The following is a 252,731-nucleotide window of genomic DNA, read 5'->3' on the forward strand; positions in this document are numbered from 1 at the left end:
TTTTACATTGAAGTCTTTCATCCTTCGCTCTTTTTATTTTAAACATGATATCTAGACAGGGCTAGCAGTCTATGGGCTGCCGTCTATAGGGTCGCACAGAGTCGGACACGACTGAAGCGACTTAGGAGCAGCAGCAGCAGCAGTCTATTTTCTTTTCAGATAGCGATTCAATTATGATATCACTATCATTCATTAAATAAGCTCTATTTTTTCCTGATGAACTATTATTAATGTATTTATCATATACACATTTTCTGTTTTACTGGATGTTGTGATGGACTCCGTTTTGCACCAGTGACCTGTGTGCTTGTTTTTTGGCTCAGAACGTGCTGTTCTAATCAGACTAATGTTACCAAAGGTTTTAGTATCTCCATGGCAGTTTCCTACCATCCTTTTTGATTTCAGGGCAGGGTGGGGGCAGTCTTTCTCTCAAACTCAAGCCCAGTGAGCATGCATGACTTTAAGAAGTTCGCTGTGAGTGGTTTATCTGTCCTCTGCAATTTGGATGACACAGGGACTGGTGTCCAACTCCTGCTGTAGAAGTTTAAAAGGTTGTGGGAGGATCCACCTACCAGGAGGTGGAAAGAAGAGAGGGCTACGTTCAGAAAGGAGCGACGTCCCAGTCAATTGTGGGTCAACCAGAGCTAGTTTGGGGCTGTCTTACATCTGGACTGGATTTTATGGAGCAGTGCTGAGATCCCAGTAGAAAGAGGCTAAACGTGTATGCTGCTCCTTGAAATCTGAAGGAAAAATTGTGCCTGACCAATTAGCGGAAGTGCATTTACCCTGCCAGGACACTGCAGGTGAGAGACGGTGAATGAGGGGTGGGATCGCCCAAGACCTCTGAAAGTGGCCACCAGAGAGCCATCAATTTCAAATCAATCCTGGCCAAAGGAGGCAAGGATGACATTTCCTACTTCATTAACCAACCCGCCGCCCCGCCCCCCCCCCCCCGCACGACCCTCCCCCACCACGCCCCCCACCCCCAGCCCACACCAACTCCTACAAGTTTCAAGTTTCAACTCTGCAGGAGACAAAGGCAGGCTTGTTCTACTGGGGAGGAAGAGAGGGGTGCGTGGGGATGGGGAGAGGCCGGAAGAAGCTGATAGAAAACAGAAGCAACCTGTTTATGATGATATCAGGAATGAGTATAGAATTTTAAATCTTCAAAATAGCCATTTACTTCTCATAAGTCAATAAATAAACAGAATTACATGTCGTGTATTTGAAATGAGGATAGAAAGTAGAAAATGTCTTGCTCATGCCAAGTTGCTTCAGTTGCGTCAGACTCTTTGCAACCCCAGAGAACCCTCCTCTGTCCATGGGGTCCAGGTAAGAATACTGAAGTGGGTTGCCATTTCCTTCTCCAGAGGGTCTTCTGGACCCAGGGATCAAACCCGCATCTCTTGTCTCCTAGATACTTAGAGGCAGGATGTGGACAAGATAAAAATCAAGGTTGACAACTTCACTTTTCAGTTACTTTGTTAGCAATAGAGGCAGCTGAAACATGTCAGGCTCTCAGACTGGCACTTTACATCAATCATCTCCTTTTTTGTTATATGCCAGGTGGAAGTCTAATCTTTTTAGGATCCAGCAAGAGATTTGCATATCTCCTATTTAGTCGATCTAGGAAGCCTAACAAGACTTATCAAAATGTTTTCTTGGCAGTTTCTGACTCTTCAGAGAAATTCAGGTCACTTGGATTTCAGTGTTAGAATTAATTCAAGTGCTGACAGCAGCTCTTCGGTATTCCAAATATACGATGTAAATGACAGTGTAGGACAGGTATGAAAAAACGTAGACTGAATTCTGCATTGGCTTGATTCACCAGCATTTTTGTTTCACAAATTAGAAACTTTCTGATAGCAACAATCTGTCATTTCCTCTACTTTTATGAAAATATAATGATTTTAGTGAGATGGTATAATTTTTATTTGTATTCTAAAATGGGAAAAGTGAAAGTTGCTCAGTCATGTCCAGCTCTTTGTGACTCCATGGACTATCCATGGAGTCCTCCAAGCCAGAATACTGGAGTGGGTAGCCTTTCCCTTCTCCAGGGGATCTTCCCAACTCAGGGATCAAACCCAGGTCTCCCACATTGCAGGCAGATTTGTTACTAACTGAGCTATCAGGGAAGCCCAACAGCATATGAAATACAACAATTTGTGAAAAGTCCATACAAGGCACTTCATTGTGAAAAAGCTCTGGTTTCTCTTTCTATCCACTTTCTTCCTTTTGTCTCTGTGTTTACCAGCGAGTTTACGTCATTTGTGGTTTCTAAGCTCCTGTTCTTTATGCTGTAAATCTTGTTAAAACCCATGCTAGATGAGGCTAGTTGGTTGAACTACCGATGTGAATTCAGATATTCATTCAGAATAAATTCAGAAATGTCAGACACATACACAAGTAGTGAACCTATCTTTGAATCTACTATTTTATCTTTTGTTTATTTATATGGCAGAATAAGTTGTTTATACGTGAAAGGAAGAGGGCAGAGGGTAAACTCCGTTTGAAGTTCCCATTTTCTGATCAGAGTCCCTACCAGAAAATGGTAGGCGGCTACGGTTAAATTGGACTGTAGCCTAGTAATGTCTCAATGTATCTGGAAATTATGGTCACATTTGTGGACAATTTTAAAGGTAAATTAAGTTTTAAATATATAGTCCTAGGAAAGGCTAGAAAGAAAAGTGTATAGGTGACACTAAGACATAAGCTTTTCTGGGGCAAATTTCTGGATAAAAACATATAATAAAAAGTAACTGTAATGATTATAACTATTTTCAGACAGGTAAATATTACATCCTATTGCCTTCCTGTATTACAGATGGGAAGACAATTTGCCTCAGATTACTGGTCATAGCCCAAGCTCATTCCTGGTGGTAAAGCAGTGCATTATCCATTTTAGGTGATTTAGCTCCTAAAAAACTCAAAAGTAACAAAAGAACAACATGTACTAGAGACACATAAGATTTAAAAGATTTTAAACAGCCTTGGCACATCCTGTCTTAAGACAGCCACATTTAAGCATATGTTGTGGTTCAGTCGCTAAATTGTGTCCAACTCTTTGGTGACCCCATGGACTGTAGCCCACCAGGCTCCTCTGTGCATCAGATTGTTCTATTATGGTGTTTACAATGATTAAGTACAGAAGGGTCTTTTCTATATTTGAATACACTCTAGAAAATTAATCCTACACTTGCAGACTTTCCCAGTTGTAGCTATTAGACGCTCCTAAAGCCTTGACGTGGGTTTATTTCTTTCTTCTTTTTACTCAGAAGTCTTAGAATCAAAATGGGGCACATGTGGCAGTAGTGAAGTTGTATAGTTTTTTTTTTTTTAATATCTCATGCTTTGGTTAATGCCATATCCTAGAATTTAATGAATAATAATCACAGGTAATATTTGTTAAATGTGGCTGAGACAGGTGTAATTATATTCTGAGCCTTTTTCATGAATCATCTATCTTCATATCTCTGCCAAGAAGACACACACACACACACATATATATACACATGCATGTATATGTATTTTCATATATAAATGAGGCAATTGAGGCTAAAAGAAGTTAAGAAACATATATAATGTTTTGAAAAGGAACTAGGATTTTAACAAAGGTCAGTCAGCCTGATTTTAAAAACCTTACCCTTCCCACTATACCGGTAGTCTTACCATAGTCATTTTCAGCATCTTGTTGATATTTTACTCTTCCAAAGCACAACTGGGAATTTTTAAAATGCTTAATTGTACTTTTAATATTATAACATTTGAACACATTTAGACAGTCTGTCCTGGTACAGACAGTTATTAATCCTAAACTTAAATTCAAATAAAGCTCCAGAAACTTTCAAGTAAAACTCCAGTTGTCCTGGTACTCAAAGGGTTTGGTTCTGTTTCATAGCCTCTTTTATTTTCCAGTGTCCTTTCTGCAGGAGGGATTCTGGAAGCAGAGAGTTCCTAAGGATGCAATCCTGTCTGAGGAAGTCTGAAGAAGGTTCAGAGAAACAAATGATTTCCATTGTCTTGTCCTTTTCTCTTGTCCTGCTAGCCTTTTCTACCTTGTTGGCCCAGGTTAACATTTAGGATTTTCATAACCAGAGTACAACTGGTACTTTCAATATTGTTCAGGAATAGCTGTTTGCAGGGAAATGGCTGCAAATGTATGTAGGCCCCAAAGCCCGAATACAGATATTTTAATTGGTAATCAAGGCTCCTTTATGCCTTTTTCCTCCTTGCTCCTTCTTTTTCTTTTCCTTATAGCTCTCCTCCTTTCTTCCCTAATCATTTTTTTGTGTCTGCAGGAGCGCATTCCATTTTTCTAGGCTTTTGCTCTCAGCTCCTGTTATGTGACTTCAACTAGGGTATTAGTAATACTGATAAAGATTTCCCTGTCAAGAGGGATTTGTCTTTTAATAAGAGACTCTTGAACTAAAAAGTTTTTAAAATGCAAAAGAATGAATTTCAAGTTGCAGGAAGTTTGGGAGATTAATTTGGGACATGAGTTCTTGAAACCTGCTTGTTATTCAGATAATTCCTATTTCAAAAGTGGAGGTATGTGTTCAATAAAGAAACTGAATTATCACAAGCCAGAATCTACTTTTTTTTGGCTTCTCTGGTGGCTCAGATGGTAAAGAATCTGCCAGGAGACCCAGGTTTGATCCCTGGGTGGGAAGATCCCCTGGAAATGGGAATGGCAACCCACTCCAATATTCTTGCTTGGAGAATTCCATGGACAGAGAAGCCTGGTGGGCTACAGTCACAGAGTCGGACACGATTGAGAGATTAACACGCACACGCACACACACATACACACACAGAATCTACTATTATCACAGTTATAATTGGGACCACAGCTTCCTAGCCTTCATGTAAGCTGACACTGTTCCATCTGCCCCGTATTCACACATTTATACGATAATCAGGACATTATACCCTTGAAGATGAAGAAGAGATTTTTTTTTTAATGTAAAAATCTCCAAATTTTAATTAAGACAGTTACAGGAATTCCCTGGTGGTCCAGTTGTTAGGACTCCATGCTTTCTCTGCAGAGGACCTGGGTTAAAAACGATTGGGGAAATACGATCCCACAAGCCTCTAAGCACGGCCAAAAAATAAAGATACTGCTTTAAAAAAAAGGGTCATGATAGCTTTTTAAATTGAAGTGTGATTGATTTACAATATTGCATTGGTTTTAGGTGTATGGAAAATATATATTTTGGTAGTTTTTTTAGATAATTTTCCATTATAGGTCATTATAAGATGCTGAATACAGTTCCCTGTACTATACAGTAAATTTTTGTTGCTTAAGAAAGATTTTTAAAAATTTGTCTACAATGTTTTTGATAAAATTAATTTTCCTTCTTATAATGCCTATCCATGATTTCAATTTTAAAAGTATTGAATTCATCAATATATGACTTGTTAGGTAGGAGGTAACATTGCCAGTTGCTGAAATTCTATTCCTTTAGACATTTCAGAATTTGCTCTCACTCTTTTAATCTACTTACAAGTCAGGTAATCTCTGCCAGATGTGCTGTTTCTGCATTGTCTTGAGATTTCCTTTATAGGATTTGTGTGACACTTCTTACTGAGCATAACTGTTGTTCTAAATAACAAGGAATGTTCCCACAGGGAAGAAAGAGGGGGTATTTTCAGAACCTGCATCTCGTGTAGTCCTGTCAAAGTTTTTGTAATTCTAGATGCGATAGTGTGGGACAAATGCCTTTGCATCATTGGTTATTGGAGCAGGAAAGGTATCCTGTGATACAAATCCTGTTTAGGATTTGGACAGATTATTGTCATTATCCTAGTTCTCTTTTTGTTTCTTTGAACATTTTCCCACACTGTTTTGTGCTCACTTTTGTTACCCACCTTCATGCTCCCCCCATTTCTCTCTCTTTTTCAATCCTCTGGTCTGGTTTGTTATTAATAACCAAAGTACCCATGTAATATTATATCATTTTTTGTTTGTGTAGAGTTATCATGGCCAGAATAGTTACCACTGACTGAACACGAGAGACATGCCCCACACTTCGTGTATTTCTTTCCTAATCTTTAATATAACCCTACAATTATTATTCTTATTTTACAAAGAGACTATAAGATGTCATCCTCTATCAGCTTCATCATTGTGTCATATCAGAACTTTACATTGAAGTTCACTCATTCATTTTCTTGTGCTTTATTCATGGAATATATTGATTCAGCCAAAATTGATTGAGTGCCTGTTATGTGCAAAGTTGGGATTGAAAGATTGTGGGGATTACCAAGGTAACTCACACATCCTTGTCCTATATTACAGGCTAGATGAGAAAGTAATGTCAATGCATACATAACCAAAAATACAGGCTAAATCTGTAAACTTCTTCAAGATATTCTCTAAACTCTAGCCACTAAAAGAGTATCAAATACCAAGGCAAGCTTAATAGACATGTGTTGAGTGAATGTTTCAATCAACTGACATCGGAAGAGTAATACAGATAAAAGTCTATGTAACTTAAGAAGAGAGTTTCCTTGGAGATTGTGGCATTTGAGTAAAATCTGGGTGTAAACTCCAACAGGGTGAGGGGAGGATATTGCAAGGTGAGCAAACTGTATGGGCCTAGGTGTGGAGGTGAGGGGTGTGAAATGTAGTTTGAAGTTCCATGGGAAGGACCTTCATGGACTGGCTACTGGAAGTGGGCTTATTCACTTGGTAGAATTTTCATTGAGCCATAAAAGAAAATTTTCTTAAAAGTATACAGAACAAAGAAATGAAAGTCTCAATAGAAAAGGCAATATGTTAGGAGGTTGGGATTTACATATACACACTGCTGCTGCTGCTGCTGCTAAGTCGCTTCAGTTGTGTCCGACTCTGTGCGACTCCATAGATGGCAGCCCACTAGGGTCCTCTGTCCCTGGGATTCTCCAGGCAAGAATAGTGGAGTGGGTTGCCATTTCCTTCTTCAATGCATGAAAGTGAAAAGTGAAAGTGAAGTCGCTCAGTCGTGCCCAACTCTTAGTGACCCCATGGATTGCAGCCTACTAGGCTCCTCCATCGATGGGATTTTCCAGGCAGGAGTACTAGAGTGGGGTGCTATCGCCTTCTCCAACATATACACACTACTACATGTAAAACTGGTAACCAACAAGAACCTACTGTATAGCACAAGGAGCTATACTCAATATTTTGTAAAAAAAAAAATCTGAAAAAGAATATATATATATATATACATATATTTATGTATAACTGAATCACTTTGCTCTATACCTGAAATTAACATGACATTGTACACCAACTATTATTGTTTTAATTGCTCATTCATGTCTGATTCTTTTGCAACCCCATGGACTATGGCCTGCCAGGCTCTTCTGTCCATGGAATTCTCCAGGCAAGAATACTGGAGTGGGTTGCCATTTCCTTTTCCAAGGGATCTTCCTGACCCAGGGATTGAACCTGTTTCCAGCACTGGCAGGTGGATTCTTTACCACTGAGCCACGAGGGAAGCCCACAACTCTACTTTGATATAAAAAAGATCAGTATGAGAATCTCAAGTGGATTTGGGAAGGGGAATAAAGATAAGCCTCGAGCAATCTTTCAGCATTGCAAAATTTTGATAAGTGTACTAGATTTTTCAGACTTTCAGTTGAAACCTTATAAAACAAAATAAAGCAAGAAAAAATGTGATACTGGGTAAAGATTGTTATCTTCAACAGCAAACAAGTTCTTTATATCCTGAACACAGTTTTTGCCCCATTATTCTTTTGCCTGACTTGTTTGTCCAGTTCTAAGACAAACTGATTTGGCAGGGTTCTACATAAAATAAGCTACAGTAGAAGTAAGAAAAAAAAGATTTCTGTTTGGACATGATATGGCAAAATTGCCTGGGCTTCGGAGTCTGATAAACCTCAGTCCCAGTCTTAGAATGACCGTTATTAACTGTGTGATCTTGGACAAATCAGCTCATTTTTCTTTTATAGCTGCTATCCTTTATTTTGACAGATGTGGCTTGTTATGAGAAGGCAAAGAAATCCTTGTCATTCTTATCTATTCTTATTCTTATCTATTCAGAATGAAATTTTTATATCAGCCTGTTTTTTATTCCTTGGTTTATATCAGTTATTAGTGTAACAATACCTGCTTGATGGAGTTTTATGAGGATTAACAATAGAATATATATAAAGTGTATGTAGATGGTACTTAGAAAACAGCGACTTATTTTTCCTCCTAATTCTGTCCTGATTTCTCATTTTCCTCAAAGTGCTGTGAAAGGAAGATGAGAGATTTTTACAAATCCCTGTGATTGAGGAAAGTGTTATAGCATAGTGACTAAGAGTACACTTTTGGTAGACACTATCACCCCCTAAAATTAGAAAGTAAATTCCATGAGGACAGAGGATTTTGTCAGTCTAATTTACTGAGGCATCCCCAAAACTTTATAGAGTATCTGGTACATAAGAGGTACTAAGCAAACATATGGAATGATGAAGAATTGGGTTAATATCTTGGCTCCACCGTTGACTTGGTTTGTATTTGGTATAAACTGAGGCAGAATAAGGTGAAATGATTTACCCAAGGTCAGAAAGCCTCAGTTTCTTCATCTGTAAGATAGTGATAATAATAGTATTTTTATTGAACTATCATCAGCATATAACATTAAATTGGTTTCAGGTTTTCACAGTGTAATGATTTGATTTGTGTATATATTGATAAAGATGACCACCATCAGTCTAGTTGACATCCATCACCAAACATGGTTACACATTATTTTCTCGTGATGAGAACTTTTAAAGTCTACCCTCTTATCAACTTTCAAATGTGCAATATATTATTATTCAGTCACTGTGCAGTTCATTACATCATTGCAGCTTATTTTATAATTGGAACTAACTTCATTTTACAGGGTTTTATGAGGAGTAAATGCATATGAATTTGAATGAGTTTAAAACAGCATCTGGCACATAGTGAGATTACCATAAATGAACCTCTAAATGGGAAGGCACTGGGGCTCAGAAACTAATAGGTACCATTGGAATCCTGCCAAGTACAAGCTGAGATAGAAAAATAGAAAGGGGAATTCAAAGGTAGGGTAGAATCTCTATTATTAAAAGAATATATTAACTTCTCCCTCAAACACCTTCCTGAGCTCTGCAGTGGGCAGATACCATCCTCTTCCAAAGTGTGATCCAACGCCATGTGCTGTGGCAAGGTGACCCTGTGGGAAACATATCACAGGGAAAAAGAGGGACCTTCCTCTACAAGGGAAAAGGGGGAACCAGCATTTATTGTAAGGCAAATTTGCAGCCAGAGTCTTAGCTATTCTCATCACTGACATAATCTCATTTCTTCCTCACTGCCAATCTCTTTGGTGGCTCAGACGGTAAAGAATCCGCCTGCAATATGGGAGACCTGGGTTCAATCCCTGGGTTGGGAAGATTCCCTTCAGAGAGGCATGGCAACCCACTCCAGTATTCTTGCCTGGAGAATCCTCACCAACAGAGGAGTCTGGTGGGCTACAGTCCATGGGGTCACAAAGAGTTGGACATGACTGAGAGACTAAAGTAGCAGCAGCAATCTGTGAGTTACTATTCTGCTCATGTCACACAAGAGGAGACAGAAGTCCAGAGTAACTTGATCGTAGTCACCCAAGTCGATGTGACTCCAGGCTACATATACATTTAGGATACACCCTTACTGGCTGTCGCTTGGTTTCCCCAAGCCACTTTGCTGTAGAACAAACACAAATCTCTCATCTTCCAAAGCATGGCAACTAACAGCCAAATGGGGTTTCCCTCCTCTGAGAAAGAGAAAGATTTTCTACCCCATCCCAGAAGAAATACAGTATCTTTCCTAAGACATAAAAGACTTTGGATCAATAATGATACATCAAAACTCAAATCTCTGGTTCATATGGGTTTTTTTTTTTTTCGACTTCATAAGCATTTCTACACTGTCATTATGAAGAAATGAAAATGAAAGTGTTAGTCGCTCAGTCGTATCTGATTCTTTGAGATCACACGGACTATAGCCTGCCAGATTCCTCTGTCCATAGAATTCTCCAGGCAAGAATACTGGAGTGGGTAGCCATTCTCTTCTCCAGGGACTCTTCCCAACAAAGGGATCAAACCTGAGTCTCCTGCATTGCAGGCAGATTCTTTACCATCTGAGCCATTAGGGAAGCCGCATGAAGAAATAGAAGATTTAAAATGATCAGGAGTGCTATTGACACCTCTTATACAATAAAGAAGAGGTGAAGAATTTGACTGCAATTTTTGAAGAAGCTACCATTGTTAACTTCATCCCAGCAAAGTTGTATCTCAAACCATTAGAAGATGCCCAGAAGTAGAACAGACCTTGAACGCACAATGAAATTTTCCACTGAATCTTGTTACTCAGTGATTTCTTTAGCAGAAAAAAGTCACTGTATAATAAAGGATTTCTCCCTAAGTATAAAAAGAAAACTATTAATATTAGTTGCTATGTGAATAACTGTCACAGCATAATTTAATTTTCTAAGAAATTATTGAGAGTTTTCCTAATTCCAGATAATATAGAGTGTGACAATCTTTGTAACTTTAAGAATATTAATTGCAAGCCAAATGATAAAGCTATTTTAACTCATTCACAGGTTGTTTCACAGAAAAGCATTTGGTTGTCAATATGTAAACTCTAAGCTTCTGTTTGGCTTCTAAATTGATAAATATACTTATCATGACTGCTTAATGCATTTCTTTCTTGTTTGACCAGAACTCTTAAGTTTAATTATTAAGGCATGTTTGAGTATAACAAATGAATTTCAGGTGTGTTCTGTGTATTTCTCCTGTTGAAAATTTTGCAGAACTATGACTCACTGTGTTTTTTGATATCTTATTGTGCTCTATTAATAGATATTTCAAAGCAGAAACTTTCTCAAAAAGTATAGATTAAAGAGCAGCATGTAGATGACTGACCAATGTATATCACTATGTCTTCACAAAAAAAGATCAAAAATTAATTTTCAAAGTTTTGTCAATAGGCAAAGATTGGAATTTTGTTTATAAAATTTGCTCATGAATTAAACTTGCATTGTAAATCAATCAAGGGGAAGGAATGTATGCTAGCATACATTATTTTTCCAATGCAAGAGCACTGTTCTACCAATAAAGTGAGAAACATGACCATTTGCTCCTATCTCATTCCCCCAGAAAACCCTTTATTTATGGAATTTAATTAATCCTACTTATTATGAAAATTTAGAATCTTTTTTTTTATAATTATGCTATAGAATTTAAATATTGTATAGTTGTATGGTACAATATTTAGTTTATTTGGAGATGGTATTCATTTCATAAATGGTTTCATATTTCAAATCAAGAAAACCTGTTAATGAAGATACATTTCACAGCAATTTATCAATTACTTTTAGTTACATGGTAAGACACCACTGGGATATAATGTGTTCTATCATCTTTATGATATGTTTAGAAAGCACAGTTGCTTGATTTGTTGTCAACCAAAAGATGTTGGTGGTAAATCAAGTTATTTTCAGAAGATGGGCTGTTTAGCTGTATGCCAGCACAATATCAAGAACAGAATATGGGAAGTGCTCAAGTAGTCCAAATTTTCCAGATTATGTAGATAGGCTTAACTTCTTGATTGTGAAGTAATTTGAGGAATGGAAAATGACTAAGTTGCAGTCTCTTGTCCTTAGGAACCTAGCAGTATTGAAGAGTACTGTGTCATTCACACAAATAATACAGCAATAATATACAATATTGTATATTGTATACAATAATATACAATACACAGTTGTATACAATATACAATTATATATTGTATACAATAATATACAATATAATATATAATACAGTGTTTTATGAAAATAAAATATTAATAATATAATACTCTAATATCAAACTTCTTTTTAATATTCACAGTGTGAGGAGAGCTCAGTGAGTGGGGAAATCATATTCAGTAGGGCAATGATGAAAGAGTCTTGACCTTGTTATTGAAGGACTTCAAAAGGTTGCACCACGGGTTAGTTGTTCAATTTGGAGGGAATGGAGGAATGAGCCAGAGCCTGGGAAATAAGAGGAAATGTGATGATATCGGTTAAAGAGAAACAACTAAAGCAACCAGAGAATTTGGTTCAGCGTAGGAATAGGAAATGAAATGATGTGGGGAGAAGCTGGAAAAGAGGATAGGGGTTATTTTGTGAAAGGACTTAAATGTCAGGCAAAAGGACTTGATGTATTTTTGTAGATAATAACAAGGCTTTGAAAAATTTGGTATAGAAAGACTGATTCAGTAAGAAATGTGCATTTGGAACTTGTTCTGTATCAATGTATAGAATAACAGTAAATATTGGAGGTTGGAGAACTATTTTAGCAGCCTGTTGCAGGAGTCCTGGCTTGCAGTAAAGAGGACTGGAGCTATATTACTGGCACTGGGAGAAGAAAGGAGGAACATATCTTAGTAACAGGAAAGTACTTTAGAGTACCTGTGTCTTGATGACTAATTTGAATGTGCGGGACAAGGACTTAGAGCAGTTGGTGATAATTTTAAGATTCAAGGCTGAATTATAGTGGAAGAATGGTTCTGCTACTATTAGACATCGTGGAGTCAGGAGAGAAGTATTAACAGGGTAGTTAGGTATCATGAAGGTTACCTAACTGATTGATTTTGGTTATTGTGTGTGTGTGTTTTGGTAGGCTGTAGATAATGCCACAGAAGTTTATTTCTTGATCGCACTCCATGTCCAAGACAGATGAGAGGGAATCTTTTTCTCCATGAAGCCATTCAGAGTCCCAGCTAGAGGGACACCTCATCAGGAACTGCAGTAGCAAAGGAAAGAGAAAGACTTAAAATTTTCCCATAGATTTTTAAACATATTGTCAGCCTAGATGTGAAACACATCATTTCTGCTAATATTTCGTTGGCCAGAATGAGCCTCATGGCACCACCCGAATATGAGGGAGCTGAGAACTACACGCCCTTGTATGCTCAGGAAGAAGAGGATGTTGGTGAACACTAACAGTATCTATTACACATTCAGTGAGTGTAAAGAAGATGGATTTTTCCATCACTGTGGGTTATGTGTGTGTAAAAGGGAGGATAATGGGTAGAAAAAGAAAACTTTCTCCTGCTGTATATGAAAAGCTGTCCCTGCACTCAGCCAAAGGAGGTTTAGACTCACAGGCATTTCTACTCTTAACACGACTGAGCGACTGAACTGAACTGAGCTGATTCTTTCATTTCAGCATAATATTACCAGGTAATAATATTCAAGATTGACTGGTTTGACCAAACTAATTCCTTTGTCCTAAAGTAAATAAACCTTGAATATTCATTGGAAGGACTGCTGTTAAAGCTGAAGCTCCAATACTTTGGCTACCTGATGCAAAGAACTGACTCATTGGAAAAGAAAGACCCCGATGCTGGGAAATATTGAGGGTAGGAGGAGAAGTGGGTGGGGCAGAGGATGAGATGGTTAGATAGAGTCACTGATTCAATGGACATAATTTCAGCAAACTTCAGGAGATAGTAGAGGACAGAGGAGCCTAGTGTACTATAGTCCATGGGGTCTCTAAGAGTTGGACATGACTTAGTGACTGAACAGCAATGATATTCAGGCTTCAGAGGAGTAAGAGGCTTATTGCAGAATGTTCTCTCACAATGCTCAAGAGAATTTCTGGAAGTTTTAGAAAATAAATTCTTTGTTCTGGGTCACTATTGCAATAGGAAACATAGGATCATTTGTATTTCTAAATCTTCAATAAAATTTAATTTGTAGCATGTACATAAAAGTATTTGGAAGGCTACTCAATAGCACCTGTGATTTCATGTACCACAGGCACAAGAAGAGTTGGAATAAGCTTAGTCACAAATATTTACTGTTGATATCACCAGTTACATCAATAAAGAAAAACTAATTTTTTTCACAGGGTAATTATGAGAGGCCAGGGTAAGTATTTGTTACGTTCCGTGGCATAAAGCATTCCCAACCTTTATATATTTAGATTTCTATTGGTCTATGAATGCCAAGGAAGGAAAGAATGCTGAATGTGTTCAAATGTTTCACTTTGTTAATAAATATAATGAGTAAACTTTACAATAACATCAACTATTTATATTTATTGTATCAATGTAATAAACTCTTTCCTTCTCAAAAGTCTCCTGGTTGGAGTAAGTGACATAGTAACCCTAACTCTCTCCTATTCCTCAGCACCAGAAGTCGTTAGGTTACTATATGTTAATTCTTCTTGTCTTATACCTGGGAATTGTGCACTGCTATATACAATGTCCTTGATTACTATATGAGCTCATTAAAATTTAATTAACTCTTGAAAGATAGAGTGAAAGTGAAAGTGAAGTCGTATCTGACTCTTTGCGACCCCATGGTCTGTAGCCCACCAGACTTGATTGGGGAGTTGATATAGATGTGACATGCAATGCTGTTATTTAAGGTAGACTATTATGGGACAGTTTTTAACTGAGTAAGTTTAAGAGATTGATTTAATTGTACCTTGCATATGTGCTGAGTTGCTTCAGTGGTGTCCAGCTCTTTGAGACCCTATGGACCATAGCCTGCCAAGCTCCTCTGTCCATGGGATTCTCAAAATGTTGAGCTTACATCCACTTTGAAAGGGGGCTAATAGTTGAATATCACAAATAGAATTCAATCACTCATTTATTTCAGAATGTAATTCATGACATAAAATCATTATAACTAACATCTGTTTTCTCTATACCCTCCTCTCTGAGAAAAAACCAACCAACAAAACAACAATAACAAACTCTAAAGATGATAATCTAAGGTAAATTTTATGAGGAGCAATTTTAATGTAGCAATTAACTCAGTGAGCTGGATTGTCGCTGATTGAAATGCTTCTTTTTTTTTAGTTTTTAAAAATAAAAGCTGAGCCCTGAGCAATGCATAATGCAGCATAATAGCCATTGATATGAGTTAATGATACTTCCAAAATTATGGAACTCACAGTCAGGGAGAAGCAGATACCCTGTAGGAATTTGACTTAGAGCAAAATATTTCATTTCATTTCTAGTACTGCAGGTTCCTTCAAAAAAAGGGTGGGGGGGGGAACATCACACACGTGGAACCTCTGCCAGAAAAGTCCAATTAATTAAACAAAGACAATAAGTTGCTATATAGTACATAATTTCCAGAAGTCTATAGTCTTTTAAATAAAGACAGAATTAATAGGAACACATATTGATTTTGCAGTATTCTGTATGAAAATGTGACAAAGATTTGCTGAAAGCTACTTAAACAGAATAAAGGGCATATACATTTAATATAAGCTCACTGATAATAGTTCAGTGAAACTAAGCCATGCCCGTGGGGCAACCCAAGATGGGCGGGTCATGGTGGAGAGATCTGACAGAATGTGGTCCACTGGAGAAGAGAATGGCAAACCACTTCAGTATTCTTGCCTTGAGAACCCCATGAACAGTATGAAAAGGCAGAATGATAGGATACTGAAAGAGAAACTCCCCAGGTCAGTAGGTGCCCAATATGCTACTGGAGATCAGTGGAGAAATAACTCCAGAAAGAAGGAAGGGATGGAGCCAAAGCAAAAACAATACCCAGCTGTGGATGTGACTGGTGATAGAAGCAAATTCCGGTGCTGTAAAGAGCAATATTGCATAGGAACCTGGAATGTCAGGTCCATGAATCAAGGCAAATTGGAAGTGGTCAAACAAGAGATGGCAAGAGTGAATGTCGACATTCTAGGAATCAGTGAACTGAAATGGACTGGAATGGGTGAATTTAACTCAGATGACCATTATATCTACTACTGTGGGCAGGAATCCCTCAGAAGAAATGGAGTAGCCATCATGGTCAACAAAAGAGTCCAAAATGCAGTACTTGGATGCAATCTCAAAAACGACAGAATGATCTCTTTGGTTTCCAAGGCAAACCATTCAATATCACAGTAATCCAAGTCTATGCCCCAACCAGTAATGCTGAAGAAGCTGAAGTTGAATGGTTCTATGAAGACCTACAAGACCTTTTAGAACTAACACCCAAAAAAGATGTCCTTTTCATTATAGGGGACTGGAATGCAAAAGTAGGAAGTCAAGAAACACCTGGAGTAACAGGCAAATTTGGCCTTGGAATACGGAATGAAGCAGGGCAGAGTAATAGAGTTTTGCCAAGAAAATGCACTGGTCATAACAAACACCCTCTTCCAACAACACAAGAGAAGACTCTATACATGGACATCACCAGATGGTCAACACCGAAATCAGATTGATTATATTCTTTGCAGCCCAAGATGGAGAAGGTCTATACAGTCAGCAAAAACAAGACCAGGAGCTGACTTTGGCTCAGTCCATGAACTCCTTATTGCCAAATTCAGACTTAAATTGAAGAAAGTAGGGAAAACCACTAGACCATTCAGGTATGACCTACATCAAATCCCTTATGATTATACAGTGGAAGTGAGAAATAGATTTAAGGGACTAGATCTGATAGATAGAGTGCCTGATGAGCTATGGATTGAGGTTCGTGACATTGTACAGGAGACAGGGATCAAGACCATCCCATGGAAAAGAAATGCAAAAAAGCAAAATGGCTGTCTGGGGAGGCCTTACAAATAGCTGTGAAAAGAAGAGAAGCGAAAAGCAAAGGAGAAAAGGAAAGATATGAACATCTGAATGCAGAGTTCCAAAGAATAGCAAGAAGAGATAAGAAAGCCTTCCTCAGAGATCAATGCAAAGAAATAGAGGAAAACAACAGAATGGGAAAGACTAGAGATCTCTTCAAGAAAATCAGAGATACCAAAGGAACATTTCATGTAAAGATGGGCTCAATAAAGGACAGAAATGGTATGGATCTAACAGAAGCAGAAGATATTAAGAAGAGATGGCATATTACACAGAAGAACTGTACAAAAAAGATCTTCACGACCCACATAATCATGATGGTGTGATGACTGACTTAGAGCCAGACATCCTGGAAGGTGAAGTCAAGAGGGCCTTAGAAAGCATCATTACGAACAAAGCTAGTGGAGGTGATGGAATTCCAGTTGAGCTGTTCCAGATCCTGAAAGATGATGCTGTGAAAGTGCTGCACTTGATATGCCAGCAAATTTGGAAAACTCAGCAGTGGCCACAGGACTGGAAAAGGTCAGTTTTCGTTCCAATCCCAAAGAAAGGCAATGCCAAAGAATGCTCAAACTACCGCACAATTGCACTCGTCTCACACGCTAGTAAGGTAATGCTTAAAATTCTCCAAGCCAGGCTTCAGCAATATGTGAATGGTGAACTTCCTGATGTTCAAGCTGGTTTTAGAAAAGGCAGAGGAACCAGAGATCAAATTGCCAACATCTGCTGGATCATGGAAAAAGCAAGAGAGTTCCAGAAAAACATCTATTTCTGCTTTATTGACTATGCCAAAGCCTTTGACTGTGGGATCACAAGAAAGTGGAAAATTCTGAAAGAGATGGGAATACCAGACCACCTGATCTGCCTCTTGAGAAATTTGTATTCAGGTCAGGAAGCAACAGTTAGAACTGGACATGGAACAACAGACTGGTTCCAAATCGGAAAAGGAGTTCGTCAAGGCTGTATATTGTCACCCTGTTTATTTAATTTATATGCAGAGTACATCATGAGAAACGCTGGTGGAAGAAACACAAGCTGGAATCAAGATTGCCAGGAGAAATATCAATAACCTCAGATATGCAGATGACACCACCCTTATGGCAGAAAGTAAAGAGGAACTAAAAAGCCTCTTGATGAAAGTGAAAGTGGAGAGTGAAAAAGTTGGCTTAAAGCTCAACATTCAGAAAATGAAGATCATGGCATCTGGTCCCATCACCTCATGGGAAATAAATGGAGAAACAGTGTCAGACTTTATTTTTCTGGGCTCCAAAATCACTGCAGATGGTGACTGCAGCCATGAAATTAAAAGACGCTTACTCCTTGGAAGGAAAGTTATGACCAACCTAGTTAGCATATTCAAAAGCAGAGACTTTAATTTGCCAACAAAGGTTCGTTTAGTCAAGGCTATGGTTTTTCCAGTGGTCATGTATGGATGTGAGAGTTGGACTGTGAAGAAGGCTGAGCACTGAAGAATTGATGCTTTTGAACTATGGTGTTGGAGAAGACTCTTGAGAGTCCCTTGGACTGCAAGGAGATCCAACCAGTTCATTCTAAAGGAGATCAGCCCTGGGATTTCTTTGGAAGGAATGATGCTAAAGCTGAAACTCCAATACTTTGGCCATCTCATGTGAAGAGTTGACTCATTGGAAAAGAATCTGATGCTGGGAGGGATTGGGGGCAAGAGGAGAAGGGGACGACAGAGGATGAGATGGCTAGATGGCATCACTGACTCGATGGACGTGAGTCTGAGTGAACTCTGGGAGTTGGCAATGGACAGGGAGGCCTGGCGTGCTGCGATTCATGGGGTCGCAAAGAGTCGGACAGGACTGAGCGACTGATGTGATCTGATAATAGCAGACAATAAAACTCTCAGGGACATTTTTTTTTTATTTGTCTTATTTATTTAGTTTTAAACTTTTAATTTTGTTTTGGGGTATAGCCGATTAACAGTGTTATGACAGTTTCAGGGGAACAGCTAAGGGACTCAGCCACGCATATGTATGTATCTGTTTTCCTCCAAACTCCCCTCCCATCCAGGCTACCACATAATACTGAGCAGAGCTCTATGTGCTATACAGTAGGTCCTGTTAGTTATCCATTTTAAATATAGCAGTGTGTACAGAGACATTTCTTTTTTAATTTTGAAATAACCTCTTAGTACCAGCAAGTACAACAAAAAAACAGAATTAAAAAAGAGTATTTTGACTGAGTCAGGAGAAGGCTTTAATTTATTTTGTAAGTAAACTCTTCATACCAGCAAATGCAATAAAAAACAGAGTTAAAAAAAATATTTTGACTGAGTCAGCAGCAGGCTTTTATTTTTTTAAATAGCATTTTATGTCATTTCAGAAATCTAATGCAAAAAAGGATTGCTTAACAAGGATACTTACAATTGCTAGTTTTCTAGTGTTTATAATCATAACTTTATTTTTAGTGTCTAATAATTTATCGAGTTTATCAAATTTCAATGATCAAGTATCAAGTTTATCAATTTATCAAGTTTCCAACAACCATTTTATAAAACGCAGGTAGGTCATAAAGTTACAGGCAAAAGAAACAACTTTTAAAAAGTATTTTAAAAATAAACACTACAGCAAGAACATTTCATTTTTAAAGACACTGCCTTTTTATTATGGGATCTTAATCAATTAGTATTAATTTAAGCAATTCTTAACATGGCATTTTATATGCGTTAGCAACAAACATGGGATGCAGAGATTCATATATTCATTCTAGTAACGAAGAGGTACTGTTAAATAACAAATCACTGGAGTAGTTATATAATACATTAAAGCAATAAGAGCTGTAGAGGAGCACTGACCTCTAAATGGGCAAGTAACTCAATGGTTCTCTCTTTAAGATCTCAACTTTTTTCCTCTTGCCATATGTATTGGATCCCATCTTTGTAGGTGAGGAAATGGCACCAAGTTTGTTGCTGGATGGAGCTAAAAAATTTGCCAGGCGTTGAGTCTCACAAGTGGCAGTGCCGCATTTCCGCTTTTCCATCTGATGACTGGTGACAGTGAGCAAATTTGAACGGTTAGAAACTTAGAGTCAGGATTGGATACAACTATCTCTGTGACATCACATATCTCATGTTGATGAAAACGAAAGGAAACATCCTCACGTCAGTAACTCAGTGTTTTGGTTTGTAAAATACTTGGATGATTTGATCAAGTTTCTGGACACCCTGAAGATGCAGCTTAGAAATCATATAGCAAACCCTCTGTTATAGTTAATGTTGAATTTCCCAGTGTAATTTTTTTCTTTGGCAATTCAGAATATATTCCAGATAATGATAATAGAAGTTTTTTTTTTTTGTCTTATATTCTTTTAAATATTGATTAATCTATTTCCCTCATAGCTCAGTTGGTAAAGAATCTGCCTGCAACACAGGAGACCTGGGTTTGATCCCTGGGTTGGGAAGATCCCCTGGAGATGGAAAGGGCAATCCACTCCAGTACTCTTGCCTGGAGAATCCCATGGATAGAGGAGTCTGGCAGGCTACAGTCCATGGGGTCTCAAGAGTTGGATAAGACTTAGTGACTAAACCACCACCACCAATCTATTTCCCAAATTTTTAAAAAAGGTCTTGAATTGCAAATTATGTATGTAATCTGGAATATGTGAATTTAAATATATATATATATATTCATTTCTCATACCTTTCAAACAAGAATTAAGCAGTGTTAGTTAATTTTTGTTAAGTTTCTTGATTTCACTGAATTGACAGTGTTGACAAATGTCAGGTATTATTTCAAGGGAATAAAATTTACCACCTATTCAGGTACTCTAACTACTGTAGTGTGGAAATTCTATTACTATTAGCATAAATACATGAAGATTACTATGTCCCTGCTATGTACTATGTTCCTATATTCTCAACAATTTTAATGATAGGTTAAATGTTAAAACCAAAAGGCTTTTTGTGTCAATGGTATTAATATTCATCATGTTCCTTCAGCCACCTGGAAAAATTGCATGATAATATTATGGATAAGTCATAAATGATAACTGTAAATAATTCATTTGAATCAACTTCTTAGTATTTAGAGAATTTATTTATATCAGTCCTATATTTTTGTACCATCTTTTGTTTTAGTGTACTGGAAATAGACACAATGATTGCTTTTTTGCTGATTATTAGGAGTTATAGGGAAATTTCAGCTCCTGTAAAAACCAAAATCTTGGTTAAACTTTGATTAAGTGTAAAGTGGGAGAGAGATACTGGTAGGAGGCTAAAAACTCAATATCCAGAAGCCAGTGTATATACATAATTTGAAGCAATATGCAATGGCTTTTATCTCAATGTGTTTATTTTGTATGGGAAGTACTTCATTATCTGCATCTTTGTATAGAGATAGCCTAAGAGTAAATATTTTAAAAACTTATGTGAAACTTTATGGTTTATACTCTCAGATATTCTCCACAGAAAATTTTTCTTACAGAATTACATGAACTGAGTATCTATTGAGCATGAGTGTATGCTGACAAACCAATTACTCAGGCAAGGAAACACACCTAGAAGTTTAATTTGTGTATGTTAGTTGTTCAGTCGTGTCCGACTCTGCAACCCCATGGGTTGTAGCCCACGAGGCTTCTCTGTCCATGGAATCTCCAGACAAGCATACTGGAGTGTGTTGCCATTCCCTTCGCCATGGGATATTCCTGACCCAGGGATTGAACCCAGGTCTCTTACATTGCAAGAAGATTCTTTATCGACTGAGCCATGAGGGAAGCCCACAGAAGCCTAATTACCTGGCTTATATATCGGTCTTATTCATATTATCTGTTTAACTCTTTCTTTTTCATATGTGGTAAGCATGGCCAATGTGCATTTTCAAAGAATGGTTTAATGCTCTTATAAAGATTGAACCAGCAATTCACACTGAACATTGAATTCTAAAAGGTGATAAACTTTTCCTGGAAAACAGTAGTAATCAGAATTTGACCCAAACATTTCAAACTAATAAATTTAAAGTAATAAAAGAAAAGTGGGTCAAATTGAGAAGGTTCAAAGGGATTTCTTTTCCAGGATATATTTGGTGAATGCCTTGAACAGAATGTGAAATACTCTTTGTGCTTAGTGATAATTGGTGAATGTTTGATAATTGGTCTCAAGGTTTGTAATAGGATTTTAAACTATCCTAACTAAAATATTCTCTAATTTGAGTTAGCTAGGAGGGTCATGATTCTACTTTAAAGAAATACAAAGAACTTTTATGTTTTTTGGTTTCATTCTTGTGAAACTGCTTTCCCAAACAGGAATTTTTATGTAAATCTGATAGGATATACCCTAAATTATCATTAAGATGGAGAAAGTTGACTGAGTTGGTTAGTGAAAGGCCCGGCACCCCAACTTTTATGTATTTTCCCTCATTGACTACCAGGCAGACATGACCTACCAGCCTACCTACCTGCTAATAACAAACACTAGTTTAAAGCAATGACCATTCACACACATGGAAATTCTTGGCTTTAAGAGAACTTATTATAGGATATTGAATATAGTTGCCTGTGCTATCCAGTAGGACTTTGTTGTTCATCTGTTTCATATATGGTAGTGTGTATCGGCTAATCTCAAACCAGTTTATCCCTCACTCACAATAGAAGATTGTTTTCTATATCTGAATCTGTTTCTGTTTCATAAATAAGTTTAATATCCTGTAACAAATGATAATGGAAAAGGACACAAAAAAGAAAAGAATATATATAGAGAATACATATATACCTATATATGTATATATATAACGGAATCACTTTGCCATACATGAAAAACTAGTACAACATTGTAAATCAACTATACTTCAATAAGAAGAGAATGTAAACAGTGATAATTATAGGCCAGATGGTAACTCTTAAATTGTCTCTCTTTAAAAACATCTCAGTTTCAGGGGCTTTTGAAACAGTTTTTAAATGGGTCTCTTATCCCAGCTCTTAATAGTTGTCTGTGGAGGTGTGTGAGTTCAGTGACTCTAGCTTGAAACTCATGTAATTATACTTTTGGTTGCTCTCTTACTATCTGCCAGGCAGATACCACTGAACCTTACTTACTACTGAGTCTTAAAAAGTTGGTGGGCAAGTATGGGATCCTTCTGCCTCACTCATGAGTGTCAAGTAACATAACCATGTTTTGGTACGGTCTGTAAAGTCTGTTACTTCTTAATCCCGTCGCATGCAGGTATAAAAGTTGAAAAAGATCTCAGATGAGATGACTGATTTTTGTGAAAAAACAATATTGAAGAATAAATCTTCATCAGCTTTATTTTTTAAAGGTGTTCAAAGTTTGAGATATTTTCTACATAGGCTTTCTCAGCTTTTTATGAGCTTTATAGAATATTATATGGTTGAATGGCTCAGGATGTTAAATTCTTCCTTTCTCTTCAAAAAACTGACCAAATATACTGATTCCAGGAAATTCAATTTCCTGAAAAGTAATTGATGAATGTTTTATAAATATTTCTAGTAATTCAAAAAGATTGTGAGACCAGCATGAAAATATAATTGTTAATAAATAACATTATGTGTTATTCTATTTCTCAGTGAAATTCACCTCATAATTAATGAATTTCCTTAAAAACATACTGGGTAAAAATAGTTAGCGGATGAATATATCTAATGAAAGAAAAGATCAAGATATAGACAGAAATCACTACATAATATCACTAATTTTTCTGTCATTGTTCAAATGTTCTGCTAGTTTACCAGAAACTTCATGGCAGGTTTAAAGTTGTTTTTATCCAGGAGAAAACCAATTGAACATTACAGTCAGTTCTGAGAAGAATGTCATAATATCACTAATATCACTACATAATATCACTAATACATAATATCACTAATTTTTCTGTCATTGTTCAAATGTTCTGCTAGTTTACCAGAAACTTCATGGCAGGTTTAAAGTTGTTTTTATCCAGGAGAAAACCAATTGAACATTACAGTCAGTTCTGAGAAGAATGTCCTGTAAACTAGGTAAGCTTTGAAATGAAAGGAAAAGAAAAATCTATGTGTACTATCTATTACACGTACGTGATTTAGCAACCTTTATGTATCACCAAAGGACCTCCACCTCAACAAAACACACCCAGAAGGGAAATAGACAAAATGCTGATAATTCTATGAGATGAGTTCTAATATGACTTAAAGAAAAGATTTTTCATGAGTAAACTTATTCTCCTTGGTCTTCAAGAGAGTTTAAATTCAGTTTTTTTTTTTTTAATTCAGTTTTATAAAACTATATGGAGTCAAAACCAATTTAGACACAAGCAAATCTTCATATTATTTATGACATATGCATGAATTTGGACTTAAGACTTTTTAAATATAGCATTTTAAGATAAATTTATTTTTTACTGGAGGATAATTGCTTTACAGAATTTTGCTGTTTTCTGTCAAACCTCAACATGAATCAGCCTAGAGGGGTGGGATGGGGAAGGAGATGGGAGGGAGTTTCAAAAAGGAGGGGATATATGTATACCTATGGACTTAAGCCTCTTTTAATAAATGGATAATAACAGTTTTAAAGGCTTTCCACTTGAAACTTGTAAATACTGCAAACATTTTCACCCTTCACAGTTTTTAAAATTCCTTAAAATTGCCATTCAAATAAAATGACACCTTTCAAAATAAGCTTTTAAAAAAAAATCCTGATGTACATGCTACTTATTGAAAACATTTTCAAGAAATATTATTTTATATTTACAGAATATTGGAAATATATTTACAGAAATATTGGAAATAGTCTCATGAAGAATAGTATTTTAATTATAATTCTGTTTCATTAACAGAGCAGTTAGCAATATAGAAAGAATCCCCTATGGACTAATGTCTTTTTAACTGGATCTTCTAAATTTAACTTCTTACCAGATTTAATTTGCCACTTGATTATTTCCTACTTAGATTTCCAGAAAGAGACGTGAAAGTTCAGGATATTGCCAGAGTTGAGAAAAATGTCTATATAAGCACACAGCAAAATTCCACCTCATATAAAATATATACTTTGAGTTTCTCCTAGTTTGCTTGAGAATTGGATTAGTATAGTAGAAGTTACTACCTTTTGGGTTTTCTTGCTTCATGTTCTGGTTCTGCTCCTTTAAGTTCCAATAGCATATTTCTTGACAAAGCTGAAACTGTCCATTCCTGTCTGTCAGAAATTTCATCAGAGAGATTTATCAGACTGACTTTATTCTTTAAAGAACATAGAATTTAAGAAACAGTGGAAAATCTTATGTACTATTCTTAAATATGACTTAGAAATCTAATGGCACAAGGGCCATTAATTACATAGCAGTATTTGATTATAATTTTTTCATACTTTCAAAAGAAACTAGGATTTTCAAGTTACTAACCTTCCAGTGGGTTTACCACCACCTTCCAGATGGTTTAATGCAACACAGAGCACAATGAGAACCACTGGCAGCTTCAAAATACCCATTGCTTCTCAAATTTTCTGAAAAGAATAATTCAGCTCTAAAATAAAGAAATCTATTGTAGCTTTGTTTAATGACATATTAAACTAGAGCCTACTTTAAAAAATCTTTTAAAAACATAATTTCCAAGGATCATAATTTTATTGATATGGTTCAGACTGCTCATGCAATTTTCAAATATTTTCAAAATTTTCCTTTACCCAGTTTCCTTCTAAAAACAATCTAGAAAATTGATATCATTATACATTATCTCTTTAGTCTTCCTTTGAAATAAGCCATACATTTAATCCCAAATTTGTTCTAATGCTAAATAAATACTAGTATGCTAGACACAGAAAATTCCTTACCTTTTAATGTCTCAGTGTCAGCAATATCAGAAAATGCCTTTGTTAGCAAGGAAGCTTCATGAAAAACCCCAAGCTTGCATCCACTGGAGCATTTACCCCCCAACCTGCTAGCCAGTAGTCCAGCTCATATATACCCTTCACACCTTTTCTAGCTCTGACATGAGACAGTTCAGAGAGACTGTGTCATTAATTTCCATTCTTACAGAGAGAAAGAGCCTTATAGATAGGAATAGCAGGTGGGTCATTATTATACTAACACATTAGTGAATGTTAACCTAGCAGATACAAAGCATCTTGGTGGAGTTAATGGTAAGTCACACACAGCAGAAGTTTGAATTTGCCATCTTTGTAAAATACCAGAGTGAATTTTCAAGGATTAAAGAGAAGTTTCTAGTAGTGTGTGTGGCATGTTCAGTCGTGTCCGACTCTTTGCAACCCCGTGGACTGTAGCCCAACATGCTTCTCTTCCATGCAATTTTCCAGGCAAGAATACTGGAATGGGTTGCCATTTCCTTCTCCAGGGGATCTTCCAGACCTGGGGATTGAACCCCCATCTCTTTCTGTCTTCCACATTGGCAAGCAGATACTTTGCCACTGTGCCGCTTGGGAAGCCCAAAATCATTGTGTACACTTTGTAAAATACATTAGTTATCTTCTTACGGGAAATCATTAGTCTTCTAAATCATGTGATTTTTACATTCCCTTTCAGAATTAAAAAAAAAAAACCCTGAAATTTCAGATTCATTGGTAACTAGAACAAAGATTGGAAAACGGTTTCTCTCCTCCTAAGATCTTCATGCTGCTGCTGCTAAGTTGTGTCAGTCATGTCCAACTCTGTGTGACCCCATAGACAGCAGCGCACCAGGCTCCCCCGTCCCTGGGATTCTCCAGGCAAGAACACTGGAGTGAGTTGCCATTTCCTTCTCCAATACATGAAAATGAAAAGTGAAAGTAAAGTCGCTCAGTCATGTCCGACTCTTCGAGACCCCATGGACTGTAGCCCACCAGGCTCCTCCTTCCATGGGATTTTCCAGGCAAGAGTGCTGGAGTGGGGTGCCATTGCCTTCTCCGAAGATCTTCATAAACACCCTCAAACTATATTACTCAGTTTTAAAGAAATATATGAAATCCGAGAACTTAAAGTTTATTTGGAGAACTTCCGTCTTTTCTAGATTATACAGACATGCCAATTTTCACTGACAGTCAGAATTTTAGTTGTTATATATGTTCTTAAGTTGTCATAACTTAGAATATTAACTTAAATATGTCTTAGAAATACAGAAAACAGGAACAATTTGGAGAAAATAAAAAATAAATCTTTTAAAGTAATTATTTCTATGTAATAATGAAAAAAGTGAGTGAAAAAACTGCTTGACTAGAGTTGTGAAGTTATCTGTCTCTATTTAAATGCTGACAAATGAATTTGTATATTGGAAATGATTGCTTTTATGCTTCAAACCCTCCTGCTTCATTATAAATAGCTTTCAATTCTCTTCTGTTTTTTTTCTATATACCTTGCCTTTATACCTCAATATACTATTGAATATTCATGGAATTAAGCCCTTGGGGTTATTTGAATTCAAGTAGATGCTTCAATGTCCCTGGCTTCATTTTTTGCAAATAAACATATTTGTTGATATTTTTAATCACCTCTGTTTACCAATTCCTTACTAGAACCTTTGGGAGATTCTCAGATGGAACAGTGGTAGAGTCTACATGCCAATGCAAGAGACTCAGGAGACGTGGGTTTGATCCCTGTGTCAGGAAGATCCACTGGAGCAGAACATGGTAACCCACCCTAGTATTCGTGGAAAATTCCATGGACATGGGCTGTGGGCTGCAATCGGTGGGGTCACAAAGAGTTGGATGCAACTGAGCACGCATGTATGCACATACAATGATTTAGAAATAATACAGAGGCCCAGGGGTGTCAAACAATATGTCTAATGTCTCACATTTAGTTTGTGTTGAATCCTGGACCAGATCTTTGCTTTTTCTAATTCACATTGTTGTGCTCATTTAAACCAAAATGCTTGTTTTTAACCTACATAATTATTTGTTTTCCTACATTTTTTTCCCCTCTGAGATGATAAATGTGCCAAGCATACACTCAAAAATTGATTCTCTCTCCCCCTGGGAAATTAATGTTATAAGGAAAATGTTCTACCTAAGAAAGGAACAGGAGCCTAATAAGGACTACCAGGCACAGTTATTTAACTGATATGAGAGACCCACTTCATCTGCTCACCTCTAAGGTGGATATCATTTGCCCTGATTGATAAGTGATGAGACTGAGATTCAGAGAATATAAATTACTTAAGGTTGCACAACTACTCAAGGGCAAAATGAAATTCAAATTCCCATCTGTCTGTCCCATGATATTTATTGCTTTATGAAAAAAGCATCTCTATCCCTATAGACTGAATTACCAATTGCTTCTTGTAAATTTTTTGTTTATTGTAACTCTGAATGATTTTATTATTGCTAGACATTTCTTTATGTTGGTTTTGTGTACTTTCGGGGTAAGGTCAACATTGACACCAATTTCAAACAGTTTCAGGTCTTACAGGTTTCCTGTACCAAGGAAATTCATGATAGTTGTGGTGTTTTAGCAGAGAAGGCAATGGCACCCCACTCCAGTTCTCTTGCCTGGAAAATCCCAAGGACGGAGGAGCCTGGTGGGCTGCAGTCCATGCGGTCGCTAGAGTCGGACACGACTGAGCGACTTCACTTTCACGCACTGGAGAAGGAAATGGCAACCCACTCCAGTGTTCTTGCCTGGAGAATCCCAGGGACAGGGGAGCCTGGTGGGCTACCGTCTATGGGATCACACTGAGTCAGACACGACTGAAGCGACTTAGCAGCAGCAGTGGTGTTTTAGATCATTTTTCTGAGGCAACTTCTTTACCAAATCATAAGGACAAACACCACTATCACTCATCTTTATAATCCCTCTGACCTTGCTAGTCAAAATGTGAATAAGGCACTGGCAGCTTTGACATCACCCAAGAGCTTGTCAGAAACACCGAATCTCAGGCCAGATCCCAGATCTACTCAATCAGAACATGAGTTGAAAAACAGATCTCTTCTGTGGCTATCTGCAAGCTTTTGAGGAAAACTGTCCTTCTGTACATACCACTCATTCATTGATTCAGTCAGGATTGATCAAGGGCCTGTTCTGTGAAAGGGAATCTTCTAGCAAAGTGAAGGTCCTGGTCTCATGGAGCTTAGAGCCTGACAGGGAAACAAAGACAAGCAAGTGAATAAGTGTATATGTAATTACAAATGATAAGTACTGTGGAGAGAATGGATATGGTGGTGAGAGAAAGAAAAATGGCGGCATTTAAGTTGAATCCTAAACCATGAGACAGAACCAAGACGAGAGTGTGGGGAAAAAGAGAAGCAGCATGTGCAAATCCAAGGGAAGGATGAGCAAGGGGTGGAAAGATGATGCTGAAGACATGATGAGCTTGAAGATGCAGGGCTCAGAGGCTGAGTTTAAGACTTGGATTTATTCAGAGAGCAATCTGAAGCTATTGAAGGGGTCCAAGCAGGGTTGTGACTTGCTTTGTTCTTCATCTTTAAAACACCAGCCTGACTGCTGTGTATGGAATGGCTCAGACGGTGGCAAGAGTGAAAACAGAACATCTGTGGGGAGACTAGGCGGTATTCCGGATGAGAGATGATGAAGGCTTAGTCTTAAGAAGAGTTAGAGAAATAAACAAATACAAGTCACATTCGCAGTCATGCATGATGTGGAAAGGATCAGGTATGGGGAACAAATGAGGGATAATTGAGCACAAAGATGAATGCCAGGTGAGGATAATATGAATGTATGGGCTTTGTATAACATTTTTAAAAAGTAAAAGATTTTTAAAATGTCTTTAAAAATAATTTCTATTTTGACCAAATTTGTGTGTGCTCACAATTTAAAAAACTTTGACAATCATATATTTTTAATTTTCAAGATGTCTTACTTACTGATTATCTTTCTGATTATAAAAAATTTAAAAGGAATCCAACACTGAAAGATACAAATTAGTGATAAATAAAATAAAAGATACAAAATTGTTCTTATATACAATATTTGCTTATGAAAATAGAACAAAAGTTTCTGTGTTAGAGTACTAGGTTATGACTTACTTTTATCTAAACATTTTTTATGTTGCTATATAGTTTTAAAACTATCTTGTTAACAGATTGCCACAGAGTGTAAAGATGGTTGTTATTTAGTCGCTCAGTCATGTCCAACTCTTTGCAACCCCATGAATAATAGCGTGGCAGGTTCCTCTGTCCGTGGAATTTCCCAGACAAGAACACTGAAGTAGATTGCCATTTTCTTCTCCAGGAGATCTTCCTGACCCACATATCGAACCCACATCTCCTACATTGCAGGCAGACTCTGTACCACGTCAGCCACCAAACAGTCTCAAATGATACTTATGTTATCCTGCTTGTTGACTAAAAAAGATGCACAATGTGACAGTTGTGAGTTGAGTTATATTTGAGGGCAAAATGAGGACTGCAACCCCAGAAAACAGCACCTCAAATACCTCTGAGAAACTGCTCCAAAGATGTAGTGGGGGAAGGTCAATATATATGATTTTGGTGAAGAGGGAGTTAAACAGAGTCATGACGAGGAGCTGATGTCACTGTGAAGGGATTTAGTGCTTTTCTAGTTATAAGGAGATGCAAGGATTAGTCTTGCTCCTTGGAAGAAAAGCAATGACAAACCTAGATAGAGTATTAAAAAGCAGAGACATTACTTTGCCTACAAAGGTTCGTATACTCAAAGCTATGGTTTTTTCCAGTAGTCATGTATAAATGTGAGAGCTGGACAATAAAAAAGGCTGAGCACTGACGAACTGGTGCCCTTGAACCTCGGTGCTGGAGAAGACCCTTGAGAGTTCCTTGGACAGCAAGGGGATCAAACCAGTCAATCCTAAGGGAAATTAAACTTGAATATTCATTTGAAGGACTGATACAAAAGCTGAAGCTCCAATACTTTGGCTACCTGATGCAAAGAGCTGACTCACTGGAAAAGACCTTGATATTGGGAAATATTGAGGGCAGGAGGAGAAGGGGGCAGTGGAGGATGAGATGTTAGATGGCATCACCAGCTCAATGGACATGAGACTGAGCAAGCTGCGGGAAATGGTGAAGGACGGGGAAGCCTGGCATGCTGCAGTCCATGGGGTGGCAGAGTTGGACATGGCTGAGCAACTAAACAACAACAAAGGATTCAGTACAGTTCAGTTCAGTCGCTCAGTCATGTTGGACTCTTTGCGACCCCATGGATTGCAGCACGCCAGGTCTCCCTGTCCATCACCAACTCCCAGAGTTTACTCAAACTCATGTCCATTGAGTCTGTGATGCCATCCAACCATCTCATCCTCTGTTGTCCCCTTCTCCTCCTGCCTTCAATCTTTCCCAACTTCAGGGTCTTTTCAAATGAGTCAGCTTTTCACATCAGGTGGCCAAAATATTGAAATTTCAGCTTCAACATCAGTCCTTCCAGTGAACACTCAGGACTGATCTCCTTTAGGATGGACTGGTTGGATCTCCTTGCAGTCCAAGGGACTCTCAGAAGTCTTCTCCAGCACCACAGTTCAAAAGCATCAATTCTTTGGTGCTCAGCTTTCTTTATAGTCAAAATCTCAGGTCCATACATGACTACTGGAAAAACCATAGCCTTGACTAGATGGACCTTTGTTGGCAAAGTAACATCTCTGCTTTTTAATATGCTATCTAGGTTGGTCATAACTTTCCTTCCAAGGAGTAAGCATCTTTTAATTTCATGGTGTGGTCACCATCTGCAATGATTTTGGAGCCTGAAAAAAATAAAGTCTGCCACTGTTTCCACTGTTCCCCCATCTATTTGCCATGAAGTGATGGAACCGGATGCCATGATCTTAGTTTTCTGAATGTTGAACTTTAAGCCAACTTTTTCACTCTCCTTGTTCACTTTCATCAAGTGGCTCTTTAGTTCTTCACTTTCTGCCATAAGGGTGGTGTCATCTGCATATCTGAGGTTATTGATATTTCTCCTGACAATGTTGATTCCAGCTTGTGCTTCATCCAGCCCAGCATTTTGCATGATGTACTCTCCATATAAGTTAAATAAGCAGGGTGATGATATACAGCCTTGATGTACTCCTTTCCCTATTTGGCCCCAGACTGTTGTTCCATGTCCAGTTCTAACTGCTGCTTCCTGACCTGCATATAGGTTTCTCAAGAGACAAGTCAGGTGGTCTGTTATTGCCATCTCTTTCAGAATTTTCCACAGTTTATTGTGATCCACACAGTCAAAGGCTTTGGCATAGTCAATAAAGCAGAAGTAGATATTTTCCTGGAACTCTCTTGCTTTTTTGGTGATCCAACGGATGTTGGCCATTTGATCTCTGGTTCCTCTGCCTTCTCTAAAACCAGCTTGAACATCTGGAAGTTCACTGTTCATGTACTGTTGAAGTCTGGCTTGGAGAATTTTGAGCATTACTTTACTAGCATGTGAGATGAGTGCAATTGTGTGGCAGTTTGAGCATTTTTTGGCATTGCCTTTCTTAGGGATTGGAATGAAAACTGACCTTTTCCAGTCCTGTGGCCACTGCTGAGTTTTCCAAATTTGCTGGCATAATGAGTGCAGCACTTTCACAGCATCATCTTTAGGATTTGGAATGGCTCAACTGGAATTCCATCACCTCTACTAGCTTTGTTCGTAGTGATGCTTCCTAAGGCCCACTTGGAAGCCCATGCTTCCTAAGGCCCATTCACATTCCAGGATGTTTGGCTCTAGGTGAGTGATCACACCATCATGGTTATCTGAGTCATGAAGATCTTTTTTGTATAGATTTTCTGTGTATTCTTGCCACCTCTTCTTTATATCTTCTGCTTCTGTTAAGTCCATATCACTTCTGTCCTTTATTGTGCTCTTCTTTGCATGAAATGTTCCCTTGGTATCTCTAATTTTCTTGAAGAGATCTCTAGTCTTTCCCATTCTATTGTTTTCCTCTATTTCTTTGCAATGATCACTGAGGAAGGCTTTCTTATCTCTCCTTGCTATTTTTTGGAACTCTGCATTCAAATAGGTATATCTTTTCTTTTATCCTTAGCCTTTTGCTTCTCTTCTTTTCACAGCTATTTGTAAGTCATCCTCAGACAACCATTTTGCTTTTCTGCATTTCTTTTTCTTGGGAATGGTCTCGACCCCTGCCTCCTGTATGGTGTCATGAACCCCTGTCCATAGTTCTTCAGGCACTCTATCAGATCTAATTCCTTTAATCTATTTGTCACTTCCACTCTATAATTGTAAAGGCTTTAATTTAGGTCATACCTGAATGGTCTAGTGGTTTTCCCTATTTTCTTCAGTTTAAGTCTGAATTTGGCAATAATGTGTTCATGATCTGATACATAGTCAGCTCCCAGTCTTGTTTTTGCTGACTGTATAGAGCTTCTCCATCTTTGGCTGCAAAGAATAAAATCAATCTGATTTTGGTGCAAAGAATAAAATCGATCTGATTTTGGTATTGACCACCTGGTGATGTCCATGTGTAGAGTCTTCTCTTGTTCTGTTGGATGTTCTGATCTGGTGATGTCCATGTGTAGAGTCTTCTCTTGTTCTGTTGGAAGAGGGTGTTTGCTATCACCAGTGCATTCTCTTGGCAGAACTCTATTAGCCTTTGCCCTGCTTCATTCTATACTCCAAGGCCAAATTTGCCTGTTACTCCAAGTGTTTCTTAACTTCCTACTTTTGTATTCCAGTTCCCTATAATGAAAAGGACATCTTTTTTTGGGGGGTGTTAGTTCTAGAAGGTCTTGTAAGGTCTTCATAGAACCATTCAACTTCAGCTTCTTCAGCGTTACTGGTTGGGGCATAGACTTGGACTACTGTGATATTGAATGATTTGCCTTGGAAACAAACAGAGATCATTCTGTCATTTTTGAGATTGCATCCAAGTACTGCATTTTGGACTCTTTTGTTGACCATGATGGCTACTCCATTTCTTCTGAGGGATTCCTGCCCACAGTAGTAGATATAATGGTCATCTGAGTTAAATTCACCCATTCTAGTCCATTTTAGTTTGCTGATTCCTAAAATGTTGACGTTCAATCTTGCCATCTCCTGTTTGACCATTGCCAATTTCCATTGATTCATGGACCTAACATTCCAGGTTCCTATGCAATATTGCTCTTTACAACATTGGACTTTGCTTCTGTCATCAGTTACATCCAAAACTGGATGCTGTTTTTCTTTGGTTCTGTCTCTTTATTTTTTCTGGAGTTATTTGTCCACTGATCTCCAATAGCATATTGGGCACCTACTGACCTGGGGAGTTTATCTTTCAGTGTCCTATCTTTTTGCCTTTTCATACATTCATGGGGTTCTCAAGGCAAGATTACTGAAGTGGTTTGCCATTCCCTTCTCCAACAAAGGATACGGATTATGAAATCAGTTCCTGACGATATCTCATTATCTAAAGACCTGTTTCACCTATTTCTCTGGAGCACAGAGCCCCTCATTCTTCACCCTGGACTCCTTTCAGGGCATGTCAAAGGTCAACAATGACAGTAGCACAGATTGAATCTCTGCAGAGGCAGATGGCAAATGCCCTTGGCAAGCGGCTGTTAGTAGTTGACACACTCGACTACGAAGACATAAGTGAGTTATTCTCTAGGCAAAAATGTACAAATTAGCAAGTTGGGTGATTTTCTGACACACATACCCTTTTACCGCTTTGTACTGCAGAATCATTTTGCTGGAGAGGAATCATTCTTTCTTGACATCCTTTTTGAAGTCCCTAAGTGAAAAATGACTTTTCCAACATTCTCTTTATATTTCCCACCAGGGCTTGCATCAGAGAGGCTGGAGCTGGAGGCAGGTACCAGCCAGGGCATGTCCTAGGTTCAACGGCAGTCACTGTCCCATTGCAGGAGGGGCCTGTTCCCTGAGGGACTGATGCTGAATTTTTTAGCTGGCTCTGGGTCTCTGCCTAGGTCAGAGGCAGGATCAGGGCCCAAGGAATTTGAGCCACACTTCTGTCCTGGCTGTAGGCAGAGCTGGTCCTGAGCTGGCTCTGCTTCTTCCCTGGGGTGTGCAGATGCGTCTGCAATGGTGATCCTTGCCTTGTGGGGAGGAGGGTTGGAGCAGAAGGGGCTGGCGCTGGAGTTCAGTGCAGGCTGCAGTGCACACTGGGGTGGTTCTGGCAGGCTGGCCAAAACCCCTGGCAGCTTTCAATCTGCTGCCTCTGTGCTGGGACTCAGAGCAAGTGTGTTTGTGCATGCACTCTTCAAGAATGGAGTTTTGGTTTTCGATAGCCCTCCCTGTACTGCATGTTGCAGTCCATGGGGTTGCAAAGAGTTGGACACGACTTGGTGGCTGAACAACAACAACAACAACACCCCATTGGTTTTCAAACCATCAAAATACTGGTCTTCCCAGTGTCAGTCCCAAGGACCGGGGTTCCTAACATGTAGCTTAAGCCCCCTGCTCCCTGTAATGTCCCTCCCCTCTTCTGGGTCCTCCACTAAGGGTGCAGGCCTGGATCAACTCTTCTCTTTCCCTCCTGCCAAACTCCACATGGTTTATTCTTTACAGCCTTGGCTGTAGAAGCGTGGTTCTGAAGGTAGTTCTCAGCAAGAGTATGTTTTATATTCTCTCCTTTAATTCTGTTTTTTAAAACGTTTTCTCAGTAAAGGAATTTCTTTTATTATTTTGTGATCAAGCAATGTTTTCTGTGCTACTTATATTTTAGACTTTATTAAATTTTTTTGTGATCTAATACATGATTAGTTTTAATAGAACTTCCGTAAGCACATAGAAAGAGTCATATTTTCAGTTCAGGTATAAAATTCAATATATATCCATACCATCTCCTTTATTGAAAACATTATTTCAGTCTTCTAAATCCTTTCTTAAGCTTTTCATCTTGATCTACCTTGGACTGGGGAGAGAAATGAATTCTTATTACTTGAATGCCCTCTACCTGTTTATCTTTGCACCTCCTGCATTTTCTGTTTTATGAAATTGCCTTACTTCCACTGGGTGCATAAAAATGTGTAACACTTGTGTTTTCACTTTAAATTGTTCTCCTTAGTACCTTTAAAGTACCATTCAATGTCTTGTATACTGCACTTAACTCTGAATTTTATCTTGTCAGATACTATGATCATGACTTTTGCTTTTTTTTTTCTCTCTTTTCTTTTTTTCCATATGTTTAGGAATATCATTGCTCATTCTTTAATTTTACTCTTTGTATTTAGCGTGTCTTTTATACACAGTCTATATTGAGATTTGTTTCATGAATTACCTGGAAAAATATCTTTGCTTTAATAAGCAAGTTAAGCCTATGTATTTCTTGATGTAATAGATATGTTTGGGCTTGGTTCTGTCATATTAATAATGAAATATATTCTTCAGTGCCTAATTTATCAGACATTGTTCCAAGCATTATATATATATTATCTTGTTTAATCCTTACACATATGCCCTCCCTGCCCAACCCCCCCCCCCCAACCCCCGGCCTCTTTTAGACTAGAGAGGGATTTAGTGATAGAACTGGGATTCAGATTTAGTCTAGTTCCTGAATCTTGTCTTGTATAAAGGAGGTTGTCTAGATACTGTGCTTGAAATTTAGATTGCATGTTCAAATTCACATTTTTGAGAAAATAGAGGCCATTTCCCTCTATCAGAGTCTTAAAAAACACTTGATTCTCAATATGTTAAGATCCATTGATCTATATCAGTAACATTTCAGGACTGTCATTGATCTATATCAGTAACATTTCAGGACTGTCATGCTATCCCATTACTCTATGCCTGTCCAAACCAAGCACTGAGTACACCCCAGTTATAGTCCTTTATATGGATTCCCTTACTGTAGCCTCATGGCAGAGAGGATTCATCATAAAGGGAAGAGAGACAGACTGATAGCTCCAGGAGAGGTCAGGGTTAGGTTAAGATAACAGGTAAAAAAATGCCTGGCACTTCCTAACTACATATTCAATGAATGTTTATCAACTTTTCATCAGGAAAGGAGAGTGTGGTGAGACAGGAGAGAGAAAAGGTAATTGTTGGTATCATGTCCCCGAAGAACTGGGAGGCCATGAGGTCATGAGCATAATGGAGAGGTGAGTCCATGGGGAAGAGGGAAGTAGCCACTAGAAATGCGTGTCTTTTAGAAACTGTTTTGAGTCAAGCATCGTGTTCCAACATGTTTGTCCAATACGTAACTTCATCTTCAGACAACCCTGTGAAGTAGAGAACGATAGCTTTCACAGATGAGCATTTGAATCTTTAGAGAGAGTGAATAGCTTTTTCAGGTTCACCTTAGAAAGTGGCAAGGGGAAGAGTCTAACCTCCACTCATCACACAGCAAAGCTGCCACACCTGGGACAGTTATACAGCCGTAAAGGAGTTCATTTGTATAGCTAAGACTGGAATTTGAGAGGAGGGAAATTTGAGTCTCTGTTTTCACTGTCACATTGTTACCAAACGGAGCTTCGGCTGTTTTCAGCTAGGAAGCCAATATTCAAGAGATGAGTGTTGGTCGAAAAAGGAAGTTCAGTTGTGTCTGACTCTTTATGACCCTTGGACTGCAGCACGCCAGCCTTTCCTGTCCTTAACTATCTCCTGGAGCTTGCTCAAACTCATGTCCATTGAGTCAGTGATGCCATCCAGCCATTTTGTCCTCTGTCGTCCCCATCCCCTCCTGCCTCTAATCTTTCCCAGATTCAGGGTCTTTTTCAATGAGTCAGTTCTTCGCATCAGGTGGCCAAAGTATTGGAGCTTCAGCTTCGTTAGCAGTCCTTCCAATGAATATTCAGGACTAATCTCCTTTATGACTGACTGGTTGGATCTCCTTGCAGTCCATGGGACTCTCAAGAGTCTTCTTCAACACCACAGCTCAAACGCATGAATTCTTCGGGGCTCAGGATTCTTTATGGTTCAACTCTCATATCCATACATGACTACTGGAAAAACCATAACTTTGACTATATGGACATTTGTCAGTAAAGTAATGTCTCTGCTTTTTAATATGTTTTCTAGGTTTGTCATAGTTTTTCTTCCAAGGAGCAAGCGTCTTTAATTTCATGGCTGGAGTCACTATCTGCAGTGATTTTGGAGCCCCCCCCGCCCCCAAAACAAAGTCTGTTACTGTTTCCACTGTTTCCCTATCTATTTGTCATGAAAACGAAAGGTTATTTTACTCAGGAGGCTAGCAACCTGGGGAGAAGGCAAACTTGTGTCCCAGTGCTCATGCTCAATCGTGTCTGACTCTTTGTGACCCGTGGACTGTAGCCTGCCAGGCTCCTCTGTCCATGGGATTCTCCAGGCAAGAATACTGGAGTGAGTTACCATTTCCTTCTCCAGGGAATATTCTTGACCCAGGGAGATAACCCGTGTCTCCTGCATTGCAGGCAGATGCAGTGGCTCTTTACTGCTGAGCGCAGAACCAACTTCAAAGATTCTGCTTGGCCATGAAATTTTTTAAGGGAAAAAAGATTAGATAGTCTTAGTTAATCATTGAAGTAGAAGGTCAGATTCTTCACTATCTCCCACTGTGTGCAGGTTTGTTGACTTGGACTCTTTCTTCAGATGCTATCTTGTTCATGCAGTCAGCTCACAGGGTTACTGAAGGGGAAGCTGGAGAAAAGTTTTAGTCATTTGTGATTTATTCTTCATTCCTACTTCTTCAATCTAAGAAAAAATTCAACAGGTTAGACAAGGCATTGTGTGATCAAAAGACTTGAGAGGAGTGCTTGGGTGGGAGTTTGGTGAAGCATGGAGGCACCCACTGTAAAGGTTAAGTTAAAATATGACTTTACTAAAGCCACAAGATAATGGGCCTTCTGAGAAGAGGTGCTTACAAATGACAGAATGATCCAGTGGGAATGACCATTAGCCTGGCTTACCCCTCTCTACTGACTTCAGCACTGTCCCTTTGATTCCTAGAGAGACGTCACATAGTCCTGCAGCCCCTGGGTCCTGCACCCTGCCCTCCTTCAGGTCTGACAGCATGGAAGCTGGGACCGATGCAAACCTCTGGGAAGGAGCCAGGTTGTTTAGAGATTTTCAAGTATGAGCTAAATGGAAAGGGAGCACAAAAAGAACATTATAGATTCATCAGAGCAATCATGTGTTATTTCCTACCAAAGCCACCCAGCTTTGATTTTATTTTTGTTGTTACTTTATTCTTTCCTGAGAAACAATCGGCAAGTACAGAAAGAGGCTGTGGAACCATCCAGATTGTAGAAGCTTTAAGACTAACCTTGTTTCCCTCTGTACAATATTACTGTTCATTTTGGTTCAAGAGATTATTAGCTCTTTGGAGCCTTAGTTACATTTTTTGTTTTATATTTAGGAACACTTTACAAATAATATTACTTTATGTTGCTTGTATTTGAGTTTTATTACAATTCAATCTAATGCTAAGTAACTTCCAAACTAAGTAGATATGTGATAAAAATTAACTGGTTTTTTTTAAAAGTGTGGTGATAGTCACAAATGTTGGTGTTGCACAGAAAGAAATTGGCTAAAAATACAGCAACTGTTTGGTACACCGATAATATCTTTTTAATGTCCCCATGAAAATAAAAAAATGATTTTTCTTAATACAAGTACATAATTACACATTAATAAAATATAAATTAAAACATTAATATTTCAAATAACATTTCCACGCCATGGGTTAGGAGACCATTTTAATGTTACACCCAGATGCTAAAGATGTGAAATGGAATTGAATAAAATGCATTGTATCTCAAAAAAAAAAAAAAAAAATTAACTGGTTTTAAATAGTCATTTTTGTTGTTGTTCTGGTTGTGAATGCTGCGGCTGGATATAATTACAGTTGTTTAGTCGCTAAGTTGTGGCCCACTCTTTGCTACATCATGGACTGTATGCCAGGCTCCCCTGACCTTCACTAATCTCCCGGAGTTTACTCAAATTCATGTCCATTGAGTTGGTGATGCTATCTAACCATAATTATAGAGATGAGTTTTAAGTGATAATGTGCAAAATCATAAGAACTCTGATTTGGATATGATTCTTTAAGCAAATCTTATAATAACCTAACAGGAACACCCTGTGATTAAGTTGTAGCACTGCTCAGAGAAGTAGCATGTGATTAAAGTTGAAATCTAGCTATTTTATATTCACTCCTAAAAAGTTTAATACTGTATGCCAAAAATTCCTTTAAAGATTAGCTGTTTCCCTTTAAGTGTAAATTAATTGGTTGACAAAATCCCCAAGCTCACTGAGATAGTTCTGCCCAGATCTACCCATACTCCTCTCATTTCCACTCCCATGGAAACAACCAATGAACCAACCAAACATGTAGAGAAACAGAGAAAGAGCATTTCTATTTTAATGTGTTTCAGCATAAATGGATTGAAGATATTTGTTGCACTATGCTTTTGGCTTTGGGTAGAAGAGCCAACATCTATGTATTCTGAAAGTATATGTTCAGACTCAGAGACCCACCACAACAGAGTGTTAAAGTGTAAACAACAGATGAGGAGACAAAAAGGAGTGTGTACCTGTGGGCAACCATGAAGGACTCCTTGACAGTGAGTGATGGTTTTGGACACATACACAGCCATAATAACATCCTTAAGAGGAAGACTCAAAATGTTCAATTTAGAGATTGACTCGATCAGATGACCTAATTGCAATCAGATGAAGGGAGAGAAAAAGCATAATGATCCAGTAATTGGGGAAATAGAATAGGCTTAGCTGGGGTTCTACTGACACTATTGCAATGGAGTCACCAGACTAAAGCCCTTCAGGACTTAGAATTTTATCTAATTGCTAACATCCACCCCCTCTTAATTTTTCCTTTCTCTGCATTTCCAGAGATAAATTAACTTTTGGGGATGTAAGTCTGAACTCAATTGCTTGGTGAAGTACAATTCAATCTTTGTAATAAAACAGCAAACCTTCCTCTTAAAGACTGTCTTGAAATACAAAGGAAGGAAAGACCAGGAGGGGTGGCTGGTACTAACTAGGGGTTTGAGTCACTGAAGCCCTGAGGAGTTTTAGCTCCACATGCAATGGAGGAGGTTTGTTGTTGTTTGGTCACTAAGTCATCTCCAACTCTTATTGACCCCATGGACCCAGGTTGCCCTGTCCATGGGATTTCCCAGGCAAGAATACTGGAGAGGGTTGCCATTTCCTTCTCCAGGGTATCTTCCCAGCCCAGAGATTGAATCCTTATCTCCTGCATTGGCAGGTGGATTCTTTACCACTGAGCCACTGGGAAGCCCAAGGAGGAGGTTATGCTACAGGAAATAATCAGCCAGTCACAGAATGACAAATACTGAGTGATTCCACTTATATGAAGTACCTGAAATAATTGAACTTATGGAAACAGAGCCAAATGGTAGTTTTCTGGGGCTGGGAGCAGGGGGAAATGGAGAGCTACTGTTCAACAGGTATAAAGTTCCAGTTACACAAGATGAATAAGTTCTAAAGATCTGCTGTATAACATTGCACTTATGTTAACAATATTGTATTGCATCCATAGACATTTAAGACGGTAAATCTCGTGTTAAGTGTTCTTACAACAATAAAAACAACAACAACAAAAAATATGGAAATAAAATAAAACTAAGATGTGGACAGCTAAAACCAAGACAAAACCAAACCAAACCAGCAAGAGCTTAAGAGGCTGGTGGCAATTTGGAGGCCTGACATTTTCCATAACAATATGGGGATCTGAAGGCATCTCGAATCCTTCTCAATCTATTCTACAGATTTGTCCCAAGATTTTGTTGAGGTCATAAACTTTCTTTGAAATCCAGGAGGAAATGGCCTAAGGCCAATTTCAAATCAGTATAAACTAAGCCTCAAAGACCCAGGGGCTTCCATGCTGTTTGTTGGATTTTAGTTGTTTGGGGACATAATAGCCTGGTGTTGGTACATTTCATATACTCCCTTGATCCATGGTTCCTTTGAGGCTTTTTTTTCTTGCGTGTATACTCAGTCATGTCCTACTCTTTGCAACCCCATGGACTTTAGCTTGCCAGGCTCCTCTGTCCATGGGATTTCCCATCAAGAATACTGGAATGGGTTGCCATGCCTTCCTCTGGGGATCTTCCTGACTCAGGAATCAAACCTGGGTTTCCTGAATTGAAGGCAGTCTGAATTTACAGTCTGAGCCACCTCTATCAAAATATGTATCTGCCTGGGAGGAGCATATTAAATTCAAAATTAAAGGTGGTAATATATCAATATGAATTTATTAACTCAGTTAGTTTCATAGCAACTGGAAAAGAGTAGAACCAGGGCATAAAACACTGTAGACAATGAGTCAGGTGAAGTACTATAATTTATACCTCTGTGAGGCCAAGTGTAGGGTACACTGTGGGCTTATGGGGTGGTTAAGGGGAAGAGGTACTCCTTGGATTGTGTCTTCTGTCAGGCTTTCTATAATGCTAAATGGCTCTCTCATGCTAGACGTTCTGAAAGACAGCACATAGAATTGTTTAACCCCTAACATTAATGCTGCTTGCAAACAGTCACTCAATAAATTAGATTTATCTCTTTTTTGTTGAAGATATATAAATTCAGTTATGGAAGCATCAGTTTTCACTGTTTAGCGGTACTTTTTATCAAACTTGCCATCATCAAAAGAAAAAAAGTCTGGCCCATATCATCCTTTTGGTTTTTTCAGTCAATTCTCACACCTTATCTGTATCTTTTTAAAAATTTTACTTATTTTTAATTGAAGGATAATTACTTTACAGAATTTTGTTGTTTTATGTCAAACCTCAACATGTATCAGCGTATACAAATATCTATATCTTGACTTTGTGTAGACAGAGTTAGTGGCCTTGTAGTGGATGTGATTTAAAAGATAGTGCAATATTTTGTGCTGTTCTATCTATCCCACATTCCTGCCAATGGAAACTTATTCCTTGCATGAGATAACTGAAGTGAAAAATTTTTCCTGTGTTTTACAAACATGCATTTCTTTTTATCTGGGAAAGAGGAAAAGGATAAGCTACTTCCTAATCAGAATGGTGTCTTAGGTGAATAGGTGTTATATTGGAAAGTAGTAAAATGAAGCAGTCAAGGATCATATCTAAAGAGTTAGGGGAAAGGGAGTCTAGGGGAAAGGCCTGAAAAATATGTTTTCATATTTTTATGAAGTTTAGCCTGACTTTGATTGATTAAAGAGAAAAAAAATGAAAAGGGCAGTTTACTCTCTGGAGATGATGGGTATGGGTCGTGTGGGTGCACATGTGTGTGTGGGTTTTTCACAGGTGCTTTAGCTTATTGGAGGCGTGTGGTGCTACTATAAGCTTTGTCAACTGTATCTATTGACCAATATTTCACTATGCATAAGGCAATCTGATAGTGGCTGATATAAAATTAGCCAATCTACATGTATTTACTGAACCTCTTTTACACACAAAAAGACATTTTTAACAGAGATTTTTCAAGATTTTATCATGAAGGAGTGAAGGAAATTGTAACCTCTTGAGAATGATATTTTGGGATTAGTTTACTTAAAATCCCATCAGGGGACTTCCCTGGCATTCCAGTGGCTAAGATTCGCCACTTCCAATGCAGGGGGTGCACATTTGATCCATGGTCAGGGAGCTAAGACCTCACATTCAGTGCTTCATGGTCAAAAAATAAAAAAAAAAAATTTTTTTTAAATGCCATTGTGTAGGCAACCATTTATTCTGGCTCAGTTGAAACTAAACAGTTAACAAGCCACCAACAGATGTTTAATTAACTCTCTCCATATTGGTAGGGCCAGTGATACTTAAACAAAAAGCATGTTAGTAAATTACACCTATTAGCTGTTCTGCTAACCAAGAACCTATTACCCTTGTATGATGAATTGGAAGACAGGCACATTTCCACAAACTCAGAATTATGGCTTGGTGAGTAATGAAAGTAAATGTTATCTAGTTACAAAAGCCAGTGATTGATAAATCATAATTAATGACCTTTTATGAAAACTTGGGAAAATGAAGTCTTTGTGCTACAACCTACATTGCATTTCTTTCTGTAAGTTGTATTAATCAAAGCCCTTGGTGTAACACAGCTAATTTGCAAGCAACTCAGATGATTAGATAAACTCAAAAGGATTTCATCTATCTTAAATAATAATATCACTAAGGGAGTTGCTTAGAAAGTTGCTTGGCTAACTTTAAATAATACTTTGATCACTGGAGATACTGATGTTCATTTTATGCAGTCCCAAGTAAGGATCAAATTGGCAAGTATCCACTAACTTAAGATGCAGGGAGCTAGTTTGAATATTTCAGAAGTAATTAAAAATTTTTTTTTACTCTGCTGTCTCTAGCATTAAACAATGGTTTTTGTGCCTGACACAGTTATATCATTTGGGGTGCAGACTAGATTTTTTATCAGCTCTGCTTTCTCCTTTATACACAATAGCATTAGCTACAACTAGGTTACATGAAGGAATTCTTTGTGGTTCTGTTACTCAAAACTAAATAGATAAATAAAATGCACATAGCCGCAGGCTACAGGGCCACTTATTTCTTCTGTTTGGTTTGAAACCAGTCACTCCTTTGGGTTAATATAGAGAAAATGGGGGTCGTTTCCTCTAGGTGTTCACCTTAGGATACAACTGCCTGCAACCAGGTGGAAAATAAGGGGTGTGTGTGTGTGCGTGTGTGTGTGTGTGTGTGTTGGGGTTTAAAAGGACAGAGTCCAGGAGATGAAAGCACAGGAGAGAGAACTGCTTTGGGAATTAGCAGATGATGGCTCAGTCCTGCAAATACCTAAGATGTTACCTTGAGCTAATCTCAGAGTTTTTGGTTTCAGTTTCCCCATCTGAAAAAAGATATAATTATTTAATTCATCCCTGTCTTCCTATACAAAGAAAACATCAGAAATAGCAAGGAAATAGCAGCGAAGAATGGTAGACAAGGACCAGAAGAGAAACAATCATCAGACATTTAGTCCTACACCTTAGCAATTTCCCACCTTCTATTTTTGCCTGAGTGCCTGTGATGAAAATGCAGAGGTTCTTGAAAGAGCCCTGCTACTTTTGTGCTGATCTTGTTCTTTTAATCTCCTGTCTAGAATGCCTTCACCCCTCATTTCATCTACCTAAACTCTATCTTTTAAGTTCAACTTAAGAATCACCTAATTCATGAAACCTTTCTTCCTTAATAATAGTAACTAACATTTTTGAGTACTTTCTGTGTTCCGGGCATGATGTTAAGATCTCCACATATATTAATTCACATGATTCTCACAAGAAACCTTGGAGGCAAGTTGTGCTATTGAGTGGATTTTACTGAAGAGAAAACTGAGGTTCGATAATTTTTCCAAGGAAACTTAGGGAGAAAGTTATGTATTGGCATCAAAATCAAGATGATCTGGCTCCATGACCCCTTATTCCTTAGCCTAGGCATTGGCATTACATGACTTTGAATGATAGTTTCTGCTGTAGATATTTTATCCGGTGATAGGTTTCATATAAATAGAAATCATACCTTCTAAAGCTACCTGTCCTACAAGCACCTGTGACACTATTCTGTATGTTTAAGTATATATAATGTGTGTTCACTGAGGGCTTCCTGGTCACTCCGTGATAAAGAATCCACCTGCCAATGCAAGAAATGCAACTTCAATCCCTGGGTCAGGAAGATCCCCTGGGGAAGGAAATGGCAATCCACTCCAGTATTCTTGCCCAGGAAATTCCATGGACAGAGGAGCCTGGAGGGCTACAGTCCATAGGGTTGTAAAGGGTCAGACATGACAGCAATTAGACAACAACAAATGTGCTTATTGAACAAATCTGTTCAGGAAGAATGGGGAGAGATATGTGATCAAATAAAAGAAGAATTATTTTCCCCTTATTAAATAAAATGGTAGTGTACCATTGAAACCACATGAGACAAGATGGTGAATTGGACTAGGATGGTGGCAAAAAGAGGAAAAAATAATTGAATCAAAGGTTACTTAGGAGGGAGAATAAAAATGTTAAATGAACAATATGGCTCCAAATACTTAATGATTTCCTCCCTTCCTGGGTGGCAGATCTCTAAATTAAGGTATGTGCCTGGTAAAACCGACGACAGGACTTAGCGACTGAACAACAAAAATGACAACTGATATTTTTATCTACCTCATTTGTCCTGGTATGAGTTTCATGAAGGTGAAATAATAGGCAGAGACAGCTGCCTAAACAGAAAAGATAAGGGATAGCCCATTCCTTAACCTTTATTATGTTTTCTATTTTTAGCTTTGTCAAAGGGAGAAGCAGATGGCCCCAAGATTCAGATGTATGTAGAAAATGTGGGCAGGTAGAAATTAGTCTGGGAGGAGGAGCCAAGATGGTGGGTAGGTGGATGTGGAGTGCGGCTTGCTCCACGAATGCGTTAAGAATACGTCTACAGATGCAATAGAACGCCAGCTGAATACTAGCAGGAGTCCTTGACCACCGGAAAGGATTATGCGGATCCACGAATACTGGGTAGGATGAAAGAAAGAAGGGAGAAGGAAGAGGAAAGCGAGCAGGAATGGACCTCCACCCAGGGGTTGGGGAGCTGAAGCAGGGGAGAGACTCTGCATCTGGGGAAAGCGGTTGGAACAGAAGGGAAGCGTTTGAGACTGTCGGAGGAGGGTGAAACAGCTCATCTGTGACAGTCTGAATAGAGTGAGAACCACATAGACAATCTGTGCTGTGGCTCTATGTAACCTGGACAGGCAGTGCACACAGATGCTGGGAGCTGGAGCTGTTGTGCCGTAAAGCCAAAATCATTAACTGTGCATACTGTAACCAAGGTATTGTTCTTATGGAATTGTTCATTGTATAAAGAACAGTTTTAAATGTTGCAAACTAATGAGTTACACCATTTAAAAAATTTCTTTCTCCCCTCCATCTCTTTGTTGGGGAATACAAAAAAATGTATAATACAGGTGACATTATAATGCTTGCTTGATCAAAGAAGAGAGACTAAACAAGGGTAAAAAATTTAACAGTACAGTATTTGGCATCATTTCCTTGTCTTGATTCTGTTTGTGTCCTAAGATACAAAAGAAGTCAGTGGTTTTTAACAGTTTACAAGTAGAATGTGATTGTAAAATGTACAGTTCAGTTGTCTTTGAATTATGAACTTTCTTCAGATATAATAAACCATGGCTTTTAGGCTGCTCAACATTACAAAAATTAGGAGAGTGTTCCCAAGGTGAGGACTACTGTTGATTGCAGGGAGATGGTGTGAGGAAATGGAAGGGAGGCGAGCCATAAATCCAAAATAGGGAATGCCTTTAGGGGACAATCAGGTGGCCATGGAAGCAGGGTGCTACTGCTGAGCCACATATGGGGGGGGTCACCACTGTAACCTCTCTTTGCCCACATGCCAGTACCGACAGCTGGGCAACAGGACTAGCCAGAGTTGCCCTTTGAATATCTTTTGTCAGAGGCTAGAAAAGACTCCTGTGCTGTGCTGTCCTGTGCTTAGTCACTCAGTCGTGTCTGCCTCTTTGCAACTCCATGGATGGTAGCCCACCAGGCTCCCCTTTCCATGGGGATTCTCTGGGCAAGAATGCTGGAGTGGGTTGCCATGCCCTTCTCCAGGGGATCTTTCCAACCCAGGGTTCAAACTTGGGTCTCCTGCATTGCAGGTGGAGTCTTTACTGTCTGAGCCACCAGGGAAGCCTACAAAAGACTCTTAATAGTGCCATATCTCTTGTGCCCATGGCTGTTGACTTTCCTGCTCACGTGGTGTCTCTGGGGTCTCTGCCTCCATGCAGCCGTGCCCTCTCCTCACTGAGGCAGACCCAAGTCCTCCAGGGCAGCCTTAGGAGCAGACTCCTGTGGATGACCCACAAACAGAAGAGGGGGTAAAACCACAATTGACCTCCAGGGACAGAACAACTAAGGAAGAGTATCAAAAACCTTTCCAGCAGCTGCACAAGCTGCAGATTAAATCCACATGATCAACTAGGTAGACTCTGGAATATATAAAAAGACAAAGAGTGCTTCCATAAAAGAAAACTCTCTAGCTCTGGCAGCTGTGGACATTGGAGGCAAACATACAAGGGAGTAGGACCAGATTAGAGTCTGAGCTGTCCTCAAAACAGGGCCAAAGCCCAGCCCTCCACAGTACTGGAGGACCTCCTAGGGTCACTAAGTCCATACGCTCTGCTTGCCACATGACAGGCCAATGAATCTGAGAGATGAGGTGTTGAGTCAAGGAATATGACTTTATTTGGAGAGCTGGCTGACCAAAAGATGGCAGACCAGTGTCTCAAAGTAACCATCTTGCTGGGATCTGGATGCCAGGTTCTTTCATAGAGTGAGAGAAAAACAATAAGGAACTAAAGTCAAAAGGCAGAGTGGAGAGGAAAAGGCAGTGAGGAAGTAAAGTAAAAAGGGTCTTCAGTCTTGCAAAACATCTCTGGGAAGGGCCAGCCTTTGGAAGGGGTGTGTTAATCTTTTTTGTAGCCCTTCACAGGTAGGCAGGGTCAGATTATCTTTTTATGATCTGAACAAAGCCACTTTAGTGTAACAGGCAGAGGGGCAAGGTCCTTGGAGGCAGGTCATTGTGTATAATTATAATAACAACAACAATGAAAAACAAGTCTGAAAAGAACATCAAAGAAACAGTTTCCAACATGGGGTCAGACTTGGTTCTTCTCCAGAACACTAGGAAGACAGAGACAGGCTGTGGCGCACAGCACAGACAAAGAAATCCTAGGAAAACATTTATTATTACTTTTATGTTTTGATTGGCTTTGTTGTTGGCTCTGGGTTTTTTTTTTTTTTTTCTCTTCCTTTTTCTCTGTTGTTGAAGTTGTTGTTATTATTATTTCTACTTAGGCTTTTGGAATTTCTTATCCCAATTTTTCTTTCTTTTTTTGACTGCACCAGGTCTTGGGTGCAGCATGTGAGATCTAGTTTCTCATATGTGTGTATCTCAGTTTGTGTGTTAGTCACTTGGTCATGTCTGACTCTTTGCGATTCCATGGACTATAGCCCCTCAGGCTCCTCTGTCCATGGAATTCTCCAGGCAAGAATACTGGAGTGGGTAGACAGTCCCTTCTCCAGGGGATCTTCACAACCTAGGGATTGAACCTGGGTCTCCTGCATTGCAGGCAGATTCTTTACAATCTGAGCCACCAAGGGAAGCCCTGATCAGGGATCAAATTCTGGCTGTCTGCATTGGAAGTACAGAGTCTCAGGCCCTAGACCACCAGGGAAATCCTATAGGCTTTTGGCATTTTTTTAATCATATTTTTTATTTCTTTCGTATATTTCTACTTGTATGCTTTTTTTTTTTTTGCTGTTCTTTGCTTTGTTTTTGGTGTTGTTTTTCTTATATATACATCCTTTTAATATGTTTCTATTTTAACCTTGCTTTTCTATTTTTTTCAGCATTTTTGACTGCTTGCTTTGTTTTCTTTGCTTTATTCCTCTATTAGACTCTAGCTTTGGTTTTATTTTCTGTTTTAGTTTTGTTTTTAACTGGTTGATTTCATTTTTGTCTTCTTTTGTTCATTGGGTCACTTTCTTGTACTTTGGTTTGTTTGCTGTGCTTTGGTTTCTTTCGTAAGTGTATGGGTGCATTTGTTTGCATATAGGTACAAATGTTCCTTTGTTTTTGTTTTTCTGTTTGTCTAATTGTGCTTTTACCATTTGTCTGGGTTTGTTTTTTTGTTTTTGATTTTTTAAAATTTAGTTTTAATTGGATGACAATCACTTTATAATATTTTGTTTGTTCTGCCATACAACAATGTGAATCAGCAATAAGAATACACATATTCTCTCTCTTGAACTGTTTCTTCTTTTTTTTTCTGATATTGAGCTGCATGCTATACTACCCAAAACAGTCTACAGATTAAGTGCAATCCTTATCAAATTACCAATGGCATTTTTCACAGAACTAGAAGAAAAACTTTTATAATTTGTATGGAAATAAAAAAGATCCAAAATTTGAGAAAGAAAAATGGAGCTGGAGGAATCAACCTTCCTAATTTCAAACTATACAAAGCTACAGTAATTAAGACAGAATTGTATTGGCACAAAAACAGAAATATAGGTCAATGGAACACGACAGAAAGCTTAAAGATAAACCCACACACCTATGGGCACCTTATCTTTGACAAAGGAGGCAAAATTATACAATGGAGAAAAGACAGCCTCTTCAATCAGTGGTACTGAGAAAACTGGACAGCTACATGTAAAAAAATGAAATTAGAACACTAATTCTGGTGGGCTGTTAACTCACCACACCTTTAATCCATTCACTAAATAAGTGGCCACAATTTGGGAAGCTCTAGTGTTGAGGAGGACAACCAGTTAAATATCCTATCTTTCTTCAAAGAAATTATAATGTTACAAATATCCACATATTTATAATGCAAGGGCAGTGATACAATGAAAGGCAACAAATATGAAGGAAGATGAAAACAGGATGGGGAGACTTCAAAGAGTGATCTTGAGGAACAAGTGAAATTAGATAGCAGAGAAAGCAGCAACATGTTCTAGTGAGATGGACCATCATGCAGGAAGATACAATAGTAGATGAGTCTGAAAGAATGTCTAGCAGGTATGTGTAGCTGGAGCACAGCATGAATAGAGAAGTGAGTATGGGTGTGATAACTTTTCAGAACCTCTGACATTATGGGTGTATATATGTCTCTACACATTGATATTGGCATGGCCATTTGGCATGTTTTGATCAGTGAAATGCACTCAGAATGATATTTCTGAATAAATTGGTTGTTGCTAATTGTAATAGGTAAGGTACTACAAAAAAAGAGGTACTCAGAGAGTGGGTTGTTTGCAAGCAGAATTGGAAGAGATTATGGAGAGCCCCTGGTGGCTCAGATAGTGAAGAGTCTACTTGCATTGCAGGAGACCTGGGTTTGATCCCTGGGTCAGGAAGATCCCCTGAAGAAGGCAATGGCAACCTACTCCGATATTCTTACCTGGAGAATTCCATGGACAGAGGAGTCTGGTGGGCTACATTCCTTGGGGTCACATACATTTGGATATGACCTGAGCAGCTAACACTTTCACTTTCATGGAGAGCCCAGAAACTTGTGATTGCAAAATAAAATTGTTTCTCATCACATTGATGATATCTTGGTGATTAAGATGTATGTGCGTGAATGCATGCTAAGTCACTTCAGTTGTGTCTGACTCTTTGCAACCTCATAGACTGTAGTTGGCCAAGCTCCTCTGTCCATGGAATTCGCCAGGCAAGAATAGTGAAGTGGATTGCCATGCCCTCCTCCAGGGGATCTTCCCAACCCAGGGATCAAACCCATCTCCTGTGTCTCCTGTACTGCAGGCAGATTCTTTACCACTGAGCCTTCAGAGAAGCCCAATTAAGGCATATCCTCAGGATAAAAATCATATCCCAGAACTATTCTCTAGGTACAGCTGCAGAGCAGAGGTATGGTCTATATAAAGACTTCTGAGAGGGTGAAAACCATGCCTACTAGTTTCTTTCATTTAGACAAAATGACTGGTCAGCAGATGTATTAGCATGAAGATAAGTATCTGTTGTTTCAGGCCATTAAGATATTGTGGTTGGTTGTTAGGCAGAATTCTCAAAGCAAAATTGCCCCTGAGTTTGGATACATTTTCACATTAAGCCATTTCTCTCACCACACAAAGTGGAGGATCAAGTGCACTGCCTGAAGGTCTGCTAACCAGGAGGATTGCCTGTCGTCTCTGGGTTTCGGGCTGCTCCCCAGAGGGCGCTAGTTCAGCAGTGATTCGTTTTCAGTTTACCTCCATGTAGTGAAATCACCCATCTGTAAATCAAACTCAGTCTTCCCCTGCCTTATCTGTCAGCTGATTTTAAGGAACTTTGCTGATATTATAGGTACAACTTGATGGGAAGATGCAGATGCAACACTGGTGGATGACGTGGAGTCTGATCTACTTGCTCTTGCCCTCTGAACCCGCTTGTGTCTGATGCTGAAGGTATCACTTTGTTCTTAGAACAAAGGTCTTTGTTCAAATGAGGCTCAGCACCTACCTCTTTTTCTGCCTCAGTGAATCCGACAGAAGCCAGCTCATCATGGGCAGCTCTGGCCACATGGTCACTTGATGTGCCCTGGGCAGTCACTGCATCATTTCCAGCACCTGGTAGCTGCAGTCTTGATTTAGAAATCCAGGGGGTTTCTTTTATGATTCTTATACTGAGGTTTGTCATATTCTTCACACTGTCTTTTCCCCTTCTCATGCTCTCTGTAAATGTCTACTCTTTCCTATATGAGTGCTCAGTTGCTCAGACATGTCCTCTCCTTCAGTCAATGGTTTCCAACTTGAAAAGCAGCTCCAGTAGGGTAACTAAATAAGGTATTGTAACATTTTATTAGAGATGGCATCTCTCAGCCTCTGATTATCTACCCTTGTTTTCATTTGTTTATGTAGGTTGAGTTATGTCCTTGTTGGTCATCTACCTATCTTGCACCTAGGGTTGTCATGTTCTATTAACCATTCCCATAACTTTCTGTAGTTCAGATACCGCTGGTTACCACCCCAGCCTTGATGCTCATTGCAAAATTGTACCTGTTTTGCTTCTGATCTTTAAATGCCACCAGCTGACTTCTGTTATTTTGTGATTTTTATCCTCTTTTCCTCTCTGCTCTCAGAGAACTCTGTTCTTTCTCCCTTTTCCTTTTCTTTTCAGCTGCACTTTGCAGCTTGTGGGATCTTAGATCCCTGACCAAGGATCAAGCCTGAGCCCCTGCTGTCGAGTCCTAACCATTGGACCTCCAGGGAATTCTCAGAGAGCCCTGTTCTTTAATAGCATCCTTTAATGTATTCCCAAAAGCAAACCTAGGAATATATCAAATAGTTCACCTCAGAAACTTAAATTTAATGAAAGACTGGGAATATATGAGAGTATATGAGAGACAGAGAGGATGTTTATATGGACATAAAGAAATGAAGACAGTTACACATAATGCTAACATTACTGCAAAAAGAAATGAGCAAAGTGAGTCAAATTTGGAAAAACACCAATTTCAGTTTTCAACATATGCCAAGAAGTGTAAGAGTTTTAAGAAAAGATTTCCAAACTTTTTTGAAACATACATGTTCTCTGAAAGGAAAAGTCGAAAATCTGGAAGGTAATCTAGTCTCTACTGCAAATACTCATTCAGAAAATACTGAACGTAGGCTTCAACTAAACCTACATTCAAGCATGTCTGAACACCTAAAATTTAACAATGAGGGGAAAACCCACAATATAATCAATTTGAGGGATCCATGAGCAGGGGATCATTATTCTTCCCCCAATAGATATTTTCTGTCCATTCCGAGATGTGTAATGTTGAGAATATGGAAGAGATGTAATCCAACCATCATTGTCAAAACATATTGTGATATGGTTAATACACAACAACTTTTCATGTGTAGTAAGATGAGTCAGACCTTAAGTAAGAGCTCCAGCTCTAATAATTACAAGAGTATTTATGGTGGACTGAGAAGGTATTCAGGCAATGAAACTGGGTATATGGTTGAAGGAAACTCAAACCTTAAGAAATATCAGGGACCCGAATCTTCAAACAAGGATTCTAAAAGTAATAAATGTAGAAATACCTTTTATCAAATGTCAGGTTTTTCTCTAGATAAGAGTACTTGTACTGGAGAGAGGGTTTGTAGTGAATATGGTAAGGTTTCTAATCAGTCTTCAGACTGTTCAGAATCCACAGAAAGAATACAAATGTAAGATATGTGGAAAAGTCTTTAGTAAGTCATCCAATCTAAGTAGACATAGGAAAATTCATACAGGAAGGAAACCTTTCAAATGTACAGAATGTAGCAAAGCATTTAACCGTTGCTCACATCTTACTCAACATGAGTGAATTCATTCTGAAGAGAAACCTTATAAATGTACAGAATGTGGCAAAGCCTTTATTGGTTACTTCCATCTAACCTATCATCAGTGAATTCATACAGGAGAGAGATGTTATAAATGTACAGAATGTAACAAAGCCTTTATCTCCTACTCATATTGAACCGAACATCAGCAAATTCGTACTGGAGAGAAGCCTTATAAATGTAAAGAATGTAACAAAGCCTTTATCTATTGCTCAGTTCTTATTCAACATCAGCGAATTCATTCTGGAGAGAGACCTTATCATTGTACAGAGTGTGGCCAAAGCTTTATTTGTCATTCAAAGTTAATTGTACATCAGAGAGTCCATACTGGGGAGAAACCATACAAATGTAAAGAATGTGGCAAAGCCTTTTTTTCCAGTTCGGCCCTTACTCATCATCACTGAATTCATACCAGGGATAGACGTTATAAATGTACAGAATGTGGCAAGGCCTTTATTAAGGGTTCTAGTCTTAATGGCAACCCACTCCAGTACCCTTCCCTGGAAAATCCCATGGGCAGAGGAGCCTGGTAGGCTGCAGTCCATGGGGTCGTGAAGAGTCGGACACGACTGAGCGACTTCACTTTCACTTTCCACGTTCATGCATTGGAGAAGGAAATGGCAACCCACTCCAGTGTTCTTGCCTGGAGTATCCCAGGGACGGGGGAGCCTGGTGGGCTGCCGTCTATGGGGTCGCACAGAGTCGGACACGACTGAAGCGGCTTAGCAGCAGCAGCAGCAATGTTAGCACTAGCCTGCAGAGGGCAGCCATCCTTGAGGTTCTCAACAATGCCACCAATGAATTTCATATTGCTGGGGTTTACAGAGTGTCCTTTGGACTCTCCTATGAGATACAGATGACTGGTGGGGGTTTTTGGCCTTATGTGATACGTACACTCTAGCCTGCTCACTTTGATCTTTTTGATCCCTTCTCCCATCATCTACTTCACTTGGTGTGCACTACCGGTTTTCTAAGTTTCCAAGAGACAGTCTAGAGGAGTGCTTGCCTAACCTTTGACAAATATTAAACCTTGAAGAAACTTTACATGTAAGGGGTATGTCATAAAAAGAAGAGAAAAACAGTTATAGATTGTTTTGAAATGTTGGCTATGGGGATTTTTTTAAACAAGGCAAAAGAACTCATCGTCTTGCCAAATGCTAATTATAAATGTATCAGAAAATTTTCAGAAACAATGTATTTGAAAGCCTTTTGCTTAGTCTGAGAAAATTTCACACTCTTTGGTTGAATTATTCAAACCCTGACCTTACCTTCCGTTACAGTTATTTTCACTTCCAACCTTAGATCAACAACCCACATATCTGGCTGTTCTCTGGCCTAATCCCCTCAAAAACCTACTTTTTATCTGATATCTTCCACTAGAAAATGCATTTCAATATTTTTTTCTTTAACCAGTAATGTTTTATTTATCTAACTCTCTAACTTTTCAATTAGTCAACTTTTGACCTGTATCATATTATTCATAACACAACATTCCCTGGGGTTTTAATCTGTCACTTCCTTCATTCTTTCTTTCTTCTGTATATTCAAAATAACCTCGTGGTCCATGATTTCAATTCTATACTTACTTGTCTCTTAGATTCGTTTCCTCTCTCAACCCATTGCTGAACCAAAACAACCAATTCAAAATTCCGAGTGAACACATCGGTCTACGTATCTCCCTCTTTTTTTTGTCTTTCAAATTGAATATTTCTGGCATAAAAATCACGATGCTGTTGATGATCTGTATATTTCATATGATCCAATCTGACTCAGCCTAGCAAGCAGTGCTATTTACCAGTCTTTTTACTCACTTCCATTTGACTTCCTGTTTTAATATCCATGATGACTGTTTTGACTTTTTTCATTCTATTGAGGTCTTCTACCACATCCCCGATGCTCTGCCTTTCTGGTGAGAATGTAGGAGTCATTCTACACATATTCTTTCAACTTCCTCTTACCTCAGAATTTCCTCAGGTTTTAACAACTTTGCTTTCTCTAAGGCACCCTACACATCCTTCCTCATGCCAAGAATATCTACATGAACATAAAGACTGTACAAATGTGTACTGATCTCAGTAGTAAGTGAGCAAGGGTTAAACAGTACAGCTAGTAATTGCTGTCTCTGGGCAGGGTGTTTAATTGTAGGAAGGAAAATTATAAGAGATTCCATGATTCTGCTGCATAGAAAGAGAATGTCTTGGATCCAGTCTAAAATTAGTGTTCTAGCAAAAAGCAAGTAAGAAAATATAAAAACTTACAAAACAAATGAAAAAATACAAAAACAAACAAAACAACACCACATTGTAAATCAACAACAACCAAAAACGAGTACAGTGTAGATTTCCCATTGCTTGAACACAGAGGCAATTAGCCAGAGGACAAGGGGTGCTCAGGCTTGAGCCAATCACAAGGCAACTGCAGGTAGAGACACTTGTCATCCATGGATAATAATTGAAAATGTGCCAAGTACTTTCTAAAAAACTTTATTTATTAATTTATGGCTGTGCTGGGTCTTCACTGCTAAACATGAGCTTTCTCTAGTTGCAGCGAACGGGGTCTCCTCTCTGCGGTGCGTGGGCTTCTCATTGCAGCCGCTTCTGTTGTCATGGAGCATGGGTTCTAGGTGCATGGGTTTCAGAGTTGTGGCACATGGGCCCAGGTGCTCTGAGGCATGTGGAATCTTCCTGAACCAGGGATCAAACCTGTATCTGTTGTATTGGCAAGCAGACTCTCAATCACTAGATCACCAGGGAAGTCCTGGCAAGTACATTATGAAGCTTAATTTTACTTTAAATTAATAAACTAAGAAGGAGCATGGTTTTTTTGGATAAAATTTCCAGGTTCTCTTGCATCTGATTTCCAGTTAGGCTGTCGATGGGAGGTAGTGGTGTGAGACTGGAGTTGTAGAGGGGAAAAGACACTTCTCCTGCTCCCTGCTCCGTGTGTTAAGTGGTGACTCTGGCAGCATCTGTCTGTCCCTGGCAACGTCTGTCTGTCCCTGGCAGCTCAGCCTTTTTCGCTTTCTGATATAGTCTCAGGAGTGAGAGAGACTTGCCATTAACGTCAGTCTCTAGGTTGCCTACTGTCGTCCAAGTTTGGCTTTTTAACTCTTCTGATGCTTATATAACTAATTTCCCATAATTAAATCCTCTATTAAACTACCTGTCATGGGTTCTATTCTTTTGTCTGAACCTTGACTGATAAAAAGATAGAGATTATCTTCATTGTACGGGTGGATTAAGCGACTTGTACAAAATCACACAGCTAGCTTAAAAACAGGCTTTCAAACCAGTTGTGCCTCATTTCAAAGCCCAAGTAAAATGACTATGCTGTATGCAAAGGATATTCAGAATGAATTTTCAAAGAAACAGTTTTCATGCATCGCTTATTTTTATTACTTGGCTCAAATTGTCTGCATGATAGCACTAAGCAACTATTATTAACATTTAACTGTCTATCTCTCCCTTTAGCTTGTGATACTGCTTGAGAGTAAGCACTTATTGTATTCAACTTTGTACTCTGAGCACCAACTACTGTGCTTGGAATGTAGTAGAGCCTTAATAAATATTTGTGGAATGAATGAATAATAATCACTACTGTTTACACAGTGATTATTCATTCTAGTAAGTCTGCTAGGGGACTTACATAAATTTTATAACTCAATCTTCAAAACAATCTTGCAAGGTAGGCATAAATATTCTAGCATCATAGATAAGAGAAAATAAACTCAGAGTTTAAACAATTCACAACTAAACTAGAATTAAAGTCTGATTATATATGGCTGCTTCCATTAATGTGAAGAAACAAATGTATAAATAATTGGGTTGGAAAAAAATCTAAACATATTATTGGATTTACAGTTTTTAGAGGAGCTTCATAAACAGATAAAGTCTTATCTTTATGAGAAAAAGGAGGAGTTTGGTGTTTTCTTGCCATAATTAAATAAAAGAACAGTTTTTGTATCTAAAACTATGTCTATGAAGGCAAAAGAAAGAGAAATTGGGGTAAAAATATGAAAAATGAAACAGTTTAAGTTGCTGATTTGAAAAAACATTGGCTACTCCCATAATTATCTAATCATTCTCTAGGGTTACTTGGCATGAGAAGTAACACTGATGATATTCACAACCAGCTCTCCTAAAGACTTAAAAGACAGATTTTAGCTTTACTTTTCCAGGTCTTGGTTTATTATCCAATGTGTGTGCATGCTAAGTCACTTCAGTTGTGTCTGACTCTTTGCAACCCCATGGACTGTAGCCTGCCAGGCTCTTCTGTCCTTGGGATTCTCCAGGCAAGAATACTGGAGTGGGTTGCCATGCCCTCCTCCAAGGGATCTTCCCAACCCAGGGATTTAATCTGCATCTCCGGTGTCTCCTGCTTTGGCATGTGGTTTCTTTACCACTAGCACCACCTGGGAAGCCCGTATTATCTAACACTAGACAGGAAAGTAACTGGGTATCCAAAGTAACTGGGGTAGGTGTGTCTATTGCTGGACTACTGATGATGGTTTTTACTTATATTTCTGAGTGTTCCATTCTTTGCTTTGCATAGTAAAATCATATGTGCAAGTCTATGGCCTGATTAAGTTTTTCCCTTAGTGTTAGTAGAGTGATGCATTCCTGATACCTCCTCTGAGTTTGCACTTAAAATAATGCCTCTATTTGTAAGGCTGATTTGCAGAATCCATTGTCTTTTTCTTTGATTTCTGATGAAAAGGAACTAATAGAAGCAAGATAATTTGGTAGGCATCATACAAAGAGCTGTTGTTGACTCTCCTTGTGCTTGTTTGGCGTGTACTTGCCTGGCTTGGTATTCGCTGATATGATTTCAGCTGGATACCACCAAGAGGCTGCTCTCTTTTTGCAGAGCAAGGAGCCATTTGAAGATTCTGGAAATAAACAAGTTTCGTAAGATTTTTGCTGGCGTGACCCTGTCTTTTTTCCCAGCGAAAGGATGTTCTCCTAAATCTTCTTCATGTATGTACTATTAGTTTTGCCATGATAAAGTAAAGCCTTTATTATGTTAGTTCAATAGTGTAGAATAATATAAAATTAAATGTATGCATTTTCCCAGGTGGTTTGTAACAATAGAAGGTATTGTGTATTTATCATTGGGAAAAGAACACAATAAGACCATTTACTTGTTTTATAAAACATTGTATTCTTTTGTGGCTGAGATGCATCATTATGAGCTGGATACCAAGGGGTGTCAAAAACCCCAGAGTGTTGCTGTTTCATGGGTATAGACTTTCAATCACATAAGATGAAAAATTTCTAGAAATCCACTAACCAAAAACATGCTAATTGTTCTGGAGTGAACAATTCTGTAATGTGATTTTACCACAATTAGAAAGAAAACAAAAAGAAGACACAAAAAGCAGAGTTGTGACCAGTAGACATGGAAAAAATTCAACTACGTTCATGCTGCAGAATTACCTGCTTCCATTTGAATGCTCAGAAGGAGTTAGAGAAATAAACTGATTCTCTACTTAATAAAACTGCAGCAAGGCATTTCCATCAGCAGTGATGATTGATGAGGATTGGGTCAGTGATGCTGCAGTCCTAGGAGCAGAAATCACCATGTAAACAGAGCTGTGATGACAAAAGGGAACTCTTCATAAGGCTGGCCCTAGTCTGGTCTTGAGGATATGAAGGAAAAAACATGTGTAGTCTCTGATTTAGGGCCAAAGTGCTCAGCAGTGACGGTGACATTAATTAATTTTGTTAAGTTAGAAGAATAGAATGTATTTATTTATTTATTTCCACTAAAATTTTTCCAAAGCGTCTGAAAAGCTAAAATGTTTTCACTTTTGTATAAGTTGGCAAATTTGGAAAAGTTTAGTGCTAATTGAGGGCTTCTCTGGTGGCTAAGATGGTAAAGAATCTGCCTGGCAATGCAGGAGACATGGGTTTGATCCTTGGGTTGGGAAGATCCCCTGAAGAAGGGAACGGCTACCCACTCCAGTATTCTTGCCTGGAGAATTCCACGGACAGAGGAGCCTGGTGGGCTATAGCCCATGAGATCTCAGAGAGTCGGACACGACTGAGGGTTAACACTAGTGCTAATTGAATCACGTTTAATTCTTTCCAAATCCTTAGCTTTAAACAGTGTATTTTGTCCCAGTTAAGACAATTGTTTAAAAACTTCTTTCAAGGCTGGAAACACATTTTGTAACAAATCCTTGAGGCATGCTGATAAAACCTGCACAGTATCATAGTACATATAAGGAAACACAGAATTCCCCAGGGTAGTGATTTTCTCTTACCAACTCCAACTTCTATGCTTCTGTAGCAATATGGGGAAAATGGGCATTTAGAATAGTCATGATTTTAGCCACCAAGATGCATGAGTACAACTTTGATGCCAAGAGGAATAAGTTCTCTCCCTCTTATTGTTTGTTTGGGTGGTTATATTGAACTCTCATACATTGAAATATAAGCAAGCAAGAATGGGGAAAAAAGGGAAAAAAGCATAGGATAGAGGGATTTAAAATGTATGAGAAGGAAAAAATGAGGAAAAAATGAGGTAAGAAGTTTATGATAAAACCAGATAAAGACTGTGTATGCTCAGTCACTCAGTCTGACTCTTTGCGACCCCTTGGACTGTAGCCCGCCAGTCTCCTCCGTCCATGGGATTCTCCAGGCAAGGATACTGGAGTGACTGGGTTGCCATTTCCTTCTCCGGGGGATCTTCCCAGTCCAGGATAGAACCTGAGTCTCTTGCATCTCCTGCATTGCATCCCCATAGATGAAGACCAAAGAAGAGGAGTTCCCAGTCTTCTGATAAATCATCCCTGTCTATGGGTTTATCTAAAACTAATGTCATGTACTTGCACTGTACTTAAGGTGATTTGGAATTTTATGGGAGGGATTTTAGTGTGAGTTCATTTGTATTGTCATTCAGAATTGCTAAGGGTGATCTCTAAGAGTTTTCACTTATGACCTTTGAATTTGTTCACCACTTACATACCAAACCATTTGTATTTGATCACACACTGTCCAGTTCTATTCCAATATGTTTTATTGAAGAGCTTTACCTTTCCCGATAAATATATAAGTTCCTTGGGATCTGCGTCCAAGTACCTTCCACAGAACCTTATTCTTCTCTAGTGATATATATTTATTGTCTTTAGGGCAACTTATCTGTCCTGTTTACAGCTGGAATCCTATGCTTAGCACAATGACTGGCATAGAGTAGACTTTTGATACATATTTGTTGTGTTCATAAAAGAAGGACTAAAAAGAATTAAATTCATATATAATTTTTCAGTGGCTATTGCCTTAATGTGTGTAGGGAATTAGATTCAGGTTTTTAAAAATAAGGGCCAGTCTGGATATTGTTAAATGGATATGTTTCAGAGGATCTTAATCAATTAATCCTGGGGATACTGTTATGATAGCATCTGACAACTTGAAGTAAATTTACTAGAATAAATATTGTCAGAGTGAAATAGTTTGGTTTTGGTAGAAAATATTGCCCTGGTTTCAAGAAAGGAAATAGGCAAAATCTTTGACAACGCATTAGTAGAATTTAAAAGACATGGCCATCTTTTTATTCTACATATAAAAGCGTGTATCTATATATTACATATATATACTTAGACATGCATATAACTGTATTTATTATATATGTATAAATATAGATCGCTACCTTTGTTTGGTCTTCTCCTAGACCTCACTTCTTAACTGGCAGCTGTAGGATTCCTTTCCAGATCAAAGAATTATTTGTTGTTTTTACTTAGGCTATTTCCATGATTAAAATTCCATGTCTCCCCAGGTTTCTGTGAATCAGCAGTGCCCCAGAAAGCATTTCCCTTCTTGAGACTTTAGGGAAATCTTGGAATCCAAAGAACTTGAAGAGGGAACCTGGCCAAATGAGATTTCTGAGCCTTTGTAGGCTTGATAAACCAGATACTTAGCACAAACACAAATCAAAGTCCATGTGTTCCTAAAAGCAGCATTTTCATGTAAGTCCAGGGAGCTCATTTTGGTTTTATTTATTTTGGCTGAAGAAGTGAAAAGTTTTGTTTTAACCACGTGGTTATTATTTTGCAAGGAGACCATAACAAATTATTCTAATCTTTAATCTCACTAAAGAGTAACTAAAGTGATTTGATGTAACTTTTTCAATGGAAAACTAACAGCTAAATCTTCTCTAACGTCATTACTTTCTGGATCTGAATCAGAAGCTTCCTAGGTATTTTTGTTACACAATGGATTCTTGATTCTGTTATTCAGATTCAGTGTTTTCTTCAGAAGAACGACCCTTTATGACTTTGTCAGTAATTTAATAGATTTTTGTCTTCTTAAAAGACTAGAATTAAGAAATATCAAGATTTAGAACATAAATATCTTGGACTATTCAGAAGAACAACATGGGAGAAACTGAGGAAAGAATCGAAACTCATAGAATAAGATGTCTTTCCAAGTTGAAGGTATGGACTTGCTTTGTGTGGATATATGTATATGTACTGTATTTTCTTTTTAAACCTAGATCTTGTAAAGTTGTTTATATCTTCATGCAGTGATCTGATAATAACATCATACTACCTGATATATTGATAATTTCTTGCTTTAATGAAATTGGTTTGTAACTGAGAGTGTGTCTAAATAGGATTATTGATTCTAGGAAATTTAATCAGAATAGCTTTAAAGGATTTAAATGGGAGACAGGATCTTAAACATTTTCAAGCACACATAATACAGTACCATTTACTTTCCTGGATCAAAGGCCTATTTAAAGTTCACCCTTCTGGTGAGAGGAGTATGGAGATCTCTCCTGGAAAATGGTACATTTGACAGAAAAGCTTTGTTAATCTGTATTCACAATGACCCACTAAAACAAATGTTTGCTTCAAGCTTTGGCAGCATACCAGTCATCCTCTGTAAGAAAAATGCCCATTTTGCTAGCTTTGGGTATTCTTAACTACTTCAGAGAAATTCTTTTTGCATAGCCATAAAACCATTTTGCTTTCAAGCAAAATTTGAATTTATTTTAAACCAGAAGATCTGGATACTTGTCCTGATTCTACAGCTACTGCCTACAAGTGGTTATCAAACTATTACACTGCCACCAATTTTCTTCCTATCGAAAGTTTGTTTTCTCTTTATATGTGTGTAGGAAAAATCTACACATGTACAGGAAAGTTGAGAATCATGATGTAGAGTTAGAAAGCTACTTTTGCCTGAAATGCTACATTAATTATGTATTAAGAAAATCCCTTTAAATTATTCCTTAATTCTGATGTCCATCTCCTAAAACTGAGGGTTTAAAAATAAAGACTGAGGACCAGGCTTCCTAGATTTGTGCTGAGTTCAACTGCTGGTTTGCTATGTGCCCTTGGATAGGTTGCTTAACCTCTTTGTGGTCCAGTTTTCTCCTCTGAAAGAGATAATGATAATTTACTCTTATCTCATAGAATTTTTTTTCTTTTTACATGCTCCAAACAATGACTGGAATATTGTAAACAGTCAATAAATACTAGTTATTATTAATAGCATTTGTGGATAAAAGTAAAAAATTATATATTAACAATTTGCTTTTAATTTTTTGTAACGTTGGAGTTTGGCAGGATTAGATATTATCTGAATATGACAGCCAAATATTGCAAGCACAAGTTTATCAGGTAAAAGACAGTTGCTTAATAAATCATCTGGGTTTCTCTGATTCTCTGACCTTAGAAATATGCTCATTAAGCAAGCATTTTTAGAAAGTAATAAAGGACTCTCTTCAACAAGTTTGCTTCAAAGGCTGGGGCATTATTAAAAAGCTGATAGGACTAGCTTTATAAATATCAAGGTTATTTTGTACTAGACACGAGTAGGAATAGCCACTAGTTAGACAGCCTACCTAGATGTTTCAGGAAAAGAAAAGTGGGATCATGATTTATCTAGTTTCCTTTCTTAAAATGTTAAATAAAAGAAATTATTCTTTCAAACATGATTTGTACTGTGCTTGGTTGGCTTTGCTTGTTTTTAAATACAAAATCTGAATTATAAAATCATGTGAAAGTTATTTACAGTGTACTCTGCAAAGATTTACAGGAAGATGCCAGACATGGTTTTTATAAATAGGATTTAATATAAAAGGATAAATAGCTAGAGATATAACTATGCTCTCTAGTCAGTCATATGACAATATTCATTTTGACTTATATTGAGCTTGATATTTAAATTTCCCAAGTCTTTCCCACATATATTTATATTCAGATTTCCCCAAATTAATTTGTGCAGGTAACTTTTGGCTTAGATATAGTTAATCCTATTGAATTTCATCTATAGACAGCTTACTTTCAGATCTGACTACTTTTTCAAGATGTTTTTGAATACCGATTCTGTCATTTATTCAATAAATTGCACTGAGCAACTATTGTTTGTGAGACTGAAGATTTAAAGGTAAATAATATATGGCTCCTCTCATTGAGATGCTCGCAGGATAGTGAAGTAGGAGGTTATAGGCATCCAAACACATAAATAAAGTGTACTGTGGGAAATTCCCTGGAAGTTGAGTGGTTAGGACTCTGGCTTCCATTGCAGGGGCTAAGATCCCATGTGCCATGTGGCATGGCCAATAAAAAAATAATGTCCCTTAAAAAAAATAAAGTGCACTGTGCTGAGGGCTGTAATACAGGCAGGAACACAGCAAAGTGGGAAGATAAGGAGGATACCTGGGAAGTAGAAAGACAAGGAAGACTCCACAATAGAAATAATGGTATAGTGAATTTTAAATATTGAGCATACATTTATCAGATGCACAAAGTGAATAAAACACTACAAGTGGAGGACCACCTGTAAAAGTCACTGAGATTTAAAGTAGCATGGTGAATTAAAAGAACTATAAATAGAATATTATGCTTGGGGACAAGGGGCAGGAGAAGATAATGAGATATAGATGAGGCTTTGTTTGTCATGTAAAAAGTAAGGGTTTTTGTTAATGGGAAGCCACTGAAAAGCTTCAGGAAGTGGAATCACATACTAATTATGAATTTTATTCATTAATTTGATGAATAGTTATCATGCGCCAAGTTAGTGGTGGTGGCAGGTAGAAGGGAGATTGGAAGTGAGAGAGTAGAAGAGACAAAAAAAATGATTGCAATTGTCTAAGCTGAACTGTATCCATTTGAGAGATTTCAGCATCTGGGTGGTAGTTAAAGCTATAGGAATATGAGATTTACTAGAAAGAAGATATCAGGCGAAAACTAGAGGGTATGAGACAAATGCCTGAGGAAGTTGGCCAGAGAAAAGATGACTGCATACAGAGTCTAGCAGGTAGGCAGAGACATAAATATGCATTGGGAGAGGAAATTTCAGGAAGAAAAGAGAGATTGATGATGCTAAATGACTCTGAGACATCAAGTTAGCTGAGGACCAAGAAGTATCTATTGGATGTGGCAATCAGGAAGTTGTTAATGACCTTTTACAGAGTGGCTTCAGTCGGGGCTAGACTGTAGTAGACTGAAGGGTGAGTGGAAGGTTAGTGTAGGCAATGAATCTAGACTGTTCTTCCAAACAGCTTGATAGTAGCTGGAGCAACCACCAGGGCAGAAGGAAGATTTTTCGGACAGAAATATCTTGCATATATTTATAAGTTAGTAGACAGGGAGGTAGTAAAGAGCATGAGGTTGAAATTAGAGGAGGGGGTTAGTAATTGATGAATTAGGACTTCAGTAATGGAAAGAATGGGTTCCAGAACATGGATGGAGAAATTCTCTGATATAGGGGGAGTGATCCATCCTTTTAAAAGAGGGAGGAAACTTCGAGGGGCAGGGAGAGGTAAATTTGAAGGTGAAGATGTTGAGATCATTTTCTGATCAAGAGGAGCACATGGCTGAGTTGGAGCCCTCTCTTGAAGGGAGTGTATAAATTATGGGGTTGGTTCAAGATTGAGAAATTGGAGGGGTAAGGATTTCAGTGTATGAGTGTACTAGCTGGAGAGTGAATTGAATGGTCTTTCAGGATGGAAATGTCATCAGGAAATATTTTTAAGGAGGTCAAGGAAAAAGCCCATGGTATTAGATTGGAGACCACCATTCAGGTTGATATAAATCTATTTATCCATAATTTGTTGATTTTGAAGCAGTAATTAATCTACCTAACTTATGATTACCCAGTATACAATGCTCCTTTTTCAAATGCCTTTCTAAGATCTAAATCTTTTTCCTTCTGATTTAATAAAACTATCAAAATGTTAGCCTTTCCTATTTTAACCATTCTCGTTCCTGCTGATCACAATGATTCTATCTGTTAATTTGTCCTTGATTTTTGTTATGGATTGTGTCAGCCTGACAGCTGTCTAAAGTTATACCAATACATAGGAAACATGATTCAATATGTGGAATATTGTATTCATATTTGTTTATCTTAAAAAGTATCTGTTGAGTTTAGAAATATTTCTGTTATTGTTTATAATTAAAATATTATTTTAAATAAATTAACTGGCAGTAAATAGCAAAATAATGCTGTATACATTGCATATAGCTTTGCATAAAAGAGAACTTAAGCAAATTTGCTACAGATATGATGCCTTTGTGTAATGCTACATTCTTTTTTAAAAATTAACATGCATGTATTCTTTTATTCTATGATAGCTTTATAGTGCTGAAAATCTATTTAAATCATTTGCTATGTCTTATTTAGAATGATAACTTGTTTCTATGTATGTATAAGACATTTCCATAAAATAATGAGGCTACCAATGACCTACAAAATTAAATATCACTAATCAATTAGTTCAACTTTGAATTTTTAAGGTGAGAACATAGCATAGAAAACAAGAAGAGTTCACTTTAAAAGGTTCTTCCAAACATAAGAGTTACTTGAACTGGAAACAATCAGTATTTTGGTAGAAGATATTTCATCAACAAGTGGCAAATATACAATTTAAAAATAAGTTTTTCATGTTTTCTTGTACTTTTTTCCTTCCTAGATGTTTCTGTTGGCAATAACATGTGCATTTGTATCCAAAACACTATCTGGATCTTATATGAATTCCATGATCACACAAATAGAAAGACAATTCAACATCCCAACATCTCTAGTTGGATTTATTAATGGAAGTTTTGAGATTGGTAATGAATTGTTTTTGCATTGCTTCTTTGTATGTATTATCTATCTAGTCTGAATTCTACTTTCCTTATTTTCTGCTTTATGTCATTCACTCTGACTGAATACTTTTTCTAAAATGGCTTAAATAACCTGGCTCACTTTGGAATATGTTTAGAAAGAATTCATTTAAATATTATTCCCAAATAACACTTAAACATTACCATATATCCAATCACAGGACTTTTTATTCTAATGGTTAGATTTTTAAAAATCTAATAGTCTTTTGGTCAGCTAGCATGAGCAGCAGAGTGTTTAGAGTACTAATATTTAATCTATCATTTAATGACTTTTAGGGCTTTATCTTCATGTTTAGAAGATATCAAGGGGAAAAAGGGAACTCATTTTTTTTAAAGCAAATATTTTTCTTCTCCTGTTGTTTCTGAGAGGTTGACAATTCTCTTTTCTAATTGCAGATGGAAGAAGAAACTGTTTTTATGTCTCACTGACTTTATTTTAGAAACAGCCTGTAGGGAAGAATAAAGTCTATTCTTGGGCTCTGATATTTGTGGCTGATTGGGAAGATGTGAGGACAGAGAGAAAGAATGAGGAAGAGAAAGATTTCTCCTGTGAACAAATTGGCATGAAAATACAAATGCTACTCATTTTGTTTTATAGTGGATTTTACTTCCTTTAAGAGGAAAGTTGCCTTTAATACTTTTAATCAGTATCTGACAGAAAAATTAGGATCAGAGAAGGCAAAACTGAAGCCAGTGATGCTTGATCTTGTCTCCTAGTCTTCCGTCCTCTCAGACCTCATGTAGCGCCACACGTGTGACAGATCCTGGCCATGGAGCCAGAAGTCACTCCTTCCACAGGCCCTGTGTAAACCCAGCTCACGGTCTAATGAAGGGCATAGATGCAAAATAATTTAATTGAATGCAGTAAGTTTGGTGACGCAGGTATATGACAATTCCTATAGGAACATAGAGAAGAGACACAACCTCCCTTAAGGAAGGTAGGCTCTTGAAGGAAAAGTTTTCCAGATGAAGAAACAGGGTTGATAAGTTTGAAGAGAATTCGCTTAGAAGAAGCAGCATAAGGATGAAACAGTATGGTAGCTCATGTGTGGAGCAATGTTAAGGCCGATATTATCAACTGGCCAAGCTGCAGGTGGGAATTACTAGATTATAAGTCTGGAGAAACGGGCAGGAGTGAGAAATAAGCTACTGGAGAGCTTTGTATGCTCACTACAAAACTTATCTTTTATCCTCTAGGTAACAGAGAATCACTAAGAGATTGGCCGGGGTTGTTAATATTTCTGTGTCAAGGACCTCTTTGGCAATCTGATGCCAAATGTTCTCAGAATAACATTTTAATTGCATAAATTAAAAATATAAGAGTACAAAGGAAGCCAATTATATTGAAATAAAATATATTATCAAAATATTATCAAAATTATCAAAATTTTAAATTATCCTTTGTACTTTTTACCAGCACATTAGATAACAATATCTACTCTAGTTTTGAAGTAATCACTGGTGTCAATAATATTTTGAGGCATCTGTATCAACTGTAATGTCATATGCAAGTACCTGTAACTTCTGTTGGTGATAATTGGTGACAAAATTGTACATGCTGCCAATACTACTGTAGTTTGTGTCTGCTTTCATTGTCAAAGGAAATACTAATATTTAGTTAAGTTAGTGAAAATAAAGATGTAATTTTATTTTTCTCACTCAAGTTCATGGAACATCTGATTTCTATTCATGGACTATTTCAGGGTTTATAGATTGCAGGTCAAGAACTTCTGTTGAAACACATTGTGAAACAGAGCCCTCCTTCATGGCAGGAGTTGTGTTTTAATCACTTATTACTTCATGCACCTCTAGCACCAATTCCGGTATTTGATATATTTATTATACAATGAATGCTAGATAGTTAATGATTGGGTGAGGCTGTTAATTCAGGCTTTGTTCATAATTATTGAAATATTCATTTCTCATGTCAATTTTTTTCTAGGAAATCTTTTGTTGATTATATTCGTGAGCTATTTTGGAACAAAACTGCATAGACCAATAATGATTGGTGTTGGATGTGTGGTTATGGGCCTAGGGTGTTTCTTACAATCACTACCTCACTTCCTCATGGGCCGGTAAGTATTGCAGGTTCCGATAATTTTTTAGGTGCAATTTTCAGCTGCAGGAAATAAGCTTGGATTTCCTTTCTAGGAATAATGCTTCCTAAAGGCACAGAGAACTGTCATAAGAACTGCAAAAAGAACTGTAGGTGCAGATTCTGTCCTTCATGCCTCTTCTATGCTCTTGGCTGTCTGATTTCCATTTAACATGTCAATTTATGAAACAGAGATTTGGGACAGTGCTTTTGTGGATTTGAGTCTGATGAAGATTCTTTTTTTAGTTTTAATTTTTTAAAATTATCAAACTATGATAACACATTTATAGGAGACTTGGAAAATACAGAATGAGGTTACAATATATTACAATTATTTTTTAAGTAGATAAATTGAGATTTTTGTTGGAGTTTCAATATCAAACTCTCAAAAATTAATAGAATGAATATACAGAAAAGTAGAAGGATATAGTAGACCTGAAAAGCCCTGTGAACCAATTCAACATAATTAAATTTATACAGTTTTCACACAATAGTAGGATACAAATTTTATTCAAATTTCCATAGACTGTAAACTGGAAGACACTGGAACATAGCCAGGGACATAAAACAAGGTGCAAAAATTTCATGGCCTAAAATCATACAGAGTCTGTTCTCTTATTGTGAAATTACGTTAGAAATTGATGAAATTTCTTAGGACCTGGAAAAATTTGGGATTACTCCTTTCTAGGGACAATTTTTTCCCCAGTTATTTCTGTTTAATTATAAGGTATTCTGTACAATTATAGTTTTTGTTTAATTGTAGGTCACCAAGAGATAGACTAGTCTTCAGGTTGATTTTTATTTTAACTTTTACCAAATTAATGAGTACAAAGTTGCAAAAAGTAAAATTATTTTGAAAAAGTGTTGTCCTCCACCCCTTCAACATTGCTCATGTTATTGCTCCTCAGAGGTGGCCACTCCCAACTCGTTTTGGTTTTCTGCTCTTTGCTTCCATATTTCTAAGTAAATGTTTATCCTTTTAGTTTTTGATACTTTAGTGTTATATAGTAAACATATTGCCTTCCTACTGTAAAGTCATAGTTACTATTCCATGTGTGACTATGTAAATATTTTTATATTTCAGCTGAACCATGCTATTTTTCCTTTTTTATATCACTTTTAATTTTTCCTAGATTAAATAATTGCCTCGTTTTATGTATATTAAAAAATATTCATTGGTTTACTTTTGGCTGCATCAGGTCTTAGTTGCAGTGTGTGGGTTCAGTAGTTGTGGCCCACAGGCTTAGTTGCCTTGCTGCATGTGGGATCTTCCCTGACCAGGGACTGAATCTGTATCCCCTGCATTAGAAGGTGGATTCTTCACCACTGGGCCAACAGGGAAATTCCCCTCATTTTATATTTGATTCATTTTCATTTCCCACTAATCATCACCAGATTCTCTATCAGTAGGGCAATGTCTTCTGAATATACTCGTACACATCAGACGGTTTCATTTTTGTCTTTGAGCTGCTTCCCCTGTCACCACTGATTCCATCTGCAATCTGAACTAGGAACTCTCCCTGCCTGCTGCATGGCTGCTTCCTTGAAATTTTCACTCACTGTTCTCCATGGGAACTTATTTTGCTTCTTTCTTCTATTCAGTTACTTACTTCCTGGGTATCGTATCTTCCACTTTCCTTTTCATTCTTACTCTTTTTTTGTGGAAAACATTATCTAATAGGTTTCTGAGAAAGTGTGTAAGGGATGTAACAATTTTAAGACCTTGAACACCTGAAAATATTCCTATTCTCCTTCCATACCTGGTTGACCGTTTACCTGGTATAAAATCCTGGTTTGAGGTTTTCACTCTAGGGATGTTGAAAACATCATTTTCAATGTTTTTCTCGAGAATCCTGCAGCATTTTAAACCCTGTGTCCAGTTTCTTCTCTCTGGAGCTACTGGGATTTTCCTTTAAACTCCAAAGTTTGAATTCATGATAATTACCTTGGTATAAGTGTTTTTCCTTTATTGTTCTAGGTGTCTTCAATCTGGACATTTATAAAAATTATTTGTATTGTTTCTTGGATAATATCCCTCCCCCCATTTTCATTTCCCTACAGCATGTATGTGTGCTTGGTCATGTCTGACTCTGCGACCCCACGGTCTGCTGCCCACCAGGCTCCTCTGTCCATGGGATTTTCCAGGCAAAAACACAAGAGTGGATCCCTATTTCCTTCTCCAGGGGATCTTCCTGACCCAGGGGTCCAACCCGGGTCTCCTGCACTGCAGGCAGATTCTTTACCAACTGAGGAATGGCAACCAACTCCAGTATTCTTGCTACATGACTGAGCACACATGCTCTGTCTGGAACTTTCAGTCCTCCACTTCTCTTTATAAAACTTCCATTCATTCCTGAATATTGTTACACTCTGAGTTAACCTATAGTTTTCTCATCTTTTTGCTCCAATTTTCTATCTCTTTGTCTTCTTGTTACTTTCAGGGGAGATTTCTTTATCTTCCAAACCTTTGAATGCATTTCTAACTTTTGCTGCTGCTAAGTCGCTTCAGTTGTGTCTGATTCTGTGCTACCCCAAAGACGGCATCCCACCAGGCTCCGCATTCCCTGGGCTTCTCCAGTCAAGAACACTGCTATCATATTTTAAATTTCAAGGTATTGTTGGTTGTTCTTTGAAGGTATCTTTTTAAGAAACATCTTGCTCTTATTTTAAGAACGCAGTGTTTTTTTTCCATCTACATTTTCTTCATTTGTCTTCTTGTCTCTGTCTCCTTCAAGTGTACAGTTTTTTATTTCTCTCTGTTCTTATGTTATAGGTCTTCATACATCTGGTGGTCCTTGGTTAGCTATTCATACTTAAGAAACAGGGATAACAACAACAAACTAACAGGAAGTTCTGTGTCCATTTGTATGACCTGGTCGTGTTCTTCACAGCACAGGGACTAGATGGTTCAGAGCTGGCTCAGAACTGCCCATAACCTGTCAGTTAATGTAGGCAGGGGTTCTCCAATCTGCTCTCTAGACATGGTGCAACTTGGCTACCAGCCAGGTGGGAGTGGGAGTCTCACTCTTCAGTACATAGATTCTTCTTTTACTTAATATCCCTAGTTTTTAGTGTGGCCTCTTATATGACTTAGGGACTAAATGACAACAACAAGCTATCCTCAAAGTGCCTGTTCTGACTGTCGGCAGTCAAAAGCCATTTTTGTTGGGCTGGTGGACAATGCCTATAAAGGTTTAACTAATCTTTATACACATTTGAAATCAGTCCTCTGATTTTTGGGATCATATCCACTCCCACCTTTATCTAGTATCCTCTCTGAAATTTCCAAGGATGTGTGGCTCATGTTTGGTTGCTCCCCTGCAGGCACTTCCTCAGGCCTGTGTTTCTTATATTTTCTAGTTCAGTGGCCACCCACTTATTGATTTTCCCATTTTCCAAATCTTCTCTTCTTGTCAAAATTTCAAATTCCCTTTCTTCTTGTCAATCTTCCATTCTCTTTACCTTTGTGACATTATATTTCCTTTACCATTTTATAACCCATCAGCTGTCATTTTGCTGAAGTTTTCGGGATGAACGGACTTAGAATGAATTATTTTGATGAGTTTTGTGGATCAGACAAATGAAAATGATATGACCTCTCCTCAGGTATTTCTGAAGGGATCAGGAGTTTTCAGGCAAAAAGTTTTTACTATCCTTTTATTTTCTATCCTATCCAAGACAACATCAAGTAATATTCAGCTATTATTTATATTTCTTTCTACCCTCTGCTAAAGGTGCTAGTCTTTTGTCTGAAGCTGGCATGTGTCATGGGATCATGGGTGAGGAGACAGAAGCGTTTGTCCACAGTTCACAGCCGAGCTCTGTGGCCATGACTGGACAATTGTTCTAAGGGGAAGGTATATTGACCCTTTTTATTATGTTCAATAGCAGAGAAACTAGAATTATCAGTGACTTCCTAGTATAACATTCTTTAGCTCATATGGAACTCAGAAGGGTAAGTTTATTTATTTATTTATTTTGGCTTTCTCTTATCTAGTAGAAATATAGAAACTAGTCCAGCATAATTTCTAACAAAGAGAGATTTAGCTGGAGATATTTTCTTCCATTATCGCAGCTTATAATTCACTTTCAGAGAAAGGGCATGGGGATCTTGACGTATACACACTATGATATTTAAAATAGATAACTATAAGAACTTGCTGTATAGCAAGGGAAATCTACTCAATGCTCCATAAGGACTGAAAAGGGAAAAGAATCTAGAAAAGAGTGGATATATGTATCAGTCTCAGTTCAGTCGCTCAGTCATGTCCGACTCTCTGCGATCCCATGAACTGCAGCACGCCACGCCTCCCTGTCCATCACCAACTCCCAGAGTCCATCCAAACACATGTCCACTGAGTTGGTGATGCCATCCAACCATCTCATCCTCTGTCGTCCCCTTCTCCTCCTGCCCTCAATCTTTCCCAGCATCAGAGTCTCTTCAAATGAGTCAGCTCTTTGCATCAGGTGGCCAAAGTATTGGAGTTTCAGCTTCAACATCAGTCCTTCTAATGAACACCCAGGACTGATCTTTAGGATGGACTGGTTGGATCTCTTTGCAGTCCAAGAGACTCTCAGGTGTCTTCTCCAACACCAGAGTTCAAAAGCATCAATTTTTCGGCGCTCAGCTTTCTGTATAGTCCAACTCTCACATCCATAGATGACCACTGGAAAAACCATAGTCTTGAGGAGATGGACCTTTGTTGACAAAGTAATGTCTCTGCTTTTTAATATGCTGTGTAGGTTGGTCATACCTTTCCTTCTAAGGAGTAAACGTCTTCTAATTTCATGGCTGCAATCACCATCTGCAGTGATTTTGGAGCCCAGAAAAATAAAGTTAGCCACTGTTTCCACTGTTTCTCCATCTATTTGCCATGAAGTGATGGGACCAGATGCCATGATCTTTGTTTTCTGAATGTTGAACTTTAAGCCAACTTTTTCACTCTCCTCTTTCACTTTCTTCAAGAGGCTTTTTAGTTCCTCTTCACTTTATGCCATAAGGGTGGTGTCGTCTGCATATCTGAGGTTATTGATATTTCTCCCAGCAATGTTGATTCCAGCTTGTGCTTCCTCCAGCCCAGCATTTCACATGATGTACTCTGCATATAAGTTAAATTAACAGCATGACGATATACAGCCTTGACGTACTCCTTTCTCTATTTGGAACCAGTCTGTTGTACCATGTCCAGTTCTAACTGTTGCTTCCTGACCTGCATACAGGTTTCTCAAGAGGCAGGTTAGGGAGTCTGGTATTCCCATCTCTTTCAGAATTTTCCACAGTTTATTGTGATCCACACAGTCAAAGGCTTTGGCATAGTCAATAAAGCAGAAATAGATGTTTTTCTGGAACTCTCTTGCTTTTTCCATGATCCAGCGGATGTTGGCAATTCGATCTCTGGTTCCTCTGCCTTTTCTAAAACCAGCTTGAACATCAGGAAGTTCACGGTTCACATATTGCTGAAGCCTGCCTTGGAGAATTTTGAGCATTACTTTACTAGCATGTGAGATGAGTGCAATTGTGTGGTAGTTTGAGCATTCTTTGGCATTGCCTTTCTTTGGGATTGGAATGAAAACTGACCTTTTCCAGTCCTGTGGCCACTGCTGAGTTTTCCAAATTTGCTGGCATATTGAGTGCAGCACTTTCACAGCATCATCTTTAAGAATTTGATAGCTCGACTGGAATTCCATCACCTCCATTAGCTTTGTTCATAGTGACGCTTCCTAAGTCCCACTTGACTTCATATTCCAGAATGTCTGGCTTTAGGTGAGTGATCACACCATCATGATTATCTCCGTCGTGAAGATCTTTTTGTATAGTTCTTCTGTGTTTTCTTGCCACAGAAGTTTTCTTTTCTTCTTAATATCTTCTGCTTCTGTTAGGTCCATACCATTTCTGTCCTTTATTGAGCCCATCTTTGCATGAAATGTTCCCTTGGTATCTCTAATTTTCTTGAAGAGATCTCTAGTCTTTCCCATTGTGTTGTTTCCTCTATTTCTTTGCGTTGATCACTGAGGAAAACTTTCTTATCTCTCCTTGCTATTCTTTGGAACTTTGCATTCAGATGCTTATATCTTTCCTTTTCTCCTTTGCTTTTTACTTCCCTTCTTTTCACAGCTATTTGTAAGGCCTCCGCAGACAGTCATTATGCTTTTTTGCATTTCTTTTTCCTGGGGATGGTCTTGATCCCTGTCTCCGGTACAATATCACGAACCTCCGTCCATCAGGCACTCTGTCTGTCAGATCTAGGCCCTTAAATCTATTTCTCATTTCCACTGAATAATCATAAGGGATTTGATTTAGGTCATACCTGAATGGTCTAGTGGTTTTCTCCACTTTCTTCAATTTAAGTCTGAATTTGGCAATAAAGAGTTCATGATCTGAACCATAGTTGGCTCCTGGTCTTACTTTTGCTGGTGGTATAGAGCTTCTCCATGTTTGGCTACAAAGAATATAATCAATCTGATTTTAGTGTCGACCATCTAGTGATGTCCATGTGTAGAGTCTTCTCTTGTATTGTTGGAAGAGGGTGTTTGCTATGACCAGTGCATTCTCTTGGCAGAACTCTCTCAGCCTTTGCCCTGCTTCATTTTATACTCCAAGGCCAAATTTCCTGTTACTCCAGGTGTTTCTTGACTTCCTACTTTTGTATTCCAGTCCCCTATAATGAAAAGGATATCTTTTTTGGGTGTTAGTTCTAGAAGGTCTTGTAGGTCTTCATAGAACTGTTCAACTTTAGCTTCTTCAGTGTTACTGGTCGGGGCATAGACTTGGATTACTGTGATATTGAATGGTTTGCCTTGGAAACGAACAGAGATCATTCTGTCATTTTTGAGATTGCATCCAAGTACTGCATTTCGGACTCTTTTGTTGACCATGATGGCCACTCCATTTCTTCTAAGGGATTCTTGCACACAGTAGCAGATGTATGTATATGTACAACTGATTCACTTTGCTGTACAACAGAAACTAACGTAACATTATGAATCAACTATACTCCAACAAAAATTAATTAAAAAATAATTTAATTTTTGGAAAGGGCCTAATGTTCTTGTGATAATTTGCCTATGGTATATAAGATATACATTCATAATTATTAACCATTTTGTTCTTATGAGAAGAGAAAACATCATTACACTGCACTGTCACAGTGTTTGAATATTCAAAGGTCTCTCATTATGATGGGCAAATGTTTTGTTTTTCTTGGAGATTGGTGAATGCATGAAAAGATTATTGTCTGAATTCTCAGAAAGTGGGAATATGTATCTTATGAGCCAACCTTAGAGAAAATAAAGTGGGAGACTTGTTTCATTATGTTGTTCCTCTCACCCCACAATCCTTTATTTTCCTAATTATACTTTGTAGAGTCTATTATTTTTCTTAGTTTTTGTTCCTTATCCCACAGTAATATTTCCAGGAAATGATCACCTAAAAATCACAAAAGGTTGATGTTAGGTAATCTAAAGTGTAGATATGCAGATAATCAAAAGCTAACTGTAAGTGAATCGCACATTTACATGAGTGGCAAGTTCTTTTTGACATCAATCCAGGATGATTGGGTGGCAAAGATAAAAGGATATCTCATTTCCTGGGTTTGGATGTTGTATCTTAAATGAAGCATGAACATCTTCACAATGCTCACGTTGTCCTCATCGACTCCATAACACAAGCGTGTTTTTGTGTTCATACAGATATGAATATGAATCTACAGTTTCAGTTTCCGGCAATTTGTCCTCAAACAGTTTCTTGTGTATGGAAAATGGAACCCAGATTTTCAAACCAACGAAAGACCCATCAGGTTATAAATTTCATTACTTTAGTTAATTTGTAACTGAACACTTTCTATGGAGGGGCTTTGAATGAGTTATTGGGTTTGGTTAAGTAAGGTAAATGAACAAAAAGATATTCCACCCCCCACCCCGCCTCCAGGATTTTTGAGAGGATCACAGAGAATAGGAATGGAAAACAGAGAATGTTAGTCCTCTTATATTTGCATATACTTACTAAGACTGCCTTGTCTAGTCTTTAAAATGGTTATTTAAAAAAAGTCAGGGACTTCTCTGGTAATCTAGTGGCTAAGACTGCATTCCCAATGCAGGGGGCCTGATGAGGAAGCTAGATCCCATATTCCACAACTAAGAGTTCACATGCCGCAACTAAAAAGATCCCACCTGCCCTAACTAAGAACTGTTGCAGCCAAATAAATAAACAGATATAAAAAAAAAAATAAGTCAAATACATCCTCCCAAGGCCGCTGTAGAGTTAATTCCATTGTGGAAAGCATTTTAGAAGGATGGGTTTTACTGACAATTTGGTCTATACAATTATCTAAATAGGAAACAGAGGTAGAAAGAAAATTCTTAAGAGTTGTGTTGTATTATTGGCCACCTGATGCAAAGAACTGACTCACTGGAAAGGACCCTGATGCTGGGAAAGATTGAAGGAAGGAGGAGAAGAGGATGATAGAGGATGAGATGGTTGGATGGCATCACTGACTCAATGGACATGAGTTTGAGCAAACTCCAGGAGATAGTGAAGGGAAAGGAAAGCCTTGTGTGCTGCAGTCTATGGGGTCACAAAGAGTCAGACATGACTGAGCGACTGAATAGCAAACAACTGATATTCTATAGCAAAGAGGTGACCCTACTGACTTGCCTCAGACCAGAACTTCTTTTCCTGTGATGGGGACATTTTCATGCTGGATTCATATTAGTGAAAGTTATGGTGGTCCCCTAGGTTGGAAATGTCACTACCAGCATGGAATAAGAGGGAAGCAAAATAGTTTATTTTTCTTTAAATTTTCATTGATGTATAGTTGATTTAAAATGTTGTGTTAGTTTCAGGTGTACAGCAGAGTGAATGTTATACATATATCCATTCTTTTTTAGATTCTTTTCTCATATAGGCCATTATTAAGTACTGAGTAGAGTTTCCTGTGCTATTGTGTAGTGGGTCCTTATTCTAAATAGTTCAAAGGAGTTTAAGAATAGCTGTCTGAGAAACTCTGAGCTAAAGGAACCCCCTGGGGAAACAAAGGGAAACAGTGACATCAGCAGTAGCCTGTGTTCTCCTTGAGCTGGTTTTTACCAAAGAATGATTCAGGTCCTATTTCCTATTTCCTATTTTTCTTAATGTGCTTTGTAGTAGATAAATATGGTTGCCTTCCCAATATGGTGTGCCTCCAGGAGAGTGTGTCGATTCCTTGATTCCTCGGTATATTCATTTTTGCCTTAGAGAAAACCTAGAATTTGCTTAATATCTATAGACATAAATCTTTATGCTCATCAAAGATAAAATATGAGTACCAAGAAATGGTGATTATGATTTTCTGGACTGGACATGACTGACAGATAGCCTCACAAGAAATTTCAAGACCCAGCTGTGTTCAGGACCCTCACTTCTGCAGGTGGCACAGTTTACTACTCGTTGGGAAAATGCAAATCAAAAACCACAATGAGATACCATCTTACACCTGCCAGAATAGCTCTCCTCAAAAAGATGACAAGTAACAAATGTTGGCGATGATATGGAGAAAAGGGAACTCTTGTAGGCCCCTATGGGAATGTAAATTTGTATAGCCACTGTGAAAAACAGTATGGAAGCCCCCAAAAGATTAAAAATAGAGCTAACATATTGCTGTTCAGTTGCTATGTCATGTTTGACTCTTTGTGACCCCATGGACTACAGCCTGCCAGGCTTTTCTGTCAATGGGATTTCCCAGGCAAGAATACTGGAAAAAAAAATGGGTAGCCATTTCCTTCAGTTCAGTTCAGTTCAATTGCTCAGTCATGTCCGACTCTTTGCGACCCCATGAATCACAGCATGCCAAGCCTCCCTGTCCATCACCAACTCCTGGAGTTCACTCAAACTCACATGCATTGAGTCAGTGGTGCCATCCAGCCATCTCATTCTCTGTCATCCCCTTCTCCTCCTGCCCCCAATCGCTCCCAGCATCAGGGTCTTTTCCAATGAGTCAACTCTTCACCAAAGTACTGGAGTTTCAGCTTTAGCATCTGTCTTTCCAGTGAACACCCAGGACTGATCTCCTTTAGGATGGACTGGTTGGACCTCCTTGCAGTCCAAGGGACTCTCAAGAGTCTTCTCCAATACCACAGTTCAAAAGCATCAATTCTTCAGCGCTCAGCTTTATTCACAGTCCAACTCTCACATCCATACATGACCACTGGAAAAACCATAGCCTTGACTAGTGGGCCTTTGTTGGCAAAGTAATGTCTCTGCTTTTTAATATTTCCTTAGGATTCAGCAATTCTACTCCTGTATGTATATTATATATATATATTTATATATATATATATAAACAAAAATGTTAATTCATAGAGATACATGCATCTCAATGTTCACAGTTGCATTATTTACAATAGCCAAGATATGGAAGCAAGCTAAGTATCCATCAACAGATGAATGAATAAAGAAGATGTGGTATATACACAATGGAATATGTTAGCCACGAAGACGAATGAAATTTTGCCATTTACAACAACATGGAGGGTATTAAGCTTGGCGAAATAAGTCAGAAAAAGAGAAACACTGTATGTTTTGATCTATATGTGGAATCTAAAAAAAATGAAACAAATGAATGAATATATCAAATCCAAAACAGACTCATAAGTACAGAGAACAAACTAGTGATTACCAGTGGGGAGAAGGATAGGAGAGGGGAGAACAGGAGAAGGGAATTAAGAGATACAAACTACTAGGTAAAATAAATTAGACAAAAGGATATATTGTACAACACAGGGAATATAGCCAATATTTTATAATAGCCTTATATAGAGTATAATCTATAAAAATATTGAATTACTATGTTGTACACCTGAAACTAATATAGTATTGTAAGTCACTGTACTTCAATTTTAGAAAAAGTTATTTGGTGGTCAAGTACATAGTGGACTCTATATTACTGCCCAGTTAAATATTTTTAGTTTCTATAAAATAATTATAACTGTAGAGAACTTAAACTCTTGAATCTTATAAATATAGTAACAATTCTAGAAAGAGATATTTGTGTTTTTTCCTCTCCCCAAAGTTAGTATATAAATTGGGTAGCAGTTATAGCAGTTAACTAAGTTTAGTAGTTGCTAGTAAATTAAGTCTCTGGAGGGGAAAAAAAGCTATGATTTTTAGTGTTGGTAAATTTCTGTGGTGTAAATACTCTCACGAAACTACTGCTAAATACTGAATCGGGAAGACATGTGTATACTCATCTCTCCTAACCCAGTAGGAACTGGCTCCAGGATACCACTTATTGTTGGCCATACCTAACTATTAGAAAATGCAAAAAAGATGGCCCGATGAGTCTTTGTTGGCATAGTAAATTTTTTCACTTTATGCAATATTGCTTTGAATTCAATATTGTTTTTTTTTTTTTTATAACTTTTTGTTTTATACTGGAGTCAGAGAGATCTCCTGGAGAAGGAAATGGCAACCCGCTCCAGTATTCTTGCCTAGGAAATTCCATGGACAGAGGAGCCTGGTGGGCTACAGTCCATGGGGTCTCAGAGGATGGAACACAACATAGCAACTAAATAACAACAACGAAAAAGTTGATTAATGGGCTTCCCTGGGGTGGCTCAGTGCTAAAGAAGCTGCCTGAAATGCAGGAGACCCGGGTTTGATCCCTGGGTTGGGATGATCCCCTGGAGAAGGAAATGGCAACCCACTCCAGTATTTGTGCCTGGAGAATTCCATGGACAGAGAAGCCTGTCTGGTTACAGTCCCTAGGGTCACAAAGTATCAGACATGATGTAGCAATGAAATGACAACAAAATAGCTGATTAACAATGTTGAGATACTTTCAGGTGGACAGCAAAGGGACTCAGCCATACATATACATGTGTTCATTTCCCTCAACCTCCCCTCCCATCCAGACTCTGGCATAGTAAATTGTTGACCAGTGCTGAGGTCACATAAGAACTGTGACATGCTTACCAAAAACTCAGAGTTAAATATTGCTAATATTTCACTACTCAAACACTAATGCAATGTTTTTTTTCTTCTAATGCAGAATGTGTGAAAGAAGTTAAATCATTAATGTGGGTGTATGTACTAGTTGGAAATATTATACGTGGAATTGGTGAAACTCCCATCATGCCTTTGGGTATTTCCTACATAGAAGATTTTGCAAAATCTGAAAACTCTCCTTTGTATATTGGTGAGTTGGAAAATCTACCTTAGCTTCTTTTCAGTAATTTCCTTGAGAATGGATATGAGTTATTTATTTAGATGCTTAGGCATTTCCTGAATGTTGAACAGAGGGCTTTGGCGCAATTGGCCATCAATTAAAGTTTGTTGAACAGAGCAATTATAGGCTATCTCCAAGTAAGCCACTTTGCTAAAATTGCTTTTTACTATTGAAAATACTGATAATCTAGTTCCCCTGGAGTTCTATTTGCCTTCTCTAGTTTCTTGGCACCAATATATACCCAATCTATGAAGAAATTTAGCAGTGTTTTCTCTAAAATGTCATTTATTCAAAATCTTTCTATTTTCATTACTTCTATTTTTGTTCAGGTCTTTGTTAGCTTTGGTCATTTGATCTGTAGTATTTAAAATCAATTTCTTATAAAAATTTTTGCAGTATACTTTTTCTCAAATATATTAAATGTCCTCTCTCATGTTGATGAAGCATGCTGACTCTTTATTAAATATGAGCCCTCCACTTATTCCTAGCTCTGCCCTCAATTTATCTATTTAGTTTCCTATATAGTTTCTCTTTATCACAATCTCTCTATGATATCACAACCTCTCTACAACATTTTCCATAAATATCTGTCTTCAGACCTTTGGTTATGTTTCCTGAAATTTCCTTTCCTAAAATCTATCAGTACCTCCCACAATAGGCAACTTAACATCCACCTTTGTATATTGCCTTACAATCTCCTAAAAAGTCTTAATTTATTGTACATAATTTGTTTATATTCCTTAGTTATTCCATCTGTTGTTAATTGTAAAATCATAACTTTGAATACTGGGACATTTTGCTGTTAATGTTGAAATAGTTTTTTAAAACCAGAAAAATCAAAGAGGGTGAGAGAAGGTAGGAACAGAGCTACACATAATGAGGAGTTAAAATATTTAGGAACCATTATTTGAAGCAACTTTGGGAGATTTTTTGATGACATTGATTTTGCAATAATCTTTTTCAGTGTCTTTCTATTCAACCCTTTCAAATCCCTCTACATACTTATATTGAAAGAATACAAAATGCTCACCTGCAATAAATTAACAAATGCCTTATTAAAATATGTATTTCTTTCTTCAACAAATATTAGAGTATATAATACATAGAAAGAACTGATAATCTCTAGATGTATTAAGATTAGTAAGACATTGTCCATATAAAATTTAGTATATAAATAACTACATGTGCTCAGTTGCTAAGTTGTGTCTAACTCTTTGTGACCATCTGGACTGTAGCCTACTGGTCTCCTCTGTCCACAAGATTTTCCAGGCAAGAATACTGGAGTGGGTTGCCATGCCCTCCTCAAGGGAATCTTCCTGACCCAGGGATTGAACCCTCATCTGCAGTTAGATTCTTTATCACTGAGCCACCTGGGAAACCAAATAACTACATAATTATAAATAAATAAATTTGATAAATATGTATATAATTAAATTTCAAGAGTTACATTAAACTTAGGGGAAAGTGAAATAAATATGGCCAGGTATAATTTAACTAGCTATATACCAAGAAAAAATTTCCGTGTATGTCTCTAGAGTTTAGGAGATAATACAAAAGCTAGACATAAAATTTGAGAATCATCTATACAGAGACAAAAATAAAATCAAGAGGGAGAAATAAGATTGTGATAGGATGACTTATGCTATATAGTGAAAGGTCCCAGGATAATATACTAAGCAACAATTCTTATTTGTAGAGTAGAAGGAAGTAAGGGAGGAAGTAGAAGGAAGTAGAAGGAAGAAAATTTTAAAAAGGGGTAGTCATAAGGGAAAAAGTAGAACAATAGATGAATGTATAGATTTCTGAGTCTTAAGAAGAAGAGTGTCAAAAGAAAGCTGGCCAGATAAGAAGACGAAGACGATAAAAAGGACAGTAGATAAGTGGCTGAGCAACTAACATAGATAAGTGGCAAAGAGATCACTGAGAGTTTTCTGAGTAGAAAGTGATAGCATTTGAGTAGAGTCACGGCAGCCCACCAGGCTCCCCCATCTCTCTTGTTGGCAACCCACTCCAGTGTTCTTGCCTGGAGAATCCCAGGGATGGGGGAGCCTGGTGGGCTGCCGTCTATGGGGTCACACAGAGTCGGACACGACTGAAGCGACTTAGCAGCAGCAGCAGCAGCAGCAGAGTGAGTGGTGAGGAAGTAGATGCAGAGTGTAATGGCAGGAAAGAAATCAGTGTGAATTTGATATATTGCAGAAATCAGTGGATGAGGGAGATTGAACAGATACACAAGAGAGAGTGTTTGGTTGAACAAGACATTAGAGAAGAAAGAAAGGGTTAGCATCAAGAAGTCAGGTGTGTACAGGGTGGACTAACCCATAGAACTATGGAGAAGGCATAGGAAATAAATGAAGATCTATCCTGAAGTAAAGAGGAAGAAAGTTGAAGAAGCTCATGCCTTGATTTTTAATGGAAGCAGGGAAGGATCACTATACACTCAGAATTATAGACAAGTCATGAGATAGCTGATGATAACAATCCAGACGAGTAAAAAGTCAAGTAAGGATTAAGAGGGGGATGTGGAGGATAAGAAAGGATATGACAGTAAGATGGAAGAGAAGTATCATAAAAGTGAGGATAGAACCAGAAAAAGTTCAAGTATTCTAACTTGAGAGTATTCCCCAAATTGATCTACATATTCAGTGCAATGCCTAGGAAAATTATAGTACCACTTGCTTTTACTTATGGAGAAATGGACAAGCTGATCTTAAAATGCAAATGGAAATGCAAGGGACACTGGGTAGCCAAAACATCCTTAAAAATAAGAACAATGGACTTCCCTGGTGGTCTAGTGGTTGGGAATTCATCTGCCAATACAGGGGACACAGATTTGATCTCTGGTCCAGGAAGATCCCACATGCCTGTGGCAACTAAATCCATGTACCACAGCTACTGAGCCTGTGTGCCCTAGAGCCTCAGCTCTGCAGTGAGAGTAGCCTCCATTCACCACAACTAGAGAAAAGCCCATGTAGTAATGAAGACCCAGCACAGTCAAAAATAAATGAATAAATAAAATTAAAAAAAAAACAAACAGACTCACACTTCTGATTTCAAGATTTACTACAAAATTATAATAATAACATTGTGATTCTGCCGCAAGGGTAGATATATAGATCAATAGAATAGAAGTGCTAGTCTAGAAATAAAACCATACCTCTATGGTTAATTGACTTTAAGATAGATGTTAAGATCATTCAATGAGAAAAGATTATTTTCAGCAAATGGTTAAAGGGCAGCTGGCTATCCAGGTGCCAAAGTATGAACTTGGATTCCTACCTGGTACCATATACAAAAATTCCTACCTGGTACCATATATAAAAAGATTATTTTCAGCAAATGGTTAAAGGGCAGCTGGCTATCCAGGTGCCAAAGTATGAACTTGGATTCCTACCTGGTACCATATACAAAAATTTAACTCAAGATGGATAAAAGACCCAAATATAAGAGGTAAACTATGAAACTCTTAGACGGAAACACAGGTGTAAATCTTCATGACTTTGAATTAGACAACAGTTTTTAAATATGAAACCAAAAGCACAAGCAACAAGAGGAAAAAAATAGATACTTAGATTTTATCAAAATTTAGAAGTTTGTACATTTAAGGACATTATCAAGTTGTTGATTTGGGAATGAAATTTTTCTGAAAATATGCCCCAAGAAATTTATCATAACCTGATATTGCTTTAAAATTCATTCAGAAATATAACTGTGGAAAAAATCAAAAGGATTTTGCTCTATAATGTGACTTTTTCAATAGCAAGATCTCAGCTGTAATCAAAATATCCACCCATGATACAGTATTGAAAATTCTATTCCAATATGGGACACAGTAATGGTTTACTCACAAAACACAACAGAATTTGCCATAAAAGGCCATCACTCTAACCAACCTATAATACCACAAGAGAAAATGGTTTTGAATCATAATATGGACAGTCTATTAATCTAATCTTTGTCTTATCAATTTACCAGGTCAATTTGAGATTGTGGAATATGATGCCATAGAATTTAAAGATTCGCATTTCCTTAGATTCATTTCAAAATCATTATTAAGGAATGGAGTCATACAAACATTCTGATCATTTTAAGTTAGTCTTTCATAAGTAAAAAGGGATATTTTCATCTTGGAGAAGGAAGTTTGCATACAATATCCTCATCCTGCTGCAGCTAATCTCTTCTAATCACAAGCCTTTACTTGTAACCTGGCGTGAAAGAGAATTTGGAGGCCTAGAGAAAGTGGCGTCAAATTATGAGATTCCTTTTTCAACATTTAAAGAAACAACCGTGTTACTTATTGTAAACCAAGTTAAGTTTCCAACAGATTGAGTACATAAGGCAAAAATATCTAGGGTAAAAACGATTTGATCCTCAGACTCTTCATGGATTAGAACTCTTTATGTGGGTGTAGTACTTTACCATAACTTTACGTTTACCTTCATTTTTAGGGTTAATCAAAACAGGAGGTATCATTGGTCCCTTGATTGGTCTTTCATTAGCGTCATTCTGTGCAAATGTTTATGTTGACACTGAATCGGTGAACACAGGTAATTCCATAAAATCTATACAATGTCTATAGTACACAAAGCATCATCAAGTATGTCATCACGTTTAAATTTTGCTTACTTGACCCTCAGATAGAATCTCCACTTTTCAGGTGACCAAGTTGAGGTTGAGGAGTTTAAATAATTTTTCAAGTATTTCAAACCAGTGAACAGGAGAGCATGATAAAATGCTGGTGTTCTAACACAGAATCCAATACTCATTCTATCGCATGAATCGTATTTTTTTTTCAGGAGATTTAAGCACATAGGTTTGAATTTTTTAAAATCAAGCAATCATTTGTGGATAACAAGTAGAAAGTGAAAGTGAAAGTCGCTCAGTTGTGACCGACTCTTTGTGACCCCATGGACTATACAGTCCATGGAATTCTCTAGGCCAGAATACCGGAGTGGGTAGCCTTTCCCTTCCCCAAGGGATCTTCCCAAACCAGCGATCAAACCCAGGTCTTCCGCATTGCAGGCGGATTCTTTACCAGCTGAGCCACAAGGGAAGTCCAGGTATACTGGAATGGGTAATCTATCCCTTCTCCAGTGGATCTTTCTGACCGAGGAATCAAACCAGATTGCAGGCAGATTCTTTACCAACTGAGCTATAAGGGAAGTCCCCTTATAGCTAATTAATATGTACCTATTTATATATTTTTTGTGTGTGCTCAGTTGTGTCTGATTCTCTGTAAACCCATGGACTGTAGCCCACCAGTCTTCTGTCCATGGGATTTCTCAGGTAGGAATATTGGAGTGGGTTGCCATTTCCTACTCCAGGGAATTTTCCTGATCCAGGGATCAAACCCGACTCTCTGGCATCTCCTGCATTAGCAGGGGGTTCTTTACCACCTCAGAAGCCCTTGTACCTACTTATTAATTCCTTACCTGGTAGGACAGATAGTCAAACTAGTTTACCACTAGGCAATATTGTAATACCATATGTTTTCAGACAAGTTTTATCAATGTCTGAATTTTATGCAAATTCTATACTTGGCTAGAACTTGACAGTTGTAATGGTAATAATTTTCTATAGCTTGTACAGGAAATAGTGACTTTAGCTAATAAAAAAATGTATATATCTCTTTGCAGATGATCTGACCATAACTCCCTCTGATACTCGTTGGGTTGGTGCATGGTGGATTGGCTTTTTGATTTGTGCAGGAGTGAATGTGCTCACTGCCATTCCTTTTTTCTTTTTGCCCAAAACGCTTCCAAAGGAAGGACTAGAGGATAATGCTGAGATCATTAAAAATGACAAAGAGAAACAAGAAGACATCAAGAAGAAAAGGGATGCAATCACCAAAGGCAAATATAAACATTTCAAGTCTATATAATTTACTTTATATTTTCTATAATTGTGTCTGTATTTTAGTCTAACATTACAGTGTGCTAGGCTACATGAAGACAAGTTGATATTAGCAGACAGCAGTCAATTTCTAGCTAGTCTGATTCTTCACATGCTATTATATGAAAATAAGCGATATTATTTAGAAGCTGAATTATCTCAGATCAGCATTTATATAAAATTTTATGTCAACCTGGGCATTCAAATAAGTAAGTAAATAAATTTGTCCCAATTTTCTTTAAAAAACTATTTTATATAGAGCATGCTGCTGCTGCTAAGTCACTTCAGTCGTGTCTGACTTTGTGCGACCCCGTAGATGGCAGCCCACCAGGCTCCCCTGTCCCTGGGATTGTCCAGGCAAGAACACTGGAGTGGGTTGCCATTTCCTTCTCCAATGCATGAAAGTGAAAAGTGAAAGTGAAGTCGCTCAGTCGTGCCCGACTCTTAGCGACCCCATGGACTGCAGCCTACCAGGCTCCTCTGTCCATGAGATTTTCCAGGCAAGAGTATTGGAGTGGGTTACCATTGCCTTCTCCAATAGAGAGCATAGATCTAATTAAAAAAGAAATTCGTACCAAGAAAAAAAAGAGGAACGATACGTGCTAATCAAAATAAGTACCATATAGTTCTGAAACAAAAATACTAGTTTATCTGTGAGCTTCTTGGAAGCTAAGGCAGAAAAAGAAAAGTGACAGGTCATGTAATTCTCTATATTTGATAGAGGAAAGGATATCAAGGGCTTAACTCAGTGTAAGAAATCTAGAAAATAAATAGAAACTACTGAGACTCATCTATTAGAACAGAATGTCAACAAACATGGGTAACTTAAGCTTCAAAGAGCTCTGACATAAGTTTCTCCCTGGCCAGGACTTTATTCATAAATATGAATCCTACAACTAGATTCATTTCTTTCCTTCTCTTCCAGTTTATTTATTGATCCTTTGTTCTAGAATGGTTATTAGGCAGTTTATGAAGCAAACTAAGATAGTATATGATAAGTAAGGAAATCAAGATGAAGAACGTGAAGATAGGAGAAATAAAAAGAAACCGTAAGTGACACTTTGACCCTAAATGCAGGCAGCATGACCCAGAATCTTTGCCAGAGCTAGGTCACAAATTTGACTCTGAGCTTCTTAGTCCATACAAACAGGAAAATGTTTTGGTTAAAGCATTTACACAGTATGTACCATGTACCTTTTGTATATACCAAATGATTTGCATGGTATATTCTTAGTATATACCAAATGAATCAGGATCTCAGGCATGAGACCTATTTTAAGAGATTATGTGTGAACCATAAGCAGAACCACCAAAATTGTACTGCAGAAGCAGAGAACGTGGTACTTGAGAAAATTTTTATGCTGTGAATTTCCACATGTATCTTCATTTTAAATGCTCAGGAAAGATAATATCAATTTTGATACCTCTCTATCAAATTAATTTCCTTCCTGACTTCAGAGAACAGAAAAAGAGAGCAAGTATCTCTCATGCTAGATGATATCTAGAGAAGAGAGGATGGTAGTAGAGGAAAAAAGGATAAAAAAGGAAATGGTGTGAACTCGAACAATATTTTACTCATATGCTTTTTCCTGAAGGCATGATAGTAACTTAGTGAAGGTAAATGATTGTGTTCTGAACCCTGTCCAGTCAGCAGCTTCACTGACTCGCAGAAGCTACCAAAACAATGATACAACTTTACCTTTCAAAGGGTAAAAAGAATCAAAATCATTTTGTAATGCACATTTTGTAAATGTGCATTACAAAACAGGAAAACAGAATTTAGAGGGGAGGTTGGTATTTCAGAAAAAGTCAGTCATAAAATGCAAAGCCTAGTTAGTTTGACACCTTTGTCATTCTTTCCTTTCAGATTTTTTACCCTTCATGAAAAGTCTTTTGTGCAACCCAATTTACATGCTTTTCATACTGATAAGTGTGCTGCAGTTCAACGCATTTGTCAGTATGGTTTCCTTCATGCCTAAATATATGGAACAGCACTATGGAAAATCAGCTTCAGAGGCAATCTTTCTCCTTGGTATGTTTGTTCTTGTCTGTATTGTAGCCCACTTTTTTCCCCAATGAAATGCTAAACAGTGTGATGATGAATCTAGGAAACTCCTCAATTGAAATCTGTTAGGATATTTTTGCCTCTGCTACTCTCCCCCTTCTGCTTCCAGGGAAATCGTGAGAGGGTAGGGAAGGGAAGAAGGCATAGAATCCTGTTTTCTTTTTCTCTTTGGGTCTTTCTCTGGGCTTCCCTGGTGGCTCAGAAGGTAAAGAATCTGCCCACAATGCAGGAGCCCCAGGTTCAATCTCTGGGTTGAGAAGATCCCCTGGAAAAGGAAATAGCAACCCACTCCAGTATTCTTGCCTGGACAATTCTATGGACAGTGGAGCCTGGTGGGCTACAGTCCATGAGATCGCAGAGTTGGACATAACTGAGTGACTAACACACTTGGGTCTTTCCCTAGTCAGAATGCAAATTTGAAATGTTTGTAGAAATCTTGGGGAATGCACGTGTGATAAAAGTTTCACATTGGTAATTTGTTCATGTAAAAAGTAAGACAGTTAACTGATCAGGAGTTGTATTTCACTCCCAGATTTTGCTTTTCTGGCTCCAATCCATTAATTCCATGGTTTCTAACTTAGCTCCTCAGCTCCTCTGATTTTATTTATTTATTTATGCATTTTTGGCTGTGCTGGATCCTTGTGTCTATGTCCTAGCTTTTCCTAGTTGTGGTGAGTAGGGGCTACTTTCTAGTTGAGGAGCAGGGGCTCTAGAGTGTGTGGGTTTCATTTAGTTGAAAAGCACGTGGGCTCAGTAGTTGCAGCTCCCATGCTCTAGAGCACAGACTCAGTATTTGTGGCACCAGGGTTTAGTTGTCCCATGGCGTGTGGGATCCTCCAGGATATAACCCATGTCTCCTGCATCAGCAGGCAGATTCTTTACCACTGAGCCACCAGGGAAGACCCTCTTCTGGAATTTTGAGATATCTCTGCAGTGCATATATTCTGATTTTCCTGCTACCACACTAATCTCTGTGGACTTAAAAAATATTCACTACCTAAAAGCTGAGAGTTATGGTTTATTCAGGAGAAATTTTTAGGACTCTTAGCCTGGGAAATAGCATCTCAAGTAACCCCCTGAGAGAACTGCTCCTAAGAGGTAAGGGGGTGAGGAGCTAGGTTATAAACTTTTACAACAAAGGGCAGGTAGTCAGAACATCAAAAGATGATTGCTAATTAAAGGAAACCAGATATGGCAAGTTGAGGAATTTAGCACTTTCCTATGTATGGAAAGATACAAGAGTCTGGGCTCTCTGAAATCATTCCTTTGAAATGCATCTCAGCTATCTGGGGCCAGTTTTGGGTGTTTTAACCTGCTGAGTTTCACATCCTCAGGGCTCACCATAGGGAGTGGCTGCAGTCTGATAGGGAGTGGCTGCAGCCTGATGGCTGCTAGATATCACCTATTCTTTCTTTCCTGAGTTCCTTCCGGGCTTACCTGCTCGCCGTCTGTGGTGGCTGCAATTGCTGATGACTGTGCTGTCCTTTATTTACTGACTTATTTACTTATTTACTGCAGGAAGCAGTCTATTTCTCAACTCCATAGTTCTACTCCACCTTGAGTTTTTCCTGAGATTTTTTTTTTACTGTTTTGAAAGGAAAATTTCCAGATTACATGTATCCACATCACTTAGAGTGTTAAAAGTCCATATACCTAGGACTCATCTCAATCGTACTAAATTGGACTCTCTGGTACGGGACTCAAGAATGGATATTAAGCTCTTCCAAGAATGTGATTCAGTAGACAGACCCTGGTATTATAAGGATGCAACCTAGGGCTGTCTTTCCCCCCTTTTTTCTTTCCTTTATTAGGGGATTAGGGGAGGGAGAGTGCTAGTCAGTAGCAGTAAGGCATGGAATGTTAAGACACTTGACAATTACAAGCTCAGCAAAATACCTTTAAAATACCTTGAGCTGAGTCAAATTCTTAAGAATCAGAGTGGGAATAAACAGCTGTAAAATCATACAAATCATACTATTTATGATTTACTATTACTATTCATGATTTAACAGTATACATTACATACAAATCATTATATATATAATCCCACCCAAAGAACAGAAAGTAACAAATGGCTGGTTGACTTTGATTTGTCACTTCTACCTGCATCCTAAGAAAAGAGACATAGAACATAACCCTTTCAGACAAGAAATTTACACACTTCTGCTATTAATTAAATGCATGATAATGATAACAGTCTTCCAAAATTACTTTGATGTTGTGAGGCATTTAAAAATCTCTCTGTATATAATATGTAACTAAGTGGGGATAAGTTTAAATTAAACTTCTTCACTATGAGTTGGACCTAAATGATTTTTTATGTAAGACATAGTAGATCAGTATGTTATAATATTTGTTCCTTTGCTATGTCACTTTGTATATCATATTCTAATTGCATTTATAGGTATTTATAACTTCCCTCCAATATGCATTGGATATATAGTTGGTGGTTTATTTATGAAGAAGTTCAAGATTACTGCCGTACAAGCTGCCCACATAGGATGTTGGTTATCTTTTACCGAGTATCTTCTCCATTTTTTGTGTTTTTTCATGATCTGTGATAGTTCTTCAGTTGCTGGCCTAACCACGTCTTATGAAGGGTATGTTATTTTCTAATGAATATTATACTCTTTCAACTGTTAATATTTTCCACAATGATTATCCATGACCAGATTAGTTGCCTATTGGAGTTAATTTGTGGTCTTTCTCCATCTTATTTAAAAAGGTTGGGAATATATCACAGAGTTAGTGAGTCTATGATTGTGTTTGTGTGTCTTTGTGATATCCTGCTACTGCTACTGCTAAGTCACTTCAGTCTTGTCCGACTCTGTGTGACCCATAGACGGCAGCCCACCAAGCTCCCTCGTCCCTGGGATTCTCCAGGCAAGAACACTGGAGTGTGATATCCTAGTAGATAGTAAAATGAAGAAACTACCTATGGTTTTAGGTTGCACTAGGATGTGTTATGCATACATTTTATACAACCATAAATAGGTAAAATTAAGAGTTGATTCTATATATATGTATATATATATATATATAGTCTCAATCACCTTTATATCTTTCCTCGATGGGCTTAAATTTAGCTTAACTGAATCCTAACACATGTATAGCAATACGTTTATAAATTTATATATTTTATTTTAATATATATAACTATATCATTGAATGGTTTTAGATTCACATTTTGAGGGTTACATGGGTTCACAGGAAGATTTTGCATATTGATGTGAATTTTAAAAATTCATTTGTAGGACATATCTAGGATAAAGGAGTAATTAGTTAAGATGAAATTAAGAGCATCATAAAATGGCTCCTTTAAAATTATCAAGGACTATATGATTAGAGTCATATAAAATACATAATATGAGTATTTATCAGATTACATTGTGCAAATGTAATCAGAGTATATCATGCGAAATGCCAGGGTGGATGAAGCACAGCTGGAATCAAGATTGCAGGGAGAAATATCAATAACCTCAGATACACAGATGACACCACCCTTATGGCATAAAGTGAAAAAGAACTAAAGAGACTTCTGATGAATGTGAAAGAGGAGAGTGAAAATTGGCTTAAAACTCAAAATTAAAAAAACTAAGATCATGGCATCTGGTCCCATCACTTCATGGCAAATAGATGGGGAAACAATGGACACAGTGACAGACTTTATTTTTTGGGGCTCCAAAATCACTGCAGATGGTGAGTGACTGCAGCCATGAAATTGAAAGATGCTTGTTCCTTGGAAGAAAAGCTATGACCAACTTAGACAGCATATTGAAAAGCAGAGACATTACTTTGTCAACAAAGGTCTGTATAGTCAAAGCTATGGTTTTTCCAGTAGTCATGTATAGAAGTGAGAGTTGGACTATAAAGAAAGCTGAGTGCCAAAGAATTGATGCTTTTGAACTGTGGTGTTGGAGAAGACTCTTGAGAGTCCCCTGGACAGTAAGGAGATCCAACCAGTCCATTCTAAAGGAAATCAGTCCTGAATATTCATTGGAAGGACTGATGCTGAAGCTGAAACTCTAATACTTTGGCCACCTGATGCGAAGAACTGACTCATTTGAAAAGACCCTGATGCTAGGAAAGATTGAAGGCAGGAGGAGAAGGGATGACAGAGGATGAGATGGTTAGATGGCATCACCAACTCAATGGACACGAGCTTGAGTAAACTCTGGGAGTTGGTGTTGGACAGAGAGGCCTGATGTGCTGCAGTCCATGCGGTCACAGAGAGTTGGACACTACTGAGCAACTGAACTTAACTGAACTGAAAATCTTAAAGATTACCTCCATGTCCAATTATCCTGATTCCCAGAGCAAATGTATAAAAAGGCACACTCTAGTCATAAGCCAGGACTTTAATTCAGTTTCTAGACTCCCATGCTAGGGTTCTTTTTATCATTTTATGTTAAGCACAAGAAAACTATTGTAATTAGACTTTTAGATCTGTTTTTAAATTGAAAGAAAGTGCAAGTCGTTCAGTCGGGTCCAACTCTTTGTGACCACATGGACTATATAGTCCTTGGAATTCTCCAGGCCAGAATATTGAAGTGGGTAGTTGTTTCCTTCTCTAGGGGGTCTTCACAACCGAGAGATTGAACCGAGGTCTCCCACATTGCAGATAGACTCTTTACCAGCTGAGTCACCAGGGAAGCTCAAGAATACTGGAGTGGGTAGCCTACCCTTCTCCAGTTGATCTTCCTGACCCAAGAATTGAACTGGGTTCTCCTGCACTGCAGGCAGATTCTTTACTAACTGAGCTACCAGGGAAGCCCTCTTTTTAAATGGAAATATAGTTGATGTACAATGGGTTAATTTCAGGTGTACAGCAAAGTGATTCAGTTACACACACACACACACATATATTTTTCAGATTCTTTTCCATTATAAGTTATTACAAGATATTGAATATATATAGTAGGTTCTTATTTATTTTACATAAACTATTTTTTATATAATTCCATTTATTTTCATAGTATATATCAGTTAATCCCAAACTTCTAATTTTATCCCTCCTCTCCTTCCACTTTGGTAACCATAAATTTGTTTCCTATGTCTGTGAGTCTGTTTCTGTTTTTATAAATAAGTTCATTTGTATCATTTTTTTTAGATTCCACATATAAGTTATATCATATAATATTTGTCTTTCTCTGTGTTATGCCCCTTTCCCCCTGATTTTATTAAGACATAAATGACAAAAACCATCAGGTATAATCTGATGATTTGATCCATTATATATTCTCAGGGTCAGACTCTGCAGATTCCCCCAGTGATCCCTGAGTGGGCCTCCTGGGAAGCTTTCCACAATCTGGGGGCACTGGGCTCTCTTTTTGCACTAGAGAAACCATAAGCGGAAGGGAGCTCTCTTGACGTGGTGTTGTGCTAACCTGGGGGAGGAGCCATCCAGTCAGAGTTTTATTGCTCCTGTTATCCTTCTGAGGTCATCATTCTTGGTCTCTGTGGTTCAGAGGGTGTTTTGGTCTCACTGCTGGGTTCTGGGATTTTCACAGTAGTGTCTGTTTAAGGGTAGCTGTGAGTTGGTCTTCTTGATGATCAGTGAACAGCTTTTTTTTACTAGAACTGTATTTGTTTACTCAAATAGTTACATTTCTGGAGCTAAATATATTATCTGCATTATAAATTACACTTACAGATTTTGAGCCCTTGAGATCACTTTTATAAAGCAATAATCTCTCTTGTTGGCAACCCACTCCAGTGTTCTTGCCTGGAGAATCCCAGGGATGGGGGAGCCTGGTGGGCTGCTGTCTATGGGGTCGCACAGAGTTGGACACTACTGAAGCGACTTAGCAGCAGCAGCATGGAGGTGGCTCCAGTGGTAAAGAACCCACCTGCCAATGTAGGAGATGTTAGAGACATGGGTTTGATCCCTGGAGGAGGGCATGGCAACCCACTCCAGTATTCCTGCCTGGAGAATCCCACGGGCAGAGAGGAGCCTTGTGAGCTACAGTCCATAGAGTCAAACAGATTCAAACATGACTGAAGCAACTTAGCATGCATGCATGGACCAAACACAGGGATTTATCTTCATTTTTGAGTTCTGATTAATACCTGGAAAAATATTTTCTGTATAGTAAGTTTTCAGTTAATGCTTGTTTACTGGCTTTTATTTACTTGAAAGAAATCACTGAAAAAGTGGCTATGGTCACCAAAGCAAGGTATCTGTTAGGCCAGAGTTATGATATACAGGCCATATATTGACAGTTGAAAAATTTCTGTTTTTATTTTGGGGAGCAGAAGAAATATACTTGTGAATTGAGATAAAAAGAAAAAGCTCTAATATTCTTTCAAAAATCTATGGCATTATTTTAAATCATTTCAGAATACATCAAAATTTACATGTGAAAAATTTCCTTGCTGACTGCAACATGGATTGTAACTGTCCGACTAAAGTATGGGACCCTGTGTGTGGAAACAATGGCTTGTCATACACGTCAGCTTGTCTTGCTGGTTGTGAGATATCCTCTGGCACAGGAAGAAAAATGGTAAAATATCCTATTGGCCTTTTTTTTTTTTTTTTTAAACAGAACTTTTGTCTTATGCACTGCATTGGTACATTCCAGCTATGAACTCGGTCCATATTTGACAAAAGTAAAATTAAAGTCTTTCCTCAAAACCAAATTAAAAACTATTGTGAAAAAAATGTTACTTTCTATAGTAAATCTGCTACATACAAATGCATTCCATTCTGAGAGCATGTTTGTAAATCCAGTTTGTTTGTAAATCAAACAAATTTAGCCTAGATACCCAACTAACACAATCGGCTCTGTAATACTGTATGGCAATAGGTTTATAACACATTCACACAAATAATACAAAAAAAAAAACACACAAAATAAACATTTTTAATCTTACAGTACGTTACCTTGAAAAGTACAGTAGTACAGTACAAGAGCTGGCATTCAGGGGCTGGCATTGAATGAACAATCAAGAAGAGTTACTGATGGGAGCGGGGAGAGGAGGTGGGAGATGGTAGACTGAAGGATCATCAGCAGTAGGAGATGGAGGGCAAGCTGCGACTTCACTCACACCTGATGTTGATGGCACAGGTCCTTGTTTCTTGCTGGATTCAATGTAATCTACCCTCTTGAAAAACTGATGCAGTGACTTCTGGATAGTAGCGCTTTGGATAGTAGCACTTTGGATGGTAGCACTAAAGATCACTAGATCCAGAAGTGGATCACTAAAGATCCTGACTTCTGGATAGTAGCACTTTGTTTCTCATCGCAGATGACGCAGTAGCACTAGATCGTGCACTGCTCTACGTTTGTGTTCCGTGCCTCAAAAACTAACAGTGCCTCCTCAAATCAAGAAAACGCCCTTGCCCGGTCCTGTGTTGTGAATCGTTTCCGTTCCTCAGTTACTTCTTCCTCTTGTCTCTGTCCTTCCTCCGGGCCTCCAGTTCTATCAGGTCTTTATTAGTAAGCTCCGTTGCACAGCAAGGAGTTCAGTATTATAAGAACAAGTGACTTCTACCATCTTTAAACCTCACTCCACTCTCTTAATTATTTTCACTTTTGTTTCCATCGTTATTGCTTGGTGCTTCTTAGCAGTACAAGCTACATCATCGCTGCTCTTACGCTTGCTTCCAGACATCCTGTGCTCGAAATAAACATACTGCACTATTGCACTCGGTTCTGTACTGTATTGTATTGGGCTTCCCTTGTGGCTCAGCTGGTAAAGAATCCGCCCGCAATGCGGGAGACATGGGTTCGATTCCCGGGTTGGGAAGATCTCCTGGAGAAGGGAAAGGCTACCCACTCCAGTATTCTGGCCTGGAGAATTCCATGGAGTTGCCAAGAGCCGGACACAACTGAGAGACTTTCACTTTCACAGTAAAGTGCACAGAAGCACAACCACTTGTAGATGATACACACACGTGACAGTGTATGCCAGACACATGAGCTAACGTATGTGAACGCATACTGACATCTTTGAAAGTTCAAAACTTGAAGGTTTGCGTGTAGGGGACTTACTGTGTATGCTCACTTGGTTTACATTTTACATCCTAGATCTTATTTGAATGCTTAAAGCATTCCTGAGCATTGATCTTTAGCTTCATAGCAATTGACATGATTACTTAACTTCATTTAAAACTATCTAGACTGAAAAATAATACTATCGACTGAGATAAAGCTGGCAGTTTTGATCTCAATTATCCAGTCAATTGTTTTGCTATTTTTTTCTTTCTTTCTGTGTATATGCACCTGTGCTTTCGGTGTTTTTTACATCCTGACAGCTTTTTAAGAAGATGGAATTGGGCATGTTTTATTGCTTACAAAATGTCACTTAAAATCTTGGTTGGTGATCAAAATAGAATATAAATTTTGATTCTTATTAAAACCTGGGAATGTAAGAATTCAAAAAGGCTTGACTTTATTCTGTTTGTGAAATAAGCTTTATTTTAAACAAAGCTTTGTTTATTGGTAAGTATCTAAATATTTCAATTGGGCATTCTGAAGCAAATTTTATCTGTCATATTTAGCGTCTGTTAAAATAGTGTGTGTTTGTAAAAAGCATGATTTTAGGACAGCTGAGTTATTGCGAATTTATTTAATAAATTTAGAAAGAAGTACCATTTTTGGGAAACCACCCTTCTATGTTTTGTCACACGCTATAATCCTGAGAGAGATCATAAAGGATATGAGAATAAAGGGAGTAAACAACGTCTCTCTTGATCTAACTGGGAAAAGAAAATATTTAAGATTTGTGTTCAAGAGTTTCCTTCCTTACATAAGGTAATACATTATTTTTGGCAGGTGTTCCAAAATTGTAGCTGCATTCAAACACCAGGAAATTCATCTGCAGTTCTTGGGCTGTGTGACAAAGGAAAAGACTGTTCCATGATGCTACAGTACTTTTTAATCTTGTCCGTGTTCAGTAGTTTCATATTTTCCTTATCTGCCATCCCTGGATATATGGTTCTCCTGAGGTACAAGAATTATTTTCTTTATTTGGATTTATTTCTGGTTATTTAGTATGGAAGCTTTTTCTAAGAAAGTCACATGAAGCTCACAGTATCTAAGAACTTGGTGCTCTAATATAAGATTTTCCAAATAAGCATTGTTGAATTTTACAAAAATTTTTAAGTTAGCAAATTTAAATGTCCATCTGCTGGTATTTCCCTCCCTATCTTTCCTACCTTATTACTTAGAGTTAAATAAGCAAACGCTCATGGTTTAACACAAGAAGAGACACATTTATATTTTAGGGTAAACCATATGAAATGGTCATTTTCCTAGGTAAGAGTGGTTGCCTATAGTTCATTTCCTGTAGTTTGATGTATTAGGACAGTGGAATTAAAAGCTGTTGGAAGTCCCAGTTTCACCAGTTATTATCAATAGGGCAAAGGCAGGTGAATTGATCTTTCTGAGCTCTTTTTTTTGTTTAATAAAAAAATGGATATAGTAATGAATGCTCAACTGTCTTAAGAGGCTCTTGTGAAACACAAATGTTGAAGGGCTTACTAAAACTAGGAAATTGGAGAGCTAGATTGTAAACTTAGGTTTATCACACAAGCTTTTTCAATGACAGCATCTTCGTCCCTCATAAGCAATTTTAAACATAGCTAGTAAACGAAGTCCATAGGTTTTTCCATCTTGAAGAAGAGTTAAATTGATTGTAATTCTCAGTTCATAGTTCATTCTAGGTGGGGTGAGGTTTTTCTCTTATTTTATTTTACTTTATTTTTATTTTTTTCATTCCATTTCCCACTTCCTATCACCATAGGCATCCACATTAATATGATAAGACATACAGTCTTAAATACATGCTTTCCTTTGTCAAATACTGTTTGTTGTGTATTTTTTTTTTTTTTTTAATGATTTTATTTATGGTTGTGCACGGTCTTCATGCTGCGTGGGCTTTTCTCTAGCTGTGGCTCCTCTTGTTGCAGAGCATGGGCTCTGGTGCCCACAGACCTCAGTTCTGCGGCTCCCAGGCTCGAGAGCCCCGGCCCAGTGGCTGTGATGCATGGGCTCAGCTGCTCTGCCACGTGTGGTCTTCCCAGACCAGGAGTGGAACTCGCGTCCCCTGCTTTGGCAGGGGGGCGATTCTTTACCACTGAGCCACCAGGAAAACCCTCAGGTGTATTTTAGACTAGTTTTCAAGGCTCCTATCTGGTGAGAGAGGCCTGGGAGCCGGGAGTCCTCAGCCACAGTGCTGGCTCTGCCATCAAAAGTGCTGGGGCCTCTAGCGAACGCCTGCCCCTCCCTCAGTGTCTGACTCTTTGCCCACCAGGTTCCTCTGTCCATGGGATTTCCCAGGCAAGATTACTGGAGTGGGTTGCCATTTCCTTCTCCGTGTTTGTTGTGTATTGTGTTTTATATGCACAGAAACAATACTGTGCTACAAATTTGTTTTGGTTCAAAATGCACATGCAAACATAAATTCACCAAATACTGCTTTTATTTATGAGTTATTCTCATACCATCAATTCATGCCTCTTCATTGGGTTTTCCTCAGAGCTCGGTTGGTAAATAATCTGCCTGCGATGCGGGAGTAGTTTGATACTGATTCTATGATTAAAAACTCAGAAACTAGATGAAAATATATATACTAAAAATCTATAGCAAGCATCATATTTAATGGAAAAATATGTACCCATTTATATGGTTTCCATTAAAAATACAAAAGAACAAGAATACTTGATATCACCATTTTCTGTGTGTGTGTATATATATATATGTATATATATATAATATATGTGTGTATGTGTAGTATCTATACAGGAAATTTTAAATAAATGGAAAAGTATTTCATGGTCACAAATATTTGATGTCAGAGTTTCTTTAATTAATATATATAATCCATACAGTCAAAATTTATATGTAAGTATAAAGTTTCATGCATCAATAGCTAAATCAATTTGGGGGGGAAAAGGGAAGAGGGAAGAGTGAAGGTGAAAGTGACGAGTGGGTGAAGAAGAGCTACCGTATGAGACATGAACATATGCAGTGTCCCTACTTTGAAAACAGACAAATAAAACTCTGGATGCGTGAAAACATCCTGTGTTACATAAAAACTTTAAATATGATAAAGATGGCACCATGAATCAATGGAAACAGGACTTCTTATTTGTGCTATGATGTTGGGAAAACAATTGTTTGGTTTAAAAATAACATTGAATCTCTCTCTCCCTGTCACCACACATAAAGATAAACTTATGATGATTTAAAGAACTAGGTAAAAGCTATATAGCTGGTAAGATAAAATTTAGGGGAATATTTTTATAAATTAGTAATATAAAAACCCTTTTGAAATGGGACTCCCCAATACATAAACCCTAAGGCAAGTAAATTGTCAGATTTCAGTACAACAAAAGTACCCATTTATATCCAAACATGCATATATATGTATACATATCCATATATATATATGGATATGGGCTTATTTGTAATTTAATATGGTACTATTTTCTCATATTTTCTAGTTGGTTATTGTTGGTTTAGAGAAATGCTGTTGATTTTTTAACATTTACTATTTATCCAGCAACTTTTCTTATTTGTTCTGATAACTTGCTCACTTTGTTACATGTTCTTTATAGAAATATGTGCACACAAGGAGAGTTTTATCTCTTTGCTTCTAAAGCTTATACATCTTAGATTTAAAAAATTTTCTTATAGCATCAACTTGGACCTCCAAAACTGTGTTAAACTGTAATGGTGATAACGAGTATTCTTGTTCTTTTGTATTTTTAATGGAAACCATATAAACTTTTTCCATTAAATATGATGCTTGCTATAGATTTTTAGTATATATATTTTCATCTAGTTTCTGAGTTTTTAATCATAGAATCAGTATCAAACTACTATTTTTCCTCTTCTAGGAAAAATTTTACATATAATCTTCCAATTCAGTACTTTTAGTGTAGTGAAAAAAGTGACAGATTTTTCTATGTTGAGCTCTTTGGACATCTAAGAAAAACCATAGTTAGTCACATTTAAATAATAATTTATTTAAAATTATTGCATCTATGTTGATTGGTAAAACATAAATGTTATTTTCTATACTTTTTGTTTGTTTGTTTTGGAATCATTCTAGACCCACAAAATGAATTGATAAATTTTCTATTTTTAAATTTCTGGAACTATTTACATTAAATATCTATCTGTTGAAAGTTTTATGAACTCACTCATAAAACTACTTGTACTTTGGCCTTACTTGGTCAGTGATACTTGGTTATTATTTTCATTATTTTCATAAATGTTTCATTATAACATTTCAATTTAATGTTAGTGTCTATTTACATTTTCCATTTATGCTTATACCAGATGTTACTGCATAACAGTTTATAATATTCTTTGATCATTTGGATATTCTCTGATATATCTGAAGGATTTTCCATTTTTTCTTTATTTTGTTTATTGCATTTTTATTTCTTGATCATTGTTGCCAGAGGTTGCTTTTAATTTCTTTTTTAAAGAAGCAATTTTTAGTTTTGTTGCTCTTTATTTCATCTATTTCTGCTTTTTATTTTATTTATTAAAAAATTTTTCTTGGTCTTTTTTTATTGTTCTATATCTAACTATTTGAGCTTAACACTTACATAATTTGCTTATTTTGATTAATATATATAAAATGATGAATTTTCTTCCAAGTATTGCTTTAGCTATACCTCAGCTAATATTTTCTATGAAGTTTTACTTCTAACTGTTTTGTAACTTCTTAGCTATAAGGATTTCATGCTTTTGTGAGATCATAAGGTGGTGTGTTAGAGGCAGAGGAGAAAGAAAAATTCTTCAGTAAAATTTAAATACCATATTTTCTATATTAAATGGCAACCATGGGAGCAAGAGGGTCATGTGAGGTCTCCTGATTTTATTACTTCCTTCTGAGTAAAATCATTGATGTTGCCTAAACAATCTGTGTTAGTGAACTGGTCAACTGTATCTCACTCTATTTGCTGAAGAGTTTTTCAAAGTAGTAAAAAACTTATGCCAAGAAAATGCCCATCAGTTCAGTTCAGTTCAGTCACTCAGTCGTGTCCAACTCTTTGTGACCCCATGGACTGCAGCATGCCAGGCCTCCCTGTCCAGTACCAACTCCCGGAGTTTACTCAAACTCATGTCCATTGAGTCAGTGCTGCCATCCAACCATCTAATCCTCTGATGTCACCTTCTCCTCCTGCCTTCAATCTTTCCCAGCATCAGAGTCTTTTCCAATGAGTCAGCTCTTTGCCTCAGCTACCAAAGTATTGGAGTTTCAACTTCAGCATCAGTCCTTCCAATGAACACTCAGGACTGATCTCCTTTAGAATGGACTGGTTGGATCTCCTTGCTGTTTAAGGGACTCTCAAGAGTCTTCTCCAACACCACAATTCAAAAACATCAATTCTTTGGTGCTCAGCTTTGTAGTGCAACTCTCACGTCCATACACGACTACTGGAAAAACCATTGCCTTGACTAGATGGACCTTTGTTGGCAAAGTAACGTCTCTGCTTTTGAATATGTTGTCTAGGTTTGTCATAGCTTTTCTTCCAAGGAGCAAGTGTCTTTGATTTCATGACTGCAGTCACCATCTGCAGTGATTTTGGAGCCCCAGAAAATAAAGTCTGACACTGCATCACTGTTTCCCCATCTATTTGCCATGAAGTGATGGGATTAGATGCCATGATCTTAGTTTTCTGAATGTTGAATTTTAAGCCAACTTTTTCACTCTCCTCTTTCACTTTCATCAAGAGGCTCTTTAGTTCTTCTTCACTTTCTGCCATAAGCATGGTGTCATCTGCATATCTGAGGTTATTGATATTTCTTCCTGCAGTCTTGATTCCAGCTTGTGCTTCTTCCAGCCCAGCGTTTCTCATGATGTACTCTGCATATAAGTTAAATAAACAGGGTGACAGTGTACAGCCTTGACGTACTCCTTTTCCTATTTGGAACCAGTCTGTTGTTCCGTGTCCAGTTCTAACTGTTGTTTCCTGACCTGCATACAGATTTTTCAAGAGGTAGGTCAGGTGATCTGGTATTCCCATCTCTTTCAGAATTTTTCACAGTTTGTTGTCATCCACGCATTCAAAGGCTTTGGCATAGTCAATAAAACAGAGATAAAGTAGAGATACAGAGTTTTTCTGTAACTCTTCCTTTTTTCAATGATCCAGCTGATTTTGGCAATTTGACCTCTGGTTCCTCTGCCTTTTCTAAAACCAGCTTGAACATCTGGAAGTTCACGGTTCACATTGTTGAAGTCTGACTTGGAGATTTTTGAGCATTACTTTACTAGCGTGTGAGATGAGTGCAATTGTGTGGTAGTTTGAGCATTTTTTGTCATTGCCTTTCTTTGGGATTGGAATGAAAACTGACCTTTTCCAGTCCTGTGGCCACTGCTGAGTTTTCCAAATTGGCTGGCATATTGAGTGCAGCACTTTCATAGCATCATCTTTCAGGATTTGAAATAGCTCAACTGAAATTCCATCACTTCCACTAGCTTTGTTTGTACTGATGTACTGATGCTTCCTAACGCCCACTTGACTTCGCATTCCAGGATGTCTGGCTCTAGGGGAGTGATCACACCATTGTGATTATCTGGGTCATGAAGAGCTTTTTTGTACAGTTCTTCTGTGCATTCTTGCTACCTCTTCTCAATATCTTCTGCTTCCATACCATCTCTGTCCTTTATTGAGCCCATCTTTGTATGAAATATTCACTTGGTATCTCTAATTTTCTTGAAGAGATCTCTAGTCTTTCCCATTCTATTGTTTTCCTCTATTTCTTTGCATTGATCACTGAGGAAGGCTTTCTTATCTCTCCTTGCTTTTCTTTGGAACTCTGCATTCAGATGCTTATATCTTTCCTTTTCTCCTTTGCTTTTTGCTTCTCTTCTTTTCACAGCTATTTGTAAGGCCTCCTCAGACAGCCGTTTTGCTTTTTTGCATTTCTTTTCCATGGGGATGGTCTTGATCCCTGTCTCCTGCACAATGTCACGAATCTCCGTCCATAGTTCATCAGACACTCTGTCTACCAGATCTAGTCCCTTAAATCTATTTCTCACTTCCACTGTATAATCATAAGGGATTTGATTTAGGTCATACCTGAATGGTCTGGTGGTTTTCCCCACTTTCTTCAATTTAAGTCTGAGTTTGGCAATAAGGAGTTCATGATCTGAGCCACAGTCAGCTCAGATCATGAACTATACATCATCTCTACTTAGAAAGCAAATTTTAAAAATTACTATCTTAACCTATTCTGCCAGCTGGTGGATCATATATCTTGCATGCCCCTGACTCACCACAGTTCAAAGTTCCCTACTGTAAACATGTGGTGTCCACTAAAGCTCCAAAATATTTAGGTGAAGGAATTCCAGCTACAATTAAAAGGGAGAAAGAAGAATCCATTAGCAAGTTAAGAAGATAATATGATAATTGGTAAGATAATTGGTAAGAACCGATAATATGATGTTTTTGCTAAAAATGTATTGTGTCCTTTTGTTTAAAAATTTGCTTTCATTTTCTCAGCTTTGGTTAGTCAAAGAAGGGAAGGGAATACAGAGGAAATCTCTAAGCGAATTAATTGAGCAGATAGCCATGCTTATGCTAAAGTGAGTGGAGCATAGAAAATGCCATGGGAAATGATAGTCTTTATTTCTACATATAAGGGCTTCCCAGGTGGCACAGTGGTAAATAATCTGCCTGCAATGCAGGAGGCCTGGATTTGATCCCTGGGTTGGTATTCTTGTCTGGTAAATTCCATGGACAGAGAAGCCTGGCAGGCTACAGTCCAAGGGGTTCCAAAGAGTTGAACATGACTGAGTGACTTATATACACACAGACACACACACACATTTCTATGTAAGGAATTTCAGGCAATGGTGAAAAGGTGGGGGAATTTTTGGAAAGAATGGATGAATCTGTGCAGCTTTTAAATAGATACCAAATCACTTAAAATATGTTTGCTTTGGATTTTTTTTTAATCACTTTCCTTGGAAAACTTTTATTTTTGTTTTCTTTTCTCTTTACATTTACTTATGTAAATCCTTGGCTTTTCTGTATTTTGTTAATACGAATAATTTAAATACACCTAGGGTTGCATTCTTCTTTGGTTTGAGGCTAAAGGTATAACCATTAGAATCACAAACTACTTTGAGAAGAGGATACTGGGGTAGAAATCAATTGATATGAAATGTTTTCTTCTTTGATAACTTTATGATAGAAATGAGTGAGCAAAAAGTGATGGATAAAATGCCAAAGACCAGAGGTGGGGCTTCTGTGAAACTTATGAACTGAATAATTAGGCCTTGAATAGCCAAGACTTGAGTATGCAAGAAAATTTGCTAATGCTCAATGTGTTACTAGCATACAAATAGTTGTTTTAAGAAACTATGGTAGTTTTTAAATTTTTGAATTCATTAATTTTTTAGGTGTGTCAAGCCTGAAGAGAAGTCTCTTGGTGTGGGATTACATGCATTTTGTACACGAGTATTAGGTAAAAATAATTATGTTTCCCAATATCACATCAGACCACTATTAAATACTAAGTAAATGAAGTCACTCCCTCAGAGTAACAATTTAGCAAATATCCCTTCTGCTTGTAAATAGCACTTTGTAATTAGTATGAGAATAAAGAACAAGAAGAAATGAAAAACTTCTTCCTTTTACTTGAAAAAGACCTAGCTGACATTCTACTTTTCATCAATAAACTTGAAAAGCAAAGAGGCAATGCTTTGTTAAAATAAAATGTGCTTGTGGTTCACCCAAAATATTGCAGAAAAAAGTATAAATAATCATTAATTCAATGCTTTTCTCTACTGATAATTTTTTATTTTGCCTTTATCCATCTAATTACTTACCTTTTTAAATCTAGAAACTTAACTCTAAAAGTAACTTCTAGTTTCTAAAAGTAAAATTTAAAGCTGTAGATTTATATTCTGTTAAACTGTTCTACAAATAGAGAAACTTTTAATACTTTCAAACAAAACAACGTATCTCCTTACCTTGCTAATGGATTCTTCTTTCTCCCTTTTAATTGTAGCTGGAATTCCTGCACCTATATATTTTGGAGCTTTAGTGGACTCCACATGTTTACACTGGGGAACTTTGAAGTGTGGTGAGTCAGGGGCGTGCAGGATATACGATTCCAACAGCTTCAGGTAAAGATAGTAATTTAAAATTTGCTTTCTAAGCAGAGATAATGTATAAAATGGTACATGGTACCATAGTACATGTCTAACACTTTCTTTGTCAAGTGACTAGACTACTTTTGGTTTTATTTACAAAATAGGTACTGATACTATATCGCCATTTCTTATTTACATATTCATTTTATTTCCTCAATATTTTCAAAGCACTTGATAAATATAAGCACAGGTGGCTTTCAAAAGGTTGTTCCTTAAATTGGTTGCAATCAGTATATTATTGAAGGCCATGTCTGTGGAGTAACTACCTATCTAAATTATATTACTCTCAAGTATCCCTGTTTAATCCTACATCATTCCAGCGTTTTACTAGCTTAAATCCTTACTTCCTTTGGCCATCCACTTCTGATCTTTAAAATATTTTTCTCCCTTGGTAAATTTCACTGACACAGTATTCTTCGTGTTTCTTCAAGTTTTACTTTTTGTAAATATGGATCTGATTTTGAACAAACGTCATCGGACACCAACCTGTTTTTGAACAAAACTCTTCCATTTTTCTCTGTATTTTCAGATTATTTTCCATTTGGAGACCTGAATTCTGTTTAGATTTGTCTTAATTGCTCACTATGGGCAGTAAGACAACTCTTTTAATAACTAAAAAATGATTTGGTATTGTTTAAAAGAGGCTAAGGTCTTCTCTTGATCAGTAAAAGGATATATATGTCAAGAACTGTGAAGAAAGCAGACAATGAGATTCATGTTTTCATCAGTTCCCTTTTCCTCGGTTATACTGACTATAAGACAAAACAGAATTTAAAGTAAGAAAAAATTATAGAGTTAAAAAAGGGTATTATGTAATAATAAAAGAAATACTTTACCAAAAATATATAACAATCATGAATCCATATAAATCTATCACTATAACTTCAAATATATAAAACAAAAATTCACAAAATTACAAGCAGCAGTCTACAGAGTAGAAAATTGCAACACAAACTTTTACAACAAGTGAATATAAAATACAGGTGAAAAATTCATGAGGATATAGTAGATTTGAACCATCTGACTATGCAAGTATTATCTAATATAGTGATTTTTTTTAACCCAACTATCAGCAACCATAGGAAAATAATAGAAATCTCATTGTAAAATAGATTTTAAAAAATATTTTGCATATTATTGCTGTGATACTAAGGAGGGAATAAGATACAGATACACCCAAGAACTAGATCAAATGATCTGCTCCCTCTGTGATTATTTATAGTATCACTATGAAAAAAACTAGGAAAGACCTAAGAACCCAGGGAAGTTGGAAAAGCAAAGGGAAAATGAGCAGATTTGGAGGAGTAAATACTGAGAAACAAAGCAAGCAAAGGAAACCAAAATAAACAAACAACAAAATACTCAAAAAGAGCTTGTAAACTAAAACATTAAAATACATGAATAAATCCAATAGTAAAAATGACAAGCACATAAATTACCAGTTGAAAGGTGACTTCATTCCAGATTAAATTTACTCTAATGTAAGAGTCTGACAAACTTTAAAATAAGATGTTTAACCAGCTCAATAGGATTAAAAATAATAAATTGATAGCATAATACCCATTAAAATGAATAAGAAATAACAAAAAAAATTCTAGGAGAAATAAGAATATGAATAAGAACTCTTGGAAATATTAGAGATTAAATGGTAGCATTGAAATAAAAGGAATTCTAAATAGATAATAAATTTCAAGTCCACATAAGTTAAAATGAGAATTGGTGACCTGAAAGTGGGTATTATAGAAATTATCTGGAATGAAAATTAATGATTTGATCTCATAAACACAAAAGAACCACCTTAATAATTTTAAAGATCAATTAGAAATTAAAAGATATATCTCAGAAATTTTCAAAACAGAGAGCAGAAGAAATAGCAGAAATAAACTAATGAATTAATGGCTTAGAATTTCCTAGAATTTAATAAAGACATACATTTTCAGATCACAAGTGCTCTTTAAATGCCTAGTAGGATGAATTAAATAGACATATCAAAGTGAAATTACAAATGTTCAAATTAAGAAAAAAACATAAGCACAACCCAGAGAAATAAACATATGGCTTATAAAGAAATATGATTCAACCAATAGGGATAGATTATCAACAACCATAGATCCTAATATCTTTATGATCCTTATTGCCTTGGGTTTGGGTTGAAACAAAAACACAAACTAGAGAACAAGAAATGGGCAAATGTGACTGACTGCATATAAAACTAAAAACTTGTTTGTAATTAAAGACACTATAGACAGTGAAGAATGAGAGAACATAAACGTGAGCATCAGGAACTCTCATACACTGCTGGTGGTGAATCAAAACTACTGAAAAAACTTTTGGGAAATATTTACTAAGTTGCAGACATCAAAATGTACCTACTTCCCTTGTGGCTCGGACAGTAAAACATCTGTCTACAATGAGGGTAGACCTGGGTTCGATCCCGGGTTTGGGAAGATTCCCTAGAGAAGGAAATGGCAACCCACTGCAGTACTCTTGCCTAGAAAATCCCATGGATGGAGGAGCCTGGTGCAGGCTACTGTCCATGGGCTCACAAAGAGTCGGACACAAAAGAAAGTGATCGACTTCACTTTCTTTCTTTTCTTTCTTTCTACTAAGTTGCATCCTCTAAAATCCTCAGACATATTTTAGAGACACTCTTGCTCACATGCACAAGGAGACATGTCAACCAAGGTTTATTGCAGTTTTATCAATATTAGAAAAAATCTTAACAAAAGTGTCCAGTAGGAAAATGGATAATAAGCTGTGGAGTGTTTATTACCGAACGCAGGTTTGGTTCGGAGAAGGCAGTGGCAACCCACTCCAGTGTTCTTGCCTGGAAAATCCCATGGGCGGAGGAGCCTGGTAGGCTGCAGTCCATGGGGTCTCGAAGAGTCGGACACGACTGAGTGACTTCACTTTCACTTTTCACTTTCATGCATTGGAGAAGGAAATGGCAAGCCACTCCAGTGTTCTTGCCTGGAGAATCCCAGGGACGGGGGAGCCTGGTGGGCTGCCGTCTATGGGGTCACACAGAGTCGGACACGACTGAAGCGACTTGGCAGCAGCAGCAGCAGCAGCAGGTTTGGTTGCGAGAGGCAGTTTGGTAGAGAGGAAATGCGCTTGAGTCAGAAAAGATGCCCATCTTGGGAGAAGGTGAACTCATGTCCAGAGACCAACTCCAAGGATTCTGCTCAGTCATGACTGTTTTTAAAGGAAAAATATTTGGGGGGGGAAGGATCTCAGTGAATCATCGAGGCAGGGGAGTTGGTTCTGTTTTCTTCTCCTTTGAGTGCAGACTGGCTGACTCTTCAGGTGTTAACTTGCCTGAATGATCTTCCTGCAGGATTGCTAAAAGGGCTGTTGGAGGGCAGAGAGCTTATCATTTTTTAACTATTTAATTCTTCATTCTTACTTCTTTTTATCTAGGAAAAGAATCAACAGGTTAGGCAACACATGGTGTACATTCAAGAAAGCATAAATCAGGAATTAGTTTCAATTGTTTAGTGATTTCTTTACTATAATTAGGTTTTTAAAGTTACAGGGGACAGAAATGGGTAAACAGAAAAGGGGCAAACCAATCGCTTTTATGTTCATATGTTGCAATATAGTTCAAAAGTTAAAAATAAACAATGTAGAACTACACGTATAAGCCTAGTTTTAAAATGGTGGACTGATAGAAAAAAATTTCAGAATAAAAACATAATATTATGCCAATTATTTAAAATGTAAAAATATATGCAATAATTGTATAAAGTATGAGTGGATACATGTGTAATTTGTAAAGCTATCGAAATAAAGTAGGAACAAAATCCATAAAATTCAACATAGTGTTACATCTGGAGTGGGTTAGAATATAATTGGATCATAGGAATACACAGAGGAATTAAATGTATTAATATCTTTTAAATTGGTCTGAAACAAAAATGGCAAAATTTAATCATTTAAAAAACCTGGGTGATGAGTATAAATATGTTTAACTCTTTTTTTCCTTAATTCTTGATATGTTTCCTAATAAGAGAAAATTTTAGAACTAGGAAAATGAATACAAGAAGCAGAAATTCATAAATAGACTATAGACCATCGAGGTAACAAAAAAGCTGTGCTTTTGAAAAGATTAAAATATAATAACAACAATCTGGAAAGGCAAATAAAGAGAAGAGGCGCAAATAAGCACTATTAAAAATGGAAAAAAATATAAATACAGATACTTAGGAATTTTAAACATTGTAATTTGGAAGCATATTAAGTAGAAGTTTTTTAGATAAATATGTATTATCAAATTTTACTATAAATATATAGTACTGTATTTTCATAGTCATTAAAAAATGTGAATGAGTCACAAATTCTCATCTTCCAAAGGCATCAAGTCCAGAAGCTTTGAAGGCAAGTTTTACAAATCTTCAATGAACTGATGATCCCTGCATTATACAAGGTATTCTTGTATAATGGAAAAAGAGGGAAAATTTCCCTGTTCATTTTATAAAGCTACTGCAATCTTGATATTGACATTGGACAAGTTCAGTACAAGGCAAAAAGTACAAGCTGATTTTAGTCATACATGCAAAAAGTTAACAAATTGAATCTATTAATGTGTAAAACCTAACAGAGTTTGTTCTGAATAATAATACTAGTCTTGGCTATTCTGCTAACTACATACAGAAAAATGATTTGGTGATATTTTACAAATTCAAAACTAAAACTTTGAGCAAACTCAGAAGCAAAAGCAATTTCCTTAACCTGATGAAGATCATGTAAGGAAACACAGGAGTAAATATTACAATTAGTGGTGATTCTTTGGAAGCATTCTTGCTAATTCTGAAAAAAACTGCTATCACTGTCAGTATTAAATTTAAGTTAGTATATTTAATGTAAAAAGATAAAATAAAAACAGTAACACAAGATTAAAAAGAGGAAAATAAATTTTGATTTTCCTGGATAAAAAATTCCCCAAATCATTTTAACAAAAGTTAGAATTCATCAGCTAATGAATGAAAGTTCATTAGGTTCATTCCTAAGATTCACGGGATTCATTCCTAAGGCTGACATGCAAAACAATTAGCTGCTGTTGTCCTTGTGGGGTAAAATATTAATAATTAAAAATATGCAAAACTAGTTGTATCTTTGTAAGTTTTAATATATTTTAACTTTTTTTTTTAAAATAGATACATCTATCTTGGATTACCGGCAGCACTAAGAGGATCAAGCTATATTCCAGCCTTTTTGATCCTCTTTATTTTGAGGAAGTATCGACTACCTGGGGAAAATGCCTCTTCAGAAACTATGCTTGTGGCAAAGTTTACAGGGAAGGAAAATGAGGGCAAAGAAATGGATCAAAATGCCAAAGTTTTGAATGATGATGAATTGAAAACAAAGCTGTAATACTCTTTTATATTATGCTTTCCAGAATTGGAAAACACAATACAACTTAATCATTTTTAAAATCAATAGAGGTATGGCAGATAACTTTTCCTTATTTTTAAGAACCTTAACATTTTTTTTTTTAACTCAAGAAGAAAAAATATTCATGATAGTATTTCTGAGGCAACAATGGCATTTGAGATTTTCCTCAGAGAGACATTTATAAACAAAACAGGATATTAGAACCAGCTTTATTTTCATGTTAAATTGTTAAAACAACAATTTTTCTTTTAACTCACGCAAAATATTTCCCACATCTCTTCCAAATGATTTTTGAAAATTTCCTATTATGAAAATCTATTTAATTCTACTGAAATCCTGCTTTGATATCATGATTATTAGGAGACTGAAATTCTTTTCTTCGTATGTGAATATTTAAGGATTTTGCTCAAATTTAAGTGAACAAAGTGAAAGAGGTGAACAAAGTCAAAGACTTTAAGTGAAAGAAGCCTAAATATTTTTTAATTCTATTTTGGAATTTTTCTTTAACTCTTCCTATTCATTCCAGAAATGATTCTTTTAAAATAGATTATGAAATTCTGTCCTTTATAAAATAAAGGACAGAAATGGTATGGACCTAACTGAAGCAGAAGATATTGAGAAGAGGTGGCAAGAATACATAGAAGAACTATACAAAAAAGATCTTCATGATCCAGATAATCATGATGGTGTGATCACCAACCTAGAGCCATTTTGGAATGCGAAGTCAAGTGGGCCTTAGGAAACATCAGTATAAACAAACCTAGTGGAAGTGGAGGAATTTCAGTTGAGTTATTACAAATCCTAAAAGATGGTGCTGTGAAAATGCTGCACTCAATATGTCAGCAAATTTGGAAAACTCAGCAGCGGCCACAGGACTGGAAAAGGTCAGTTTTCATTCCAATCCCAAAGAAAGGCAATACCAAAGAATGCTCAAACTACCACACAATTGCACTCATCTCACACGCTAGTAAAGTAATGCTCAAAATTCTCCAAGCCAGGTTTCAACAGTATGTGAACTGTGAACTTCCAGATGTTCAAGCTGGTTTTAGAAAAGGCAGAGCTACAGGGTGGGAAGATTTGGGAGAATGACATTGAAACATGTAAAATATCATGTAAGAAACGAGTTGCCAGTCCAGGTTCGATGCACAATACTGGATGCTTGGGGCTAGTGCACTGGGATGACCCAGAGGGATGGTATGGGGAGGGAGGAGGGAGGAGGGTTCAGGATGGGGAACACATGTATACCTGTGGCGGATTCATTTTGATATTTGGCAAAACTAATACAATTATGTAAAGTTTAAAAATAAAATAAATTAAAAAAAAAAAAAAAGAAAAGGCAGAGGAACGAGAGATCAAATTGCCAACATCTGTTGGATTATTGAAAAAGCAAGAGAGTTCCAGAAAAATATCTAGTCCTGCTTTATTGACTATGCCAAAGCCTTTGATTGTATGGGCCACAACAAACTCTGGAAAATTTGGAAGGAGATGGAAATACTGGACAACCTGACCTGCCTCTTAAGAAATCTGTATGCAGGTCAGGAAGCAACAGTTAGAACTAGCATGGAACAACAGACTGGTTCCAAATAGGGAAAGGAGTACGTCAAGGCTGTGTATTGTCACCCTGGTTATTTAACTTACATGCAGAGTACATCATGAGAAACGCTGGACTGGAAGAAGCACAAGCTGGAATCAAGTCTGCAGGGAGAAATATCAATAACCTCAGATATGCAGATGATACCACCCTTATGGCAGAAAGCAAAGAACTAAAGAGCCTCTTGATGAAAGTGAAAGAGGAGAGTGAAAAAGTTGGCTTAAAACTCAACATTCAGAAAACGAAGATCATGGCATCTGGTCCCATCACTTCATGGCAAATAGGCAAACAGTGTCAGACTTTATTTTTTTGGGCTCCAAAATTACTGCAGATGGTGATGGCAGCCATGAAATTAAAAGATGCTTGCTCCTTGGAAGAAAAGTTGTGACCAACCTAGACAGCATATTAGAAAGCAGAGACATTACTTTGCCAACAAAGGTCCATCTAGTCAGGCTATACTTTTTCCAGTAGTCATGTATGGATGTGAGAGTTGGACTATAAAGAAAGCTGAGTGCCGAAGAATTGATGCTTTTGAACTGTGGTGTTGGAGAAGACTCTTGAGAGTCCCTTGGACTGCAATGAGATCCAACCAGTCTGTCTTAAAGGAGATCAGTCCTGAATGTTCATTGGAAGGACTAATGCTGAAGCTGAAACTCCAGTACCTTGGGTACCTGATGCAAAGAACTAACTCATTGGAAAAGACCCTGATGCTGGGAAAGATTGAAGGGGGGAGGAGAAGGGGACTACAGCAGATAAGATGGTTGGATGGCATCACTGACTCAATGGACATGAGTTTGAGTAAACTCCAGGAGTTGGTGATGGACAGGGAAGCCTGGCGTGCTGCAGTCCATGGGGTTGCAAAAAGTTGGACACAACTGAGTGACTGAACTGAACTGAACTGACTCACTAATATGCTATCACTTGCTTTCTGTTCATTCCTTCCTTTGTGATTCATATCATATATTTCTCATTTTTCCAGAGTACTGACAAACTTAAGCAAGTAATTAAAAATCATGTAGCAAAGATTGTTGGTTTTTTTTTTTCTTCAGCTATTCAAACTTAGCAACTAAACTCTGCAGACCAATATGATCCCCTGAAAATTGGTTGCATCATTTAAGAAGAAAGCAACAGAGAGGACTGAGTAGAACAGGTTTGGGTGGAGGATTAAAAGTTAAATTCTGTGCTTGTGAAATTTGACATTTCATCTCTGACTGTATTAAAAAGAACCATGATTCAAGACAGGAAGAGTGTTGACACTGGAGAATGGAGCTAAAATCATCGCAACTGAGGAGTTCCAACTCAGGAGAGGTGTGCCAACTGTGATGAGGGACCATTGGGTATTGGGGTGAAATGAAACTTGGATCTGCTGTATTTGGGAAGGGAGGAAATGGGACAGTGGTCTGGAAGGTAAAAGAGGAGCGAGGACTCACCTTGTATCCAGAGAGTTGTGAGAAAAACAGCTACCATATGAGAAGCTTTTGGGGGAAGCAGAGTCCTCAGGAGAAACCCAGATTTTGGTGAGGCTGAAGCTGTGAAAAAGAATGCTGGTTTATGAGTTTTAGAATATGAACAGTTTTGGAGATGAGGGACTCAGAATTCCAGAGGATGCACTGAAAGTGGGAAGATTTCAAAATTTGAGTCTGAGAGAAAAAGTTGATAATTGGAAGTATGGAAATTAGACAATGAAAACTAGAAGGGGATGAGAGATCATCTGGAATTCTGGGAATTTTTAGGTAACTGACACAGAGAGATGAGTCCTGATGGATTTCAGGGCAGATGGTGTTGGCAAGACCATGAGTGTCAAAATCAGGCGGTGTCATGACTGGGTTCCCTCATGACTCCTTGTCACGGAAGCAAACTGAAAAAGCAGAGTCTTGCTTGAGTACCTGTGGCTTTTTCTTGACTACTATTGATGGGTTTAAAGTGATCAGGGAAAGCTGAGTCTTAACTCTATGCACGGTTCACCCACTTGAATACCCTAAATGGAGCAAAGTAGGTCAAGAGAGATATGATTTTGGACCCAGTGTCTTGGGCTCACCCTTATTCCTTGCTGGGAAAGATGACATTTTACTGTAGGGTTCTCTTTTGATGGTTCTTGAGTGTTGGAATGCTTTGTGACCACTCCTGACCTCTGTTGTTCAAGTTCATGAAGCCTGGGAAAGTCAATTATTTTTCTGGGCATTTGGCCTCTCTCAGGATAGGGTAAAAGTAAAAGTATAGCAGATGAAAGTAGAGGAGAGAAACAGCAGGAAACAGGTAATGGGAAGCCTAGAGTCATTCATGGTCTTATTTAATATTGCGAGGAGCCTAAGTTCTTAGAATAAGAAATGATTTAATATATTATTTATAATTGTAAATATAACTAATATTTATGGGAACTTTACAAATAAGTACTTAGAAAAACCATGAAAATTGGGGAAAAGCATAAAGGGAAGGAGAGAAATGTTTCATATTTTATAGCACAGAGTTAAATGTGTTTTAATCATGATAAATTCAGATAAAATTGGCAAACACATCTTATCAGAACCACAGAGAAGTGGTTGCCTCTGCTGCATCAGACCCAGGAAGAGATGCAAAGAGCAATGCATTTTTGTCTCTTTTATATTCTGATTTCTTTTCCCTGCGATTCGCTTCCCTGGTGGCTCAGATGCGGGAGACCTGGGTTTGATCCCTGGGTCAGGAAGGATTCCCTGGAGAAGGAAATGGCAACCCACTCCAGTACTCTTGCCTAGAAAATCCCATGGATGGAGGAGCCTGGTGCAGGCTACTGTCCATGGGGTTGCAATGAGTTGGACATGACTGAGTGACTTCACTTTCCCTGTGCATGTAAAATACAACGAAAAAGTAATGTTTCACAGAGAACACATCAGCAAAAACAATAAAAAAAGAAGTAGGGCATTTTACAGTCAGGGAAGAAACTGAGTCCTCCAATTGTGAGAGCTTCAAAGGTTCTCCAGTGGGTGTTTATTGAACAATTTATTTTCTATGCTTGGTTCTAGAGGATATGCGTGTTGTTGCATGTATGTAAGGACATGGTAACAAACTAAGTTGTAGGCTGTAAAATTCAAGTTGGTGCCATCTTATTAGGTGAATACATATACATAGAAAACAATGACAGAACGACAAACAGCACAAAGTAATTTCAAACCCTATGGACATAAGATGAATCACTAAGTAATCAGAGTTTTTTTTCTTTTTTTTTTTTCCCAAAAGCTTCTCATCCGGTCTTTAGGGTAATGATGACTCTGGGTTGATAAAAGAAAGATTAACACTGTGTCTTGATTTACAGAAGGGTAGAAACAAATGTAAGAACATCTCTTTTGCTGCTGGCTACAGTTACAGAGACTACAAGCTTTGATCAATGAGATACTGGCAGAGGCATAGATGGGAAGGGATTTCTTTCCAAAATAAGAAGACAAAGCTTTCTGGGAAGACATTTTGCCCTTTTTCCTTCTTCCTTTGGGAAGTGAGGATGCTAGACTCAAGGAGTGACAAGAAGCACTGGGATGAAAGATGATGAAACATGGTGTGGCAGGGAGACAGGAAGAGCCTGGTCACTAGCAGAGGCAGGGCTGAGTTTTATGGATTTTTAAGCTTACCAAATTTGAGAGAGAGGCCTATAAAAAAATTCAAAATGGGGACTTCCCTGTGACCCAGTGGCTAAGACTCCATGCTATCAATGCAGGGGGCTCAGGTTTTATCCCTGGTCAGGAAACTAGATCCTGCAGTTAAGACCTGGTGCAGCCAAATAAATAAATAAATATTTTTACTAAATTCAAGATGATGAATACAAAATAAAGTTAAAAGTGAATATTTATTTAGAATAAGAATCAAAAAAAGTCATAACAAATTCCATGCACTATACTTCAAGAGGATCATGATTTTTTTTTTAATCCCAATGCAAACATTAGAGTTAAATGGGAAATTTAATTTTAATAAAGGTTTCCTGCTGAGTCCCTTGGGCAGCAAGGAGATCAAACCAATCAATGCTAAAGGAAATCAACCCTGAATATTCATTGGAAGGACTGATGCTGGAGCTCCAATATTTTGGCCACCTGATGTGAAGAGTTGACTCATTGGAAAAGACCCTGATGCTGGGAAAGATTGAAAGCAGGAGGAGAAGGGGATGACAGAGGATAAGATGGTTGGATGGCATCACTGACTCAATGGACATGAGTTTCCTCAAACTCCCGGAGATGGTGAAGAACAGGGAAGTCTGGTGTGCTGCAGTCCATGGGATCACAAAGAGTCAGACACCACTGAGCAACTGAACAACAACAACTTCTAAGGAAGAGAAGCTTTTCCACGAGGACGGGCAACAAAAACTGTAGCTTGAGGTGCTGGTGAAAACTCCTGTGGCTGGGAAGGGCAGCAGGAAGAAAAGCTCCACCACCCAGGGAAGGACAGGTCACCCCCAAGACCCTGGTTCACCAAACCTTCCTGTCTCCATAGCCATGTCCACATGAGACAAGAGATAGGGTCCAGGCTAAGAAGGTGGAATTGGTGCCCTCTAAAACATCAGGAGTGAGGGAGGAGCTGAGTTCTGCTCATATAAGAGATCAAAGAACTCATATTCCTCATTCTCAAAGTCAAAGAGACCTTCTTGACTATAAACATACAGAAAGGCTCCTTGGAAGTCAAAGGAGAGGGGGCATCACCTCATAGTGATATCAACCTACTCATAGGCCTCTTCACTAGAATTCATCTTGGCTAAGAGATCCAGGTGCACACATGGAGGATCCTATTGTTGTTGACTTTAGGATTGACTAGTTTGATCTCCTTGGTGTCCAAGGGACTCTCAAAAGTCTTCTCCAGCACCACAGTTCAAACATCGTTTCTTTGGTGCTCAGCTTTCTTTACAGTCCAACTCTCACTTTCATATATGACTACTGGAAAACCATAGCTTTAACTCTATCGACCCTGAGATCAGCCAAATAGAGATTCAGAACCAAGCAAAGCAAGATGATTTGCTGAAGAAAAAACCAGAAGAAATGCCCCATAAAAGGGATTCAAACTACCATGAGGGCTTGACTCTCTCTGAGCCTGCCTATGTGCCTGCTATCCACATGGACTCTTTTTCCTCCTAATAAACAAACGCTTAACTTGTTTTATTACTTTCCATCTCTATGTGGAAATTCATTTCTGTGCAGTTGGTGGGCCAGGGCCTTGTCTCTGGTCACTGGTCCCTGATGTTCTAGTGGTTGGGATCCAGTGCTCTCACTGACTTGGCCTGACCTCCGTCTCGGGCTGGGAACCAAAACCTTGCTTCAAGCTGCTGCAGACTGAGGCCACCCGAGATCACACCCATGGTAACAAGGATCCAGTAAAAAGAAGAGTGGGATATATTTGGGTGAGTGGCAAGAGACAGATTTTTCATGGGTAGCATGGCAAAGGGAGAACCAAATCCACAAAGGTAAAGATCCCAAATAAAGTTTTCCCAGAGGAATTTGAAGCTCTTGGTGCACTGAGGGTAATCATGCGTGTGTGCACGCATGCTCACTCTGTGGTGTCCGACTCTTGCGACTCCATGCATTCTAGCCTGCCAGGCTCCTCTGTCTATGGAGTTTTCCAGGCAAGAATACTGGAGTGGGTTTACATTTTCTACTCCACGGGAATCTTCGTGATCCAGGGATCGAACCTGTGTCTCCTGCATTGGCAGGTGGATTCTTTACCACTGAGCCACCTGGGAAGTTCCTGAGGGTAACCAGTGCAACAACACACCTCAAACCCAGCTTCACTCTTGATACAGAGCCCACACTAAAGGTCTAGCAGAAGGAAAGATGTGCTCATCTCCAAGTTTGAAAAATACTTACCTCCATGTCAACTGTCGGCTACTACATGTATGCTGCTAAGTCGCTTCAGTCGTGTCCAACTCTGTGCGACCCCATAGACGGCAGCCCACCAGGCTCCCCCATCCCTGGGATTCTCCAGGCAAGAACACTGGAGTGGGTTGCCATTTCCTTCTCCAATGCATGAAAGTGCCTTCAACAAAGAATTACAAGACATAAAAAGGTAATAAAAAATACAGAATAGACAATCATCAACCCCAAACCCAGATAAAAAACAGATTCATCAAATTATTAGAATTATTAAAAAATAACTTAAAAAAAGTGAATGTGACTCAAAAGGACAATTTCACAGAGGGTTTAAATGTATAGAATCATTATGGGAGGATCAGTCTTAAACATAATGGTGAATAGACAAAAGCTGTTTAGTGCTTATGATTTCACTTTTATGTTACTTTTGCTCTTGCTTTCTGAATATCTTCATGTTTTCTACTTCCACTCCTTTCAAAAATATATTGCTTAAAAATGATTTAAATTTCATGCCCACTGTGATTGGAATCTCACTCTGGATAAATATATGATCTCTTCCAACCGAACTAGAGATGAAGTCTTAATTCAAAGGCATAATGTTCTAAGGATATAAGTTGAAACAGCCTCAAGTTTAACAGTGGAGATTGGTTGAGACTCAGAAGTGTATCTGTGGGGTTTTTTTTAGTGATAATTTTAAAATTTTATTGTTGACTTAAAAATGCACAATGTGGGAGTTGTAAGTTAAGTTTTATTGGGGGCAAAATGAGGACTATCACCCAGGAGACAGATTTCGGATAGCTCTGAGAAACTACTTCTAGGAGGCAGAGGGCAAGGTCAGTATGTATGTAGTTTTGGTGAAGGGAGAATACATGCAATCAAGCCCATATTTTTTGCAGAAGATTTCTGCTAGTCATGAGGAGTAGTCATCACCATTAAGGATCTTAGAACTTTTCTAGAGATGAAGAGGTACAGGAACAAGAACTGGCTCCTGAAAATATCTGACTATCTGAAGCTCTATTCTGCCATTTTTCCCAGAGCACAGAGTACCTCATTTCTGCCCTCCACCGTGAACTCCTCTTAGAGGGTGTTGAAAGTCAGCAGCTGCAGCAGCATATGATTTAATCCTTGTAGAGATAGATGGCAAGTGCCAATGTGTAGTTGACACCACTTTTCATCTACTTCCGAGGACATTCCCTTTACAAAACCTTGTAGTCTTATAAACTACAGGTTTAGAGTTGATGTTGCTGAAACCACACTGCTTATCTAATCATCTCATCACGTTGGTTCCTGGTTTCCATGTGGTGAGCAAGCCTATATAGGGTTTCCCAGGTGGTGCTAATGGTAAGGAACCTGCCTGCCAATGAAGAGACATGGGTTCGACCCTTGGGTCGGGAAGATCCCCTGGAGGAGAGTATGGCAATCCATTCCAGTATTCTTGCCTAGAGAATCCCATATACAGGGGAGCCTGGTGGTCTACAGTCCACAGGGTTGCAAAGAGTCAGACACGACTGAAGCAACTTAGCACAGTGCACAAGGGCACCTTAATGAAGGTGCACAAGAGAAAAGTGACAATGACCACTGCCAAATTGGTTGTGATTCATTCTTAATACTTTTTTCAGGGGGTACAGTCTCCACAAAGATGAATATTAAAATTGAGACAAGACTAGCATGGTCCCTATGAATGAGATACATGAACATTTTTATTCTAATATTTATTACATTGTATATTATCATACATTTGTATTTTTAAGTCTTTAATAAATTTGCTAGAATACTGCTTCTGCTTTGTGTTTTGGTTTTTTAGCCAGAAGTCATGTGGGATCTTAGCTCCCCAATCAGGGATTGAACTCACACCTCCCACTCTCTAGTTTGGAAGTTGAAGTCTTAGCCACTTGACCACAAGAGAATATATTATCATACATTTGTGTGCCTATTCTTCACCTCATTTGTGGGTTTCCAAAGGGCCAAGATTCTGTTTCATAAATGTTTTAACTCTCTTGTGCTTAGCATCAGATGGCAGTCAAAAAATACTTTTTTCACATTAAAAAATTTACCTTTTCATTTGAAAATATTAAAGAAAATCTTCAAAATATCAGAAACCATCATTATTTATCCAATGACTTAATGCAGCTATTTTTGCATGCTGTTTTTAGTTCTTTTTATAACATTCATATTTCATGTGACTGGCACTTCTGGAGTTCATTCACTCATTCATTCTTTCAAGAATAATTGATAAAGCACCTATTTGTCAGACACTGACTAGATATTGGGGGCTTCCCTAGTGGCTCAGATGGTAAAGAGACCTGGGTTCGATCCCTGGGTGGTGAAGATCCCTTGCAGAAGGAAATGGCAACCCACTCTTGTGTGGGGTCACAAAGAATTGGACATGACTGAGCAGAAACATTACTTTGCCAACAAAGGTCCATCTAGTCAAGGCTATGGTTTTTCCAGTAGTCATGTATGGATGTGAGAGTTGGACTGTGAAGAAAGCTGAGTGCAGAAGAATTGATGCTTTTGAACTGTGGTGTTGGAGAAGACTCTTGAGAGTCCCTTGGACTGCAAGGAGATCCAACCAGTCCATTCTAAAGGAGATCAGTCCTAGGTGTTCATTGGAAGGACTGATGCTAAAGCTGAAACTCCAGTACTTTGGCCACCCCATGCGAAGAGTTGACTCATTGGAAAAGATTCTGATGCTGGGAGGGATTGGGGGCAGGAGGAGAAGGGGACGACAGAGGATGAGATGGCTGGATGGCATCACCGACTTGATGGACGTGAGTTTGAGTGAACTCCAGGAGTTGGTGATGGACAGTGGGGCCTGGCGTGCTGCAGTTCATGGGGTTGCAAAGAGTTGGACAAGACTGAGTGACTGAATTGAACTGAACTGAACTGAGCGACTTTCACTTTCAACTAGATAGAAGGAATAAAATAAGCAGGTAAAATGAGTTCAGTTTCTACCCTCCTAGAGCTTGTGACTAGTGGGGTACACAGACAGTTATCAAATAACCATAATAAGTATAAAATTACCATTTTGATAAATGCTATACTGCTACAAATATATTGGAAGTTTTTTGTTTTTTTTTTTTTAACAAATGAGGAAGTCAGAGACATTGAAGGAATAGTGACTGAACTTAGATTTGAAGGCTGAGAAGCAGTTACATGGAAAAAAGAGCATTTCAGGAAAAAACATCATAACCAAAGACCCCATTTCGTGAAGGTTAAAGAGAGTGTGAAGACACAGTGTAAATAAGGAGACCTCAGTCTGGATACTCAAGTCTTTCTTCAGAGCAGGAAGTCATTCTACCACTAAATTTCTGATTAATATTTCTTTTCCAACTCCATTTCTTCCTCAAAAATAGATTCCTTAGGTTGGTGCTTTGTTTGTCCTCTAAATAACTTACCTTTATTTCACAAATTGCTTCTTTATCTTTTTATTCTACATTTTCACTGATTTTTAAAATATCTACTCTTCTTTAGATTCTATTCCCACATGAAGTGAAGTCGTTCAGTCATGTCCGACCCTTTGCGACCCCATGGACTGTAGCCTACCACGCTCCTCCGTCCATGGGACTTTCCAGGTGAGAGTACTGGAGTGGGTTGCCATTTATAGGTCATTACAAATATTGAGAAGAGTTCCCTGTACTATACAATAGGTTCTTATTAGTTACCTATTTTATATAAAGTAGGTGTGTATTTGTCAATCCCAGTCTTCCAGTTCATCCCTCACCCTCCCATCCCCCTTTCCCCCTTGGTAACCATAAGTTTGTTTTCTATGTCTATGACTCTATTTCTGTCTTATAAAAAGGCTCATTTGTACTTTTTTTTTTTTTTAAGATTCCACATATAAGTGGTATCATACGATATTTGTCTTTCTCTGTCTGATTCACTCCACTCAGTATGATAATCTCTAGGTCCATCCATATTGTTACAAGTGGGATTATTTGTTTTTTTCCAAATGTATCTTCTTCATCATGGATTTAGGTTTTGGGCCATTGACTTCTTTCAATTTTATCCAATGTATGGTTTAACTAGAGTCTTGCATTATTTTGGTTCCTCAAAGACTTTTATTATCATATTCTTATCTCTGTTGGTTTTTTCCCCTAGAATCTATATTTATGTTTTATAAATGCAATTGAATTAAAGATTAATATTTATTCTGGATTCTTGGATTCTGAAGTAGACCAAATAATCTGTTCCTTTCCTTCACTGTACATGTCACATATAAATATAAAATTATCTTTTAATTTATATAATTTTATAAAATTGTATAATTTAATCTTGTTAATGTTCTTCTTCCCCTTTAAAGGGTAACCTCCATGAAGTAGGGTCCTTCTTTGTTTATTTTACAGTTATATTTCATTTTACCTATCAGTTTCTTGACATTCAATAATTGTTGAAGAACTAAATATTGAAGATACTGCCTTTATTTTCATGCAATGTTTTAAAAAACAGCTCTGTAATTTTCTCTCTTTATTTTTTAATGAGACAAGATCCCATTAGACCTGTCATATAGTAACGTTGCCTGTGGGTGATTTTTCCAAATTTCTGCTTTTTTGATTAATGAATCCTTCTTAGGTCTACAGTTTGACAACAGGTTAATATCTATAACTTCCAATGTAATTCTCAGATTCCAGCAAGCATTTGTGGGGTGTGTCTTTGGTATACTCAGGGATATTGTCTCCTATCATATGGATTGGTTTTTTGTGTCTCTTTATCAAGAGTTCTATGTAAATTTTTAAAAATAATTTTGTTTATTTATTTTTGGTTGTGCTGGGTCTCCATCGCTGCATAGGCTTTTCTCTGGCTGTGGAGTCTGGGGGCTGTTCTCTAGGTGCGGTGTGCAGGTTTCTCATCGCAGTGGCTTCTCTTGTTATGGAGCGTGGGTTCTAGGGTGCACGGGCGTCAGTAGCTGTGGCACGTGGGCTCAGTAGTCGCAGCTCCCGGGCTCTAGAGCACAGGCTCAGCTAGTTGTGGCTCGGGGGCTTTGTTGCTCCACTGCACGTGAGATCTTCCTGGATCGGGGTAGAACCTGTGTCTCCTGCATTAGCAGGCAGATTCTTTACCACTGAGCCACCAGGGGAGCCCTATGGGGACTTTTTTAAAGGGGAGATCCAGGCTTGTACCACAAATGTTTAGAACCAGAATCTTGGGTGGGTGTATGATTGTGATTTCTTTAAAAACATGTTTCACAGGTGATTTTAATGACCTCTAACTTTTTATCTTTTAGCCTGAGAATAAAACTACAGTTTTTAGCTTTTGTTATAAAAAGCTGTCATCACTAGCAAATGCAATGTTCAGATATTTGTTCTCATACACTCCACTTCTTGTCCAACTTGTGGAGGTGTCAAAGATGTCTCTTTATGCACTAAACACAAACACACAAAGCCAGGCAGTTTTGAGACAATTGATAAATGATTCAGTGCAGACTCCATTTCTTATAGAGAGCAGACAAAGTGAAGACACACCTTTAAACGGGCTTTGCTTTCTCAAGTTAATGTCAGTGTTTCTTAATCCACTTCCATGGACCTGAAGAAAACTTAATGCAGCCTGTAATATGCTGACAATGGCAACTTGCAAATTTTCGATTAGCTCTATTTCTTCAGTAGTATTTTAATAAGAGGTTGGAAGAATATGCATCAAGGGTTGTGTGATAGTCAAACACAATTTCAAATTATAAAATAATAAGGTCTGAGAAGTATATAACTTAATTCACAAATGACAGATGTCATGATAGCATAAGCCCTCCGTTATAATAGACTTTAGGTTTGAATAACATGGTCCAAACTGGTTTATTTGTAAGGTATCAGGCTTTTCTCCATATTTAGCCTATTAATTTCTGTCTTCCTTTTTCACCTATACCTATTTTCTAGTCACTGGTTTTATTGTACTACAATCATCTGAACAAATATTTTTTTTCTGTTACATATTAATTATAACTTTCACCTTAAATTTGTATGGATCATGCATTCTAATCTTAACCACAAACACATAGTCATATGTTAACAATGAGTACTCCCATTTTTTTTCCCTTTGGTTTTGGCTCCATCATTAGTATAGAATGTGGAAATTGTCAGTGAAAAGACCAGGAACTACTCAAAAATAACATCCTACTCAATTAATACAATGTTAGTTGAAAACACAGCAGCAGAAAAAGAATTTTTTCTTCTCTAAATATGTGTTTCATGGTCCACTTTGGCATCATTAATTAATGGTCCTGAATTTGCTTCATTCACGGCTTTTGTTTCATTTTCTGATGCCTTAATATCTTTCCCTTGGTATTTTTTCTTCATAGCAAAAATCAATACAACGAATAAAACAAGGGCTGGGAATTTTAAGCCTGTAGTCAAGCCAAAGAAAGTATGTCTGTGAAAAGAGAAAAAAGAATCCATGTATAAAACACTTTACATTGCTGCTCTCCAGTATGCAGAAGACCTTAAAAAATGATGCTTGAAATCTTATGTACAAATACTGAAGTAGCGATTCCAGTGATTCTTTTGATAGGAGCAGAAGCAGCCTGTGATTATTTTTAAAGGAATGTTAACCACAGAAGCCAAGATTGGTTCAAGATCTGCCCAAGTGCTATCCATAAAGTAAGGTGTGTTTGGAATGTTTAACTTTCTCAAAGACTGATTAGTTCATGTGTAATGAGAACAGATTATAAAGGAAATGAAGTGACTGTGAGATAATCGAATCCATTTAGATTGAACCAGGAGCCTATGTTTACCTTATGGGCTTATGGCCCACAAGATCCTTGTAGTCTACTGAAAATTTTTTTACAACAACTACATAAAATTACCTAGCGTGCACGATCTATTCCTGTGATTTTCAACTGGTTGAATATTAGAATCACCTGAGGAGATTTTAAAACCCTCATTCCCCGGGCCATACCCCCCAGACCAATTAAATCAAAATTGCTGAAGATAGGACACATATATTAGCATTTTTAGGGGATTCCCTGGTGGTCCAGTGGTTGGGATTCTGTACTTTCACTGCTGAGGGTGTGGGTTCAATCCCTGTTTGGGGAGCTAAGATCCTAGCAAGCTGTGTGGTACAGCCAAAAAAAGAAAAAAAAATTAGTACTTTTAAAAGCTCCTCAGGTGATTATAATGAGCAAGAAAAATTGATGACCACTGACCTTGTAGGTTAGTCTCATAATGTTGTTAACTAAATGTTGACAAACTTTTATGCAAAAGATACTTTGAACAGTTATTGGGTTTAACTGAAGGTGAATGGAATCAATTCTATAACTTTGAGCTATTTATAAACTTTATTAAATGGTGGCTATAATTATTAATACTGTTACTACACTGAAAATGATATCTCATTCTTTAGGAATTAACAGAGTCAAAGGAAAAAAATAAATGAAGTATGTTTATGACAACTTACCCATATAACAAGGAATTATATAACCTGCAAGAGCCTTGCTTCCCATAGTTGTTGATGGACCACTTCATACAAGCTCTATCAATCAGAGCTCCAAAATATATAGGAGCTGGAATTCCTCCTGTAACATCAGATGAGAAGATGTCAATGGAGGAGAATGTTTCAAAGGAAACAGTGACATTCCACATTGATACATTTTGGATTATGTAGAAGTTGAAAATTTTGGAGGACTCATCCATTGATTTGGTCTAACTCTACTTAAGAATCAAGATTACTGGGACTTTCCTGCTGCTCCAGTGGTTAGGACTTCCCCTTGCAATGCAAGGTGTGAGGGTTTGATCCCTAATCAGGGAGCTAAGATTTCATATGCATTGTGGTCAAAAACTAAAACATAAAGTAGGAGAGATATTGTAACAAATTCAATAAAGCCTTACAAAAAAGCATAGTTATTTTTTTAAAAAAGATTCAAAATTATTAGGAATCTCCAAAGCTCAAATCACATACAATAGCAAAGGCATCTTTTATCTACCTTTACCATGCCAACACACATAGGGAAAAAATGAGATTACATGTCTTTACATTGTTCTTCTTGTAATACTAATTAACTTAAGCCTGGTTGGTAAAAAGCAGAAAACTGTCAGTAAAACACAGAAGTTATGTTGGTCATATGTAATTTTTTTCTTAGGCAAGGACAGCTGAAATAGAAGGAGTAGAGATATAACTTCACAGGGAAAGTAAAAAGCTCTTTGCTCAAATGCAAAGACAGAAGCTGCAAAGACAGAAGATTTTTCAACTCGATTTTTAAGCAAAATTTAAGGTGAATGCCAGGTTTTACTGGTGGATCAGTGGTAAAGAATGCACCTGCCAATGCAGGAGATGCAGTTTCAATCCCTGGGTCTAGAAGATCTCCTGGAGGAGGACATGGCAACCCACTCCAGTATTCTTGCCAGGGAAATCCCATGGACAGAGGTGCCTGGCAAGCTACAGTCCAATGGGGTCACAAAAGAGTTGGATATGACTTAGCAACTAAATAGCAAACAACAACAAGGCTCCTGGTTGTGCTTATTTCTTGCCTTAGGGCTCCACTCCCATCATCTTGGAGTCATTAGAGCCCACAATCATGCATTTTTCCCTCTATTGATTGTGTTCATTTTTAATACCTCTTGAAACAGCCTGGGCTGTCCAAATTACAGACTCTGGTGCTAAATTTTGTTTCTGTTAATGTCCTGATCATAATGATGTCAAGGTCTTCAGTGGTCTGTTACCTAACCTAGTTTTTACTTGTAGTGTATGGTCTTGCAGTTTTTGAGGCTTTACAGGAGCACGCTTGTTGTCTTACAGCAAAGTGCCCATCTGCTCTTGTTATTGTTTAGTCACTAAGTCATGTCTGACCTTTTGCAACCCCATGGACTGTAGCCTGCCAGGCTCCTCTGCCCAGGGATTTCCCAGGCAAGAATACTGGAGTGGGTTGCCATTTCCTTCTCCAGGGGATCTTCCCAACCCAGAGACTGAATCCATGTCTCCTGCTTGGCAGGCAGATTCTTTACCACTGAGCCACTTGTGAAGTCCATCTACTCTTACTGCTATCTTAATAAACTCTGAGATTTACCCTAGTTCTATGCATTGGTAATGTGACCAAAATTTTAGAGATATGCTGATTTTCAACTTCTATATTATTAGATAAAAATGATAGTGATTCATAGTTTACACTTTTGTGAAGTGAAGTCAATGTCACTAAGTCGTATATGACTCTCTGCGACCCCTTGGACTATAGATTCCATGGAATTTTCCAGGCCAGAATACTGGAGTGGGGAGCCTCTCCCTTCTCCAGGAGATCTTCCCAACCCAGGGATTGAACCCAGGTCTCCCACATTGCAGGCAGATTCTTTACCAGCTGAGCCACAAGGGAAGCACATTTACTTATAGTCAGTCTCAATTTGAGACTTCGAATGAGAAACCTCAGAATGTCAAGGAACTGGTGTCCGAGACAAATATACCTGATGAAAATTGGTACTGAGAAACCAGGATTAGGAATTCTCAGGTTTCACAAATCAAAGCCACCCTTTGTAAAATTAAAAATCAATTCAGTTCAGTCGCTCAGTCATGTCCGACTCTTTGTGATCCTATGGACTGTAGCATGCCAGGCCTGCCTGTCCATCACCAGCTCCTAGAGTTTACTCAAACTCATGTCCATTGAGTCAGTGATTCCATCTAATCATCTCATCCTCTGTCGTCCCCTTCTCCTCCTGCCTTCAATCTTTCCTAGCATCAGGGTCTTTTCCAATGAGTCAATTCTTCACATCAGGTGGCCAAAGTATTGGAATTTCAGCTTCAACATCAGTCCTTCCAATGAATATTCAGGACTGATTTCCTTTAGGATGGACTGGTTGGATCTCCTTGCTGTCCAAGGGACTCTCAAGAGGCTTCTCCAACATCACAGTTCAAAAGCATCAATTCTTCAGCTTTCTTTATAGTCCAACTTTCACATCCATACATGACTACTGGAAAAACCATAGCCTTGGCTGATGGAACTTTGTTTGCAAAGTAATGTCTCTGCTTTTAAACATGCTGTCTAGGTTGGTCATAACTTTTCTTCCAAGGAGTAAGCATCTTTTAATTTCATGGCTGCAGTCACCATCTGCAGTAATTTTGGAGCCCCAGAAAATAAAGTCTGACACTGTTTCCACTGTTTTCCCATCTATTTGCCATGAAGTGATGGGACCAGATGCCATAATCTTTGTTTTCTGAATGCTGAGTTTTAAGCCAACTTTTTCACTCTCCTCTTTGCTTTTCATCAAGAGGCTCTTTAGTTCTTCGCTTTCTGCCATAAGGGTGGTGTCATCAGCATATCTGAGGTTATTGATATTTCTCCTGGCAATCTTGATTCCAGCTTGTGTTTCATCCAGCCCAGTGTTTCTCATGATGTACTCTGCATAGAAGTCAAATAAGCAGGATGACAATATACAGCCTTGATGTACTCCTTTCACTATTTGGAACCAGTCTGTTGTTCCATGTCCAGTTCTAACTGTTGCTTCCTGACCTGCATACAGGTTTCTCAAGAGGCAGGAAAGGTGGTCTGATATTCCCATCTCTTTAAGAAAAATATATGCCAACAATTTATTTTCCCGATTTAATAAAATCGCAGAATCTTTCAGTGTCTGATGTACACCCTGGAGTTGTTTTGCAGATATCGTAACTGCTCCCAAAGGGAAAAGCAGAATCTTAGAGTTGGTTTTGGGACATGAGTCTGCCTTCTCCCCAGATTGCTGGCTTTTTTGATTAAAGCAACTTTCCTTTCTATCAACACTTGCCTCTGGAATTTTGACTGGAGTATTGACTTTTGAGCAGGCAGCAGCCAAACCTGAGTTCAGTTAACATCCATTCCCTTTTCCTTCTGCTTTACAGAACTAGTCAGTGGGACCGTGAAAGTCTGCATTTGTTGTTTGGCACGATCTGTGGGCCTTTGGAGCTGTTTTGAGCATTAAGCCCCTCAATGTATAAGGACAGCCCTCCACTCTGCATATGGGAAGAAATATCCCTACATCTTAAGTTAAAAATCTTTGGAGACCACTGATTCTTGTTTTAGAAAGGATATAATACGAGTGCAATGATGCCTTATTCTTACAGATTGATTTTACATAGAATTGACAATCAGATTTTCTTTTAGGTCATTTAGTTTTCCTTTATCTCATTATTTTTCATTTACCACAAAGATACAAATAATTTTTACTTATACCTTTAAAAAACTTTCTTACAATTAGAAATCAATTACATTTTAGTCTTTGACATGAAAAATTATATCTGGAATTTATCATCTACATATTTATCATACCTAGCGTTCGAATAGTTAGTGAATGGAAACCCATGGCAAGTGATTTCAGTTCAGGTTCAACATTTCTGAAATAAGATAAAGGCAAAGAAACATTAAACATTCCTAAAATACCAACTGAGTTAATATTAAAGCATTTTTCAGTGTTATTCTTTATGATTGAATAAAAACCCTCAAGCGAAGGCAAATGTCTGAATGACATTAATAGTTATTATTCCTTTACTTATTCACTGTGTTACAAGTTCAAGACAGTTTTACAAACATTTTCATGTTTTATCTTTAGGAAATCCTGAGATAGTGGTTGAAATAGAATTATGATATCTATGAAGACAATAATTTCATGTAATCTATTTAGTTTACATAGGCCATATGAGAAGGCAAATATGTTTATGCAGGTTTTAGACTGAGTAGAACTCTTTTTTGTACCTTCTTTCTATCATTGCTGTTAACAGAAAAGTTAACTAATATGTTTCATGTCAACAAAATATAACCAGGAAGATCAAAAAGTTATCTATATTCTAGTGTCTAGTGTATTTAAATGTCATTTTAAAGGTAGTAAGTACATGTTAATCCTTTCTTAAAAATTAACTCAGTCTTGCATTTAGAAAGTTCTTTCCACAATTCCATTTTTCTATGTTCAGTTAGCTAATGACATGACCATCTCTGATACGGTGAGGGATTAAGGCTCAAAAATTCTGTTTTTACCAAAATATTGATTTAACTGATACAAAGGCTTATTTTTTCTTGGTTTGAATGACTGTATTTATTCAGAGATAAACTTTGTCATTCAACAAACCTTTGCCAAGTGCCTCCTACGAGACTGTATGCTAGTCTTTGTTCTTGATAATAAAGAGATAAATCATGTTTCATAGTAAATAGATACCTTTGTTATTGTTTAGTCAATAAGTCATGTCTGACACTTTGCAACTCCATTGACTGTAGCCCACCAGACTTCTCTGACATGAGATTTCCCAGGCAAGAATACTGGAGTGGATTACCATTTCCTTCACCAGGGGATTTTCCAGACCCAGGGATTGAACCCATATCTCCTGCATTGCCAGGTAGGTTCTTTACCACTGAGCCACCAGTGAAGTCTAACTAGATGCCTTTGGGAAGTCATTTAGCCTCTCTTAGCCCTAGTTTCGGAGAAGGCAATGGCAACCCACTCCAGTACTCTTGCCTGGAAAATCCCATGGACAGAGGAGCCTGGAAGGCTGCAGTCCCTGGGGTCGCTAAGAGTCGGATATGACTGAGCGACTTCACTTTCACTTTCCACTTTCATGCATTGGAGAAGGAAATGGCAACCCACTCCAGTGTTCTTGCCTGGAGAATCCCAGGGACGGGGGAGCCTGGTGGGCTGCCGTCTATGGGGTCGCACAGAATTGGACACGACTAAAGCAACCTAGCAGCAGCAGTAGCAGCAGCAGCCCTAGGTTCCTTATTTTCTTAGTAGATTTATCTTGTCTGTTATGAGGATCCAATATAGCGAGCTAGCCCTCCAATCCTCCATTTTCTTTACACAAAATTGTCTGTTAAGTCTTTTAGGAGTGCTACTGTTGAGTGAGATTCTCAAAAATATCCAAGAAAGCTTATAAAAATAAACAATATAAAAATTAAATTAAGCATAGCATAATAAAAATTAAACACAGCAGAGTTATTTATTAAAAGAGAAAATGAATTGAAAGGGGTTTTTGTCTGTTTTTTCAAATGACAGGGACACTTCCAACTAGCTGAACTGAGGACTCACAACAATATATTTGAGGGCAGTGAAGCCATGCTAGCATGCAGAGGATGTCATGTTATTTAAGGAGGTGGTTTCTTTGCTGAGGACGTAGTCATGAGAGAACCAGCAGTGACAGTTAACTAGTGCATTTAGCTATCTCTCTTGAATATCAGAATTTTTAAAAAGGGCTTTTGGAAAGAGAGAGAATTCAGTTTGTTCTTGGTTGAACTCTCTGTAACAAGTGCCTGAAATGTTACTTTTCATTGCTGTTGATTTTTTAAAGGGTGCTTTTGGCATGCATGCCAGATGCAGTAGAGGCAAAATTGAGATATTTGTTATCAACTTGTATTTTTACTCAAGGAGTGGGATGGTGGGCAGGAGAATTGAGGGGACTTGGAGATTGAGATAGTATCTTCCAGCAAGGGGGCTTGAAATCTTAGACAGCCCTGAGGAAATGATAGATTTATGTGTTATAGTGACACACACACACATACACACATATACAGCAATGATCACAGACACTCCTACATTCACATGCACACACACTCACAGACCCCCATGCTCATACTTACATGCATGATCTCATGCATAAACACATCATTATCATGTAAAATATTGTTCACTGCAGTGTGAGTCCTACATCAATCTGTATGGGAACAGGTACTTTATGTATTTTATTCACAATGGATTATTCCTCACCAAATGTGGTTTAAGTATTTGCCTAATCAATGAAGAAAGGAATAAATTCTGCTCATATATGTTTCTTTTCTCTATGAGGGTATTTCTTTTCTCTATGAGGGTAGGTCAAAAGCCATTCTTTTGGCTAGGATTAAAAACTGGAATATCAGAGACTGTTTATATTAGTTTGTCTGTCTGGTTCCCAAATTTTAAAAAATGAAATAAATAGGTGATTCACTCTGATAAGCATCTTAAAATTAGAAGTTCTTTTAGAATCACAACAGGATTCTTCCACATTGAGGCAGTTGTCAATCAGTCTCTGTCTTAAAATTCTTATTAAGAGAAGAAATTTTGTAGTGGAGATCAAATTTTGTAGATTTTGTAGTGGAAGAATCCAAGGCAAAATTATTAATAATTATGGCAGTGAAGTAGCACACTAATTCTAAGAAAATACACTCATAAAATTTAAACATGACAAAATCTGAATTTGGTTTCCAAATATAATGGGAAAATATGTACATTATTAGGTATGTTTATCAGCTAATATACATAAGTGAAGTCGCTCAGTCATCTCCGACTCTTTGTGACCCCGTGGACTGTAGCCCACCAGGCTCTTCTGTCCGTGGGATTCTCCAGGCAAGAATACTGGAATGGGTTGCCATTTTCTTCTCCAGGGGATCTTCCCAACCCAGGGATCGAACCCGGGTCTCCTGTACTGCAGGCAGATGCTTTACCCTCTGAGCCACCAGGGAAGCCAAACCCCTTTTAAGAAGTCATACTCACTTAAAAATCAGCATGATATTTGAGGTGCTTCCTAATGCAGCAGAAAAAAGGGTAAGTATTTGCACTATTATGTAAATATAAAATTTTCTTTTACAGTCATCACTTTTCGGGCATTCACCCAACTTCATTGAGTTATTTTTGCTCTGGAAACCATTTTCTTCCACACAACTACAGTTATGAAACACCTAAAAAATAGTTTTTGAAATATTACAGAATATATTTGCAAAATATGACTGGGCTATGAATATATTCCATTATATTTAAAGACATCTCACTCATTTAAGCTAAAATATTTACAGTTTTAAAGAAAATATTCTAACAATGTTAAGTATTGAAAGGCATAATAGTTTTCTGGATTCCTTTCTAGATAAAAAAATATTTTTAATAAAATATTAAAAGTTAATACTTTTCAGTTATCCCTAAATTAAAAATTAGGAAAGAGTATAAAAAAGTAATGTCTAGAACTCTGTAAATAATTTTCTCATTAATATGAAAGTTTAGAATATTTCTCTACTACTCACTTTTATTTTCTATAGCACACTTACTTACTCTCTTTAGCAATTTCTATGATGTGGGACGATCCCCGGGTAGGAATTGTCTAGTGAATCCAGAAAATATGGTAGTTTGGGAGGGGCCAAACCCAGGACTAAGTCCACCCACCAGACCATAGCAGAGGTCAAGGCAAAAGGAACCAGGCAGAGATGCTAGAATTATGCTTTGGCCAGCAAACACACCATTCGATTGCATAGTGACAGATTATAGGATAAATAATGCCATTACCCAAGAGGTTCAGCACAGCAAAATACCCTAAAGGTTAGGGCTCAGCAGGAGAAAATTTAGGAACAAATGATTTTAGAGACTTACTTTAGCAGGCAATTTATGGGGCTAGATGGCTTTAATAAATTCTTTTCTGAGTCTAAGCTAAACCAATGTTTAAGGGAAGTTTGAACCCGTTAATGCCAAAGACAAAATACTGAGGGAGGAACTGAGGAAGAATTTGAATTCATACTTATTTGATGACCGAGTTTTACCTTTTCACTAAGTGTAGTATGGAGAAGCTCTTTATATAGCAAGTCCATTGGTCAATAAAACCAAACTTAGGTACAAAGAACATTATTTTGAGTGATTAAGAAGGGATGACATATTACTAAGAATTTGGTAAAAGACACTCCCTGGTGGTCCCCAAATGATAAAATCATTGCTAGTTTTAAGATGTTTTCATAGTAGACAGAGCTCTCTTTAGGATTCCAACATCATGTCGCTTCCAGCCCTTCACGCATGGACATGGTGGAACAATGTATTAAAAGGGCAGTCTTAGTGAGAGGCACTAACTATAGCCATAAATATGAGATGTGGTTTTTTTTACGTATAGTCTTTGGGGAATTTTTGTGCAAATTTATGTTTCAGCTTCAAAGAACCTAGGTTCTTCAAAGTCCTTGGTACCATTCATTTATGCAATTAACATGACTATGAGCAAGAAAAACGATGGAAAAAATTTGAAAAGCAAAGACAAAAGGATGTGGTAGAGAGCAATGATCATATTGGATGATATTGCTAACACTGGTGATAGGAAAATGGCCCAGGAAATGAGATATTCAGTGGATTGGAAGTGGAATGGATAACACCGTGGATGATGCCCAGCTGTTGGAAGTTACCTAGGGAAGAACTCATAATTTGCATGGAAGGGGATATTTTTAGTGAAGAAGGCAATGGCATTCCTATGGGAGATGTTAGCAATAGGTAAGCAGAATATTGTTACCTTGGATAGGAGAAGTGCCAGTTTTGAAAAAAAAATCAAAATTAGAAGTCAAAAATTGGACAGTCAAGTGAGTTGCTGCTGCTGCTAAGTCGCCTCAGTCATATCCGACTCTGTGCGACCCCATAGACGGCAGCCCACCAGGCTCCCCTGTCCCTGAGATTCTCCAGGCAAGAACACTGGAGTGGGTTGCCATTTCCTTCTCCAGTGCACGAAAGTGAAAAGTGAAAGTGAAGTCGCTCAGTCGTGTCCGACTCTTCATGACCCCTTGGACGGCAGCCTAACAGGCTCCTCCACCCATAGGATTTTCAAGTGAGGAGGAAGTCTTAATCAATTTCTTGGGAAGTTGAAGGATATTGAGCTTAGAGATAAGATCTCTAGAATCTGTGTGCAAGACAGCACATAAATGGCTGTTCATCTAGCTTGACAAGGGATTGGCTCAAGACTTCCGCTTAGCATTTGAAGGGTTGAGTACCTCCAACCGAATGGAAATCATATCCTTTAGTCAAATGAAGTGCTTTCTAAAGATCTAAGTGTTCTTAAATTTCAAAAGGCCATAGTCTTATAAACACAAGAAGAAAAAGTGGGAGTATTCTCCTGAGAATTCAAGCCAAGAAAAACCTATTGTGTCTCAGGCAGGATTTTATGTGGGGCTTTGTTTACATATTACAGCCATCACAATGACAAGCAATAAGGGGAATCTTTTTCTATCTCTTTGCTGGGGACCTTAGTTGTAAAAATATCTGACACATCATTATCAAAGTTTAATAAGTTACATTAAATCTGCAACTTTGATTAAGGAGAAGTAAAAACTAATACTCACAATAGACTTTTTGCTGCCACTTGAAGATGTACATCCTGCTAAACAAGGTGACATGTAAGTTATTCCATTGCTCCCACAGAGTGGTTCCCATTGAGTTGGGTCACAATTGCAGTCTGAGTTGCAATAAGAAAGTGGTACATTTACATGCGATGCCACTGGAGTATTTCTGGAAATATATGATAGACATGTATCAGAGAGAGAAGAGAGAAAGAAGGGGAAAGAGGAAAAAAAGATGAGGAGGAGAAAAAGAGAAGGAAAGGGAAAGGATGAGAGAGGAAGAGGAGAGGAGGAATAATGGAAAGTGTTGTCTTTAAATTAGAGAAATTTTGCTTTTCCAAAATGACAAAGTTTATTTTTGGTGCTTATTAATTTTCTCACCTTTTATCACTACCCGGACACTATTTATTATGTAGAAAAAGTAAAACACAAAGAAGAGACCAAAGAGGGTAGGTCTTTACGAGGCTATTAAAAAATTACTTTAAAAAAATCACTTCATTTTTCTGAAAATGATTCTGTTCAGTAGGGTCATGGCATTAGGCTAAGGTTCTTCCCAGCTCACTGTAAAGTCCCATGAATCTGTGAATGTTACTCAACTAGTTTGAATTTTAAAATCTATACTTTAACTACAGAAGAAAATAATTCAACATGGACAAAGGAGAATACTTAAGGATCATTTTTTTAAATCAAGAGCAATATAATCAATTGAGAGAGACTAGAAAAGCTTCATAAGAAACTACAACAAATTTTATAATAATTTACTGTAAAACATAGTTGTGCTTATGAAATATAATCTTATGGCTATATTTATAAAACAAACTATTTGCACAGTTAATTTTCTGACTACAGATTAAAAAAAATTCTTGTTTTTGGTAAAAATCTTGATAAATTATCTTTGAATGAGAAAATAATTTTCACAAAGAAAGAAAAAGGTAGACTCAGAAATTCTGTAATCAATAATTTTACTAAAAGCATCTAATGTCTAATCCCGCTTGGAGACATATAACAGATGGGGAGTACTTTAGCATAATGATTAATAACCCAGTCCAGACGTTTCAATTAGACAGTCCTGGGCTCCCATTAGGTCTGCCACCTCGTAACAATGTGGCTTCACTTTCTAAAATCAGGTTTGCCATTTGTAAGTCATAAATCCTCATCGAAATTTGTTTTGGAAAGGTATTAGTTTAGCTGTTCTCAAACTTTCTGTTTTCAGCAGCGTTTTCACTCTTGAAAAGTATTGAGGATCCTAAAGATTTTTTCTTCAAGTGGGTTCTATTTAGTGATATATATATATATACACACACACTAGAGATTAATAGCAGTAAAAAATTAATACATGAGAACGCACAAGTGCACACATCCTTAGCCATCAGACTGATATTATTGTCACATATCTTGTAGCCTTAGAAAATATCACTATACAAGCGCTGGAAACTCTGTTCATCACCCTGTAATATCCTAAATGGGAAAAGAATTTTGAAAAGAATAAATACATGTATATGTATAACTGAATCACTTTGCTGTACACCTGAAACTAACACAACATTGTTAATCAAGTATACTCCAATATAAGATTAAAAAAAAAGAAAATATCACTAGATACTCATGAGAAAATGAAAAAGGAAAACACTGTATGCGAGACAGCAAAAGAGACACAGATGTATAGAACAGTCTTTTGGACTCTGTGGGAGAGGGATGGTGGGGGATGATTTGGGAGAATGGCATTGAAACATGTATAATATCATATAAGAAACGAATCGCCAGTCCAGGTTCGATGCAGGATACAGGATGCTTGGGGCTGGTGCACTGGGATGACCCAGAAGGATGGTATGGGGAGGGAGGTGAGAGTGGGGTTCAAGATTGGGAACACGTGAACACCCGTGGCGGATTCATGTTGATGTATGGCAAAACCAATACAATACTGTAAAGTAATTAGCCTCTAATTAAAATAAATAAATTAAAAAAGGAAAACACTATCTTGTATTAGTATAAAAATAGTTTAGAATTTGTTGGCCCTCTGATAAAGTCTATAGGTTCTCAGACCACATTCTGAGAACCTCTGCACTAAGTCATACTTTAAAAATTTACCCCAGTGACTAGCATTTCATAAATGCTGCATATATACATTCTGTTAATAGTCATCACTAGAGGATGAGTTTCATGAGGGCACTGATATAGCCTGTAAACCTTGATCTTTAAGGAGGCACTTAGTGCAATTTTACTGAATTAAAAGTCACATAGAAGTCTAGCTGCCTTCTTTGACTAGACAGCACTGTTACTGTACTGTTTTCAGGGACCTGGCTTTAGGTTAAAACCTATATACTTGTGATATGTGAAGTAGCATCATTCTGGAGTCACTGATTGTTTTCAAACAAGTCAAAGTTTCTCCAGGTCTCAACTAGAAAAGGAAGAGGATATAAGAGGGTTGGGTTGTTTAATCTCCAGGGTTCTTTTCCCCCTAAAGTTCAATGTTCTAGGTACTCTGTATTTTGATTAACCAGAGTGAGTGATAGTTGATAGGAATATTCAACAACAAAGAGGACGAGGACAGAGTGGGGAGATAATTCAAGATTAAGTTGGCGAGCCTCTGAGAATAAGATGATGTTAAGTGAATGTGGGAAGATTCAACAAGTTCAAATGGACACCTTATAAGATCCAGAGTTTAAAAGCCCAAAGCCAACAATAAGCAGCGCTAAGAACCATGGTTACTAAACTATGATCCCGGGATCTTTGCTTGTTACTTGATGTGAACTTTCCTAAACCAAAATTGTTGGTTATATTCAGGAGATGACAATAAATCTTCATAGAATTAGAAAGTACATTAGTAGGGGCCAGAGGTTTGGGGTGGAGAGCATGGGGAAAGGCAATGGGGAAGTAGTGTTTAATGGGGACAGCGTTTCAGTTTAGGAAGGTTAAAAATTCAGGAGATGGATTTTGGTGAGATTTGTATAGAAATATGAATGTACTTAGTAGGCACTGAACTGTACAGCTAAATATGGTTAAAATAGTGTGTTTTACGCTGTGTGATGTTTACCACAATAAACAAACAAAGAAAGCTGCACAGGAAGCCTGCCCTTGATTTGGGGTAGAGACCACAGTCCTGGTGACTCAAATGGTAAAGAATCTACCTTCAAGTCGGGAGACCCAGGTTTGATCCCTGGGTTGGGAAGAGCCCTTGGAGAATGGAATGGCAATCCACTCCAGTATTCTTGCCTGGAAAATTCCATGGACAGAGGAGCCTGGTGGGCTAGAGTTTATGGGGTCACAAAGAGTTGGACACAACTAACATTTTCACTTTTCACTGTAGTACTAGCTATACTGCACAATGTGTGATAATAATGAAAAGTAGAAGTTTTCTAGGCTTAATATGCTATTATATGTATAGAATATCAATTCTAGTGCTAATAAAGATAATACCAGAAAACATAATAGGTTTGCATAAGAGGAGAACTCAGCACAATATAAGAGTTTTCTTATAAAGATAATTGTTAAACATCAAAATTAACTGCAGATAAAGATTTTTCAGTCACTTTTGGAAAATGTCATTTATGTTTCTCTCATGAGTCATCCAAGACTGTAGTAGTTAGGACTAAGAGATTTGGAGTCAAAACCTTCAGATTTGAGTCAGAATCATATAATCTGTGACTCTCTCTAAGTTTTGCTCTTCTTAGCTATAAAATAGTGACAAAAGCTCCTATCATTCACTGTAAACACCCCATAAGTAATAACTATTACTATTACAGACTATGTAGATTTTCTTTTATGTGTCCATTTTTTTTTAAAGAATTTTATTTTATATTGGAGTACAGTTGATTAACAATGATTTGTTAGTTATAACTTTTCTTTAAGGAGGGAAAAAACGGATTTTAAGAAATGAATCTTTTGAGATCTTAAGAAATGTTATAAGAATTTATAAATTGACAGTCCTCTCAGCTTAAAGTTTAGTAAAGATTGGTATCTGCCTTGCTTTTCTTACATTCTCTTACATTAAATAGCGTACATATTGTGCAACTGATATATTGATATATACAAACCCATCATAGGTCAGGGTTAGTCCGGCGACTGATTTGTTTTCACAGATTAGTGCAAAATTTATTAGATGAAATAGGAAGGACGTCATATGGGCACAAAGTGAAAATTTGGCAATTCCAACCAAGGTAAACTTGAACTTTTTAACAATAAATCCTCCTGTAAACATTCCAGCTGCCAAAGATGGTATGGATATGAATCCTAGAAGAGAAAAAAAACGTAATTATGTAATTATATTAATATGGTTATCCCGAATGTCTTTATGTGTGAAATGCTATCTATCAACCAAATTAACCCAATCTTGTTATTTCTTAAACAGAAGACTCACAGTGTAGGATGAAGGTAGGGGACTAGTGTACCATGTGGAAGAGACAAAAATAATTTCTCCCTGCCAATGCTAAAGGTTTAGCTTCCCAGTAGCAAAAGTCAGTGACTGAGAATATTTGTATATCTAACATATTGTTTCTATAACGTACTTTTTGTTCTCTTCCTGGAAAACTACAACAAAGTATCATCTTCCTGACTCTGAGACTTTTTATCCTATCACCTAAATCCTATATATTTCTTTAAAATGAGGATTTCCTATCCTTAAAATCTTACTATAAATTTTCCCACTACTTTAGATTTGAATACTTAAATTAATATCTCTTCTTTATTAATCTAAACACACATATGCCCTGAGGTGATAAACAGGCCTGTATGTGGTGTCACGAATAACTGATTCCCCTTATAACTTTCATTTCATAGTCCTGCAAGATTTGTTAAAGATGAAGATTCTTTTAACAAAAAAATTAGGCTGAGAACCTTATTAGGAGTTAAATTTATAGTTTTCAGTTCTCCAAAATCACTGTAGATGGTGATTGCAGCCATGAAATTAAAAGACACTTACTCCTTGGAAGGAAAGTTATGACCAACCTAGATAGCATATTCAAAAGCAGAGACATTACTTTGCCAACAAAGGTCCGTCTAGTCAAGGCTATGGTTTTTCCTGTGGTCATGTATGGATGTGAGAGTTGGACTGTGAAGAAGGCTGAGTGCCGAAGAATTGATGCTTTTGAACTGTGGTGTTGGAGAAGACTCTTGAGAGTCCCTTGGACTGCAAGGAGATCCAACCAGTCCATTCTAAAGGAGATCAACCCTGGGTGTTCTTTGGAAGGAATGATGCTAAAGCTGAAACTCCAATACTTTGGCCACCTCATGCGAAGAGTTGACTCATTGGAAAAGACTCTGATGCTGGGAGGGATTGGGGGCAGGAGGAGAAGGGGACGACAGAGGATGAGATGGCTGGATGGCATCACCGACTCAATGGACGTGAGTTTGAGTGAACTCCGGGAGTTGGTGTTGGACAGGGAGGCCTGGCGTGCTGCGATTCATGGGGTCGCAAAGAGTCAGACATGACTGAGCGACTGAATTGAACTGATCCCACAACAATTGAGCCTGTGCTCTGGAGCCCAGGAACCACAGCTACTGAGCCTGTGTGCTGCAACTACTGGAGCCTGCACTCCACAGAGCCGGTGCTCCACATCAAGAGAAGTCACCACAATGAGAAGCCCGCACACTGCCATGAAGAGTAGCCCCTGTTCATCACAACTAGAGAAGGTCCTTGCAACAATAACCCAGCACAGCCAATAAATAAAGGAATAATATTATAAAAAATAACATGAGATGCAACTTCAAAGGCAGAACAATGGTAATATCACAAGATGGATGGATCCGATAAAATTTGAAAAAAAGAAAACTATGTTTAATAAAACAGGAAATTGCCTTCACAACAAAATATCACTTGGAACTCATTTACTCGGTAGTTTATCGTTTATAAAGCAAACATAAACAATGGGTCTTACCAAGCAAAATGCTCGTCTCAGATGCTGAATTGCCATACTGCTGCTCTACGTATTTGAACACATAAGTAATAGAACCAATATGGCTGCTGGCTTGTAGCAGTGTCAAAAATAATGTTAAAACATACAAGGGATTGGTAAGGATGCTTTTCAAGGACTGGAGGAAACCTATAAAAACATCAAAAGAAAGAAAATATAATGCAGCTTAAATATACATTAATATCTTAATCTGGTAAATATAATTTATATGACTTAAAATTCCATAAGTATATAGCACAAAAAGTCAGAGTAATCTGCAATTCTACTGCCAGAAGTTTTCTTAAAATATATTACTTCCATTCTTTCCATATGTACATTCATATTTTTATGAATAAACTAAATAAAATGAACTATTTATTTTGTTCATTTTATTCCCAGATGGGATCAAGCATTCATGCTGTTTGTTATAGCAACTTGCTTATTCACCTCATATTTGACTAATAGCACTCTACCATACCTGCATCCATATTAGTTCATTTATTCATTTATTTAACAAATATTTGGGTTTTGATTGGGTACCATGTAATATGCTAGGCACTGAAGGAACAAAAGCTAATGAAATGTCTCTTATTTATTAGCATTTAATAGTATAATGATTATATTAATAATATAATTATTAAGTAGAAATTTACCTTAAAAATAGTATGAACCCAAAGCTCACAAAAATAGAATACTAAGGTTCAAAAATCATAAAGGTTAATTTAGTACCAGGACTCAAAACTGTTTTTCTGGTATATAGTTTCTACCATAAAATACTGCCTCAATAATTCTGGCAGTAATAGCAATCACCTTTATTAAAGAGATATTGTGTCTCAAATGACATTATGACAACAGTAGGCAAAAAGCCGTGCCTACAGACAGGAGTGCAACAAATCCATAATTTCTGTACCTAGCAAGAATTATGTGATTTCAGTCTATGATCACCAGGTTAACCAGCTGCAATGGGAGTTAAAGTGAAAAGAACTACTTAGAAAAACAGTGGAAAGTATCAAAGTCTAGCAAGACTGAACCAGATATCATTCTTGAGAAATGGATGGTATGGACTTTGAAATATCTTGTGCTGTACAACTCTAAAGGTTTCCATCAAACATGGTCAGAATCAAACCTTCTATTCAATGGTAATTAAGAAATAGCTTCATCTGCTTATAATAATAAGAAAAAAGATTAGGGCAAAGGACATAGAAGACGAAAGAAGAAGATGTATGGAAATTTATAGCAGGGATAAATAATATTTAAAATTATTAGGTCAAAATGCTAAACTGTGCTCCATGAGACTCCCCAATCAGGAAGAACCATTGACTTGTGAGGCATTCTATGTGAGTTGTGATATTTGATCAAAAGAAATAAGACATATAGGTTCACCAAATCCTTGAATTTTTGAGGTGACTGAGAACTTGGACATCATTTGTACTTCTACATAATCATGATCCATTATGTAACCGGAATAACTGGATCAATAAACAACTCAAGTGACATTAAGCTGATTATTTCAGAAAGAAAGTGCTCCATTTTTGGTCAATTCTCCATGTTTACAAATTGTTTCTTTAATGAACTGAAAGCTTTATTTCTTTCTAATCAATTAGTCTTATTTCTGTTCAAATTAGATATATATTTTTTCTGACTAAAACTTCTTAGTTATTTCACCTGTTCCTAGTAGCACATATGAAGGACCTCTTTGCTATCTTTTTTTTTGTTTTGTTTTGTTTCAGCTGTTTAAAGTCAAAGATCTTAATTTTTGGCTTCTTTTTAAAGAAAGCTCTTCTAAGAATTACATATGAAAGATCACGCGTAAATCACACTTCTTCGTGGATTAATAAAAATACAGTTTTCATGATTTGTAAAAATCTGTTTTTAGGGGATCCAGAGAGCTGGAAAAATGCTGCTGGGTTTCTCTGGCCTACCACTGAATTGTCTATAAGTCAATTAGAAGGACGCATGTGTATCGTGGGTACATTATTTCCCACCAAGAGAAACAGAGCCTCAGCATCTGGACCGTGCTTATCTCAGGAAATTGGCAGTGACTGGCTCTGAAGGGAAGTTGGTTCTGCTGGAGCGGCACGGGGGCGCTGCTTCCTTCCAGGGGAAGTGGGCACAGATGCAGACCCCCGCGGAGCTTGGGGCACAGCCGGTGACTCATTCACTGCTCTTCACCAGCCAGACCTCGTTGCGACGTCCGTAGGGCTTCATGGGAGGGTCATACCCGGTGCAGAAGTAGAAGTCAGTCTGGTACTTGGCTGTGCTCTCCAGGGCGGACCGCAGCTGGGCGGCTTGGGCAGCGTAATCAGCTGCCTTAGCATAACCACCAAACTGCATGGAATAGACAGTGATGCCTTCCCTGTCTTCGATCTTAATGCTGTCATCGCTGGGAGCTGGCGGGTCGCTTTGAAACTTGTTTGGAATCCGGAACCAGACTTTTAATTTCTTCTGTAGGTCCCCATCGTCACTGGGGAACACAGCAAAGGAAATAGGAACTGTCATCCCCATTCCGAGTCCCTTATCATTGGAGCCTCCCACATACTTCATGACTTTCGGCATTGCCTCCCTCAGAGCCTCATCCACAGGCTTATCTGTCACTTCCACTGTGGCAAACTTCCCGCCTTCACAGGCCCTCTCCTCATAGAAGACATCTCCCTTGCTCCCTTTGCTCAGGACCTGCCAAGGCCAAGTCTCTACGCTCCCGAACAGCGAGTTCTTGATCAAGCCCAACATGGTGTCGCCCGGGTGCTCAGGACGCGCGGGGAAACACGGGGTAGGGGATAAGGGCTGGCGCAGCCGGCCGGAGCAGGGATCCAGGGCGAGCGCGGGAGCTCTTTGCTATCTTATATTGGTCACTATCTTGCAACCACAGTTGATAATATAGATGATATTAATAATTGTTCTAATTTTGTATTTTCATTTTCCTCCCCATTCTTTCTGGGCTTACAGTCAACCATGTTCCTTACAGGTTTAAATAATCAACTACTTTTAATGGATTTAATTTGCTGCAGTATGAAAATAGCATAAATTGGATGAAAATTCAATGCGATGCTATTTTTATTGTGCATATTAATTTCAAAAAGCTCTTCAGTGATGTGCTGGTAAATGTTTAACAACTGATTCTTGGGAGCACAATGCCTGATTTGAGTATTTCCCAATTTTGGTAGTAAGTGGTGGTAACTTCTCCCATTTGGCCAATTTCAAGTCACCAATGTAGTCGAAAAATTAAATCTCTCATGAGCCCATACAAGTAACACCACTGCTTTCAGATTAGGGCAATGGAGAGGAGAAAGTAACAATAAAAGGAGTAGATGGAAGAGCTAACCAGAGGGAGAGCTTGGGCTACACTAACAATCTCTAACGTCACTTCAGCTTTAACTTGAAAGGTTGCCAAGGGTTCAGGTGTTGCTCTGCTTTGACTCTTACTGCTCCACTATGGCTGTGTGATTTGAAAACTGCACTGTTAACATCTCATTATTTCAACCATCTTGCTCTGACTGCTGCTGATCAATCACAGATTAGTGCTCCTAAGTTGTTCTTTGGCAGTTTATGTTGGAAAGGAAAATCACTATCCTGTGCTATGGAGGATTCTTATTCATATGACTGACTCCAATACTCTTTGCTACTACTCTTGTTTCTACTTCATTTTTGAATATTTAGGTAAGCAATATTTTCTATATAAGTACCAAGAAGACAATCTTACTCTAATTATCTAGAAAGAAACTTGATCTGATTTCCTTCTGCATACTCCATGTCTCCACCTAAGTATAAAGTTGCCCAATTTATAGGCACTCAGAATTCCTTATATAAGCACTATATGGCTGTTGTCTATATTCTTGTTACAACCTCACTGTACTTAAATACTTGAAAAACAGAGGCAATACTCTATTATCAGGGCATAATCTGATTCCTGGTACCATTTGTGAAGCAAAAGAAAGGAAGGGAGGGAGGGAAATAAAGAAGGGAAAGAAGGAAAAGAAGGAAAAGAGAGAAAGGAAGGAAGGAAGCGAGAGAAAAAGCAAGAAAGAAAAAGAGAGAGAGTCCTTTTAACTCATAATTTGCACTATATAATTTGGAAATGACTATATACTCTTTGGTTTACTAATAATAGATAGTTTTTTAACCTTTAACTGGTTTATCCCTGCTAAAGACCACAAGCGAATCCTCTTCTCTACAGAGCTGATATGTGTTCAGAAAATATTATGAAGTTTTTTAGTAGGAATCTTAGAAGACTAATCCAGCCAAATTTAGCACAGAAGAACACTGACTTTAGATGACTTGAGTATGACGTTATTTTGGAATATTTCTCTCTTTCACTGGGATTAACAACTCCAAACTGACTATAAATGTGAAATACTTACCAGTTACAGTGTCAGTAACATTTTGTCCAGTCTTGGTCAAACTAGCCATTTGACTCTTTTCTTCATTTTTCATAGGCAAAGATACTGAGGATGCTGAAGCTTTTTTTTCTTTATTTGGTTTATTCAAAGTTTTGGGCAAGAAAAAGAATGGTATAGAAGAAATAATGGCTATTAGTCCAGCCGCAAGGAAACCAAGCCACCAAGCACCAACCCAACGAGAGTCCTTAGGAGTTATTCTGATAGTGCCTAGAATAAAGAATTAGAAGAAGCCAGTCAAAAATCATTTTGAAGTGCAATAATTTTGGGGAAATATTGGTAATAATTGCTGTACTTCATAGATGAAGAAAGTAAATGATGTTTCATCCACTCTGAGACAATGTTTTCTTTTTTTCACACATTTTCATTTTTGAAATAAGGGTAAGTCTAACGTTTAAAGACATCTTACGATTGCTCTTGTCTAGGAATCAGTCACGACACTGTTGTCATTGATGGAGTCTATGTGAACTTGATGGCTTTTGTGTTGACATGACTGAACAGCTGTCCTTGTGGAACAATTAAAGCCTGCAAACTATTTAAGGGCCAACTTTGGAATTCCTTGGTGGCTCAGCGGAAAGAATCCAACTGCCAGTGCAGGAGACACAAGAGATGGCAGGTTCTATTCCTGGGTTGGGAAGCTCCCATGGAGTAGAAAATGGCAACCCACTCCAGTATTCCTACCTAGAAAATTTCATGGACACAGGAACTTGGCCGACTGAAGTCTATGGGATCACAGAGTTGGACATGACTGAGCATTACAACGATGGCAATATGGAAGGCATGACTCCTCACTGTCTGAAAACTTATATTGGCATCATCTTCTGAGGTCAAGAAATCACCAGCAATGAAACTTATAGCAGTCTGCTAGAAATTCTCAGAGCTAATAGTAAGGTTCTCCCACCTCCCCACTAGAACCTGCATTTCCAACTCTTTGACACCACAGGGGATGATAATGGTGAAGATATATACATACTGAAACTCCGAGTTCAAAATCTGAACTCAAAATTTTAGGGAAAATTTAATCATTTTATTTCAATAATATTTTCCCTTAAAGTATGTGCTATATTTGTGTGTGTCAGTCACTCAGTTGTGTCCGACTCTTTGCAATCCCATGGACTATAGCCTGCCAGGCTGCTCTGTCCATGGAATTTTTCAGGCAACGATATTGGAGTGGGTTGCCTTCTCCAGGGGATCTTCCTGACCCAAGGATCGAGCTGGGTCTCTTGCATTGCAGGCAGATTCTTTACCTTCTGAGTACCAGGGAAGTCCATGTGCTATATCTAAACAGGTATAAATGAGCTGTTTCAGTGGGTATAAAGTAAACATTCTAATAAGGAAGTACCACACACACAAACACACCCTAGAAATTTGAAGAACAAGAATCGTATTGTTACTCTTTGATCTATAAGAAAAACTCTTTAACACGAGAAAACATTGAATTGATATAAAGAAGTAAATTATTCATTCTGTTTACTGAAGTGGTTTTAAACTATGCATAGATCTGAGTTTAAAATTGATTTGCATGTTCATATTATTTCATAATCAGCAACTCTAGTAGACTTTAGAAATGATTGGTAAAATCAGAGACTCCATGTATATGCCAAGTACTTATTCATCATCTGTCAGAATGTCACCTTGGTAACATTTTTTTTGTGCTCTATCCCTGGTCTACACAAAAGAACGAGAGATCATAACCTGTCTAGACACAGCCTTCTGAAGTGTTGCTTCACACACCATCATAAAAATTGGAAGATTCTAATGGAAGTCTGGATTTCTAGATTTTCTTAAAAACCAATCAGTAGATTTTGTCAATGCTGGATCCTGATTTCTGCATGAAAAGGATAGGTTGAGCCTGAGAAATAAATTCATTTTCAAGTGTGTTCAGAGGGTAGTTCACCACCACCAGTTCTTACAAGTTTAACCATCATACTTAACACTCTTTATTCACTTGTTATCTTGTTGGTTCCTTTGGCATTGGAGCTTGCCATATTATGTTTACATCACACCCATGACTGACTAAGAGAAGATGTAATTAAGTCTTGACTTTCAGTGGTAGAAATGGGATTACCATGTATCTAAAACACTATGAGTAGTAATTTCTGACTATAGAAAAGAGGTTACAAAACTATCATTCCAAAGATTTTAATAACCATTTACTTCTAGGTTCCTGGTGGTAAAAACAATGATGAACCTGGAAGTGAATGAATGGAAACATAGAATATGATTCACACATCCAAAATAGAAGACATAATGTATTCCATCAGGCCCACATTTTAGTTTTATATTAAAATACTTGCAAGATTGTGGTTATCATTGGACTGCTGTGAGGTCTACTCTATGTAGCCCTGGTGCAAATCTGATTTGAAAAATCTGATTTGCTTATTTCCAAATGCTAATTACTTTATAACAATATAGTGAGATGGCATATCAGTGTACAAATATTTGTGGCTCATTGTGATAAAGACTACAGTAAAGACCTGCTCTTGGTGATCAACAGGGGTGTTTATCTTTTGGTGCCAGTAGAAGATGGTGAAGTAAGGCTTCTCTGAAGAGGAGTCAAATTTTAGAAGAGACTTTAAACTATGTAGATAGAGAGGGTTTTCTAAGAAATGCAGGTAAGTGACATCAGAGGGCCTACTGAGAGACCTGCAATTAATTTGCAATTATTTTGGATGAAGTCATCTTAAGTTTCTTAAATTTTCTTATTTTGTGCTTAGCTGTGAAAGCCTGATTTAGCTAGCTATGTGTGTGCTCAATTGTGTCAGACTCTGTGACCCCATGGACTGTAGGTCCCCGGGCTCCTCTGTCTATGGAGTTTTCCAGGCAAGAATACTGGAGTGGGTTGCCATTTCCTACTCCAAGGGATCTTCCTGACCCAAGGACTGAACTAGCATCTCTTGCATCTCCCACACCGGCAGGCAGATTCCTTACCACTAGCACCACTTGATGTTGACAGGAGATGTATTTTATTTTTATTATACATATTAACACATTTCCTGTTTGTAACTTTTGATGATTAGTCTGCAAAAAGCCACTGAAAGAATGAATTCACTTATTTGGAAGAATGCTGTCATGTACTTCAAAAGCATTATCATGTTACCTTGTTCTGAGAGTACTTACTCAGATCCACGTATCCAATATCCACATACATTTTAGAAAACTGAGATACCAGTATAAAGCCAATGATTGGACCAATCATTGTTACTGCAAGCAAATTACCTAGAAACATTATAAAACATTTTTATCAAATGCCAATAATACATGGTTCTTATTAAATTTTTAAAAGTAATACTACTTAATATATTTCTCCAAATAACTTTTCATTAAATAAAAGACTGAGTTGAGGAGCAGTGTTATTTCAAGTTACACCCAGGGAAAGTAACCATAAAATCTACTCTTTTCTGTACATTACCTAAATACAAAGAAGAATGTCCTTCTTCAGCAAAATCATCGATGTAAGAAATCCCCAAGGGCCCAATAGGGGTTTCCCCAATTCCACGAAGCATATTACCCATGAGAACATATATCCACATATATGACCCAGAATCCTTTTCCAAACCTACGTAGACAAGAGAATGCTTTATTTTAAACATTAATCTTAGCATTCCTATTAAAAACTCAACTAATGCAACTCTTTAATTATTCCATTTAAAGTGTTTTGTTCTTTTCTAATTGTAAGAATGATTTATAGTCACATTACAGAATTTGACAATGTAGAGAAACACAAAGCAAACAAGTAAAATGATCTGTAATCCCACCACACAGAGAGCCACTTCTGATGTTTGCTTATATCTTTCACATTTTTAGTGAACACAAAAATATGCCTAATATTCTTTATGTTCTTGTAGCAGGATTTTAATGACTGCATCATAGTGTGCTGAATAAGTTTCATCATTTCTTTAATCAGTCTCTTTCCTTGTTTGTTGTTTTTAGCTGCTGAGTCATGTCTGAGTCTTTTGCAACCCCCTGGACTGTAGCCCACTAGGCTCTACTGTCATGGGATTTCCCAGGCAAGAGTAGTGGAGTGCCATGGGATGCCATGATTATAATGATAAATAAATCCTTCTGTATATTCCTGATTATTTCCTTTAAGATAAAGCAATAAAAGTACAATTGCTGATTTAAGCAGATATGCATATTTTTGTCCTTTACCATCTTAAAAACTAACCTCCAAAAGAGAAATTTATACACTCTCTATAATACATAAAATGTGGCTTTTCCCTCTACCTCATTTCTTTTTATTTTTAATCTTTTCCTATCTAATAGGTAGCAAAATCTATAACTAGTACTATAATAAAAGCGATTTGTGTTTTAGTAGGTAAACAATCTTTAATTTGTGTAATAATTTGCATTTTTCATAATGAGTAAAATTACATTTAAATATATTCATGCCACATCCTCTTCTTTTACATTAGTTGCATATTTTCTTTGCCAATTTCATATCAAAATATTTCTTTTTTCTTAATGCTTCTAGAAGCTGTTTATATATTAACAATGAATTTTGTCTTACATACATGAAAATGTTTTCTTATTGTTTTTAAATAAACTTTACTAATAGATAATATAATAGTTTTTATAGATGTAATATAATTGTTAAATTTTAGAATATTTATTTGTGACAGTAATATTCAATAGTGTGAGTTCAATTCTTACCTTTTCCCACTACCTCCAATGACGTTCTATTGGGTAACAAATTTTGGTTAATCGAACAAGTTGGTAAATTTGATGTTGAATTCTCTGATGGATTAAAAGTGGTGTCTTTAGAATACCTGTAACTGTAAGAACATCACTATATTTACTGAATAGTTTTACTTTTCCCAGAAATGCAGAGGAATTTTCCCCTTTAACTGTACCATTCTCTTCTCCAAATTATCAGGATACTCTTTATCAGTTTCCCAGCCTATATGTTAGGAGAAATGATAGGTCAAAGTAAAATAGAAGTGTTTGCTAAGAAATATCATGCAGTACTCCCCAGGCAAGGTGGATTATCACATTACTGTCATCCTAAGAATTCTTATATTCTGGTCAATGTATGAAATATCTTGGTTTCAAGTTTTTAAAAAATTGCTAAGTGCATTTATTCATCCCTTTGAATTATCTTCAAAGATGGTTACAATCTAAACTTTCAAATTTAATTTACAGTCATACTGATTCACCTGCATTTTCCATCAATAATTTACTTGAATTTCTTTCATGGACACACACACACACAGACAGAGTCATATGCTTGACTCCTCAAAACTTAGTTTAAAAAGTTCTAGTCTACTTCAATTTGATAAGGAAGAACTTAATTAGAACAACAGAGATGGACCTAGAATAGGTACAAATGTTGTTATTTAAAAATACATGAATGGATGTAAAGGTATTGTGCTTAGTAAAATAAGTCAGGCAGAGAAAGACAAAGATTGTATATTTTCACTTATATGTGGAACCTAAAAAAATAAAAAGAACATATATAACAAAACAGAAACAGACTCACAGATACAGAGAACAAATGAATGGTTACCAGTGGGAAGAGGATTGGGGGAAGAGAGAGTAAATAGGTTAAAGGGATTAGAGGTACAAACAACTAGGTACAAAAGGAATAAGATACTAAGATGTGATATACAGCACAGGGAATAGAGCCAGCATTTTATAACTGTAAATGGAGTATAATCTATACAAATAATGAATCTCTATGTTATGCACCTGTTACTATTATAATTCATCCACTACACTTCAATAAACAATATAAATTAAAAATACTGAGGTACCCTGTGAGTTCCAAGGGCAACCTACTGTATGCCAGGCATTATGTGCAACTCCAAATCACTGGAAATAAAACACACAGCTTTTGTTATCAAAATATCTTATATCCTCTAAGATAAACGTATATGATGAAAGATACAAAAATGTTAATATGTCAGGTCCTGAGTTGTTGTAAAGGAAAGCAAGATGATCAACTTTGCTTGGATATTGAGAAGGGTGTGGATTAGAGGAAACTTCACAGTGAGGATTCCATAAGAGATGAATTTTGAAGATAGAAAGGAGTTTAACAGGTAGGCAAAGAAGGAAAAATAGTCAAAGCTGTAGAAACACTATGAACAAAAGTATGACCTATTATGGCACATTTGGAAAACTCTAGACCTATAGTGTGGTCCTCAACCATGGGAAGCCGTGTAAAATGAAACTGGGAAGATAGTCAAAGCCAAATCAATGAGTTATCTATATATGCAAATAAACCTAGATATTAATTTGTAGGCAAGAGACTTTCAATACTTTGACTATACCAACAGTGAGAAATATATTTTGCATCACAATCACAATACATACATATCCACACACACACACACAAATTTATAAAACCAAAAAGAAAGTTTCACAGAATAACTGTGTTTTCTTCTATTCTGTTCTATTCTATTCTATCCTATCATATTAAAAAATTGTTAGTCTCAATAATCTGAATTGATTTATTGATCAACAAGTTTGTCAGGATCTGAATTTTGAAAAATACTGCTCTAGGATATTGGGAGTTTTAAGTAGGAGTAAAATAATAAGATTTTTGTTTTTAAAATGAACACCATAGGACTTCATTGCTGGTCCAGTGGTTAAGACTCCAAGCTCTCAATACAAGGGGCCTGGGTTTGATCCCTGGTCAAGGAACTGGATTTCACATATTGCAACTAAAGATTCTGCATACTGCGATGAGTATTAAAGATCTCATGTGGTGCAATAAGACCATTGCAGCCAAATAAATAATTTTTTAAAATAAAAATTACAAAAAGTAAAATGAATACTGTAGTATAGAATGTGAGTTACAATGAAGTTGGGATGGGATGCAGAAAGTCCAGGCCAGAGATGATGAGAAAGAAAAAAGGGACAGCTTTGACATATAGGAGGCAGTAAAAGCAAGATTTGCTGACCACTGGTCATGTATACTGAAGCAAAGAATAAGTCTAAGATGAGATCCTTGACTTTGGTTTGAATCTCTCTGTGGATAAGTGAATCACTGCTGAAAGAGTGAATGTGAAAAATTTGAGCTGGTTTTGGCACAGAGATAAATTCAGTTCTGGATATATGGGTGGAAAATGTTTGTAGGATGTTAGACTGGAGATACCCATGAGGTGGTTGATTACATAAATCTTGAGTATAAGATAAACTCACTGTACAGTGATAGTTAAATTTAATGCATGTACTTGACAGAAATCTTGTAGAGTGTAAAGTGAAGAAGATTCGTAAGGGAACTTAGGCAAGACTGACCGTATGGCGTCAGAAGCAGAAGGAAAGGGTGGGTATGATGGAGAAGCCAAAAGGAGGAAATAAATCAAGAGGGAGTAAGATGATGGAAATAAGAAGGAACAGTACCAGGAAGAAGAAAGACCTTATGAAAATCAAATATAGTAATTAACATAGTAACAAAAAAGCATGGCTGTTGGCATTGATAATGAGTAAGTAATTTATGGAGAAGGCAATGGCCACCCACTCCAGTACTCTTGCCTGGAAAATCCCATGGACAGAGGAGCTTGGTGGGCTGCAGTCCATGGGGTCACAGAGTTGGACACGACTGAGCGACTTCACTTTCACTTTTCCCTTTCATGCGTTGGAGAAGGAAATGGCAACCCACTCCAGTCTTCTTGCCTAGAGAATCCCAGGGATGGCGGAGCCTGGTGGGCTGCCATCTATGGGCTCGCACAGAGTTGGACACGACTGAAGTGACTTAGCAGCAAGTAATTTATATCTTTAGCAGAAACTGCTCATTGGCTCTCGGTATCCATTATTCTCCCCTTTCTATGGTAACAGAATCTAGGATCTTTAGCTGGGAAATCTTTTCCCTTCAAAAACTTTGATGGCTAAACAGAATCATGGGAATTGATTTTGGAGGGATAGGAGTCCATCTTCTCCCCAGATTGTTGACATTCTGATTAAAAGCAAAGTTTCCTTTCTACCGACAATTGCCTCTCAGGTATTGATTTTTGAGTGGTGATCAGTTGGACCTGGGGTCAGTAAATAAAGTCTTATTAAATAGTACCAAAATCTTGTAGGCAAAGACATAAAATATATGTTATAGTAAAAAGTCACAAAAAGCTTTTCTACAAAACTGCATCTGATTTATTGCTATTCCTATTTCAATATCAGTGAGAGCCACGGTAGATAAAACAATGAGTTAATTATTACATAGAAAGTATAATCCATTTCTATACATGCTTAGTGGACATTCTTCTTAAGGGGAATACTTATTTAAAAATAAAAAATAAAATTGTATGATTAATTTACAAGGAAATGATAATTGATAGCATAGAGCCACTTACTATCCCATGAAGAAATGTGGTAAAGCAGTCAAAATACTTCCAGTTCCCATAATAATGCAACCAATTCCAATTAGCTTCGGTCTGTGTAATTTGGCTCCAAAGTAACTCACAAATACAATCACAAGCAAATTTCCTACAAAGAGAACAAAATTATTTTTATATGATTCATTATAGCAAACAGTAACTGAGTCCACATTTGTGTCCAAGAGAATAGAAAGCCCAGGATGGATACAAATAAAGCATAAGACATAGTATGTGCATGCTAAGTTGCTTCTGTTATGTAGGTCTGTTTGTGATCCTATGAACTGTAGTCCACCAGGCTCCTGTCTCAATGGGATTCTCCAGGCAAGAATATTGGAGTGGGTTGCCATGCCCTCTTCCAGAGATCAAACCTGCATTTCTTAGGTCTCCTACATTGCCAGGTGAATTCTTTACTACTAGCACCACCTGGGAAGCCCATAAGATGTGGTCAGTTCAGTTCAGTTCAGTCGCTCAGTCGTGTCCGACTCTTTGAGACCCCATGAATCTCAGCACACCAGGCCTCCCTGTCCATCACCAACTCCTGGAGTTCACTCAGACTCACGTCCATCAAGTCAGCGATGCCATCCACCCATCTCATCCTCTGTCATCCCCTTCTCCTCCTGCCCCCTATCCCTCCCAGCATCAGAGTCTTTTCCAATGAGTCAACTCTTCACATGACATGGCCAAAGTACTGGAGTTTCAGCTTTAGCATCATTCCTTCCAAAGAACACCCAGCACTGAGGAAACCAGAAGGGAAAGAGACACGTGTACCCCAATGTTCATCGCAGCACTGTTTATAATAGCCAGGACATGGAAGCAACCTAGATGTCCATCAGCAGATGAATGGATAAGAAAGCTGTGGTACATATACACAATGGAGTATTACTCAGCCATTAAAAAGAATTCATTTGAATCAGTTCTAATGAAGTGGATGAAACTGGAGCCTATTATACAGAGTGAAGTAAGCCAGAAGGAAAAACACCAATACAGTATACTAACGCATATATATGGAATTTAGAAAGATGGTAACGATAACCCTGTATACGAGACAGCAAAAGAGACACTGATGTATAGAAAAAAAAAAAAACAAAGAACACCCAGGGCTGATCTCCTTCAGAATGGACTGGTTGGATCTCCTTGCAGTCCAAGGGACTCTCAAGAGTCTTCTCCAACACCACAGTTCAAAAGCATCAATTCTTTGGCGCTCAGCCTTCTTCACAGTCCAACTCTCACATCCATACATGACCACAGGAAAAACCATAGCCTTGACTAGACGAACCTTTGTTGGCAAAGTAATGTCTCTGCTTTTGAATATGCTATTTAGGTTGGTCATAACTTTCCTTCCAAGGAGTAAGTGTCTTTTAATTTCATGGCTGCAGTCACCATCTGCAGTGATTTTGGAGCCCCAAAAAATAAAGTCTGACACTGTTTCCACTGTTTCCCCATCTATTTCCCATGAAGTGATGGGACCGGATGCCGTGATCTTCATTTTCTGAATGTTGAGCTTTAAGCCAACTTTTTCACTCTCCTTTTTCACTTTCATCAAGCTTTCCTCAAAGATCTGGTAATCTAATTAGGATAAAACTCACTTACCTTAGGCCGCTCACTATACAGTTGTATGGTATTAATAATAAATAGACTTGACTTTAGATAAGAGTGAAAGGACTCGAATTACTTGGTGATATCAGTGAAGCAAAATTTTATGAAGAATTTGGAGTTGAGTCGGTTGTATCGGAATGGAGAAAAATGGACAAACTTACTTGAGGAAAGATATTTACTCAATGCATTTTTCATTCACTTTTAGCATTCTTTAAATTCTTATTAAGTACCTTCCATGGTCCTAGAAGCCAGAAGTATAAGAAAAGAATAAACACTGTATGGTATCTGCTCTAAAAGAACGTACATACCGCTGACAAGAGTAGATAAATAAACAGAGGGTTCAATCCCTGGTTGAGGAATTGGGATCCCACATAGATCATGGCATGGCCAAAGGTAAAAAGCATACTTGTAAAAAATGTATGTAATCTATACAACAGACATAAATTTTGAGTCCTTTCAAATCATTAAAAAGTGGGGAAAAAAGGAAAATGGGCAGAGGCGTTAAGCAACCAGTTCATAAAATGAGAGAAATAATTCAATTTCTCAATAATTCAATTGCTCAATAATTATATAAAATCTCACGAGTATTGGAGAAATCCAAATCAAAATGAATACAACAGAGGAGGGGCCAAGATGGCGGAGGAGTAGGACGGGGAGAACACTTTCTCCCCCACAAATTCATCAAAAGAGCATTTAAACGTCGAGTAAATGACACAAAACAACTTCTGAATGCCAGCAGAGGACATCAGGCACCCAGAAAAGCAATCCAACTCTTCGAAAGGAGATAGGAAAAAATATAAAAGACAAAAAAAGAGACAAAAGAGGGAGGGATGGAGTTCCGACCCGGGAAGGGAGTCTTAAAAAGAGAGAAGTTCCCAAACACCAGGAAACCTTCTCACTGCCGAATCTGTGCCGAGCTTTGGAAGCACAGAGGGCAACATAACAGGAAGAAAAAATAAATAAACAATTAAAACTCGGAAGATTGCGAGTCCTACGGTAACTCCCCCAGCGGAGAAGCAGTGCAGATGCCTGCACACGCCATTAGCAAGCGGGGGCTGGGCAGGGAGGCGCAGCGCAGGCTGCATCGCTTAGAGTAAGAATCTGGCCTGAATACCCTGAGCACTATCTGAGCAAAATAATTTGGGCTAGCAAACCAGACTGTGGGATATCTACCACGCGAAAAGCCAGCCCCAACCTAAGACACCGCCAGGCCCGCGCACGGAACAAAGAATTGAACAGAGATAGCCGGCTGCAGACCTTCACCCTCCGGTGACAGGCAGCCAGAGCCGGAAGGGGGCAATCGCAGCCCCAGAGAGACATTATCTATAAAACTGTAAGCAGGCTTCTTTGCTAACTAAAACTTCTTGGGGGTCTGGACGGTTAACATCTGCCTGAGAAGGTGCGCCGGTTTTACACCCAGATAACCAAGTGGCGGGGAGGCGATAAGTCGCAGCATTGGCGCTCGCCAAACACCTCATCACTTGAGCTGCTCGGACCTGGGAAGAGCACAAAACTCAGGCCCAACTGAGTCTGCGCCTCTGAGGACTACCCGAGTGCCTGAACCTGAGCAGCTTGGACCTAGGAGGTACATGCAACCCAGGGCCAGCCTCGGATTGTTCCCGGTGGAACAACCTAGAGCCCGAGCAGTGTGGGCAGGGAGGCTACACGCGCCGTGGCAGGGAGGCTACACGCGCCGTGAGCAGGGGCAGACCCAGTGTGGCTGAGACACTATGAGCGCACGCCAGTGTTATTTGTTTGCAGCACCCCTCCCTCCCTCCCCACAGCGCGACTGAACAAAGAGAAGAAATACAGCTCCACCCATCAGAACACCGACACAAGCTTCCCTAACCAGGAAACCTTGACAAGCCACCTGTACAAACCCACACACAGCAAGGAAAAGCCACAATAAAGAACTCCACAAACTGCCAGAATACAGAAAGGACACCCCAAACTTAGCAATTTAAACAAGACGAAGAGACAGAGGAATAGCCAGCAGATAAAGGAACAGGATAAATGCCCACCAAACCAAACAAAAGAGGAAGAGATAGGGAATCTACCTGATAAAGAATTCCGAATAATGATAGTGAAATTGATCCAAAATCTTGAAATTAAAATGGAATCACAGATAAATAGCTTGGAGACAAGGATTGAGAAGATGCAAGAAAGGTTTAACAAGGACCTAGAAGAAATAAAAAAGAGTCAATATATAATGAATAATGCAATAAATGAAATTAAAAACACTCTGGAGGCAACAAATAGTAGAATAACAGAGGCAGAAGATAGGATTAGTGAATTAGAAGATAGAATGGTAGAAATAAATGAATCAGAGAGAATAAAAGAAAAAAGAATTAAAAGAAATGAGGACAATCTCAGAGACCTCCAGGACAATATTAAACGCTACAACATTCGAATCATAGGGGTTCCAGAAGAAGAAGACAAAAAGAAAGACCATGAGAAAATACTTGAGGAGATAATAGTTGAAAACTTCCCTAAATTGGGGAAGGAAATAATCACCCAAGTCCAAGAAACCCAGAGAATCCCAAACAGGATAAACCCAAGGAGAAACACCCCAAGACACATATTAATCAAATTAACAAAGATCAAACACAAAGAACAAATATTAAAAACAGCAGGGGAAAAACAACAAATAACACACAAGGGAATTCCCATAAGGATAACAGCTGATCTTTCAATAGAAACTCTTCAAGCCAGGAGGGAATGGCAAGACATACTTAAAATGATGAAAGAAAATAACCTACAGCCCAGATTATTGTACCCAGCAAGGATTTCATTCAAGTATGAAGGAGAAATCAAAAGCTTCTCAGACAAGCAAAAGCTGAGAGAATTCTGCACCACCAAACCAGCTCTCCAACAAATACTAAAGGATATTCTCTAGATAGGAAACACAAAAATGGTGTATAAATTCGAACCCCAAACAATAAAGTAAATGGCAACGGGATCATACTTATCAGTAATTACCTTAAACGTAAATGGGTTGAATGCCCCAACCAAAAGACAAAGACTGGCTGAATGGATACAAAAACAAGACCCCTACATATGTTGTCTACAGGAGACCCACCTCAAAACAGGGGACACATACAGACTGAAAGTGAAGGGCTGGAAAAAGATTTTCCATGCAAAGAGGGACCAAAAGAAAGCAGGAGTAGCAATACTCATATCAGATAAAATAGACTTTAAAACAAAGGCTGTGAAAAGAGACAAAGACGGTCACTACATAATGATCAAAGGATCAATCCAAGAAGAAGATATAACAATTATAAATATATATGCACCCAACACGGGAGCACCGCAGTATGTAAGACAAATGCTAACAAGTATGAAAGGAGAAATTAACAATAACACAATAATAGTGGGAGACTTTAATACCCCACTCACACCTATGGATAGATCAACTAAACAGAAAATTAACAAGGAAACACAAACTTTAAACGATACAATAGACCAGTTAGACCTAATTGATATCTATAGGACATTTCATCCCAAAACAATGAATTTCACCTTTTTCTCAAGCGCACATGGAACCTTCTCCAGGATAGATCACATCCTGGGCCATAAAGCTAGCCTTGGTAAATTCAAAAAAATAGAAATCATTCCAAGCATCTTTTCTGACCACAATGCAGTAAGATTAGATCTCAATTACAGGAGAAAAACTATTAAAAATTCCAACATATGGAGGCTGAACAACACGCTGCTGAATAACCAACAAATCACAGAAGAAATCAAAAAAGAAATCAAAACTTGCATAGAAACGAATGAAAATGAAAACACAACAACCCAAAACCTGTGGGACACAGTAAAAGCAGTGCTAAGGGGAAAGTTCATAGCAATACAGGCACACCTCAAGAAACAAGAAAAAAGTCAAATAAATAACCTAACTCTACACCTAAAGCAACTAGAAAAGGAAGAAATGAAGAACCCCAGGGTTAGTAGAAGGAAAGAAATCTTAAAAGTTAGAGCAGAAATAAATGCAAAAGAAACAAAAGAGACCATAGCAAAAATCAACAAAGCCAAAAGCTGGTTCTTTGAAAGGATAAATAAAATTGACAAACCATTAGCCAGACTCATCAAGAAACAAAGGGAGAAAAATCAAATCAATAAAATTAGAAACGAAAATGGAGAGATCACAACAGACAACACAGAAATACAAAGGATCATAAGAGACTATTATCAACAATTATATGCCAATAAAATGGACGAGGAAGAAATGGACAAATTCTTAGAAAAGTACAACTTTCCAAAACTCGACCAGGAAGAAATAGAAAACCTTAACAGACCCATCACAAGCACGGAAATTGAAACTGTAATCAAAAATCTTCCAGCAAACAAAAGCCCAGGTCCAGACGGCTTCACAGCTGAATTCTACCAAAAATTTAGAGAAGAGCTAACACCTATCCTGCTCAAACTCTTCCAGAAAATTGCAGAGGAAGGTAAACTTCCAAACTCATTCTATGAGGCCACCATCACCCTAATACCAAAACCTGACAAAGATGCCACAAAAAAAGAAAACTACAGGCCAATATCACTGATGAACATAGATGCAAAAATCCTAAACAAAATTCTAGCAATCAGAATCCAACAACACATTAAAAAGATCATACACCATGACCAAGTGGGCTTTATCCCAGGGATGCAAGGATTCTTCAATATCCGCAAATCAGTCAATGTAATACACCACATTAACAAATTGAAAAACAAAAACCATATGATTATCTCAATAGATGCAGAGAAAGCCTTTGACAGGATTCAACACCCATTTATGATAAAAACTCTCCAGAAAGCAGGAATAGAAGGAACATACCTCAACATAATAAAAGCTATATATGACAAACCCACAGCAAACGTTATCCTCAATGGTGAAAAATTGAAAGCATTTCCTCTAAAGTCAGGAACAAGACAAGGGTGCCCACTTTCACCATTACTATTCAACATAGTTTTGGAAGTTTTGGCCACAGCAATCAGAGCAGAAAAAGAAATAAAAGGAATCCAAATTGGAAAAGAAGAAGTAAAACTCTCACTATTTGCAGATGACATGATCCTCTACATAGAAAACCCTAAAGACTCCACCAGAAAATTACTAGAACTAATCAATGATTATAGTAAAGTTGCAGGATATAAAATCAACACACAGAAATCCCTTGCATTCCTATACACTAATAATGAGAAAACAGAAAGAGAAATTAAGGAAACAATTCCATTCACCATTGCAACGAAAAGAATAAAATACTTAGGAATATATCTACCTAAAGAAACTAAAGACCTATATGTAGAAAACTATAAAACACTGGTGAAAGAAATCAAAGAGGACACAAATAGATGGAGAAATATACCGTGTTCATGGATTGGAAGAATCAATATAGTGAAAATGAGTATACTACCCAAAGCAATTTATAGATTCAATGCCATCCCTATCAAGCTACCAACAGTATTCTTCACAGAGCTAGAACAAATAATTTCACAATTTGTATGGAAATACAAAAAACCTCGAATAGCCAAAGCGATCTTGAGAAAGAAAAATGGAACTGGAGGAATCAACCTACCTGACTTCAGGCTCTACTACAAAGCCACAGTTATCAAGACAGTATGGTACTGGCACAAAGACAGAAATATAGATCAATGGAACGAAATAGAAGGCCCAGAGATAAATCCACGCACATATGGACACCTTATCTTTGACAAAGGAGGCAAGAATATACAATGGATTAAAGACAATCTCTTTAACAAGTGGTGCTGGGAAATCTGGTCAACCACTTGTAAAAGAATGAAACTAGAACACTTTCTAACACCATATACAAAAATAAACTCTCAAAATGGATTAAAGATCTCAATGTAAGACCAGAAACTATAAAACTCCTAGAGGAGAACATAGGCAAAACACTCTCTGACATACATCACAGCAGGATCCTCTATGACCCACCTCCCAGAATATTGGAAATAAAAGCAAAAATAAACAAATGGGACCTAATTAAACTTAAAAGCTTCTGCACATCAAAGGAAACTATTAGCAAGGTGAAAAAACAGCCTTCAGAATGGGAGAAAATAATAGCAAATGAAGCAACTGACAAACAACTAATCTCAAAAATATACAAGCAACTCCTACAGCTCAACTCCAGAAAAATAAATGACCCAATCAAAAAATGGGCCAAAGATCTAAATAGACATTTCTCCAAAGAAGACATACAGATGGCTAACAAACACATGAAAAGATGCTCAACATCACTCATTATCAGAGAAATGCAAATCAAAACCACTATGAGGTACCATTTCACACCAGTCAGAATGGCTGCGATCCAAAAGTCTACAAATAATAAATGCTGGAGAGGGTGTGGAGAAAAGGGAACCCTCTTACACTGTTGGTGGGAATGCAAACTAGTACAGCCACTATGGAGAACAGTGTGGAGATTCCTTAAAAAACTGGAAATAGAACTGCCTTATGATCCAGCAATCCCACTGCTGGGCATACACCCTGAGGAAACCAGAAGGGAAAGAGACACATGTGCCCCAGTGTTCATCACAGCACTGTTTATAATAGCCAGGACATGGAAGCAACCTAGATGTCCATCAGCAGATGAATGGATAAGAAAGCAGTGGTACATATACACAATGGAGTATTACTCAGCCATTAAAAAGAATACATTTGAATCAGTTCTAATGAGGTGGATGAAACTGAAGCCTATTATACAGAGTGAAGTAAGCCAGAAGGAAAAACACCAATACAGTATATTAACGCATATATATGGAATTTAGAAAGATGGTAACAATAACCCTGTATACGAGACAGCAAAAGAGACACTGATGTATAGAACAGTCTTATGGACTCTGTGGGAGAGGGAGAGGGTGGGAAGATTTGGGGGAAAAAAAAAAATTATTATGTCGTACAGATTTTTCTTAAAAGTACTTTACCTGACTGAGGAAATTCCCTTCTATTATTAGTTTCCTGAGAGTTTTTGTCATGAATTGGTGTTGCATTTTGTCTAAACCACTTTTTGAATCTGTTGTGATGATCATGTTTTTCCCCCTTTGTTTTGTTGATGTGGAGAATTACATTGCCTGATTTCAAATATTAAATTAATATTACATTAAAAAAAAGAAAAAAGGAATCTATTTCTCTTTTTCATTAAAATTAGGACATGAAATATTTTGTTAAAAATATTTGTGGAGATAGATCACATTATCTATGAACTCATTTTAGGAGAGGAAGGGGGACTTGGGTTTGATAGGTTCAATACCCACTGGTGGAGGGGCTTTGGACCTGTTTTGTCTACAAGGCAATGTGGATAGGCTCCAGTGAAAAAAAAGAACTTTGAAAGAAGAAAGGGTCTAAAATTTTAGAAGAAAAATCAAAACGGCATGACTGTGCAAACGATTCAACCTTTTCACCTTTTCTTTTCTCATCTTTCTAAATCCCCCTGAGAAACACAGAATTCCAAACTTGATTCTGCTTTGAATATTTTTTAAATGTTATTTTTTTCCTCTAAGTTTTTGGACACTAATTACATAAAAAGAAAAAAAAATGAATACAACAAAGCAATATACTCAATGTTCTTAAAAAAAAAAAAATTAACTCCCAGTTCTATACCCTGTTAAACAGTCTGCCCATTTTCCTCTTCCCCCACTCTTTAATGGTTTGAAGAGACTCAAAATTTATGTCTGATTTATAGATTACATATTTTTTTTACAAGTATTCTCTTTTTCTTTGGCCATGCCATGCTCTGTCAGGGGACGTTCAACTTTAAGGGATCCAATATGTTGTTTTCTTCCTTTGTGAGCTGTTTCTCAAGGACTCTCTGTTCCTTATCAGTTCCTGGATAACAGGAACGAGCAGAGCTGCACACAGGTCTCAGGCCTGAGATCATGGGAAAGAGCACCTGCTTGCATTTCCTTCAGTGACTCCCTCAATGACCTTTTAGGACTATCCATTTTGTTGCAACTGGTGGAATTTCATTCTTTTTAATGGCTGAGTAATCATTTTATTGAAGATATATAAGCATGCGTTTCTGCAAATAAAGTACCCTTGTTTCACTCGAGACTTGGGTCCCCTGCGTCCTTCTTCTCGTCGACTCCAGTCCCCAGGTCCTGGTCCACAAAGACCGTGACAATTGGCGCCTGAACAGGGACCTGGTGAATGCCCTTGCCAAGTGGACGGAATGACTGTTAGGACCTATGGAGGTTGGTAATTGAGGGGCTATGGGACAAACGGCTGGAAAGCCCCACCACTTTTCTACTTTACTTCATCATTTATTTAAGGTTCAAGGACTTTTGGTTTCACGTCAACAGATAGAGGCTTGTCTCCAAACAGTGGTTGTATATAGTCCTTGCTTCCTTGATGAAGACAGTTTTGATTTAAAAATTTGGAACTGGGTTAAAAAAAAAATTTTGAATGAGCCACAAGACTGGGAGAAAATATTCCAATAGATTTCTGGCCCTTGTGGGCCCTCATTAAAAGCCATGATCTTGCCATTTCAAGACAATTCTAGCCCCCCTGATATTCGTCAACAAGCAGAATGCTCATTATATGAATATAAATTAGATGATGAGACTTTACAAAAGGCCCAATTAGAACAACATAAAATGTTTCAGAACCTTCCCACCATCCCTGCTCTGGTTGTCCCAAACACTCCTCCTCTTGTAACGGGCATGAAACAAAAGGTCCCCTCAATTCGAGGACAAGATGAATCTGATGATGATTCTTCTGATGCTCTCTTGACCCTAAAATCAACAATACTTTTTTTGATGACAATGATAAGCCCCTAACACAACACTCATATTTATGAAAACAGATGATCCACTCATTCTCCTTCATGAAAAAGACTTTCTGATTTACTGGCTTTGCAATCTTGAGTCTATGAGGCTGATGATCTTTTTGCCTTTCCTGTGTTAAAAAATGTTAATGCTCAAAGACAACTAATACCTCAATACGAAGACATTGATTTTTCTCACATGCAGCAAATGAAAAAGGCTGTAACTATATACGGCCCTCATTCGCTTTTTACTAAAAACCTTCTAAATGCTATGACATCTTCTATGATTGACAAATTTTGATAAAAGCTTTTCTTAAACCAAAAAAATATCTTCAATAGATAATGTGGTTTCATGATGTCTGAGATGGTGCCAATTCTAATGCTCGAGCTGGCACTCCCTCAAACCAAATTACTTTAAAAATGTTAACCGGTATGGGACAATTTGATTCGGTGGAAGCTTAGATACTATGCCCTCCTTTGTTACATGAACAATTGAAAGAAGTTGCCCTTAAAGCTTGAGATCAAATTACTCCTCAAAGAGAACCTAAAGATAGCTACACAAAGATATTATAAGGGCCTAATGAAGCCTATGCTGATTTTTTAGCTAGACTGAGAGTTGCTATCTCCCATAGTGTTGTCAAAGAGGAAGCCAAAGTGCAAATAGAAGAGCTGCTTACATATGAAAATGTGAATCAGAAATGTCAGAGAGCCATCACTCCAATTCATGAGACCAGAAATGTTATTGATTATTTAAAGGCTTATTCCAACTTAGGATCAAAAACTCAAAAAATGCAAATGTTAGCTGAAACAATGACTGCTACCTTTAAAAAGAAAAATGAAAGATGTTTTGCTTGTGGGGATAAGAACCATTAAAAAAAGGATTGCCCTAAAACATACACACACACAAAATTAAAACTATTAAAAAACCTCCAGGAGTCTGCCCTCATTGTCGTAAGGAGGTACATTGGGCTAAAAAATGTTGATCTAAATACGATATTGAGAAAAACCCTATTTCAAAAAACTCAAAGATGGGGACTCCCTGGGTCCCCATCAACAAAAACCAGGGATAAACTCCATCTTTTCCCTCAAATCCCCAACATCTGACAGTGCTACCATCAATATACCAGCCCTAAACGATTTTCTTCTTTTTCCTCAAGCAGTCCCTTCAGGATACCCACCGGACTTTATGGACCCCTACCCCCACAAACCTTCAGCCTTATACGGGGCCAATCTAGTCTGACTTCTAAAGAAATTACTGTTCACCCTGAAATAATTGATTCAGATTATAAGGAAAAAATTCAAATTATGATGTCATCTCAGATACTGTGACAATTCAAAAAGGGGGACAAAATTGCCCAATTACTTCTTTTACCTTACATTTCTATTAACTCCTCTAATGATATATGGACAGATGGATTTGGTAATACAGATCAAAAGCAATCCTTATGGACATCAATAGTATCTAAATACGCATGACCAAATATAAATATCAAAATTAATGACAAAAGATTTTCTGGTCTTCTTGATACTGGGTCTGATATTACCAGTATTTCCAAATATTTACAGCCCAAATCTTGGCCTATATAGAGAATTTCTTGCCAAATTGCAGGAGTTTCTCAAACCAAAATACAAGAGGTTTATCAAAGTGTCCAAATATATCCATGTGAGGGACCAGAAGGCCAGCCTAAACATTACAACCTTATGTGATAGATGCACCCCTTAATTTAATAGAAAAAGATTTACTTATACAATGACAAACTCAAATATATATTCCACATTTTCCCTAGGGGCCACTGCTAATTTAGCAAACAATACAATTATTAAAATAACTTAGAAAAATGACGAGCCTATTTAGACAGAGCAATGGCCCCTTACAAAAGAGAAATTAGAGGCTACTAAGAAACTTATAAATACACAATTGAAGTAAAAACATATTGAGAAATCTTGTTCCCTTGGAATTCTCCCACCATGTGTCAATATTATGTAACCAAAGCCCTTAAACCTATGAGAAAACAATTTCCTAACTTTCTTGTTATTCATTATATAGATGATATATTGTTTTCAGCTCCATCTGTTTTAGAAACTCAACAGATGTTTGACATAACTCAACAATGCTTAAAAGTTTCTGAATTAATCATTGCCCCTAAAAAGATTCAAACATCTGCACCTTACTATTACTTAAGATTTGTTGTTAATAGATAATGTATTGCTACTGCTAAGTCATTTCAGTCATGTCCGACTCTGTGTGACCCCATAGACAGCAGCCCACCAGGCTCCCCCGTCCCTGGGATTCTCCAGGCAAGAACACTGGAGTGGGTTGCCATTTCCTTCTCCAATGCATGAAAGTGAAAAGTCAAAGTGAAGTCGCTCAGTCGTGTCCGACTCTTAGCGACCCCATGGACTACAGCCTACCAGGCTCCTCCATCCATGGGATTTTCCAGGCAAGAGTACTGGAGTGGGGTGCCATTGCCTGCTCCGAGATAATGTATTACTCCCCAACTAACACAGATTCATGTTAATAAATTATCAATCTTGAATGATTTTCATAAACTTTTAGGTGATATAAATTGAATTAGACCCTCTTTAGACATTGCAAATTATCAACCGACTAATTTATTTAACACTTTAAAAAGAGATCCCAATTTAAATAGCCCTCATTCACTTTCACAAGAGATACAAGAAGAACTCTATTTATATAAAATAAATTGCAAAAGCAATTTCTTAACTTGTATTAGACTTGATTTACCTCTAGAGTTATTTATACTCCCCTCCCTCCATTCTCCCACAGGACTTCTTACCCAATAAAAATACCCAATAGAATGGATTTATACCCTTTTTAGGGGGACAAGGTCACTTACACCCTATCTTGATTTGATCACTCTAATCATTATCAATGAAAAAAATAGAGCTAGGACTCTAATTGGCTCAGATCCTCATAAAATTGTAGTACCTATTAATAAATCTCAAACAGAAAACACATTACAAACTTCTACCAATTTACAAATAGCCTTTCTGAAATATTTTGGAAAATTTTCATTTCATTATCCGTCTAACAAACTTTAAAGTTTCTTCAGAAATACTGAATTTATTATCTCTCACATTGTCACATCACAACCTGTATCTCAAACTGATGTTTTCTATATAAATGGGACTAAAAACACCAAAGCCTCATTCTGGTCTCTCAAAAAATATAAAGTCTTTTATACTAAATTTCACTCTGCTCAACAAAATGAATTATATGTTCTCATTCATGTTAGTCACCTACATTCTTATCCTATTAATATAGTTTCTGACTCCTTATATTCAGTTTTTGTATTAAAAAATATAAAAACTTCTACCATAAATTCTAATCAATCTATTATCCAACAACTTTTTCTTAATCTCCAATCTATTGTTAAAAACCACACTTCCCCCATTTATATTACCCATATTTGAACACATTCTTGTCTTCCTGGCCCTATGGCTCATGACAATAAATAAGCTAAGCTTGTGTCTTTTGCTACTTCTGAAGAGCAACATGCTCTATTACACAATAATGCTGGCTCATTACATAAAATTTGGACAATTCCATACCGATATGCTAAAAAAATCATTAATAATTGCTCTACTTGTAGGCCCCTACATCTTTGACCCATTACACAAGATATCAGTCCTTGAGGATTACAACCCAATAAACTATGACAAATGGATGTAACTCATTGCCCTGAACTTTCTCCCTCTTCCTTCTTATATGTCTCACTCGATACAAGTTCTTCTTTTACATGGGCCACACCTCTCCGAGGTGAAACTACACGACATGTTATAACTCACCTGTTAGCTTGCTTTACAGTAATGAGAACACCTAGTTCTATAAAAACAGACAATGGCCCTGCCTATATTTTTAGACAATTCAAACAATGTTTACATTCATTCTCTATTCAACATATTACAGACATTTCCTTATAATTCACAAACACAGGACATAATTGAATGAGCACATCATACACTGAAACTACAGATAAAAAAATTTAAAAAGGGGGAATACACAGGAACACTTCTATCTTCCTTATCCAGAGCAGACTTTACTAGATTCCAATGCAATATATTGTTTAATCCTATAACTATTGTTAGTACAGCTTTATTTTTTTTTTAAATTTTAAACTTACTGCAAGGAGATATCTTGACAAAAGCAGAAAAACATTTCGAGGCATTGAAGGATACCTCCCTTCCTCTGTTCATTTGGTATCAAGACAGGTTGACTAAGCAATGAAAATCTGGAAAATTAATATCACAGGGGAAAGGGTATGCTTGTATTTCTCCAGATGGATCCAACGAAATCAGTTGGCTCCCTCTTCGGAAGATCTGCACAGGGGAGCCACTGGCGTTCAAGATAGAGAAGAAATGGCAAAATCCCCAGGAGGAGGAAATTTCAGTACAAGCCATGGTGGCTTTAAAAATTTTCCAAGAAACGCTGCACTCAACGTCATCAACCTTATGATCTCCCTACTTGGGGACAGATCAAAACCCTTTCTAATCAAGCTGAAAATCTGGTTTCTCAGCAGGGAATGCCTTGGAATCCTGAAAATATTTTTGTTGCTATGCTTGCTTTGCTTGCTTTTGCTTCCCCTGCTCAGGCTGACTTGATTAATCACACTTATTGGGCTTATATACCTAACCCCCCTTTATTACAGGTTGTAAAATGGGCAGATATAGGACCGATCATATCCACTAATGACTCAGTACATATGCCTCCTCCTTGGAGCTTGGAGGGGCCCTCTCATCCTGAGGAAGAAGGAAGACTAATTAACATTTCTCTAGGCTATGAAATCCTTCCTTATGCATGGGTCCAGTAAAATTATGTATTAATGTTAATCGACAAACGTGGCTTTTCCTCCTGCCTCCAAAAAAGAACTTCCGCACATTGCTTGGACTGTTTACTGCCCTGTCCTTTTATGAGAACCATGTCAATACTATCAAAACTCTAGGAAAAGGACAAAAATAGGAATGTAAGGGCTTTACTTATAAGGACTTTAAATATACTCCTGTTTATTGGGATAGATGTCAAGCTAAATCAGGGAAATTAATGTTTATGGCCAATTACACCATTGATGAAAGTGAAAGTGGAGAGTGAAAAAGTTGGCTTAAAGCTCAACATTCAGAAAACGAAGATCACGGCATCCGGTCCCATCACTTCATGGGAAATAGATGGGGAAACAGGGGAAACAGTGTCAGACTTTATTTTTTGGGGCTCTAAAATCACTGCAGATGGTGACTGCAGCCATGAAATTAAAAGATGCTTACTCCTTGGAAGGAAAGTTATGACCAACCTAGATAGCATATTGAAAAGCAGAGACATTACTTTGCCAACAAAGGTTCGTCTAGTCAAGGCTATGGTTCTTCCTGTGGTCGTGTATGGATGTGAGAGTTGGACTGTGAAGAAGGCTGAGTGCTGAAGAATTGATGCTTTTGAACTGTGGTGTTGGAGAAGACTCTTGAGAGTCCCTTGGACTGCAAGGAGATCCAACCAGTCCATTCTGAAGGAGATCAGCCCTGGGATTTCTTTGGAAGGAATGATGCTAAAGCTGAAACTCCAGTACTTTGGCCACCTCATGTGAAGAGTTAACTCAATGGAAAAGACTCTGATGCTGGGAGGGATAGGGGGCAGGAGGAGAAGGGGATGACAGAGGATGAGGTGGCTGGATGGCATCACTGACTCGATGGACGTGAGTCTGAGTGAACTCCAGGAGTTGGCAATGGACAGGGAGGCCTGGCGTGCTGTGATTCATGGGGTCGCAAAGAGTCGGACACAACTAAGGGACTGAACTGAACTGAACTGAAAGGTGAATGAAAAATGCATTGAGTAAATATCTTTCCTCAAGTATTTTTGTCCTACAGCTATTTCCTAAGGCTGTAGGAAAAACAGCCAAAGATGTCAACATTCACAGATAGTACGTTGTGTCCTGGGAACGCATTTAAACTTTGAAACTGCAGGGCAACGTGTGTTTGTGAACCTGGAATTGGGGTATGATGGCTCAGATAGTGAAGAATCTGCCTGCAATGCAAGACACCTGGGTTTGATCCCTGGGTTGCAAAGATCCCCCTGGAGAAGGCAATGACTACCCACTCCAGTAATCTTGGAGAATTCCAGGGACAGAGGCGCCTAGTGGGCTACAGTCCATGGAGTCACAAAGAGTCAGACACAACTAACACTTTTACTTTTTTCAAACAGTAGAACCTAACAAACATTGCTTCAAAACTGTTCCTCCCTCCCTAAAATATCAGAATCATAGTCTTCTCTCCAACGTTTTTTTGCACTAGTGCATCTTGAGAAAAGGAATGTTAAAACCCTGCAAAATATTAGTTCACAGACAGCGAGCTTGTATAAATCAGAGCTGTTTAACCTCTATACTTTTGACATTTTGGGCTAGGTAATTCTTTGTTTTGGAGCTGCCTTGGGCATTGTGGGATGTTTTGAGGCATCTCTGGCCTCCGCCACTAGATGCCAGTACCATTCCCTAATCCTCGGTGATGACAACCAAATTGTCTCCAGATACTACCAAATTGCCACAGCAGGGGTGTGGGGATCCTTACCTCTGGTTAAGGATCAGTGGTGGAGAGCATATACGAACAGTTTTCACCTCTGCAATTCTGATTACTAAATAATAAAAATGCATATAAAACTTACCAATTTCAAAGCTTCCGTCAATTAAGCCAACAGTAGAAGATGATATGTCAAATCTTCTTTCTATTTGAGTGATGGAACTTTTCATAATGACTGCACCCAGTGCCTTAGAAATAAAGCTGAGTGACAGGGCTGCCAAAAACATCTAAGGAAAAACAGGAAAGGGAAAAATGATTAATCATAAGATCCCATAGTGCTTATATATATATATATATATATACACACACACACACAAAGAATTTGAAAAGCTTTCTTCTTTACTTAGTATTGAATGTGTGTGCATGTGTGTGTTAAAAGAATACTCACTTTCTCCTATTTCAATTGGTACTTCTTAGTCCTTTTAACATTAACATAACTATATCCATAAAGCATCATTTTCTAACTTGATTACAGCATCAGATTATTAGACTAGGACAAAGTTGAATTATTCTTTAAGTTAATGTCATTACTTGATTTCTCAGTTCAGTTCAGTTGCTCAGTCGTGTCTGACTCTTTGCGACCCATGAACTGCAGCATGCCAGGCCTCCCTGTCCACCACCAACTGCCAGAGTCTACCCAAACCCATGTCCACTGAGTCCGTGAAGCCATCCAACCATCTCATCCTCTGTCATCCCCTTCTCCTCCTGCCCTCAATCTTTCCCAGCATCAGGATCTTTTCAAGTGAGTCAGCTCTTCGTATCAGGTGGCCAAAGTATTAGAGTTTCAGATTAAACATTAGTCCTTCCAATGAATATTCAGGACTGATTTCCTTTAGGATAGATTGTTTGGATCACCTTGCAGTCCAAAGGACTCTCAAGAGTCTTCTCCAACACCACAGTTCAAAAGCATCAGTTCTTTGGTGCTCAGCTTTCTTTATAGTCCAACTCTCACATCCACACATGACTACTGGAAAAACCATAGCCTTGAGTAGACGGACCTTTGTTGACAAAGTAATGTCTCTGCTTTTAAACATGCTGTCTAGGTTGGTCATAACTTTCCTTCCAAGGAGTAAGAATCTTTTAATTTCATGGCTGCAGTCACCATCTGCAGTGATTTTGGAGCCCCCAAAAATAAAGTCAGCCACTATTTCTCCATCTATTTGCCTTGAAGTGATGGGACTGGATGCCATGATCTTAGTTTTCTGAATGTTCAACTTTAAGCCAACTTTTTCACTCTCCTCTTCCATTTTCATCAAGAGGTTCTTTAGTTTTTACTCACTTTCTGCCATAATGGTGGTGTCATCTGCATATCTGAGGTTATTGATATTTCTCCTGGCAATCCTGATTCCAGCTTGTGCTTCTTCCAGCCCAGCATTTCTCATGATGTACTCTGCATAGATGTTAAATAAGCAGGGTGACAATATACAGCCTTGTATTCCTTTTCCTATTTGGAACCAGTCTGTTGTTCCATGCCCAGTTCTAACTGTTGCTTCCTGACCTGCATACAGGTTTCTCAAGAGGCAGGTCAGGTGGTCTGGTATTCCCATCTCTTTCAGAATTTTCCACAGTTTATTGTGATCCTCACAGTCAAAGGCTTTGGCATAGTCAATAAAGCAGAAATAGATGTTTTTCTGAAACTCTCTTGCTTTTTAGATGATCCAGTGGGTGTTGGCAATTTGATCTCTGGTTCCTCTGCCTTTTCTAAAACCAGCTTGAACATCTGGAAGTTCACAGTTCAAGTATTGCTGAAGCCTGGCTTGGAGAATTTTGAGCATTACTTTGCTAGTGTGTGAGATGAGTGCATTTGTGTGGTAGTTTGAGCATTCTTTGGCATTGCCTTTCTTTGGGACTGGAATGAAAACTGACCTTTTCCAGTTCTGTGGCCACTGCTGAGTTTTCCAAATTTGCTGGCATATTGAGTGCAGCATTTTCACAGCATCATTTTTTAGAATTTGAAATAGCTCAACTGAAATTTCATCACCTCCACTAACTTTGTTCGTAGTAATGCTTCTTAAGGCCCACTTGACTTCACATTCCAGGATGTCTGGCTCTAGGTGAGTGTGAGAGATCATACCATTATGATTATCTGGGTCATGAAAATCTTTTTTGTACAGTACTTCTGTGTATTCTTGCCACTCTTCTTAATATCTTCTGCTTCTGTTAGGTCCCTACGATTTCCGTCTTTTATTGAGCCCATGTTTTCATGAAATGTTCCCTTGGTATCTCTAATTTTCTTGCAGAGATCTCTAGTCTTTCCCATTCTGTTGTTTTCCTCTATTTCTTTGCATTGATCGCTGAAAAAGGCTTTCTTATCTCTCCTTGCTATTCTTTGGAACTCTGCATTCAAATGGGTATATCTTTCCTTTTCTCCTCTGCTTTTTGCTTCTCTTCTTTTCACAGCTATTTGTAAGGCCTAAGAAGCTAGATAATGGTATGAGATGGCCATGATTACAAACTGTTCTTTAGCCCCAAGTAAATAGCAAAGGTCAACAGTCAGGGGAGTAACTAGACATTTTCAAAAGTCATTTCTAGGAAGCCAGCTGAAAATATTTTTCATTTATAAAACCTCACTAATATTGGAGCAAACCAAATTAACATGAAGACAACAAAGCAATATAGTCACTGTTTTTAGAAAAAAAGACTTTTAACCCCACTGGTTATCGATGTTTTATTCTCAATTTGATTTAAAAAAAATTATGGATTCATCTTTCTTACGGTCCTCATTTACATCCATTAGCAAATTCCTCTTACATCTAGTATCAAAATATCATCCTGTTATGAACTGCATGTTAGTATCTCTACAAAATCCATATGTTGAGACTCTAATCCCCAGAGTGATGATATTTCAAGATGGGGTGTTGGGGTGATACAAGTTTTCCCCACTAGTCAAAAGCAGAGCATTCCTCTGAAATTTTAATAAGCCAAAATGGAAAGAATCTATTTCCTTAGGACACATCTTGCTAACAAATGCACAAAACAAATCTAGATAAAGCACAGATGCTTGCAAACACAGTTCAAACATATGGCAGCTTCACAGTGAAATGCAAAGTGTAGTTTTCAGGGAAGAATATTAGAGATGCTGCTGCCATTATTCAAGGTGACCAAGGCTAAATGCTATTTTTGCTTTTCACCATTTCTTGTGAAAGCAAAAGTACTTTTTGAATTTCTTTCAGTTAGCAAAAACAGGTACTAATGAAGGTCTTTCATAAACATAAATGATGTAAAGTGAAGTTTTGAAAAGTGGTATACCTATAATTGGGCCATGAGAGTGGAGTCCTTGCGATAGGATATGTCTCTCTCTCTGCCATGTGAGGACACAGCAAGAAGATAGTCATCTGAAAACACGGAAGATGGTTTCCGACAGAACCCAACCATGCTGGTACCCTCTTCACAGATGTCTAGCCTCTAGAACTGTGAGAAATAAAATTTCTGCTTTTTAAAACATCTAGTCTATGGTATTCTGTTATAGCAGCCCAAGCTGATTAAGACAGCTCCTTCTCATTGCCTCCTACTCTGCAAAGTGGTGGGCAACATCATGTCTAGAATGGAGTGCTGCATTAGCCTCCTAGAAGACCTTTCTGCTTCTTTTTTTTCCCATTTCATTTGTTTTTTAATTGGAGTATGTTAGTTGCTCAATTGTGTCTAACTCTTTGTGACTGCATGGACTGTAGCACACCAGGTTCTTCTGTCTATTACCTTCTCCAGTGGATCTTCATGACCCAGAAATTGAACCTGGGTCCTCTGTGTTGCAGACAGATTCCTTATAGTCAGAGCCACTAGACTATAATTTCTTTATAAAGTTGCATTGGTTTCTGCTATACAATGATGTTAATCAGCTATATATATATATATATATATATATATATATATATAAAATATATATAAAACCTCCTTCTTGAGTATCCCTTCCCTCTTCCATCGCACGCTTTTAGGTCATCACAGCACAGTGCTGAGCTCCCTGTGCTATATACAGCAGCTTCCCACTAGCTATTTGTTTTACACATGGTAATGTATATATGTCAGTGCTACTCTCTTAATTCATCTCACCCTCTTCCTCCCCTGCTGTGTCCGCAAGTCCGATCTCTATGCCTACGTTTCCATTCCTGCCCTGCATATAGCTTCATCAGTACCATTTTTCTAGATTCCATGTATATGCATTAATATACAATATTTGTTTTTCTGATTTACTTCACTTAGTGTAACAGGCTCTAGGTTCATCCACATCACTACATGACCCAATTTCACTCATTTTTATGGTTGAGTAATATTCCAGTGTATATAGGTACCTCATCTTTATCCGTGTAGACCTTTCTGCTTCTGCTCTTGTTTGCCTACTATTTCTTCTCAACACATTAGGTAGGAAGATTATTTCAAAATGAAAAGTTGATCAGGCCAGCATTCTCTGTTTTTCCATCTTGCTCATAGTAATATCTCATCTTCGCAACGTCCTCCAAGGTTTGAAATAATCTCTCCTCTCCCCTGCTCTCTTTTACTTTCAGATCTCATCTTCTGTAACTTCAGCCATTGCTCTACAGAAACCCTAGCCTTTTTGGTGTTCTTGGTGTCTGTACCTCAAGCCTTCCATGTTTATTATATTGTCTCAGGTTCTTTGTTTTTGCTTTTCTTTCTGCAGGGAAAGCTTTCATGTCGAATCATAGAATGATCATATGATACAGCAATCTCACTTCTGGGTATACAGCCAAAAGACTTAAAAGAAGAATCTTGAAGAGGTATTTGTGCATCCATGTTTATCACAGCATTATTCAAAATATCCAGGAGTTAGAAAGAATGCAAATATGCATCAACAGATAAAGGAATGAGGAAAATGTGGCATATACATGTAATGGAATATTATGCAGCCTTCAGCTCAGTTCAGTTCAGTTGCTCAGTCATGTCCAACAACTCTTTGTGACCCCATGGACTGCAGCACACCAGGCCTCCCTGTCCATCACTAACTCCCAGAGTTAACTCAGACTCATGTCCATCGAGTCAGTAACGCCATCCAACCATCTCATCCTCTGTCATCCCCTTCTCCTCCTGCCCTCAATCTTTCCCAACATTAGGGTCTTTTCCAATGAGTCAGCTCTTCACATCAGGTGGCCAAAGTATTGGAGTTTCAGCTTCAGCATCAGTTCTTCCAATGAACACCCAGGACTGATCTCCTTTATGATGGACTGGTTGGATCTCTTTGCAGTTCAAGGGACTCTCAAGAGTCTTCTCCAACACCATAGTTCAAAAACATCAATTCTTCCTTGCTCAGCTTTCTTTATAGTCCAACTATCATATCCATACATGACTACTGGAAAAACCATAGTCTTGACGAGATGGACATTTGTTGGCGAAGTAATGTCTCTGCTTTTGAATATGCTATCTAGGTTGGTCATAACTTTCCTCCAAGGAGTAAGCATCTTTTAATTTCATGGCTGCAATCACCATCTGCAGTGATTTTGGAGCCCAAAAAGTAAAGTTTGACACTGTTTCCACTGTTTCCACATCTATTTGCCTTGAAGTGATGGGGCCAGATGCCATGATCTTAGTTTTCTGAATGTTGAACTCGAAGCCAACTTTTTCACTCTCTTCTTTCACTTTCATCAAGAGGCTCTTTAGTTTTTCTTCACTTTCTGCCATTAAGGGTGGTATCATCTGCATATCTGAGGTTACTGATATTTCTCCCAGCACTCTTGATTCCAGCTTGTGCTTCCCCCAGCCCAACATTTCTCATGATGTACTCTGCATATAAGTTAAATAAGCAGGGTGACAATATACAGCCTTGATGTACTCCTTTTCCTATTTGGAACCAGTCTGTTGTTCCATGCCCAGTTCTAACTGTTGCTTCCTGACCTGCATATAGGTTTCTCAAGAGGCAGATCAGGTGGTCTGGTATTCCCATCTCTTTCAGAATTTTCCACAGTTTATTGTGATCCACACAGTCAAAGGCTTTGGCATAGTCAATAAAGCAGAAATAGATATTTTTCTGAAACTCTCTTGCTTTTTCCATGATTCAGCAGATGTTGGCAATTTGATCTCTGGTTCCTCTGCCTTTTCTAAAACCAGCTTGAACATTTGGAAGTTCACGGTTCACGTATTGCTGAAGACTGGTTTGGAGAATTTTGAGCATTACTTTGCTAGCGTGTGAGATGAGTGCATTTGTGTGGTAGTTTGAGCATTCTTTGGCATTGCCTTTCTTTAGGATTGGAAGGAAAACTGACCTTTTCCAGTCCTGTGGCCACCACTGAGGTTTTCCAAATTTGCTGGCATATTGAGTGCAACATTTTCACAGCATCATCTTTTAGGATTTGAAATAGCTCAACTGGAATTCCATCACCTCCACTAGCTTTGTTTGTAGTGATGCTTCCTAAGGCCCACTTGACTTCACATTCCAGGATTCTGGCTCTAGGTGAGTGATTATACCACTGTGATTATCTGGGTCATGAAGATCTTTTTTGTACAGTACTTCTGTGTATTCTTGCCACCTCTTCTTAATATCTTCTGCTTCTGTTAGGTCCCTACGATTTCTGTCTTTTATTGAGCCCATCTCTGCATGAAATATTCCTTTGGTATCTCTAATTTTCTTGGAGAGATCTCTAGTCTTTCTCATTGTATTATTTTCCTCTATTTCTTTGCATTAATCACTGAGGAAGGCTTTCTTATCTCTCTTTGCTATTCTTTGGAACTCCACATTCATATGGGTATATCTTTCCTTTTCTCATTTGCTTTTCACTTCTCTTCTTTTCACAGCTACAAGGAAGGAAATCCTATCCCATGCTACAACATGGCTGAGCCTCAAAGACATGCTAAGCAAAGTAAGCCAGTCATAAAGGGACAAATACTGTATGATTCCACTCGTGTGAAGTATTAAATTAGCCAAAATCATAAAAGCAGAAAGTAAAAATGTGGGTCCCCAAAACCAGGTGAAGACAACAGAGAATATTAGTGTTTAGTATTTCAGTGTTGCAAGATGAAAGAGTCTAGAGATTCGTGTAAACAACATGAAGATACTTAGCACCACTGAGCTGTTCCTTTAAAAATTGGTTAAGACAATAAATTTAACATCATATGTTTTTAAAATTATAAAAAATGTATTTTCCCATTTAAAAAATGTGGGTAGCTTTCTGCTGAGAGAAGTAACATGTCCTACTGGATATGTTCAAACTGTCACTGTGGCTGACAGATAGAGGCATGTTACTACATAGGTTCATTTTTTTTTTTCCCCTGTAACTTCTCTTCACTTTTGTCATCCCCTGATATATGAAATTTTATACAGATGTAGAACTTCCTGGTGAGCATTTCCTCCTCCATTCCTCTCCCCTACCCTTTACTAATTTTAGAGTTCTATTCTTTTTATAAATATATATAACTATAAGTAAATAAATCTTATAGATATGTATATATACATATACACACTTATGTGTGTGTGTGTGCCTGTGTGTGTGTGTGTGTGTACAGCCATGGGTGAATTTTTTAATTTATTGAGTTTGTTGCCTCTTTTCAAGAGTGGTGAAGTAAATAAAATATCTGGTGATTCTTGCCTCCCTGCTTTCCTTTACATATGGAAGCTCCCTTTCCTTGCTTTGAATATTCAGTCTTTGTGAAGCCTTTCTGGGATGGAGAGGCAGTAGTCTTTGGCAGCAGGGTGGCTCAGTGGTAAAGAATCAGTCTGTAAATGCAGGAGACACAGGTTTGATTTCTGGGTCAAAAAGATCTCCCAGAGAAAGAAATGGCAACCTGTTCCAGCATTGAATGGACAGAGAAGCCTGGCGGACTACAGTCCACAGGGTCGCAAAAGAGTCAGGCATGTTGTAGTGACTAAAACAACAAGTCAATAGTTTATCTGCATGTGGGCCCTTCACTTCTCCATGGGTGTCACCAGCCACTAGAGACACTGTTCAGCTCCTATGCCCAGGCATCCACCCACACTCACCTTTCCTGCCCAGGATAGATGCCTCTGCAGCTTGCTGGGGTGGGAGGGTAATTTGACAATCAGGTGAAATGTTAAGCAGGAAAGAGGCATGTTTTCTCTGACTGAATGAGTGCAACACACTATACAGATGCCTGCTGCTTGTCTCTGGGACCTGTCTTGATCCCATGGTCACTGGCTTTGCCTTTGAAGCACCCTTGGAGCCATGTCCATGTTTTTTCAGCTTTCTTCTCCTGCACTTGTATTAGACTGTGATTTCTTTCTTTAGCCTAATTCTTTTTCCTTCTTAGTTTTTCAAAAACTCTTATAGTTTCTGATTTACACAATGTATCTCTTCTTGTTTTATAGCACATCCACAAGTTACTTTTAATATCTTTTACATTTTTATTAAAATTGGAGGGAGGAGGACATGGCCTCAGCCTTATTATTTACAGTGTGCTGTACTGAACTAAAAGTCAAGTTCTACCTTTCTTTCTCTAATAAATAGAAAAAAATGTTATCAGGCTTTTTATCAAACTCAGATGCCTGACACATTATGAGTATGTACTCCATAAATGGTTTTTGGTTGTTGAATAAATTGTTGTTCCCCAGTTATAAATATGGTATACAGTTTACAGGCAGTGAAACCTCTCATATTTTAGATTTTCAGCTTTTAGATGAAGATAATTACAATAAAATTATTATGAAGATTAATTAAAGTAATATACATAAAATTTTTTGGCATGTAATAAGCATTGATAAATGTCTGATTTTATTATCACTGTGAGCTATCATCACTCAGCTTTTGGCTGTAAATTCATTCAGTTAAAAATAGAACTCTGATCACTTAGCCAAACACATTTTTTGTCAGGCACTATTTGAGTTGCTGCAGAATCAGTAATGAGCACACTGACAAATGATTTATTGATTATTAAAGAAATACTGAGTCAAACTCTTATCTAAGTCCTGATCATCAAAGCTCTACTTGGTACAATCAAAGAGGAGTGGCTTTTAGAAAGTAAGAGGACATTATCTCATTAAAGCAGATACAAGTGTGACCAGAAGTAAAACTTGTCCTAAATAAGAGCAGCTTTCTAAAAGTTCTGAAAAAGGTTTTGCAATGTCCATATTTTCAATCTTAAAAGGAAGATTAGCTCAAAACAAGAGATTCAATAAAATCAAAATCCGCATGGTACAATTCTAAATTGGTTTTACAAAGAAGAAAAGAGTAACAGGTGCAAACACAAGGGCTACAATAGGATTCTTCATAAACTGGGATTTTAGGAGGATGTGGATTGAGTTTCTGTAGATAGATTTCTAAATGTGCTTTCTTTTATTCTAACTGTAACCTGAGCTGTGAGCATTTTAGCCATGTTCCTAATGTGGGGCTGAAGTTCAGAGAAAGAATGGTATGGTGACTTTCTTATAACATAAATAATTAAATAATAAAAAAAACTCATTTCTTCAATGAAAAATATTAAAAGACTGATGCCATGAGATAGAGAATTTAAGATTGAGAGATTTCAGAACAGAGATACAAATATTCACAATTATCAAATACATTTTAAAATATCACAGGCAGAAAGACACAACTAGTACTGAGATAAAAGGTAAAGTCGATATTTACCTGCAATAAAGAATGTTCAAACTACCACACAAGTGCACTCATCTCACACGCTAGTAAAGTAATGCTCAAAATTCTCCAAGCCAGGCTTCAGCAATATGTGAACCATGAACTTCCACATGTTCAAGCTGATTTTAGAAAAGGCAGAAGAACCAGAGATTAAATGGCCAACATCCTCTGGATCATGGAAAAAGAAAGAGAGTTCCAGAAAAACATCTATTTCTGCTTTATTGACTATGCCAAAGCCTTTGACTGTGTGGATCACAATAAACTGTGGACAATTCTTCAAGAGATGGGAATACCAGACCACCTGACCTGCCTCTTGAGAAACCTGTATGCAGGTCAGGAAGCAACAGTTAGAACTGGACATGGAACAACAGACTGGTTCCAAATAGGAAAAGGAGTATATCAAGACTGTATATTGTCACCCTGCTTATTTAATTTATATGCAGAGTACATCATGAGAAATGCTGGGCTGGAAGAAGCACAAGCTGGAATCAGGATCGCCGGGAGAAATATCAATAATCTCAGATATGCAGATGATACCACCCTCATGGCAGAAAATGAAGAGGAACTAAAAAGCCTCTTGATGAAAGTGAAAGAGGAGAGTGAAAAAGTTGGCTTAAAGCTCAACATTCAGAAAACTAAGATCATGGCATCTGGTCCCATCACTTTAAGGCAAATTGATGCAGAAACAGTGGAAACAGTGTCAGACTTTTTGGGGGGAGGGCTCCAAAATCACTGCAGATGGTGATTGCAGCCATGAAATTAAAAGATGCTTATCTCTTGGAAGGAAAGTTATGACCAACCTAGATAGCATATTGAAAAGCAGAGACATTACTTTGCCAACAAAGGTCCATCTAGTCAAGGCTATGGTTTTTCCAGTGGTCATGTATGGATGTGAGAGTTGGACTGTGAAGAAAGCAGAGCACCGAAGAATTGATGCTTTTGAACTGTGGTATTGGAGAAGACTCTTTTTTTTTTAATTTATTATTTTAATTTATTTACTTTTTAATAGAAATTTATTTTAATTGGAGGCTTATTACTTTACAATATTGTATTGGTTTTGCCATACATCAACATGAATCTTGAGAGTCCCTTGGACTGCAAGGAGATCCAACCAGTCCATTCTAAAGGAGATCAGCCCTGGGTGTTCTTTGGAAGGACTGATGCTACAGCTGAAACTCCAATACTTTGGCCACCTCATGTGGAGAGTTGACTCATTGGAAAAGACTATGATGCTGGGAGGGATTGGGCGCAGGAGGAGACGGGGACGACAGAGGATGAGATGGCTGGATGGCATCACCGACTCGATGGACATGAGTTTGGGTGAACTCCGGGAGTTGGTGATGGACAGGGAAGCCTGGTGTGCTGCAATTCATGGGGTCGCAAAGAGTCGGACACGACTGAGTGACTGAACTGAACTGAAGTGGCAGGTCAGTCCTTTGTTTATTATGGCAAGAGCTCTAGAATTAAGGTCAGAGGCAGTTCCAAGTTTCCACATTGCCACGTGTACAGCCATAATCAACAACATAAACATTTGAGGTTCAACATTTGAACCTCAATTCATTTACTCAGCAAACATTTGTTGAGCAACTACAGTATGGCAATTAACTCCACTAAGCCTTGGAGTTGGAAAAAGACACAGAGTAAGAAGAGAAGTAAAAACAACTAAGACGTAATAAATGCCTCCAAAGAATTAATGTTTTCCTAGCCCAATAAACAAATAATGCCAGTATAATAATGTAAGGAGTACCGCAATTGCTATACATTTATAAATTTACGAGTACACAGGACAGTGGTTAATTCTGTCTGCAAAGGTCAAAGTTCCTATAGATATGGTAACATTTGAAAGAAGTCTTTAGGGAGTAAAAGAAGCTTAGAAACCGAAAAAGAAATAAACATTTTAAACAAAGTCAGAAACTGTGGAAACAGTGTCAGACTTTTTTTGGGGAGGGCTCCAAAATCACTGCAGATGGTGATTGCAGCCATGAAATTAAAAGATGCTTACCTCTTGGAAGGAAAGTTATGACCAACCTAGACAGCATATTGAAAAGCAGAGACATTACTTTGTCTCTGAGTAGTGTAAGAACACAGATCATTTGCAAAACAAAAATAATATCTGTGGGTGAAATACAAGGATAGAAATATGTCAACTGCTGGGAGATCAATCTGCATTTTTAAATGTGACCTAAGGAAATTAAATTTTAGGGGGCTAGTTCTGTAGTCATGAGGAAGATGAATTTATGGCAAAGAAATTAGTTAGGAAGCTGATTTCAGAGAGAAAAATGAACAGAGATGGAAAGAGGGGAACAGAAAGTTATAGACATGCTTGGGAGAAGTTTAAGAGGAGAACCAATAAAATTTGGAAATAACAGAATATAAGTATTCTAATTTTGTTTTATAGTGTGCTTCATTTTATGTAGTAATACTATTATTTGGGATGAGAAAAAGAGAAGTCTTAGGGAAGACAATGAAACCATCTGTTCACAAATCAAATTTGAGATGTCTAAAAATAAACTTCTACCTGATAGACCCACAGGTAAGGCAGGTTTGGTGCTCAAGAGAGAGTTTTGTATGGAAGCAGTTTTGAGATTTACCAGTGGATAACTGTACAGTTAACCCATATTCAGGCTTGTTACATTAACAGCTTATTCTTGCCCCACTGCATCCTAACTTTTCCATAAGTCTCTCTCTTTTTTTTTTTCCTCAATAAAACCAAGATTTGTTTATATTTCCATGAATCAAATCTTATTTTTTGCATTATTCTTCTTAAGTACCCTCAGCAGGCTGAGGGTGATTTTTAAACATTTAGTTCTCCAATGTAGCTGAATAAGTTCCCACTGGGCTGATCCTGTAAAGTCTTAGGGGAAAACAAAAAACACCCCAAAACGTGGGAGAACAAAAAAAGCTGTCAAATTCTGGAGAGGAGTTGACACTTAAAAGGAGACACCTAAGGTTAGTTTCTTTTTCTTATGGCTTTAAGGTGAGGCCACAGTTAGCATTATTCGGAAAAGTTAAAATTCTTTTAAAAAACTCACAGTTCTTTTGACCTGAAGAATGAGAAAAAAGAGTTTAGATTAAAATTTAGGGGAGAGTGTTTGCTTTGGCAGCAGATATGCTAAATTTGGAACAATACAGAGAAGATAAGTATGGTCCCTGTGCAAGGATGACATGCAGGTGTGTGAAGTGTTCATATTTTTTATGATACTTCTTAAAGTCTACGAAATATATTAAAGTGTGGATAGACAAGAGGAAATTAACATTTTGCCTGCAATTTAAAAAAAAAGCCTGTAGGTCGTCAGTGTAATGTTCTGATCAAAATGTATATGTAGGGGCTTCCCTGGTGGCTCAGTGGTAAAAGAATCTGCCTGCCAATGCAGGAGACACAGATTTGATCCTCTGTCTAGGAGGGTCCCACATGCTTTACAACAATGAAGTCCATGTGCCGTAACTACTGAGCTCGTGATTTAGAGCTTAGGAGCCACAACTACTGAGCCCAAGTGCAGCAACTACTGAAGCCCGTGCGCCCCAGAGCCCGTGCTATGCAACAAGAGAAGCCACTGTAATGAGAAGCCCACGAACACAAGTAGAGAGAAGCCTCCATTCACTGCAATTGGAGGAAAACCCATGCAGCAATGAAGACCCAGCATACAAACATAAATTTTAGAAATGTATATGTATACACATATGATTGGAATTGTATTATCTTAAACTCTCAATTTTTTATCTAAATATACCCTTGCATCAGAGGAGTCAAAGCAGTTGAATCAGAAAACCTGCTTGTATTTTGCAATAAATATTGGTCTAATCTGAAAAATAAATTCAGGGGAGAATCTCATAAAGGAGAGATCCAGAGAATGGGGGCCTTAAATTCTGTATGTAAACTCTCCAAAAATTTGACCTCTGAACAATTTAAGCTAGTCAGCTAAGGATAAAGTAATTGAACTGAGATTTGAACTATTTCCTAAGAGATAGACATTGCAATTTCAGGTCAACAAACTTAATTGCCTTGTAACACAAACAAAAAATATCAACAGCCTTTGGAAGAATATAACAATGTCCGAAATTACCAACACATGAAGAGCCAGGAAAATGTAGCCAAGTCTCAAGAAAATTAACAATCAACCAAGTCCAACCCTTAGATTATGTTAGTAAGTAACACATACGTTAGTATTGCTGGACAGGAATTTTAAAGCAACTAATCTAACTGGGCCCTCTGATGTAGAGGAAAGTATCTCAAAATGAAAGAAAAGAAACAGAACATTTCACACACAAAAAAAACTGAAAAGAAGCTATAAAAATGAGAAAAATGCACTATCCAATAATATGCATAATAAAGATGCTAATTTATACCACATCTTCTAAATAGATGTATATGTACTCTGTAATCCGTGCTTTCTTATGACATAGATATTAGTATACATCGAAATTTTCTTAAACAGAAACTGTAGAGTCAATATATCCTTTGAAAAATGTTTAATAGCAGAGATAAAGATGAAGGTTTGCATCTGACACCCTACAGAAAACTTAGTTTCTCCTCATTCACTAGATATTTCTTTTCCAATTAACGCAGGAAGGACATGAAAACAATTTATGTTATTTTCTGGAAGCTAATATTTGCTAGGATGTGTTCCATGTATTCTACAAGTATTATTTTTAATGCTCACAAAATCCTTGCCTGTCATGCATTTCTGTCTTCAGAATAAGAATAATAAAGTTTAAAGATGCAAAATTATTGAACCAGAGGAGTAAAGCTAAAAATGTAGGAGAGCTGTAATTGAAATGCAAGTATTTCACACATGAAAAGCAAAACAGTTCTTGGATCAGATAAACTCACACACTTTTCCTTCATCTCTTTATCATCCTAAATCACATCCTTGTTATCTCTCACTTGGCTTATTTTTTTTTTTCTCTTAATGATATAGATTCTGACAGGTGTAAGGTGATATCTCATTATGGTTTTGATTTGCATTGCCCAAATAATTAATGATATTGAACATCTTTCAATGTACCTTTCTGTATCTATGTATATATGGCCTTTCAAAGGCCATCATATGTCTTCTTTGGAAAAATGCATTTTAGCTTCTCTGCCTATTGTTTTTTTAAATGAGATTGGTTTTGTTGTTGTTGTTAAGCTCTGTGAGTTTTTAAATACATTTTGGATATTAACCCCTTATTTGATGCATGATTTGCAAATATCTTCTCTCATTCAGTAGGTTGCCTTTTCTTTTCTTTCTTCCTTTTTTTTTTTGATGGTGTCCTTTACTGTGCAGAAGATCTTTTGTTTGTTTATTTTTGCTTTTGCTTCCCTTGCCTGAGGAGACACATCCAGAAAGTATCGCTAAGACCAACGCCAAAGAGTGTATTGCCTATCTTTTCTTCTAGTTTTATGATTTCAGTTCTTACATTTCATTCTGATCCATTTTGAGTTGCTTTTTAAAGCTGTCTGCTCCTGGATGTCTGTTTTTGGGATTTTCTTGATTACTATTTTAATCTCTTCACTAATGATCAGTCTGTTCACAATTTATATTTCTCCACAATTCAGTCATGGAAGGTTGTATGATTCTAAGAATTTATCCATTTCTTTTCTAGATTGTCCAATTTGTTGGCAAATAGCTGTTCATAACATTCTCTTATAATTCTTTTTATTTCTGGGGTGTCTGCTATTATTTCTCCTCTTCAGTTCTGAGTTTATGTCTTCCCTCTTTTTTTCATAGTGAGTTGAGCCAATTTGTTTATCTTTTCAAAAAACAAGCATTTAGATTCATTGATCTCTTCTATTGTCTTTCTAGTCTGATTCATTTATTTCAGCTCTGATAATTATTATTTCATTCCTTCTACTGACTTTGGGCTTCATTTGTTCTTTATTTTCTAGTTCCTTTAGATGTGAGATTATATATATATATATAATCTTATTTGTTAAAATAGACCACTATTGCTAAAAACGTCTCTCTTAATACAGCTTTTGTTGCATCTCATAAAGTTTAGTATGCTATATTTTTATTTTCATCTGCCTGAAGTATTCATTGAAGTTGTTCAGTAGCATATTGTTTACTCTCCAATATTTGTGATTTATCTAGCTTTGATTATAGTTTCATGCTATTGTAATTGGGAAAAAAATGTTTGATATGATTGCAGTCTTCTTAAATTTAGTGTTTTGTATCCCAATATGTGGTTCATCCTTGAGACTGTTCCATGTGCTCTTGATAAGAATGTGTATTCTGCTTCATTTTGATGGAATGTTCTAAACAAATCTGTCAAATTCTCTGGCCTAATGTTCCATTTAAGACTGCTGTTTCTTTGTTGGTATTTTGTCTGGATGATGAATCCATTGATGTAAGCAGGGTGTTAAAGTCTCATTATTATTGTGTTGCTCTCAAATTCTCTTTAAGTCTTTTTATAATTGCTTTATATATTTTGTTGCTCCTATTGTAGGTGCATATGTATTCATCACTATTATGTCTCCTTTATTAGTTGTCTCCTTTATCATTGTATAATGCCTATCTTAGTGTCTTGTTATTTTATTTAGCTTGAAATTCATGTTGTCTGATATGTATATGGCTACACTTGCTTTTTCTATCTGCTATTTGCTTAAAGTATCATCTTTTATCCATTCACTTTAAGCCCATGTTTGTCTTTAGAGCTGAGATGAGTCTTCTGGAAGGAGCATATAGTTGTGATTTATTTTTAAATCCATCCAGACTGCCTTAGACTACTGCCTCCTGAGAAATCTGTATGCAGGTCAAGAAGCAACAGTTAAAACTGGACATGGAACAACATACTGGTTCCAAATAGGAAAAGGAGTAAATCAAGGCTGTATATTATCACCCTGCTTATTTAACTTACATGCAAAATACATCATGCAAAATATTGGGCTGGATGAACCACAAGCTGGAATCAAGATTGCCGGGAGAAATATCAATAACCTCAGATATGCAGATGACACCACCCTTATGGCAGAAAGTGAAGAGAAACTAAAGAACCTCTTGATGAAAGTGAAAGAGGAGAGTGAAAAAGCCGGCTTAAAACTCAACATTCAAAAAACTAAGATCATGGCATCTGGTCCCATCACTTCATGGCAAATAGATGTGGAAACAATGAAAACAGTGACAGCCTATTTTCTTAGGCTCCAAAATCACTACAGATGGTGACTGTAGCCATGAAATTAAAAGACGCTTGCTGCTTGGAAGAAAAGCTATGACCAACATAGTCAGCATATTCAAAAGCAGAGACATTACTTTGCCAACAAAGGTCCGTCTAGTCAAGGCTGTGGTTTTTCCTGTGGTCATGTATGGATGTGAGAGTTGGACTGTGAAGAAGGCTGAGCGCTGAAGAATTGATGCTTTTGAACTGTGGTGTTGGAGAAGACTCTTGAGAGTCCCTTGGACTGCCAGGAGATCCAACCAGTCAATCCTAAAGGAAATCAATCTTGAATATTCATTGGAAGGACTGATGATGAAGCTCCAATACTTTGGCCACCTGATGCGAAGACCAGACTCATTTGAAAAGACCCTGATGCTGGGAAAGATTGAAGGCAGGAGGAGAAGTGGATGACAGAGGATGAGATGACTGGATGGCATCACTGACTCAATGGACATGAGTTTGAGCAAGCCTCTGGTGTTGGTAATGGACAGGGAAGCCTGGGGTGCTGCAATCCATGGGGTCACAGAGTCAGATGCAACTGTGCGACTGAACTGACCTGAAGTATTATTGATTAAAAATGCTACTTCCAAACAAGATTGGAATACAATTTATTGGTATGTTACAGAAAAACTAAGTTCTTGATATACTGTATCTCTTTTTTTAACCCTGACTTTATTTTGTATATGGACTTTATATCTCATAATTCCCTCTTCTTTCTTCTAATATCCTCTACCCACTATTTTGTTTCCTTCTTAGCAAAGATAGAAAATTATTCATGGATTACCTGGTACGCATGTGGTGAAAGAAAAAAGAATGTATTTTGCAATCAGAAGATCTAGATCCAGTTGTCTTGTTTTTAATTTCCTAACCAAACAAAGATGAAAAAATTACACAGTTCACTGAACTTCAGTTTCCTAATCCATTAAAAGGTAATACAAAATAGTTAGCTTATTTATTTTATAGGGTCATTGCACGGTTCAAAGGAGATTATGTTCATGAGGTCATGGATGTGTTTGTGAATGTTTGTCAATGCACCAAATATATGTAATTTGAAAGGCCATTAGAGATTTATCCTCTTTTTTCTTTTTATTAATGTGACTTGTTTTTAAAACTGTGCTCCATTCACACTCTGCAAATATACATTTTTTCTTTGCACTAGTGGAAGAAGAGTGTTAAATGCCAAAGCCACCCCTACCACCTCTGTAAGACATGTCATAACCAAGTTAGAATCATGTACATTACAGAGTGAAAAATATTACAAAGTGCTTACCTAATACCTGGGCTTCCCTCATAGCTCAGTTGGTAAAGAATCTGCCTGCAACACAGGAGACCCCAGTTCAATTTCTGGGTCGGGCAGATCTCCTGGAGAAGAGACAGGCTACCCACTCCAGTATTCTTGGGCTTCCCTTGTGGCTCAGCTGGTAAAGAATCTGCCTGCAATGTGGGAGACCTGGGTTGGGAAGATCCCCTGGAGAAGTGAAAGGCCAGTATTCTGGCCTGCAGAATTCCGTGGACTGTATAGTCCATGGGGTCACAAAGAGTCAGACACAACTGAGTGACTTTCACTTCACTATGTAATACCTAGCCCAAAGATTTAATTTTTATTAAATATTATGCTTATGTTTTAATAACCATTATATTTTGATGTCTTTCTAATGTGTTTGATGTTTTCAATTTTGATCTCTTTGATTGAATTTTACTTTATGTAATTTTAAAAATTGTGAAAATCACTTAAAAATTTTTTGATATTTGATATATTTCTTCTCTTTTCTATTATGTACTAATTAAGAAATTGTATTGCCTTAAAATTCACTTTGTAAAACTATCTTGTGGTTAATTCCTTTCTATTTTTTTAAACAGATTTTATCACTGTAAATTTCTTTTTTATCCATGCATTTTGATTTGATTAATTTCAGCCAAATTCTATGTGTTCACTGTCATAATCCAGAGTTTTTGGTAATATGCTGGTTGTTGCCTAAGTGATTAGTTTTAGTGCTTACCAATGTTAAAGAGCTTTATGAAAATTTGAACTTCTTTTGGCATAAGCTATTTCCTTAATTATTTAAATACATACAAATGCTGGGAGGAAAAAATGATAAATAAATAATTTAAGAATATCTATGTAATGTGCCACACTAAGGCACTGTATGAAAAATTATGGATGGATGTTCATGACATCGTACAGGAGGCAGTCAGTGATCAAGACCATCCCCAAGGAAAAAAAAATACAAAAAGGCAAAATAGTTGTCTGAGGAGGCCTTACAAATAGCTGAGAAAAGAAGAGAAGCAAGAGGCAAAGGAGAAAAGAAAAGATATACTCATTTGAACACAGGGTTCCAAAGAATAGCAAAGAGAGATAGGAAAGCCTTCCTCAGTGATCAACACAAAGAAATAGAGGAAAACAATAGAAGGGGAAAGACTAGAGATCACTTCAAGAAAAAGAGATATCAAGGGAACATTTCATAAAAAGATGGGCTCAATAAAGGACAGAAATGTTATGGACCTAAGAGAAGCAGAAGATATTAAGAAGAGGTGGAAAGAATACACAGAAGAACTATACAAAAAAGATCTTTATGACCCAGATAACCACGATGGTGTGATCACTCACCTAGAGCCAGACATCCTGGAATGTGAAGTTAAGTGGGCCTTAGGAAGAATCACTATGAACAAAGCAAGAGGAGGTGATGGAATTCCAGTTGAGCTATTACAAATCCTAAAAGATGATGCTGTGAAAGTGCTGCACTCAATATGCCAGCAAATTTGGAAAACTCAGTGGTAGCCACAGGACTAGGAAAGCTCAGTTTTCATTCCATTCCCAAAAAAGGCAATGCCAAAGAATGCTCAAACTACCACACAATTGCATTCATCTCACACTCTAGCAAAGTAATGCTCAAAATTCTCTAAGCCAGGCTTCAGCAGTATGTGAACCACGAACTTCCAGATGTTCAAGCTGGTTTTAGAAAAGGCAGAGGAACCAGAGATCAAATTGCCAACATCCGCTGGATCATTGAAAAAGCAAGAGAGTTCCAGAAAAAACATCTATTTCTGCTTTATTAACTATGCCAAAGCCTTTGACTGTGTGGATCACAATAAACTGTGGAAAATTCTTCAAGAGATGGGAATACCAGACCACGCGATCTGCCTCCTGAGACATCTGTATGCAAGTCAGGAAGCAACAGTTAGAACTGGACATGGAACAACAGGCTGGTTCCAAATAAGGAAAAGAGTACATCAAGGCTGTATATTGTCACCCTGACTAACTTATATGCGAAGTATATCATGCAAAATGCCAGGCTGGATTAAGCACAAGCTGGAATCAAGATTGCAGGGAGAAATATCAATAACCTCAGATATGCAGATGACACCACTCTTATGGCAGAAAGTGAAGAAGAACTAAAGAGCCTCTTGATGAAAGTGAAAGAGGAGAGTGAAAAAATTGGCTTAAAACTCAATATTCAGAAAACTAAGATCATGGCATCTGGTCCTGTCACTTCATGGCAAATAGATGGGGAAACAATAGAAACAATGACAGACTTTACTTTCTTGGGCTCCAAAATCACTACAGATGGTGACTGAAGCCATGAAATTAAAAGACACTTGCTCCTTGGAAGAAAATCTATGACCAAACTAGACAGTATATTAAAAAGCAAAGACATTACCCTGCTGACAAAGGTCGTGTAGTCAAGGCTATGGTTTATCCAGTAGTCATGTATGGATGTGAGAATTGGACTATTAAAAAAGCTGAGCACCAAAGAACTGATGCTTTTTAACTGTGGTGTTGGAGAAAACTCTTGAGAGTCCCTTGTACTGCCAGGAGATCCAACCAGTCAATCCTCAAGGAAATTAGTCCTGAATATTCATTGGAAGGACTGATGCTGAAGCTGAAACTCTAGTACTTTGGCCACCTGATGTGAAGAATTGACACCTTGGAAAAGACTCTGATGCTGGGAAAGAATGAAGGCAGAAGGAGAAGGGTACGCCAGAGGATGAGATGATTGGATGGCATCACTGACTCAAAGGATATGAGTTTGAGCAAGATTTGGGAGTTGGTAATGGACAGGGAAGCCTGGTGTGCTGCAATCCATGGGGTCACGAAGAGTTGGACACGACTGAGCGACTGAACTGAACTGAAGGCACAGTATAATTACAATAAAAAGAAAGACAGAGAACTTTTAGAATCAAGAGGAGAGAAACTTGTCATAGAAAGAGAACCCCCACAAGACTAAGAGCAAGTTTTTCATCATAAACCTTATAGGTCAGGAGAAATGGAATAATATGTTAAAAGAACTCAGAAAAAAGCAAAAACAAACCATATCATCCAAGAATACTACACTGAGCAAAAGAAACCTTCCAAATGAAAGAGAGGTAAAGACTCTCCCAGACAAACCAAAGCTGAAGGAGATCATCAATACCAGACTTCCCTTATAAGAAACACTAAAGGGAGTTCTTTAAGTTGAAATAAAAGACTATTAGACAGCAACATGATAGCAGAAGAAAGCACAAAACTTGTTAGTAAGGTAGACATAGAGACAAATACAAAATACTGTATTACTATAATATAGTGGGCAAATCAGTTTTGATTCTAGTACAAAAGATTAATGATAACAATATTTAAAAATAATTATTAAAATATTCTAAAAGTTAGACAGTATATGTAGATGTAAAATGTGACAATAATAATGTAAAGTACACAAAAGGGGAGAATGTAATATGTAGAGCTTTTCTGTTATCAAATTTGTTATTATCAGCTTTATAGCTGTTATAATTATAGATATGGAACCATAAAAGACCCTGATTTGCCAAAGCAGCCTTGAGGAAAAAAGATCAAAGCTGAGTGTGTCACTCTCCCAGATTTTAGACAACTGTACAAAGATACAGTAACCAAAACAACCTGATATACCACAAAAAACAGATACACACATCAGCAGAACAGATAGAGAGCCTAGGGAAAAACCTCATATACCTATGGTCAATTAATCTACAGTGAAGGATGTAAGAATATATAGTGGAAAAAAGACAAATCTCTCAACACGTGGTGTTGGAAAAAATGAACAGTTACATGTAAGACAATGAAATGAGTACATTTCCTTACACTAAATGTGTGTGTGTGTGTGTGTGTGTGTATATATATATATATATAAAACTCAATATGGATATATATACACACAACTCAATATGAAATAAAGAGGTGAATAAAGACCTGAAACCATGAGACATCTAGCAGAGAATATAGGCAGAACACTGTTTAACATAAATTGCAACAATAATTTTTTTGGATCTGTCTCCTAAGCTAAAAAAATTCAAGCAAAAATAAACAAATGAGATCTAATTAAATCTAAAAGTCTTTGCACATCAAAGGAAACCATGGATAAAAAAGAAAAGGTGGTCTATAGGATTCGAAAATAATATGACTGGCAAGGTGTTAATACCCAAAATACATAAATAGCCCATACAACTCAATATTTTAAAAAAAATTAAATAATTGGCAGAAGATCTGAATTGTCCAAAGAAGACATACAAATGGCTAACAGACACATGAACAGATACTCATCATCACTAACACATAAATGCACATCAAAACAAGTGTAAGATATAACCTCACACTTGTCAGAATGGCTATCATCAAAACAACTACAAATAATAAGTGTTGGTGATGATGTAGAGAAAAGAGAGCACCTGTACGCTGTTGATGGGAATGTAAATTGGTGCAGACACTTACAGTATGGAGGTTCCTAAAAAAAACTAAAAATAGAACTAATATATGATCTAGCAATTCCACTCCTGAGTATATATCTGGAAAAATCAAAGACACTAATTAAAAAGATATATGTACCCCAATGTTTATAGTAGGACTATTACTCAACCATAAAAAGAATGAAAATCTCCCATTTATAGTGATGTGAATGGACCTAGAAAATATGATTTGATAAAAACAAATATTGTATGATATCACTTACATGTGGGATCTAAAAATTAATACAGACAAAGGCTTTTTCTGTATAGCAAAACAGAAAAAGACACAGATATAGAAAGAGAACTAGTGGTTTCCAGTGGTGAAGGGGAAACGAGGAAGGACACAATTAGGCATATGAAATTAAGAGATACAAACTGTTAAAATAGATAAGCACCAAGTCTTCCCTGATGGCTCAGATGATACAGAATCTGCCTGCAATGTAGGAGACCTGGTTTCAATCCCTGGGTTGGGAAGATCCCCTGGAGAAGGGAATGGCTACCCACTCCAGTATTCTTGCCTGGAGAATTCCATGGACAGAGGAGCCTGGTGGGCTACAGTCCATGGGATTGCAAAAAGTCAGACATGACTGAGTGACTAAACACTTTCACTTTCAAGGATATAAGATATAGCACAGGGAATTATATCCATTATCTTGTAATAAGTTCTAGTGTAGTATAGTCTATCAAAATACTGACTTTCTATTGCTATACGTCGGAAACTAATATAATATTGTGAGTCAACTACACTTCAATTAAAAAACTAAAAATTAAAAAGAAGCAAGACTTAACTATTTCCTGTGTATAAGACTCTCAGTTTCTCACTTTAGACCTAAGGACACACAAAGACTGAAAGTGAAGTGATAGGAAAAGATATTCCACGAAGTAGGTAACCAAAAGTGGTTGTAGTTACTTCAGACAAAATAGATTTTAAGTAAAAATGTCACAAGAGACAAAAGAAGACATTAATATAAAAACTGAGAGAGTCAATTGACCAGGAAGATTTAATAAATATCTCTATCTTTCTATCCCCAACATCAGAGTACCTAAATATATAAACACTGAATGGAGAAATAAACAGCAATACAATAATAGTAGAAATTTGAATACATCATTTTAAATAGTAAATAGAAATAATAAAGAAATAGATAACTTGAAGAACATTATAGACCAAATTGACCTAAAAGACATACACAAAACATCCCACCCAACACTAGCAAAATACATATTACTTTCAAAGGTACACATATCTTTGCATGTTTCACCACAAAATAAATTTTAACAAATCTAAGAAGATTGATCTCATCCCAAGTATCTTTTCTATCCACAATGGAATGAAACTAGAAATCAATAGCAGGGTAAAAACTGGAGAATTCACAAATACATGACAATTTGCAACACCCTTTTGAACAACAGTAGATCAAAGAATGCTAAAAAGAATTTATAAAATGCCTCAAGACAAGCAAAAGTGAAATCACAACATACCAAAACATATGGGATGTACATATACAGTACTAAGAAGGAATGTCATAGTGATTAGTGTCTATATATAAAAGGAAGAAAGATCTCAAATCAGCTACCCAGCTTTACATTTCAGTGTGCTGGGGGGACAGTGGTTTCGCTCTCACAAGCACGACAAGGTGTGATGACAACCTGGCCAAAGCACGTACGATTGCCTGCATGGTGTGAGGCAGCGTATTTGGAGAGGAGTTTTGAGTTAGCAAGATGGCCTTGTGTACAAAGCATGTTAATTGCTGTCCAATAACAAAGCTCAGAGAAGCAATAAAAACAATGGTAGCTAGCTACTAATAGTACTATACACCAGAGAGAAGCAATAAAAACAATGGTAGCTAGCTACTAATAGTACTATACACCAGAGAGAAGCAATAAAAGCAATGGTAGCTAGCTACTAATAGTACTATACACCAGAGAGAAGCAATAAAAACAATGGTAGCTAGCTACTAATAGTACTATACACCAGAGAGAAGCAATAAAAACAATGGTAGCTAGCTACTAATAGTACTATACACCAGAGAGAAGCAATAAAAACAATGGTAGCTAGCTACTAATAGTACTATACACCAGAGAGAAGCAATAAAAACAATGGTAGCTAGCTACTAATAGTACTATACACCAGAGAGAAGCAATAAAAACAATGGTAGCTAGCTACTAATAGTACTATACACCAGAGAGAAGCAATAAAAACAATGGTAGCTAGCTACTAATAGTACTATACACCAGAGAGAAGCAATAAAAACAATGGTAGCTAGCTACTAATAGTACTATACACCAGAGAGAAGCAATAAAAACAATGGTAGCTAGCTACTAATAGTACTATACACCAGAGAGAAGCAATAAAAACAATGGTAGCTAGCTACTAATAGTACTATACACCAGAGAGAAGCAATAAAAACAATGGTAGCTAGCTACTAATAGTACTATACACCAGAGAGAAGCAATAAAAACAATGGTAGCTAGCTACTAATAGTACTATACACCAGAGAGAAGCAATAAAAGCAATGGTAGCTAGCTACTAATAGTACTATACACCAGAGAGAAGCAATAAAAGCAATGGTAGCTAGCTACTAATAGTACTATACACCAGAGAGAAGCAATAAAAGCAATGGTAGCTAGCTACTAATAGTACTATACACCAGAGAGAAGCAATAAAAGCAATGGTAGCTAGCTACTAATAGTACTATACACCAGAGAGAAGCAATAAAAGCAATGGTAGCTAGCTACTAATAGTACTATACACCAGAGAGAAGCAATAAAAGCAATGGTAGCTAGCTACTAATAGTACTATACACCAGAGAGAAGCAATAAAAGCAATGGTAGCTAGCTACTAATAGTACTATACACCAGAGAGAAGCAATAAAAGCAATGGTAGCTAGCTACTAATAGTACTATACACCAGAGAGAAGCAATAAAAACAATGGTAGCTAGCTACTAATAGTACTATACACCAGAGAGAAGCAATAAAAACAATGGTAGCTAGCTACTAATAGTACTATACACCAGAGAGAAGCAATAAAAGCAATGGTAGCTAGCTACTAATAGTACTATACACCAGAGAGAAGCAATAAAAGCAATGGTAGCTAGCTACTAATAGTACTATACACCAGAGAGAAGCAATAAAAGCAATGGTAGCTAGCTACTAATAGTACTATACACCAGAGAGAAGCAATAAAAGCAATGGTAGCTAGCTACTAATAGTACTATACACCAGAGAGAAGCAATAAAAGCAATGGTAGCTAGCTACTAATAGTACTATACACCAGAGAGAAGCAATAAAAGCAATGGTAGCTAGCTACTAATAGTACTATACACCAGAGAGAAGCAATAAAAGCAATGGTAGCTAGCTACTAATAGTACTATACACCAGAGAGAAGCAATAAAAGCAATGGTAGCTAGCTACTAATAGTACTATACACCAGAGAGAAGCAATAAAAGCAATGGTAGCTAGCTACTAATAGTACTATACACCAGAGAGAAGCAATAAAAACAATGGTAGCTAGCTACTAATAGTACTATACACCAGAGAGAAGCAATAAAAACAATGGTAGCTAGCTACTAATAGTACTATACACCAGAGAGAAGCAATAAAAACAATGGTAGCTAGCTACTAATAGTACTATACACCAGAGAGAAGCAATAAAAACAATGGTAGCTAGCTACTAATAGTACTATACACCAGAGAGAAGCAATAAAAGCAATGGTAGCTAGCTACTAATAGTACTATACACCAGAGAGAAGCAATAAAAGCAATGGTAGCTAGCTACTAATAGTACTATACACCAGAGAGAAGCAATAAAAGCAATGGTAGCTAGCTACTAATAGTACTATACACCAGAGAGAAGCAATAAAAGCAATGGTAGCTAGCTACTAATAGTACTATACACCAGAGAGAAGCAATAAAAACAATGGTAGCTAGCTACTAATAGTACTATACACCAGAGAGAAGCAATAAAAACAATGGTAGCTAGCTACTAATAGTACTATACACCAGAGAGAAGCAATAAAAGCAATGGTAGCTAGCTACTAATAGTACTATACACCAGAGAGAAGCAATAAAAACAATGGTAGCTAGGTACTAATAGTACTATACACCAGAGAGAAGCAATAAAAGCAATGGTAGCTAGGTACTAATAGTACTATACACCAGAGAGAAGCAATAAAAGCAATGGTAGCTAGGTACTAATAGTACTATACACCAGAGAGAAGCAATAAAAGCAATGGTAGCTAGGTACTAATAGTACTATACACCAGAGAGAAGCAATAAAAACAATGGTAGCTAGGTACTAATAGTACTATACACCAGAGAGAAGCAATAAAAGCAATGGTAGCTAGGTACTAATAGTACTATACACCAGAGAGAAGCAATAAAAGCAATGGTAGCTAGGTACTAATAGTACTATACACCAGAGAGAAGCAATAAAAGCAATGGTAGCTAGGTACTAATAGTACTATACACCAGAGAGAAGCAATAAAAGCAATGGTAGCTAGGTACTAATAGTACTATACACCAGAGAGAAGCAATAAAAACAATGGTAGCTAGGTACTAATAGTACTATACACCAGAGAGAAGCAATAAAAGCAATGGTAGCTAGGTACTAATAGTACTATACACCAGAGAGAAGCAATAAAAACAATGGTAGCTAGCTACTAATAGTACTATACACCAGAGAGAAGCAATAAAAGCAATGGTAGCTAGCTACTAATAGTACTATACACCAGAGAGAAGCAATAAAAGCAATGGTAGCTAGCTACTAATAGTACTATACACCAGAGAGAAGCAATAAAAGCAATGGTAGCCAGCTACTAATAGTACTATACACCAGAGAGAAGCAATAAAAGCAATGGTAGCTAGCTACTAATAGTACTATACACCAGAGAGAAGCAATAAAAGCAATGGTAGCTAGGTACTAATAGTACTATACACCAGAGAGAAGCAATAAAAACAATGGTAGCTAGCTACTAATAGTACTATACACCAGAGAGAAGCAATAAAAACAATGGCAGCTAGCTACTAATAGTACTATACACCAGAGAGAAGCAATAAAAGCAATGGCAGCTAGCTACTAATAGTACTATACACCAGAGAGAAGCAATAAAAGCAATGGCAGCTAGCTACTAATAGTACTATACACCAGAGAGAAGCAATAAAAGCAATGGCAGCTAGCTACTAATAGTACTATACACCAGAGAGAAGCAATAAAAGCAATGGCAGCTAGCTACTAATAGTACTATACACCAGAGAGAAGCAATAAAAACAATGGCAGCTAGCTACTAATAGTACTATACACCAGAGAGAAGCAATAAAAACAATGGCAGCTAGCTACTAATAGTACTATACACCAGAGAGAAGCAATAAAAGCAATGGCAGCTAGCTACTAATAGTACTATACACCAGAGAGAAGCAATAAAAGCAATGGTAGCTAGCTACTAATAGTACTATACACCAGAGAGAAGCAATAAAAGCAATGGTAGCTAGCTACTAATAGTACTATACACCAGAGAGAAGCAATAAAAGCAATGGTAGCTAGCTACTAATAGTACTATACACCAGAGAGAAGCAATAAAAGCAATGGTAGCTAGCTACTAATAGTACTATACACCAGAGAGAAGCAATAAAAGCAATGGTAGCTAGCTACTAATAGTACTATACACCAGAGAGAAGCAATAAAAACAATGGTAGCTAGCTACTAATAGTACTATACACCAGAGAGAAGCAATAAAAACAATGGTAGCTAGCTACTAATAGTACTATACACCAGAGAGAAGCAATAAAAACAATGGTAGCTAGCTACTAATAGTACTATACACCAGAGAGAAGCAATAAAAACAATGGTAGCTAGCTACTAATAGTACTATACACCAGAGAGAAGCAATAAGAACAATGGTAGCTAGCTACTAATAGTACTATACACCAGAGAGAAGCAATAAAAACAATGGTAGCTAGCTACTAATAGTACTATACACCAGAGAGAAGCAATAAAAACAATGGTAGCTAGCTACTAATAGTACTATACACCAGAGAGAAGCAATAAAAACAATGGTAGCTAGCTACTAATAGTACTATACACCAGAGAGAAGCAATAAAAACAATGGTAGCTAGCTACTAATAGTACTATACACCAGAGAGAAGCAATAAAAACAATGGTAGCTAGCTACTAATAGTACTATACACCAGAGAGAAGCAATAAAAGCAATGGTAGCTAGCTACTAATAGTACTATACACCAGAGAGAAGCAATAAAAGCAATGGTAGCTAGCTACTAATAGTACTATACACCAGAGAGAAGCAATAAAAGCAATGGTAGCTAGCTACTAATAGTACTATACACCAGAGAGAAGCAATAAAAGCAATGGTAGCTAGCTACTAATAGTACTATACACCAGAGAGAAGCAATAAAAGCAATGGTAGCTAGCTACTAATAGTACTATACACCAGAGAGAAGCAATAAAAGCAATGGTAGCTAGCTACTAATAGTACTATACACCAGAGAGAAGCAATAAAAGCAATGGTAGCTAGCTACTAATAGTACTATACACCAGAGAGAAGCAATAAAAGCAATGGTAGCTAGCTACTAATAGTACTATACACCAGAGAGAAGCAATAAAAACAATGGTAGCTAGGTACTAATAGTACTATACACCAGAGAGAAGCAATAAAAACAATGGTAGCTAGGTACTAATAGTACTATACACCAGAGAGAAGCAATAAAAACAATGGTAGCTAGCTACTAATAGTACTATACACCAGAGAGAAGCAATAAAAACAATGGTAGCTAGGTACTAATAGTACTATACACCAGAGAGAAGCAATAAAAACAATGGTAGCTAGGTACTAATAGTACTATACACCAGAGAGAAGCAATAAAAACAATGGTAGCTAGGTACTAATAGTACTATACACCAGAGAGAAGCAATAAAAACAATGGTAGCTAGCTACTAATAGTACTATACACCAGAGAGAAGCAATAAAAGCAATGGTAGCTAGCTACTAATAGTACTATACACCAGAGAGAAGCAATAAAAGCAATGGTAGCTAGCTACTAATAGTACTATACACCAGAGAGAAGCAATAAAAACAATGGTAGCTAGCTACTAATAGTACTATACACCAGATGTTGTTCTACTGCTGAACTTCCATTAGTGGCTTTATTTCTCAGCATAATTCTGTCACTCAGATGCTAACATTTCCCTTTCACAGATGAAAAATATTAGATACAGAGAGAATAAATGACTTCCTCCAAGGAAAAAATTATATTTACAGGTTTTGGAGATTAGGACCTGCGCATCTTTGCATGACATTACTCTGTCTAACCATGAATATATTAGGTAACATGGTAAGGGGATATTAAGTTTGCAAATGGAGTTAAGGTTGCTAATCAGATGACCTTGAAGAGATTGTCCTATGCTGTCTTTGTTAACTCAGTGTAATCCCAATCTCATCTTTAAGCATGGATGAGAGAGAAGAAAATTCAACAACAATGTGATGCAATGTAACAAGTATTTGATTGACCATCACTAGCTTTGAATATGGAAGAGAGTTATTAGTCAAGAACTTTGGACAGTTTCTAGAAACTGGAAAAGACAAGGAAATTAACTTTTCTCTAGAGTCTCCAGAAAGGAACACAACCCTACCAAAACCTTGGTTTTAGCCCAGTGAGACCTATTTCAGACTTCTCGACTTCAGAATTGTATGATTATTACAAAAATTTGTGTTGTTTTATTCCATTAAGGACATAGATATGCACACACACCTATACATATGTGTACATTTGCATGTCAGTGTCAAGTGGTGATAAATGCTATGAAAAAAATCAATTTGGTTGAAGAGTTATGTACAGGAAATGCTATCCATATATATGGGTGATATATGGTGTAGTGGTCAGGGATGAGGTAATGTTTAAACAGAGATTTGAGTGAGATGAAAGTGCAAGATCTGGGAGAAGAATATTTCAGATGAGGAAACAGTAAGTACAAGTTTCTCCAAGTCAGAATTGCACTTTGCATCTTGAGAAATAGCAATAGGACAGAGGCAATGAGCCAGAGGAAAACTGTGGGATTGTGATTCTATTGGTGGATAAAAATAGGATAGTTATCCTAATGATTTCTGGAAAAGGAATAGGAATGAAGGTGGACTGAGACAACTTTTACTTTTCCCTGTTATTTATATTTTTTTGATGATGATACATTACTTTTATGTTTTTAAAGAATTTTCATTATAACACAGCAGTACAAGACATCTGAAGCACAGAAACAAGTATAAAGATGAGCAGTGTACTGGCAGGGTTTTCATAACTTACTTGATTCTGCTCAAAAATTGAAGGAAAGGGGTAAGAAAGAATCATACCATGCTGTTGTTATTCGAGATTATTTGCTATCTATTTGCACTTTTACACACTGTACATGCTGAGTCTATATACACTCCTCAGAAACAACATGTGCATTTGTATGTGTGTGGGCACATATGTTTGCTTGAAGCTGAATTATTTGGTATGAAGGGGAATATTTGGAAGTATAGAATGACAAGGATTATTTAAAAATCCATTTATAAATCCATGCTTACCAGAACATCTTGAAGATAGCAATATTATGGAAACTCACAGATACTTTAGCAACATGGAGTACCATTGAGATCATGGGATTTCAGGCTGCCTGAGTTCAGACCTTGGATTCACCACTTACCACTTAGGGACCTAGAGGAAGTCATTCAACCTCTTAAAGTTTTTTTTCTCCATCTGAAAAAGGAGATAATAGCACATGGCTGACTGAATTGTGATAATTAATACACCCACTAGTAGTACTAAAACAGGCTTCCCTAGTGGCTCCATGAAAACAAATCCACCTGCAATGCAGGAGATGCTGGTTCAATCTCTGGGTTGGGAAGATCCCCTGGAGGAGGACATGGCAACCCACTCCAGTATTCTTGCCTGAAGAGTTCCATGGACAGAGGAACCTGGCAGTCTACAGTCACAAAGAGTCTAGGGTCACAAAGAGTCAGATACAATTGAAGCAACTGAGTACACACGCATGCAGAACTGAAACACTAGGACAGGACTTCCCTGGTGGTACAGTGGATGAGAATCCTGCCAGTGCAGGGCACACAGGTTCAGTCCCTGGTCTGGGAATGTTCCACATGCCATGGAGCAACTAAGCCCATGCACCACAATTACTGAAGCCCATACACCTAGAGTTCTGCAACAAGGGAAGCCACCACATTGAGAAGCTCCATCTGCCATAACTAGAGAAAGCCTGCACAGCCAGTGCTCAGTTCAGTTCAGTTGCTCAGTTGTGTCTGACTCTTTGCAATCCCAAGGACTGCAGTGCACCAGGCCTCCCTATCCATCACCAACTCCCGGGGTTTACTCAAACTCATGTCCATTGAGTTGGTGATGCTATCCAACCATCCCATCCTCTGTCGTCCCCTTTTCCCACCATCATTCTTTCCCAGCATAAGGGTCTTTTCCAATGAGTCAGTTCTTTGCATCAGGTGGCCAAAGTATTGGAGCTTCAGCTTCAGCATCAGTCCTCCCAATGAATATTCAGACTGATTTCCTTTAGGATGGACTGGTTGGATTATTACACATCCAGTGTAACCAAAATGAAAACAAAAAATAAAACACTGGTATAGTGTCTTGCATAACAGTAAGTGCTCAATATACTATTATTGTGATTGTTTCTCTGGTCTTTATTATTGGACTGCAATTAACATAGTTTATATGCACTGATGACTTGCTAACTTGAAGCTTTTCTATAAATATGCTTCAAGAGACTGCACAGGCAACTTTATTTGCTTTAGCTAGTTTGTCGTCATCTTGGATACACATGCAAATGAAATCACTACAACTGCCGATGTTTAAAAGCAAAATAATCCAGCACATCATGCTACCCCTAGACAATAGAATTGGTCCAAATGCATTAGCCAGTAGCTTCTCCTGGTGACTGCTTCTTGGCTTAAATATTACTTAAATATTTCATCAGAATAGACTTTACCAGTAATCTCTGAAAAACAAACAGACCTTATGTTCCCTGGACAAAGTTAAAAAAGACCTTATATAACACGATTGCAATTGAGTTTAATCTCTGGTCTTTATTCAACTAGATAAAACTATAAATTTGAGGAAAACATTTTAAATAATGATCAACGTGAGCCCTGGTTGAGTTTTTGATTTCTTCTAGTCTTCTCTGCATGTGTGAGCGCTCAGTCATGTCTGACTCTGTGACACTTGGACCATAGCCTACTAGGCTCCTCTCTCATGTGATTCTCCAGACAGGAATACTGGAGTGGGTTGCCATGCTCTCCTCCAGGGGATCTTCCTGACCCAGGGATCAAATCCGCATCTCTTATGTCTCCTACATTGGCAGGCAGGTTCTGTATTACCACTAGCATCACCTGGGAAGCCCTATGAGGGTTTAAAGGCTTTATTACCATATGTAAAATAGATAGCCAACGGGAATTTGCTGTATGGCTCAGGAAACTCAAAGAGGGCCTCTGTATCAACTTAGAGGGGTGGGATGGGGAGGGAGGTGGGAGGGAATTCAAAAGGGAGGGAATATGTATACCTATGGCTGATTCATTTTGAAGTTTGACAGAAAACAACAAAATTCTGTAAAGCAATTATTCTTCATTAAAAAAATAAATTTATGAAAAGGCTTTGATCCAAGAGTTTTCCATTTACAATCTAGATGGCTTCATGCAAACTTCCCAATTTCCGTTAGTCTTGATTTCCTTAATACTGTGCTCAAGGATTGCTTTTCCCTGTCTGTGAAAATCCCAATACAGTCTATATCATTCAGTGCTTCATGGTTTTATGACAAAAGCAAGAGACAGGATTATCACTTTTACCCATTGCATACGGAAAAATTAACTGACCATCCCAAGTCATCAACTAGGCTTTTGGGCCAGGTCTTTTAGTTATAACAGATCTCTTTTCCATCAGACTATATTATTTAAATTAATAGAATAAAAATGCTATTTTCTTTTTAAAAAATTAAATAGATCAAGACCACAAAGTGATTCACAAGACTGATAAATCTTCTCTGTCAATAGGTCAAATATAAGATTTTTTTAAAAAACATATTATCCATTATACAAAGACTACTTTTATTTGAATCATATTTTTTGTAAGTACCTTTTGTTCCATCAAGAATGAAGAGAGGATTCCAAAATCTTTCTAAATTTTCAACATTAATAAATTCTAAGCCAGAAATGTCACTAAAGAAATACTTTTTCTGATTTAAAGACTGATGTATACCAAGATAAGTATCATTCTGTATTTTAATGTATGCTTCTTTCAAAAACTCTAATTTGAAATATAAATGTTCTTTTAAAAAGACTGGCTGCCTTTTCTTGAAATAGAAATTCCCCCTTTTACTTATTTTAGTTTGAAAATACAAAACTCATTCCACCTTGAATCCATTGCAGCAGTTTCTAGTTGTCTTTTTCTCGGAAGGTTGTGTCTCTGCTGTCTTATCCGAATGATGATTTTGGTCCATCATTGAACTGCATATATCATGTGAATGTTTCCAGTTGTTGTTGATGTTTAGTTCAAAGTGATCACCTTTTGAGAGAGAAAAAGTGTTTTATTTCACGTTAACAATTCAGAAATGAGAAAAACCTCAAGGTCAACATCCATCGATCAATAATTCCACAAATATTCATGTAGGATTTATTATGTCCTGATGAGGCAGAAATGCTAGACAGTCTAAGACTCTGAGACCTCGGTTCTTTTTAATTTCATTGTTTTTTCTCTTCCCAAGTAAGCATCTCACTCTTTGTTCCAATTACCACGCATCAGAGGAATACCTCCCTGGTCTGGAGGGCCATAAAACATTCAGACCAAGGATAAGACAATCATTACTTGCTGTCCAGTTTATCAAGGGGAAAACAAAACAAAACAAAACACCAAACTCTAAGAAGATCATTAACTCTTAAACATACCTTTGGTTCCTAAATAATGGTCTGGGGTCTTAAGAGGGGGTTGAGGGATGGCATCACAATGTCTAGAGAAACTGAGAAATGGGGGATCCAAAAAAGCCATAAAAATGACAATCTGGACTTTGCGATACTCAAACTGATTGGTCAAAAATGATGTATATTAAAGTCACCAGCCAACCAAAGATATACAGTTTGATACTAGTAAAGATATAAAACTGCTGCAACCCCCGCCTTCTGGGGGCTCTTCACCCCCTCTCAGTGTCTAGGCTGTGAGCTTTGTATCTCTATCATTTAAGATAAACTTTGCCTGTGTGAGTGTTTGCAAGTTTGCAGATTTCATTCTTCGGCTCCATGAACAGAGCTCGGGTTTCACATTTCACTGAGTACTGAAACACAAAATGAAGGGGAAACACACACACACACACACACACACACACAAATTTCTAGTTTCAGTGAGATTATAATTTAGGAAGATAAATTTATAGAGGGAAACTTGAATTAACAAATAAGGTAGCATAGAGTCACACACTAGATTAGATTAAATAAATTATTAGCAATTATCTATTAGAAATAAAATTTGGGGATTTTCCTGATGGTACAGTGGATAGGAATCCGCCTGCCAATGCAGAGGACATGGGATCGATCCCTGGTCCAGGAAGAGTCCACATACCACAGAGGAACTAAGCCCACACCGCAACTATTGAGCCTGTGTTCTAGAGCCCTCGAGCTGCAACTACTGAGCCCCTAGGAAGAATAGTCCCTACTTACCACGACTAGAGAAAATCTGTTCACAGCACAACCAAATAAATAAAAAAAATTTTTTTTAAAAGAAAGAAAATTTTGTTACATTTTCTGCATATCTACGTGACAAGATCTAGGAAGACAAACATGCTTAATTCATCTTTGCGTACTCAGTTGTGTCTGACTTTTCACAACCCTATAGACTGTAGCCCACCAGGCTCCTCTGTCCATGGAATTGTCTGTGAAGAATACTGGAGTGAGTTGCCATTTCCTTCTCCAGGGGATCTTCCCAATCTGGGTATCAAACCCACATCTCTTGCCTCTCCTGCACTGTCAGGCAGATTCTTTACCACTGAGCCACCTGAGAAGCCCTGAATTCATCTTTATGTCTTTACAAAGTGTCAAATGCTGCCTTCCACATAGTAGATAGTCAAAATGAGCAGAAAAAACAATGTAATGAATTATAATTAGAATGGCCTAAAACGGTTTCATAGAGAAAATACCTCTGGAACCAGGCTGAAAAAGCAGGTAGAGTTTGGACTTATTAAAAAGAGCTTAGTGTACTCTAAGCACCTTTCAGAGAGACTATGGTCATGCCTGACCTCACCATAACCACAACTCCACTTTATTTTAATTAATTAAACAGAATCATTCCTTTTCTTTGTATTTCTACTACTTTCCCAGACAGACTACTTATCCCCACCTCTCTCCTACATATTGGGAAAAATATCCAGATAAAAAATTGGAAACGTAGGCACTTTTACCTTATTTCTGGAAAAAGATTAAATTGTAATAAATCACTACAAATTAATTAAAAGAGTGGAATATCAATTCAGAGTTGACTCTAAACATCATGACATTTTAGTCTGACCTATACTGGTGGTACTGAGAGGGGGGAAGAAAGGGAAAACAGCATTCACTAACTTCTTAGATCTTTTACAAGTCTGTAAATAACTTAATAATTTTTAATTAAATAACCTTAACAATAATTATTAGGCTAGCCATCTTCCTGAATTGGAGAAGGGAACCGATATTTTTGAGTCCATAATTTGTGCCAGAAACTGGGCTGAGCAGAACTTTTTCTCATTGAATCAGAGACAAAATAATCTTGGAGACCTATTTCCTCCCCCTGAGTCAAACTTGATTTGAAACAAGTAACATCGAGGTGGGTAAGTAGCTTTGAGACACATCCCATTTCTCAATGCTTGCCAGCTAACACTTCAACCCACATTATCCAGTTGGAATCAAAGAAATCAAGAGTGAGTTTAATAATTCTATATAGTCAGTGATAATAATTGCCTTGGAGCATGTTTTGAGAAGATAACTGGAGGTTCATTTTTTCAGACTTGAAGTTCCACTTGGATAGAAAGTAATAGGAATGGGATTTCAGACTTTATTGTTAAATTATCAATGTCTGATTTTCTGTCTTTTATTTTCAAAAACACAAGCCTGAGGCTCAGCTACCTCTAGAAGATAGGTTTTAAGGGCTTAGAATATAAGCATATGGAAGACACACAGCATAAAATGTGTAATATTTATCATGTCCATAAAAACAATTTTTATCCTTGAAAGTTGTGGAAGTTTCTCACATAAGAGAAACACTGAAGTTTGAGAATTTCAAAGGTTCTTTCTTACCTGGACTTAGGATCCCACAGCAACAACCACAGGTCTATCCCTTTATCTGCTGTCAGAGTCTTGCTAAATAGTTAGCTGGGTTATTTCTTTTTTCAGTCCAATGATGATTAACTATCTTATTAGGTCATTGTCCTAGGCAAATAGAAGAAAATTGACCACTTATTATAAGAATCTCCACTGCACACTTATATTTTAAAAATTGTGTTAATAATGTCTCAGAACTTACCAAATATTTGTATATAAAAGTTCAAAAATTAAGCTTTATTTCTGAGAATAATTTATATTTGCTTACTCAGTTTGCATATTTTTCTTTAAAAATACAAATACAACAGATTATCTAAAGTATTAAAACTCTTCCATATAAAGAAGACTACAAGGCAATTTTTAAAACTTGTCTATAGAGTGCTTTAATATTCAAAGGATCAAATACACTAATTTTGTTTGATTCTTTTTGTTGTGAAAGGTGCTCAGTTGTGTCCCACTATCTGCAACCTCATGGACTGTAACCCTCCAGGCTCCTCTGTTCATAGAATTCTCCAGGCAAGACTACTGGAGTGGGTTGCCATTCCCTTCTCCAGCGTATGTTCCTGATCCATGTATCAAACTCAGGTTTCCTGCATTGCAGGTAGATTCTTTACCAACTGAGCTTCCAGGAAGCTCTCTTTTGTTTGGTACTTGGGTGCAATTCTAACATGATGTCTCTGGATACCAGATGTCCCATATGGAATAGTAAAAGTGCCAATTTATTACAAGATAGATTTTCTAAATGACAAAATTTTTTAAAGATGATGGAAGTCAAGACTATTTTGCATGATAGATTTCTTATATCAATGTCTGCAGAAAGATAGATCATGATTTCTATTAACCTGATTTTTAGAGAAGGGGAGAGCTTGATCCAGTTGCAAGTTGTCTTGAGGAGGTATGAAGTTTCACGCTCTCATTATTTCATTCACTCACTGGAACACTTTTGAATCCCTATTATACCTCTTTACCCCAGTCATTGGACTCTGTTCTGGAGGTGTACAGAAGTTAAGTCAAAGTGAAAGTGTTAGTCACTCAGTTGTGTCCAACTCTTTGAGACCTCATGGACTGTAGCCCGCCAGGCTCCTCTGTCCATGGAATTTCCCAGGCAAGAATACTTAAGTGGGTAGCCATTCCCTTCTCCAGGGGATCTTCCTAACCCAGGGATCAGACCCAGGTCTCCTTCACACTTAATGATGTAAGTGTCAACTTAAAAAATTGTCACAGTCCAGAAGTTGAGTGTTATGCTTTATTTGGTGGGAATTTTTAGGACTTCAAACATGAGATGGTAACTGTAGCCATGGAATTAAAAGACACTTGCTCCTTGGAAGAAAAGCGGTGACAAACCTAGACAGCATATTCAAAAGCAGAAAATCACTTTGCTGACAAAGGTTCCATTTAGTCAAAGCTATTATTTTTCCAGTAGTCATGTACGAATGTGAGAGCTGTACCATAAAGAAGGTTGAGTGCCGAAGAATTGATGCTTCCAAACTGTGGTGCTGGAGAAGACTCTTGAGAGTTCCTTGGATAGCAAGAAGATCAAACTTGTCAACCCTGAATATTCATGGGAAGGACTGATGCTGAAGCTGAAGGTCCAGTACTTTGGCCACCTGATACAGTTAGCAGATTCATTGGAAAAGACCTGATGCTGGGAAAGACTGAGGGCAAGAGGAGAAGGGGAGACAGAGGATGAGATGGTTGGATGGCTTCACTGACTCAATAGACATGAGTTTGAGGAAACTCTGGGAGACAGTGAAGGTCAGAGAAGCCTGGAGTGCTACAGTTCATGGTGTCACAGAGAATCGGGCATGACTTAGCTTCTGAACAACAACAACAAGCCCAGGAGACAGCATCTCATGTAACCTTGAGAGAATTGCTCTGAGGAGGCAGGGGGAGGAGTCAGGTTATAGAGAGGTTTGCAAGAAAGGACAGGTAGTCTGAACATCAAAAGATTATTGTTAATAAAGGAAAAGCAGATATCTCAAGGAATTTAGTGCTTTTCTGTATGTGGGAAGATACAAGAGTTTGGGCTCACTGAAATCATTCCTTTCATATGCATCTCAGCTATCTGGGGCCAGTATTTGGTGTTTTCCACCCCTTCCCCTAGCTCCTCAGTGCTCACCTTAGGGAGTGACTAATGGCTGCTTGATAGCAGGTATTGTTCTTCCTGGGCATCCTTGGGGCTCAGAAATTCACATTGAAGTGCCAGATTCATAGATGGCTGTGAAATCCTTATTTGTTGATATGACAGAAATACTCTATTTCTTATAAGTAAGATTTGTACTTTTCTTCTCTCACATGAATAAATAATGTATATTATATATGTTTTATGCATGTATGTTATTTATTTATTATGCAGCATGCTTAATATATGTATAGAGATATGTGCATGTATATATATATATATATAGCTATTATATAGAGATAGCAACGTGAATGTATATGTATGTACATAGATATGCACATACACATGTGAATATATATATGCACATACTTATGTTGTAATGTGAAGATGCATACATAAAAATAATGTTATCCCTTATCACTTCTGCAGGATAATCTTTAATACTGCTGCAACAATATTTATTTAAGCCCTGTATCTCAGTTATTTGATCGATTAGTTCTATCCAAGCTTATTCTTGGAACTCTTGGAACCACGGGAAGAACAAGAAAGTGCAGAGGGGAAAGGTTTAGGAAATCTCTGTTTTCTCAATTAAAGGTAACTGAACTGAACTGAACTGAGGAAAGAAGATCTGGGGCTGAGAAGATTAGGGTTCAGCCTCCCAAATATTCCTCAGCAGAGTCAGCATCTATAGCAGTCAGGTCCCCACACCCAGGAGATTCTGATTCAGTTGACCAAAGATTACTATTTCTTAATAAGCACTCAAGTGACCTTTGGCGTGACACCCGATTTTGAGAACCACTGTAGCAGAGCTGGAGGAATTGATTTTGTGTGCTTCCCTTTCATTCAGAGTCGGGGTACAGTTCAGGTGTTCCTATGCTAATGATTTTCTCTCTAAATTTCTATTCTACTCTAGTTGCACCACCTTGTTTTGAGACAACCGTACAAAGATTGAAGGTAAAACAGTACAAGTTAACTAGACCCTTTCTAATCTAATCCAATCTCTGGTGAAATTCTGGAGCGTTTCCAGAGATCAAAGAACATTTGCTCTTTTTCTTGTGTGACTGTTTAAGCCCTTAGACCGTTTTCTTTGCATGACTTGTGGAAGAACAGAAGTGGTCAGAGGAAAGACATTGCAACAGTTCTTTCAAGATCAATACTATGCTAACCTCCATAGGTCAATAGAATTGCAAAATTTCCTAAAAATAACCTTATTGATATTTACTGCAGACTTAATCACCCCAGTTCTGATGATATATTATGGTCTTTGAAATCTGATAGACTTTGATGCCAATGTGTCTCTGCCACTTGCTAGCAGTATGAACTCAAGTAGGTTATCTAAACTTTTCTGAGCAATAATATCTGCATCTATAAAGTAGGAAGACAATACTTGGATTAAGGGTTAAATAATATACATAAAGTGCTTTGCACAGTACTTGACAAATTATTGATTCAATACTTAAGATTCATTGTACTACATTAATGTATTATAAATATTTAAAGCAATTGCTTCATATGAAATGAATAAAAATTAAATCTCTAAGACACACCCCCAGCAGTTTTTCTTTTTTTTTTTCCCAAGAAGCTTTTTATTTCCAAAGTGCTCAGATGTGTCCACAGGCATTATTGAGTGGGGAGACTTCAGGCTCAAAGCCAACCTGCAGTAGCCTACTCCAAACTTCTCTTGGCAATGGTCAAGAGGTTGTTCTGTAACACAATATTATAAATCAATTATACTCCAATAAAAGTTAATTTTAAAAAAGAAGTCGGGACTTCCTTGGCAGTCCAGTGGCTAAGGCTCTGTTCTCCCAGTGCAGGGGGCATAGGTTTGATCCCTTGTCAGGGAACTAAGATTGTGCATGCTGCCCCAAATTCTGAAGGCTTTTCAGCATGACCAAAAAAAGAAAGGAAAATAGTGGAAAAAATATTTTAGAAAAAAGTGGGAAGCACTAGGAGGCTGCAGACTCCTGGAAAGAACTCCCATCTTTCTACCCCCGAAAGCCCTGGCATCATCGTGATTGATCTTACTGTGGCCATCATCTCTCTTATGTTGATCACCGCCATGAGAAGCAAGGGATTCCCTGATCATGCTTGTCAGCGCCATTCTAATTCCCATATGGCTGTGCACTCTCCTGTATTGTCCCTCATCTCCTATCTCTCTCTCAGTCCTGAAATGAGATCATTCTCTTGAGATTTTTTTTTGAACTCATGAGTAACCGCAAGTATAATTCCCTTTACTTTCAGCCTCTTTCCTGACACATTTTGCCTCACATTCTTGCTCTCACTTAAACTTGGTCTTTCCCTGAATACACTGCCTCTCTGGCTGCTGCGATCAATGCTAGATGCATTGTTCTCTATTTTATACCACATTGGAAGCACCGGTTTCCAATTTGCCTTACTTTGCTGCTGCTGTTGCTTCTTTTTTTTTTTTTAAAGGACTTTTTGGATGTGGACTATTTTAAAATTCTTTATTGGATTTGTTACAATGTTGCCTTTGTTTTATATTTTCATTTTTTGGTGGGGCTGTGAGGCATGTGGGATCTTAGCTCCCCAATGAGGGATTGAACCTACACCCGCTGTATTGGAAGGTGAAGTCTTAACCACTGGACTTCGAGGGAAGGCCTTCCTTTCTGTTATTAAACCTTCTCCTTTCTGAACCCATCGTTATGAATCTCATATTTAAAGACCATCACTTCTTCATGGTGGAATCATCCACCGGTCCTTGAGTCGCTCCTACCTCTTCCATGAGTTTCAGCTCTTGGTTCAAAGCCAATCTCTCAAAGTATCCCTGCTGTCATAATTATTGGTAATGTCAATGGTTCTCAGGGAATGTTTAACAGTTGGATTCCTGTGTGCTGTTTCCTCTCTCTCTTGAGCCCTCTGTTCCTTATCAGTTCCTGATAGAAGCAAGCAGAGTGGCAAGCCACTCCCAGGATTGAGATTAAAAAAATGGGATTCTTGCATAGGATTTCCTTCATTAGCTTTTCCATATGGTGAAAGGGATTATTTATGACCCTCTTGATATGGATTGCCTTTTGGCCTTATGGCCTCTATTGCTCCTTGTTTCCTTGGTAACTTGTAAAGTCTGGTCTTTTGATCTTTATCTGAAGAAGCTACCTTGTAATATGGTATATATTACTCACACAGAATTCAATAAAGCACCCTTGTTCCACCAGAGACTTGGGTCCTGGTGTCCTTCCTTCTCTCTCTCTCTCTCTCTCTCTCTATTTTTCTTTCTTTCTTTCACTTTCTTATCGTCGACTCCGGACCACCAGGTTCCGGTCCATTAAAGGATCCCAACAAATGGTCGTAAAGAGAATCCTTCTAATCCTTCCACTTCATAGTTTTTCAACTTTCTCTTCTCCAATGGTCTTTCTTCTATCCACTCCAATGGACATATCCTAGGCTCTGTCACATCAAAACTGCAACTTCTCCCTACTGCCAGCTACAAGGATTGGATCTCCACTATCTGTGTTGCCAGCTCACAAATTGTAGTACTCTGGATGCAACAGTACTTTCTAATGACCAGGACCTATCTGACTACTGATGGATTCTACCAGAGATTTCACTGTGCCTTATTTCATGTCGCCATTTCCCTCTGTATCTGGGTTAAATTTAATGGTCACGGTAATCACTTTCATCCATATATCTTCAAGTTATTTATGACCTTGTTATCATTTTAATTGCTTGACAAAACTACAACCTGGATTAAATACAACTCTCAGACAACTCTGTCCATTCATCCATGTTACTGAACATAACTAAACAAAAATTCTCAACCATGTTGGCTTTAAATTTATGATCATGAAATTCAAGGGGCGTCTTTCTTGGGCTTAGGTATCATGCTGCATTTTCCCAATCCACATTTTGCCTTCTCAGTAACTATTTTGTGCTTTCATGTCTCTTCAAAACTCTAATACATCCTTTCCTATCACCACCTTCAAATGATGATGATTTCACTAACAAAAATGAAGAACAACTTGGGAGTTGGTGATGGACAGGGAAGCCTGGCGTGCTGCAGTCCAGGGGTTTGCAAAGAGTTGGACACAACTGATTGACTGAACTGATTGAATGAAGAACAAAATTTCCCAAATCTCCTTTCAATGCATATATTAACCTGTAGCATCAGTACCACATATTCTGTCTTGATGAACTGTCTATGCTCTAGCTAAGACCAAGCTCCACTTGTCCACTTGTACTTCCTCTGGTGTTTTCAAGAATACCAATTTTTCCTTTCTAAAGAATTTTTCCCTTCAGCATATATACATGCCATCACTTTTCCATCTTCAAAAATCTCTCTTTCGATCCCATTCCCCTTCCAGGTATCACTTTATTTTTACATTTAAAAAAATTTCTCAAAAGCTTATCTATAATCACTGTCTTCTATTCCTTCCCTCACATTCTCCCTTGAGTACACTTCCATCAAGTTTTTACCCCCAACTCTTCACTCAATTATTCTTGCCTAAGTTATAAATTACCTAAATGCTAATGTAATGGTCTTCAGCTGACTAGACCTATTAGCAGCATTTTTTCCAGAGTTGATTATTTCCTTCTTCTGAAAATACTTTTCAGGATACTATCTTTTGTGATTTCCCTCTCAATGTACTAGCTACTCCAATTCCACATTATTTACTGACTCCTTTATATACTTTGGCTTCTTAAAGTCTTTCAGGGGACCTCCCTGGTAATCAAGTGGTTAAGACTTTGCCTTCCAATGTGGTGGGGAGCAAGTTCAATTACTGGTCAGAGATCGAAGATTCCACATGCTTTGGGGGCAAAAAACCAAAACATAAAAAAAGCAGTATTGTACTAAATTCAAAAAAGACCTTAATTGTCCACATCAAAAAATCTTTAAAAAAACAATTGAAGTGCCTCAGGATTTAACTGCTCTATTTCAGTGCTCTCATTTTTCTCATGTCTTTAATGCTATCTCAGTTTTGTTCAGTCACTCAGTCATGTCTGACTCTTTGCGATCCCTTGGACTGTAGCCCCCCAGGCTCCTCTGTCCATGAAATTTTCCAGGCAAAAATACTGGAATCTGTTGCTGTTTCTTTCCCCAGGGGACCTTCCAATCCCAGGATCGAACCTGAGTCTGTTTTGTCTCCTGCATTGGCAGGTGGCTTCTTTATGATTGCGCCACCCGGGAAGCCCACATAGTACACTATACATTCGCAAATATAATTTAATATTTTGACATATGTTTTCAATGATGAGACCAAAATAATGAACATAAAGTCACTCCCAGAAATTTTCTTCTACCTTCTCTAGTATTCCCCAACCTAGACCAAGCCACTGATGCTCTTCCAGCTCTATGGATTAATTTATATTTTATAGAATTTTATACTAATATAGTCAAATTGTATGTAGTACTTTTTGACTGACTTCTTTCATTCAGCATAATTATTGTGAAATTCAACTATGTTATGTATATCAGTAGTCTCATTCCTTTCAATGCTAATTAGTAGTCTAATATATGGGTATGTCACAATTTATCTACTCATCTGGTTATAAAAATTTGAGTTGTTTTCAGTTTTTGGCTAGTACAAATAAAAGTCTTATGAATATTCATTTACATGTATTTTTGTGTACATACGCTTTCATTTCTCCTAAAAAATACCTAGCTGTGGAATGCCTGGCTCAGATGGGAGATTTGTGCTTAAGTTTTTAAGAAATTGTTAAACTGCTTTCTAACACAGTTGTATCATTTTACACTCCCATCAGCAGTGTATAAGAGTTTCAGTTCCTCCATATCCTCACTCATGTTGGTATGAACAGTCTTTTTAATTTTAGTCCTTTTAGTAGATGTGTAGTGGTATCTAATAGTGGTTTTAATTTACATTTCCTTAATATTAAATGACGCTGAACATCTTATGTATTTACTTCCTGTCCATCTCCCTAAATATATTTTCGCTTTTTCTTTCACTTTTGCCTTGTGAAATGTCTGCTCAAATCTTTCTCCCAGTTTTGACTGGAGTCTTTGTCCTCTTATTATTGAATTGTAAGAGTTCTTTACATGTTTTCAAAGAAGGCCTTTCTTGGATAATTGTTTGCAAAGACTTTCAAGAGCAAACATTTAAAATTTGATAGAGTCTAATTTATTTTTTCTATTCAGTTTGTGCTTTTGTGTTCTACATGAGAAATCTTTATGAAAATCAAGGCCAATGAAATTGTCTCTTTCTGTTCTAGATATTTTATATTTTTAGTATTATATTTATGTCTGCATTCCATTTTGCATTAATTTTAGTATAAGGTGTGAGGCAAGGGTCAAGATTAATTAATTTGTCTATTATTATCTAATTATTTAGCATTGTTTGTTAAAAAGGTTATTTTTCTCCTGTTGACTTAGAATGTTTGTAAAATATCAGTTGAATATACATGTGTTGGTCTAGATCCAGACTCTTTATTCTATTCCACTAATTAATATGTCTATTTACACAGCAATAACATAGTATCTTATTTACTATAGCTTCATAATAAGTCCTGAAATGAAATAGTTTAAGTCTTCCCACTTTATTCTTTTTCAACAATGTTGTGGCTATTCTAGGTCCTTGGCATTTCCATATAAAAATTTTTAATCTGCTTGTCAATTTCTGAAAAAAAATCTCTGCTGGAATTTTGGGATTGCAGTCATGCTACAGATAAGTTTTGGTATAAATGGTATCTTAGCAATATTGAGTCATACAATTCATGAACATGGTACACTCTCCTTTGTTTAAATCTTGTTTAATTTCAGCTCAGATGGTAGTTTTCAGTGTATTGGTCTGTCACATTTTGTCCAAATTGTTAAGCATTTCATAATTTATACTATTATTGCTTTATTTTAATTTCAATTTCTGACTCTTCAGTACCAGTATATAGAAATAAAATTGATTTCTGTATATTGGACTTGTATCCGGAAACCCTACACAACTCATTTTTTAGTTCTAGTGGATTTTTAAAAAAATATGTTTCTTAGGATTTTAAATATAGGTTACCATGGTCTGTGCAAATAAAGACACTCGTACTTCTTTTTTCCTTTCCAATTTGGATCCTTTTCCTCCTCTTCCTTAGTGTACTGACTAGGACTTCTAGTCCCCTCTCTAGGCTAATCTATCACAAAATAAAAGTGGTGAGAGCAAGCATCCTTGCTTTGTTCCCGACATTATGAGATAGTGTTTTTCACAATTAAGTATGATTCTAGCTGTAGGTCTTTTTCAGTTCAGTTCAGTCGCTCAGTCGTGTCTGACTCTTTCCGACCCCATGAATTGCAGCACGCCAGGCCTCCCTGTCTATCATCAACTCCCAGAGTTCACTCAGACTCATGTCCGTCGAGTCAGTGATGCCATCCAGCCATCTCATCCTCTGTTGTCCCCTTCTCCTCCTGCCCCCAATCCCTCCCAGCATCAGAGTCTTTTCCAATGAGTCAACTCTTCGCATGAGGTGGCCAAAGTACTGGAGTTTCAACTTTAGCATCATTCCTTCCAAAGAAATCCAGATGTTGGTTAAGAAAAGTTTTCTGTTATTTCTATTTTTTTCTGAATTAAATCATTAATAAATGGTTTAACATTCAAAGTCATTCAAGGTAACTCACTGCATCAGTAGGCTAAAGAGAAAAAAAAATCTCTTAAACATATATTATTTCAAAAGATGCAGAAAAAGCATTTGATGAATTCTTCATTCCTTTATGATAAAAAATCTTAGCAAACCATGACTAGAATTTTCTTAAGATAACATAGAGCATCTACCAGAGTACCTATCTACTTCATTACTTTTTTATTGGTACTGATGGATAGGGAGAAAATAGAGGATCCAACAAATTGGAAGTCCAATGAGTTATGAGAAAAGATACCTGAGAGAATTTGAGGGAATGAGATGAAGGTAAAATGTGGAAATCTAAATATATTATTTTAGAGCATTTCCAGATGATGACAAATACCAGAAAATGGCTACAGGATGGGTTTACTGAAGTGGAATAGAGGTGTGCATTTTCTCACTGATCAAAAAGGCATAGAAATTCTACTCAAAACAACATAGATATCATTTTTACCTATTATATTGGCAAAAATCTGAAAGATTGAATGCAACCCATATTGATGAAGATCTGGGAAAACAGGCATTTGCCCACATTCCAGCTGAAGTGCAAATCATATACAGCCCTTTTGGAAAGTGAACTGTCAGTATTTATTAAAATTTTAAATATTTTTAAAAAAATAAATTCTACTCAAGGCTGTGTTGTGCCTTCAAGGCAGCACTGAACAAATTTCCTTCTGTAATGATGCAAATATTCATAAGTGGATTCTCAAAAGCAGCAGCATTAGCTACACATGGCTATTTAGCACTTCAAAGATGACTTATGAGAACAAGAAACTGAGTTTTTAATTTTATTTAATTCAGATTTAAATTGCCACATATATCTAGTAGCTACTTTATTGGATAGCATAATTTCAGGGTATAAATCTGTACCTTTTTGGAGCAGAGGAAGAATGACCTTTTCCTGAGAATATCACAAAATCTCACTTAAAACATTACCTTAACTTAATTCTTTCCAAGGATTGAACTGCCAAATCATAAGGCTATCAAGAAACAGAGAAGATAGGCAATACTCTATTACTTCTATTTTCATGTATGATTTACCTCTTTCTCCTCTTTTCTCTCCTTTTCATATCCTGCTATCTCAAGATTAAGGATCAAGCACAATATCAGATATTGTAATCATTCAATACATGACAGCTATTATGATAGTCTTTTTCTATTTATAAACAATACTATAATGAACATCTTTAATGTAAATATTTGAATATGTCTATGATTATTTCTACAGGGTACAATCTTAGTACCAAAATTACTGATTCAGAGAGTGTAAGCTTTTAAAAACTCACTTTTCAAATTGCTTTCCAGATAGATTCTATCAACAGTGGACCCTCCATATATATTGCACCTCTCATTTCATATCCATCAGTCATATATGGTTTCAGTCTTAGAGTATAGATGCAAAATGGAAACTCACTGTTTTTTCATTTTGCGTTTTTTGATCATGAACCATATTTATGCTAATTCCATAGGATCTTATGATCAAGTCCTCTAACATTTTATATGACACAGATATTACTTCCTTTGTCTCTTTTTAGTTTACTTTGGCTTAAACTCAGAAAAATATTTTTTCATTCTCAAATGGCAAAAAAGTGTTCTCTTGAACTCCACTGGTATAGCATTTCGCTCACTGTAATAGGAATCCTAGTCATAAAATAAACATTTTTTTAATCTGGAAATTCTAATTTTTCTAGATAATTCTCAGTTTGTTTGCTCTCCTGCGATATATTATAAAAAATACCAGTCACAGTTCCCAACAGTGTCTCTGCAACAACAGGATTCTCCTATTCTCAACTCCTGCTAATCTTGAAATTCCAGTTATGACTTGACTTCCTTGAATCATCTTGTCCATTTCCCTCAGGCCTCTCTATGTATGTCGTGTTCCATGGACTTCCTTGTGGCTTTCAACGTCCTCTTAGATATCTGTAGCCATCTAACAATATTCATAACACAACACGCTGAATTATTTAATCAATCACTCCAGAAGCTAATACTAGAGACAGCTGGTAGGTTTTGGAGTAAGAAGCACTAGGTAGATAGGAGCTGACATGGCTACAAGTCAGAAGCAAATACAAAGATCCAATTGGAAATTACCTGTGCAGTACTGATGTTTGTGAAATTCTCCCGCCAGTAGGTGGAAGCAGACTCCTGTCTGTAAAAAGCGATCCTATGAACAACTCTCATATCTGAGCCATTGTTTACCACTTTGCAGTAAAAGCAGCTTTTCTTCTCCAAGAATCTGCCCTTTCTTGGGTCATATTTATGCAGTCAGTAATCCTTATTAAAAGAAGATTAGGGGCCTTCATGAATTTAACCCATGCCTAGTGTATTAAAATATTTTTCCATGCAAGTTCAGGTTAGGCAAAGCAAACATAACAAAAGAGTAAAATCTCATCTGTTGTTTAGCTGCTCAGTCGTGTCTGACTGACTGTTTAGCAACCCCACGGATCTCTGTTCATGGGATTTCCCAGACAATAACACTGGAGTGGGTTGCCATTTCCATCTCCAGGGGATCTTCCTGACCCAGGGGTCCTGCACTGGCAGGCGAATTCTTTATCACTGAGCCACCTGGGAAGCCCCACACATCATCTGAGTAGGTTTTTAATGCTAATAAATTGATCATGGGACATCCTAAATAAATTCTGTTCTTACCTCATTCTCCTAAGAAGACAGTGCTACTTGGCTTAGGCTCAGGAAGGGAGGATTGGACTCAAAAGGGCAAATCCACAAAGAAGGAAGTAAGTGGGAGGGCAAACATGATTTAATAGTGGGGATAATGTGACTCGAGCTCCATGAGGGCAAGGATATATCTACCATGTCGGCTTCAAAGGCTAACAAGTTCCAAGTACCTAGTGGATACACATGAAATATTTGTTAGTAAAGTGGTGAATGACTATAGAGAAGTTTGTATGGTGTCTCTTCTTAGGATTTGTTATTCCAGCAGAATCCCTTGTTAAATGTATGTAATGCATGAAAGAACATTGAAGGCCATTGGAGAAGGATGATGGGTGAGGCTGAAGAATAGTCCTGAAAGATGTCTACACCCTAATCCCTCTCCACTGGGAGTATTAATTTACATGACAAAAGATGTTTTATTAGTGTAATTAAGGATCTTAACATGAGGAAGGCATCCTGGATAATCCAGATGGGTCCTGTGAAAGTGAAGTGCTCAGTGTGTCTGACTCTTTGCAACCCCATGGACTGTAGCCTACCAGGCTCCTCCATCCATGGGATTTTCCAAGCAAGAGTACTGAAGTGGTTGCCATTTCCTTCTCCAGATGGGTCCTAAATGTAGTCAAGAGGCAGATAGGGCTTCCCTGGTGCTCAGGTGGTTAAGAATCCACCTGCCAATGCAGGGCACAGGGGTTTGAGCCCTAGTCCAGGAAGATTCCACATGCCATGGGTAACTAAGCCTGTGCACCGCAACTACTGAAGCCCACAGGCCCGACGCACATGGTCTGTAATAAGAGAAGCCACCACAATGAGAAAGCCCATGCATCACAACTAGAGAGGAGCCCCTGCTTGCCACAAGTAGAGAAAGCCCTTTCACAGCAACGAAGGCCCCATCAGGCAAAAATAAATCAATCAATAAAAGAAGCAAAGAAAAAATAAGAGGCAGGTAGAGGAAATTTGAGCATGGAGGAAGAGGCCGTGTGTCAAGGAATCCAAGAGGCTCTATCCTCTCAGAGATTCCAGAAGAAAGCAGCCCAACTGACACTTTGACATCAGCACAGTGAAACTGGTTTCAGACTTGTGACTCCAGAGCTGTAGGGGAAAATGTTTGAGTGTGTTAAGGCACTAAGTTTGTGACACTTTGTATTGTAATAATGGGAAATAATACAGGTGGTAACTGCCTTATTCACCCCTCATTTCTCCTTCTCTGTGGGCCTCCAAGTTGCATATAACCAATAGAATATGAAGTTAAAGCCATCTAGTTGACATTATCTATCCTAGGAGGAAAGAGTTAGGCACTGGGATAGGCCATGGGACTCTGACATTGGAGTCCCAGCCAGGCCAGTCTTGGGGTAGAGGAATAGAGTCCTTCAACACAGAACTAAATTTTAGAACATCATTACAAATATATTAGTGATTCAAAGTCTGGGGAAAGTCAATTTCATTTCCATATTATGAGAAATGTAGGCTTGAGCTGATCTCTATTTGTGTCATCTATATATCTTAGGAACTTTTCATCAGTCTTAGGATTATGGAAATTTGCTGAACACTGGAGACTGAGTACAACACACTAGTGCTGAAGACTCAACTCATTCAATTGACACAAGTGTATTGAGTGATACTAACATGCTGAGAGGTGGGCATCTACATAAACAAATATGTTCACATCCTCAAGAAGCTCCAGACTGATTGTAAATAAAATGAATGACCTTAGGGTGTGCTGCTCCCTAAGTAATATGCTACTTCACCTATGGTCAAACTATCAAATCCTTAAATTTCTTTGAATAAGTTCAAGAATCAGTAAAATGTTCAAACTAAATATTAGGAGATTAATAAAAGTAGGGGCTGGGGTTGGTTTTATGGTAATAGCTTATTGATAATTATTTTCTTTTCAAAAATTTTTTATTTTATATTGGAGTATAGCCAACTAACAATATTGAGATAGTTTCCAGTGGACAGCAAAGGGGCTCAGCCATTCATACACATGCATCCATTTTCCCCTGAACTCCCATCCAGGTGCCACATAACATGGAGTAGAGTTCCCTGTGTTATACAGTAGGTCCCTGTTGGTTATCCATTCTAAATATGATCATTAGTTTCTGTTCCTCTAAATTAATGGTGGGAAAATTACACACTGAGGACCAAAAATAACCCCTTGATAGTTTTCTCAGAAAAAAAATGCTTCATTGAAGCATAGCCGTGCTCATTCACTTATGTATTGTCTTCAGCTGCATTCATGAACAGTTCAGTTCAGTTCAGTCGCTCAGTCCTCATGGACTGCAGCATGCCAGGCCTCCATGTCCATCACCAACTCCTGGAGTTTACTCAAACTCATGCCCATTGAGTCGGTGATGCCATCCAGCCATCTCATCCTCTGTTGTCCCCTTCTCCTCCTGCCCTCAGTCTTTCCCAGCATCAGGGTCTTTTCAAATGAGTCAGCTCTTTACATCAGGTGGCCAAAGTATTGGAGTTTTGGCTTCAATTCATGCTACAATGGCAGAGTTAAGGGCAGAGTTAAGTGGTTGTAACAGAGATCATATGGCTTACCATGAATGTATAGTCTGTCTCCTTTTGGGAAAAGTTTGTTAATCTCTGCCTTTGTAAATTTTATCCCTTTCTAGCTATTAGTCTTACTGTCTATGTTGGGTTTCATATCAAAACCTATGATGAACAAAGACCTGTAATATCAATTATTTGATGACTAGAATCAGAGTGGAGCCTGAATCTTCTCTCTCACTGGCCTATATTCCACTTTCTTAGTTAATTTTTCTACAGACTCCCTCTTTTCCAGGTTAATAACACTAACATCTATCTTATTCTTCCATGACCCCATATAATAACAAGCACGTAAGTCTTTTCCATATGCTGCTGCTGCTGCTAAGTTGCTTCAGTCATGTCTGACTCTGTGCAACCCCATAGACGGTAGCCCACCAGGCTCCCCCGTCCCTGGGATTCTCAAGGCAAGAACACTGGAGTGGGTTGCCATTTCCTTCTCCAATGCATGAAAGTGAAAAGTGAAAGTGAAGTCACTCAGTCGTGTCTGACTGTTAGTGACCCCATGGACTGTAACCCATCAGGCTCCTCCATCCATGGGATTTTCCAGGCAAGAGTACTGGAGTGGGATGCCAATAGGTCTTCCCAAACTTGCAAAAGCCACACATACACTGGTAACATCAGGGTAATTTCCTCACAGGCAAATTAAGTTTCAGATATCTGTGATTAATTAGAAATGTGTCCAACAGACAGCTCTAGATTAGAAATGTCACTTTTAGGAGACAAGGTAGAAAAAAAATTTTAAATACAAAAGAAATCACTTAGGGGAGGGTGCAAGCATGAATCTAAAAAACATAAACTCAGAAGAAATAGAAATGAAGGAGGGAGCTTCCCTGGTGGTCCAGTGGTTAAGATTTCACCTCCAATGCAGGAAATATGGGTTTGCTGTTCAGGGAACTAAGAGGCTTCCCAAGTGGCACAGTGGTAAAGAATCTGCATGCCAATGCAGGAGATGCAAGCGAGGTGGTTTCAATCCCTGCATCAGGAAGATCCCCTGGAGGAGGAAATTGCAACCCATTCCAGTATTCGTGCCTGGAAAATTCCATGGACAGAGGAGCCTGGTGGGCTACAGTCCATGGGGTCTCGAAGAGTTGGACACAACTGAGTGACTAAACAATAGCAAAGTACAGATATGGTACTTGGTCAACTCCCAGGTCATCTCGACCCAGATTTAGAATGGCAAAAATGCTATTTCAGAATGACAGTAAACTATATACTTTCAAAATGGCCAGGGTTCTGGTAGGCTTTTTTAAAAATATGTGTTTCTTAATAAGGCAAAAACAGATGCATTTGTTCACCTCCTGAATGCTTTTCTGTCTTGGAATTGGAATCTTTCACTACTTTGGATTTTACTTATGAAGCATGGAGTATGTTCCAATCACATTGGCCTTAGGCATGAAATAAATCAATGCCTGGATTTTTAAAATATGGGTTTAATCCAAGCCAGACCTGGCCTAAAGCACTGTATAACCTAGATTTGGTTGTACTGATGTTGGAGACTGAATGTTAGAAAATGCATCTATTAAAGGGTCTTTTGTGTAGATGCACCTAAGTAACCTCAGTTGTAAAGTCTAGCTAATTGTAAATGATACCCTAATAAAGCCTTTCTGTAAAGAGTAACTCCTGGAAAACTTTGGGTAAAAAGTTTGTTAGCTTCCAGTATGTGACATCTATTTACAAACTTTTCATGGGCAAATTCATTATTTTTTAATGGAGAAGACGTCTTCTACATCTCTAGATTTTTCTCTTTTGTCCTTCCTATTTATTTCAAATCTGGGATGTTTTATTCATTCAGTCACTGGGTGCTCTGTTCTATGTTCTTTATAGTGGAGAATAACAACTATTCTTTGACACTTTATGGAGCTTGAAGACAATAAATAAATGAGCAAGAGGATCTATATTAAGGAATGATAACCACTGTAAGGAGAAATAAGTAAGGTTAAGAGTATACAGAGGGCCCCAAGAATACTGGAGTATTTAGCTTATCCCTTCTCCAGATGACCTTCCGGATCCAGGAATTGAACCAGGGTCTCCTGCATTGTAGGCAGATTCTTTACCATCTGAGCTATCAGGGAAGCCCAGAGAGGGCCGGCACATGCTATTTTTGAGAAGGTGGTCAGGAAAGACCTTCAAAAAGCTAATATACTGGAAGAAAGGAGGGAGGGATCAAGTCCTAGGGGGCACTTCCCTGGAGTCCAGTGGTTAAGAATCTGTCTGCCAATGCAGGGGACATGGGGTAAATCCCTGGTCCAAGAAGATTTCACAGGCTTCAGGACAACAAAGCCCATGTACCACAACTACTGAGCCCATGTTCTGCAGCAAGAGAAGCCACTGCAGTGAGAAATCCATGTACCGCAACTAGAGACTAGCCCTTGCTCATTGTAACTAGAGAAACCCTGTGGGCAAGCCACAAAGACACAGTGCAGCCAATATTTATTCATTTATTCATTTATTTATATTTTGAAGTCTTACAGGGCAAAATGTTGCAGGCAGAGAACTCAGGACTGTTGCAGGAAGTACAAAGACCCATGACTTAGCAGCTGCTTGATTTTTGGTGCAACAGAGAGGGCGACTGAGTGGAAAAGAGTGTGGATAGAATGAGAGGAAATGATGTTAGCTGATGGAAAGCCATGAAAACATTAAATATATCTAATCAACAATTATATGTTATATTGGGTTTCCCAGGTGGCTCAGTTAAGAATTTGCCAGAGACCCGGGTTTGATCTCTGAATTGGGAAGTTCCCTTGGAGAAGGGCATGGCAACCCACTCCAGTATTCTTGTCTGGAGAATCCCATAGACAGAGGAGCCTGGAGGGTTACAACCCATGGAGTCACAAAGAGTTGGACACGACTGAGTGATTAACACACATACACACGATATATTAGTGTGAGTGCTTTATATACAAAGTTATCTGAGTTTCTGAGTTTTTAATTCCAGGCTTGTCTACCTCAAATTTCAAAGTCTTTGATTTTCAACTCAGATTGATTAATAGCAGGTCTGCGTGAGAGATCACAGGATGTCAGGCATCCAGTCAGCAAGCTCAGCACAGCCAGTAAGTAACTGGATGTGTTTGGACTATGAGACCTTTCACTGGGGACTCTGACTTTCCTGTCTGTTCACTGAACAATTATGCTGATATTCGGTTTGCCATGGTTGTAGGTTCTCTGTGTTTATTAGCAGCCCTACTGCTGTTATAGGGTTCTTTGCAGGGTGTGTGCTAGTCGCTTAGTTGTGTCTGATCTTTTCCACCCCATGGACTGTAGCCCACCAGGTTTTTCTGTCCATGGGATTTTCCAGGCAAGAATGCTGGAGTGGATTGCCATTTCCTCCTCCAGGGGATCTTCTTGACACAGGGATCAGACCTACATCCCCTGCATCTACTGCACTGCAGGCAGATTCTTTACTCCTGAGCCACTGGGGAAGCCCTATTCTAGACTAGTCTTAATTCATTCTTGCCAAATTCTTCCTGCAGTGAATTCAATAAAAATATGGAAATTATATGAAGAATTGGAGAAGGCAATGGCACTCTACTCCAGTACTCTTGCCTGGAAACTCCCATGGATGGAGGAGCCTGGTAGGCTGCAGTCTATGGGGTCGCTCAGAGTCGGACACGACTGAGCAACTTCACTTTCACTTTTCACTTTCATGCATTGGAGAAGGAAATGGCAACCCACTCCAGTGTTCTTGCTTGGAGAATCCCAGGGACAGGGGAGCCTGGTGGGCTGCCATCTCAGGGATCGCACAGAGTCGGACACGACTGAAGCAACTTAGCAGCAGCAGCAGCAGGTAAGGTGTGATTTTATTAAGTCTTTTCTCAATTCCTAAAGGAAGTTTATTTTTCCTATATCACCAGTTCATTCATTTATTCAACATTTAGTTTGTAGCATGTATCTGGTAATGTACAAGATTCTACCACTAGTCCGACTGGGCCACTATCGGGTACTTCGGTGGTGCTGTGAGGCTCAGGTCCAGGGAAAGCTGACTAGAGGGGACTGAACTAAACCTCACTGAGGAGGAATTTGCCAGGTCCTTGCTAAGGACATGATGCTGCTGGTCTGTGGGGCTGGTTAGAATTATAGAATCTCAGGCCTCACCCCAGAACTATTGAATCATCTGCAATTCAAACAAGATCTCCAGGTGATTCACAGACACATAATAAAGTTTGAGGAGCCCTGAGGTGGGTGAAAAGGTGAAAAAAAAGAAAGTGTTTTTTAGGCAAAGAAAGTAGTAGGTCTGAACAGCACATTTAGGAAACTTTATTTGGTACAGTGGGCCAGGGGATCTAGTGAAGAATTTGATTCAGGGGTTTTGTGGGATATGGAGTGAGGAGGTCATCAGGGATCAGAACCTGAAAGGTCATGTTTTACCAGGATGATTGATGTTTCCCAAAAATGCTGGAAAGCTACTGGTTGATTTTGAAGAGCAGATTAAAATCATAAACAAATTTAAATTTTAGATGTATGACATATATAAATATCACTGGGTTTCCCATCAGACAAGAAAAAAATGACAAGAAGTATCAGCTTTGAAAAGGAGTCAAAATAACACTCTTTGCTAGATTCTTTGATCACCTCCCAAGATATAGCAAGAGAATCAATTGAGCCAACTAAACTAGTAATGGACTTTGGTACAGAATACCAGTTACAAAATTAACATGATGCTCCTAATAGCTTTGCTAAATCTGGTACATATAAAATATAAGAAAAGATCTTAAGTAATCTGGAGTGGCAGCTGCGTGGTGCTGGAGCGACTGTGAGGAGATAACCCATGTCCAAGGGCAAAGCAGAAGCCCTAGGAAGATGGTAGGAGGGATGAAGTCAGGTTTAGAATCAAACCCCATACACACCAGAGATGCTCAGCAGGCTCAAAATAACCTTGTGCACACCCAGGACCCAGAGCCCCACAGAGACTGAGACAGACCTGTGTTTGAGTGTCTCCTGTGGAGGTACAGGTCAGCAGTGGACTGCCGCAGGGGCAGGGGCTCTGGGCACAGCAGACTTGGGTGTGGCATAAGTCCTCTAGGAGGAGGTTGCCATTAACCTCACCATAGAGCCACCAGAACTTACACTGGACTGAGAAACCGACACTTGGAGGGCACAAATCAAACCTTGTGTGCACCAGGACCCGGGAGAAAGGAGTAGTGACCCCACAAGAGACTGACCCAGACTTGCCTGTGAGTGTTCAGGAGTCTTTGGCAGAGGCGTAGGTTGGCAGTGGCCTGCTGCAGGGTTGGGGGCACTGAGTGTAGCAGTGCTTTCATGGGACCTTTTGAAGGAGGTCGCCATTATCTTCATTACCTCCACCATAGTTTGGCCCCAGGTAAATAACAGGGAGGGAACATAGCCCAAGCCATCAACAGAAAATTGGATTAAAGATTTACTGAACATGGCCCCGCCCATCAGAACAAGACCCAATTTCCACCTCAGTCAGTCTCTCCCATCAGAAAGCTTCCGTAAATCTCTTATCCTTCTCCATCAGAGGGCAGACAGACTGAAAACCACAATCACAGAAAGCTAACAATCTGATCACATGGACCACAGCCTCGTCTAACTCAATGAAACCATGAGCCATGCTGTGTAGGGCCACCCAAGATGGACAGGTCACAGTGGAGATTTCTGACAAAACAAGGTCCACTGGAGAAGGGAATGACAAACCACTTCAGTAGTCTTGCCTTGAGAACCCCATGAACAATATGAAAAGGCAAAAAGATAGAACACTGAAAGACGAACCCCCCAGGTCGGTAGGTGCCCAATATGCTACTGGAGATCAGTGGAGAAATAACTCCATAAAGAATGAAGAGACAGAGCCATGCAAAAACAACTCATCTGTGGATGTGAATGGTGTTGGAAGTAAAGTCCAATGCTGTAAAGAGCAATATTGCATAGGAACCTGGAATGTCAGGTCCATGAATCAAGGCAAATTGGAAGTGGTCAAACAAGAGATGGCAAGAATGAACGTCGATATTTTAGGAATCATCAAACTAAAATGGACTGGAATGGGTGTATGTAACTCAGATGACCATTATATCTACTACCGTGGGCAAGAATACCTTAGAGGAAATGGAGTAGCCATCATAGTCAACAAAAGAGTCCAAAATGCAGTACATGAATGCAATCTCAAAAACAACAGAATGATCTCTGTTTGTTTCCAAGGCAAACCATTCATTATCACCGTAATCCAAGTCTATGCCCTGACCAGTAATGCTGAAGAAGCTGAAGTTGAATGGTTCTATGAAGACCTACAAGACCTTCTAGAACTAACACCCAAACAAGATGTCCTTTTCATTTTGGGGACTTGAGTGGAAAAGTAGAAAGTCAAGAAACACCTGGAGTAACAGGCAAATTTGGCCTTGGAGTACAGAATGAAGCAGGGCAAAGGCTAATAGAGTTTTGCCAAGAGAACATACTGGTCATAGCAAACACCCTCTTCCAAAAACACAAGAGAAGACTCTACACATGGACATCACCAGATGGTCAATACTGAAATCAGATTGATTATATTCTTTGCAGTCAAAGATGGAGAAGCTCTATATAGTCAGCAAAAACAAGACTGGGAACTGACTGTGGCTCAGATCATGAACTGCTTATTGCGAAATTCAGAATTAAATTGAAGAAAGTAGGGAAAGCCACTATACCATTCAGGTATGACCTAAATCAAATCCCTTACGACTATACAGTGGAAGTGAGAAATAGATTCAAGGGATTAGATAAGATAGACAGAGTGCCTGAAGAACTATGGATGGAGGTTCATGACATTGTACAGGAGGCAGGGGTCAAGACCATCCTCAAGAAAAAGAAATGCAAAAAGGTCAAATGGTTGTCTGAGGAGGTCTTACAGATAGTTGTGAAAAGAAGAGAAGCAAAAGACAAGGGAGAAAAGGAAAGATACACCGATTTGAATGCAGAGTTCCAAAGAACAGCATGGAGAGAAAAGAAAGCCTTCCTCAGTGATCAGTGCAAAGAAATAGTGGAAAACAACAGAAATGGAAAGACTAGAGATCTCTTCAAGAAAATTAGAGATATCAAGGGAACATTTCATGCAAAGATGGGCAAAATAAGGGACAGAAATAATAGGGACCGAACAAAAAGAAGATATTAAGAAGAGGTGGCAAGAATACACAGAAGAACTATACAAAAAAGATGTTCATAACACAGAAAATCACAGTGGTGTGATCACTCACCTAGAGCAAGACATCCTGGAATGAGAAATCAAGTGGGCCTTAGGAAGTATCACTTTGAACAAACCTAGTGAAGGTGATGGAATTCCAGTTGAGCTATTTTGAATCCTAAGGGTGATGCTGTGAAAGTGTTGCACTCAATATGCCAGCAAATTTGGAAAACTCAGCAGTGGCCATAGAACTGGAAAAGATCAGTTTTCATTCCAATCTGAAAGAAAGACAATGCCAAAGAATACTCAAACTACCACACAATTGCACTCATCTCACACATTATCAAAATAATGCTCAAAATTCTCCAAGCCAGGCTTCAACAATACATGAACTGTGAACTTCCAGATGTTCAAGCTGGTTTTAGAAAAGGCAGAGGAACCAGAGATCAAATTGCCAACATCATCTGGATCATCAAGAAAACATGAGAGTTCAAGAAAAACATCTACTTCTGCTTTCTTGACTATGCCAAAGCCTTTGACTGTTTAGATGCAAGCAAACTGTGGAAAATTCTGAAAGAGATGGGAATACCACCAGACCACCTGATCTGCCTCTTGAGAAATCTGTATGCAGGTCAAGAAGCAGCAGCTAGAACTTAACATGGAACAACACACCTGTTCTAAATCGGGAAAGGAGTACTTCAAGGCTGTATATTGTCACCCTGCCTATTTAACTTATATGCAGAGTACATCATGAGAAACGCTGGGCTGGATGAAGCACAAGCTGGAATCAAGATTTCTGGGAAAAATATCAATAATCTCAAATATGCAGATCAGTTCAGTTTCAGTTCAGTTGCTCATTCACGTCCAACTCTTTGCGACCCCATGAATCGCAGCACGCCAGGCCTCCCTGTCCATCACCAACTCCCGGAGTTCACCCAGACTCACGTCCATCGAGTCAGTGATGCCATCCAGCCATCTCATCCTCTGTCGTCCCCTTCTCCTTCTGCCCCCAAGCCCTCCCAGCATCAGAGTCTTTTCCAATGAGTCAACTCTTCGCATGAGGTGGCCAAAGTACTGGAGTTTCAGCTTTAGCATCATTCCTTCCAAAGAAATCCCAGGGCTGATCTCCTTCAGAACGGACTGGTTGGATCTCCTTGCAGTCCAAGAGACTCTCAAGAGTCTTCTCCAACACCACAGTTCAAAAGCATCACTTCTTCAGTGCTCAGCCTTCTTCACAGTCCAACTCTCACATCCATACATGACCACAGGAAAAACCATAGCCTTGACTAGATGGACCTTTGTTGGCAAAGTAATATCTCTGCTTTTGAATATGCTATCTAGGTTGGTCATAACTTTCCTTCCAAGGAGTAAGCGCCTTTTAATTTCATGGCTGCAGTCACCATCTGCAGTGATTTTGGAGCCCAAAAAAATAAAGTCTGACACTGTTTTCACTGTTTCCCCATCTATTTCCCATGAAGTGATGGGACTGGATGCCATGATCTTCGTTTTCTGAATGTTGAGCTTTAAGCCAACTTTTTCACTCTCCACTTTGACTTTCATCAAGAGGCTCTTTAGTTCCTCTTCACTTTCTGCCATAAGGGTGGTGTCATCTGCATATCTGAGGTTATTGATATTTCTCCCAGCAATCTTGATTCCAGCTTGTGTTTCTTCCAGTCCAACGTTTCTCATGATGTACTCTGCATATAAGTTAAATAAACAGGGTGACAATATACAGCTTTGACGTACTCTTTTTCCTATTTTGAACCAGTCTGTTGCTCCATGTCCAGTTCTAACTGTTGCTTCCTGACCTGCATACACATTTCTCAAGAGGCAGGTTAGGTGGCCTGGTATTCCCATCTCTTTCAGAATTTTGCACAGTTTATTGTGATCCACACAGTCAAAGGCTTTGGCATAGTCAATAAAGCAGAAATAGATGTTTTTTTGGAACTCTCCTGCTTTTTCCATGATCCAGTGGATATTGGCAATTTGATCTCTGGTTCCTCTGCCTTTTCTAAAACCAGCTTGAACATCAGGAAGTTCACGGTTCACATAATGCTGAAGCCTGCCTTGGAGAATTTTGAGCATTACTTTACGAGAGTGTGAGATGAGTGCAATTGTGCGGTAGTTTGAGCATTCTTTGGCATTGCCTTTCTTTGGGATTAGAATGAAAACTGACCTTTTCCAGTCCTGTGGCCACTGCTGAGTTTTCCAAATTTGCTGGCATATTGAGTGCAGCACTTTCACACCATCATCTTTCAGATTTGAAATAGCTCAACTGGAATTCCATCACCTCCACTAGCTTTGTTCGTAGTGATGCTTTCTAAGGCCCACTTGACTTCACATTCCAGGATGTCTGGCTCTAGATGAGTGATCACACCATTGTGATTATCTGGGTCGCAAAGATCTTTTTTGTACAGTTTTTCTGTGTATTCTTGCCACCTCTTCTTAATATCTTCTGCTTCTGTTAGGTCCATACCATTTCTGTCCTTTATCGAGCCATCTTTGCATGAAATGTTCCCTTGGTATCTCTAATTTTCTTGAAGAGATCTCTAGTCTTTCCCATTCTGTTGTTTTCCTCTATTTCTTTGCATTGATCGCTGAAAAAGGCTTTCTTATCTCTTCTTGCTATTCTTTGGAACTCTGCATTCAGATGTTTATATCTTTCCTTTTCTCCTTTGCTTTTCACTTCTCTTCTTTTCACAGCTATTTGTAAGGCCTCCCCAGACAGCCATTTTGCTTTTTTGCATTTCTTTTCCATGGGGATGGTCTTGATCCCTGTCTCCTGTACAATGTCACGAACCTTATTCCATAGTTCATCAGGCACTCTATCTATCAGATCTAGGCCCTTAAATCTATTTCTCACTTCCCCTGTATAATCATAAGGGATTTGATTTAGATCATACCTGAATGGTTTAGTGGTTCTCCCTACTTTCTTCAATTTCAGTCTGAATTTGGCAATAAGGGGTTCGTGATCTGAGCCACAGTCAGCTCCTGGTCTTGTTTTTGTTGACTGTATAGAGCTTCTCCATCTTTGGCTGCAAAGAATATAATCAATCTGATTTTAGTGTTGACCATCTGGGGATGTCCATGTGCAGAGTCTTCTCTTGTGTTGTTGGAAGAGGGTGTTTGCTATGACCAGTGGATTTTCTTGGCAAAACTCTATTAGTCTTTGCCCTGCTTCATTCCGAATTCCAAGGCCAAATTTGCCTGTTACTCCAGATGTTTCTTGACTTCCTACTTTTGCATTCCAGTCTCCTATAATGAAAAGGACATCTTTTTGGGGTGTTAGTTCTAAAAGGTCTTGTAGGTCTTAATAGAACCGTTCAACTTCAGCTTCTTCAGCACTACTGGTTGGGGCATAGACTTGGATTACTGTGATATTGAATGGTTTGCCTTGGAAACGAACAGAGATCATTCTGTCATTTTTGAGATTACATCCAAGTACTGCATTTCAGACTCTTTGTTGACCATGATGGCTACTCCATTTCTTTTGAGGGATTCCTGCCCGCAGTAGTAGATATAATGGTCATCTGAGTTACATACACCCATTCCAGTCAATTTTAGTTCGCTGATTCCTAGAATGTCGACATTCACTCTTGCCATCTCTTGTTTGACCACTTCCAATTTGCCTTGATTCATGGATCTGACATTCCAGGTTCCTATGTAATATTGCTCTTACAGCATCAGACCTTGCTTCTATCACCAGTCACATCCAGAGCTGGGTATTGTTTTTGCTTTGGTTCTATCTCTTCATTCTTTCTGGAGTTATTTCTCCACTGATCTCCAGTAGTATATTGGGCACCTACTGACCTGGGGAGTTCCTCTTTCAGTATCCTATCATTTTGCCTTTTCATACTGTTCATGGGGTTCACTAGGCAAGAATACTGAAGTGGTTGCCATTCCCTTCTCCAGTGGACCACATTCTGTCAGATCTCTCCACCATGACCCGCCTGTCTTGCGTTGCCCCAGGGGCATGGCTTAATTTCATGGAGTTAGACAAGGCTGTGGTCCTAGTGTGGTTAGATTGACTGGTTTCCCGTGAGTATGGTTTCAGTGTGTCTGCCCTCTGATGCCCTCTTGTAACACCTACCATCTTATGGGTTTCTCTTCCCTTGGGCATGGGATATCTCTTCATGGCTTTTCCAGCAAAGCACAGCCGCTGCTCCTTACCTTGGACGAGGGGTATCTCCTCACCACTGCCCTCCTGACCTTCAACGTGGGATAGCTCCTGTAGGCCCTCCTACGCCCGCACAGCCACCGCTCCTTGGACGTGGGGTTGGTCCTCCCGGCTGCCGCCCCTGGCCTCGGGCGTGAGGGCGTGGGGTAGCTCCTCCTGGCCGCCGTCCCTGACCTCGGACGCGGGGTAGCTCCTCTTGGATGCCTCCGCTGACCTTGGGCGTGGGGTAGCTCCTCCCGGCCGCTGCCCCTGAGCTCGGACTTGGGTAGCTTTTCTCGGCAGTTCCTGCGCCCTCACAGCCTGGCACTCTCGGCCGCTGCCCCTGACCTCAGATGTGGGGTAACTTCTCTTGGCCGTCGCCCTTCGGGTCCTCCCGGCTTCTGCCCCTGACCTTGGACGTGGGGTAGCTCCTCTCAGCCACACTTAGTGCGCTGGTCGCACCACCCTTATGACAGAAAGTGAAGAGGAACTAAAGAGCCTCTCGATGAAAGTGAAAGAGGGGAGTGAAAAAGTTGGCTTAAAACTCAACATTCAGAAAACTAAGATCATGGCATCTGGTCCCATCACTTCATGGTAAATAAATGGAGAAACAGTGGAAATAGTGACAGACTTTATTTTTTTGGGCTCCAAAATCACTGCAGATTGTGACTGAAGCCATGAAATTAAAAGACACTTGCTCCTTGGAAGAAAAGCTATGACCAACACAGACAGCCTATTAAAATGCAGAGACACAAATGTCCGTCTAGTAAAGGCTATGGTTTTTCCAGTAGACATGTATGTATGTGAGAGTTGGACTATAAAGAAAGCTGAGTGCCGAAGAACTGATGCTTTTGAAATGTGGTGTTGGAGAAGACTCTCGAGAATCCTTTGGACTGTAAGGAGATTCAACCAGCCCATCCTAAAGGAAACCAGTCCTGAATATTCATTGGAAGGACTGATGCTGAAGCTGAAACTCCAGTACTTTGGCTACCTGATGTGAAGAGCTGACTCATTTGAAAAGACCCTGATGCTGGGAAAGGTTGAGGGCAGGAGGAGAAGGGGATGACAGAGGATGAGATGGTTGGATGGCATCACCGACTCAATGGACATGGGTTTGGGTGGACTCTGGGAGTTGGTGATGGACAGGGAGGCCTGGCATGCTGTGGTTCATGGTGTCGCAAAGAGTTGGACATGACTGAGATACTGAACTGCACTGAACAAGTTGAATTGTGTTCCTTCCAAATTCATATTTTAAAGACCTACCAACACCCAGTACCTCAGAATATGAGTGTATTTTATTTTAAATATGTAATTAAGTTAAAATGAGGCCACTCAATGGCCCTGAACCCAATCTCTCTGGTTCTTATAACCAGAGGAGATTATGACATAAAAAGAGACATCAAGGATACATCTGTACAGAGAAAATACCACGTGAGCATGTTGAGAAGGCAGCCATCTGCAAGCCAAGATGAAAGTCCTCAAAAGAAACAAAACCTGCCATACCTTGACTTTTGACTTGTAGCCTCTAGACTGAGAAAATGTATTTGTGTTGTTTGAGCTTTACCCAGAGTGGTGTTTTGTTGTGGTAACTCTAGAAGACTAATACAGCTCCCAAATTAGAAAATAATTGTTATAAGTGGGACACAGTAATAGTTAATATATTAATAAGATAACTACCACAATAAACATATAAGCAAAGCTAAGAACACAATCTATTAGCTAAGAGATATGACCAATACACATAAAATTTTTAATTCACTAGCAAAGACATGAAAATAAAAACAATGAGATGCTATTTTTATTTATAAAATTGATAAATTAGAAAAGTTTAAGGAAAGCTAATTCCCAGTTTGCCTCAGTGGTAAAGAATCCCCCTGCCAATCCAGGAGACCCAGGAGACTCAGGTTCATTATCTCTGGGTCGGGAAGATCCCCTGAAGGAGGAAATGGCAACCCACTCCAGTATTCTTGCATGGGAAATTCTATGGACAGAGGAACCTGGCAGGCTACAGTCCACGAGGTCAAAAAGAGTTGGATATGACTGAGTGACTAAACACACACACATATTTGTTTGAAGTATAAAATATTATTGTGAAACATAAACCATGTTCCTGATGGGAAGACTCAAGATTATAAAAATCAGTTACTAAGATTGGTACTAGGAGATTACATGATACTGTGAAACTGTGATTTATAATGAGAATAGAGCTCCTAAGACCACTGGAATTTTCTAAGTGATAAGGTTGAAAAGAGCATCTTTGTTCTTTCTAACAAGCCCCTTTCAACCACCTGAGTTTATGTTTATGCCGTAATTTTAGGAAAATCTCTAAGGAGGTGGGAGCTGATCACCAGGGAAACCAACTACTTGAACCATTGCAACTTTCAGCCCCCTTTCCCACCACCTCCAGGGGTGAGAGAGAGGCTGGAGGTTGAGCTAATCACTAAGGGTCAATGACTTAATATTGCCTACTTAATGAAACCTCCATTTCATTAAAAAACAAACAAACAAAACCATAAAGGGATGTGGTTTCAGCAAACTTCAAGTTTGGTAAATACTTGCAAAAATTGGCAGGATGATGTACCTGGAGAGGATGTGAAGGCTTCCTACTCTTCCACATACCTTGCCCCATGCATTTCTTCCATCTGCCTCTTCCTGTTGTACCTTATCATAATAAATCAGTAATCTAGTAAGTCTTCCTGAGTTCTGAGAGCTGTCTAGGGCACACCTTGTTTTATTGTGTGTGGTCAGGCTCACTGTGGCTGTTCTCTTGCTCTCTGTACATCCCCTGACCGACCAGTGAGCACTTGCTTCACCTACACTGCTCATTTACCTGACCTTCTTACGTACTTGCCCCAGACCCCAGCCACTGATTACTCTTATTGAAGGCTGGTGAGGGATGTTGTCCCTCTACTAGTTTCCCTGGGCGGAGAAGGCAATGGCACCCCACTCCAGTACTCTTGCCTGGAAAATCCCATGGGCGGAGGAGCCTGGTGGGCTGCAGTCCATGGGGTCGCTAAGAGTCAGACATGACTGAGCAACTTTGCTTTCACTTTTCACTTTCATGCATTGGAGAAGGAAATGGCAACCCACTCCAGTGGTCTTGCCTGGAGAATCCCAGGGACAGGAGAGCTTGATGGGCTCCCGTCTATGGGGTTGCACAGAGTCAGACACGACTGAAGTGACTTAGCAGCAACAGCAGCAGCAGCAGCAGCAGTTTCCCTGGGAACTGATAAACCAATCTGAGGTCAATTCCCCCTAAAAACGGCAGTCTTCTCCTCCCCACTCCATCCCGGAAGCAAGACTGCCACCATGTCCTGCTCATCATCTGCCTTACACAGTGTGGTATCACTCCAGGACCTTGCTTCACAGAGATAACATCCCCTTATCTGTCAGACCAGCAGTCCTTAACCTCTTAGGCACCAGGGACTGGTTTTTTGGAAGATAATTATTCCACAGACAAGGCTGGGGGCAGTGGGGTGGTGGTGTTGGTTTCAATTTCTCCTGCAGCTCCTCTCCTGCTGTGTGGCCTGGTTTCTAAGAGGCCATGGACAGGCACTGGGGTTTGGGGACCCCTGCATTTAAACCATTATTGTCTCTCTTGCTGATTCCCGGCCTTTCTTTGGTCTTAAAGTTGGTCAAGTACAGGTCTCCTAGGACTGTGGGGTGCAGTTGAACTTGTGCTTCACAGATAATCTAGTTTTTATTTATTTATTTTAATATAAATTTATTTATTTTAATTGGAGGCTAATTACTTTACAATATTATATTGGTTTTGCCATACATCAACATGAATCCACCACGGGTGTACACGTGTTCCTCATCCTGAACCCCCCTCTCACCTCTCTCCCCGTATCATCCCTCTGGGTCATTCCAGTGCACCAGCCCCAAGCATCCTGTATCCCGCATGGAACCTGGACTGGTAATTTGTTTCATATATGATATTATACATGTTTCAATAGTTTGTATTTTTACTTGATGGTTTGTGGCCACCCTGTATCAAGCAAGTCTGTTGGCTCGGTTTTTCCATTAGTATTTTCTCATTTTATGTATTTTTGTTACATTTTGATAATTCTCAGAATGTTTCAAATGTTTTCATTGTTTGTTATGGTGAACTGTGACCAGTGATCTATAATGTTACTACCATGTATGATTTGCTAAAGGCTGAAATGATGGTTAGCACTTTTTTTTTAGCAATATAAAGTATTATTGAATTAAGGTAAGTACACGGTTTTATGAAACATAATGTTGGGAATTCCTTGTGTCTGGTGGCTTAGGACTCTGAGGTCTCATTGCGGAGGGCCTAGGTTCAATCCTTGCCAAATGCTGGGGAGCTAAGGTCGCACACGTGGCATGGCAGCCATGTGGCATGGGTGAAAAAAAGAATATGTATATAATGCTATTGCACACTTAATTGATTGTATTCACTTCATTGCAGTGGTCTGGAACAGAACCTGCAGAATTTCTGAGCTTTGCCTGTATTGAACCTGAAGAGGTCGTTGTGGTCACCTTTAACTTACAGCCAGATGGTCAGAAGCCCAGGTGATAATCTGCACTTGTGATTGGCTCTGAAGGGGACGGCCAGTCCTGTGGGATAAGCACTTAATCTGTGGCATCTGACAATTACTCTAAATAGAATTGAGTTTAATTGTAGGACACCCAGCTGGGGTTGGCAAAACGTTTGGTGTGGGGGAAGAATAAACTCTGCTTGAGAAAAATGGCGATTTTCTTTTTCTTTAAATGTTACATATGATACAGATAGCAAGCAGATAGGGTTTTTTGTTTTTTGTTTTTTGTTTTTTTGTTTTTGTCTTTTAAATTAATAGTCTCAGTTGGATACTTTTGGAACTTGACGTGCTAATCCTAAAGTTATTCAGGAAAAATAAAGTGAGCATATTTAAGAAAAATTTTTTTCAATATTCATTTATTTTTTGGCTGCTCTGGTCTTTGCTGTTTTGCCTAGGCTTCCTTTAGTTGTGGGGAGTGGGGGCTACTCTCCAGTTGCAGTGTACGGGCTTGTCATTGTGGTAGGTCCCCTTGTTGTGGCTCAGAGGCCCTGGGGTACTGGCTCAGTAGTTGTGGTACAGGGGCTTAGTTCCCAACATTCATGTGAAATCTTCCTGGACCAGCGATTAAACCCATGTTCCCTGCCTTGGCAGGTGGATTATTAACCACTGGATCACCAGGGAAGTCCAAGAAATTTTGAAAATGAATCTTATGAAGGAAGACGTGAATTTTTAGAAATTAAAATGTATTTTTACATTTTATAGATATAATTCTTATATAGAGTGACCCTAGACAGAAATAGGCATGTTAATGAGATTAGAAAGTCCCCAGACACCCATAATTTAATAAGTTTTAAAGGTACAGAATCAGGACTTAAAAAAAAACTTTTTGTATTGGGGTATATTCATTTAACAATGTTGTGATAGTTTCGGGTGAACAGAGAAGGGACTCAACCATACATATACATGTATCCATTCTCCCCCAAACTCCACTCCTGTCCAGGCTGCCACATAACACTGAGCAGAGTTCCATGTGCTCTACTGTAAGTCCTTGTTGGTTATCCGTTTTAAACAGCAATGTGTACCTGTCTGAAATAAGTATTATTAAATTAATAGCATTGGGACAAGTGTCTACAATTTGTCAAACCAATGAGGCTGTTTGTCTCAAAATTTTACATCAAAAGAGATATTTTAAATATCTTTAGAAATTAAATTATAAATACAGATAAATATAGGTAATTGTATCATCGTAAGGTAAATTATTGTAAGCACATATGAAAATATAAAATCTATAGAGAAAGGAGATATTTGATTGTATAAATTTTCAAAAAATCTTCAACTTTAAAAATCAGGTGCAAAAATTTAAAATTTAGTCCCTGTTACAACATAACATTGAATTATGTTCTCCCCAAATTCATATTTTAAAACCCTAACAGCCAGAACCTCAGAATATGAGTGCATTTGGTGATAGGGCTTTAAATATGTAATTAAGCTAAGATGACCATTAAAATGGCCCTAACCCAATAGAGTTTTAGGATTGGTTCTTAAAACAAGAGATCAGGACAGAAAAAGAGACCCCAAGAATACATACATAGAGACAAAAGACCATGTAAGCACAGTGAGAAGACAGCCATCTGCAAGCCGAGATGAGAGTCCTCAAAAGGAAAAAAAACTTGCCAAACCTTAACCTTGGACTTCTAGCCTCTAGACTGTGAGAAAATACATTTCTGTTGAACTTTACCCAGGGTGGTATTTTGTTGTGACATCTCTAGCAAACTAATACAGCTCCCAAATTAGAAAAATAATTATTATATTGGGACACAATAATGGTTAACATTATCAATAAGACAACTACCACAATAAACATATAAGCAAGGCTGTGAACACAATCTATAAAATGAAAGATATGACCAATACACATATAAAATTTTAACGCACTAGCAAAGACTTGAAATTCAAAACTTTAAGATGCCATTTTTAATTTATAAAATTGATAAATTAGTGAAGTTTGAGGAGAGCTAATTCCCAAGTGGCTCAGTGCTAAAAGAATCTGCCTGCCAATGTAGGAGACATGGGAGACTCAGATTTGACCCCTGAGTAAGGAAGATCCCCTAGAGGAGGAAATGGCAACACACTTCAGTATTCTTACCTGGAAAATTGCCGGGACAGAGGAGCTGGTGGGCTATAGTCCTTGGGGTCCCCAAAAGTCAAACACAACTGAGTGTGAGTACACATACATATTTGTTTAAAGTAAAAAAAATATATATATATATTATGAAACATAATGATGGGAAGACTCAAGATTATGAAATTATCAGTTACTCAGGTTGGTACTGGGCTTCCCAGATGGCACTGCTGCTGCTGCTGCTGCTGCTAAGTCGCTTCAGTCGTGTCCGACCCTGTGTGACCCCATAGACAGCAGCCCACCAGGCTCCCCCATCCCTGGGATTCTCCAGGCAAGAACACTGGAGTGGGTTGCCATTTCCTTCTCCAATGCATGAAACTGAAAAGTGAAAGTGAAGCCACTGTCGTGTGCGACTCTTTGTAACCCCCTGGACAGCAGCCTATCAGGCTCCTCCGTCCATGGGATTTTCAAGGCAAGAGTACCGGAGTGGGTTGCCATTGCCTTCCTGTCAATGCAGGAGACAGAAAAGACGTGGGTTTGATCCCTGGGTCAGGAAAATCCCCTGGAGGAGGAAATGGCAACCCACTCCAGTATTCTTGCCTGGAGAATCCCATGGACAGAGGAGTCTGGCAGGCTACAGTCCATGGGGTTGCAAATAATCAGACACAACTGGAGCAACTTAGCATGCAAGGTTGATTTTACTAGATTACATGATATTGTGAAACTATGATTTATAATAAGAACAGAGCTCCTAAAACCACTGGAATTCTCTAAGTGATAAAGTTGAAAACAGCATCTTTGTTCTTTCTAACAAGCCCCTTTCAACCACCTGAGTTTATGTATAAGCAGTAATTTTAGGAAAGTCCCAAAGGAGGTGGGGCTGGTTGCCAGGGAAACCAACTGTTTGAACCACTGCAACTTTCAGCCCCCTTCCTTACCACCTCCAGGGATGGGAGACAGGCTGGAGGTTGATTTAATCACTAATGGTCAATGACTTAATATTGCTTATCCATTAAAACCTCCATTAAAAAAAAAACAAACATAATGGGATGTGTGGTTTCAGACAACTTCCAGGTTGGTAAACAAGTGCAGGAGTTAGGAGGGTGATGCACCTGGAGAGGATATGAAAACTTCCTACTCTCCTACACACCTTGCCCCATGCATTTCTTCCATCTGCCTATTCCTGAGTTGTACCTTGTCACAGTAAATCAGTAATCTAGTAAGTCTTCCTGAGTTCTATGAGCTGTCTGGGGATTACCTTCTTTTATTGTGTGTGTAGTCAGGCCACACCTGGTGGCTGTTCTGTTCTCTGTACACCTCCTGCCCAACCAGTGAGAGCCTGCTTCACCTACACCCTACTCACTTACCTGGCCTTCTTACATACTTGCCCCAGACCCCAGCCACTGATTGCTCTTATTAAAGGGCAGGGAGGGGGCGGTTCCCTGGGAACAGATAAATCAACCTGAATTCAATTCCTCCTATACCTGGCAATATACCCCTCCCCCTGGAAGCCAGACTGCGGCCCTATCCTGCTCACCATCTGCCTCACAAGGTGGAGTGTTGCTCCAGGACCTTGCTTCAGAGTGGTAAGCTGCCCTCATCCGACTCGTTTGGTGGAAGACAGTTTTCCTGTGGACAAGGCTGGGGGCGGTGGGGTGGTGATGGTGGTTTCAGTCTCTCCCCCATCTCCTCTCCTGCTGTGTGACCTGGTTTCTAAGAGGTCATGGATGGGCACAAGGGTTTGCAGACCCCTGCCTTAAACCATTGTCTCTGTTGCTGACACCTGTCCTTTCTTCTTGTCTTAAATTTGGACAAGTACAGGTCTCCTAAGACTGCGGGATGTAGCCCAACTCGTGCTTCACAGATAATTGCGGTTTTTTTTTTTTTTTTTTTTTTCTGATTGATGGTTTGTGACCACCCTGTGTCAGGCAAGTCTGTTGGCTCTGTTTTTCCAATAGTATCTGCTCACCCTTGTGTCTGTGTCACATTTTAGTAATTTTCAGAATATTTCAAATGTTTTCATTATTATAGTGAACTGTAATCAGTGGTCTATAAGGTTACTACTGTGTATGAATTGGTAAAGGCTGAGATGATGGTTAGCATTTTTAGCAATATAAAGTATTATTTAAGGTATGTACATTGTTTTATTAGATATAATGCTGGGAATTTCCTGTTGATCCAGTGGTAAGGACTCCGAGCTCTCATTGCTGAGGGTCTGGGTTCAATCCCTTCTAAGGGCCCAGGGAACTAAGATCCCACAAGTGGCATGTTGGTTGTCTGGTGAAAGCAAAAAAAAAAAAAAAAATATATATATATATATATAATGCTATTCACACTTAATTGATTCTATTCACTTTATTGAGGTGGCCTGAAAGTGAACCAGCAGTATTTCTGAGGTTTGCCTGTTATGAACCTGAGCTTGTGGTCATCTTTTATTTATAGCCAGATGGTCAGAAGCCCAGGTGATAACCTGTATTTGTGATTGGCCTCTGAAGGGGATGCCCAGTCCTGTGGGATGAGCACTTAATCTGTGGCATCTGACAATTACTCTAAATAGATAGAATTGAGTTAAAGTTTAGGACACTTAAGGGCTTCCCTGGTAGAACAGCTGGTAAAGAATCCACCTGCATAGTGGAAGACCTGGGTTTGATCCCTGGGTTAGGAATTCCCTGGAGAAGGGAACGGCTACCCATTCCAGTATTCTGGTCTGGAGAATTCCATGGACTGTATAGTCCATGGGGTTGTAAAGCGTTGGACATAACTGAGAGACTTTTATTTTCACTTTAGGACACCCAGCTGGGGTTGGTGAAATGGTTGGTGGTGGGTGTGGGGAGACACCCTGCTTGAGAAAGTGGGGATTTTCTTTTACTTAAATGTCATATATAGTACGGAGAGGAAGCAGGTAGGTTTTTTTTTTTTTTTTCCTCTTTTAGATTAATAGTTTCAATTGGGTATTTTTGGAACTTGACATAATAATCCTGAATTTATTCAGGGGGAAAAAAGAGTGAGCATATTTAAGAATTTTTTCAGTATTTATTTTTGGCTGTGCTGGGTCTTCGTTGTTGCTTGGCTTTCTCTTGTTGTGGTGAGTAGGGGCTGCTCTCTAGTTGCGGCGCTTAGCCTCTCATTGAGGTGGCTTCTCTTGTTGTAGAGCCTGGGCTTTAGGGCACCCTGGCTTCAGTACTTGTGGCATGTGGCTCAGGAGTTGCAACCAGGAGCTTAGTTGCTCCATGACTTCATGGAATCTTTCAGGGCCAGGGATGTAACTCATGTCCTGCATTGGCAGATAGATTCTTAACCACTGGGCCACAAGGGAAGTCCAAGAACTTTTGAAAATGAATCATATGAAGGAAGACATCAATTGTTAGAAACTGAAATGTGCTTTTACATTTTACAGTTATAATTTTTATATAGAGTGATCCTAGACAGAAATAGGTATATTAATTAAACTAGAAAGTCCCCAAACACCCATAATGTAAGACGTTTTAAAGGTGGAGAATAAGGATTATTAAATTAACAGTATTGGGTTGTGTCTAACCATTTGTCAAAATAATGGGATTCCTTATCTCAAAATACTACATCAAAATAAACTGAGATATTTTAAATATCTTAGCTTTAGAAATTAAATTATAAAACAGGTAGATGTAAGTAATCATCTTAAGGTAAGAAAATTCTTTTAAGCACATATGCAAATATAGAATCTATAGAGAAAGGAGATATTTGACTATATAAAAATTTTAAATGTATAAATTTAAAAAATCACATTAAAAAATTAAAATTTAGCCCCTGTTATGTGTTGAATGTCTTTCTCCCCAAATTTGTATGTTAAAGACCTAGTATGTAGTACCTCAGAATATGAGTGTATTTGGTGATAGAGTCTTTAAAGATGTGATTAAGCTAGTGATAAAGAATCCACCTGCCAATGCAGGAGATGCAAGAGATGCAGGTTCAATCCCTGGGTTGGGAAGATCCCTGGAGTAGGAATACCCATTCCAGTATTCTTGCCTGGGAAATCTCATGGACAGAGGAGCCTGGAGGGCTATAGTCTAAGGGATCACAAAGAGTCAGACAAGACTGAACATGCAAGCCTAAGTTAAAATGAGGCCATTAGAATGGGCCTGCCTGAGTCCAGTCATTCTGGTTCCTATAAAAAGAAATTAGGACAGAAAAAGAGACACTGAGGACTCATATGCACAGAGAAAAGACTGTGTAAGCACAGTAAGAAAGCAGTCATCTGCAGGCCAAGACTAGAACCCACACAAAAAAACAACAAAACTTGCCAAGCATTGACCTTGAACTTCTAGCCTCTAGACTGTGAGAAAACACATTTTCTGTTGTTTGAGCTTTATCCAGGATGGTATTTTGTTGTGGCAGCTTTAGGAAACTAATAGAGCCCCCATATTAAAAAAAAAATGGTTATTATACATGGGACACAATAATGATTAGTATCATTAAATCTATAACCATAAACATATAAGCAAGGCTGTGAACACAATCTATAGAAGAAGAAATAAGAAATATGATCAATACACATATAAAAGTTTTAAGTCACTAGTAAAGACATTAAAATAAAAATATTGAGATACCATTTCAACATATACAGTTGATTAATTAGTGAAGCTTGAGGAGAGCTAATCTTTTAAGTGTTGTTTGTGTCAGGCTCTACTATCTTTGTCTTTTGGAATGCTGTTGATTCGTATGTCTGAAATATTCTATCACTAGGAATCTATTTTAAATAAAGATAAGGAGAGGATGCATGCACAGAAGTTTCCTTGTAGATTTGTTTATATAGCAAAAAGATTTAGAAAGTAAAAATTATTAATAACTTTAAAGTTGTAAATCCTTGATTGTATTAGTAAAAAAAAAAAATCTTGGACTTGTGGGTAGGAGTGGATGTTGGAAGTAAAAACTTTTTAGTTAAAAGTTTTAAAGTTTTAGCTTTATTGAGCAATAATTGACATATACCCATTCATCTGTTGACAAACATGTAGTTTTCATACAAGATCTTGTCTATTGTGAATAATGATGCAATGAACATAGAAGGGTGGATATATCTTTGAGATTCTGTTTTTATTTCCTTTAGATATATTCCTAGAAGTGAAATTGTTGGATTATATGGTAATTATATTTTAATTTTTTGAGGAATCTCCATACTGTTTTCAATAGTGGCTGCACAAATGTATTAATAATTCCTACCAATAGTGTACAAGTGTTCTCTTTTTCCGCATCTTTCCCAACACTCACGTCTGGTCTTTTTGATGGTAGCCATTCTAACAGGTGTGAAGTGGTATCTTGTGGTTTTGATTTACATTTCCCTGATGATTAGTGATATTGAGCATCTTTTCACATATCTGTTAGCCATTTGTATATTTTCTTTGTAAAATGCTTATTCAGATGCTGTGCCCATTTTTAAATCAGTGTGTTTCTTTTACCCTTGAGCTCTATGAGTTGTTTATTTTGGATATTTACCACTTACATGATTTGCAAATATTTTCTTCCACTCCATAGGTTGCATTTTCATTTTGTTGAGGGTCTCCTTTGCTGTGCAGTAGCTTTTTAGTTTTATGTAGTCCCACATATTTATTTTTGCTACTGTTGTGCTTGCTTTTGGTGCAAATCTAGAAAACCATGCCATGACTAATGTCAAGGAGCTGATCCCTATTTTTCTTCTAGGAGCTTTATGGTTTCAGGTCTTACATTTAAGTCTTTAAAACTTAACATTTTGAATATTTAATCTTACATGAAGAAAGTCAATAGATAACATTTATTGTCTGATTCTTGGTATTTTTAAAAGAGGAGAATGATATCAATGTATATTTTTATAATTTTGGGTTAGCCAATTGCAGAATATTTCCCAGATTGCTAAAAAAGTGGCTGTAACTTCTATATTGCTGAGAAATAAAAGCAAAAATATAATACATATAGCATATGAAAGAATGTAAGGAAAGCATAAGGGAAAATTTAATGAATAATATAACAAAACTAAAACCAAAATATGTGATAATTAAATGACTTATTGATATGCAAAATTTAAAAGTGGAAATAAAATTCAATTTGGAACTGTTAACAAATGTCTAATGTTAAACAAAGTACAGGAAACTTTTAAAAATAAAGGAAGGACCAAAGATATATCAAGTAAACATAATAAAGCAGAAATGGCAATATTAATTAATGAAGATAATTATTTAAAAATAAAAGTCAAAGTATTAACTATGACAAAGTTTTAATAATCAAATATATACATTATAATAGTTGTGAAATACAATGTTCAATTCTACGAATAAAACCTTTTTAAAAGTAGAAGTAATTCACAAAAATTTGTTCAATTATAATTGGGAGATTTTGACATATTATAACTCTAAAGCCTTGAAGAGAAAACAGGAAAGAAAATAAGTATCAAAAGATATGAGTAGTATAATTGTTTGGTTTGGTAAATATATATGTAGTATTATCCTCTATAATCAATAAACATACTTTATTTTCAAAATCTGAACATTTTCAAATATTGATGACTGCCTTAAATCCTCAAATTTCCAAAATGATAAAGTGAGTAGGCTACATTCCCTAATTATAAATGTAGTTAGTTAATCTAAAAACTTAAAGTTTAAACTGAAATATTCAAACACAGGGAAATTTTGAATCATTCTACTTTTAGAGAAAATAGGAATTCTGAATCAAATAGAAAATCAAGAATGCATTTGTAAACAGGAAAATATTCTGGGTACTGCAGTATGGCAAAACTTTGTACTATGAATAAAACTGAAGATTAAGGCATATTAAATTTTCTAAGCTAGATCATACAGTTATATGCCTACTCATCAAGTATTTAGTTAAGTAATTTTCTTTTTAGGTAAATAGTTGTGTGTGTGTTTTTTTTTAAGCATGCATAAACAAAGTAGAAGGGAAAAAAAAATTAAGTAGCAGGGAAACAGAATCCAAATGCTCTTTCTCTGAAAAGTCCAGTGAAACAAGTTCCTGGCAAGCACAATATGCAAAAAAGACAAATCCAAATACACGAAATTAAGAATGGGAAAAGCATAATAATTATCTTAATTTCTCTAAGCTTACAATATTAAAAATGTCTTTTAAAAACTTGGAAAATTTTTCTAGAAAAATTTACAAATGTTGAAAATTGAAATCAGTAAACAAATTTTTTTGGAAAAGCTACAATAACCAATACACAACTTTTCAAGGTATTATTTCTCAAAAAAGTCTAAAATGTAAGAGCAGCAGATAGTTCCTGTGCTACAAAATCTTTTCCAGACATTTAAAAATAAGATAGTTTTCTAGTTAATTTTATAAAACTGCATAATCCTGATATCAGAAGCTGACAAAGATAGCAACATTTTTAATAAAGAGGAGGATAAACTTGTGTTTTCCAAATATATTGTATGGAAGATTAGTCAGGTCCAAGACTTGTTAATAAAGCTGTAGATTTAATGCCAAATAAATTTGAAATGCACACTCCCTTTTTAGGACATTGGTAATCTACAGAATCACATCAAAGAATCCGAGATTCTGCAAACATGTGAGAGCTAACATTAAATATTCCAAAATTATACAAACATAAAACAGTTTTAAACATCACACTTATTAATATTTAAATATGCTACCATTAGGCTGGTTCATAGTAGGTCCTCATTAAATATGTTTTCCTTCTTTTGAATTTTTTTCCTAATGGTAGATTCCATAACTTCAACAGTAGATGGTGTTGACAATGATCATGATCGTAAGCTTCAAGCCTTTCCTATGTGTAACAGTTGCAGAGTTGACATTTTAACAATGTGAAAATAGAGGTACAGCTAACAGGAAGATATACCAGAGTTTGCAGATATAAAGGGAAGGGAGGGGATCTCTAAGGTCTTCATTTTGTAGAGTGGGGAAAATTATAATACTCAATGTTTATTGAATAAGAAATGAAGGTATCAATGTGATATTTGAGGAAACTAGAATAGTGACCTCACTATGTAGAGATTACTGAGGGATGAGTAAGTGAAATTAGTTCTAATCTAATAGAGCACTGACATAATCAGTCAATAAACATTGCCCGTGATAATAAATCAAGAAAGGGGTGTGTGCATACTATTTAAAGATAATGGAAGTGACCATCAGAAAAACCAACAAAACAAACTGGTTAGAAGTAATTCCCTTGAGGAACAGAAGTGAAGGTGTGGAGGACTGTTTACTTCTCATTTTAAATCATTTGATTTTTTTTAACCATGTGCATGATTTAGTATGCTAAAACTTCTCTAACGTCCATGTGCAAAATTGGCTTTCAGCAAAGTTAGTGGAAGACAACAATTTAGGATCTGAGAGAGTTAATTCCTAGACAGATTGATAAGAAGTCCAGGGTCCCCAAGGAGAAGAAAGGGGTCTGGAGCTCTCGAAATGGAGATAGGGGTCTGGAATTCTCAAGGAGGAGAGGACAAACTTTTTTTTGTCTACATTTCTTGAAAGTGAAGTCACTCAGTTGTGTTGGACTCTGCGACCCATGGACTGTAGCCCACCAGGCTCCTCTGTCCATGGGATTCTCTAGGCAAGAATACTGGAGTGGGTTGCCAGTTCCTTCCAGTCTTCAGTTCAGTTCAGTTCAGTTCAGTTGCTCAGTCATGTCCAACTCTTTGCGACCCCATGAATCGCAGCACGCCAGGCCTCCCTGTCCAACACCAACTCCCGAAGTTCACTCAGACTCACGTCCATCGAGTCAGTGATGCCATCCAGCCACCTCAACCTCTGTCGTCCCCTTCTCCTCCTGCCCCCAATCCCTCCCAGCATCAGAGTTTTTTCCAACGAGTGAACTCTTCGCATGAGGTGGCCAAAGTACTGGAGTTTCAGCTTTAGCATCATTCCTTCCAAAGAAATCCCAGGGCTGATCTCCTTCAGAATGGACTGGTTGGATCTCCTTGCAGTCCAAGGGACTCTCAAGAGTCTTCTCCAACACCACAGCTCAAAAGCATCAATTCTTCGGTGCTCAGCTTTCTTTACAGTCCAACTCTCACACCCATACATGACCACTGGAAAAACCATAGCCTTGACTAGATGGACCTTTGTTGGCAAAGTAAAGTCTTTGCTTTTCAATATGCTATCTACGTTGGTCATAATTTTCCTTCTAAGGAATAAGCATCTTTTAATTTCATGGCTGCAATCACCATCTGCAGTGATTTTGGAGCCCCCCAAAATAAAGTCTGACAATGTTTTCACTGTTTCCCCATCTATTTACCATGAAGTAATGGGACCATATGCCATGATCTTTGTTTTCTGAATGTTCAGTTTTAAGCTAACTTTTTCACTCTCCTCTATGACCTTCTTCACTTTCTGCCATAAGGGTGGTGTCATCTGCATATCTGAGGTTACTGATATTTCTCCCAGCAATCTTGATTCCAGCTTGTTCTTCTTCCAGCCCAGCATTTCTCATGATGTACTCTGCATGTAAGTTAAATAAGCAGGGTGACAATATATAGCCCTGACGTATTCCTTTTCCTATTTGGAACCAGTCTGTTGTTCCATGTCCAGTTCTAACTGTTGCTTCCTGGCCTGCATACAGGTTTCTCAAGAGGCAGGTCAGGTGGTCTGGTCTTCCCATCTCTTTAAGAATTTTCCACAGTTTATTGTGATCCACACAGTCAAAGGCTTAGTCAATTACAAAATTCAGTATAAATTCTGTACTAGGGATTATACAATAACAATGTATCCTGCTTGAGGACAGTTTCTTCTTCCTGAAAACCTTCTGGCTAATCCTGCTATCTTAAAATGTAAATTATGGGAATGGGTATAGTTAGATCTTTACAACCTCCAGACATTCTTTTGATTCATTGTAATAACTAATTAAAAGGTATATAACTCCATTGCTAACACTAGGAAGGGGGGTACTCTTTCTACCTCCTTCTGGTGTCTATGTCAGAAGCTTTCTCTATCTCTTTTATACTTTAATAAAACTCTATTGCACAAAAGCTCTGAGCGATCAAGCCTCGTCTCTGGCCCTGGATTGAATCCTTCTCCTCCGGAGGCCAAGAATCCCAGCATCTATTCGTGGTTCAGCAACAACCTTTCAGATCTAGGTTAATATGGGTATAACATAGCTGTTTGAATTTGATCAACCTCAGATTTAATCTTGGCTTTACCATCTATGAGAACACCTTGGCCTTGGAAGAGTCACTAAAACTCTCTAAGCTTTCTCTGAAACTTCATATCAGTACTCACACCTAACACATAAGTTATTTTGACCTTTGAAATTGAGATAATGTGTCTAAAGCATTTAGCACAGGTAAAGAGAGTGCTTAATTAATTAATATTAATTGTTATACTTAAAATTGTTATAACAATTATAGCCAGACATGTTACAGTCAATTTGCTCTTTCAGTCTCCTTTTATGTCTGACTCTACAAATTTATAGTAAGTGAAGATTTCTTAAATTCGCATGGTCACAACATTCTTCCAGCTATTTTTAGGTGTTTTATATTGTTTGCTTTTATTACTGGCTTTAGAGGTATCATAATATAATGGGAGAAGCCAGCATTAGTGTGACTGCCTCCACCTTGAGCAAGTTATTTAATCCAATTTAAGTCACTCCATTTATAAAATTATACTGCTAGAGCATTACCTGTCTGAAGGTTAGAGTGAATCAGATGTTCTTTTGAGGTGTTGGTGACCTCCAGGGATCATGAATGTACAGTAAATGAATAGACTGGTGCAATTGTGGGATCCCACACATCTGTCAAGGCCTTACCTCTAATATTTGGCCCTGGGGCTGAGAGAATCTCTGAAATGGGGTTTGGTTTGTCAAAAAAAAAAAAAAATCATTTATTTTCTGAGCCATAAAAAAAATCTCTTTTCTTCTGTCAGATGAATTTACTCATCTAAAGCATCAAGGTTCCTTTTACTAAATTCACTTTGACCCTAAATGATATCCTCCTATACCATACAGCTGAATTTAGTATGTATAATTCCACTGTTCAAGTAATGGGTATGCATAAAAATATGCTTTTTGTTGACAGTTGGTGTTTTTATGAAAAAGTCATTATAAATATCCTTTATGCTAATTTTTATTTTTCCAGTCATTCAGGAGTACATTGGATAGGATCCTGTTTAGAAATTTACTTGCAAAGAAGTTATTTTTCAGGATATTGCTACAAAGGCTTTGAAAAATAAAGAGGATGTGGGAGACAGGATGAGGAACTTGAATTTTAATTACATCTCTACAAAGAAAACTCTTGACAAGTGTACCTACTCACCCATTCAGTAAATATTTGTTATGGGTAAGACTGATACTGAGACAACAAAAGGGATTTTTGCTCACAAATTAGTGCAGCAGCAGCAGGTTTAAAGTAGGCCTTCTAGAAACAAAACCAGTCTATGTTCATTTAAAAAAATAGCAAAATAGGAAATAATCTTGTACCACCAATTCAAATAAAAGGGAAAAATTAATATATATTTAAAGAAGTTTTTTCTGTTCTCCATCCCCACACTTTTCATCTCTGGTTTTTTCCATTCATCATATTCTCAGGACTGGTACATAAGGGGGGAAATTTAGAGACTATAAACCTTTTTGTCTGTACTATATGATCCTTGAACTATGTGAGTAAGGTGACTGCATTTCTCAGCTGGACCTTTTTGTTTAACTTGGTCTCCTAAGAAATACTTCAAAAAGGCATGTTGTTGGGAGTTCCCTGTTTGTGTTTTCTGAAGGCTGCTAAGAACAAGACTTTACTTGTGGGGAGGGGTGGATCTACCTAAGTCTGTGTTTCTTGGGAAGGTCAGGCCCCTCCCAGGGTGCAGCTGTGATAGAGGAAGACGTAACACATCGCAGAGCTGAAGATTAGAGATGGCGGACTGCTGAATCTGCTAGTTTTAGTGAGAGCAAGACCAGGACGTCAGTCAAGAGGAAATGCCTGGCTTGACTTTTTCAGTTGCAGACAGAGAACTATATGGCAGGGTGTACCAGTGGTACCTCCCCATCCGGAAACCTTGAGACAGATGCCAGGAAGGGCACCAAAAGGGACCATACCCACCACCACCCAACCCATCACTCTGTGTTCCTATCATAATATATAAGTTCACTGTAGATTTTCAGAAATTTCAAATATATATCAGTACCATGTCACAGTCATAAGTCTGGAGCTACTTATAGACTTTAAAATGTGGGCAGTATGAACAATATTTTTTACTCCATTAAATTCATAGAAGGAC

General features: G+C 37.9%; 3 protein-coding genes, 1 non-coding gene and 1 pseudogene across 12 annotated transcripts; 2 read left to right on the plus strand and 3 right to left on the minus strand.

Moving 5' to 3' along the window:
* Window positions 1-451: 451 nt before the first annotated feature.
* SLCO1A2 (solute carrier organic anion transporter family member 1A2) lies at window positions 452-113,704 on the plus strand. Of its 5 annotated transcripts, none has more exons than XM_086401852.1 (15): window positions 452-803; window positions 61,510-61,631; window positions 66,122-66,263; window positions 68,260-68,392; window positions 76,102-76,208; window positions 80,436-80,582; window positions 85,061-85,159; window positions 86,249-86,464; window positions 88,372-88,536; window positions 90,974-91,169; window positions 94,910-95,072; window positions 97,347-97,519; window positions 104,941-105,005; window positions 105,552-105,669; window positions 110,853-113,704. In XM_086401852.1, exons 2-15 carry the CDS (start codon window positions 61,572-61,574, stop codon window positions 111,067-111,069), a joined length of 2,001 nt encoding a protein of 666 aa, XP_086257978.1. In that variant the 5' UTR covers window positions 452-803; window positions 61,510-61,571; the 3' UTR covers window positions 111,070-113,704. The 5 variants fall into 5 exon arrangements, 4 of the variants coding, with proteins under 4 accessions (XP_086257978.1, XP_086257979.1, XP_086257980.1 ...); XR_015164212.1 differs by lacking the exon at window positions 452-803 and adding an exon at window positions 110,050-110,122 and having other exon boundaries at window positions 61,285-61,631; window positions 110,853-111,135; XM_086401853.1 differs by lacking the exon at window positions 85,061-85,159 and having other exon boundaries at window positions 593-803.
* Window positions 19,406-25,013, minus strand: IAPP (islet amyloid polypeptide). 2 transcript variants are annotated; one of them, XM_086401856.1, is made up of 3 exons: window positions 24,928-25,013; window positions 24,633-24,722; window positions 19,406-19,595 (listed from the first exon to the last, which is right to left on the minus strand). In XM_086401856.1, the coding sequence occupies exons 1-3, from the start codon at window positions 25,011-25,013 to the stop codon at window positions 19,406-19,408; spliced, it is 366 nt and encodes a 121-aa protein (XP_086257982.1). The 2 variants fall into 2 exon arrangements, with proteins under 2 accessions (XP_086257982.1, XP_086257983.1); XM_086401857.1 differs by lacking the exon at window positions 24,633-24,722.
* Window positions 113,705-123,884: 10,180 nt separating the features above from the next.
* On the minus strand, window positions 123,885-207,836 carry SLCO1B3 (solute carrier organic anion transporter family member 1B3). 3 transcript variants are annotated; one of them, XM_086401849.1, is made up of 15 exons: window positions 207,717-207,836; window positions 204,812-204,963; window positions 171,080-171,221; window positions 154,037-154,169; window positions 150,402-150,523; window positions 149,161-149,307; window positions 148,869-148,967; window positions 145,713-145,958; window positions 141,340-141,504; window positions 139,501-139,696; window positions 135,470-135,635; window positions 132,891-133,075; window positions 129,710-129,774; window positions 125,881-125,998; window positions 123,885-124,857 (listed from the first exon to the last, which is right to left on the minus strand). In XM_086401849.1, the coding sequence occupies exons 2-15, from the start codon at window positions 204,899-204,901 to the stop codon at window positions 124,662-124,664; spliced, it is 2,070 nt and encodes a 689-aa protein (XP_086257975.1). In that variant the 5' UTR covers window positions 204,902-204,963; window positions 207,717-207,836; the 3' UTR covers window positions 123,885-124,661. The 3 variants fall into 3 exon arrangements, with proteins under 3 accessions (XP_086257975.1, XP_086257976.1, XP_086257977.1); XM_086401850.1 differs by lacking the exons at window positions 204,812-204,963; window positions 207,717-207,836 and adding an exon at window positions 202,088-202,140; XM_086401851.1 differs by lacking the exons at window positions 204,812-204,963; window positions 207,717-207,836 and adding an exon at window positions 174,244-174,265.
* LOC147372596 (heme-binding protein 1 pseudogene) lies at window positions 143,086-144,157 on the minus strand (annotated as a pseudogene). The gene has a single exon (XR_015164213.1). The product of XR_015164213.1 is annotated as a heme-binding protein 1 pseudogene (transcript).
* Window positions 183,617-183,719, plus strand: LOC147372597 (U6 spliceosomal RNA). Its single transcript, XR_015165006.1, has one exon. It is a non-coding gene; the product is annotated as a U6 spliceosomal RNA (small nuclear RNA).
* Window positions 207,837-252,731: the final 44,895 nt, after the last annotated feature.

The sequence above is a fragment of the Bos grunniens genome, chromosome 5 (genome assembly GCF_055505025.1).
Source record: "Bos grunniens cultivar Pamir isolate PY7600 chromosome 5, Bosgru_T2T1.0, whole genome shotgun sequence".
NCBI lineage: Eukaryota > Metazoa > Chordata > Mammalia > Artiodactyla > Bovidae > Bos > Bos grunniens.

What these genes read in the sequence shown, in the direction of transcription:
- IAPP (XM_086401856.1), bottom strand. Translation starts at nt 25,013, where the DNA reads ATGGGTATTTTGAAGCTGCCAGTGGTTCTCATTGTGCTCTGTGTTGCA. An exon ending in GGTGGTAAACCCACTGGAAG is followed by an intron (nt 24,723 to 24,927) that starts GTTAGTAACTTG and finishes AATTTCTGACAG; the next exon opens with ACAGGAATGGACAGTTTCAG. An exon ending in GAAGCAAGAAAACCCAAAAG is followed by an intron (nt 19,596 to 24,632) that starts GTAGTAACTTCT and finishes CACTGTCACCAG; the next exon opens with TCATCAGATGGAAAAGCGGA.
- SLCO1A2 (XM_086401852.1), top strand. Translation starts at nt 61,572, where the DNA reads ATGGGAGAAACTGAGGAAAGAATCGAAACTCATAGAATAAGATGTCTT. An exon ending in AAACTCTCCTTTGTATATTG is followed by an intron (nt 80,583 to 85,060) that starts GTGAGTTGGAAA and finishes CTTCATTTTTAG; the next exon opens with GGTTAATCAAAACAGGAGGT. An exon ending in TACGATTCCAACAGCTTCAG is followed by an intron (nt 105,670 to 110,852) that starts GTAAAGATAGTA and finishes TTTTTAAAATAG; the next exon opens with ATACATCTATCTTGGATTAC.
- SLCO1B3 (XM_086401849.1), bottom strand. Translation starts at nt 204,901, where the DNA reads ATGATGGACCAAAATCATCATTCGGATAAGACAGCAGAGACACAACCT. An exon ending in ACATTCTTCTTTGTATTTAG is followed by an intron (nt 148,968 to 149,160) that starts GTAATGTACAGA and finishes TAATGTTTCTAG; the next exon opens with GTAATTTGCTTGCAGTAACA. An exon ending in ACTAACTATTCGAACGCTAG is followed by an intron (nt 125,999 to 129,709) that starts GTATGATAAATA and finishes CTGATGTTACAG; the next exon opens with GAGGAATTCCAGCTCCTATA.